The 288,358-nt window shown below is 35.8% G+C and overlaps 10 protein-coding genes and 2 long non-coding RNA genes across 14 annotated transcripts; 5 read left to right on the top strand and 7 right to left on the bottom strand.

The window, feature by feature from the left end:
• Nucleotides 1-33,659: 33,659 nt before the first annotated feature.
• LOC129264593 (protein YIF1B-A-like) lies at nt 33,660-45,892 on the top strand. The gene is made up of 7 exons (XM_054902495.2): nt 33,660-33,924; nt 37,045-37,322; nt 37,830-37,934; nt 38,292-38,428; nt 39,497-39,652; nt 40,318-40,411; nt 40,982-45,892. Exons 1-7 carry the CDS (start codon nt 33,897-33,899, stop codon nt 41,147-41,149), a joined length of 966 nt encoding a protein of 321 aa, XP_054758470.1. The 5' UTR covers nt 33,660-33,896; the 3' UTR covers nt 41,150-45,892.
• On the bottom strand, nt 45,495-70,390 carry LOC129265292 (epididymis-specific alpha-mannosidase-like). 2 transcript variants are annotated; one of them, XM_064102430.1, is made up of 20 exons: nt 69,986-70,390; nt 69,270-69,410; nt 68,430-68,541; nt 67,566-67,738; nt 66,702-66,820; nt 65,745-65,922; nt 65,002-65,200; nt 64,076-64,269; nt 62,035-62,224; nt 61,379-61,512; nt 60,692-61,002; nt 59,354-59,548; nt 58,672-58,815; nt 51,729-51,828; nt 51,098-51,214; nt 50,313-50,520; nt 49,652-49,783; nt 49,099-49,202; nt 48,393-48,495; nt 45,495-47,111 (listed from the first exon to the last, which is right to left on the bottom strand). In XM_064102430.1, exons 1-20 carry the CDS (start codon nt 70,166-70,168, stop codon nt 46,921-46,923), a joined length of 3,228 nt encoding a protein of 1,075 aa, XP_063958500.1. In that variant the 5' UTR covers nt 70,169-70,390; the 3' UTR covers nt 45,495-46,920. The 2 variants fall into 2 exon arrangements, with proteins under 2 accessions (XP_063958500.1, XP_063958499.1); XM_064102429.1 differs by having other exon boundaries at nt 49,652-49,771; nt 69,986-70,329.
• Nucleotides 70,391-71,139: 749 nt separating this feature from the next.
• On the bottom strand, nt 71,140-86,682 carry LOC129264595 (fibrous sheath-interacting protein 1-like). The gene is made up of 10 exons (XM_054902497.2): nt 86,598-86,682; nt 83,490-83,674; nt 80,657-81,260; nt 80,362-80,469; nt 79,823-79,956; nt 79,261-79,365; nt 75,331-75,486; nt 74,526-74,675; nt 73,729-74,143; nt 71,140-72,732 (listed from the first exon to the last, which is right to left on the bottom strand). Exons 2-10 carry the CDS (start codon nt 83,655-83,657, stop codon nt 72,566-72,568), a joined length of 2,007 nt encoding a protein of 668 aa, XP_054758472.2. The 5' UTR covers nt 83,658-83,674; nt 86,598-86,682; the 3' UTR covers nt 71,140-72,565.
• Nucleotides 86,683-89,686: 3,004 nt separating this feature from the next.
• On the bottom strand, nt 89,687-103,487 carry LOC129264596 (uncharacterized). Its single transcript, XM_064101434.1, has 7 exons — nt 103,401-103,487; nt 99,232-99,387; nt 97,867-98,590; nt 96,744-96,979; nt 95,729-95,875; nt 93,497-93,649; nt 89,687-91,881 (listed from the first exon to the last, which is right to left on the bottom strand). Exons 2-7 carry the CDS (start codon nt 99,262-99,264, stop codon nt 91,009-91,011), a joined length of 2,166 nt encoding a protein of 721 aa, XP_063957504.1. The 5' UTR covers nt 99,265-99,387; nt 103,401-103,487; the 3' UTR covers nt 89,687-91,008.
• Nucleotides 103,488-112,108: 8,621 nt separating this feature from the next.
• Nucleotides 112,109-128,719, bottom strand: LOC129264597 (dentin sialophosphoprotein-like). Of its 2 annotated transcripts, XM_064102427.1 has the most exons (5): nt 128,437-128,719; nt 125,230-126,633; nt 123,764-123,868; nt 121,011-121,149; nt 112,109-120,754 (listed from the first exon to the last, which is right to left on the bottom strand). In XM_064102427.1, the coding sequence occupies exons 2-4, from the start codon at nt 126,585-126,587 to the stop codon at nt 121,026-121,028; spliced, it is 1,587 nt and encodes a 528-aa protein (XP_063958497.1). In that variant the 5' UTR covers nt 126,588-126,633; nt 128,437-128,719; the 3' UTR covers nt 112,109-120,754; nt 121,011-121,025. The 2 variants fall into 2 exon arrangements, with proteins under 2 accessions (XP_063958497.1, XP_063958496.1); XM_064102426.1 differs by having other exon boundaries at nt 112,109-121,149.
• On the top strand, nt 128,711-135,029 carry LOC135154754 (uncharacterized). Its single transcript, XR_010294164.1, has 3 exons — nt 128,711-128,884; nt 130,970-131,153; nt 133,556-135,029. It is a non-coding gene; the product is annotated as an uncharacterized LOC135154754 (long non-coding RNA).
• Nucleotides 135,030-138,462: 3,433 nt separating this feature from the next.
• Nucleotides 138,463-144,285, bottom strand: LOC129265293 (uncharacterized). The gene is made up of 4 exons (XM_064102428.1): nt 144,184-144,285; nt 141,975-142,040; nt 140,320-140,493; nt 138,463-138,768 (listed from the first exon to the last, which is right to left on the bottom strand). Exons 1-4 carry the CDS (start codon nt 144,282-144,284, stop codon nt 138,675-138,677), a joined length of 435 nt encoding a protein of 144 aa, XP_063958498.1. The 5' UTR covers nt 144,285; the 3' UTR covers nt 138,463-138,674.
• Nucleotides 144,286-168,025: 23,740 nt separating this feature from the next.
• LOC135154629 (uncharacterized) lies at nt 168,026-176,812 on the bottom strand. Its single transcript, XR_010294000.1, has 3 exons — nt 176,251-176,812; nt 170,508-172,941; nt 168,026-168,984 (listed from the first exon to the last, which is right to left on the bottom strand). It is a non-coding gene; the product is annotated as an uncharacterized LOC135154629 (long non-coding RNA).
• Nucleotides 176,813-177,119: 307 nt separating this feature from the next.
• Nucleotides 177,120-205,034, top strand: LOC129264598 (tyrosyl-DNA phosphodiesterase 1-like). Its single transcript, XM_054902500.2, has 14 exons — nt 177,120-177,339; nt 180,976-181,468; nt 181,846-182,016; nt 182,481-182,580; nt 184,680-184,811; nt 186,610-186,702; nt 187,366-187,539; nt 188,103-188,181; nt 188,618-188,809; nt 189,870-189,985; nt 190,647-190,754; nt 194,622-194,724; nt 201,101-201,197; nt 201,697-205,034. The coding sequence occupies exons 1-14, from the start codon at nt 177,289-177,291 to the stop codon at nt 201,774-201,776; spliced, it is 1,989 nt and encodes a 662-aa protein (XP_054758475.2). The 5' UTR covers nt 177,120-177,288; the 3' UTR covers nt 201,777-205,034.
• A 17,647-nt stretch (nt 205,035-222,681) lies between these two features.
• Nucleotides 222,682-223,866, top strand: LOC129265294 (kappa-type opioid receptor-like). Its single transcript, XM_054903301.2, has one exon. It carries the CDS (start codon nt 222,682-222,684, stop codon nt 223,864-223,866), a length of 1,185 nt encoding a protein of 394 aa, XP_054759276.2.
• A 28,789-nt stretch (nt 223,867-252,655) lies between these two features.
• On the top strand, nt 252,656-254,041 carry LOC129265295 (apelin receptor-like). Its single transcript, XM_064101467.1, has 2 exons — nt 252,656-253,361; nt 253,824-254,041. Exons 1-2 carry the CDS (start codon nt 252,656-252,658, stop codon nt 254,039-254,041), a joined length of 924 nt encoding a protein of 307 aa, XP_063957537.1.
• A 16,560-nt stretch (nt 254,042-270,601) lies between these two features.
• On the bottom strand, nt 270,602-288,009 carry LOC129265839 (visual system homeobox 2-like). The gene is made up of 4 exons (XM_054903768.2): nt 287,915-288,009; nt 282,570-282,693; nt 274,671-274,845; nt 270,602-274,034 (listed from the first exon to the last, which is right to left on the bottom strand). The coding sequence occupies exons 1-4, from the start codon at nt 287,947-287,949 to the stop codon at nt 273,523-273,525; spliced, it is 846 nt and encodes a 281-aa protein (XP_054759743.2). The 5' UTR covers nt 287,950-288,009; the 3' UTR covers nt 270,602-273,522.
• Nucleotides 288,010-288,358: the final 349 nt, after the last annotated feature.

The raw sequence follows: 288,358 nt of genomic DNA, 5'->3' as shown, positions 1-288,358 counted from the left end.
TTGCTTTTTGATGGAAGGGTGAAGACACTAGTGGTAGATGGCAAGAGACTGCTCTCTGTTGAAAGGATGACGAAGCTAGTTGTAGATGGAAGGAGATTAATTGCTCTCTGATGACAGGATGACGAAGGTAGTGGTAGATGAAAGGAGACTAATTGATCTCTCTGTTGAAAGGATGACGAATCTAGTTGTAGATGGAAGGAGACTGATTGCCCTCTGATGAAAGGGTGACGAAGCTAGTTGTAGATGGAAGGAGACTAATTGCTCTCTGATGAAAGGGTGACGAATGTAGTGGTAGATGAAAGGAGACTGCTCTCTGATGAAAGGGTGAAGAAACTGGTGGCAAATGAAAAAAAGACTACTTGCTCTAACTAGTGACGACGCTAGTTGATGAAGGAGACTAGTTGCTCTCTGTTGAAAGGGTGACGAACCTCTTGGTAGATGGAAGGAGACTAGCTGCTCTCTTATGTAAGGGTGACAAACCTCTTGGTAGATAGGAGACTATCTGATGAAAGTATGAAGAAGTTAGTGGTAGATGGAAGGAGACTGCTCTCTGATGAAAGGGTGAAGAAACTGGAAGCAGATGGAAAGAAACAAGTTGCCTTTTGATGGAAGGGTGAAGACACTAGTGGTAGATGAAAGGTGACTGTATTTTGATGAAAGAGTGAAGAAACTGGTGGCAGATGGAAAGAGACTACTTGCTCTTTGATGAAAGGATGACGAAGTTAGTGGTAGATGGAAGGAGATTGCTCTCTGATGAAAGGGTGAAGAAACTGGTAGCAGATGGAAAGAGACTACTTGCTCTAAATAGTAACGAAGCTAGTTACTGAAGGAGACTAGTTGCTCTCTGATGAAAGGGTGACGGTCCTCTTGGTAGATGGAATGAGACTATCTGATGAAAGGGTGACGAAGGTAATGTTAGATGAATGAATACTAGTTGCTATCTGACAGAAGGGTGAATACATTAGTGGTAGAAGGAAGGAGACTGCTTTCTGATGAAAGGGTGAAGAAACTGGTGGCAGATGGAAGTAGACTGATTGCTCTCTCTGTTGAAAGGATGACGAAGCTAGTTGTGGATTGAAGGAGACTAGTTGCTCTCTGATGAAAGGGTGGCAAAGCCGGTGGTAGATGGAAGGGGACTAGTTGCTCTATTAGGACAGGGTGACGAAGGTTGCGTTCTGATGAAAGGGTGAAGAAGATAGTGGTAGATGGAAGGAGACTAGTTGCTCTCTAATGAAAGGGTGGCGAAGCTAGTTGTAGATGGAAGGAGACTTGTTATTCTCTGATGAAAGGGTGGCGAAGCTAGTTGTAGATGGAAGGAGACTAGTTGCTCTCTGATGAAAGGGTGAATACATTAGTGGTAGAAGGAAGGAGACTGCTCTCTGATGAAATGGTGACGAAGCTAGTGGTAGATAGAGGAGTCGTCTTTCTGATGAAAGGATGACGAAGTTAGTTTTGGATGGAAGGAGACTAATTGCTCTCTGATGAAAGGGTGACGAAGCTAGTTATAGATGGAGGAGACTGGTTGCTTTCTGAACTTGACGAAAGTAACTAAGATCACGATATTAAAAATATATTGGATAAAACACACATTATATTATATCCATGCTTTCAAAAAATCTTACTTTACAACATCATTACAACCATATACTCTACAAGGAGATCATAAAACTATTTTAAAACATTCAAATCCATTCCTCTTTAAGGATGTGACAAAATGTTCATTGTTCAGTCGTATTGGCTTGCCACCATATTGCTGTATAATTGTTGTATAATTGCTGAATAATTGTCCCACAGACTTGCGACTCTCGCAGAGCTAGGTATATATTCATGAGATTCTTCCTAGTCGACATGGTTGCAGAAGTTTCTCTTTAAACCTGCGTGGAGGTGTATTCCGCTTTCAGACCTACAACATAAACGAGAAAATACAATATCTTGTTGTGACGATTGTTTGGCATGTAATAATACATAAATAGATCTAGAATATAAAACAAGCTTTATGGTTGTTGTCACACAATCATCCTACTTTGTTATTTATATTTATGAACTAAATCTATCAGTAGAAATATATCAAACCAATGTTGCTGCCAGTTTGATTATGATCAGCAATGTTATCCTTTGCATATACATAATTAATCTAAAGCCCCTTCATAGCTCTAAAATAAATTCGCGGTAATTTTGCTCAAAACTATGTCTCCATCACTTTATTAAATGCATGGTAGTGTGAATCTGAATCGAAATATCAAACCAAAATTACAACATTTGAATTACACCTAATTCAATAACGAATGATAAGATATACACTTATGCCAGTAATCGATATGTATAGAAGAATTTTTAAAAGAGTTCAGATGAAATAAGACTTACCGCGATCATTCAAACGATGCTTTTATAATCTGAGCATGATGATATATCGCAAGAAGCAAACGAACGTACGAGAGACTTAGCGAATGTATGAGGAGCGGCCGAACGAAAGTAGAACGTCAAGAAGGCAAAAATCTAAACGATTGTTAATTAGGCGCAACCTAAACTGGTTTTCGAAACAGTCTAACTACCACAGTCACGTTAAATTAAGTCACCTTTAGTGACTATGCAGCAATCGTCTCGAGATGAAATTATGAATTTTACAAACTAGTTTAGTCAGGCACCTACTGGAGACTTAAATGTATAGATTTTCCTTCCAATCCGAGCATTAAACATCGCTTTACAAACCAGCTCGATAAAATTCATAGTTTCAGTAAAATCATGAAGTGATATCATATCTCCCGGTAAATAACTAGTGCAGCACTTTGATCACATGAGGTTTGGAAGCCAGTGTTGCGTAATTATTTGGGACATTCCATACAGTCCTGAAACATAAACACAAACATCCATGCTAATGAAAAAACTCGATTTTGATAATGATTTCTATACGAGATTATGCAGTAGATCTAGAATATAAAACATTCAATGTGACATTTTTTTTATTTTACAATATTTACAATCAACGTTAATATTACACCGTTATATCTTTACAATTGTACGAAAAATTAAATTCTAAACCATTCTGTCTTCATCCATCATTTAACTATGAATATAGACTTCTTCTTCTGAGTTGGAAACAGCAGTGTTATTTGCCATTTTCTATATTAAATAATTTCATCACTATTAGAATCATCATCACCATCATCCGGTACACATTTTCGTGACTGTTACCCCCCCCCCCCCTCCTTCTGTTTCAGCTATGTCTACCAGTCTCTGATTGTTATCAATTTACTTTTGTAAGCGCATATGGGCCTTTCCTACCTAGAATACACGATTCTCTGAGTAACTACAATAGTATAGTATTTATTTTACGTATAAAAACAAAATTATAAAACGGATGGAAAACCCATATTAAGCTTTGTCAACACGACAATCATATTCTTCAATGGGGTCCATAATTGTAACGATGTCTATATCTATTACGATATCACGTGCATGGGACTTGTTATTCTGTCGAACAGGAATTAGGAAATAAATCTGAGCATATTAAGATGAGACCTAAATGTAGGAAGAAATTAAATTCTAAACCATTCTTGTCCTTATCCACCATTTAACTGAATATAGACCTTTCTTCTTGTTCTTCTTGTTGTTCTTCTTTTTCTTCTTCTGGAGTGGAAACAGTCCACTACTCTTTGCCACTTTCTACATCGATAGGCCTAATATTGAATATGAATAATCGATTCTCACTCACAATAGACTGAATAGTGAGGATTACCTAGGGAAATAATACTCCTTGGGTTAACAACTCCGTTATGGGACTTTGCACTGGGGCATACTTTATGATAAGTGGAGTAGAAATTGTATGGAAATTTAGAAAATTAGGAATATAATTGGCATACCATAATACAAAAGTGTACAAAATTACTTACTTAGCACTTGGTTCCTTCTACACTGTGTAGTGCATTGGGCAGCAAAATGCCCCAAAATCAATCAAACGAATAAAATCATCATAGAGACAACCCCCCAAAAATGAAATATATCTCACCTTGTAAATATACGTATTCCTACGACGGCATACGTGATGTCTATGTCTTTCGGATGCGAAACCGATTAACGCCCGAATCGAATACCGAATATCGTTAATGCTTTCTACGATAATTTCACATGCCAAAAATCTTGGTATAAAAAAGCATATATTACCCAGGGGCGGTGCCAGTGTATAGGGGGTAAGACGACCGAAAGTTGACGTAAGTTTATTTTTTTTTTCAATTGAACAAGAGGGGCCTTATAGAGTTAAATTGACATTTTCTTTCTATATTCGGTTTTTTTTCAAAGCTCCTTGCTGGTGAGACTGCTTACAACCGTTGCGATTGTGTGCAATATATATTATGACAAAATGATCGCAAACGATCGCAAGAGCGATTGTCAAAGCCCCTTAATCTACTCTTGTGTTTTGTTTCATTAAATAAAACAAAAATCATCTTACGGGCAAGGCCTGCCCCTCCCTTTGGAACCGCCCCTGTAAGAAAGTACGCGCTTCCGAGCTAACGAACAATTCAACGAGATTTGTTGGAGAAAAGCCTTACAACATTTTTCTTTGAAAAAAAAAGTTGTAAAGCTTTCGGTACGAAATATTCAGCTTTATTTGATTACCCGTAGGTGACAACAGAGCAATCTTCTTGATATGACACTATAACATTTAAGGAGATGGGCTAAGATCAAGCTTCGGTCAGGCTCCTATGGGGACCCTATCATTTTGTCTAATTAACTTACTCTACAATCCTGGCACTAAAACTAAACCGTAACCCATATCCATAAATGTCAAAGTTTCAATAAGATCACTAAGTGATATTGCCGCGTTGTTCTAGGGGTAAAATGGACTCACTCATACAAATGTTCAGTCTGACATCTGTCCTCTCTTTGATATCGTCATGCATCCACGCTCACAGCAACAAGATTTCAGCTCCAAACAAATATTTATTTGAAGATCCAGTGATAAAATATTAATCCACAGCTCCACAATCATGTTTCTGTCCGCTGATATTCCCGATATTATCAAGTTCAAATTTATAGATCAAGAGGAGAACAACCGTCGAGAGACCCATCAACAAACCTCCCGTAAGGTTCGGATTAGTCTCAGCGAAGTTCTGCCTTGAAAAATTGTGACTAGTCCGCAGAAGAAAATTATAGAGATCTGTCCAAGAATATTGTAAACTGATTCTGCGACTGGAGTTCTTCCTAGTGATATTCAAATGTATGAAGATCAGAATGGATCGCCAAGAATGTTATCGAATGTTCTTTTTTCTTCGTGTCCACGATCCAATAGGAAAAATTGATATCAGGCATTTAGTAAGAATCTATCACATTGCAGCATTCTCAATTGATCAAGTCTTGTTGGAGATATTTCTCAATGTCATCGTTGGAGGTGTGGCATTGTGGCTGTAGTGAAGTCAACGATGAATAAATCAGAAAACAAACTTCTACGCGAATTGAGTCTTTGATGTGAAAACGTGCATGATACTTTTTATTCCATCTCCATGTCCAAATGTTGAAACAACTTCCAGATAACTTGAGAATTCCAATTCCGTAAAAACTGTAAGAATAAATAAGAGAGATAAAAACCAGGATATTAATAAATATGAATACCGGTACAATAATAAATACATATCACTAATCACATAGAAATTAATACACAATTGGGTGATTTATACATTTAAGGTTTTATGAATATGGGTCCTGGTCAAATAGCAGTTGGTCTTTGGTTGCAAAATAGAGAGACAGGATACATCCAGCGGGATAAAAATTCCCAATAGTTAAAAATACAAATATTTTGAAGTTTTAAAATCAAAACATAATTTTGTGATATATTATGACACATAGGCCTATTCATAAACTAATATCAATTTTCACCATTGGACTGGACTTTATTTTCTTTCATTTTATCCGTTTATTATCCGTTTTCTTTTTTTTTTTTATCAAAGAACCTCTGAGAGACGCCAATCCCGCCCCCCCCACCTATACACCCGCAAAACATAGAATGAAGATAGCATTGTCTATATAGTTTTAAAGAACATAATCATGATAATCGTTATAATGGAGATAGACAAATATAAAATATCCCTTGTCGTTTCACTTTGTATTTTGTTGGTCAAGTTTTATAAAGTCAGAATGAAAGGAATTCTAGTTCTCCAAGATTTATTGGCACGATTGGAGATTGGAGTCAGTTCAAAATGAACAAATTAAGTATGATGAATAACTATGCAGGTGAATAATACTTAACACAGGTTCTGGGAAGTATATCAGTAAAAATTAATCAAAATCTTAAGTAGGCATACAAGCTTAAAGAAAAAAAGTTTGGATACGTAAAAAAACCTTCTCTATCATAAGTAAAACAAACACGCTACAGTACCAAAATAATTTGGGGAAAATTGCACAATTTGCTGATAGGGTGTTCAATCCCACAAGTGGTAAATAAATAATCATAAATAAAATCACTACCTAACTAAATTCAAAATTTATAAAACTTGATCACCTTGAAAATTTTGCCGGGTCGCACAAAAATGATCCGCGGGCCGCAGTTTCAGATCCCGATAATCCTAAACCTGTATTCACATTCTGTAGTCTGTACCAACAAATATTTTTGTTTAATGGAACTTTCTGTCTTTTATCAGCCACTCTGCTCGTGAGAATGAAGGAAGGGGGTAAAACATGTCATGTCTAATAGATGGGTACACTGGAATACCACCAATACACCTTTCTGAAGAGGATGGCTACCTTAGGAAGATAAGAGGCAGGCTTAAGGAATATTATAACCCGTTATGTTAGTAAGGCTAAGGGAAGACCGACAATATAAGCCGAAGTGGCTGTCCGATGTAAATAAAGAGTTACATTTATGTTAATCATTTTTATGGCAATGGCAGCGAATGCTCTGGAAAAAAACCAATATTTAAAGCTGAACTGGCTAACGTGGACAAATAAATAAGAACCGTAAATGTTTAAAACGCATCAAGCCTGAAAAGAGAATAAAGATCATAAGTTACAAGTAACGAAAATTAAATGCCATGGATAAAAAAAAATTTGATAAAGATACATCAAATACATGTACATGATTGATAAGGAGATTTTAAATTGTATTTCCCTTCATGCAGCCGCTCTGTTTTCTGGAATGGAAGAATAGAAACAATAACATGTAAGCGTTGCCGCTCCAGACATTATTTAAAACCGGAGCTGCTACACTAGGAAATATGGGCAAGACCTCTGAAAGCTACCAATAAAAGCTGAAATAGCTGCCTCAAGAAAAAACAAGTCATTACCGATCTTAGCAGGGCCAATAAAATCCCAGCAATAACAGCTGAAGAGGTTTTCCTTAGTAAAAAAAAGTAAAAGTATCATTATTAATCAAAATGCACCCAGTCAGAAAAGGAAAAAATATCTCAGAAATAAAAAAAAAATCAGAAATACATTGGATTGCGCTAATCAATTATAAATTACAATAAATATATTTAACCTTTGTTTTTGTTTTAGTCGCTCTGCTTATGAGAGCGAGAAAAGAAAATATCATATTATATTAGAAGGGCAATGAGGCAAGGTTAAGGGAATGAAGACCGTTACTAAACCTGAAGTGGCTACCCTAAGTGAAAAAAAAAGTTGTAAATGGTAATGATATCAGGATCGCTGGAAAACAAAACAGAACTGGAAAATGAAAAACATTATCAATATTTATGTTTAGAACGTTGCACACATATGAAAGAGAATGTCGATCAAAAGTCTTAAAAATTCACTCAAATTGCATACCAAGGATAAAAACCAAATCTTTTACAAGGTTTTATTAAACATGATTAAAATAGATTTCAGAATGTGACTTTTCTCATTTTTCAGCCGCTCTTTTTTTTAGAAGAGGATCAGTAAAATTTTCCGTTAACATGGCCGCTTGAAGACCGACATTAAAAACCGATTTCAGTAAACTCGGAAATAAGAGTCATTATCAACTGTCGTCCACCATACTCGTTGGCAAGGCCTATTGAAAACGCTATAAGCACTAAGAGAAGAGGTCGTTAATAATGTTAAAAGTCCCAGCAGGAGATCACCAATATCAGCTGAAGTGGTCTCCCTTTCTAAAAAGAAGAATCGTTATTGATATCATAATTAAAATGCATCCAGTTGGAAAAGAGAACAAAAATATATATCAGAAATTAACAAAAACAGAAATACACGGATTACATAATTAATCAATGATAAATTTCAATAAGTAGATATGCTGAACTTTTGTTGTTGTATCAGTCGCGCTGCTTCTGAACATGAGAGAAATAAACAAAATTCATGTTCGCAGGACACAGGTGTAAAACTAAGAAAAATCAGAGTCAATATATTCGTTAAGTGGGGTCGATAGAAGATCTCCAACGTCAGCTAAAGTGGTTTCCTTGGGTAACAATAGAATCATTTTTATATCATGATTAAAATGCATCCAGCCACTGAAATACCGCCAACTACGACATAATTATGTCACAATGGTCCCGCTTGGTGCTGTTTGCCTATATGGGTAACGAAACTTAAAGTTGTTAGTGTATCATGATATGTATTATGCATGGCCCAATTATTCTCCTCCAGTCTAAAAAAAGGAGAATATACCACACAGAGTTACTGATTCAGCCGTTGGAATCATCCAGTCTTATCCGTACACCAGTGTTCTCTCTCGTTCAACGTTGCCATATAAACAGCAATTGCTTTTTTTTCACAAGATCTCCCCTGAATAGACAATAGAAAAACTAAGAGAACATTAAAATTTCCAAAGTTATATTCAACCCAGTTTCCCCATATGTTCAGTAATTTTTAGGCATTTGGTTTCAACTTGGCCTGGGCAATTTATCAAATAGTTTTTTTCTTTTTGAATCATGGGGAAAACTATGATAACAAACGTATCATATTATTGACATTGATTGGACATTCTCATTAAAATTGGAGTCTCAGTATGCATTTTAGTTTGCGGAATTATGGAAGATCTTTAAATGTATTATTGTTTTCTTCCTAATACTCGATACTCGTTTAATAAGGTTTTTTATAGAATGGAACGGAATTGGCGTAATCATTCAAAATTATCAGTCATTGCTTACCTTAAATGGAGAGGGAGGGTGAAATCATCAGAGGTGGAAGAACTTGTGTTGGTTGATTAGAGAGTCAAAGATAATGCAAAGTGTTTCTCGCTGATAAAAGGGTGTTCACAAAGACGGCGGTAGATAAATGAGACTTGTTGCTCGCTGATGAAAGGGTGTTCACAAAGACGGCGGTAGATAAATGAAAATTGTTGCTTGCTAATAAAAGGGTGTTCACAAAGAATGTGGTAGGTAAATATGATTTGTTGCTTGCTAATAAAAGGGTGTTCACGAAGATAGTGGTAGTTAAATGTGACTTGTTGCTCGGTGATTAAAGAGTGATGGAGCTAGTGGTACATGGAAGGAGACTGCTCTCCAATGAAAGGGTGACGAAACTAGTGGTAGATGAAAGGAAATAATTGCTGTGATGGAAGGGTGACGGAAGTAGTGGTAGATGGATGGAGACTATTTGCTCTCTGATGAAACGGTGACGAAGCAAGTTGTAGAAGAAGAATAATAATTGCTCTTTGATGGAAGGGTGAAGAAGCTAGTGCTTGGCGGAAAGAGACTAGTTGCTCTCTTATAAAAGGATGACGAAGGTTGCGTTATTATGAAAGGGTGACGAAGATTGTTGTAGAAGGAAGGAGACTATCTGATAGAAGGGTGACGAAGCTTGTGGTAGATGAATGAAGTCTAGTCGCTCTTCGATGAAAGGGCGATGAAGCTAATGGTAAATGGAAAAAGACTAGCTGCTTTCTGATTAAAGGGTGACGAATCTAGTTGTAGGAGGAAGGAGACCAATTGCTTTCTTATGAAAGGGTTATCAAGCTAGTGGTACATGAAAGTAGACTAGTTTCTCTCTGATGGAAGGGTGACGAAGCTAGTGGTAGATGGTATGAGATTAGATGCTCTTTTACAAAGGGTGACGAAGGTTGCTTTTCGAACAAAGGGTGACGAAGCTAGATGTAGATGGAAAGAGACTAATCGCTCTCTGTTAAAAGGGTGACGAAGCTGGTGGTAGATAGGAGACTAGTTACTCTCTCTCTCCCTCTCTCTGTTGAAATGATGACAAAGCTAGGAGTAGATGGAAGGAGAGTAATTGCTCTCTCTCTCTGTCTCTGTTGAAAGGACGACGAAGCTAGTTGTAGATGGAAGGAGGCTAGTCGCTCTCTCTCTCTCTCTCTGTTGAAATGACGAAGCTAGTTGTAGATGGAAGGAGACTAGTTGCTCTCTGATAAAAGTGGTAGATGAAAGGAGACTGCTCTCTGATGAAAGGGTGAAGAAACTGGAGGCAGATTGAAAGAGACTAGTTGCTCTAAATAGTGACGAAGCTAGTTGATGGAGACTGGTTGCTCTCTGATGAAAGGGTGACGAAGATATTGTCAGATGGTAGGAGACTATCTGATGAAGGGTGACCAAGCTAGTGGTAGGTAAATGAACACTAATTGCTCTCTGATGAAAGGATGAAGAAACTGGTGGCAGATGGAAGGAGACTAGTTGCTCTCTCTGTTGAAAAGATTACGAAGTTAGTTGTAGATTGAATGAGACTGATTGCTCTCCGATGAAAGGGTGACGAAGCTAGTTGTAGATGGAAGGAGACTAGTTGCTCTCTGATGGGAGGGTGACGAAGGTAGTGATTGATGGAAGGGGACTAATTGCTCTCTGATGAAAGGGTGACGAAGGTAGTGGTAGATGGAAGGAGACTGCTCTCTGATGAAAGGGTGAAGAAAATGGTGGCAAGTGGAAAAAACTACTTGCTTTAACTAGTGACGAAGATAGTTGATGAAGGAGACTAGTTGCTCTCTGATGAAAGGGTGACGAAGCTAGTGATTAATGGAAGGAGGCTAATTGCTCTCCCTGTTGAAAGGATGACGAAGCTAGTTGCAGATGGAAGGAGACTAATTGCTATCTGACGAAAGTATGACGAAGTTAGTGGTAGATGAAAGAAGACTGCTCTCTGATGAAAGGTTGAAGAAACTGGAGGCAGATGGAAAGAAACTAGTTGCTTTTTGATGGCAGGGTGAAGAAACTGGTGGCAGATGGAAAGAGACTACTTGCTCTAAATAGTTTATGAAGGAGACTAGTTGCTTTCTGATGAAAGGGTGAGGACGCTATTGGTAGAAGGTAGGAGACTAGCTGCTCTCTTATGTAAGGGAGACGGTCCTCTTGGTAGATGGAAGGAGACTATCAAAAGAAAGGGTGACGAAGGTAATGTTAGATGAATGAAGACTAGTTGCTCTCTGATGAAAGATTGAGGAAGCTGATTGAAGAAGGACGGAGATTGCTCTCTGATGAAAGGGTGACGAAGCTAGTGGTAGAAGGAAGGAAACTAGTTGCTATCTGAAGGGTGAATACATTAGTGGTAGAAGGAAGGAGACTGCTTTCTAATGAAAGGGTGACGAAGCTAGTGTTAGATAAAGGAGTCGTCTTTCTGATGAAAGGATGACAAAGCTGGTTGTGGATGGAAGGAGACTAGTTGCTCTCTGATGAAAGAGTTGCAAAGCTAGTTGTAGATAGGAGACTAATTGCTCTATAATGAAAGGGTGACGAAGCTAGTGGGAGATGGAAGGAGACTAGTTGCTCTCTGATGGAAAGGTGATAAAGCTAGTGTTAGATGGAGGAGACTGGTTGAACTTGACGAAAGTACCTAAGATCACGATATTTAAAAAATAATAGTTGCTCTCTGAAGGAAGGGTGAAGATATTAGTGGAAGATGGAAGGAGAATATTTGCTCTCTGATGAAAGGTTGAGGAAGCTGATTGTAGAAGGAAGGAGACTGCTCTCTGATGAAAGGGTGACGAAGCTAGTGGTAGATAGAGAAGTCGTCTTTCTGATGAAAGGATGACAATGCTAGTTGTAGACGGAAAGAGACTAGTTGCTCTCTGATGAAAGGATGATAATGCTAGTTGTAGATGGAAGGAGACTAATTGCTCTATAATGAAAGGGTGACGAAGCTAGTGGGAGATGGAAGGAGACTAGTTGCTATCTGATGAAAGGGCGACGAAGATGGTCTTAGTTGGAAGGAGATTAGTCGCTCTCTGATGGGAGGGGGATAAAGCTAGTGGTAGATGGAGGAGACTGGTTGCTTTCTGAACTTGACGAAAGTAACTAAGATCACGATATTAAAAAAATATTGGATAAAAGACACATTATATTATATCCATGCTTTCAAAAAATAAAACTGAATTTACAACATCATTACAACCACATACTCTACAAGGAGATCATGAAACTATTTTACAACAGTCAAATCCATTCCTCTTTATGGATGTGACAAAATGTTCATTGTTCAGTCGTATTGGCTTGCCACGATATTGCTGTATAATTGTTGTATAATTGCTGAATAATTGTCCCACAGACTTGCGACTCTCGCAGAGCTAGGTATATTTTCATGAGATTCTTCCTAGTCGACATGGTTGCAGAAGTTCCTCTTTAAACTTGCGTGAAGGTGTATTCCGCTTTCAGACCTGCAACATAAACGAGAAAATACAATAGTCTTGTTGTGACGATTGTTTGGCGTGTAATAATACATAAATAGATCTAGAATATAAAACAAGCTTCATGGTTGTTGTCATATAAGCATCCTATCCTTTGTTATTTATATTTATGAACTAGATCTATCGGTAGAAATATGTCAAACCAATGTTGCTGCCAGTTTCATTATGATCAGCAATTTTATTCTTTGCATATACCTTCATAGCTCTAAAATGAATTCGCGGTAATTTTGCTCAAAACTATGTCTTCATCACTTTATTAAATAGTGTGAATCTGTATTGAAATATCAAACCAAAAAATTACAGCATTTAAATTACACCTAATTCTATAACGAATGATAAGATATACACTTATGCCAGTAATCGATATGTATAGAGAAATTGTTAAAAGAGTTCAAATGAAATAAGACTTACCGCGATGATTCAAACGATCGACGCTTTTATAATCTGAGCATGATGATATATCGCAAGAAGCAAACGAACGTACGAGAGACTTAGCGAATGATGAGGAGCGGCCGAACAAAAGTAGAACGTTAAGAAGGCAAACATCTTAACGATTGTAAATAAGGCGCAACCTAAACTGTTTTTCGAAACAGTCTGACTAACACAGTCACGTTAGAAATAAGTCACCTTTGGTGACTATGCAGCAACCGTCTCGAGATGAAATTATAAATTTTACCAAGCTAGTTTAGTCAGGCACCTACTGGAGACTTAAATGTATAGATTTTCCTTCCAATCCGAGCATTAAACATCGCTTCACAAACCAGCTTGATAAAATTCATAGTTTCAGTAAAATCATGAAGTGATATCATATCTCCCGGTAAATAACTTGTGCAATCCTTTGATCATATGAGGTTTACTCAGGGTCTACAGGCAGGTGGAAGCCAGTGTTGCGTAGTTATTTGGGACATTCCATGCAGTCCTGAAACAGAAACACAAAAATCCATGCTATATGACAAAAGCTCGATTTTTATGATTTCTACACAAGATTATGCAGTAGATCTAGAATATAAAACATTCAATGTGACCTTTTTTTTAATTTTACAATATTTACAATCAACATTAATATACACCGTTATATCGTAACAATTGTACGAAGAAATTGATTTCTAAACCATTTTTGTCTTTATCCATCATTCAACTATGAATATAGACTCTTCTTCTTCTTCTTCTTCTGAGTTGGAAACAGAACAGTGCTATTTGCCACTTTCTATATCAATAATTTCATCACTATTAAAATCATCATCACCACCATCATCCGGTACACATTTTCATGACTGTTACCCCCCCCCTCCTTCTGTTTCAGCTATGTCTACCAGTCTCTGATTATTATCAATTTACCTTTGTAAGCGCATATGGACCTTTCCTATCTAGAATACACGATCCTCTGAGCATCTATAATACAGTAGATAATTTATTTTCCATATAAAAACAAAATCATAAAACGGATGGATAACCGATATTAAGCTTTGTCAACACGACAATCACATTCTACCATGGGGTCCATAATTGTAACAATGTCTAGATCTATTACTATGTCACTTGTATGGGACTGTTGTTTTTCTGTCGAACAAGAATTGGGGGGAAAATCTGAGCATATTAAGACGAGACCTAAATGTAGGAAGAAATTGGATTCTAAACCATTTTGTTCTTATCTATTATTTAATTATGAATATAGTCCTTTCTTCTTGTTCTTGTTCTTCTCCTTGCTCTTCTTTTTCTTCTTCTTCTTTTTCTTCTTCTTCTGGAGAGGAAACAGTACACTACTCTTTGTCACTTTCTATATGGATAGGCCTAATATTGAATATGAATCATCAATTCCCACTCACAATAGACTAAATATTGAGGATTACCCAGGGAAATAATGGGTTTACAACTCCGTTATGGGACTTTGCACTGAGTCAAACTTTATGATAAATGGAGTAGAAATTGTATGGAATTTCAGAAAATGACGAATATAATTGGCATACCATAATACAAATTGTATAAAATTACTTACTTAGCACTTAGTTCCTTCTTCACTATGTAGTGCATTAGGCAGCAAGATGCGCCAAAAAACAATCAAACGAAAAATAATCATCAAAGAGACAACAACAAAAAATGAAATATATCTCACCTTGTAAATGTACGCATTCCTACGACGCCATACGTGATGTCTATGTCTTTCGGATGCGAAACCGATTAACGCCCGAATCGAATACCGAATATCGTCAATGCTTTCTGCGATAATTTCACATGCCAAAAATCTTGGTACCAGGAAGCATTTTACCCAGGGGCGGCGCCAGGGTATAGGGGCAAGACGACCGAAAGGGGACGTCAGTTTTTTTTTTCAATTGAAAAAATATGGGTCTTATAGAGTTAAATGAACATTTTTTTTCTATATTCGATTTTTTTTTTAAATCTACTCTTGTGTTTAAGTTTCATTAATTGCAAAATATCATAGGGGACAACGCCCCCACCCCATCCCTTCGGCACCGCCCCTGTAAGAAAGTACGCGATTCCGAGCTAACGAACAATTCAACGAGAATTGTCGGGGAAAAGCCTTACAACCTTTTTTCTTTAAAAAAAAGTTGTAAAGCTTTCGGTACATTAATATTCAAAATAATTTGATTACCCGTAGGTGACAACAAAGCAATCTTCTTGATATGACACTATAATATTTAAGGAGATGGGCTAAGATCTAGCTTCGGTCAGGCTCCTATGGGGACCCTATCGATTTGCCTAATTAACTTACTCTACAAATCCTGGCACTAAAACTAAACCGTAACCCATATCCATAAATGTCAAAGTTTCATTAAGATCACTAAGTGATATTGCCGCGTTGTTCTAGGGGTAAAATGGACTCACTCATACAAATGTTCAGTCTGACATCTGTCCTCTCTCTGATATCGTCATGCATCCACGTTCACAGAAACAAGGTTTCAGCTCCAAACAAAAAATCCTTTAAGATCCAGACACAAAATAAATTTCTCCATAGCTCCACAAACATGTCTCTGTCCGCTGATATTCACGATATAATCAAGTTCAAATTGATAAATCAAGGGGAGAACAACCGTCCATAGACCCATCTACAAACCTCCCGTAAGGTTCGGATTAGTCTCGGCGAAGCTCTGCCTTGAAAATTGGTGTCTAGTCCGCACACGAAAAATATAGCGATCTGTCCAAGAAGAATATTGTAAACTGATTCTGCGACTGGAGTTCTTCCTAATAATATTCAAATGTGTGAAGATTAGAATGGATCGCCAAGAATGTTATCGAATGTTCTTCTTTCCTTTTGTCCATAATTCACTTGCAAAAATTGATGTGAGGCATTTAGCAAGAACTTAGCACATTGCAGCATTCTCAATTCATCAAGTCTTGTTGGAGATATTTCTCAATTTCATCGTTGGAGGAGGCGTGGCATTGTGGCAGTAGTGAAGAACGATGAATAAGTCAGAACACAAACTTCTACACTAATTGAGTCTTTGATGTGAAAACATGCATGATACTTTTTATTCCATCTCCATATCCATATGTTGAAGCAAATTCCAGATAATTTGCAGATTCACAATTCCGTGAAAACTGGAATTAAAAACAAACACACAATAGAAAAGTATAAATGTTAGTACAATAATGATTATGAATACCGGTGCACTAAGACAAAATGAGGGACAGCGCATGACCTACATGGAAAAATTCCAAAAGATTAGAGCGAGCGAAAATATAAGTTTGTGATATATTTTGACATAATATTCATAAATTAATATCACATTTCATCATTTTGCCTTTCCCCTTCTTTCCTTTTCTTTATTTATTTCCCTGCTTTTCTTGGTCTTGGAACTTTGAGGCAAGTGATAAAAAAGACAGCGAAGATAAGAGAGCATAATCATCATAATCGTTATATTGAATTAAGACAAATACATAACTTCCGCTGCAGTTTAATCTTGTTAATATGTTGGTCAGTATTGGTATACAAAGTCTAGTTCTCCGAGATTCATTGCCATGATTGGAGATAATCAGATAAACCAGAATCGACAACTATGCAGTTAAATAATACTTAGCGCAGGTTCTCAGAAGTATATTAATTTGAACTGATCAAATCTAAAGTTTAAGCTAAAGGCAAGTCTTCAAAACAGTTTGGAAAAGTAAGAAAATATTATCTCACGTAAGCATGATAAGTAAAGCTATACAAAAGTAATGTTATATGTTTGAAAAAGAGTACTATCGAACTATTGAACTTGATGACCTTGAAAGTTTTGGCGGGTTGCACAAAATTGTTCCATGGGCCGCAGTTTTAGAACCCGAGAATCATAGGCCTCTATTCTCATTTCGTATTATAGTCGTCTTTAAAAATTAATACCCTTTAAGGAGGGTAGCTTAAAGGCAGAAAATGCAGCAAGGAAGTTAGAATTAGCGAGAAACGACACAACTATACTGCACAACAAGGTTTCAAAAGGCAAGTTAACTTAAAGGGGTACACCTTGCTGAAAAGCAACATCCTTAAAATTCCATCAAAATCTGATAACAAATAATGAAGTTATTGAATTTTAAAGTTTAGCAATATTTTGAGTAAACAGTTATATGCACATCGTCATGAATATTCATTAGGTGGGCTGATGATGTCACATCCCTAAAGTTGCAGCAATGAATATCTTTTGCATTAAATCAGTTTTCAATCCATTTTTGTTTAGTTCTTGGAGGGCAAAATTTGAATAATTGTTTATTTATTACATGATTTATTACATGATTTCATATGACCTCAGTTTGCTCATTGAATATTCATGAAGACATGCATAGAACTCTTTCACCAAAATAATTCAAGTCTTTAACATGTCAAAATCTCTCAAATTTAAAGTTCATTTAAAGGAGAATGAAACTCTTGGAGCAAGTTAGCTTTTGTGAAAGCAGAAAAATCAAAGAATAAGATCAACAAAAGTTTGAGTAAAATAGGACTAGCAATAGAAGAGTTATGAGCATTTGAATGTCGAGATCACTAATGCTATGGAGATCCTCCCATTGGCAATGCAACCAAGATCTATGATGTCACAGATGAACAACTCTCCCCTTTTGGACACTGAAAATATACCCCAAAACATCTCTTTTTGCTCATATGCATCATATGACAAACGATTCATCAATGATATAATGTTGTGAAACCTCTGTACTTGTCCTCTCATAAAGAGAACACCTCACCTTGTGATAGACTCTATAAAAGTGAGAATATAAGTGAAATAAGTACTAAAGTAATGAGGGAGTTGTACGTGTGTGACATCACAGATCTTGGTCGCATTGCAATGGGAGAAACTACATGGCATTAGTGATCTCAATATTCAAATGCTCATAACTTTCTTATTATTCATTCAATCTTCCTCAAACTTTCAACAATGTTTCTTTGATTTTTCTCTTTGATATGGATTCAGCTGGTTTCAAGGGTTTCATTCTCCTTTAAAACTTGCATTTTCGCTTCACTGACATTGGCATATTTCTTTTTTCTTTTATCCAAATAATTTTCATTATTTATATTAACATACTCGGAGGTTTTGACTATCGACAGATGTGAGAATTTGTGAGCAAATGCGGTATAGTCCAATACAAGTAGAAGCATTTATAAATTTCTATCTCGCTCACCAAATTTATTAGCTAAATTTTACTGTAGTTAGGATGTATCGAAAAAAAAATCACTATGATTTCTGCATTTTTTTTTTCATTGTATTTTGATATACGAGCAAGGGCCTATTAATTGACTATTCTTTTTTTCGGGGGGGTACTTGAAAGTCGGGGTGGGGTTGATTGGGTGGAGTAGTTACGTCACAGTCACCTCTGACCAGTAATACCTCGGTCACATTTGTTCTACGGCGGCCGTACGGCGAGTCGAAAACAGCCCTTTTAACATTTTTGTATATGACCGAGGTATAAGTGTTGTTCGGAACACAGTGGATTTTTCATTCCCATCTGCTCGTTTTAATCTAACATATATTTATTATTTTTTCGGAAGTGTCAGCTCACTTTTGAAAAGAGACCCCTGATTTTTCTCTTAAATTTGTCCAAATTATTACGTTTTCTCACAATATTGTAGACAAAAGGTGGACAGACTCTAACAACACGATGAAAGTACTTTGTTTGTAAACATTGTAATGGTTAGACATTGCTTTATTCATTTAAGTCAAATGGAGCGTTGAGCATTGGCATGGATTGCTGTGGCCCAGTGGATTAGTCTCCGGACTTTGAAACAGAGGGTCGTGGGTTCAAAACCCAACATTGCCGCCACACTAAACCCGGGTGTGATAAATACCTGGCAGGAATTCATTCCTTGAAATGCTTGCAATGTGCGCTGTAAACAATGGTAAAAATCTTGGTGGGCTGTCTAAAAAAGAGGCAGCGTGGCTTTAAGAGCTGTGAAAAGCGAGGATGATGAGGCTAATTCTAAAAAAAAAGAAATACGATTCATGATACTTGGGCGAGTGAAGTGATATGACAGTCGGCACGTGCCGCAAACTATTGATTATCTGCCGGTCCAAATAACGGGTCGAGAAATTTACAAGTCTTTTTTTAATTAACGCATACTTGCATGCGCGAAATGTACATAACCCTCTGCGGGAATGCAAAATAATGTAGTTTCTGAAATGACTCTGTTTTGTTATTCATAAACTGATTGACAGCCAATTACATTTAAGAATGTGAGCTCTCGGGATCCGCAGATGGCGATAGGATAGCGAGAGAGAGAAACAATAAAGAAAGTAGATGATTTGATCTTTGTCTTCTGCATGTTTTTAGCATTGAACACACAAACATTATGATAACATCAGCAAAGCAGTTCATACCATTTTCATTACATTTTGAGAATTGTGCAATTCTGGGTTGAAACTAAAAATTTCTACAATTTCTTCAATATTATTTTAATCTGGAAATAAAAATAAATATAATAAAGGAAAATTAGTTATTTATATTTCTTTTATTTCCTAACAGATAAAAAGAAATGCAATTAAGAAATCGAGTAGTAAAACATAATAGATCCAGATATCAAATCGGAGGATACCCTAAGGTTTTATATTTTATGTTCCTCCTTGGGGCCCTGATTTGACTTTTAACCATACACACAATCTGTTATGATAATTCCTTAACCTTTTATTGGCCTAAATCGGAAAGAAATGGATTGGAATTAAAAAATAATGTCTAAATTTTAGGGACTCGAATTACACAAATATCAATTTCACACAAGCGCTGGCATGCGCCAACGTGTATGTTGTAGCATAGTTGTGGTCAAAAATATAAAGAAATCTTAAAAACACAATTTTTAAAGAAATCTACATAGACCTAAATTATAAAAGAATTATGCTATGCTGTTATTACAGGATAACCATCAAATCAACTTAAATATGAAGGAAATGCTAGTCTTGTGGTCAAGTAACATGCGACTGTTTTAAGATCTAACTTGGATATCAGTTTGCACTTGAAGTGTAATAATGCATAATTTTGTAATTTCATTACAATTTCTTGGCATTTGTGGAGCCCCTTTCACTGCTTCATTTTTTTTTCTGCTGAAGGCAGAATTTGCCCATATAATCAAGGAACTAGATTTAGTTGCCAATGATAACCATTAATATCCCTCCATGCAAATTCCCCAAAACCACCCCCCCCAAAAAAAAAAAAAATTGTACCAAGGTTCGCTAGATCTAGTCATAAAACAGGAAGGGATGTCATTTGTCATGAGGACCATTATCAATAATTGTACCAAGGTTCGCTAGATCTAGTCATAAAACAGGAAGGGATGTCACTTGTCATGAGGACCATTATCAATAAGTTTCATTATTGATAACAAGATTTTTTTATATACACCATCAAGAGTAATTATAGGGTTAAAATGACTCACTCATTTTCATACAGGAACGTTTCTGGAGTCTCGGCATCCTCATCTGACCTCTTTGAAATTTTGACACCATCGTCAAATTAAGCAACACGAATTTAGCACCAAAACAAATACCCATCTAAGACCAAGTCAGAAAATATTTCTCCATAGCTCCACAAATATGTCAATGTCCGCTGATGATACCACAAAATTATAAATTGATCTGTCGTATCAAGGGTAGAACGACCGTCCAGAGATCCATCTACAAGTACAAGCCTCCCGTCATGCCGTGAGGTTCGGATGAAGTCTCGGCGAAGCTCTGCACTGCCTGCAGTGAAAGTGGTGTCTAGTCCGCACACAAAAATAAAGAGTTGATTATCCATAAAAACTCCTAGAAAACTCCATAAAAACTCTCCTACACTGATTCTGTATCTGAAGTTCTTCCTGATAAGATGCAAACGTATGATGATTTGCTAACTGCCTTGAAAATGTCTGAATTATAAACCAACTAGCGTCGATATTGTTGGACGTGATTTGCGTCTCCTCGCCCGGTGGAAAAATGATACCGGCTCACGTGATGGAAATATGACGTATGAATTTTGCAAGGAATATTCAGTTGGCGCCAATATACATGACAATATCTGAAAAGCATCTGAAAATTGATTTGATCGAGGAATGTATCATCAAGACTCCTCCCCCGACTTGCCCGAAGGTTCGCTTGCCATAAATCAGAAAGGGGGTCGTTGGTCATAAAGTCATTAGGACCAGTGACGTATCTACGGGGGGGGCATGGGGGCACGTGCCCCTCCCCATCGGCTGACCAAAAAAAAAAGAAAAACGGGGAAAAGGAGAAAAAGAGGGAGAAAGCAGTGGCGTAGCTACGGGGGGGGGGGGCTTGGGGGGCACGTGCCCCCCCTGAGATTTGGTGTGCCCCTCAGGTGCCCCCCCTGAAAAAAAAATTGGCAGAGCAAAAAAAACAAGAAAAGAAAAAAGGGAGAAAGAAGAAAAGAAAAAAGGAAAAGAAGACAGAAGAAAAAAAGAAGAGGAAAATAAGGAGGAAGACGAGTGAATGAAATAATGTGAAGGGAAGACTTGCAAAAAAACAACAAATCTTTCATGTTACTATATAAAACTTTTGCTTGCGCTTCGCGCCAGAATTGCCTGTTCGATGAGATTCATATCTTGCTCAATAGGCTGATATTTGATGTGATTTACTTTATTTCCACATTTCAAAACAAAAACAAATAATATACAAGTATAATATTTTTTTTCTCAATATTACATAATAGGCAAATATTTTTTTAAACATAATGAATAATGCACATAAATCATAAAATATCAACTGTACTGTGAAAATTATATCTATATATACATTTTCTTTAATTACTGAACATATATATATAAAAATGTGGGAGACCTCCATCTTAAGCTTGGAGCTTGAAAGTGATGGAGGCCTCGAAAGGAAAGGGGATAGAAAACCAGACTGTATAGTGCAATAAAAGAGACTTATCTTTTATTGCACAAAATAATAGGAATATATCAAAAGTGGATAGGGAAGAGAAATTTGATTGAGAGAAGATTAATAACGTAGATAAAGGTGAAAGTGCAAGTGCAGGTGTGCGAGTGTGCATGTGCAAGGGGGGATGGGATTATCAGTTGTTTGGGTACACAGAAAGATTTTAGAAATTATAGCTTGAAAGCTTTTTTTTTTTCAGAACAGCTTTGAATGAATAAAGTGATGTGCATAGCTTAATGTCATGTGATAAATTATTCCACAAATCCGCACCGTAATGTCTAATTGATTTGTGTGTTATTATTAGTTTTGGATTTGTTAAATGAAAGTTTGTGGAGTTTCGTGTTGGATAAGAATGGATGGTGTTGTTCAGTGTGAACATATTTTGAAAGGAAGGGGGAAGTAATCCCTTTTTGTATTTGAACATGAATATAGCAGCATGAAATGTATTTATATCTGAAATTTTTAATGTTTTTAATTAAAAAAATAAAGGATTAGATCTAGCAAGATATTGTGATCCTGTGCAAATACGGACTGCTCTTTTTTTGTAATAAGAAAATCGGATATGGAGCAAGTTTTGAAGTCATTATACAAAATATATTTTAGCTCGGACATCGAGCTTTCATCAATTTTTTTTCATTAACAAATTTAAGTGCTCTAGCTGTAAAATGTCCCTTTTATAATCTACATATCAGCATTTTTAAGCTCACGCTGCGTGGTCAAATTGTTTGATTTGCCAAGTTCCTATTGTCTGTGTATTTCATAATGTTCCATTAAACAAATGTATTCAGACTGCCCAGATTCTAGGTCTAAATCTAAAACATGCGCGATAGTCTGCATGTTCTTTATATAAAATGTACTTAAATTATCCAGTTTCACATCAGAATATCAATAATTGTCTGCTCACGCTTCACGATCGCATTATTAATGATACCCAATCAACTATATCCTATTTATGATTTACAAAATATGAATAGAGTGTCCTGCATTTAGGTCTAAAATCTCAATTTTCTTCCTCTCGCGCTTCGCGCTCGCATCAATTGTTTAGTTACATACATGTACCTATCCCATTTATTAATACAAAAAGTGCTTAGAATGACCATTTTTTAGGTCGGAATGTCAAAAATTTGCTCGCGCTTCGCGCTTTCATTATTGAAATATATACCGTCTTCGTGGGTAACTGTAAGCAGTCATTAACAGGTCCCTTTTTGATAATGCTAGAACAGTTAATACAAATTTCTGCTCGCGCTTGGCGTTCGCAGTAACCATCTAGTTACATAAGAATCTTGTTCAGGATCACACATAACATTGCCCAGAATATTAAATTTTCAGGACAAAATACATGAAAGAAAAAAAAAATAAATCGCTCGCGCTTCGCACTCGCACTTTTTATAAGGCTTATGAGATTATTTCAAGTTATGTTGTTTTATAAGAATAAAACTAAGAAGTGACTGATCGGGGGAAATATAGGTGAAGATAATTTCGGGCCCCGTCCCCTATTGGCGAAAGTCGGATCCGCACTTGTGACACATACACACACAACGGAAAAAATGGTGCCCCCCTGAAAAAGCAAGGACCCCCCTAAAAAAAATCCTAGCTACGCCACTAGGAGAAAGGAAGTGAAACGTAGTGGGATAGAAGAAATTATTGTTCAGTATTATGTTATATTATATTATAATTATGTTATGTTATATTACGTACGAAACATTTTTTAATAACTTAATGAAACATAATTTGCTCAGGGCCTATGTCTTCATTGTTCCTGGTGCTCGCATTGTCTGTTTAACGCGATATATAATCCTGCTGTACTACAACCTCCCGTTTTCAAGTCAATATACACAAAATATATTTCCTCGCACTTCGAGTTGTTTTATGTACAATAGAATGCTTCTTTTTCATGACTATTTAAAATGATTGCCCCATTTTAAGGTCTTAATATAAAACATTTCCTGTCCGTGATTACGTTCGCATTATTGGATTGGTGAGATATGTCTGCTCTCCATGAATTCCTAGAATCAGTCCTTAAAATATTCTTTTCTGATCTGAATATAAAAAATATTCAGCTCGCGCTTCGCGCTCGCATCATTTGGTTAGTGAAATACGTATGGTCTTAGTACATTCCTATAAAACAAGCCATAGAATGCCCCTCTTCAGGTCTGAATTTCCTAAATTTTCAGCTCGCGCTTCGCGCTGGCAATATTTGATTAGTGAGATGCTTATGTTGATAATCATGATTACAATGACTACAAATGCTTCATGTGCTTAGATGTAATTACAACAAAATCAGCAAGCGCTTGGCACTCGCATTAGATGACTATGGTGAGATATGAATACTCATTTAGCGAGACAGGTACGTATCATGATTACAACAAATTAATTGTAGGCCTGAATATTAAAAAATCTTAAGCTCGCGCTTCGCGCTCGAATTATTTGATCAGTGAGATACATATCCGTTGTCCTTAAAATGTCTCTATTAGGTCAGTATACCTGGCAACTGAGCGCACTTTGTGCACTCACTAAGTGACTCAAAATTTTGCTGATGCCCCCCCCCCTCCCCAATGCCGTGACCCACGGTACACCACTTATTAGGACCATTATTAGTCAGGTGGTTCGTTAAAAGGCGTTAAAATATGAGGGTCGCTTTTCTTGAGGGTCATTAATCATTAGTTCGTAAGTCCTAATCCAAAAGATAGTTTTTTGTATTATTCATTTATTCTCCACTCCTGGGTTAGATGGCCCTCTTCAGCCACAGGCTGTTCTTCCTTTTATAAAACCAGTAGAGGATCGCTATTCATAAAAAGGGAAAGGGTTTATTAATAATAAGAGTCGCCAGTCATAATGAAATTAGAGGGTCGATCGTCCTAATGGAAGGAGTGGGGGAATTCATAATGGATGAAGAGAATTGCTATTCAAATTGGGTGTTAATTACTTGTTTATGATTAGCTACCCTGCTTAATGGAGGGGGAGCTTGGGGGCAATGCCCGCCCCCCCCCAAAAAAAAAAAAAAAAGATAAAGAAATTAGCTTTTCAATTTAAAAAGGCCAGAATTTTCGCAAGCTCGCTTCGCTCGCTCAGAAATTTTCTATGTGTGTTGTGCCTCATATTATTTTGCTCATTACAGCACCGGATTACGATCTAAGGGATTTTACACGTGCATGTGGAAAGGTGGCATTTCTGTAATCTGGATCTCTCAACTTTCTGGTGGTGGCACCAAGCCCCCCCCCCCCCCATTGGAACAGTTGCCCCCAGTTGCAGATGCCCCTCCCATAACCAGAAATGTTGAAAGATAAAGAAAAAAAAATCGTTTCCCGCAAGACTTACTTCTGCCATCCATTCCCCCCCCCCTTCTCTTAATAATCCTGGTGCCACCACTGCAACTTTGATACCTTGAATAACAAAAAATATTAATATTTTTTATTAGTTAATATTTTCATTTGTCAACATAGGCCTATAATTTATTTTATTTCCAGATTTATATTTCCGATTTAGCTACAGATTGTATTATACTCAAAATGCAACAAAAATTGTATCAACTTTTAGGAAATTTCATTTTATTTTATTTTTCATGATAGCTACTTACCCTGCCGATTAGGCTTAATATGACGCCATCGCAGTCTGTTCTTGGTTGCTTTTACCCAGTTCTGTAATAGCTCCATGGTTTGTCCATTTGGTCCCCTGTCTCTTCAATTCTGTCTCATCAGTGTCTCTCCTCAAGCTGTTTCGAAACCGTACTAGTGTGAGTGGACCGACCTTTCCTTCATTCCCGTCAAGTCAGGGCGTGGCGTGTGATGCTCCGGGCGTCCGGAGGGTGTGCCCAAACCATCCCCTCATCTTCAGCAAAATCTGATTAGTTCAGGGTTATTGTCTTGCCTTTTGTCACAGTTTTTATCTCATTAAGATTCTGTAAATGAAATACAAAAGGTTTGTCAAAATGTTTCCTTTTTTTTTTACTTTAAGCCATTTCAAAGTTGGTGTCTTTCGCAACAAAATGTTTAGGGATGGACCTGTTAAATCTTGGGTCTTTTAGTTTTAGCAAAATGTTGAGAATGGTTTTAAATCTGTCGTAAAATTCTACGATTCAAATGAAAACGATCATTTTAGGAATCTTTTTTTATTTTTTCAAATTTTAAATTCAGCCTTCAGGAAAGGCTTCACTATTAATCGTATTACTTCAATTCAAATATTGGAAGCTCCTTGGCAAAGTACATATTTGACCATGGCCTGACTGACATTAACATTGTCTGTATGAAGTTACACTAAGGCAGCAAAATCTCACTTTATAATCAATCACACTTTATTAAAATACAAGATGCAAATGATAAACTAACCTCTTTGCTTACCTTTCTGATGAAATTCATTGTCTAATCTTTAAGGATGCTACTGATAAATGAGGAATTTTAAACCATCACATGCATGGTAAGAAGATCGCGGATGAATACTTTTTCACAATCATGCCAATTTTCAGCAGCGGAGCCATAGACAATGGATGGTGTTAATTCAAGCATATATGACGTAGCAACAATGCATGCAGGAGATGCATTTATTAGAGAGGGAGAGAAATAAAGAGAGAGAGAGACTGTGGGAGATAATGACCAGTATTAATATTTGTAGGCTTATATAAAATTTGGAGAAAAAAAATCATATTGTCAATGATGAAAATTACATACATCGATTGCCTTTCAATACAACACTCCCCCTTATATTATCAATCAATTGGAAATCACAAGGGCGATCACCTAGCCCCCTGCCCATGTGACAGCGTTCATGAACATACATGTATCAATACAAGTACCCTTTATATTGTTTATCATTCGGAAATCACAGGGGTGTTCTCCTAGCCCCCTGCCCCCTCCCCCATCCGACGGCGACAGTACACGGACTTTTTTTTTCAGTGAAATGGTTTGTATGACTAATATGGGCATCTCAGGCGCCGCCCTAGAATTTGCTTGGCGTCGAAATATTCCCTTCAGCTGTATAATTGCTTGTAGTTTTACAGTTTCGGCCAGATGCTTTCTGACCCGTTGCAGTAAGCTTGTAGCAGGTGCGTTGCATGCATTCTTACGTCATAAAGCAGACCTATTTTTCGAGGAGTGCACGGACAAAATAACCAATGGACTTGGATTCCTTGCTATGTCATGTATGTAGTCTATTCAGCGGTTGGTTGCGATGAATACAGCATTGATGTGTGCAAAAACACAATGAAATGCTTATGTCTTCGTAAAATGCAGCGAATAAAAACGTTATGAATAATTCACCTCTTTACATTGTATTTCAGTGTCAAGTGGCACATTAAAGGGGCGTTTTCTTAGGTTTGACTCTCCTCCTTTTCCCAAATAAATACCCATTAAGCTCACTCTTTTGTGAAGAGCGTTCCCATTTTAAATTGATGACATTACTTTAGATACCTTCTTTTATTAATTTATTTCATTATTTCATTCAATGATATTTTTGAATAATCTTTTCCTTAGCCTGTTGGTAAATTAATTATTACGTCATTAACTGCTAGCCAGAAAACTACGCAGATATTACCTTTCTGATTTAAGAGAGATATTGCTTGTCCCCTTAAAATATTTCTATACATTTAAACTTGCTCCCAAAATACAATGATATACAGCAAAGGAAATAGGAAATACCGTTGACTAGCGGCCGGGATATAGCCTCAACATGACCTAAGGGTACCTTTTTAGGGGAGTCATGGTCAAAATCATATTGATGCATGGACTTAATTGATAAGTTATAACGAGAAAAAAAGTGCATAATGATATTCAAATAAATTAGCATTGGGTGATTGAAAGCACATGATGATCGCCATCCATGACTCCAACACAAAAATATTAAAAATAACATGATTATATTGATTGTTCCGCACAAGACTTGCCCCCAAGACCATCTTATTTCCATTTTTTTTTGGTGTTAGCCGGTGTGCTGCATGTAAAAATCGACACCAAAACCAAAACTAAAAAATCATCTCCGAACTTGAAATCTCAATATCTCTCTTATGATATATATATTTTTATCAGGTTTCAATAAATTTTCATTACATGTAGTATGAACTATTATGTCTGACAAACCATTAGAGTATAGATAGGGCTTCAAAAGCACTTGCCATCCCCCCTTCAAAAATAAAGTACCATAATCCAAGGGGGGGGGAATAAAAAGGAAGAAATATTTTTTTTGCTTTTAAATTTCTCGGGACAAATTTGACCTCCATTTTATAGTGAAAACTTTTTTTTTTTGCTTTTCAAATTTACATCAGCACCTGTCCTCTACTTAAAGGGGGGGGGGGGTGATATGTGTGTGGTCTCTCATTGACATTGTGTTATAAATACATAGTCTTAAAATATACGTTTTCCGATATCTACTAATACTATATAGAATAAATTGACCTATAATTGTATTTGTATATAGAAACTATAATGTTTTGAGAGAAAAAGTAATTGTTTTGCTACTTGGTAACATAATTATTGTCAACATGTTATCATTCAAGTGGGTCTGTATAATTAGACTACACTAGCATTAGAAAACTGGCCAGGTATGAGTAATTAAGGACTCGAGATGGCGCTATTGGTTCGTATCTGCTTTAAGAAATCGTTTCCAGTGCCCTGAAGTGAAAAGAAAGTAAAAAAAAAAATAATAATAAGTGGAGAGAAGTGACAATAAAATCTTTCATTATCTTTATCTTTGTTCTGTTCTGTTCTGTTTTACCTTGAAGTTTGTTTCACGTTTGTTTAATTAAAAAAAAAGAAGAAATTATTAATATTTTTATCTCTATTTATTCTTTGGTACTTGCCGCATCTATACCATATACTGAATTTTATTTTAACGATTTATATTTCTTGGGTATGTGCGTTTTAACAAGCCTTTTTATGGCTTTTTTGTGCATGCCCAATTTCCATTCATTACTTTGTTCATCTATATTTTTTTATAAATATGTTCCAACCATAATTTTATCATCACCACTATTTGTTTCAGTTATGTTCTGTTGATACGTTTTGCTTTGTTTTATGTTATTTATATTTTCTTTGTGTATATATAATTTTGTTCTCATTTTGTTCTTTTTAATGAATTTGGAAATAAATACTAAATTGAATAGAATTGAAAAATTTCACTTTATCAAAATCAGTGGCGTAACAGGCGGGGGGGGGGCAGGGGGGGCAAGCTGCCCCCCCCCCCCCCCTGGCGGAGCTCACCGGGAAAAAAAAAACGGGGAAAAAAAAAGGGGGAAGAAAGGGAAAGGAAAGAAAAAAAGGGGAAGGGGAAAGGGAAAGGAAGAGGGAAAAGAAAACTAAGAAAAAACATAAAAAGGGAAAACGGAAAGATAACGGGAAAAGGAAGGAAAAAAGAACAAGTGAAAAAGAACAATTCGCCCCGATATACAAATACTTTAGCATGATGAGCAAGACAGGGAAATAAATTAAAGATGACAAAAAGGCAAACAAAAGCGGGAAATAAAGGCAGAATGGACTTAGCCAAAATCTAAATTGGAAAATAAAGAATAGAGACAAGATAACGTACACTACCGGGCTGCCGAGGATTGCGATAACGAGCGGGAAGAAAAATGGATGGTATATAGCATAATGTCGTATGAAAGTCTATCATAAACTTGCTAAATCTCCAAAGGCTCTGTCCAAGAGTCAAGACCCCGTGCAGTGGGGGCTCTTCATCTGTAACCTTTAATGGGTTCTATAACGGGCCCCTATATGGACCCTTCCTGCATTAAGCTTTACGTTGAAGCACTGGCGTACCGGGGGGTGGTTCCACAGCCAAGGGGAAATAAAAGAAAATAAAGGAGGCAGCGAAATGAGATGAATGAAAAAAAATATATGACATGATATTTGCTATAATGATGTAAAATTCTATCGCATAATTAGAATTTCATTTTAGCAGGCCATTTTTTTTCTGGCTCGCTTCGCTCGCTGGCGACTTTTTACAAATTTTCCCACATTTGCTATGGTGTGCCCCTCACAATATTTGGATGATTACGATACACAACTGCATTGAATTTATGTGTTGTGTTAAAGCTATATAAATATACACGCAATTTGATTAAAATAAGTGGCCATCTGTAAGGTTTAAAATGGCTTTGATATCAAGAGGTTCCGGGGCTCTGCCCTGGACCCCACCCATAAAGCACTGTTATATGGATGAGTTTGGACCATGGCCCCCAAAAGTTCTACAACCAAACAAACAAAAATGAGGATAGAAAGGAAAGTGTAATATATTTTTCTGAATATCACGTTAAAATCTATCTTCATGTTAGATTCTCATGAAAATGTGATTTGTTTATCTCGCTCGCTTCGCGCGCTTGGGACCTATATTAAGCTACTTCTTGCCAGAAGCGCCATACTCGGCCCCCTCGGGCATATAGAGCTTCGCCCTGATGCTCACAATCATAAAAAAAATCCTGTTCACCGTGGCGTACAAAAAAAAGAGAGAAAAAGGGAAAGAGAGGAGGGTGAAATATGATATCATATTTTTAACATTATGTCAAAATCTATCACAAAATTTGATTTTTGCAATAAAAATGTCAAAAAATTTTGCTCGCTCGCTTATATATATATATATATATATATATTTGCCCGATACGCCATATTGCCCCCTCAAAAATTTTGCCTTATGACACCATTGCCTGTTTCATGATATGACCGGGAAATTTTTGGCTCTTGCCCCCCCCCCCCCCCCTGGCCACCGACCCCTGTTACGCTGCTGATCAAAATGAAAATGCCGCTCACGTTTCTTGTTTGATATATTTAGTATATCCTATTCAATTCATCTACAATTGCGTTTTCAAGTAAATGATAATCATTAAAAAAACAAAAATTCGTGATTCGCACTCATTCGTTTGTTTTGTAAGATGATAAAAAGGGGATCTCCTCAATAACATGTTTATGAAAATTTTCTGACATTTCGAGTGTGAACGAGTGAGGAGGTGAACGTCTGTTAATTTCTTGCAAAATATTCGATATTTTATTAATGAGTTGAATGGGCTGTTGCTATGATTTGGGCTGTCTTCAGTGTCTTGGTATTTCTATTGTCAATGTCATGTGATTTATTCCAGGCCCGGGTTCCAGGCTCCTCGTTGTCCGGCTAGCTTGCAATTTTCAGATGGTTTGAGAAAAGGGTATAAAAGCGGGACACCTAAGAGAGATGTTATAGGAAGAGAGAGAAAGAAAGAGTACTAAGTATTACGTAATTGGGATATGCCAATTGCAGAAAAGAAGTGAAAAAGAACAGGTGAAATAGATAACTACGGAAAGTAGATGCGGAGAGAAAGAGAGGACATCGTGAGCCGATTGTCTGTTTGGAATTTCGGAAGGGAAAGAGTGGATGAGACGGTTAAAATAAGAACAATGGCGAGCCGGAGAACTCAAGTTTGGGAAATCGATTCGCTAGATTAATTAAGTCCCGGTTTCATTTGATGAGGAAATTTTGACACATTAATTGGTGGTGCATGGCAATGACGTCGCATCGTTTATAATTATATAGGGGCATACTAAAAGGGATTGGCTATTACATGTGTGTGTTATGCTGTTCAATTTTCGACTTTAAGTTGAAGTTATAGTTTCGGGATGTGGGTTTAATCTTGGTTGAGAGAATGAGGGGGAAAGAGAAAGATGAAGAATGAAAAACAAATAAAGGGACCGGGACTATTTCATGGAAGTTGAAGAACAGAGAGAGAGCCGGGGGGGGGGTGGTGCGTGATGTAGTGATGACCTCCATAGTTTGTGACATAAGGGGGAGGGGGTTGCGGTATAACAGAAAAAGGAGAAAAGGGAGGAAGACGTATCACATAAGGGGACAAAGTATGAATTAAGTAAACGGGAAAAATTGAAAATCGAAAAGATTTTCAGGTCACCATATAACTTTTGACCCCCCCCCCATTTAAAACAATTTAGTATTTTAAATGTGTCCCAAGACTTTGAATTTTCAGCTCAATATATTGCTATCCCCCCACTGCTTAATATTTCATGAACAATGGTGTTCATTGTTGTTAATTTGTATCTATATTTAAATTTTACCCTGCCAATTCACGTAATTCAGCTTTTGCCGGTTGCGAATTGAATTATTGTAATGATTAATATCATTCATATCTTTCCATCTACAATATATTCACTGAATTGAGTCCATTGCTCATTGATTTGTATTCATATTATAACTGATCTGTGTGATTAATACTGAAAAGGAAGGATATTATTTTTTGTTAAATCTAAAATTCTTCAAAGTGCCGTTACCGAATAAATGCTGTTAAAAGAAATGTGCAGCCAACCCGAAATAAAGTAAGCGGATGGCAAAGACCTGTCATTATCATTGACCTCGATTTGCTATTACGTGTGTCTGTGTGTTTTTGTGATTGAGTTTTTTTTAGACGTGTATCAATTAGTTATGATTATTTACGTCTGGACCAGAGATATTATGGTCTGAGTGGACCGACCTTTTACGTCACCATCCCAAAGACGTGTTCGAACCTCGCCCGGAACCTCAATCTGATTCAAAGTAACTTCCCAACATAGCTTGGATGACAAGCGCACGCCACAACAACAAATATTATTACTTAAAAAGTGACTGGATGAACACCATCCAAATGTGAAAGAAAATCATCAAAATAAGGTGATGATTTTTAGTCACAAACATCTTGAAAGTGTCGATCCATGCACATTTTTTTCTTCCTGGATTTTTTTACTACTAAATACAACACACTGATAAAAGTTTATGAATTTCTAAAACCAAATATTATCTCTTTGAAACTACAGTTGTATATTACTATGATCTTCATAATTTTTTGTAATGATCATTATTTTTTCACTTTTTTTTTGGGGGGGGGGGTATCTGCCCCCTGCCTTAACTAGCGTTGGGTATTGATATGGAGGTGACCCACACTCAATAAATGCACAAAGTAAGGTCCAGTTGAACATCCATACCTATTGTTTTCCTTTTTTTTTCTTTCCAGAGGAAACGCCTATTGCGTGTTGTGCCTATACATCATTATTAGGGGCGGATCCAGCTTTCCAGCCAATAGGGGGGCCCGAACTTCATCTATATATTCCCCGATCGGCCGCTCAAAGTTGATTTTTGTTTGTTTCTTTGAAGAGGGCATAGTCCTACAGTCAGTTTTTAGTATTTTCTGATAAAACAATATATTTATGGAATAATCTCATAAGCCCTATTTAAAAAGTTCGAGCGCGAAGCGCGAGCTAAATTTGGGGAAATTTCTTGTATTTTGTCCTGAAAATTGAACATTCTGGGTAATGATTGTGATCCTAAACAAGATGCGAATGCAAATATATAACTACTTCGAGCGCGAGCAAACATTTTTAATATACGTTAGCGTGATCTTAAAGGGACATATGACTTTGCAGTTAGCCATGAAGATGATACATATTTCAACCATTCAATAATGCAATCGCGAAACGCGAACAGATTTTTTTTTGACATTCCAACCTGAATTGAAATTCTAAGCACTCAATATTTGTAATCATGAACGGAGGGGTATGATAACTAAACAATTGATGCGAGCGCGAAGTGCGAGAGGAAATAAAAGAAGAGATTTCAGACCTAAAAACGGGACACTTTATTCATGTTTTGTGAATCATGAAAAGGATGGGTAATTGGGTAAAATATTGATATTCAAACCATAAAACGGACATTTTAAAGAGCACTTTTAAAAAATAATTTGTAAACTAAACAATATAATCAAATATCGATGTCCGAGCGGAAATATGTTTTGTATAGGCCTATTGACTTCAAAACTTGATATTTTAAGCTCTTTATATGTCAGTGTATTGAGCAAGATATATGTATCTCATCGAACAGGCAGGTTTATTGCCGTCTCAGCAAAATTTAATACAGAAAATATGTTGTTCTCCATTTGGCATTCCATAATTGGTATAATGAAAAATTTTCAGAAAGATAGGTGGTCCGATTTGTGTACCGTGGCATTTATTTTCAGAAACGGGACATCATTGTGAGAATTTTGAATCCTAAGTTGCTTCATTTTCATCAGGAATTTGATCAAAATGGACGTTCCACCAGGGTTAAGGCATCGTAAGTGTATGTTACTTTCTAAAATTTTAGATGTTGGTGTTACTGTGGTGCAGAAAATGGAGTAAACCTGCCGCTGTTATGTTCTGCAACGATGCAACTTGTCAACTTTCAGTTTGTATGCACGTTAATGTCAATTTGCAGGCCGCCCGTCACCCGGTAGTGTGCATCTCCTATCCGCATGATAACCCATATATATCCGCGTCATTGAAGAGGTGTCTGTGCTGCCTGTCACTGTTGTGCACCTAAAATTCAACTTTGGGTTAAACATGAATGTCTTTGAAATCCCTCAATATAAATAGTTTCATTTGATATTGTTCCTTTTTTTTCTTGAGAGTAATTTTTCATGAAACAAATCTCTGTGTCTTGCTTGTTGTGTTCATGTCCCATTATTTAATTTTAGTATTTATTTTAGATTTAGAAATCCTCTACATTCTAGTCTTTCTAATACCCTTGTGACTTGTCCTTGGATTTGTTTGTGCACCCATTCATTTTACACTCGATGTAGGGGTGTTCATAAATTAAAGGAGACAAAATTCTGAGGCTGTAATTTTACATTAGATTTTTTAAATCTGTCTTACACTAATCGATTATAGGCTAGTCTAGATCACCCATGGGTACATTACCGCCGCCGTGCACAGGATAACCACTGGCACGGCACTTGCAATACCTTTATGGTAATTTTATTTTAATTTGCATTTTCTCTGAGATTTTAAATCAGATAAGCTTTGGATATGAAACTTACCAAACGATATGAAGCAACAAAAAAATGGTTATCAACTAAAATTTCAGGGAGGGACCAAAGTTTTTTGACAAGCAAAAAAAAAAAGTTATCAATCAAACAAAAGTTTTAGGGTGGGACCACACAAATTTTAGGGGGGGGCGCAGGAAACAATTGATACATGTAAGCAAAAAAAAAAAGTTATCAACAAAAATTTCAGGGAGGGACCACCAATATTTTTTGTTTTGACAAGCAAAAAAAAAAAAGTTATCAATCCAACTTTTAGGGCGGGACCACACAAATTTTAGGGGGGGTCCACCTGAATGGGGGGGGGGGGACGCAGGAAACAAAATTGATAGGCAAAAAAAAAATGTAATCAACCAAAATTTCAGGGAGGGACCACCAAAATATTTTGACAAGCAAAAAAAAAAGGGTTATCAACAAAAAATTTAGGGGGACACGACCCCCCTTCCCCCCTTCCGCCGCCTATGTCTGCACCCCCGATGAACTTGCCTCATCATCCCACTTTCCCGACTGAACTCGCAAGACATCTTGCTCGTTCAGTCCCCTTTCATCATATATTCAATTGTTTGACTGTTTATTTATTGTATACATACATGCAAAGAGTCTTTATTTATATGAATTGTGATTGTAAACTTATTTTATAAGGAAGAAAATAAAATATTATTCAAAACAAAAAAAAATGAGATGCAACCTGTTGATTTTTTTTGGTACAATTTTCTATTATGCGCTGACGACTTGAATCGAGACTGTTCGATAGGAAAAATTCGCATTTCGATTGTTGTTTGCGTAATTTCCACCGCAGTATTAAGGATCTGACGGAGTATCTATTGGCCGAGATTTGGAGGTAAGCGTTTAAAAATCACTTTCATAAATAACTTCGACCATATTTTTGAAATTAAATTAGATGATAAGATTAAGATTAATAAATTGTATCAATTTAGAAGATTTTGGCGTGTTTTATTCTCTCACATTCGTGTGATGAATGAAAACGTCAAAATTCATTATGAATGACATGCGTTGTGCGAGGTTAGTATAACTAACCTCGCATGCTTGTGTGAGTGAGTCTAGATCTATTCTATAATTGCATTGCTTGCAGCACTCAGTTGTAAGATAACAGTTGTTGCATGTATTTTTGGATTATAATTGCACATATATGTACATACTATGAGCAGACAAGGTTCTTTTTGAATGCCTTTTAATATTACTTATATGTTCTTTTCATCCTTTGGCTTGATGTGGCTTGCTAGAATTATTTTTCATTCTAAGTTTGTTTTGTTCAACTGAATCGGCCTATTAAAAGCTTTGTTCAGTCTTGTATTGTCTTGTCATATGTGTTTCAAATTTAGGAAGCATATCCTTATAAAGGTGATTCTACAGTGTCCTGTCTAAAACCATAAAAAAGCGGAGCTTCTCAATTTTTCACAGAACCAGAGCAATTTATATATTTCAATTTCTCTGTACTTTTTTTAACAGTGTAAAGCATAAACTGTATGCTACATGTATTCTGACAAAATATGCAAACAGATGAAAAGGTCTTCATTTTCTGAGTACTTCAGATTTTGATGACATTTCAGTAGATATTTATCTTTTTCAAGTAATTTTTTTGGTGGGATGTACTTGACTTAAACACATAAAAAATGTATGTTTTAAAATTTTAAGTCTTAACAATTTCTTATATAACATTCCATATTTTTCTTTGCCAAAAATAATTGGCATTGCCTGAGTAATAAGCAAATTGATCTGTACATGTACATGTTGCATTGCACGTGATCACATGTGGAGGCAGCGTAGGTCAGTCGGTTAGAGCGCATGTTTCGGATAAGATCACAGAGCTCAACATGAGGGGTTAGAGTCCCACTCATGCCGAAACACGTCTAACAAAAACTCTGATCCTATAGCGTTGTGTGTAAGCATGCCTCACCAATGTATTCAGTGCAGGTGTGAATGCAGTTGGAAAGGATGCAAATGCTGGTCTTGTGTATAGGAGAGTCAAAACCTATGCACGTTAAAACCAATACACTATTTGTCGAAGACTAGGGTGTTCACCCGGTGTATTGCACCTGCCGGTCTCGGCAAAATTCAGGTCAAGTCAATCTTGACGTTCATATGCCATAATAGTCAATATAATGATTGTGGGCATTAACAGAAAGACAAGACAAGATGTACCAAGTGCATAATTGAAATACAAGAAAAATTATAATTTCACTGTAACAACATGAGATGGTCATTATTTATTCTTACTACCCCCCCACTATCTCTTAAAATTTTGAGTATTGATTATTCCATGTTGTTAAAATGTGCTACACAGTCAGACACATACAGTGTAATTCTAACTTGATTTCTTTGAATTTGTTTTTTAATAATTCAAAATAATGTAGCTCAACAAAGGCAAGGGCACCAGAGGAAACCTCGAGCCAAGCAGCAGCAGGGTAGACAACCCCAACTGTTTGATGATACTAGCACCGGTATGCCCCCACCCCAGGGGGTAGGGGCACAACCACCCCCACCAGGAGGAATGCAAGAGAATCCATACGGAGGTCCACCAGGTCCTATGCAATACCCTGGACAGAACCTGATGAACGATCCCATGGCCAATATGGCCATGCAGTATGGGGCATCGTTGGCTGACCAAGGGAAGGATGTAGTTGAAAAACAGGTGATTTAATTTTTCTGACTTCTCCCCTTTCCTCCATTGTAGTCACCTGTTAGTGTTCATGTGAATCTGATTTTGTGTAAATTTACAACAGTGGCAAATGAACTATCTTGGATTTACTGTAAAAGTATTATCTCTGAAGAAATCTATCTACATGTAACCTGTAACTCAGTCTTATAATAGATATTGCCTGTGGAGAAATTTAAACAGAGTGATGTGAATGTTTAGAAATTAGAATTGTTGATAAATCCACCACATTCAATCTGTGGTAAATATAGTGACTTTAACCTGTACTACTTAACGTATTGATAATTAATGTGATTACTGGAGCTTCCAAAAGAAGAAAACATAACTGAACTCATAGACTACCATATGATCCAGTTTCAAATATATAGAACAGTAATTCTTTGTCATACCAAGAAATAATAGACTGAAATAGAAGATGAGAGAATAGATAGCCTATTCTGGTCACTTTTGATCAGCTGAATGTTTTCTGTTTTGTTATCACAGATTGACAGATTTATGTCTGTCAGCAAACTCAAGTACTATTTTGCAGTAGATACCACCTATGTCGCAAAGAAGCTCCTTATTTTACTCTTTCCATTTTCACATACGGTAAGTGACTTAATTTGTTTATTTATCATTATTGTCCTAAAATTCTATTGCACCATTATCAAATTAGCAGAAATACAATTCATATTTTTATTATTGTGGTTAACTTGGCGATACAGTGTAGATTGAAAAATTAAACTGTTAATGCAGGATTGAGTGAAAGATAATATATTGTTCTTTGAAACAAAACAGACGCATGAATTTAGGACCTTCAAAATACATACAGCATAACTGTACAGATAAGTCATGAAGATTAAATATCGAGAAGTTAAAATCAGTTCTACATAGACCCACATGTTCAAATATACTGTTCTACTTCTGTCACAATGTAATACTAGTACTAAATATTATTTATTGTAGGATTGGACAATTCGTTATAATCAAGAGGAGCCGGTAGCCCCACGCTATGAAGTCAATGCTCCTGATCTTTATATCCCTGCTATGGCATTTGTCACATATCTTCTGCTTGCTGGGGTAGCACTCGGACAACAACAAAGGTAATTTAGAGAAAAAATAAAAACTACTTGAGATTTTTTAACCTGTACAATTTTTCTTGTATGTATTTCATAGTGAACTTGACTTGAATATTGATGATTTATTTTTTTATGGTTCATAGTTACATGTAAAAAATTGTATATAGTTTGAAAATATGTTGCAAAACATTCAATGACCTGCAAGTTAAAGGGATAGTTCATCTCAAACAAAAGTTGATTTTAATGAAAAGAGAAATCAAATCATAAAGAGAAAGTTATATTTTAAAGTTTCCTGTAATTTCACAAATCAGTTATGCAAATGAGGAATCTGATGATGCCTCCCACTTACTATTTCTTTTGTATTTTATAATATGGAATAACTTGATTTTTTCTCATAATATGATGCAAGCTTTGATTCCTCCTTAAATATGCAGGTTGCCATTGTTGCAACCCTATTGCAATTCAATGGAGATGCTTATTTCCAAATCTGCAAATTTTGCAGTATTCTTTATTGCATAGAATGAATAGTGACCGAGTGTGTAACATCATAGATCCTTTCATTTGCATGCCAACTGTGTAATTTTTTTTTTTTCATTTTTGTTGACATTTTCAGCGTTATACCTGTCTGATTTTTCTCTATTTATTCAAATCCACTTTTGGGGAATGGACTCGCCCTTTAAAACATCTGGGCCCCTTCTTACAAAGAGTTACAAGATCTGATCAATCTCAACTGCATGTAAATTCATTCATACCATATTTTTTCTTCAGGAAATTTGCACAATGTCCTTTACAAACAAAGAGAAGCACACTGAACTATCAAAGAAATGATGAATGTATAAATACAAATCATATCTAGGAAATATTTTGAACAAATTTGCATTTGAGATGTTGACGTTGCTGGCTTTCCATAGTTGTGGTGGATTGGATCAATCGCAACTCTTTGTAAGACGGGGCCCAGCTGTGTGCCTGTGTCAGTGTTGACATCACCAAAATAAAACATGCATCATCATGTCTATGCTTTGTCTATAGTAGTAAAACCTTTGATAAGTTGGCAGATTTTTCAAATCTGTGCATTTTGTTTCTTTATTTCAGATTCAGTCCTGAAATGCTTGGAAGACAAGGTAGCTCTGCTCTTGTTTGGTTCATCATTGAGGTAGTAGCTGTTATCATCACCATGTACATCACTAACATTCTTACTGCACTCAGAAAACTGGATCTGGTGGCATTTTGTGGATATAAATATGTTAGGTGAGCGTGAATGGATATATTCATTTTTTTTCTTATTCATAAATGACCCAAAGTTTCAAACGCCTTTTTATGTAATTAGGAATCAAGCTTAGATGTTGGTGTACACTACAATGATAAATTAATCAATATTATCAGCTGATTATCACCAAATAGGATGGGTAAGATGTAAAAAAAAAATGCAAAGCTATTTCTGCTACATGTGCATTCACTAGTGGTTTTCATTTTGATGGAATTGTGGTTGATTCCCAACCAAAAAAGGGATTGCCAATTGTTATGATGAATTTTTGGTATCGTTTACTGCTGGCTGTATATCAGGATGTGCTTATTCAGGTGATGCAATGCTAGACTTGAATGGGACAAGAAACATTTGAGTAGTGCATATCATTTTGCACTTATCTTACACTTCTTATGCTTTAAATACATTATTCATTAAAAAATTGAGAAATGAAAAAATAAGTTTCATATATTGATAAGTCATCAAGAATGGCAGTATTAGTGATAGCAACTGGACGAAAACATACATCAACCTCTTTTTATGGTGTCTCAGAATTCCATTGCAATTACACGTCAATTATTCATACTCAAGTTTCAAAGGAGTACATGTAATATATCAGGTGGAATGGCTAATTGTAAATGCATATTCCTTGTTTCTTTGTGTTTTGCAGCATGATTGTATGTCTCCTTGCCAGTGTCACGTTTGGTTCATTCTTCTATTACATTGCATTCTTCTACACAAGTGTCTCAATAGTCTTCTTTTTGGTGAGTACAAATATATCGTCAGGTAGCCAAATACAGTTCATGATATCCCGACCGTATCAAAAATTCACAGAATTCAAATACTTAATGTCTTTGTCTTCTGTATTCCATAGTTGATAACAATCATTGAATGTTATTCAAATTTCTATTAAGTTCAATTCATTTTTAAATTCTGAAATGATGTGGCATATATGTACAATGTTTTGTTTTTCATTTATACCACTTTGTGTCATACCATTCACTACAAGCATGGTCTGATAGAAATAGAATATTACTTCAGTTCGTAAACATTCCCAAACCATTTCAAGGTAGGCCAGTTTTAGTCAGATTGGCTTCAATATGATAAAAATGGAATCATAAACCACAAATTAGTACAAGGGAGGATTTTTATAGAACTGTAAAGGAATGATCGATCATATACAGTAGGGGTAATACTTACAATAGAATTATTACAATAATTGATTGATGATACGCTAGCTGTAATATTAGGAATTGTGAAATGATCGTGATTGAGAAACACTAAGGTGAAAACTGAACTGCAAGATCATTCCTCTTGTCCTTTCTTCCCTCTAGGTTAGGAACTTAAAGCTAATCATCTTACCCGAATCCCATGAAGACGGTATGGGCCACGGCAGCAAGAGAAGAATGTACATCCTGCTCTTCATTGCTATCATGCAACCCATCTTTATTTACTGGTTAACTTACCATCTTACAGGCCAGATAGTCGTCAAGGGCAAGTAAAAAAAAAGGCTTTTGGGGCAATGGGCAGGTACAGAAACAAGCTTAATGGGAAATGGGCAAGTTAAGATACAGGTTTTGTTGGCAACGGGCTAGTAAAGAAACAAGCTTTGTGGGCAATGGGCAAGTTAAGATAAAAGTTTTGTTGGCAAGAGGCAAGTAAAGAAACAAGCTTTACGGGACAGGGGCAAGTAAGCGAATAATCTTTGCAGTCAACATGTCATTCAAAGATTACTTGATTCATAATTTTCATATTGTTTGGACCTACTATAGCTAATTGGGTTTGTTCTCATGTGAATTAAAGTGAGGTTTGATAGCATTGTATATTCTGAACTTGTATTTAATAATCAGTAATGAAAGGGGTAAAGATCCTTTCAAATATTCATATATAACTGTCAAATTTTGTTTTCAGTTGGATATTTATTCAGTGTATCTTTACATACAGTGGCATCTCAACACTTTTGCAAACTTATCACTAGTTTTTACATGGAAATATTTATGGTAAATAAATGTATTTGTGTACAAAATGAAACAATAATGAATGCTTTTGTGACATAGTTTATGATTTTTTCTCTGCTTTTGCTGAGGAAAGTGTCAAGTGTGTCAGGAAACTTGTGCAAAAGCCAAGAACCCCTGTTATTTGTGAAAACTTATGACCTTGAAAAATAGAATTTATACTATTGTTATACAAGGTTGTTGACCACTATTCATTTGTTGAACTAACTACCGATTGAATAAAAAAAACTTGACACCTCAAAAACTCCCAAATTAAGGAAAAAATATGTAATGAATACATAATTATTATAATTAGCGGGAATAATTGTCTTCTGCCAAATAATTTATTACCATATTTATGTGGTATGTCTCCATGCTTGGATAATCAGTAGGTGTTCTTTGCAGTGCTTTAAATTTTGATTTGCGCCAAAGTAAGGTATGACTGCAATTAATGAGTCCAGATGTCAATGTCATAATCCTACATGAGTTAGTAAACATCTGCATATCCCTTTACCATGAAATTAACTTGAAAATCCATACAAAAAAGAAGTGTTCATTAAACAATAAAATTTAAATTATTTAAAAGGTGTTTTGAAATGGATTTTAATGCAACCCTTGTAGACACCATTGACATCTGGATTCATTCGTAGCAGTCATGCCTTACTTTGGCGCAAATAAAAATTTACATCGCTGCAAAGAATACCTCCTGATCATCCAAGCGATAACACATACATCATATATATGGTATCAAATTTTTTGGGAGAACATACTCTTTTGGGCCATATATAATAATTATGTGTTTATGACATGTTTTTTTCCTTAAATTGGGGATATGTGAGTCGTCAAGTTTTTGACTCGCATGGTATATGAAAATGTTTGATAGGTTTTTAGATATGAATTGAAATGATTGTTTCAAAATGCAAGGATCCCAAAATGCTGTAATGTGTGAACTTTGATTCACCTTCTTGCCCTCCCTCCACATTTGTCTAGTATTAACTTTTTGATGTTTATTTTGAAAATGTGCTGAATTCCATATAGTTTTATGAATGCATTGCTGTAATGAATATATGTATATGTAACCTAAAAAAATGTTCCTTTCTCTTTTTTCTTTGTTTCAATAAGGGAAATTCAAGGATGGGTAAAAAGTGAAGAAGAAAAAAATAAAAATTATTCCACAAGTTTCACAAGAAGCCAGTTCACGGTTAGCTCATGATCAACCTTTCTCAAATGATCTTGCGATTTTTCATTAGGATGACATTTTTCATTTTCAAATGGAGATGTCGCATAAGCTTGGCATTGTATAGACTAGGCAACTAGAATAGTACATCAGGGGTAAAGTTTGGAAATCTGTTTTATTGTCTGCCTTTGGCACATTTGACTATTATTTAGGCTACTGTCAAGTTATGAAGGCTTTCAGCTTGGATGTGATGAAAAGAATAGTTTGAAAGGAATACATGAGTAATCATCAAATCTCAAATGCCTATGTCAGTAAATTTGAAAGCCACCTTCATGGTTTATCTCAAATGACCCTTTTCTGCTCGTGCGCAGTTTACAATCATGAACAGGCTTATAAAGACTTGCAGTAATGTGTATGATGGGATAATTGAGAGCACACTCTGACCAAGTCAATGCTGGTAACAAGGAGTTATTTCACCAGAAAAATATGACCTTCCTCACGTTATTAAATAGAAAGTGGTTGGTATTCATTCAACTTTTTTCTACCCTTGATGGAAGATCTGTGTAACTGGTGTATGGTACACTACATGTATACCTGCATCAAGCAAAGATTTGAATTTTAAATGCATTGATAAACTACATGTAGTTAACATGTTTTGGTTTATAGTGCCAAGATCATTCAATACTTTGATTATAAGAACATTTGTTTCAATATTGAACCTCACCTTACCTTCATTCTGATGCGTGCAAGCTTTTCTCTTTTATTCCACCACTCACAACTAATTATGCTCAATGATGTGTCAGATCCCATACTTTAAGAGCATTTTGTTAAGAAAACAAGTAATAATTTGATATCAATTTTGTATCCACCTGTAACAACATAAAAGTTAGAAGAAACTAAACATGTGGAAGAACATTGTCTTTATAATCAACACTTGTAATAATAGGATTATTAAGACTTTAGATTGGAGACATAATTTTTTTTTCATAACCTACTTTGGATAAACCAATGTCTGTCATTTGGAATATAGACAAGTTTCCTTTGATATTTGTTCAATTCATCTGATTTATTTTTTCCATTCTATATAATTTTATTTTCTGATTCAAATGAATCTGTATTTTCATATTGGCATGTTATAATTTCCTTTTACTTTGACTAGTAACATATTTTTGAATTTTTCAAATTCTTGTCCATACAAGTGGAATATAACACATTCCCCAAAATATGTTCCTCTGTGTGTATAATTATTTACTCTTATGTACTAGACTTTGGTTTTCGTCATTTCCTCTTTTCATGACAGGTCTAATTCTGTAAGATAATGGGATACATGTACATACATGTATAGAAATGCTTAAAGGGGGAGCAAACTGACCAAAACTGTGTGTTATAAATGGCTTGTCTTAACTTTTCAGATAACCATGGGTAATACAGAGGATAAATTAGCCTATAATCTTGTTCATGTATAGAAACAAACGCTTTCGAGAGGAAAAGTGTTTGTTCTGCTTATTGGTAACATGATTGTAACGCGGTCGATGTAAATGTATTGAGTAATGATTTAGTGTGTTATCTTTCTCATGGTCCTATATTAGAAGACTACACTGCACATAATGTTGCATTGTGGGTATTGAACCTGGCCTGATATGAATAGTTGAGGACTTGAGGTGGGGCTGTTACGGCTGCTAGTCCGTATGCCTTTTACAAGATATTATAGCATGATCTATGCTGCTGCATTTATTTGATATCTGAAAGTGTGTAAGGACTAAATGCCACAGCATGACTTGGCGTACAGTAACTAACGTTATTCTGAAAGGGCATTTCTGGTTGAACTTAAAATCTTGCTGGTTGTATACACGTGTGTGTAGTTGTTGTTCTTGTAAGAGCAAAATGTATTTTTTAAAATGTGTCAAGTACTCATTTCCGATTATTTGCGAAATGTAGGACTAGGTATACATAGTTAAAAATAGAAGACATGTGAGTACAGGGGAGCATTTCATGAAAGGAATTGTTTGACGTTTTATCAGACAAGTGCTGTTTTATGCGATAGTTGTCATATTGACAGTGCTTCTCAGTCAATCAAATTCAAGGAAAATTTCAGATCTGACCATTTTTTTTTGTGAAAAAAAAAAATATTGATGAAATGCTTCCCAGAACAGTCGCCAGTGAAAATGGTAAATGGTGATTTTTTTTATCTGATTGCTAAGAAAGCATGAATGCTTGTAAGCAAATAACCAGATGACCGACAGCTTAAGGTCATCTCCGAGGGACCTTGTAATGCAGGAAGTTTGAATTGAACCTGGGTCACTGGAATCTGAAACCCTTGCTCTGCTGACTGAGCTATCGCACCTGACTAATTGTTTCATGAGATGCTCACCTTGACACCCCCCTTGGGTTTCATATATAACAATCCTGTTGATATCAATCAAAGAGTTACTAATTCTATTCAATCAGTGGTCTAACTATTGTGATGAATACCTTTTGGGGTGTTTGAATTGTAAACAAGTGCCAGGTTTTTTTATTGTCTACACATAGAGACATTGAGACCAAAAGATGGCAGTGCACTATGAGATTCAAGTTCTATTCAACAAGAACACATCCATGTAAAGACATTTCTGGCTTGCATGCAGGAAATGAAATCACCTGTTTGATCTGGAAAAAAAAATGGTCAAGCGGAAAAGATTGGAATCTTATAAGTCATTTAATGGAAAATCTGTTACAGGCTTTTCACATCCATGAAAAGACATTACTAGTGTCATTTTGTTGATAACTCTTAGTACTTTTTATTGAACATCTTAATCTTTCAAACAGAATTATGATACATTCAAGTGTAAAGAAAGAGATTAAAATAAAATGTTTCACATTTCACTGTAAATTTGAGATATGTGCTCTTCTAGTCAGATATATTTTGTTAAATGTGTCAATTGATGGTTAGTACATAAGTTAGAATTTAAATTAAAATGTAAATTCCTACTAATGTTTCTTGCATACATTATGGAATGTCCAAATATGGCACCGATAGTTGTGCAAACACTAGAGTAATAAAACTATGGACAGAAGTCCATTCTGTTTTTGTTAAACGTGCTGTCTGTAAAAGTTTCATTAATTTATCCTTTCATCTGTGAATATTTATTTAAAATATAGAAAACATACATAGAAAACAGGTGCACTCATACTCTGGTTTTAAACAGGGATATTTTTACATTGAACAATAATAAGTGTTCTTTAGCATCTATGTCACAGACACTTTGTGCAACATTCAGAATCTATTGAAAATGCCTATCAAATCACAATTGACAGATAAGTCACTGTCGAAAGTTGGTGGAATGGGACAGCACATCGTCTTAAGATTCGGAAGGGACAAAAAAAATTGCAAATATGTCGTTTGTCCAGGACGACACTGCTGTTTTGATTTACCAATTTTCAACAAAGGCTTCTTTCTTATAGGGCTTTTGACAAAAGATTCTCTACGTTCTAGAAAGTTTCTGCAAAGTGATTGCTAAAATGCCCCAGTGAGAAACAGTCTGCAACTGTTACATCATGTATACTGTACATACATAAAGATTAAATTGCACCTTCGGCTGGCTTCAAATAAAAGTTTGATAAACATTAACAATACCACACTTCTTGTGAAACTGGAGGATAAGAGGATGGTTATAATAATATCATTTTCAAATTCATTTTATGCTGCAGGGTTAACCTGTTCAGGTTTATAAACTGCTTTACAAAGATACCCTGCAGTTTAACAAACATATTCTACATGGAAATACAAAATGCATAATATTCAGAGGTAACAAACTATCAACAACAAACATTGATAGTGTATCAATTGTAATGTAATTAGTAGAGACATAGAGAGTATGATGATATTGATGATGATGACCATGACGATTGTAATGATTATGATGACGATAATGATAACACTACCATATTGAGCGCTCTTATCCAAAAGAAATAATAAAATTCAGGAATTAAATGACTTTGCTTCCTCTTAAGAATTTCAAGAATACCACCCTCACCAATACAATAGGAGGTTCATCTTTTACATGAAATTGATGCTTTAGATATCAACAAGAGGATGACAGCTTGAAGAACATGAAAGTGATCCTCATTTTTGAGATGGTTCCTTCATGGTGACAAAGAAGGTCTTAATTTCCTGTGGTTGCAGCGTGTAGGCAAAGCTTGGTGGTGTTGCAGTGGTTGGTGTTTTAGTTGTGGTAGGTGCTGCTGTTGTGTTTGTTGTGCCTTTAGTCCTATTGATGTTGTTGGACTTTTCACTTGGTTCAGATGGACTTTCACCTATTCACACAAACACAAAAAAGAGGGTAGATTGTAATCATCTTGAAGAAAGGAAATACATCTAAATTGTATTGCATCAGTAATACTCTTTTTGTTTCATAGTACAGGAAGCACTACTGAGGAGTGTGTGTGTGTGTGTGTGGGGGGGGGGGGTCAGTCTAACTCAACATTGATATTTCAAATACTGAATACAGAAAAAGAAGTAAAGTAGAAAGAGGGCTATCCCTAACCCTATGCCGGGTATGGTCTCGGACATGGAGCACAATTTTACCTGTTACTCAATAAGGGAGGGGGGGAGGGGCAATCCACCCTAACATTGATATTTCGAATACTGAAGAAGAAAAAAGGTCTAGGACATGTAACACTATGCTACCTCTGTTATTCAATAACAGGAAAATATGTCTCCCCTTAATGTCATCATGCCACCCCCCCCCCCCACAAAATAACCTAGCTCTTGCTGCCCCTGTTATAGCACAATGGCATTATATATAATGTATGACTAAATCACAAAGACCTAATCAAATCAACATTGGCAAATAACACTTTTCGATGTGCAGCTTCCATGAAATTCACAGTTCATGACATCCCTCCTATGGTGCAAGCTCAGCTATGTTACAGGAAACATATATCTCAGAACGTTATAACCACTTGACTCTAGGTAGATATATTTCACATCAATTCAATTTAATTTATTCAGGTCCATAAAGGAAATTTATTTCGGGACTTACCTACATACATCTCATGACAACTTATAAAAATACATGAGTGAAAGACGTGCAATAGTATGAACGGCAATTATAAAGAAATATTGCACCATTACAAAAAAGAAATATATATATATACAAACATCATATCAACAAAGAAAAGAAGAAGAGAAGAAAAGAGAAGAAAAGAAAGGAAAACTCCTACAAGGTACCATCTCCTCCCCCGCACTCACCCAACAAGAAGGTGAGACAATGTCCAGTGTGAAGAGAGACAAAAAGAGAAGAAGAGAGAGAAAGAGAGAGGCAAGTAGTGCAGAGAGAGGAGAGAGAACAGAAAGAGGAGATTACCCCGGAGAGAAAGGAAGGCAGCGGGAAGGGGTCAAGACATAGCACTACCTATATTGCACACTGCATTGAGATAATTAGATATTGCATCCATTTCAAGTATCTTACACCATGTACACAAGCGACTTCCAAGCATTGATCCCAATATAAAATTTAAGGCACGAATAAGCTATGACCAAGGACCTATTAATAGATATATTTCAAATGGATATATCTCGGAGCCTATTCTTACCAGCTGTTTTCCACTTCCATCTGTTCATCTGGGTGATGTTCCAGATACCTGTTAGGCTACGTTCATCCACCGTCTTTATCATTCCCAAGGGTGATAACACCCTCTACAAAGTAAGTCAAAAATAAGAGAGAAGATGGTCAATGTTGGTTGAGGGAGGGCTGGAAATAATATGGATGATCATATATTTCAAAAACTTCAATTATAGGCCAAGTTCACTCCAACAAAAGCGGATTTTTATGGATAGGGAAAAAACAAGTATAATACTGATAATTTTCATCAAAATCAGATGCACTTTTCTCCATTCTAACTTTACTTTATGAACTGCTCAAGCCATGAAAACCTAAGAGCATTATAGGTTTTTATAAGAGCTGGAAAATAGAGACAAATCATTTCAGCAAGCTCCCACGTGTAGGTCAGATGTACATACTTTTTGGAACAGCCCAGCTTTTAATAATGGAATGTACGGTGGTGGTCATCATTCCAATGCTCTTGCAAGTTATTGAGTTTTAGAAAATCAATTGATAGGGCATCAAAAAACCTGTGTCAAAATAATTGCTTTCTTAATTAACTTTTATTTTCTAACATAACATAAATTATATATCGAAATCATAAAACAGCAAGTCACCATGCTATTAATTATCATGAGAAAAAAAAATTGAATTACAAAATAGAAATTCTAAGATGTGTATAAATCTGGTATACGTACTTGAAGATCTACTGTTGCTGGTCTGGATAGAATTGGATGTTCACCTACTTCATAAAGGTGTTGTAGACGAAGCAGAATTCGACTTAGATTAGGTGAAGTTTCTCCTAATACCAAAGGAAAAATTAGGAATGGTATATGATTGAACAAAAGCTTCATGTATGATGTGCCAGCATTACATGTATCTGTAAATGGGGAAGTGAGGAGGAAGGCTCAAATATGGGAGATGACAGGAATCCAATGAGACAGATTTGGGAGCATCAGGGAGAGAGGGGGGGGGGGGTATTCCAATTTAGATTTTTCAATTATACGAATGCCCCAATGTAAGAATTTAATTTGAGATAAAAATATTATGTTATTCTTTCAGGTAAGAATTGAAACAATGAACAAATATCTCATTAAACCAGGACCTATAATGCCAATCTGAGCAGGGTCTCATGTCAAAACTTTAGAACGAAAAAACAATAGTGCGATAAGAAGATCACTGTTTTATTGGCTAGAATATATGATTCTTATTTTCTTTACTTTTAATTAATTTCTTAAGCACTTTACTTACCTGAATGACTGTTTTTGGCAGAGTCATTATAATTCCAGCCTGGTGTTTTGAATGTGAGAAGATGAATGTTCTTTGGTAGCACATTAGCTATTGCTGAATTAAACCTCTGAGTTTGCAAGCCTGACAAGTAAACTAAAAGATAATAAATGTTAAAATTTATGAATGACAAAGAAAAGTTTTTGATTCTTCTAATCAGGTTCTTACCAATGTTTTGTGTTTGATCATCTGATCTTAATTGTTCACATTTGAGATAACAAAAACAATCGTCATTCTCTTTTACTCTGCCTCCTTTCCAACTAATCTGTGCTCCTCTCTTTGCTTTTCTTATCTTTCAAGGTTTGTGTCTAAATTAGCTTATTTTATCCTGAGCCTTTTTCTTTACCATCCTCCATTAACACTTTTACATTTTTCCTTATTTTCTTTGATCTCTCCCCCACTCTCTTTCTTGCTCTCTCCCACTTCCTTGCCTTCTCTCTCTCTTACACACATAATCTGCACACACATTCCCCCTCTCCTTCCTTCTCCTTTATCTCCCTCCCTTACTCTCCGCTCTCCTTCCCCTTGCTCCCTCTCTCTGCCTCCCTTCCCTTCCCTGTCTTATCACTAAAAAAAATAATAAAAGAAAATAATTGCAACATGTACTATAGAAGGAGACAGGTACCTTCTTCTAAAGACCTTGATGATCCCACCTTAACAACGACAGGTGGATTCTCCAGTTGAAGCCAGCTGCGATGACGGAGTTCCGATGTCATTGATGCGTTGCCTAGCAACAACCAGAATTTGGATGTTGCTATAGAGGGTTCCTCTAGGGTGAGGTTGTAGTCGTGGGTCTGAAACTCATTATTCACCACCCTCCGATGTAACATGACCTATGAACATTCATTCAACAATTTAACTTAATGTTAGATTTCTATTTGTACCCCTCATTTTTATTTTATTTCATCTTCTGTTGATGTACTGCAATCTACTTAAAACATTATTATCATTGTTTTGTAAGTTGGAGCTTTTAGCTCTCAATGAATCATTTTTAGGTTGGTGCATGTACTTGCATCAATCATACCACCACAGAATGTTTAAAAAAAAATTATACCAGAAATGATAACTGATACCGGTAATTTTTTAATGCCAAATCCACGAGTAAAAAGTAAACAGTCGGGACAGAATGAAAATGATGAGAATGGGGATGATGGTGATTATGATGATGCTGCTGCTGATGATGATGTTGACAATGGTGAATATGATGATGATGAAGATGTTGATAATGATGATTATCTATGATGATGATAATGATGGTGATAATAATAGATGATAGTGATGATGGTGATAGAAATGATAATACTGATGGAGACAATGATGATGATGTTGATGGTGGTGATGATGATGGTAATGATGATGATGGTGATGATGATAGTTATGCTGTGATGAACCGACCATGTTGGTACTGACCTCGATGTGTCCGTCTCTTTGACTACTGACTCCATGGCTTCTATCAGACAGCAGCATCAGTCTATCATCTGTAGAAGTATCCTCTATGTAAGCTGAGCTTACCATCGGGAAGAAGTTCTGATTGAAATGAAATTGAATCTTAGATGCCATCAATCCAAAATCTATTTGCGTTACTATTAATACAAGCTTGTCTGCTTAATCACCAATTAAAAATGTATTTATGAAAAAATAAACATTATTTTGTGTATAGTGCTCATGCATAGCCTAATGAAAGTCAGGAGTAACAGCATAATAAATGATGTAGTTTTACTATGCTTGGGAGCGAGAGGAGAGAAGAGGAAGAAGATGAGAAGATGAAGAACAGAGGAGGAGGAAGAGGAGGAAGACGAGGAAGCAGAAGATGAGGAAGAAGGGGAGGTGAAAGAAGAGAAGGAGGAAGAAGATGAGGAGGAAAAGGAGGAGGGAGAAGAAGAGGAGGAACAAGAAGAGAAGGAGGAAGAAAAAGAGGAGGAAGAAGAAAAAGAGGAAGAAGAAAAAGAAGAGGAAGAAGAAAAAAAGGAGGAGGAAGCAGAGGAGGAAGAAGAAAAAGAGGGGGAAGAAGAGGAAGAAGGAAGGAGGAGAAATAATTTACTTGTGCAATTGTTGCCCCATGGCGCCTCGATCTGTTCATCGTCTGAAAGGCATTGACATCAGCATACAGGTTCCCATTTGACTTGAGAGATGTAGAAAACCTGAAAGAGATAATTAGTGAAAAATATTTGGAATCTATAGCCCATCTGGGAGAGGTGCCCTTTTCCCCTTCAAATTACACATGAGAGTAGACAAAATTTGTACATTTTAAGAATGTAGCCCCCAAAACATTTTAATATCACTGATGATATTGAAATCATATTAAAGAGACCTGAACAAAATCAATATTCTATCTTCAGAGTATATACTATCTTATTATCCTTTTTTGAAAGGCAACCATGCATAAGTTATTACGGACATGCATCTAGTAAATTGCCATGCGTGGTTGTAAAAAAAAATTGATTTTTCACAAAAATTACACCATTCAATAAAACAAATGATACACAGTGTTGTTCGTGCATCGGAAGGATGAGTGAGCATGCAGTAACAACGGAAACTACTCAGCTGCGCCTCTTTGGTTTTTGACAGTTCCATAGTTACCTTATGCTCACAAAACCTACCGATGCACTTGCATCTGTGCATCATTTGTATAATGCGTTCATGCAGAAGATGCCTGTGCCACATGATAGACCATAACGGCTTTTCTACCTGTAGGGAAGGGGTTCCATTACAACTGTTGATGTTATTATTATCATCATACTACACCATTATCATTGTGATGATGATTACTACTGCTGCTATTGTTATTATTATCATTTTCATTTTTAGCTCATCCGGCCTGAAGGGCTAGATGAGCTTATGCCATGGCGTGGCGTCTGTCGTCTGTCCACAATTTCAAAATGCTTCTTCTTCGCCATTTCAAGTTCGATTTCAATTCTGTTTGCTTTATATGATAGCACTAGGTGTAGTCCGGTCTGTTAGCGTAAAAAATACCCTACTTGTGGACACGGTGGACAAAACCATGATTTTTTTCTCCAGACCTTTGTTTATGTATAAGAATTAAAAATGGGGTATGCTCCAAAAAATCTGGCTGCAGGAACAGTGAAAAAATGGGTGAAAATGTCAGAATTTATGAGTTTAGATTGGTCTGATATATAGACTAGCGCCAGTGCAAAACTCAATAGCAGTGCATTATTTTGCATTGGTTTAGTTCTTGAATTCAGACCCTTTTTGAACAGATGTTCTGTTTGTCCTCACATCTCAATGCACCATATATTTGAATGCAGATGCTAAACAAGCCTAAGGGTGGCGGAGGACTTGGTGGAGGGGTTGAATGTTGGTGTGTATGTACATATTTTGGTCTTGGGGTAAAGATGTGCAAAACAAATTTTTGCATGTTTTGGAATTGGTGTTGCCATGGTAACAGTGTATTATGGCAAAAATAAGGTAACAATCTTGCAGTTAGAACTACTTCCTCTGTTTTCATCCGATTCTCATGAAATTTGGCACACACATTGGTCTTGAGGTGAAGATGTCTAAGACACATTTTTGTGTGTCTTTCAGAAATCTTGTTGCCATGGTAACAACATATTATAAGGTGAAAACTGGAAAAATACTTACAATTCAAACTGCTTCATCAGTTTTCAATCAATTCACATGAAATTCGGCACACACATTGGTATTGAAGTAAAGATGTACAAGGCACTTTTTGTGTGTGTTTCAGAAATTGTGTTGCCATGGTAACAACATATTATATGGCAAGATTTAGGTAAAAACCTTGCAATTTGAACTACTTCATCAGTTTTTAACCAATTTTCATGAAATTGGCTCACACATTGGCCTTGAGGTAAAGATGTGCAAGAACCTTTATTTTGCATTTGTCAGAAAGTGCATTGCCAGGGTAACCACATATGATAGCTAGAAATGCAGGAAAACTCATTGTGGATCAATCCACTTCTCAGTTTTCAGCCTGTGCTCATAAAATTTGACACAAATATTCATTTTGGGTAAAGATTCATATTCAGTGTTAAAGGGGAATCCAGCCTTGGTCATAAAATGTTGTGTGGAAAAGGAGAAACATAAGAATGGTGAAAGTTTGAAAGAAATCGGAAGCAAAATTTATGGTTGCTTTAAAATTAAGACTACTAGTATGTAGATTTCAAATTGGCAACTGGGTAAGTAAATTATGACAAGGGGCGAGGCCGCAAGGACAACTTTCCCATAGGCCTTGTGCTTAATTATCAGGATATTTGGTTTTCTCCTAAATCCCTATTCCATTAGGGCCGTAATATAAACCTAGTAGTATATTGTTTTATGTCCTCATGAAAGAAAGATATAATTTGTAAAACTTTTGAAAAAGACATTTTAGCCAATTATTCCAGTACATGGAAGAGTGGTCCTTGCCTTAATACATCACTATGACATCACATATGCGGCCAATTTGAAGTCTTCATGGGTATAGTGATTACCAATGTTTACAACTTTTATATATTCACAACTTTCTTATGGTTTGTCCGATATTGTTCAAAATTTGACCTATAAACTTGTCTGATTTTTCCTCTAAAAACAAGTGTTTATTTGGGTTGGATTCCCCTTTAACGTCATATAATAGCGCAGGGTATTAATCACTTTCAATAATATTTATAGCTTCTTTTTTGGGGCAGAGGAGGTAATTAAAAACTGACAACATAAAAATATAGAAGGTTAAAGGCCATGACCATATGACCATTAGGAACTTAAACACTCTTGAAAAAAGCACCCCTTCCATTTTTTTTTGGGGGGGGGGGGGCTTTAGAAAATTGCCACATAAAGAGTAATTTAAGGAAATTATTACGACTCGGAACTTAACCCCCCCCCAAAAAAAAAAAAAAAAAGGGGGGAAGAAAAATCCTTTACACTTCAGCATATTCATTTAAAGCCTAAAACATTCTGCTTTGATAAAATATCGTTTCCGGTGCCCAATTATTGATCAATCTTTTATTTTGCTTCTACTCAGTTTTTGTTCATTTCAGTTCCTACTCTGACTTTCTTACATCACTTTTTGCACTTTTGATCTTTACCATATATTCTTGTTTTGTTTCCTCTCTCCCCCTCTTTGTCTCCCTCTCTAAGTACATTTTTCTTTGCTATTTTAATCCATTATTATCTAGCAACAATTATTCCATTTTGAATGCTTACACCTACTCCGAAATATAATACCTGACATTCATATTTTTCATAATCTTTTAAACTCCATTTTGGCTACACTGTCCTAAATAATACTATAAGCAATATTTAATGTCTAGTTTAAAGAATTGAAGAAATGACTGTCATGATATTATATTTTGGTAAAGGTGCATCAAATTCATATTAACAAGGTTGCAGCATTCAGAATGGAATAACTGTTGCTTGAAAAAAATGGATTTAGTTATTTTCCGTAAATCCTCTGTGAAAATTTTAGTTTTATCACTCAGTTTTCCCATTCCTGCAGTTACCACCATCTGAAAGGGATATGACTAGAATATGATTATATGTAGATAAATAAAAGTCATCATTAAATTTTTGCTCAATGAACAGTGAATAAGTTTGTCTTTACTCCAATGGAAAATTATTTGCATTTTTTTTATGATAGTCAGAGTTTGCATCTGACAATTTTGCTACTGAAACATAATATTTATTTTTTGACAATGGGAGATGTAGGATGTATAAAGCAAGGGCTGTCACAGAAATATACTGAAAAAATCAATTGAAAGAAAATAGAAGGCTAAAATCTATTGTGCACATATGTATATTTTTGATATGGTATGTTATTGAGTCATGGATTTGCAAGTGAATTTCTAAAACAAGTGCAGAGATTTTTGTATATATTTATATTTCTATAATTAGTTGCATGATTAAAGGTACACTTTAAAATATGTCAGAAAAAATAGAGAATAAAAAAAGGAGAGAGGAAACAGAAAGAGATGGTATGGTGAAGCTCAAAATCAAGAGTGATGTGATAAAGTTAAAAAGAAAGGGAAGGAACGGAATATGAATAAAAGACTGAGTAGGAGAATATAAATAAACAATGATTAATCGGGTAAGTAAACAATTTTTTATCAAATCAGAATGCATTAAACTTCAAATGAATGGTCTGAAGTGCAAAGGACTCTTCTTACCTTTTAAGGGGGGGGGGGCAATTTTCTGCTCAAAAAAATATATCAGCCCCCTATTTTTTTTTGGGGGGGGTTAAGTTCCTAGTCATAATCCTTTAACTTTTACTTTTATGAGGTCATTTTCTAAAGACCCCCCCCCAAAAAAAAGGAGTAATGTCTCGCTTTAAAAATGCAAAGACCACTGAGGGGCAAAGGCGTAGACTGGTTTGAGCATGGGGAGGTAGAACTAAAAGTGGTATGGGGAGGGGTGCACATCTTGGGGAGGTGGAACTAAGGTTTGGAAAATCAGCTGTTGAAAGTAGAAGGGGTACACATTTCGTTTTGCTTGCCAGTGTTGGAACTCCTCTGCCTCAGCGAAAGGTTTCACATTCACCCAGTGTACCCCCAGCCTATGCCCTTGAGGGGATGCTTATTTTAAGAGTGTTTATCATTTTTATGTTCCTAATAGCCACCGCCTTTAACCTTCTTTATTTTGATGTCAGATTTTAAGGACCAATCCCGCCCCTCCCCCAAAAAACCTAGAAATATTACTGAAGGTGATTAATACCCCCACACTCTGGAGTGAACATTTTAATGCAGAGAAGACATTTAGAAGTTAATATGAATCTTTACCCCAAGATGAACATTTCTTCCAACTTTTATGAGCACTGACTAAAATCAGGGGAAGTAGTTTGATCCACAATGAGTTTTCCTGCATTTCTGGCTATCATATGTGGTTACCATGGCAATGCACTCTCTGACAAATGCACAAAAAATGGTTCTTGCACATCTTTACCCCAAGGCAAATGTGTGAGCCAAATTTCATGAGAATTGGTTCAAAACTGATAAAGTAGTTCAAATTGCAAGGTTTTTACCTAAATCTTGCCATATAATATGTTGTTACCATGGCAACACAATTTCTGAAACACACAAAAAAGTGCCTTGTACATCTTTACTTCAATACCAATGCGTGTGCCGAATTTCATGTGAATTGATTGAAAACTGATGAAGCAGTTTGAATTGTAAGTTTTTTCCCAATTTTCACCATATAACATGTTGTTACCATGGCAACGAGATTTCTGAAAGACACACAAAAGTGTCTTAGACATCTTCACCTCAAGAACAATGTGTGTGCCAAATTTCATGAAAATCGGATGAAAACAGAGGAAGTAGTTCTAACTGCAAGATTTTTACCTTATTTTGCCATAATACACTGTTACCATGGCAACACCAATTCCAAAACATGCAAAAATGTGTTTTGCACATCTTTACCCCAAGACCAAAATATGTACATACACACCAACATTCAACCCCCTCCACCAAGTCCTCCGCCACCCTTCGGCTTGTTTAGCATCTGCATTCAGATATTTGGTGCATTGAGATGTGAGGACAAACAGAACATCCGTTCAAAAAGGGTCTGAATTTAAGAACTAAACCAATGCAAAATAATGCACTACTATTGAGTTTTGCACTGGCGCTAGTCTATATATCAGACCAATCTAAACTCATAAATTCTGACATTTTCACCCATTTTTTCACTGTTCCTGCAGCCAGATTTTTTGGAGCATACCCCATTTTTAATTCTTATACATAAACAAAGGTCTGGAGAAAAAATCATGCTTTTGTCCACCGTGTCCACATAATTTCGCTAACAGACCAGACTAGTGGGGGATTCAAAACTTCTACACAAAATTTTGAAACTCATTGAATATGCTAATTTATGCGCATTTTTCAAAATTCACAAAAAATGCTTCTTCTTCTTTATCTATTAACCGATTTTGAATTTTTTGCTTCCATCTGGTAGAGCTTTATGAGGTTCACCAAACTTCGACACAGAATTTTGAAATTTTGACTAGAACAATTTTTATGCTAATTTATGCAAAATTAATTTGCATATTTTTATAAATTCACATAAAATGCTTCTTCTTAATTTGTTGGCCGATTTTAATTTTTTTTCTTCCATCTGGTAGAGCTTCATGAGGTTCACCAAACTTCTACACAGAATTTTTGAATTTGGAGTAGAAAATTATTTATGCTAATTTATGCAAAATTCATAAATCACAGAAAATGCCTCTTCTTTATTTGGTGACTGAATTTCAAAATGCTTCTTCTTCATCATTTCAAGTCTGATTTCAATTCTGTTTGCTTTATATGATAGCATTAGGTGGGGAATTCAAAACTTCTCCACAGAATTTTGAAACTCATAAAATATGCTAATTTATGCATATTTTTTAAAATTCAGATAAAATGCTTCTTCTTCTTTAATTGTCGACCGATTTTGATTTTTTTTCTTCCATCTGGTAGAACTTCATGAGGTTCACCAAACTTCTGCATAGAAATGAAATTTGAAATTTTCAGTAGAAAATTATTTATACCAATTTATGCAAAATGTATTCATAAATCACAGAAAATTCCACTTCTTTTTTATTTTGGTTCCATCTGAGAGCTACATGAGGTTCACCAAGGTTTTACACAGAGCTTAGAAATTTTGACTAGAAAATTATTTATGCTTAATTTATATGAAATTTATTCATAGATGCTAAAATGCTTCTATGTCATTTCTTCATCAATTTCAATTCTATATCCTCAATTTATGTCACCAATGTAATTCACTACAGTGTCAACTGGGCTGAAATTAAAATTGTGTTAAATTTCGTTGCGAGATGCCGGATGAGCTCCACATCATTGATGTGCTAGTTATTACTATCATTACCATCACCATTTTTATGATTTCATCCAGCAAAACAAAGGGTTCATTTAAAAAATACAGATGAGAAAAAATATAAACACACCATCAAATCATCAATGTTTTGTTTATGAGCTACATTCTACCCTTTCCCCCAATCTTTCTCTCCCCTATCCCATATTTCTCTATTTCCCGCCCTTACCAACCTATAGACAAGTTCTTTGTTCATTGAGAGGGGTCCAACTTTGAAGTCCACTTCGATATGGCTGCATGAAATCTTATCAGGATGTCCACTTGCATCATTGAGCAATCGCATGGTCACTGAGTAGCGACTATCCACATCAAACAACCTGGAAATCAAAAGAAAGGCTTTCCCAGAGTATGATTGTGACTATACCTTGTATGCAGTGGCAAAATAAATCAAATTACAAACAGAAAGAAAACTATTAAAAACTTTCTTTAAATACTAATCTACCTTTTGATCCATTTTTTTAATGATGATTTGGAAAAAATCTATTTAAATCCTACTAGACTGCCTTAAAGTGTGAAGTCCCTTAATACTTTCTTTATTAATTCACCCCTTTTATCTCTTTATTATTCACCATTTTAGGATGGTGTACAGTATAGGTAGATGTTAAAAATCAGATTAAAAGCTAAAAATAGGCACCTGAATCATTTATAAGCCATTCAATTACATGAAATCATATATGCATATCTGTCAGAGTGGTAACCATTCTTCTGTCTTACACTGCCCCTCCCAGTCATGCAGCCCTTGTATGCTCCACACACTTTCAGGTGTGATTATTTACATAAAAATATAAAACAGACACTGTGACAAATAAGATATTAGTTCATGTATTACGATATGCAAAAAGCCAACTATATTACCCATAGAAATGTTGCGTTGTCTCATTTATAAGATGACCTGTAGACATATCAAGCTTGGTTCTGATGCTACTGATACCCGAGGCAGGTCCGTATGGTCTGAAGATGTAGTTGTTGGATGTTTGACCATACAGCACGTCATGGAAGACAAGATACTCCAGGAATCCAGCACTCATTTTTGTGATCTTGCCATTCTGTCTGTGATTCAAACAAAAATCATTCAAGAAAAGAATCAAATCAATTTCAATTCAATCAATTCTTTTCTGATATAAAGGAATAAGCTTTGCATCTATCTTAATGCAAACAAAGATTTAAAGAGCCCATCCCAGTAAGATAATCAGGCCGATACATGGAGAGATTCGTTTGAGAAATTGTGAACAGTTTGAGTATTCTCCCATACCGAGGAATGGTACTACCTATTGAGAACCTTTGCGTGAAAGTTCACTGAATAAGCTCGATATGATTCCTTTTCAGGTATCATAATCCTCTTGAAACCATTTAAGTATATTATCTTCCAAAAGACCATGCCATATTATTAAAGGTCAAGTCCACCCCAGGAAAATGCTGACTTGAATAAATAGAGAAAAATCAAACTAGCATAATGCTGAAAATTTCATCAAATCGGATGTAAAATAAGAAAGTTATGACATTTAAAATTTCGCTTATTTTTCACAAAAAAGTGATATATACACAACTAGATGAGTCAGTCGATGATGTCCATCACTCACTATTTCTTTTGTTTTTTATTGTTTAAATTATACAATATTTAATTTTTTATAAATTTGACAATAAGGACCAACTTGACCGAACCATATAGTATTAAACAATGCTAATTCCACATGTTCAGGGAGGAATTAATCGTTGTATCACTGGACAATGAGGAGAAAATTAGAATATTTCATATTTCATATAATGAAATACAAAAGAAATAGTGAGTGGATGACGTCATAGTTTCCTCATTTGCATACCAGCCAGGATGTGCATATAACTGTTTTGTGAAATTAAGTGAAACTTTAAAATGTCATAACTTTCTTATTTTACATCCGATTTTGATGAAATTTTCAGTGTTATGCTTGTTGGATTTTTCTCTTTTTATTCAAGTCAACTTTTTGTTGGGGTGGACTTGTCCTTTAATGAAAGAAATTGTGAATAATTAAAGTGATCTCCTATATTGAGGAATAATGTTACATTTTGAGTGTGAAAAGTGCACTGAATAAGCTTCCTGAATAATACCTCTTTATGTGTAACATAATCCTCTAACAAATATTTCTATATATCTACCAAAAGACTGTGCTACTATCAATGAAAAGTAAAATACAACCTTCCATGTTGCAAGCTTACTTATTGGTTATTGATGACAGTGCATTCGTTGAAGGATCAAAATATATTTTGTAGCAATCATTCTCAATGGATAATTCATCTTCTTCCGCGTCACCACCCCCTTCATCTCTGCCTCCATCTTCCGAAGCCTCCCTAGTGCTAGCCTCATAGCTTATTAAAGTGGGATATTCCCTTTGGAATTGATGTTGGATACCACTGAATGATGGGTTATCATTGAAGAATAGAACAACAAAAGTTTGGTAGCCAACAGGAGGAATGGTAGCAAAGAAGTGAAGTTTGTAGAGCTGACTCCCACTCGATGGCGGGTTGACCTGAAGTGATAATTAGTGTTCAAATATATCACTTCAAGGTATTATGCACCCATTAAACACAGACCATAAACAAGGAGAAACAATTCAGACATTTAATTCAAACCTAGTTTCCGAAGAATTATAAAGAATAAAGGAGACCCAAATATATCATGTTCCATGGTTGAGGGGTCACACACATGAAGATGTTGTTTTATAGTACCAATGTTGGCTTATTAGTAATAACAAATTCTGTATCATTTTTTTTTTCATTTTGGAAGAGCAATTTGTTTTTGTTTGTTTATTTGTTTATTTTTTTAATCCCAATGTCACTCGAATTGCATTTATTCACCAGTAAACCAAATGTGCTAAATAAAACTTTTCATAAAGTTTGCAATACCTGGCTGATGACTCGTCTTCCCTGTGAGTCTAAAACCGTCACATTAGGTGAGTCGACTTCTATCATGACTAATCGTCGAACGCTCCATCCCAGAGAGTTGTAGACTGCATAGGTGACAGCACCCTTCCTTTCATCTAAATCAGGGAGAGGAGCAGGAGGGGGTTGGTAAAGGGCAAAATTAAAGATGGATGAGATATCAATCAAGGTCACAGTAACTTTCAAAGGATTGTTCACGAGGTGTGTTGAAATAAAATACATTAGACTTATGAAGTACCTGGATGACACAATTTCATTCACTTGTTTCAAATAACAGTATTGCAGGATAACCAGAAACTAGTATTTTTTTTATAATAGCATTGTTATATTGGAGATATAGTTCTTTCCTTTTTTGAAATTCAACATCTGTGTTTTATCTAACAAATGCAAAAATGAACAGAATAATTACATGGATGTTTCGCTAGGAATCTTTTTATCCGCATTGCAAATTATGTATTTCAATGTAGTGTACCTGTTTTTTCCTTCTTTGGAAAGATTATTTTATTTGAATAACTTTCAGTATATACGACTTAACATTCTCTTTTGTTTATGTTTCATTCTTTCACATTATATTTTCAGAGTATATGAATTTTCTCACACCGGATGTCTGGAATCCATACCTGACTTCATCCCGAGTATATCATATTCCTCATTGCGGCGTTCTGTCTCCCTTGTATTAACTTGTGTCAGTTCATAGAGAATATCCGTAATCACATCTAAGGTATTTTGGCTTCCATCACGTAGATGACTGATGTACATGTCACGCACCACAGGGGCTTCAGTTCCCGTCACACCATCATGGTGTTGTACCTGTAAAAGATAGTTTGTTAAATTGTTATTTTGTAACTTCTGGTGGGTGCTTCATAAAGCTGTTTGTAAGTTAATAGCGACTTTAAGAACTACTGGTGATCCTTATATATTCACCATTAAATGGTCACTTATGATTATTCAAGATGTAAGAATGGATCACCAGTCGTTCTTAAAGTCGCTACTAACTTACGATCAGCTTTATAAAACATCCTCCCAGTTCATTTATGTTGCCTATTTAATGGTGCACCTTGACTATAGCTATAGCTGCTAAAGGTGCTTCGTGCATTCAAGGAATTAAGCATGCCAGGTACCCATTCACCTCACCTCAGATTCTTCACAATATGACATGACAATAACTTCATAATGTATGCTGAATCATAGGGATATGTAGATCTCTACAGCAGTGCATCCAGGATTGACAGGGGGGGGGGGCACGAGGGCTCCATTTATTCTTCCAAAACTATCTGACAAAATTATCTAACAAGCCCCCCCCAAAAAAAATTCCCATCACTTTCTGCAGCACTTTCCTGTCAACTCACATCCTTCCTTCACAACACGGAACAGCAACTTTTAAAACAGTTATCTACAATATTTTTCTTTTTTATAAAGCTTTCACATTTTCTTATCTGGGGATGGGGGGGGGGGACAGGCCTTGATCCACCACTGGATCTCCATGTGCTGAAATCATAGACACACACACACAAAAAAAAAAAATCAATTTTTAGGCTATATAACGTTTTTGTACAATAACATACAGTATGATTTAGAATAATGAATTAAATTCACAAATAAATAAACTATAAAAAAAATTGGTGTCTGCAGCAGTTCCCTGACAAGAATGAATTATCAGTAAGACAAAGATGATGCAATATTCCCTGATACAATTATGATAGAGAAAAGGGGTTTTATTGTGTTCATGGCTCCTTCAACCGAGATCAACGATTGATATTGGATACAGATATATTTTTATATCAGGGAATTCTTTTCTTGATTGCAAAGGTTGCAAAATGCAGCTGCGCGTATTCTAACTCTATCTAGCAAGCGCAGCCACATCGCCCCTATATTGAAAACTCTTCACTGGTTGCCCCTGAAGGAACGCATATAGTCTTTAAAATCCTTCTTTTGATTTTTCATATAGTCAATGGAACTTCCATAGGTCTTTGATGCATAATTACCAACCCTCAAGAAATTTACGATCCTCATCAATTTTTTCAATTTCAAATTCAATTTATTCTTGATAATAATAAAACATCATCAAATTGTACATTCGTATATAGAAATATCATTACAAGAAAAGGAGGGCAACAAAAAGTTTACACTTGAAAATAAGAAGCCTCCAAAGAATACAGTAATTAATATATGTACACATCAGATGAAGAGGGGGGGGGGGAGCGAAACATGCTCATTCACACACAGACACATCCACCGAGAAACATCGTCATCATCACACACAAAAGCACACCCGAACATCCATCATCTTGGTTCATTCATTAACAAAAATAATACATATATAAATGAGGTGAGTTTGAATTCAAATTAGGAATAGGTACTAATAATGTATCATCTAATCTCTTACAAATTCCAGTTGCTAAGAAATCAAACAGGGAACGGGTCTTTGCTTATGCAGGGCCTAGCCTGTGAAATTCTCTCCCACAGAGTTTGAAAACCCAGACTTCAGTGACCACCTTCAAGGGCAACCTGTATAAGAGTGCTTTTTGATAGACATTGATTTATTGTTCAGACAATTATATGTAAATAGTTTTTGTTGTTCTGCTCTGAAGCGCCTTGAGCATCTAATCAAGATGGAAAGTGCGCTATACAAATCTCATGTATTTTTATTATTATCAATACCTCTGCCGAAGCCCATCTGAGTTTCTTGATCTTTTCCAGTGCGCCGGTTGTATTCACAGTCCTTGAGATGTTATAAAGATGGGTATACAGAGAGAAGAGTGTCTCCCCTGATCTGAGAATAGCCTGACTAGACCGGGCTAATCCTTTCAACTCGATCCTTGAAGTGTAGAATCCGGTCCATGCTTCTTCGCGTGCTGCAGACACGAAACAAAAGAATATCCAATATCATGCTTCTGTCACATACTTTGAAAAAGAAATATCAAATTTTATAACCGGATATCACCTAATTGGGTATCATTTTTATCCTCTCATTCTATCTCATCATATCATTGTTTGATAAATAATATGTTGTAAATATGCATGACAAACTTGATAATTATTTTGTGGGTTTTTTTTTTTTTTGGGGGGGGGGGTGTTCGAACTTCCAGCCAAATTATATGTTTAAATAAAATCACTACTACACCCACTAAAAGATGTTCTTCCTTTTACACATTATAAACCATAATAGTTTCAGGACACACCCTTTACTTGAATGTAGTGATAAATTGGAACAGTGACCAAGACTTTTGAGGGGATTTACGATAACTTTGATTTCTTGGAGAACACAAAAATCAGCATCAAATCAGGGTCAAAATAAGAAAAAGAGGCACATTTTTTCCCTCATCCCCCAGTGCATTTTTCAATATTCTTTCATTCTTATTCTCTCTTCCCCCTTTCTCAACATAGTGAATCATATTTCAGTAACCATGCAATTCTTTTTTAAATATAATAATTCCCTGGTGCTTTGGATGGAGATCTAATTACTTTATCTTCCTCTCAAATCAAAAGGGGGCTAAATGGAACAGGAGCAAAGAATATAGAAAGGAAAACTTAAAATACTTAAAAAAAGATTGATCATTAAATGTGGTTGTTCACATTATATTTACCTGTCGAATAAGGAAGAAAATCTCCTGTGTTCTTAACACCCCATGTAGATTGACTGTTGTGTAGAGCGGTGAAAAACTGGCCAAGTGTCGCCTGACGGATTTTTATATTGTATTTAGTTCTGTGTTGGTTAATATATTCTAGAAGGCGGTCCATATTTTCATACTGGTCAGTAGCATTGAAGAACTGCTTATCACAACCCTGTAGAAATACATGAGATAAAACTATGGTAAACTTGGAAGAAGAATAATGAAGAAAGAGAGAGGACACAATTCTTCTACAATATCACATTGTTATACACTATGAGATACTACCCATCATCTATGATAAAATAGCATTAAGTAACCTTTTCAAAAAAGATGTTAACATATTGCATAGCTTTTGTAATTGTGTCATTATAATTTGTTTATAATTACTAAATCAAACAAACATTATGCAAAAAACTGACCATCTTGCAATAATATAATATTGAGACCTATGAATTCGCATATAAATTATAAAAAATTAATTTTACATATATTTAAATGAAATAATATATATGAAAATAAATAAAGAAATAAATCAGTCATAAATGCATAACTAAATGTATCAATTAGTTAATAAATAAAAATAAATAAACAAATAAATAATGAAACAAATAAATATACAAATCAATACATGTATAAAAAATATATCATTAAAAACAATAAACATACAAATAAATAAATAGGGACAAAATGTTATTATTTTGGAAGACTGTACATACCCAAGGCCAGAGTAGGTGAGGAGTCTTAAACCAAGCAGCCCGTTTGCGTACATTAGCCACCATGAAATCAGCATACTCTCCAACATTCTTTGACGTCACTGGATCACTCATGTTGGGGTACATACCATCGGTTGGTGGATTGGGAAACTTTGCTACTCCATTCCACATGTATCCAGATCTAAGGTATGATATCGAACATTGTAAAAAAAATTTACTGAGGTTGAGATTATTTCAAAGAATGAATAAAAAACATGCAGCTGAGGTGGTGTATCCTTATTTGATACAGTAACATTTACTGGGAAAATTTATCTTCAACTGTAGTATAAATAGCACCAATGAATAAAGGTATCATGTCTGGTGTATACAGCAGTCTCTGGTTATTTCAGACAAACCTTTCTGGTATTATTTCAGAAAAAAATTGAATTCTATTTTCGCAAAATAATGATCATACTCTTATTTCTATTATGATAATAGATAATTTCTAACAAAATAAGACGTTGTTTAAAGATTTTGTAAAAAAAGAAAGAGAGGGAAAACATAATAGTTGTGAAGGTGCTTTTTTAATTCATGTATCATGGGGAAATGATATTACTTTTGGTTTTGTTTCTTTCTTTTTTCCTATCAAGTGGCGCTTAAAATGAATGATGTATACATAAAAACTACTGATATACCGTTCTTTTCCCAATTTTTTTTACAAATGGCGCAAGCCAAGTGAGTGTATTTTATCCAGCAATGCTGTCATATTTCCCACATTGACTTCTTAAAAGGAATAATGTTGAATGGCATAAAATGGCAGTGGGACATAAGAAATCAACATTTGATATTTTTTCATATTGTCATATTTTATCAATTGAATTCTTCAAAGGCATAGACGTCAAAGGCCTTAAAATGGCGCAGATGGAAAGACAGAAATCATTTTGCAAGGATTTTTGATGTCGCTGCAATAAATGAACTGACCTGTTAGAAAATGGTGGTTTCTCCATTGGAACACAATAACTGTATGTATCCATGACATGGGTGAACATACTCTGTGATGATCCAAGAGACGGTGAGGCTTGCCATACAAACTGGAGTCCCTAAAAGATGAAGGTGGATTCATAAATTGTGGATTAATTAGTCAGCTTGAATAAATATAACCCAGTTTTACTTCATTATCAACTTGTATAATATATGGTTCTGATAAAATTTCTGAATTAAGATTGGGTGCCTTTCGTTTTTTATATTTCTTCATGGCCCCAATGCAAAACAGATATCTGTTGGGGTGTTTTTTTTTAATGTCAAAATAAAATGCATTCTATCTATATATCTGTTTATCTAATACATTCATAGTCCTGTACTTATTAACTACAAAAGTGCCATAGCCATGAAAGCTCTTTTTTCTTAATTTACAGATGAGCCAATAATGATGTTTACAAGTAGACCTTTGAAGGGTATATGTCTATGATTATTATTATGCTTATTCTTTGACGTCATGGAGCATACTCCAGAACCATCAAACAAATTCTAATACAAGAGTTACTTATAGGTTCATATAGCAGCCTCAAAGTACCCGTCAATGATGGGACAAAGTCACCGTGAAATTCTTCAACATCGATTGTCATGTCTTCAACTTTGTCGTAAAGTTGATTGTCTAGGTACGTAGTGAGGGCTAATAAATCACTATGAAGGGGTTTGTTCCTTATTCCTGGGGAGAACAGCACCCAAGAAAGTTAGACAATCTTACTAAAAGAAATATGGGAGTCCACCAAAAGAAATGTGAGCAATTTTATAGAAAGTGAAGAAAAAAAGAGAGGCGAAGAAGTTGAAGAAGGTAGACAATACCTTTGACTTCATCATGGCGGATTTCTGATCATAATCTATTCGTGACGTCAGATGGGCATTGAATCCCATGAGTGCAAAAAGAGTGGGAGTAGCTGCAGAAGCACCGAAAGGATCTACATGCCAGCCAAACTGAGGTCGAACACCGAATGTCTCATAGATGAAGGCGTGTCCCTCTATATGATAGGATTAAAGGGAAATGTAGATTTAGAAAGAGAAAGAGTGAAAGAGAGAGAGAGGAGAGAGACAGATGAGGATGAGAAAGGGAGAAATACAGAGGGTATGACATAGGCTAAGAAAAAGAAACAAAATTTGAATAGAGAATCATGGATCCAAATGGTCCTTGGCTATAACAAGATATCATGGTGATGAAAATGCTTACCTGGCAAAAATCCATAACAAACTGTGAATATTTCAAAACAAAACCACTACAATATTTAGGAAAGCATTAATCAGAACATCTGTTAATAAACTTGATATATATGAATATATGTATAAATTATTTACAATGCTCAAAATATAATCGAATAATGCACTAAAAACATGCCTAATTGTTTGATTGTTATAGCCCCACTATTCTGCCTATCACTTTCAGTTCCCAAGGGTTAATTAAATATACAGTACATGAATAATCATTTCTTTTATTTATTTATTTTTCATTTATTATTTATCTATTTATATTTATCTATTTATATATGAATTAATTTATTCATTCATGTATTTATTAATTATTTATTTGTCCATTTATTTATTTATTTTTTTCTCATTCTTTATAAATTTAATCTGATTTTTTGGGGGTGGGGGGAATTCACATTGTTTTTTTTTATACAGGAGACAAGATTCCACATCTTTAAGAATGTTTATCACCTGTCATTTGTTGTATAATGGCACTAAGTTCAGTCACTGCTTCATCATGCATCACCTGGCCTCCAATAATAAACTCCATCTGACCATTAGTAACAAACTTTCTTGTTTGACTCTGAAAAGACGAACAAAAGGTAATTATAACCTTAAAATAAAGAACATATTTTGTCACATTCAATCTTTATCTACTAGGTTTTATTGAAGTAACTTTTTCCTCTCATAAACTCTTTATAAACTCTAAGGGCATAAAGCAACAGTGAGGCATGAAATGTTTATTATGTTAGAATAGTCTACAATGGCAATTTCGAAATTCATAAATGATATCTGATATTTCTAGTATACTTTTGTTCAAACCTTTTTTTTAAATATATAATTCTTGTAATTATACCTGCTTAAATTCAGTATCTTGTTTTCATGTTGTATGATTTATTCATCACAAACAGTATGTTCCATCGTAGTCAAACATTTACAAATTCTTTGAAATTCACAGCAAAAAGATGATATTACATGGCCGTACAACAATATAAACAGTGACCATTGACACAGGGGGTGACTGCTCCCCCTTTTTTTTCAAGTAGTGAAAGAAAATGAAAGAGAAAATAAAGAAAAAAGATAAAGAAAACAGAAGTAGAGCTAAAAAGAAAAGTATGTAATCTTAAGGTTGTCTTGCCCCCTTCCTTTAGCGACGCCCCTGCATGGGCGTGTATGTTCTTTGGTGTGGTTCAAAGGGATTACTGTATCACAAATCTTGCATAAATTTTCAAAGGGGGGGGGGGAGGACAAAAAATGATGATTATCACAGCAATTGCTATCATAGAGCAGCTGAAAATTTTGTGGATATACCTTTTGTATTTCCGTGGCTACCCCATCCCACCAGAGCCTGAAGAACTCCTGCTCAACAGCAATAAATCGGCGTGCAGGGTTTCTAGCAAGTTCAGCTATCACCGTGGTGTAAACATTGGCAGCATAAGCATGCATGCTCTCCTGAAAATGAGTATAATGAAGACAATGAATCTCTCACCAAATATAATATCATACACATATGTATTACAAGAGATAAGAGGGGGTCAAATGAAAGAGAAGAAAGAGAGAGAAGGGGGTGGGGTGTAAAAACAAGAAATAAAAAGAATCATAAACATATGTAATATAGTCAAAACAAAAAGGAAAACAGATTTTGACTGAAAGATTTTAGCAAAAGCAATCCATAGACGTCAATACATATGGAAAATTTAATAAAGAAAAATTACTTTTTTTGTAATGGTTCTTAATATTCAACTTAATTTAGCTTCATGTTTTAATCTAAGAGATAATACATATTTAGTCTTATAGATCACAGAAAGAGTACTGCAATTTTTTTTTAATTTTGGGGTTCTTCTTTGACTTTTAATGATATTCCTTAGCTTGATATTTAGATAAAACATACTATCACAATAAACAAAACAGTTGCACAATAATTTCAATTAACTCAATGAAATGCACCAGAATCACACCACAAACAATGAAATAAAAGGCAGTGGAAATAGATGTTCAGTTCTGAAGACTACATAAGATACACGTACCTGAACTGTGTAAACCCAGCCTACATCCATGTGACTATGAGGAACCACATAAACATTCAAGGTTTCAACGTCGTCCCCCCTGTCGACGATGTGGCCATTGATGATGGTCGCCAGACAGCAACAAATGAGGATAGTAACAATCATGACTTGTTTAATGAATAAACTTCTCTCCAAGTGTGCCATATTTCACAAGACAGCTTTCACTCAGATGAATGGCTGAATTCAGTTGTCTTTTGTAAAGAGTACACTCTATATCACTTTGAATGTTTGGGCACTGATTGTTGTTAATAATGAAGTATTGGAATTAAGATAAAAACAATGGAACACAGGAGGGCAAAGTCTGTTCTCAGTGCAGGATACAAAGGACATCTTGATAACTTCCTAATGTCAGTTGATATCCTGTATAAATGGGAATTCCCATGAGCCTAGAAGTACACCCCTGGAAAACTGCACTGGAGATTAGCCAAAGAAAGGCATCAGGGTGTTGACATTGGAGGGCGAGGGGAGTCTATTCCCCCAGTCAAATTTCTGGGTGGGAAGAGATTAATTCTTGCCCCCATTCCCCACCATCCCTCCTAAAAAAATAGGGATTTACAAACTGAAAACTTAATCATAAAGGAAGATAAAATAGAGAAACAGAAATGAAAATAATGGAAAGCAATAAAGAAAATGCAAAACAAAGATCATGTTGAACCGGAAATCACATTTCAGTTCTATATCCAGAGCCATTACAGGAATGAAAATTGTTTTGCATCTTTTGTCTCTTACACCTTTCTCATAATCACACTAATAGAATGATACTGATATTGACATCAAAGAAATTTTGAACAGCAATATGTTTTTGATAATGGCCTACACCAGAAAAAAATGGGGGGGGGGGGATTTTTGCACTAATTCATGGACCTATGCCCTTTTAATGAATTCTCATCTTAATTTCAGTATTAGGTGGGTTTTTTTTCCATTTTTAAGGCTAACAACAATAGCTAAGCATATTAGCCTAGCCAACGTGAGATCAAGGTGAACTTGTACTTTCAGACATTTTTCTAGCACATACCTAACTCTTTCTAAAAATAACTAATGATTCCCTTTCTCTTTCACACAGTCACATTTTATCTCGGTGTGATTTTTACACATAAAAAAAGGTATTGACATGGTTTGATTTCTGTAGTGCTTGCACTTTACAATCATGTTGTATAACATCAACACAAATAATATCTGATTTTATAATTACACAAAGATTCCAAATATCAAGGTGTCGAATGCATAGATATATTCTATACTGTACATGTACATTAAACTTTATACATATTTTACAATTTACCACTAGCTCTAATGGCTGAACATAATAATAAAATGAATTGAATACTTTTGCACACATATTTTTTCCAAAACTAAGAACAATAAATTTGTATTATCAAATTTCAAAATTACTTTTGGATAAAATAAATCATAATCACATCAAAAGACTTGGCATAGCTTATATTGGCCCAGGAATATATCAAACGCCTAATATCTGTTTTAATAGAGAATACTGACAATTAGTATTTTCTCTCTGTATATCTCACACTTTTTCTGTTCATTTGCTGAGGGGGGGGATACAAAAAAGATATCAACATAGATATCAATTAGACATTTGATATATAGCACTTGCTTCTTGAGTAAGCCTTGCAAACAGCTACTAATAGACAGTCTTGGATGGTAACTGTGTCTTATCAGGCCTTTCTTTTCAATATTTTTCAATAGGGTAAAATAAAGGTCACTTTTCTAAAGGGCACATTTCAGTATTACAGCAGCAAATTAAAATAATTTAAAAAGGCACAACAAATCTCCAAGGTAAATGAGAAGGGGGTATTGAGGCTAATCAAATGGGCATCACTGCTTATGGCCTTAGAAGGCCTTCAATAAATCTAAGCTCCTGTCAAATAATTGAGAAGATTGCATCAAAATAGAGGGGAATACTATGAACATTTTCCCAAATGGAACTTTATGAACAAAAATACAAATCCAGGACCATGTTGTATTGGCTCTAAAATTGGGCAATTAATTGTCAACAAACATATTTTAAAAAATTGCTGATTCAGATACACTTTTTTTACTTGGCTGCCTGTCAAATAGATGACCATCCAATCATAAACAGATGACAAATTAATAATTTCTACAAATATTTAAGAGGAATCATAAGAGCCAGTGGTCAAAATTGACTACACTTCAAATTCTCTAAATGGGCCAATATAATATGATCCAATTTGGAGAATCCATTTTTGTGGTGTGGGCTTCATGAGAATACATCATTGCTGAGAAAGTTAAGGCAAAGTCCTACACAGGGTAAATAAGATGGTGACAGTCACTTTATAAAAGTGTGTACCTACTGCCAAGTTACATCAAGCTTTACTTAGTATGTGCTATCTGAGTATCATCCAATTATTCTGTAGATTTGTGAGGATAGTTTGTACACAAGATTAACCATTACTCCAACCATTTGTATTGTCAGCATTCAATCTTCAGTAACAAGAATAAGTCTTTTTTAAATAACCTCTCCATTTCGTTTCCCACTTGACCAGATAGGTCTTATGTTGACTTTTATATTTCCAATGAAGCATTAAGTTCATCATCATCAAGTTCCATATCCTGGTTATTATCTTCATAGTTCTCTGTGTACTGCTGGCGGCTGGATTGCAACAAGGTGGCACGTGGGTTCTTCAGAAGTTGTTGGATAACGTCATGAGAGACGAGAGTTCTTGATGTATCTGTAAAATACGATACATCATTATCTATACCAGCTGTTTTTCAAGTGCTGTGATTGTCAAAAACTTGTGCTATCTGATCAGTGATTATGATTTTTTTTCCTTCCAAGTTTTTCCATTGGCTTTGAGTGTGAATTTAGCAGCAGGCAATGATTACAGAATCCAGTCTGAACTGGTTTAAAAAGCAGTACTATACAATCTTGTGCCAGAATCACCTACCACATCACAGAGGACTTTGTGCAACCTTTTTTGTCTTTAAAACAATATTTTAAAGAAAGTTTGTGTGCATACAATAAAAAAAATTATCAAATTCAGGATCCAGCATGTCGGCAGCTTCGAATCAAGTCCCCAGCAGACATAAAAACAGACCACTTTCCACAATAAAGTGAAAGTCTCTCCACCTCTCTGCATACACAGACTCTCTGAAGACACATAGCTATACAAACATACTGGTACAGACTATATAATCACCGCTCAGGGAAGGGAGATGTACGGAGTCCTTGTTCTTACTATTTTCATTTAACCTACTTACTCTGAATTTCTGCATTTTGCATCCAGTGTCACAACCTTTACATCGAGTAATGTTTTAAAACTATTTATATGTAACAAAGAATCTATATTTCTCTATCTTTTTATCTCGCAATTGGTCATGGACATACATCTATGATATGATGTTTCACATACAGGCAGTGCCATGGAAAACGTTCTCCAGAAATATTTTTGTGCTATTTCAATACAAAGTGCAATTAGAGGTGACTTTACAAAATCTCTTTTTCATGTGATTTTCCTCCTTTAAAAAATATTTCATCCCATATCCATACATTTGGTTTTGGACTATTTAGATATCATCTTACTTTGTCAGTGTTACAAATTCAATGTGTATGCTAAATCTCTCCTCATTTTTTCTTCAGAAACATGGCTAAATGAAGAAAACTTTGGGAATGTCCTATCACTTCATCTAACTTACTTAAATCAATAAAAGATAATGGGCAAACTTACTCATACTCATTTCAGATCTCGGTGAGTCACCTAACGAGAATTCAAGTTGTGATTCGGAGTCCCTCCCTGTCATCAAGGTGTTTGTGGTCCTGCTACTGGCCCGACTGCTATCAGCATTCTCTAGGGCCAGCAGCCCCAGACTGGCTTTGGCCTCTGAGAGAAGCTGCTGTAAGGCACCATCAGAGAGCTTCGCAGCAGGGGGTGCATCCAGTGACACCTGACTACCATCCTGCCCATGCAGTCTGGGTGATGATTGCTGACTGTTTAGTCTGGGAGAGGACTGGCTGGACTGTAAGGCTGACGGGGTCTGTTTGAGACGGGGTGACGTGATTTCTGTCATGGTTCTATCGCTGGCATCAGAGCAGCGTTGCAGGAGGGAGTTCAGCTGAGCCTTTGATAATGATGGTGATGATATCTACAACAGGAAAGGGAAGAGAAATAAATTTCTGGGTCATTATATTGGCTGGGGCGAATTAGTGACATATCCGAACTACAAAATCATGTCACACGTCTCATCTAAACTCCACAAGTATCTGAACTGACAATGATCACTTCAGCAAACAAATGGCATCCCCTTAGGTCCTATTCTCAAATATCACTATAAATTGCAATTTCAGATCTGAGAGTCTATCGCTAATGATATAGATGTAATGTCCATGTAACAGAGGTAACATTTTTTTCCCTTTCTTATTCTCATAGAGTACCGGTACTTGGACAACATACAATGCTCATTATTCTCAATTGTTTGAGATGTCATGCAATAGACAAGATATGCTAGAATACAGTGTCTCTTTTACCTCATTTTCCACTTGATTTTGAAGACTGGTAAGTTCCTGCTCAATGTTTTTGAGTCTCTGCTGCTGACTCTGTTCTACCTTGGTGTCCTTGAGGATACGTTCACCAAGGTCAAATGCTACAGTATTGAATGACTCTCGTCTGTCTCCAAGCTGCAAAAATGTTACAGTTACATACTTATTGAAGATTAATCTGTTCCATTGTTCAATAATGTCATGTAATTAGAAACAAGGTCAAAGTCATATAGATCTATTTACTCTTGTATACATGTATTTATTCTCATTTTTCCAGTGTTAGTAATTTTCTAATAGGTCTTGATATGAGATTAGACCCTCAAACCCTGAGATGCCTAATGATATAGGACATCTATTATCATCCAAACTAAACAGGTAAATAAATATAGAGAAAAGTTTATAAATCTATCAACATTTTGTAAGTATAATATATAGAAATGTATTTTCCTAGAATAGAGTTGTTGCATTTCTCTAATTTCCATATTCTATTTAGATAATTTTCACTAAGTGGTATAGATGAAAAGACTCTGGTCAGAATTCAAATCACAGAAAGAACACAAAATGCATCAAAGATAAAGCAAACAAATGAAAAGATATGAAGTATTATTTATGACCCTAAACACACATATATCCCAAATTAAATGTAATGCAGGTAAGAATAAAAAGGTGACAGCGATGATAAAAAAGAAAAGATGAATACAAAAATAAAGAAAAACAAGGAAAGAAGAGGAATAGAAATTATAATCAAAACATGTATCATATTACAGCTGAAGATAACTGACAAAGTACATACCATAGAGGGGGTACTACAGATATCCATAAAATCATCAGATGGGAGTAGGTTCTTGAGTTTCTCGTCAATATCTTTTAGAAGCATCTGGCTGTCTGCATCGGGTATGTAACCTGATCCACTGATGGGATTCAACTGAAGATTGGTCCCAGAAGAACCCTGATGATAAAAAAATATGAAAATAATGTTATGAGTTGAGGGAGCGAGTTAACTCAGTCGGTAATCCTTCTGCCTGTCGAACTAAAGGTTGTGGGGTTGTGTCCATCGCAGGAGAATGGCTGAAGCCTGTGTTATGTGTTCCTCCCTTGTTCCATAGATGCAGGATGTGTCATAGTGGTAAACACTCCGTCCCTCGGACAGGACATTATATGGGGTCACCGTGTAGAGGAAAGTCATCACCTTTACATGTTAAGAACCCACTGCGCTATTCGTGTAAGAGTATAGACTATGGGATGGGCAAGGAAAATGTCTCTAGTTTTTCATTTCCGTGGGGCACCAAATGCAACCACGGTTCTTGGACATGATAATATGTAAAATATTATGTGTGAATACATGCAACATGTTGCCATCGCTGAATTCTGCTCCTGAACTCAAAATCAAAATAATAATATGCGAAATCATACCATTGATTTGACTGGAAATTCCGCCATTCACCCCGTGTGTTAAGGACTTCCGGGAACGCGCGCAAGAGTGTACAATGCATGTAGCCTCGTTCGCGTTTATTAATTTTTTATTCGCTGTATAATATAGAATCTACGATGGCAGATAAGATGTCGTTGTCTTCGTCATGTTTTGACAGCGAAAATGACATTTTACCACCAGCAAATATATGCTACAAGGACGTCTTACCCAAAGAGAGAGGGCCAGAAAATTTCTTTCAAGTAAAGAGCTAGAAAAAATTTAAGCCTTTGCTGCATTCGTTGGTGTAGACTACCTGGGACTTCGGAATAAAAAATAGCTATTCGTGCAGCAGAGACTGATCAGCCAGAGAAGTTTGTGATTGACTTGCAGCCCGGCCAGGCCCGACCAGCAAGATCTGAATGGATCAAATTAACTTTACATCTTGCCCAGAGCCAGTTCAAACATTGTTCGTATCACCAGCAATCAAGCGATTGAAGGTGAAAAAGATACAGAGGATTATTTTGAAGATGATGATCTTTGTGACAGCGATCTTTGTCCATGCCAAAATTTTTCACTTTGTGCTCTTGCGATTCATTCTCTGCAAAAGTGAAGCAGTGCAAACTTTGATGATTTTTGTATAGGTCTAGATATAGATTTCTTAACTGAGTAAGATCTATTCTATACTTTTATAATTTTTGAAATAGAGCATAAACATTACGAAACTTTGTGTTTAAAAATGGATCTCCTCTGACACCCCAATTTCAAATTCCAAGCTACTTTCACTCGCCCCCCCCCCATCCCAATATCAACAAGGAATGGTTATCCTTAAGTAAACAACCACGCACTCTCCCAGCTAATCCACCTTCCCCCAAGGAGAAGTGACCTTCATAAGGCCTGGCAGAGAGGGAGAGAGAGAGCAAGAGAGGGTGAGAGAGGGAGTTAACTGGGGGTGATTTTTTTTAAAACTTATTGTTATTTCGGCAATTGTGGGTCATTTTGCATCGTTGAAAATTTCAGTTCGATCTCCATCTAAATTTTGAATCTTTTTTAGACATGCTAATGTCCTAAAACAAATAGAATACAAATATATTCTTTCAAGATTACTGTCAGCCAGGAAGCTCTGAAGAGTTTGTTTATACTATTACGTAACAAGGACAGCTGCAATCCCACTCCATGCCGTTCATCAGCCTGATGTGGTGGCATGCACAGTGTTTTATCAGCTCTTATCAGCAGCTGCAGTCACTAAATCGACCCCACCCCAGTTTAAACGAGAGAAATGAAACTTTCCCAATAACTGAAAGTGGGGTGTCAATACCCCACTTGAGATCCCATTGACTAACACGCAAGACATTATCAGCAGTCAGATGAACCCCACCCCAGTTTAAACGAGAGAAATGAAGCTCTCCCAAAATCTGAAATTGGGGTTTCAAATACCCCACCTGAGCTCCCATTGACACAACACGCAAGGCAATGGAGTTCCTGTGTTATAAGCTGGTGGGGTATTTTTTAAACGCAGGATTCTCGTAATGAAGATAGATTCGTAAATATTGTTTCCTGAGACTAGCATTTCAAAGCTCATAATAGGAACATCTAAAATTATATATATTATCAAATCAGTTCATCTGTCATTCTTGAGTTATGAAAATAGAAACCACCACATTTACAAGGCGTATGAATAGAAGATGAAGTCATGAGTCACATTATTCATCGACTCAATTAAGAAATCTAGATCTAGACCTATACAAAAATCATCAATTTTTGCACTGCTTCACTTTTGCAGAGAGTGAAATGCAGGAGCACAAAGTAAAAAAAAAAATTTGGCATGGACAAAGATCACCATCTTCAAAATCATCCTCTGCATCTTTTTCACCTTCGATCGCTTGATTGCTGAATGCTGGTGATACGACCGATGTTTGACCTGGCCCTGGGCAAGATGTAACGCGTTACATCTATAACTTTAGTTTGATCCATTCGGATCTTGCTGCAAGTCTATAGCAAACTTCTCTGCTGCACGAATATCTATTTTTATTCCGAAGTCCCAGGTAGTCTACACAAACGAATGCAGCAAAGGCTTAAATTTGTTCTAGCTCTTTACTTGAAAGAAATTTACTGGCCCTCTCTCCTTGGGTAAGACATGCATGTAGCATATATTTGCTGGTGGTAAAACGTCATTTTCGCTGTCAAAACACGATGAAGACAACAACATCTTATCTGCCATCATAGATTCTATATTATACAGCAAATAAAAAATAAATAAATACGAACGAGGCTACGTGCATTGTACATGCTTGGGGGCGTTCCCGGAAGTCCTTAACACACGGGGTGAATGGCAGAATTTCCAGTCGAATCAATGGTACGATTTTGCATCTTATTTTAATTTTGAGTTCAGGAGCAGAATTCAGCGATGGCAACATGTTGCATGTATTCACACATAATATTTTACATATTATCATGTCCAAGAACCGTGGTTGCATTTGCTGCCCCACGGAAAGTCACAATTTTAGCTACCATCCCACAGTCTAGTAGGGGGTAACCCCAATGAAGTGGTCCACCTGCACTCCCCCAATCAATTATATGAGGAGAGACGTGTGGGTCCTAGTGATACAGTTCGCTTTTCGCCTCTCAGGCACAAGTGACGCCAAACAAATAATAATAATAGGCTGATCAAGAGCAGCAGGGCTAAGAGGGGTTTCACAAAAAATACTTGGGTCTCCAAAGCCTAGAAAGGAAAGGAAAGAATATATGTCATAAACTAATGTGTTTTCCCACGTATCTATCATCAGGGGAGCGATTCATGACAAGCTTACTCTGTGATTATCCATGACAGACATTCTAAGCTACTGGAAAACCTTCCATCTGACTGGCTGAGAGCAAATTAGTCGGTGAAAATCACTACAACCTTAAAACATACTCTGGTCATCATCACTCTTTTATTATCATATGGCAGATATGGATAACTAAGCATTGCAGTGTGTGCAGGTAATCCATCTATGTGTATGTTATTAACTGAGAACAGGTTTTGACTCTGAGTCATGTTTTTCAGATAGTGATGACAAAGGTCAATACAAAGACTCCATATCTGATTGATAAATATCCATTAAAAACACAAACACACACACACACACACACACATACAATTAAGCACCCACAAAATATCCCTTGAGAAAAGAGTGGATGATGCCATTGAAATAAAGTGGGGAGATGACATAATTTATCATTACCTCACCCGAACAGAAGGTTCTCCACCTGAATTTTATGCCAGAATAATCAAGAAATATAATGGGAAACAATGTTCTTTCAGACAAATCTCACCTCGTCTGGTTCTCCTGCAAGCACCTCAACTTCTGAGAGCAAATCTTCAAGTCTTTTCTTTTCATCATCTGTCATTGCAATCAGATTACCAGCATCTGAAGCCAACTGAAAGCAGAGTAAAGGTATCACAGGCATGTTACGATGATTTGGAATGTAACCTCTTTTAAATTTGTAAATGTTAAAATGGACTGACAGTTAAAGACCCCTCCCCCCTCGATCCTTGAGAGAGCTAGCAGGATACATAATACTGTAGAGTGTATGACCTATTATTTAATTCAAGTAAACAAATTTAGAGAACAATATCCATGTGAATACATGTATTTCTTTTTAAAAATCTCCTTGAATAATAATAAAAATCATAATGATTGGATTTACATAGCCCTCTTTGCTAGAAGATACAAAGCCCCACACCAGCTTTAGCTTGTGATGCTGCTCTATCAGCACTACTCAGTGGTGTCTTCAAGGAATCAATCCTACCATATATGCCTTTCACCTCACCCAGGTCGAGTGCAGCACAATGTGAATAGACTGATTGCTGAAGGGAGGCGACTGCTATCCTCACCTGAATATTCCTGTGAATGAAATCTGGTTCATCTTCTTTCCTCCTCTGGTTGCCTGCTCCAGGTGGTCTAGGTTTTCTGAGATGATCCCTGGGTGACATCTTCGAAGATCTCCTGCTCTGACCTATGGACCTTGCTGAAATTCATCAACAAAACTTGATTTAAAGACGGTATTCACTTCTAAGCAATATTCGATAATAATTGCTATTAAAAACTGAGGTACATTAGCCCCTCAGTTTGTACCCATACATGTGTCAGGATAACAATGTGGTCTAGTGGTGAGAGCAATGGACTCTTGATTGTGAGGTGGTGAGTTCGAATCCCCACTCGGCTATTATAAAACAGGCCCAAGAATAATTTTCTGTAATCTCTGACTGATCAACTTAGATGTAAAAGGTTTCCTAAGTTATTGGCTATACCAGGCTTGGTATTAATATATCAGAAAGCTGCGCTGCCTAGTTCCTATGGGAACTGTAGAAAACAGAAAATACCGCTGAGCTTTGTCCCATCATAGATCCATACCCTAGAAAGTTAAACTTACCAGGACTAGAATGTTCACTTGATGATGAAGTTTTATGAGACGGGCTGCTGCCCTCTGGAGGCTGTGTTGCAAACACAGGAGTCGAAGGAATGTCTTCCATGTTTACTCCTAAAAATCAAAACGAAAATAGATATTCATCAATATGTAAAAATCACATTTCCTGAAGAGTCCATAAATTGTCCACTAAAACACACAAACATGAGTGGAGATATCAAAAGAAGCATGATTTCAAGTACTCAATTTTAGGAAACAAACACATACACACACACAAGAAAAAGATATAGAGTTGGCAAACCTTCATCATGGCTGACAGGAGGTACCAACGCTAGGAACCTAGTCGTGTTCTCTGAAGCCTCTTTTGACTTCCCACCACCCTCTTCCTTGATGGCATCTAGCTCTTCCTCCAGCTGATGATGGAGTAACTTCCTCTGGCGTTTCACCTCCTTCTCCCTCGTCACTCTCGTGTTCAAGATACGATCCAGCTTGCGCATCTTCTTGATGGCCTTTCTTAGCTCAGGATCAGTGATGGCTGCCAAGTCTGCGTCCGGATCTTCCTCTTCCTCCACCTCTTGCCTCCCATCCTGGTTCTTGCTTCCTTGTCCCCTAGATGAAGTCCTAGATGAACTTCTCCCATACCTCCCCTCATCAGTGTTGTTGAGATGAGCATCATAGGTAAGCTCTCTTAAGTTGCTTGGACCATCGGTGTCGGGACTGCTACCACCCATGCTTTCATCATCTTTGGCTAGGAGAAGGTCTAGGTTGTGTAGTCTATCCTGTACCCTGTGAGCATTGAACACTCGATTACTTCTACCAATTTCACTGATACCTTCTTCTTTTTTTATATCTTCTACCTCTTCTTCTTCTGACTCCAGAAACTCAACCACAGCCAGATCATCGTCCTTTGAAAAAGAAGGAAGATACAATTATGATTTGACACAAATAAGATACATGTATGTATCTCTCTTTTCAAATTGAAAAAGAAAATAAGTTTGACATTAAACAAGTCAAATGACCTTGGCAGTCTTGCTTGTATTGCACTATGCAATATAGCAGCAACTTTGTAACACTGATCAAACCTTTCCTGTTTCATATTTACCCTTTGGTTATAATCAATTTTGCATGTTAAAAGCTACTGCTAATGATTTGGGGTATTTCTGCACTTGACGCCCTGTTCCTGGAATGCCGTGTGCGGCGCTCTTCACATCTTAAGCTTTTTTGGAACATTTCATTAACTTTCGTTAGCAGAATCTTTGTCGTCACTAAATAACGCTCGTTTTTTATGTTGGCATTTTTCATTTTTTGGGAGAAAAACATGGATACAACATTTAATGGTTTAACTTACATATCACTGACTTTAAATTAAAAAAGTTGAAACTGATTTTCATTATATGTCACATGATTGATGACGTTTTTTTACCCCTGTACCATAATACGTTCAGGGGAGCCACTTCCTTTCAAAGATGCACAACATGATTGTCCAAGAAAACTCGTAAAGCCGGTTTAAGTTTGATCGTCGGGCGATATCTGTGCGTACAAAAGAATGGGTATCAATAGCAACTAATTTATTATTCTTTATTTTCAATGAACACTCGTGTGACCTTACTTCGCGCGTGACCATATTTCGTGGACGATCGTATATCTCAGAAAGTACTTAATATCGTCAAAATCTGATATCACTACCAGAAAAAGCGGTCAAAAATGATCCTGTAGTGAAAGTTTCTAGTTGATAAGATTGGAATTTGTTTAAGCTAGGGCTAGGCGATTGGGCAGGCGTGCGCACCTGCCTCGGCCGATCCTCGCCCATGCTCCCACCACTAACTTAGCACTTAGCAGGCAGGGTAGGACTTCGGACACATCCACACATAAACATCTCCACTAAAGTGAGTACACTAACTACCCCAATATTCACTTCCAATCTAAAAAAACACAAGGTGAGAGGATGTATTCCCTGTATGGGCAATGCATCCTCTCACCACCCAAATTTTTTGATCAACAACTGTCCTTTTCCCAGCCAAACGTTCTCTGCTCTTTAATTAATGATTAACATGAGCAGTGAAACCTGATCTTATCCTCAGCATCCTAATATAGCTTCAAACCACTACCTCTCTCTAAAAAACGCCCATTATCAACCACAATACAATCCATGAAATAAGCACAATTTCAACACAAAACAAAACCAAAAAGCCTGCGTATCCATTGACATCTTTTATGATTGATAAGATATCCACGCATAAAGGATTTGGACATGTTCAAAACCATCACCCCACCCCATGTGCGCCACAAATTCGACACCCTACACATACTATAATAGCCCCCTTTCAGCTCACCAAACGCAACATATGTTATTCATATCTGGTTCCAAAATACACTGGGTAACTTTTGGGCAGGTATACAGGGCTCCACACTAACCTTTATTTTCTACTGGTCCGACCTGATCATGTCGAACCAGTACATACCCAGTTTTTCCATTTTTACTGGACCGAACCTAAAATTAAGTGGTCCCAAAAATAAAGAAAAATATAAAAAAGACTTCAAGTTTATTTTGCTGTCTTATTGCTTATTGTTACCCCCCCCCAAAAAAAAAGAGAAGAAAATACATTTTTATCATTTAGATATAATCTAAATGGTCATGTTGGATCAGTAAATCTGGCTTTTTCTGAAAAGTTACTGGCCCGACAGCAATTTTTACCGGTCTGGGACCATTGGACCAGTGCCAGTGTCGCGCGCTGAGGTATACCAAAGTTATGTTAACATTCATGTAACTTAACAAAATATTTATTTTGACGATGCCACAGTCACTGACACCATCAGAAATGCGGCGCCTATGTCTCCTTTCTGCTATATCAGCTATACAAAAACTAGGATAATACATAAATTTTGAGAATTCTGAATTCTAGTACATTTAAATACAACTTATAGACATTCCTGAACTTGCCATTGTTTCACAACTAAGAAAAGTCTCTAGTCATTTGACATGTACTTTACAGTTTATTGCAGGAGGCTGTTTTGGGAATATGGTTCATGTGGACAATAACCTTGTAAACTTCACAATTCTGATATTTTGGAATACATTTGAGTTTGTATTTTCCATAATTTACAAAATCATTTTATGATTATCATTCACTCACTTCTTGCAGCAGTATATCAGGATCAGGTGGCAATATCTCCAATGAGCTACTTGTGACACTGAGGGGCCTATTAACTGGGCTGCTGAGTGATACCCTGCTACCAGGTCTGTATCTAGAGCTTCTAGCTGGCCTGGTGATATCATCTAAACTGCCTCTAGTGATGTCCATGCTAGATGGAATGACTCCTGAAAAGGAATAATGAATGATACATATTAAAGTGTCAGCATTGCTGAGTACCACTGGTGTACATTGAATTGGTATCATTATTGAGAGTGCCGATTCGAAACATCAAATACATTTAGTTCACGGCCATATCACGCAGTGCACTGCAAACACACCCACCAATTTTACACAAAATTTCATCTTGAAGTGTTGCATTGTGGTGCGCTAAAAAACCTTCAAGTTAATAGCCCCCCCTCCTCTTGATTGCCTCAAAGCATTACGTTGAGAATGGAGTGGTACGATAACACAAATTTTCAAGACAAGCCAGGGGGGGGGGTGGGGGGCTATTCTTGAAAGATTGTGTTAACTAGTCTTCAACATCAGTTGTCTAATAATAATGGAATAAATAATGGATATTTAGAGGCGCTAAAACAAAAAGCACCATAGCGCGTACAATGCATGAATAATAATTTAACATTTGCAATAATAACCACAATATTCAAGATAAAAAGGGAAATTAATTGAGGAAAAAGGTATATCTTAAGGGAAGATAAATAAAAATAACGAAATTCTGAAAATTGAATTCAGCAGGTCTGTCTTTAAGAAGATGATTACGATTTTTTTTTCTTGATTAAAAAATGTACAAATTAGCATCTGATTGTGATTTTTTGCATGTTCAGTTCCCCCCCTACTTTCCCAACTTTTATAACTATTCCACAGCTCCCACTTTTTTTCTTAATTAAAAAATGTACAAATTAGCATCTGATTGTGATTTTTTGCATGTTCAGTTCCCCCCCTACTTTCCCAACTTTTATAACTATTCCACAGCTCCCACTTTTTTTCTTAATTAAAAAATGTACAAATTAGCATCTGATTGTGATTTTTTGCATGTTCAGTTCCCCCCCCCCCTACTTTCCCAACTTTCATAACTATTCCACAGCTCCCACTTTTTTTCTTAATAAAAAAATGTACAAATTACCATCTGATTGTGATTTTTGTATGGTACTTTCTCCACTTTCTCGACTTTCAAAACTATTCCACGGCCCCAGCTTAATTACATTAGAAATTTTCAAATATTTATGTTAACCATTGGCCTGATTCATCACAGGTTTACATCAGGTTTTTTTTTTTTTTTTTGGGGGGGGGTATTTTAATGAAGTCTTTGAATCTAAACAGAATAAAAAAATAAATAAAAAAAAAACAGACATATTTTTCTTTCATAAACATTATGATGGCGTTACTATCATTTTCGCACATTTGAAAAATTATCACGAAGTTGTTATTCAATAAAAAATTTCTTGGTTCACCAAAATCAATAAAAATTATGAATAAGGTATTTAAGGTATACATGTATTTTGGGTCACTTTTTTCAAAAAGTTTTAAACATTTACCAAAATTTGTAAACATTTATTTGTGATAACGGTCATTTAAATATTAGTTAAATGCTTTGACTCAGGCCTACATGTATTGTAGTATCAATCTAAATAAATTGAGCATGACTGAAGTTCTAAACCAAGGTCAATCTTCCCCTTTTTTTTTGGGGGGGGGGAGGGGATTGAAATAAAATTATACATTGTGTATGAATAAAGTGATTTTTGAAAAGTGTTTGCTAACAATACTATACATATACAGTTCTGTATAGTGAGTGATCGTCTCACTGACCGGCCTTGTATTACCAAATGTGCTCAGAGTATGCACCCAAAATAATTTCATACGCTCAAAACTTTGCAATCCCTTAAATATTGAATCTTCAATCTGATCAGGAGGCAGATCAACCCCGAAAAAGAAGAATGGAAAGATGATGAAAATTATGGTAAAAAAGTAAAAAAAAACCACATTTTCAAAGACTTTATATTCTCTAAATAATAAAATAATGTAAAAATAGCTCATCAGTGATTTTGTTGTTTTCTCAAAAGTTTCCCAAAGAAAACACATATTCGGCAATACCAGTAGACCATTTTCATAGGGTGCGATTGGAAAATGGAAGCTGATATCCAGGCCTGTGATATCATAAAACAGAAAAATTTAGGCAAAATTTTTACATCTTTATATTTTCAGGTGTTTGTGTATTTATGGTGGAAGTTTGATGAATTTTATGACAATATTGTGTTTGAAACGAGTGAATAATGAATTCATGAAGTGTTCAGTGGAATAGCCTATCCAGTTGCGGTTCCAGATTCCGCCGACATAAACATGATAAATGAATGCCACAACCATAATTTCAGCTTTAACTAATCAACTTGAAAAACACTGGAGATCACATTCACATCCACGCAAGTACAACCCTTAAAATCCCCAACTAACCAAGTAATAAAGGCGAGGGGCATAAGCACAAGCTTCAAGCCTCAACACTAAATTAAGTATGAGGATGAGTCATTGAGTGGTCGGGAGTCCGGACACTATTTAATAATATTTTTGAAGCCTTCTTTTTTTACTTTGTCTTTGACTTTGCCTTGGATTACACTGTCTAAAATGATTATGAATTCAATAGTTGTAATCAACTTCTAATTTCTATTTTGTTCTCTATAATATTTTTTTCCTAACATTTTGTACTAAAAATTGATGAAATTTCGATTGTTATTTTTTTTTCCAAATCAAATGACTTTCTAAAATTGATCGTCCGGACACACAACTGGGTATACGATTCACTGCAATACTACATTTTTGCAATTCCTTGTGCACGCAAGTGAATACGCGATATCACGTTTCCATGCAACGTGTATTCAAATAACACATGAGCTAAACCACGGTATCTGGCAGCGTACGGTACCGGTAAAGGAAAGGATCGGGAATTCGTACGGCCTTGTAACCTCACAATCTGCCAATGGCATGCCAATAGGCCGCTACGCGTACTATAGGTTTTCGAAATTCGGTAGAATTTAATCAAAATTTTCTCAACCAGAATCATACCAAGCTACACAAAAAATAGATATCAAATTTACTTACATTCTACGTCGAAGTTACTCACTGTTCTGAGCCTGAGGGTCACCGGTATGGCGTTCATAACAACGGCATTCTCTACCGGTATGGTGGACTTAATTTGCTATCAAAAAAAGAAAATTTGCAGCACGTGATTGCCATCTGATATAGCAACAGGTAATGTTTGCATTATTAATTTTCTACAAGGCAAAAAAAAGGCAAAAAAGAGGCAAGAAAAGCGATTGCCTGACCCCCCCCAAAAAAAAAAATAAAATAAAATAAAATAAAAAAATAATATGAAAAGCACTCTCTGGACCTGTCCGAAAGAAGAAGTTCAGAAGAAAAAAACAACAGCACCTGTGACAAGTGCAAAAATATCACATCACTGCCAAATTTTTTAGTTTTGTAGCTTTTTTTCTGACTAGCAATATTCAGGTTTCCCCTAGCTATGTTCTTTTCTCTTTTCCCCCTTTGTGCCCCTAAAGTGGTGCCGATGGCATGTGCCCCCTTGTCCCCTAGAAAAGTCACTGCATTCATACATGTTATTATATTTTTCCAATTTAAGTTAATTCAATTAAGAACAATTAATGTATCTCATCTTTCCTCTTATTAGATAAATGGCAATTGGTAATGACTTTTTACCTGATTGCTATAAGAAAGCAACCAGAGGACCGACGGCTAAATGTCCTTTTTGAGGGACCGGCTGAGGGACTTGGCGATTAGGATTTAAATGCCTTACCAAAGGTCACTAGCGCACCAATTGGGAATCGAACCCGGTCACCAGAATATGAAACCCCCACTCTACCGAGTACCGACTGAGCTTTCGTGCCTAGAATTAGATTTATAAGAGCATGCATGAACTGAGTATACCATATACTTCTGGTGAGCAGCTGAATTAGGGAAGAAAATTTTATCTCTTTTTATGTTCTAATAACAGACACCAATAATTTGCTACTTCAAATGAGTAGAAAATGAAAAATTGCCCTCTCTCCTCTGATGTAGTTTAAAACTAATAATATTACGTCCCATGCCCTTCACTCTTGTTCTCATTTATCCTCTCTTAGTGACTTCGTGGGGGAAGGGGTGGGGAACAGGGATTCCCCTTATTCAGGACTAAAACATAAAGTTGACATATCAATGTTGTTATACAAAATATATATTTAATCTCTGGTATGTACAAACAGTTAAACAATTTTGATAATATATACAGTACGAAAATATACATGGGTTATAAATCCTGAAAGAATTAGGAACATTCTGACTTGTATATTATTAAAAAAATGAAATGTATTGGTGGAAAATAGTCACCAAATGAAATCAATACTCACAACATTAAAACAAGGTAAAAGAATATCTCACATATTCACTTATAATTTTGTTGATTAAAAAAATTCATTGTAATTTAAATAAGTACTTATCCAATTCAAAGGTCAAATTATTTGGTGGAATAAAAAGCTGCTTAAAGTCAGGTGGGAGGGTATATTATACAAGGGAAATGAGCATAAAATCCTAAGATTATGAACTGTAATGCTATGAAACATTAACTAAAATATATAGGACAAAAAGGATTGATCATCATGATGAACCCTCACATTAAAATAATATCCCCATAATTACAGTGTAAAATTCAAAGACTTTATCTGGACTACAAATGTAGAGCTCATTAATGAATACAAAAGTTATTCTTAATTAAAGTACCGGTACACAATTAATTGCCATGTTAATAGTACATTTCTTTTAATAAGAAATAATATCAATACAGGGCTCGTTTCATTAAGCTGTTCGTAAGTTACAAATGACGTTACGCACTACTGATGACCCTTTCTTGTGCTATATGATATATCCCTATGTAGCTGACTTATGTATAATAACATGTTCCAGTCGTTCGTAAAGTTGTGCGTAACTTTACTAACAGCATTATGAAACACCATCCGGGGCTGCATTCTTGATTCCTTTTAAACTGTATTCTCAGTTTCTAAGATCTTTCATCTCACCTTTCATTTATTGCAAAGTATTTAAAATAGTAATGAATTGTACAAAATTATAATATATTTGCACATATATGTTCATCAAATATGCTTGTCAATGATATAAACAGTGATCAATATTTCAAAGATTCTTATTCAAGCTTAATCCTTTTTAATGCACATCTTGATTCTGATCATTATATTTGTTGTGGAAAGTTTTGACACTTTTAATCAATATTGATCCACAAAATAAGTAATACAAAATAAGCAATAATCAAGGGTAATGTGTTTCCATACATAAATCACCTAGGTTTCAAGGGGAAAGAAGTTAATATTATCCTTCCCAATGGAGCATGAAACTCATCACAAATACATGTAAGTACTCTTTCAATCAATAAATGCTCAAGCAGACAAGCTCAACAACATTTTATGTACAAAGTCAGTGGAATGACAAGCGAAAAAAATATTGCTATGGCAAGATGACATATTACTAGATGTCAAGCATAATCTGGATTAATCAAATTCATTGAAAAAATAGTTTGTCTGTTCATGTCTGAACATTTGGACAATATTGCTGAGCTTTGTTGAATTATATCAAATCAAAATGTACATTGTTTCAAAGTCCACACAAGCTTCAGAATTAGAGTCTAAACAAGAATTATGAAATAAATATCTTACATATATATATATATATATATATATATATATATATATATATATATATATTACATATTACATATTACATTACATACATACATACATATTACATTATACATACATACCACTTTTTATAGTCTTATAAAAATTACAATAAAAAGCATAAAAATATTAATTTTACATTTACAATGTAACAGTGCCATCAAGTAACTATGAATATTGCAGATGATATACACACAATATCATACTTGTAAAACAATGGTGGATCATCCATAATGACATATCGGTACACAGCACTTGCTAACTTTACAGTTACACCAAATGAACTGAAAGAGAAAAGTAATACACAACCCTGTACTCCTGAACTGTTTCTTACTTCTCTGGTAAGGCTTTGAATTAACACAAGACCCACCTTCAAGAAAATATTCAACCTCACTACTCAAAAATCAAATCAAAGGGACATACCCTCATCATTATCTCTAGCTTGTTGTAAAAAAAAAAAAATAATAATTGGCATATTCCAAATCCTGAAATTATCACCCATGGAGACTGTATCATGAGCAAAGTGAGTGTCAAATTTTTCCCCAAAGGAACTAGTATACTATACATATGATTACATTTAAAGAAAATCCTTATGTAATCGATTACAAACGATTACTGAATTTCCCTATGCAACTATATACATGAATCAAAAATTATTCTACACTCTTCATCGCTCTGAAACCATGCTGCACATTATTAAATAAACCTTTCATTTTGTTATGATATATATATCATAAAATAAATGCAAACAGAGAAAAATTGCATGACCTAGTGCAGTGTTCTTCAGAGCTACCCTTCCTTTTTTTGGGCCAAAAAATGTCCCTGGTGGTACTCCAATCTGGGATCCCAGCTTAGAACGCCAGTGCTTTAACCACTAGATCACAGACTCAGGTTACTTGCTAAGGCAAATCCGATCCAATTGACTGACGATGGACCAAAGCCATCATGCCTCTGCTCGTCATTGTTCAAAACTCATCCACACCCGACAAAATAAATATTTAGCGAGGTTGAAAATCTGTTTATCTGGATCTGGCTCAATGTTAGACCTTTGAACAGCATGACTTCTCTTGGGGAGATATATGCTTAAAGACATGTTCATTGATTTTGTAGACAATGTAAGATGACTTCCGATCAGTGCTCTGGACTGGGCATTCTAAACAAACAAATTATAGTGCATAATCCATTATAAGAAATTGCTATGCGATTTTGTAACATCAAATCTGATTCCCCATGTAGTCACCTACAGTTGTAGTTGAGACAGATCACTTTGGAGTCTGAGATAAGTTATCTGATAAATCGCTTACGTGATGTTCCGGGGTTGTGGGTGAATCCACTACGTCATTACGAAAATTATGACAGGGTTGGAGGTGTCATAAATATTTTTTAGTCAGGTTGTTGTCCCAGATGTTGGCAAAGAGGGCTTCGTGAAACGGTTAGCGGACATTTAGCTCACTATCTCCGATTTAATCAAGAAGTTAAGACTAATTACGGTGTTGAGAAGCGGGCCCCTGGACAGATGAAGAGACATGTGTCGAGCCAGTCCCTTCGGGATCTCCTGATTCCAACTGTAATTAAGGCCAATTGTTCTCAATTCGCAATGACGATCATCCGTGTATTTGTCAGGAAGAGTGACAGCCCCAAAAGTAAAGGTCCTTCAATGCCTCAATTTCCTAGCTTGTGTTGTAGGAGTGTGGAGGAACGATATCAACGGCACTCTCAAAGTCCAGGATAATAAAGTCCATGTCTATAAAATCACTGAACCTATGTTGAATTCATAAATCACTATCACTCTCAGCAGAACTAGAAACTCCTTCATATTCATTTACAAGATCTACACAATCATCTCTCTCAATCGCTTTCAGAGCACTTCTTAAATCATCCAATGACCTCACAATCTTCCTTTCCTCTGCTAGGCAAAGGATTACATATGGTGGTGATTTTTCTCTATGTACTGTTGCATCATAACTATCTAATTTCCAATGACTGGAAAGATTCATCCAATTCCCGATACTTACTGAATCATCCAACTTTACTGACAGTTTTCTTTTCAACTGGAAGGGTATGACATTTTCAGTTTCAACATGCCAAGATTTATACTGATTCTCCACTCCTTCAGGTAAATGTACACTCATGTTCTCTATGTAATATTGGTTAAGAGCTGCACAATTTCCATTTGGATCTGGTGTCGTATTGGGATATTTAAAATTCAAATTGTTTATGGCTGAGACCATTTTTTTATTCCGAGATGGCTTCCCATAATGAGAAGTCTCCCTTCTGCTAACCGAATCCAACCCCTCTACCTGGTCTGATCTTGATGTTCCAAGTGCATCAGCCCTCTCGATAGAAGGCACTCCCAAACTCTGCTGATCACCATGTAGACTGACTGCGCCAAATGAAAATTGAAACCTTTGATTGGCCCCTAGCTCAGCAGGAGAAGACCTATGGTGTTGCTGCCTAGATGTCATGCTATTGAATGCTGTCAAAGACAAGAATTTGTTTGGAATATCTGGAGCAGGTGGGACTTTTGGTAGCTGCAACTGCAATGGGCTGGGTCTGACTGACCTTGTTTCTTCTCTTGGCATTGAAAGCGTTACCTCAACTCTACTTTTAACTGCTACACCTTCAGATCTATCAGATCTGTCAGTCTGTATAAAAAGAAAAGGAAGAGTATTATGTTAATGCCTAGTTCACAATAACAGCGCTTTGATGGCACTTTAAATTGCCGTGCAAAGCGGCGCCAAAGCGTAACAAAGCTTGATTAAAGCGTCAGGGTCGTGATAGATCGTGGGGAAGCTTGGAGTAAAAGCGGGACATTCGGCAAGAGCGCCAACAAATTTTAAACTGTTTTTAAATTTTGGGCGCTCTGTCATGAATTGATGAAACTGCCAAGAGCATATCAAAGCTTAACAAAGCTTGACTCAAAGCGTAGGAAAGCTTGACAGAGCTTGGTTCAAAGCGGGGACCCTAGTCTTCACGGTCTGTCACCACTTGACACACTTCGTTAAGATGTCTCAAGATTTGCTACGATCTGGCATGGAGATCTGACACAAGGCCAGACGCCTTCATCAAGATCTGACACGCTTTGTTACACTTTCATGAAGGGCTCTCAAGCTTTCCCACAAATTGAGATGCTTTGATCAAGTATTGACACGCTTTGTTGCATTTGGCAAGCTTCCTCACATTCTCTCACGCTCTTTCACGCACTCCAACAATAGCCACGCTGTCCCAATCCCAATAAATAATGCTACGGCTTGAGTACCACTCACTGCAAAGTGTTTCCAAATGAACAGTGGCTGTGATATTATTAAATGTTTACTTTGATAACTTTGCATGTATGATTTGTAAACAGTAATAATATTGGTGTTTTATTTTTGGGGGGTTAAGTTTGTTGCTTTTTGTACATATTGATAACATGTTTCTTAATAATAAAAGAGAATATGTTAAAAGAAATGCCTTTTATTCTCAAATGGAATTAAAAATACACGATAGATATTGATTAAAAGTTAAGTAAACAATACAAAATACACAAAATCTCCCACCCCCACACAAAAAATGGCAAAGAAATGATTTACAGCGTGATAATTGCACCAAACAGTAATACAGCGTAATAAAATGTAATAAAGCTTATCAAAGCGTAAGAGTAATCGTAACAAGTCAGGAAATAGTTTGTCCCCCAAAGCGGGAACCAATTCTGTATCAGAGCGAATCAGAGCGCAACATTACTTTGGAGATTGTGATATTTTTGGAAAAGTAAACAAAAATGACGGCGCTTTGCTCGCTGATTTAAAGTGCGGCATTCACCGTTGGTGTGAACCTAGCATTAGACAAAAATCTTAATCTCTGCCAGAAGCGTACATATTTCATATCTTGCTTTTGGACTATTTTTTTTTATAATACTTTTTTACAGATCCCTCTGGGTGAAAGGAAGCAGCAAAATTAGTGAATCATGTTTTGTAAACATAATCAATTTCAAAACCCCTAGGAAGCACCATGTTGTACAAAGGGGAAGTGGATTTTAGTGTTGTAGGCTAATCTCAAGCACTTATGCATATTGCATAATCAATGAATTTCACATTTTTTGTTTGCTTGTCCAATGTAACTGGGTGGATTTTCACTTGTACACTGGACGCATCAGTGCCACTGAAATGTCAGAATAGAAATATGCATGTATATTAGGACAATCACAATGGATAATAAAACAAGTCGTTACTTTGTGATATGAGCCATTTTACTCTAATTTTGTTCAGCTTCTTTCCTCACCTGAACATCATGGGCGAATGACAAAGTGACCTTGCTGTCATTATCCACTTGATAAATGTCAATTCTGCATTTAAAATCAGAGTTCTGTCCTTGGTTCTTGAACTGCAGCTCGGAGGAGTTGTGATCGCAAGCCCACATCTCTCGAAACGGCACCTGAAATATGAAAATTAGCAGAACAGGATGTGTTCACATCTATGGATTCACTAAAGTTACCATGACGGGGCTCACGCATCACTTTGAATATTATTTCAGCAAAGTAAATCAGGAGTGAGCATTGCATTACAGGTTAATAGTGATATCATGCAAAGACTTGTTTTTGTAAGTTGAATTCTGCAATCCGAAAAGCTCATTGTTCTTGATGGTGTTAAGTCCTGATGCAGCAATGCAACAAACAGGCTTGCAAGAGCTTTCAAAAATTGACATTGCAATACCATAGGAGGCGATAAGTTTATAACATTAAATGCCTAAATCCAAGATATTCAAGGTACACGCCAAGGTTAATTCTCTTGATAGTGACACAAGAATGTTTATCAGGAGTGAAGCATACTGAGCAAATTTACATTGTGATTGCTTGTTGGACGATAGAGATGACAAGATGGGGATAGGAGGGGGGAGGTGCCCCAAGACAGAATAATCAAGAGTTTATGATTTTTTATCTAGACATTAATATTGATGTCCATGATTAAATCACACTCATCATACAGGTGACATTATCACAAAAATACTTGTTTTGCAGTTGAAATGGAAACAAGTGGAACGCCTCTGGCAGTCTCGCCTGCATCACGCAATTCGATATAGCAGCAGTGCTGACTTTGAAAACAGCTATTGAATAATTATTCACAAAAGAATACTATGTCCATTGACCCAAGATGACCTTTGACCATGATCATGTGACCTAAGACATGTGCAAAACAACCATTTATACTTGATTACCCTTATGTCTATGTTTCATGAACTACATGTGTAGATCCATACACTTTCTAAGTTATGATGCAAATTCAACAAATACCCCCAACACGGCCAAAGTTCATTGACCCTAAATGACCTTTGATTTTGGTCATGTGACCAGAAACAAGCACAAGATATTCAGGGATACATGGTTACTCTAATGTTCCAAGTTTCATGAACTAGATCTATAAACTTTAAAGTTATGATTATTCCACCAATACCCCCCCCCCCACATTATCAAAAATTCGTTGACCCTAAATGACCTTTGACCTACATCATGTGATATGAAACTTGCACAACATGTTCAGGGATACTTAATTGCTCTTACGTCTAAATTTCATGAACTAGATCCATAAAATGTCAAAGTTATGATGACAATTCCTCAAATACCCCCAACTAGATCTATAAACTTTAAAGTTATGATTATTCCACCAATACCCTTCCCCAATTCATCAGGAGAGCAGAGACCCAATCAACTTTTGAGTCTTACCTGAAGACTTTTCTGTTCCCCACTCCAACATTTTTGCAAGAATAACTCAATTGTAGCATTACTAGGACAGTACTTGAACTGAATGATGATCCTAAGCACTGTTTGAAGACATTGAAATTTGTGAGATATTTCCTATTTATGAGCAAGCGCCATGAGCGCCCAGCTGAGGCGGATACCGGCGCTATACAAGAACCCATCATCATCATCAACATGGTCAAAGTTTGTTGTCCCTAAGTGACCTTTGACCTTGGTCATGTGACCTGAAACTCAGGCAGGATCTTAAGTTATACACTATCACCCTTATGTCCAAGTTTCATGAACTAGGTCCATATACTTTAGAAGTTATGACGACATTTCAAAAACTTAACCTTGGTTAAGATTTCGATATTGATTCTCCCAACATGGTCTAAGTTCATTGACCATAAATGACCTTTGACCTTGGTCATGTGACCTGAAACTCAGGCAGGATGTTCAGTAATACTTGATTACTCTTATGTCCAAGTTTCATGAACTAGGTCCATATACTTTCTAAGTTATGATGCCATTTCAAAACTTTAACCTTGGTTAAGATTTCAATGTTGACGACGCCGCCGTCGGAAAAGCGGCGCCTATAGTCTCGCTCTGCTATGCAGGCAAGACGAAAATGATGGATTATGATCTATTCTCTAATGTAATGGACATTATGTTCAGAGGTTTTCATTTTGGTATCTGACTTGATCGTTTGGATCCACAGAACAGTTCGCTTAATCATGTGTTGTACAATATCATTATTGTAATCTCCGCTATGTACTTACATTGATCATTGGAGAAGAGCACAGGACCCAGCCTACTGAGTTCCAAGTCATCTCCATATTCAGGTTTCCTTGGTTCTTTAGAAACACATAGGAATGATAGCTTGTCAGACGTTTTCCTCCAAGTTCTTCCTCTTCCTTTTTCACTTTCTGCAAAAATAAAAGCACAATTGAAATCAGGTAAGGTAATCAAATATTAATCCAATTGTAGAAATATTATCCCAAATACCAGTATCAATTTTTTCTAAACATTACAAAAACATTTTTTTCCTATGTATCCTACAAATACAAACAAAATATAGAGTAAATTCACATTCTGTAAAATATTCTGAGATATTTTTGTATTGCCTTTAAGACTTACAAAAAGGGAGAATTTTTTCTATTTTATCTGAATCATAAAATCTTGCATACCTCCTTGTCTTTTACAACTTGACATCTTGTATGTTCTTACAATTTCTTAAATTCATATTGCCAACATGCATGAGGAGTGGATAGAGATTGTAAATTTGTTAAAATCTTAAAAACCACTAGTGGCTGGGAAAATCAGATGACAAATGTGAAATTGGGTAGATCATTCAGGTACATAAAATATGTTGATCATTAAAATCATTCCACTATGGGTGACGGAGAGCATCCAGAATCTAGACAAAGTGGTGAATGGGCTGAATGCCAATTATAGATTTAATGGTGTTTAGACTAACTGGTTGCAGACGAACTAGGAGTAGACTATGAGGGATGAGACCAAAAAAAACCCAGAAAAAAGCACGTGTAGACTAAGTGGCAATTTACCAACTTACTACCAAACTGAGGTACTGGTACCTTGTGAAAAGTCTGTGCAGCATCTTATAGCAGGAACCTTGCTATGAAGGCACTATGCTTCTTTTCATAAGGGCCTTCCTGCATGGTTTCGTCTATGATGAAGTGTGAGAATTGGTAATAAAAAGCCGCCTGCGGGATTCAAAAAAAAAAAAACGCGGCAGCTTTGACTTTTGAAAAGGTACCAAATTTCTGATATTACCTCTTTCACTGCCTCTAAATCATCAATGACGTGAAGCCTAATCTTCTGATCCTGTCCAGGAGAGATGGGTGAAGCATACGGAACGATGCGCATCCTCTTGGCTTCCACGTCAGGACGGTCATCATCAAACGCCCAGACAAGGTAACAGAAGTCGAATACCTGAACATGTATCTTATCATGCTCCAAAGAGTAATCGCTGGCTGGAAGTCTGTACCTTGACCATGCAGGTTTTCCACCTGTGATTTACACAACGAAAAAAAAAATCACATATTGCTGGGCAATATTTCAACATTATCGAAATTGTGGGATATTGAAGAAATATTTAATATCTGATAAAGGTATTATGATTATGCAATTATGTTGATATACTGTGGTTACACGATATGATCAAAATAATATTAATTATGAAAATCAATCACTATTAGTATTGGCCAAAAAAGCTGCTCTGTGTTGCTTCAAACCAACTCAGAACTTTGTATTAGTTAGTACCCAAATACCTGTTTTTCATGGACAAGCACCAATGAAAGCCCTTCTATCATTTCCCCCTTCCCTGCCCTCATGGACTTGAAGCTCATAATGAATGTATATAATAAATTTTTCAAACTCAGTGATATACTGTGTTATCAGCAAAATTTTGTTGGCAATAATCGCCAAACATTAAAATCAAATATCGCCCAGAACTAACATAAATAATTTAATCTGATACTATGCAAAATTACATAGAACATGCTCATCCATGAAACTACATACTTCTTTGTTATACTTTTCACATACCCAGTATTAAAAAAAAAATTTAACAGCCAAACTCGTTTTGGTTACATTTTTACACCTGGATTTTGCATTTTTAGACTGAATGAAGTTAAAAACAAATTAGAACTTCAACACCCCCAACAACTCTTCTGTTTCACTTCCTCATTTGTGTTCCTATCAGAGTTTTGCTAACAGTATCAAAATACAATATTTAATACAAAGTACCAGTAAACAATTTGACCCACAAGTCAAGATGTATGCAACCTGCGGTTAGCACACAACTTCTGACATCTGTATTTTAGGCAGTGATCGAGGGGATTACATTATTCCACAACCAATAAGATTACTACAGGATACAGGTAATATAACTCACCAGACACATGATGACTGCTGTACAGTAATGGCCTCATCTGTTTGCTGCTACACATGTTCCTTTCTAGGCAGTGAGGTAAGCTAAGTATGACCGGTCGATGGAACCTCACACCAGAAGGTTGACAGCTTAGAATGGATGTCATTTGACAGTCAGTCCCAAAGGAGGGCCCAAGGCATTTGTTCCAGACCAGACCAAGCTCAAATTTGGTCTTCTTTGACACAGCCCCTCTCGGTATGGTAAGAACATTGCCATAGAGCTCTAGTTTACCCCCTTCCGGGCCTATGAAGTCACTGGTGATTGGTCCTCCGATACAACCATGGTTTCCATCTGATCGATTGAAGTCAAGATCAGGTGACTGACGAGAACTTACAAGACTGCTCAGACTATCATTACTCAACTCATTATGGTACTGGTAACTTTCTTGGAGAGAGTTGTCACATGTTAGAGGAAGACCTGTCCATCTTGGACTGTTAGGTAGTGTATCACGGTAAATGTTTGAACATCCTTTTGCAACCATCTTGCCCTTTGATCTATGATGAGAACTATCAAGAATGCTCTGACTAGCATTACTGCACTTGTAATAGTACTGGGAAACATCTTGGAGAGAGGTGCCATGTTTTAGAGGAGAACCTGTCCATCTTGAGCCGTTAGGATCGTGATTGTGATTAATGCTTGAGAATCCATTTGCAAACATCTTGACACAAGAACTATGAGCTCCATCCACCTGAACAAACAAACAAAGATACAAACTGATTTTCATGACTAGTAAATAAGTGGATTTCTGTTGTACAATTGAGGCTTATTGTTATCAGTCTCAACATCGCAATCATAACCATAAAACTGATCTGGGGCCGATTTCATAAAGGACTTACAATTGTTGTAACTTTGCCATTATGGCAACTACCATGGTAACAGGGCTCAGCAGCCAATCAGAATCAAGGTTTCCATGGTAGTTGCCATAATGGCAAAGTTACAACAGTTGCAAGTTCTTTATGAGACGGGCCCCAGCTTTTGTTAAAATTAATATCAACACTGATTCTCAATCTGATTCACTGTCATTGTAAAATAAAAAAATATATTACCCCTTTCTAAATTCCATCCATTAGTATTCCTCTATGATTTCAATATTGGACCTATAGGAAGAACAGAGCCATTATATCAATGACTCTGAGTCTGAATAGAGTGATCCTTCCATATCTTTTTAAGTATTTATAGATTTAATCTTAAAATTTTGCACAATGTATTTTGTTGTTATTTTTTATGGTTGATGAAATCAATCCAGTATGAAAAACAGATTTAACCACAAAAATGATAACAATCATTGAAAAAGAATATCTGAATGGTCTATTACCGGTAACACCTTACCTCGTCAGAACTGCAAATACGATTTGGAAACATATTTGCAAAGGGCCTTCCAATTCCAATCAGCAAAGACCAAAAATATGCAGATCATGACATGTAGGACTGTCAACAATTGATGCTTCAAAAGGATGAGCTTCTCAAAACTTGAGCTTGGCATTCCTTTTTAAGAAATAGAGATTAAGGCAAATATTACAGTCTAATTAATGTTAGTTCAAAGTTTTTGATAACTATATTAATAAGTATTCATCGAACTAGCATTAAATTGTTTATTTAGGTAATCACATTGACAGTTCATACATACACATGAGGCTATCTAGAATGGTATGGAAAGTAAGCCAACAGAAGCAGTATTTTACCACCACTAAGTTAGACCACAAGTAATTGGTGGTGAGCTCAAAATTTAGACCTACTCCACTCTATCTAGAAGTTTCATACCTTTAGCTTTAATACAGCAAATATGGCCCTTAGTAGTCATGCATGCAAGCCTTGAGTAAGGGCCATGTTATTATTCATTGTAAGCTAAATGTAATTGAGCTCCTGGGCCATGTTCCATAAAAGAAAAACTGAGGCAATTTTTTGCCAGAGTTTTTTTTTATGGCAAAAGATTAATGAAATCCCTGGACTTGAATTAAGTTTCTTTCACAATGAATTCAAATTTTACATATAAACATTTTTTTAAATAGCACCTTCATTTTAGCTTTGCTCATTATTAAAGTCTGATCACGAATCCTCCAGATCCAGGAGGATGATTTGAGTCTTAAGATTCCTCTGGTAAGTATGGGTTCAGCTTCAGCCACTCCAAGTACCAATGAGGTCAAAACAGTATACATGTAGGCCTACCTCATAGGCAAAAATTTAGCGCATATATGGGGTGGTGCATTTGTAGAATTACCTGTGTACGTAACACACAAATGCATTCATTGATGGCGACAAGGCTTGTCGGCAGGTAGACCAAAAGCTTCAGTCTCTGTATTTGGTTGTTCCCCTGAATTGCGTTGGCTCCACTCACCAATAGTAAAATGTCAGAAATTGTTAAATAAATCCCAAGAAACAACGGTTATTCCTGTCTAGTCGGCAGGGTGAATTGTCTAGTGATTGTAATTTCAATTCCTTTATGTTATGAACTTTTTTGAGTGAATGTTTATTGCAGTTTACATATCACAATTAATCTAAGGTCAAAATTTTAATCAATTATCTATGGATTTTGTACTCTGGTGCTTGAAAGTCTGACTACTCTGGCAGCTTTTTTTCAACCTTGAGGTCCCAATGTCGCCCTTGAGTGGGGTCCCGGAGGGGCCACTTCCATTGGCGAGTGGATACCATGCGCGACCACGGGGTCTCGAAAAGCACCCTTAACACGTATTTTCCATATTCTGAAAATGCACCCCTTAACAAGTATTGGCGTGTGAAACCCTACCCTTAACAAGTATTGGAAACAAATACTATTGGCAAGTATTCCCAGAATTGAGCCCCTAAACAAGTACAGCGATGTATTTTCCATATTCGGAAAATGCACCCCTTAACAAGTATTGGAAACAAATACTATCGGCAAGTATTCCCTGAAATGAACCCCTAAACAAGTGCAGCGATATTTCATTGTTATGTCACGGGTCCGTCGGTCGTGGGTTTTACCTTTACACACCATTATTTTGGTTTATTACGGCCCCACATTCCACACCTCGCGCAAATCGGACTCTAAACACGTAGTGTTGGGGCAAAAAGGACATCCTTTATAAAACATTTTGATTTTTTTTTATCATCCCTGCATCTTTGACCCTAAACACATATATTTTTCTGACCGAAATAGATACCCTTTTTTCAATATTTTTGTGTTTTTGACACCCTTATCACGTTACGTATGTAACGTGCCCCATCTTGAAAAAGACATCCTTTTTACATGTTTTTTTGGTCGCGCATGGTATCCACTCGTCAATGTAAGTGGCCCCCCCCCCCCCGGGAGTGGGGTTCAACCAGTAGGTCATCAAAGACTGATAATCATTGTTAAAGGACAAGTCCAGCCCAACACAAAGTTGATTTGAATAAAATGAGAAAAATCCAACAAGCATAACAATGAAAATTTCATCAAAATCGGATGTAAAATAAGAAAGTTATGACATTGTAAATTTTCACTTAATTTCAAAAACAGTTATATATGCACATCCTGGTCAGTAAAGGCGCAATAGCTCAGTCAGTAGAGCAAGGGTTTCGGATTCCGGTGACCCGGGTTCGATTCCCAAGTGGTGCGCTAGTGCCCTTTGGTAAGGCATTTATACTCATTACCAGGTCCCTCAGAGGGGACCTTAAGCCGTTGGTCCCCTGGTTGCTTGCTCACAGGCATTCGTGCTTTCTTAGCAGTCAGGTAAAAAAAAACCTCGGTATATGTAAATGAGGAGACTGATGACATCATCCACTCACTATTTCTTTTGTATTTTATTAAATGAAACATGAAACATTCAAATTTTCTCCTCGTTGTCAAGTGAAACAACTATTAATTCCTCCTTGAAAATGTGGAATTGGCACTGTTTAATACTATATGGTACAGTCAAGTTGGTCCTTATTGTCAAATCTGTAAAAAAATGAAATATTGTATAATTCAAACAATAAAAAACAGAAGAAATAGTGAGTGAAGGACATCATTGTCTGTCTCATTTCCATGTCACTGAGTTGTGCATATCACTATTTTGTGAAAAATAAGCGTAAGTTTAAAATGTGTTAACTCTCTTATTTTATATCCGATTTTGATGAAATTTTCAGCGATATGCTAGTACTAGCTAGTTTCAACATTTTTCTGGGGTGGACTTGACCTTTAAATAATTCCCCAGAAACGATGGTTATTCCTGTCTATTCAATGGCGCGCTCCGTCGAATTGATACACAACCTATAAAGTATATAGGCGGTTAACATACGTGCTACGGAGTAGTACCCATCGCCCATGGATGTAGACAGCTGGCAGCCGTCTGTTTCGAGGAGTTTTTTAACATTTTTTTATTTTTCAAATTTCTCCTCGTACACAGACGGCTCGCTATCGTGCAGCCACCATTAAGAGACTTACAATGCGAAATCCCCCCATCGGGGCTCTTCAATTTTTGTCTTTAATGAATCAAACTTTTGAAAATTAACGTGACCGAATTGCAAATTAATACTCCCTCTTGGCATTAATTGCCAAAAAATGGGGAAAATCATGTTAAAAGGAACAAAAACAGTGACTTACCTCGGCTGTCGCCCAACTTCACTGCCCTGTTTTATCCGAACTTAATACACATAAACATATGGCCATTGAGTCCCCTGTACAGATTGCGCTAGAACTTCGGTCTCTGTATTTGGTGAGTGAAGCCAACGGAGTTCAGCTGAACAACCAACATGACAGAGACTGAAGCTTTTGGTCTACCATGGATGTAGACCAAAAGCTTCGGTCTCTGTTATGTTGGTTGTTCAGCTGAACTCCGTTGGCTTCACTCACCAAATACAGAGACCGAAGTTCTAGCGCGATCTGTACAGGGGACTCAATGGCCATATGTTTATGTACTTAAGATCGGACAAAACGGGGAAGTGAATTTGCGCGACAGCTGCGGTAAGTCACTGTTTTTGTTCCTTTTAACTTGATTTTTCTCCGTTTTTTGGCAATTAATGCCAAGAGGGAATATTAATTTGCATTTTGGTTGCGTTAATTTTCAAAATTTTTATTCATTAAAGACAAAAATTGAAGAGCCCCGACGGGGGGATTTTGCATTGCAAGTCCCCTAATGGTGGCTGCACGCTAGCGAGCCGTCTGTGTACGAGGAGAAATTAAAAAAAAAAAAAATGTTAAAAAACTCCTCGAAACAGACGGCTGCCAGCTGTCTACCATGGATGGTGCCAGTGCAGTGTTACTAGTGTACATGCATGGAGCTATAAAAAACAGCTCTATGGTATATGCATGATAAAAGCCCCGGCCAGACTCCCACTCCCAGAGCTAGCTGGGCGTAGACCTCGATCATATCATCGGGAAACAAAAGAATGTTTTTAATTTTAGAACTCGAACTCGATAGATCTAACGTAATTTGATTAGTGTACACTTCAAAAAGATGGAGGTTAAATGAGAAAACTGTATGTTAAGCCAGATATGATAAATATGCCAATGAATTATAAGTGAATTAAATACCTCATTTTAGAAGCTTTAAAGTTACACTTACAAGACAAGGTTACAGCACAGCTAAAACTAAAAGGGCACAGCTATCAAGCATCGGGCCGACAGTGCATGATAAATCAGCATGTCAGTCAGAGTACGGCGCGCGCGGCGAGCTCGGGCCGGGGATTTCCCTTACAGTATTTTAAGGTGACGTCATCAAGTCAACATTAGACGACGGTGCGGTGACCCTTTCTCAAAAGTGCATACAGAGGCCGCGGAACGGTTTTGAAAGTGGCTGCATGCAAATCCGAGTGTGGGGGCTGAAGCCTCACCCCGCCCCGGTTCCGCGGCCCATGTGTCCTGTTCCGTGATTTGTATTCTTGAACGGCCCCTATATTATAGCTCGGCTTGAAAGGAATATAGTTGAGTAGAGCAAAACATTAAAAAGTTAAAGGTCAAGTCCACCACAGGAAAATGTTGATTTGAATAAATAGAGAAAAATCAAACTAGCATAACGCTGAAAATTTCATCAAAATCGGATGCAAAATGAGAAAGTTATGACATTTTAAAGTTTCGCTTATTTTTCAAAGAATGATGATATGCACAACTCAGTGACATGCAAATGAGACAGTCGATGATGTCCCTCACTCACTATTTCTTTTGTTTTTTATTATTTGAATTATACAATATTTCATTTTTACAAATTTGACAATATGGACCAACTTGACTGAACCATATAGTATTAAGCAATGCTAATTCCATATGTTCAGGGAGGAATAATTGTTGTTTCACTTGACAATAAGGCCAGAGAAAATTAGAATATTCCATATTTCATATAATAAAGTACAAAAGAAATAGTGAGTGGATGATGTCATCCCCGGGGGGGGGGGGCACTCGACCAAAAAAGTAGTGGGTATGTGCCGCAGGAGAGACAAAAAACGGGGGCCTTGGAGCGGGCTTATTGTAAAAAGGAGGGTCCTCGGAACGGGCTTCGGAACGACAAATGTTTGTGAAAACGGGGGTCCTTGGAACGGGTCGCTTGCGTGTGCATCCCTAAGACCCTATGGAACGGGCATACGTGTATATGCAGCTAGCCCAGCGGCACGGGCGCCGGGTGCGCTCGCGCAGAGGCAATGGTCGGACAGCGCTCAGCGGCCGCTTTTCACCAAAATTGCAGCTCATTGTGGCGGATCAATGCGACCGGAACGGCGTAACGAAAAATATGCGAAGCTTTGGAGCGGATTTCTTTCTTCTTTTCTCTCGATAAGAAGAAAATGCTATGCTTCGGAGCGGCTTTCTTAGTTCTTTTTCTTAATAAGATGAAAATGCTATGCCCTGGAACGGAAATTTGAGTGTAAAAATGGGGGTCCCCTCCGCGGCACTGACATACCCACTATGCATTATATACTGAGTGCCCCCCCCCCCGGGATGTCATCAGTCTCTGTGTTAAAATCTGACGGGCTGACTGAGCGCCGTATATTTTTCACCGCCCCCACCCCACCCCAGGGCCCTGGGAACGATTTTTTGGCTGGGGGTGCTGAAGTAGGCCGAAATTCAGGGGCGGATCCAGCTTTCGCCAATAAGGGGGAGGACGCAAAATTTCACCCATATTTTCCCCGATCGGCCACTCAAAGATGAGTTTTATTTGTTTCTTCGTATCAGTCACTTCTTTGTTTTATTCTTATAAAACATAGTAATCTCATAAGACATACCTAAATAGTGTGAGCGCAAAGCGCAAGCTATTTTTTTGGAAATTTCATGTATCTTGTCCTGAAAATCGAACATTCTGGGCAATGTTTGTGATCCTGAACAAAATCCGTATATATAACTGATCGAAAAGGGACCTGTTGAGGACTGTTCGTAGTAAGCCATACAGCGATACATATTCAATAATCAAATAAAGCGAGCGCGAAGCGTGAGATGAAAAGTTTTGACTTTCCAACCTAAAAAATGGAAATTCTAAGCATATTTTGTAATCATAGGCAGGATAGGCATATAACTAAACAATGCGAGCGCGAAGCGTAAGCTGAAAAAAAAGAGATTTGGACCTAAAACGGGTCACTCTATTCATGTTTTGTAAATCATGAAAAGAATGGGTTATTGGATATCCTAAATCAATAATGTGAGAAAATGTTAGTATGTTTTAAATAAAGAACAAGCCGTGTATCTCAATAAACATGCGTGCGTGTGTTTAAGATCAATACATAAATCTGGGCATTCTAAATATATTTTATATCATGAAAATAAAAAATGTAATCGCGAAGCGCGAGCTGAAAATATTTAATATTCCTATCTGAAAAAGGTCCATTTAAGCACTAATTCAAGCACTGTGTATATAGGAGAATCGTGAAGTGGATATTATGGATCGCTCTTAATAGATGAGGTGAGCGCGAAGCGCAAGCTGATATTTTTATTATTTTCATTTTGTCCAAGGACCTGGACATTCTAAGGACATTTTGTCATCATTATGGAAATGATGAGAGCAAATCGCGATGTCATGAAAAGGGGATTTTAAGTAGTTTGTTTTTGCCTATTATTATAGAAGAAATTATTGAGGTATACATTACTCACCAATCAAAATACGAGCGCGCAGCGCTGACTGATAGATTTTGACAATTAAACCTGATAATTGAGGGATATTTTGAGAATTTTATGGAATACACGAAGAGAATAGATACCCGACAAATCAAATAATGCGAGCGCGCAGCGCGAGCAGAAAATGTTGATACTGAGACAACGGACATTTTACAGAGCACTTTTTGAAAATCAATTTATAAATCAAACAAAATAATGAAAGCTCGATGTCGGAGCTGAAATATGTTTTGTATATTGACTACAAAACTTGATATTTTAAGCTCCATATCAGCCTATTGAGGAAAAACCTCATTATATAGGCCTATCTCATCAAACATGCACTGCAAACGCAAAGCGCGAGCGAAAACTTTATATAGTGACATGAAAGGTTTTTATATTTTATTCACGGGCCCCTTGGGCCCTCTGGATCCGCCTATGACAAGCAAAATAAGGTTTCACTACAAAATGAAGGTCGTTTTGGTGCCAAGAAATTTGATAAGCCAAGAAAGGGGTTTCACCACAAGATGTTCGTCATTTTCCATACATTTCTCCTATGTGACACACACCAACCAGAATTCCAGGGGGTGCTGCATAAGGAAAATAATACACGTAGCACCCCTGTGAAAATCTTGGGGGTGCTTCAGCACAGCACCCCCGCTTCCCAGGTCCATGCCCACCCCAATCCGAAACATTATCGACATCCCCGACTCATATTCTTTTTAAAAACTTTAACCTCGCTTGACCAGTGCAACGATATAGCGACCGAACAATTGTCTTCAAACAAATGTTTTTGTTATGTTATAAAGAAAAAAAATCAGAGCGCGTTTGACAAAAAAGGAAATGAAACTTCAATTTCACGGCATTATTATTCGTGTTGGGTGAAGTAGGGAGGGAAAGAAAATTCTATATTGTATCGCAGCATGGCCCTGGAAAGTGTGGTGCTGCATGCAGCACCCTAAGATTTTCCCAGGGGGTGCTGCGTGTATCTCCATATAGGCAGCACCCCCTGGAATTCTTTCAGGTTTGGCGAATTTCATAAATGTAAGGAAATTAAAGGGTTCTCCATACATTTTGTGTGGAGAACCCCCCCCCCTTTCTTGTCAAATTTCTCGAGACCAAAATGACCTTCATTATCTAGTAAAGCCCTTTTGTTTTGCTTGTCAAATAAATTTCTTTGGACCAAAATGACCATTGATTTTTTTTTTCTTGTCAAATTTCTTAGAACCAAAACGAGCTTTAATTTCCTATAAAGTAAACTCATTTTTTTTGCTTGTCAAATTTATACTTCAGCACCCGCCCCTTCAAAAATTGTTGAAAAGGGTGAAGATAAGATTTTTTTTAAAAGGAAGGGAAAAAGAGTAAAGAAGAGAAGAGAAACGGAGTGGAAGAAATTACAGGGGTAAAGCTAGCAAAATTAAGAGGAAAAAAGGAAAGCAAAAGGAGACAAACAGCTATAGAGAGAAGGGGACATAAATGATATGCGAGGTTTTGGATAAACCTGTGCATGTGTCGGTGCAAATGGACATGGGGATCGAGTTTGACATTTTGTCTGTTGGGGAAAAATATTATTATCAGTTACACAAGTGCAGGGGCTGTTGAATGATGAAGCTGTCAGAAAAAAAGATAAACTGTCGGGTCACCCAAAGCTGTCCCACGTCTGAGGGAGGACTGGGTGCATGTGCACCCCCCACAGAACCAAAGGAGTTCCACTCATTGACATCAATAGGTGATACAACTAGAGAGATCAATATACCAGTGGAGTACAGACAGGGGGTGGGGGATTGCCCCCCCCCAAAAAAAAAAAAATGTTCACTACTAAGAAAAAACAATAAAACGATAAAATGAAAGAGAGAAGGGTGAAATAATTATGATATAATTTTCTGAATAGTATTTCTGGTTTTTGTGTAACAAAATGTCGACATTTTTTATCGCTCGCTCACGACTTTTTATGAAATTTGCCCGACACGCCATATCTCGCCCTCTCAAAATTGTTGGCTCATTACGCAACTGCAATTACTACAACTCTATGGCTACAACGTGCTCTTATAAGAAACCAAAAAGGCCTCAGCACACCCTTTTTGATGACAACTGTGATTTTCCAAGTGATTAATAACAAAAGGGCCATATGCATCTACATCAAAGAGTTTATACAGTCATGATGTAGGCAATGTTTTCAAAGTTTGATATATACAGTGCGTCCCACAAAAAACGAAACCGAGATTTAGCGATGATTTATCATAACTTAATCACAAATACAACAGACAAATGACCTACCAATGTAAAGCTTAGAATCTCCTCTTTTATCTGATATTACTTATATTATCTCTCATTCACGCATGAGTGACCAAAAACAATTTGAAGAGGGGATACCAAAAAGTCATTTGGCGGGCTGTATCTGGGTTTCAAAAAGAAAACCACATTTCTAAAAAGTTCAATATCTGCTCTGTAATTTGATACCTCAATGAAAGAAAATGGTCAAGAAATAAGAAAGTTCTGGTTATTTGAAATAAGGCTTGAATTTCAATAATTTCATAAAATGAAGAGGTTTTACAGGCTAGCGTTTAAACTCACTCAACACTCCGTTTTGTTGACGATCAGCTGAGATTACAGACTTTTTGTATGATAAAATGGATCGAAAACATGTTACTGGTGGTATTTTCTTGGACCTACGCAAAGCTTTTGATGTTATTCCTCACAGTTTTATACTTGCAAAACTTAAGTACTATGGTATTACTGACAATGAATACAACTGGATGGAATCGTATTTAACAGACAGAAGGCAATTTTAATTTGTAATGATTAACAGTTGTCCCAGTGAATTTTTGAAGATAAAATCAGGTGTCCCACAAGGATCTATACTGGGTCCATTGATATTTTGTATTTTTATTAATGACATGTGTAATTTGAAATTGCATGTCTCTTTATGCTGATGATACCGCCATTTTTAATCACGGTGAATCAATTAAGGAGGTACAAAAGTATTTGCAAGATGATTTTGATTCAATAAGTAAATGGCTAGACTTAAATAATATGCATTTACACCCGCAAAAAACAAAAGCCATGGTATTTGGTCAAAAGAAAAAGTTGAGGGGTGCTCATTTGTCAGTGAAATTCAGGAACATACAATTAGAAAATGTAAAAAAGATTAAATACTTAGGTGTCATGCTCGATCCGGGCTCGACTTGGTGCGAACATATTACTAATATCGTTTGTAAATATCTCGGGCAATAGGTTGTGTAAGGCGGATTAAGCACTTACTGTCCTTTGATATCATGAAGAAGCTGTACTTTTCTATGATTTTACCTTACATTGATTACTGTATTACATCTTGGGGAAGCAGTGCAAAAATACCTTTAGATAAGATACAAAAACTTCAAAATAAATATGCCAGAATGCTTTTGAAAAAAGATTATAATACATCACAAATTTCTTTGTTGCAGTCACTGAAGTGGCAATCAGTAGATCAGCGTATAAAATATCTGTATTGTGTTCTTGTATATAAAATAATGAATGATTTAGTTCCAAATTATTTAAAACCTTTAGTAAGTAAACGGCCCGTGAAATACAGGACACGGTATTCTTTACGATGCCCCCTTCAGCTTCCCAAAGCTAGAATTGAACATAAAAGAAAATCTTTCGCATATGTCGGACCCAAATTATTTAATACACTTCCTTCAAATTTACAAGTTTGTACCTCCTTGTTAGTTTTTAAAAAAATATGCAAAGCCTTTCATACGAATTGATAAAGAGCGAAATGATATTCCATTGATTTACAATGCTATGTATGTTTAAATTGTCACTTCCCACTCTATATTTTGGTGTTAATTGTTTCTGATGTTAGATATTTTGTATTTTTGATGTTGTTTGTTGTTGTTCATAGTTATCTTGACATGTATTTTAAACTGCAGGGCGCCTTTGTAAAGCAGTTTTAAGAACTGAACAGGCCTACCCTGCAGTATAAAATAAATAAAACAAAATAAATAAATAATAAATAAATCAGCCATGCATGAAGTCTTTTGTTAACCATGCGATAGCTTCTGTGGGAAACCGGTGAAAACACGTTTTTTTAAAGAAATTATGGAAATACAAGCATTGTTTCGAGGGAACGTAACTTTTTTACTTCTTGACCATTTTTTGTGATTAAGGTATCAAATTAAAGAGCAGATATTGAACTTTTTAGGCATGTGATTTTCTTTTTAAAATTCAGATACCCCTCGCCAGATGAGTTTTTGGTATCCTTTCTTCAAATTGTTTTTGCTCACTCATGCGTGAATGAGGAATAATCTAAGTAATATCAGATGAAAGAGGAGATTCTAAGCTTTACATTGGTAGGTCATTTGTCTATTGTATTTGTGATTAAGTTATGATAAATCATCGCTAAATCTCGGTTTCGTTTTTTTTGGGACGCACTGTACAGTGCGTATAAAAAAAAAGGGACAGATTTGCAAAATTTTTGTTTCAAATTATGATGTCTATATTTTAGTGTTAATAAGTGCTCTGAAGTCTTATCTTTCAAATGTCATTAAAAAAGTAGTTTCGTTCATGCTTGAGCGAACACGGAATGTTTTTGTCTGGGGTTAAAAAGGAGGCTTGCGCCAAAATGGCATAAAATGATAAACATGATGATCGGACTTCTTGCTAATCAGCAGACTTCCTCTTAACCTTTTCATTATCTTTGCCATACTTTTCGAATTATGCGGTAAAAATTCATTTTCAAATCTGTTTATTTGCTTGAACTGGTCTGCTGCTGTTACTTTTTAATATGTTCTCTTTTAGCTTTGAATATTCCTTCTTTAAGCAAAAACAAAAAAAATTTCAACCGAAATATGGGAGAGCGTGTTTTTTTTCTTCAAATCCTCTTATTGTGTGCTACAAAGGTTATGGTACCTTTGAACAGTGGCATGAAGATAGGTGGGGGCTTTGGGGGTACCCCCCCCCCTTCAATAAAAAAAGAAAAAAAGTGGAAAGGATATGAAAGGAAAGATAGAAAGTGAAATATAATTTATTTTCTGAATATTATGTGAAAATCTATCACAAATTTGATATTTTAATAAAAAAGTGGACATTTTTTCTTGCTCGCTTCGCTCACAATTTTTTGATACATTTTTATCCGATCTGCCATATCTAGCTCCTTCAAAATTGACGCAATACACCATTGCCATTGAAAGACATGAATCCTTTTCTGTTTGTCCTGTCATTCACATAATTAAACTCGGTCAAGTAATCAATAACCCCCTGAAAATAGGATTCATGTTTTTTTAAGGGTACCATAACATAATTCGTTTTACATAATAAAAGGATTTGAATAATTACAAGTTTTCCCAATTAATAATGCAAATTTTCTTGCTTGGGTTGACGAAAAGTCTCCTTTTCTTATTTATGAAGAAAAATTCAAGAAGTTTAAATGAAAAAACAAAATAATTCAAGCAAACGAATAAATTTGACAGCATAGATCGAAAATCATGGCAAAGATAATAAAAAGGATAAGAGTAAGTCTGCTTATTAGCAAAGAACAAAATTTATTTTTTTAATGGCATTTCAAAGATAAGATTTCAGAGTATCTTTTAACATCAAAATATAGATGTCATAATTTGAAACAAATTTTTATAGACTTTTCAAAACTGTCCCGTTTTTTTACGCACTGTATAGCCTAAAATGATGGCAAGGAAACACCAGCGTATTCTGTCTCTCTCTCTCTCCTTCTTTTTATTTATCTCCCCTTTCCCCATCTCTATTGTTTCTCCTCTTTCTTTCTCTCATTTCTTTCCTTTCTCTCTTCCTAATTTCCCTTCTCTTTCTCCCTGGCCCTGTACTCCTTTCCTTCCCCTTTCCCTTCTTCCCCTTCCTTTTCTGTCCCTCCTCCCCTCCTCATTATTATTATTATTTTTTTTTTTTTTTGGGGGGGGGGAGGCCTGCTATGATCGCGGCCGCTATGGATCCGCGGCTGATCGCAATTCCCCGTTGAATATACCAATATCCATATTGTTGATCTGTCTCGGTGTCGAAATAAAGGTTTGAGAAATTCTAGCTCTGTTGGATGATGTTATGATGACAATGGAGATGGCAGTGTCGGTGGAAATGGTCATGGCAGTGGTGATAGAAGTGGTCATTGGTGGTGATGATGATGATATTGCTGCTGCTGCTGATGATGATTTAACAACAAACAAAACATAATGAGTACATGTACAATTCAAGCAATTTAAAAGAAGAATGTATTTTATCTGTATCTTTATTCATAGTACAATCAGCTTTAAGCATGGATACAAGAGATCTGGAGGATGGCAATTACAGATTAAAAAAAAAAAATCCTGAACTGAAAATGGTTACAAGAAATTTCGGTAGAGGATAAGAATAAAGAGATTTGCTCTATGAACATTGTTTACAAAAACAGTATTTAATTACCAAATAAATACTCTGACAAGCAAAAAGGGCAGCATAATGAATAATAATAAGCAAGAAGACACAAAAGAGGAGTGGTTATCACTTTGAAAATGGGATGGGTCAATTTTCATAGAGGGACACAATATTTTGACTTCTAAATCTGCAAATCTGTCACATACACCTGTCATTGCTAATCAGCCTATTTTCCGAACAGTCGGCTTATATCTTGCAGAATTCAACATCAGTCAGTAGAAGGAAGTACATAACATTCAGTGTAAGGCTATGCCAATGTTGGATCTAAACAGGTTTAGGGACATGCATATTACGTTGGAATGCTGCATAAATATTACACAAATGTGAGTAAAAGAATACCCATGCTACATGCTCTTATATATAATATAAATACATACACACACAAAAAAAAATACATAAAGAGGCCTGTACCTTTCTCGATGTTGTAGACTTGCACATGGGAATGCGAACATGGATAGCCCGATGAACCACCATGTATAGAGACGTTGAAAATAATAATCATAATTCATATACGACTACTCAATACATTATGAATGACTCCTCACATATTATATTGCACCCCCCCCCCTCTGGGCCACCACACATTGTGAATGACTCCACATGTGAATGACTCCACAATTACATAGCACTGATCGACAGTGCCTCCATACATGACTCCAAAATTGATGCACATTGAATATCATTCATTTGAAATCAATTCAGGGCAACCTAAATTAATAATATAGGGCAACCTATAGGTTAGGTTGCCCTTAAGTGTTTTTTTATATTGATATTAAATTTCAAGACCTTCAACAATTGATCTTGTCAATTCCCATTTATGTCCCTCTTTAAAATCCAGGCTGAAGATATTCATATCTCAATAAAAACAGTAAAATTCACAGAGCAAAATGCTGAAAATTTGATGAAAATCAGAAAAAAAATAATGAAGTTATTGAATTTTACAGATTTACATTATTCCGGTGAAAGATTTCTAGGCATGTGTTCATGAATATTCATAAAGTGGGCTGATGATGTCATATCCCCACTTGTTCTTTTGTATTTCATTATATGAAAATAGGTTTATTCATATTTTTCTACCAAGAACTAAAACAATTCAATTGACAACTAATAATATCGCGTTTACAAGGACATCAGAAGGGTAAGATGAAAGCATGTCACTGTGAGCTTGACCTTATGACTTCAAAATAAATAGTATTCCTGGGATCCATGATAGTATCATACACACCAAATTATATGAGCCTAGATTAATTTAAACTGAAGTTATCGCTTTTACAAGGACTTCAGAAGGGTAAGATGAAAACATGTCACTGTGACCTCAACCTTTGACCTTTTGACCTCAAAATGCGTAAGCTTCCTGGGATCCATGCTAGTATCATGTATACACACCAAATTATATGAGCCTAGGTTAAGTTAAACTGAAGTTATCGCGTTTACAAGGACTGCAGAAGGGTAAGATGAAAACATGTCACTGTGACCTTGACCTTTGGACCTCAAAATCAATAGGCTTCCTGGGATTCATTCTAGTATCATACACACCAAATTATATGAGCCTAGGTTAACTTAAACTTAAGTCATCGCCTTTACAAGGACTGCAGAAGGGTTAGATGAAAACATGTCACTGTGACCTTGACCTTTTGACCTCAAAATCAATAGGCTTCGTGGTATCCACGCTAGTATCATACACACCATATTATATGAGCCTAGGTTAAGTTAAACTGAAGTTATCGCGTTTACAAGGACTGCAGAAGGGTAAGATGAAAATATGTCACTGTGACCTTTGACCTTTTGACCTCAAAATCAATAGACTTCCTAGGATCCATGCTAGTATCCTACACACCAAATTATATGAGCCTAGGTTAAGTTAAACTGAAGTTATCGCGTTTACAAGAAAAAGTTAACAGACGGACGGACGGACAGAAGGGCATATAAAAAAAGAAGGGAATGAAAAGAGAAGGGGAATGAATTTTAAGCCTTGAATGCAAGATAGAGGGCGATTGATTTTGTCAGTGTGATAGTAAAATATTAGGTTCTAGTACATACAATACATACATAAATGTCTTGAAATTGCCTACAAGTTCTTACAGGTATGGTTATAAAAATATCAAATCCTATTCCAAGATCCGTGGAGGAAGATGATGGAAAATAGTGTATTGAAATTATTGCATTTACTCTATTGCATTTTGAATATTTTTTTGCTGTCAATTCCACTGTTTCCATATTATGTTGAGCATAAGTTCTTCAACTTTTCAAGAGAAGAGATCTAAGCACAAAATTAAAATGAAATCTGTACTTGTGTAATGGCAAGTGACAAATGGATAAGTTTGTGCAGTTAATTTTCACTTTATTCCCTTGACTCAGTAAACTTTTTGAAACACCAAGTCAAATAGAATTTGCAACTCTAAAATTGTCTACCTCATGTACTTAGTGACATTCTAAGACTTCAAAAAAAAGAAAGGAGGCAGTATCTAGTTTAAAACTAAACAGGAGCATTTCAGCTTAGAAAACTAAAAATAAGTAACTATAGCTTAAAATGACCATAATGTTTATAATACTTTATATATCATATAAATAGGAGAAAATATATATTTACAAGAATAATTTTATATTACAAGTATAACATATATACAAAAGTACTGGGAGAGTTGTTCACAAGTGACATCACATATCTTTGTTGCATTGCCAATAAGAGGATCTCCATTATAGCATTAGTGATAGAAGTATTCAAATGCTCATAACTTTCTCATTATTTGTCCGATTTTTTTCAAACTTTTGTTGATCTGTTTATTTGATTTTTATGTTTTCACACATACTATCTTGTTCCCAAGGTTTTATTTTCCTTTAAATTATGAAAAACATAAGCAACATCAGAACATTCCACAGTTGTGTATGTGATGTGAGCATCCACATCAGTTGATATCATGACTACACAGGCATGCCTATCAGCGGACATTACAATGGCCTGCATTCTTAAATGGAAATCAGGATGATGTTAGAAAATGGAGTCAATCAGCCAAAACATGTGTGAACACCACTTTTGGAAAAAAAAAGTTCCTTTTTTTGTTGGTGCAATTCTAAAAATTATGATGAATGCAATATATATTTTGAATATATACAGGGGCAGATTCTTGCATTCATCTGTATCTTGATTCTGACCCTTTGCCATGTAATTTGTGATTAATATAAAAATGCATTTGCTACAAAGAAGATGCAGAGAATTTATAAGCAAATACATGTAACCCCCTTTTTAGACATTTCAATCTTTATCTTTCATCTATGGAGATTTGAAATGTTTGGGCTACGTTTTTTTGTAAATTTTCGCATGATTCTCCCAAACAAGAGGGCGATGTTAACTTCAAAAGGATTAAGTGGCCCCCAGTATAAATACCTTTTCTACTTTTGGTATTCTTTCCAGTACTTTTCATTGAAATTAATTGAATTCAGATGGGTTTTGAGGAAACAATGGGAAGTTTGACTTTGTGTTGTGACCCCGCTTTGAGCTCTAATAAACGCCTAAATCCCTTGATTGGGTCATACCATCTTACTTTCAATTAGTGAACTTTAAAGACCCAAACTTCCTTTTTCTCACATTTCATGAACACTAAAATAACAATGGGCAATGTTTGGTAAAAATGACATGAACTTCATTTCAACTGTGGCATGTCGTATAGAGTGAATTTCAACATATAGCCCATCAACGTTTGTACTCTTCAAAATACAATACCATTTGAATTAGACTTTGGTTTCAAAAGGTACATTCTGAATACTTCCTAATGACATAATAATACATGGTGATTCTACTAGTGATTTTTCAATATTTGTGATCCCATTGCAGAAAAAAGCTGCAATCAAGTTGAAAAATCAAACACAACTTGATGTTCAGACCTGTACAATCAAACGGACCATTTAGAACATGAGATTGATTTTTTTTAGTTGTTTTAAGGGCGTTCCACAGTTAAAATTAAATCCATTAATTTTCACCAAATTTTGCACAGATTCATTCTAGCACTTAAATATTCCAAATATGGTGAAAATAATAGTACTTTATGTCCTTGATTTTTTGCTACTGAGCTTTGAAGTTCACCCAGTTGGTAGTTCCCAAGAATTGTGGATTTAACAGAATTGGCCATTTTTAGACCTCAAGAGATCATTACACTGAGTTTAATCCTCTATTACTCATTCAAAATCTAAGTAAATTTTACAGGATAGTTCACAATTGTATACTCCAGATGGCAAATCAATCCATACTGTGATTCGTTTGCTCTTTTAAGGCTAGCAGCATCTTCAATTCTTAACAAGTGGAACGCCTCTGGCAGTCTCGCCTGCATTACGCAATTCGATATAGCAGCAGTGCTTCTTTTGAAAACAGGTAATGAATAATTATTCACAGAAGAAAACACTAATATGATAATAAAACATTGACCCAAAATTACCTTTGACCATGATCATGTGACCTAAGACATGTGCAAAACAACCAATCATACTTGATAACCCTTATGTCGATGTTTCATGAGCTAGATCCATAAACTTCTAAAGTTATGATGCCAATTCAACACATACTCCCAACACGGCCAGAGTTCATTGACCTTTGAATGACGTTTGATCTTGGCCATGTTCCTGAAACACACACAGGGTATTCAGGGATACATTGTCGCTCTTATGTCCAAGTTTCATGAACTAGAGCCATAGACTTTTAAAGTTATGATGACAATTCTTCAAATTCCCCCAATATGGCCAAAGTTCGTTGACCCTAAGTGACTTTTGACCTTGGTCATGTGATCTGAAACTCGCACATGATATTCAGGGATACATGGTTGCTCTTATGTCAAAGTTTCATGAACTAGATCCATAAAGTTTTAAAGTTATGATGACAATTCCTCAAATTACCCCAATATGGCCAAAGTTCGTTGACCCTAAATGACTTTTGACCTTGGTCATGTGATCTGAAACTCGCACATGATATTCAGGGATACATGGTTGCTCTTATGTCAAAGTTTCATGAACTAGATCCATAAAGTTTTAAAGTTATGATGACAATTCCTCAAATTACGCCCCAACATGGCCAAAGTTCATTGACCCTAAGTGACCTTTGACCTTAATCATGTGACCTGAAACTCAGGCAGGATGTTAAGTGATACACTATTACCCTTATGTCTAAGTTTTATGAACTAGGTCAATATACTTTCGAAGTTATGACAACATTTAAAGAACTTAAGCTTGGTTAAGATTTCGATATTGATTCCCCCAACATGGTCCAAGTTCATTGACCCTAAATGATCTTTGACCTTGGTCATGTGACCTGAAACTTAGGCAGGATGTTAAGTAATACTTAATTACCCTTATGTCCAAGTTTCATGAACTAGGTCCATAAACTTTCTAAGTTATGATGACATTTCAAAAACTTAACCTTGGTTAAGATTTCAATGTTGACAATGCCGCCGTCACCGTCGTCGGAAAAGCGGCGCCTATAGTCTTGCTCTGCTATGCAGGCGAGACAATAAAAATGGTGTGAAAGATGACAAAAACATTTCGCAAAAATTTCAAATTTCTAGAACAAATTTTAGAAGTACAATTAATGCTGTTCTTTATTGAAAACTTTTGGTTGTAATACACATTAAAAGATAAGAGCTCATGTGCTTGTTTCCAAACTATGAGCACTCTTGTTGGAGCAAATTTGCTTTATAAAACACAAAAAACATACAAAAGGCATTGTATTTAGTGAGGAAAGATGTCAAACCACTCTACCATTTATTCAAACTCGAGGTCATATTCGTCATAGTTTGCAGCACTGCAGAGTGAAGTATTCTGCTTTGTAGAGGATTGTTTTCAGCTAATATAGCTTCATAGAATAACACATAGGGTCAGCAGTTAGAATGCAGATCATGGGAAAAATCAGCTGATACCTTTAGCTGATTATTCACCTGTCCATCCATTGTGATATCAAAGTGCACAAACATAACCGTGGAACGTCCTTAAAATAAAACTGTTTCTGCAAAGGGTCCTAGAGCTTACAATCATAAAAGGCAAATCAACCCCAACAAAAGCTTTATTTGAATGTAAAGAGGAAAATAAAGCAAATATAAGGTACAAAATTTCTTCAATATAGGGTGTAAAATAAGAAAGTAATGACAATGCTAGGTTTTGCTTGATTTGAGAAACAGTCATATGCACATTCTGGTTGATATATGAACAAGGAAACTGATCATGTCACCCACTCAATATTTCTTTTGTAATTCATTTTATGAAATTTCTTAATTTTTTCCCCATTATAATGTGAATCAAGGTTTTATTCCTCTTTGAATATATTAGATTGCCATTGCTACAACCTGCATGTATTGTAATTAGATGAAGATGGTTCATAATTGTAGCAAATTTGCAAAAATTTAAATATTCGATAATTCATATACAAAAGAAAAAGACAGTGTGTGTCATCATTGACTCTCTCATTTGCATATCACGGGGTTGTGTCTAACTTTTTTCTTTCAATTATTATTATTATATCAAATTTTGATAAAATTTTTAACATTATGCTTGATTGATTTTTCTCTATTTATTCAAATCTATCGGACTTGCCTTCATAAGTTGACTAATATCTCAGTATACTTTTGATCATACTGACATTTAATACTGCTGTCCAATATTGCATTCACACCCCCCCAAAAAAATCTGTATCTTTCAAAAGTGACATGATTTGAACCACGATTAAAACCAATAATTAAAACTTTGGCTAACTTACAAATGAGGATATCAGAGGATATTTCATCATGGAACAAACTAGTCTATAGCAACTCATTATTCAAAAGCGATAGGTTAATATTTTTACATCTAAAAATCTCGTTTTGAAAATCAAGCCAACATTTCAAAACCGTTTCATTCTGTTCCAATCTCCAGTTATTGGAAGGTTGTTTCAATACCCTTTATAGACTTGAAAATTGTGCAAACATGTGAGTATATAGTTAAGAAAAATATATAAAATTGTACTATCCATGGAAAATTTTGTTTCAAATATCAATAAATATGATCCAATAATTAAAAACAATATCTAACCACATAAAATGATCAACCATTTTAACAGCCATGTTAGATTTTCACTAATGTTAAAAATGTATTCTCAGTACCATTGTTTGTAACCTATCCAATACATTTCATTTGATCATATTGTTAGTCTGACAGTTTGTTTCTATGGCGATAATATAAAAATATCAATTTATATATTTCATCTGCATGTGCATTATTGCAATTTTATTTTCCCGAACTATTTGACTTTGCCATTATTTCTACTTTCCAAATTAGAGTTGATATACTTCTTCACATATATAATACATTAAAATACAAAATCACAAATATACAAATACAATACAATACTGTCAAGAACACATTTGCTAATATACAAGAGGTACTTACCACACAATCCATTTCTTCCTTAATATCAGACCAAAATATACATTTAAAACTAGTCTTTGTAACCTTAAATTTCATTTTACAAAATAGTACAAAAATCTATTAGGATTGTGATTGCATTAAAGCTTGAACCATTCACTATCTATTCCTTGACTTAATATAAAATTTGATACAAACCTTCCAAAGTAAGATATACAAAAACACATCTTTACCACAAAAATTATTTCTTATATACATTTGAGGCATTTACACAAATTATCTACCCGCATTCTCTTTATCTGTCCATACCTGTAAAGGACATTAAAAACCCGTGATCAAAATTTTGAAAATTCAAAATGATGAAAATGATGCAACCATTTTATAGCTAGACTACTGAACAGTATAAATACATGTTTACAAAAAAAAAATCTATTAGGGTGGAAAGCTCACCCTAGTGGCAAGAATACCTCTTTGCAAGGATTTGTTTATATACTTAACACTCTATACCCAGGGGTACACAATCTTATGAAAACTTCTCAAAGTTTCTCATAACATTGCATTCTACAGAAAGAATATTCAAGTTAATGTTTCCTTGATATTTGTTACAACAAACCCCTAACCTTTACAATTCTCCATCTCTGTGAATTTGTTGAAACTTATGCTTTCAGCAAATCAAATGCTAGGGTTTCAGTACTAGTAGCTGACAGTTGTCATCAATCCATAAGCCATTCCCTAATCATCATTTCTCTCCTGGGTCTGAGACAGCAAATGCAGATTGATGCCTTGTCAGATGATAGCAGCACCAAGTAAGCATTGTAATACCAATAGCACCTGAACTTCCAGATTAATATGATATCTTATGGAGTTTTCTTTTCACTAGTTCTACAATCAGTTGGTCCAGGAGTTAGGCCAAGTGGATATTAGATGTAATGCGTGTTTTTCTTCAGCAAGAAATTTATCCACACTGTGTTGCACTCGACCCAGGTGAGGTGAATGGTTACCCGGTAGGAAGAAATGCTTTGAATGCTTGAGCGCCCGATCAACGTAGCCATGCTAAAACCGGGGATAATAATAACACTATTATGTTAAGCAGGGCCGGCACGTAAAACAGTTTTCAGAACTGAAGTGGCTTCCCTGGGTAAAATATGACGTTATTATTATTATTATTATTATTAGTAGTAGTAGTAGTAGTAGTAGTAGTAGTAATGGGGATAGAATGTCAATTAGACCAAATGAATTTTACACAAAATAGGATTAGAACAAGTGGGATGAGACCAAATGGAAAGAAGATTGTCAGCAGGTTTATTACCTCTACTACCTCATATCAAACAGAATGCCATCTCTGGTTCTTGTTCCTATTTGCATCTGATGAGCCTGAGCTCCAGTCACATATGACCCTGAGTATAGCTGGTAAGCTTGGGGGTGCATGGATATAAACTTGTCGATTCCTATTTCATGGAAGAGATTAACAAAAACAGAAATATTCTTAATGCTCTTAAAGGAAATGACGCCAACCTAATTTTTTTTAAGTGACAGCAAAACAATCAAATTAGGAAAATGGTTCAAAAATAAAGTTCTGTAATGTTACATTGTAAGTACCTTGCCTCAAGAATCACTATAAGCGTTGTACAGGAAATCAAGCATCATGTTCTAAACCATCACAAACCCAACTTTCCCAATCAGACATTGAATGTCAGTGGAGTGTACTTTAATAACCAAAACCAACGGGGAAAAAAGGGAAATTGACAAATCATACACAAATCAATAATACCTCAGTCACATTTGCTCTATGGCGGCCAAACGGCGAGTCGAAAACAGCTGTTTTATTCATCTTTATTCAAACCACGTATACAGGGTATGTAGCTGTTATAAATAAATGTTAAAGCGGCTGTTTTCGACTTGCCATAGAGCAAACGTGACTGAGGTATAAATAATAAACTACAAGGCACAAAATTGCAAGTTTTATTCATTTTCACTACTTGCCAGCTGAGTATTTGCTTAAGAAAACCCTCAAATAATTAAAATGAGCCTGAAATTAGGCTTTATTGTGCTTCTCACTGGCCTGAATTCTGTGACGTCATGGTATTTTTATTTCTTTTATTGGAAAATCAGTACAGACCTTATAACAACCAAAACCAACATTTTTTAACCCTTGAATGGCAGGGCGGAATCCACCCCTCAACATTTTTCATGATAAATCTGAAATGCGAAAAGCTGGTGCCGCGTCCTTCCATGACATTTTCTATTGAGTCTCGTGCAACTATTGATTTCATATTTGAGCGGTACATGGTTCTGAAATTAAGCATCATTTCATTTCATATGTGTAGGTTGGATCCAAAATTGCTCAAAAATGTGAATTCATGAATCCAATGCAAATTGTAATTTTAGCTGAAATTCATAAATGAATCATAATTTCTACTTACCAATTGAACTCAATTTAAAATAAAATTATCACTGAAGGTGAAATACCTCCGCCATATGCCGTTACCATGACAACATAGTTTCTAATAATTGGAAAATGAATTTTGCATTTCTTTACCAAAGATGAATATTTTTGCCAAATTTTAAGAGCAATGTTTAAAAAAAACCCAGGGGAAATAGTTTCCTGAGTTTTTCGCAATAACTTGGTGTTACCAAGACAACACAATTTCAAACACATTTGGAAAAAGGAATTACATGCTTTTACCTGAAGACCAATATTGGTGCCAACTTTGATGAGCACTGGCCAAAAACTGGGGAACTAGTTTTATCCGAAATGAGTTTTCGTAGGTTTTTTTTTTGCCATAATAAGTGGTTTAATACCATGGCAGCATCATTTTTGACACACACCAAAAAGTTATGTTTTGCACATCTTAACCTCAAAACCAATGTGCGAGCCAAATTTTATGAGAAAATGAGGCACGTGCCCGCCAATCGGCTGGTAAAAAAAAAGGGGGGGAAAGGAGAAAAAGAGGGAGAAAGGAAGAGAAACATAGTGGGGAAAGAAGAAATTATTGTTCATTATATTGTTATATTATATTATGTTATATTTATACATAAGAATCATTTTTTCATAACTTTATGAAACATTATTTGCTCAGGGCCTATGTCTTCATTGTTCCTGGTGCTCGCATAAACTGTTTAACGACTTTAAGTGATTGCCCTATTTTAAGGTCTTAAAATAAAACATTTCCTGTCCGTGCTAACATTTGCATTAGTTGATTGGTGAGATGTCTGCTCTTCATGAATTCCTAAAATCAGTCCCAGTCCTTAAAATGTCAATTTTTCTGATCTCAATATCAACAATTTTCAGCTTGCACTTCGCGCTTGCAGCATTTGATTAGTGAAATACGTACGGTCTTAGTGAATTCCTGCAAACAAGCCTTAGAATGCCCCTCTTCAGGTCTGAATTTCCTAAAATTTTCAGCTCGCGCTTCGCTCTTGCATAGTGAGATGCATATGATAATCATGATTACAATGACTACAAAAAATGCTTAATGTGTTTAGATGTAATTCTAACAAAATCAGCATAGGATTGCACTAGCATTAGATGACTATGCTGAGATATGTATACTCTTAATGGATTCCTAAAATATAGTCCTTAAAATGTCCCCGTTTGGGGTCAATATATACAAAAATTTCAGCTTGCGCTTCGCGCTCGCATTGTTTGATTAGCGAGACAGGTACGTATCATGATTATAAAAAATTTGCTTATAATGTCCCTCTTTAGGTCTGAATATCAAAAATTTTCAGCTCGCGCTTCGTGCTCGCATTATTTAATCAGTGAGATGCATATCCATTTAATGACACTGCATGTCCTTAAAGTGTCTCTATTGAGTCAGTATACTTGGCAACTTAGCGCGCTTCGTGCGCTCCCTAAGTGACTAAAAAATGTTGCTGGTGCCCCCCCAATGCCGTGACCCACGGTACGCCACTGGCAGAAAGGAATGGCAAAATCTTAAATACATCTTTTTTCATTTAGTCAGAGTACTTGCATAAAAATACTTTAATGCAAATTGGTATCCCCATGAACCACCATTTATGCCCAGTTTACAAATGTTGGAAGAGAAATGAGCTACAAACCGTCTATCAGGACTCTCTGAAGAACGCAGACTATGGAAGCTACTCAATTCAGAACCACTATCACCGCCAATCAGGGGTTGACCGACTTGAAGGAATTGGTCAGGCCTGAAAAAAAATAGAATAAGAAAAAGGCGGCACCATAAGTAAACTTTTGTAATTGATCAAAAATAATAATTGCAAAGTTTGAACCAACTATTTATATTGTTCTTAAAAGCATAACGGTGGATCATAAGTACTTTGCCTACAAATTTTTCATTTTTGTTTGCATTGTTGGTTCAAGCATCTTTCAGCAAAGAGCTGGGCTGGTATTCAATTAAAATGATTGAAAAAGTATTTTACTCAGCATTTTACTTGGCTAAGCCGAATGCGTGAACTCATATTCACATCTCATCTAAACACTTTACTTTATCAAGCCTAATTCAAGCAAATTACTTACTAATAACTGTTGTAACATTGTAAAGTTTAAGCCCAATAATGCGCAATGTATGAATCCATCTGTGCGTAGTCGGTATAGCTTTGCATGTTTGTAAACTGCACGCAAGCCAGACTTGAGCCAGGTAGGCAGGCACAGCTAACTTGATTTAGGCAAAATACTGTACCAATGGCCGAAAATACAACTAAATCCAAAGATTTTAACCTAGCAAATACTAGGTAAAATATTTTTAAGTCCTTAAGTATCAAATTGAATACCATCCCAGGGCCAGTATTCATTTGAAAGTATTGATTTTGTAAGTATTTTACTTGGCTAAGAAAAATGCATAAACTTGTATTGAGATCATATCTAAGTATTTTTTTTTATCAAGCCAAATTTAAGCAAAATACTTATTAATAACCATTGTGACATCATAAAGTTTACGCCAAATAATGTGCAATGTATGAATCTATCTGTGCACAGAAGGTATGACTGTGTGTAGCATGTTTGTAAATTGCACGCAAGCTAGACTTAAGTCTGGTAGGTGGCTGACTTAGATTTAAGCAAAAAAAGCCAAAAAATGCAATTGAATACCAAAGATGGATAAGTATTTTACTCAAGCAAAATACTGAGTACAATACTTAAAATTCTGGCTTGAGTATTAAATTGAATACCAGCCCAGGTCTTCTACATGTAGTTAATTGAATTTGCTAGGCGATTTCAGTTCTACACGGTTTCTTGAAATTCATTAACTTTCTTATTTCTTGGGTGACAGAAGAAAAATGAATTAAGTCGGGAGTGATCCTTCACACTGTTGTACATTGTACTTCAGATACTCATGAAACTTGTTTTACTAAGCTTTTTTTCTCCAAAAGAAAATTAGTTCAAATCTGACCTTTTGAAAAGCTTACAGTATCTCCAGTGATACAGTAGCAATAATTGCCAATAAATCCCATTGAGATATAAATCAAAGAGATTGAATAAAGCATTGAAATAAAGAAAAGATATTGAAAACTGACATTCTAAGAAAGTTAAAAAAAGGTGTTGCTCTTACATCTGCAAAGCACTATCATGATCAGCATCCTCAGTGCTAGCTAGTGTCCCAGGTTGAGACAAGGTACTTGAATCTCCTTTGAGATTGTCTTGAAGTGCATCATCAGTGCTAGCTAGTGTCTGAGGCTGAGACACGGTACTTGAATCTCCTTTGAAATTGTCTTGGAGTGCATCCTCGGTGCTAGCTAGTGTCTTAGGCTCAGACATGTTACTTGAATCTCCTTTGAAGTTGTCTTGGACAGCATCCTCGGTGCTAGCTAGTGTCTTAGGCTCAGACATGTTACTTGAATCTCCTTTGAAGTTGTCTTTGACAGCATCCTCGGTGCTAGCTAGTGTCTTAGGCTCAGACATGTTACTTGAATCTCCTTTGAAGTTGTCTTGGACAGCATCCTTGGTGCTAGCTAGTGTCTTAGGCTCAGACATGTTACTTGAATCTCCTTTGAAATTGTCTTGGACAGCATCCTCGGTGCTAGCTAGTGTCTTAGGCTCAGACATGTTACTTGAATCTCCTTTGAAGTTGTCTTGGACAGCATCCTCGGTGCTAGCTAGTGTCTTAGGCTCAGACATGTTACTTGAATCTCCTTTGAAGTTGTCTTGGACAGCATCCTCGGTGCTAGCTAGTGTCTTAGGCTCAGACACAGTACTTGAATCTCCTTTGAAGTTGTCTTGGACAGCATCCTCAGTGCTAGCTAGTGTCTTAGGCTCAGACATGTTACTTGAATCTCCTTTGAAGTTGTCTTGGACAGCATCCTCAGTGCTAGCTAGTGTCTTAGGCTGAGACATGTTACTTGAATTTCCTTTGAAGTTGTCTTGGACAGCATCTTCGGTGCTAGCTAGTGTCTTAGGCTCAGACATGTTACTTGAATCTCCTTTGAAATTGTCTTGGACAGCATCCTCGGTACTAGCTAGTGTCTTAGGCTCAGACATGTTACTTGAATCTCCTTTGAAGTTGTCTTGGACAGCATCTTCGGTGCTAGCTAGTGTCTTAGGCTCAGACATGTTACTTGAATCTCCTTTGAAGTTGTCTTGGACAGCATCCTCGGTGCTAGCTAGTGTCTTAGGCTCAGACATGTTACTTGAATCTCCTTTGAAGTTGTCTTGGACAGCATCCTCGGTGCTAGCTAGTGTCTTAGGCTCAGACACAGTACTTGAATCTCCTTTGAAGTTGTCTTGGACAGCATCCTCAGTGCTAGCTAGTGTCTTAGGCTCAGACATGTTACTTGAATCTCCTTTGAAGTTGTCTTGGACAGCATCCTCAGTGCTAGCTAGTGTCTTAGGCTGAGACATGTTACTTGAATTTCCTTTGAAGTTGTCTTGGACAGCATCTTCGGTGCTAGCTAGTGTCTTAGGCTCAGACATGGTACTTGAATCCTTGGATACTGTAATCACCCTCTCTTCTTGTTTTCTATAAAGATATAACAATGCATTTCTGTGATCGACCAAACTGTTATATGCATGCCATCATGAATATTCATTGGGCTGATGAATTAATGTCTCCACTTTCATTTTTCTTATATATTATTACATGAAATCATATCTAATTCATATTTTCATACACTCGGGTTATCTTGCATGCGTTTACATGCTGTTTCAGCTCACGGTGCAGAATCGGCTTACAGGGCAAAAACACAAAGCACTGGATTCTATCTGCGCATATTTTATGTGATGCGCATTGACCCTGATAGCAGACACGGTCGTAATGACGTCATTAACTGATCGTAAAGTGGTAATACTCGTCATGTCGTCGTATTTATGACGTTCTTACGACGTCATTTTGACGACTTAGAATGGCAACTTTCATTTGCATTTTTATTTGACCAGATTATGACGTGATTTCGACGTCATTTACTGACCAATTTACGACAAGTAAATTTGCTTTCTTATATGACCAGATTATTACGTGATTACGACGTCATTTATCGACCAATCTGCAACAAATGAATTTGCATTTTTATATGACCACATTATGACGTGATTATGACATCATTTATTTCCCAAACAACGACAAAGAAATTTGCGTTTTCATATGACCACATTACGACGTGATTATGACATCAAATTTTACCAATCAACGACGAGGAAATTTACAAGTTTAATTTCAAAGCCACATACTATTTTGCCATTTTTTCAACCTTGCCATGTTAGCAAGGCTATTTCTACTTATAAAAGGAAAAGTAAAACTAAAAAAAAATAGTACAGAATTTTTTTTATTTTAGGTAAAGTATATAATTCTTCAAAGAAAAAAAGTTTCAAAAGCAGTGGCAAAAATAATCATTTCTTAACTGGTTGCCAACCAAACCAAACAAGAGGAAGCTTTATATGTCAAAGAAGTTTGTATCTATTTTAAAACTTTTTTTTCGCAAGTGGTGTCATGCCCCGGTGTCATGCAAACCCCCTATCTAGTTAGCTCACCCCCCCCCCCCCATGCACGCCCCCCGGGCTCACCCCCTATAAAAAATTCATGATCCGCAGAATTAATTCGCCGCCGGGCGTCGAGCCTGCGCATGCGCGCTGCACTGCATGCAACTGGCGCAGTTAGTCGCAACCATTTAAGGACGTTCCACAGTTAAAGTGAAATCCATGTCATTTTCACCAAACTTTGCACATAGATACTTTAGAACCTTAATATTCGAAATATGCAAAAATTAACATAGGTCCATGTGCTTGATTTTTTGCTATAGAGCTTCAAAGTTCACCCAAATTGATGTTCTTAAGAATTGCGCATTCAAAAGAATTTGGCATTTTTAGACCGCCCAAGATTACTACAATGAGTTTAAACCTCCATTACTCATTCAAAATACATGAAAAAGTCATCAAATTTCGCAAGAGAGTTAATAATTGTATCGTTAGAATGGAGAATCTATTAATAGTGCTATTTGTTTGCAATTTTAAGTTTAACAGCACTGTCAGTTCTTACAAATGGCGTAAAAGATAACAAAATCCCAATCTGAAAAATGTAAAATTTCAGTAACAAACTACAAACGTACAATAAATGCTGCACTTTATTCAAAATCCATGTCATTTTCACCAAAATTTGCAGAGTTGTAGAGGAAGGTATACCTAAGAGGTAGAAACATAAAAAAATAGGGGTTCATGTGCTTGTTTTTAAACTATCAGCATTTTTATTAGAGCAAATGTGCTTTTTAAAACACCAAAAATGGGCCGAATGCTTAGTATCTATGTGAAGAAAAAATCAAAACCACTCTACCATATATTCAAACTCGGGCTTATATTCGTGATTCTTGGCAGCACTGCAGAGTAAAGTATTTTGAAATTGTAGAGAAGATTTGTTTGAATGGTCCATGGAATAATTCAATTTTTTAGCTTCATGAAATAACGCATCGGATCTGCAGTTAAAGTGCAGAAGATGAGAAAAATCAGCTCATACCCGCAGCTAATTAATACCTGTTCATCCATTGTGACGTCAGCGCGCAGAGTGTAAACTATGCGCAGATCATAATGCGCAAAAACATAACTGTGGAACGTCCTTAATTTGAAAAAGGAATGCGCTCGTTTTTCGCCGTTAAATGTTGCAGCCTAATTTTGGATCGAGAATTAAGTGCGACGAAGATGGCCGTTAATAATAGTTCTACTACTTTAAGAACACGGTTCAGATTTGGATAACGACTTCGAAGGCATTCGCAGGAGACCAAACAGTAAGTTAGATAACCATCTTCTAAGATTTTCTTTTCGGAGCGCGGCTTGCCTTTGGCTTTAGATTTCGTACACTGACACTGCCCGGCCGGGGTGGCTGCCCCGAGCGCCGGCATGCTGAATAGGACAGGCTGCGCTGGTGGGCTCAGGGCCCAAGTCTGCACAGACACAGTGCACACTTTAAGGTAAATGCCAGTTGTGGTAACGATATCAAAATGAGTTCGTACAGAATCCAATGAAATGACCACCAAAGTGTCTGTCTATATTTATAAATAATATACCGTATGTGCCAAAAAGGATTCTGGAAGAAATTGTGTAATTGCTGCGAAATAAGCAAAAAAAGCACAGGATTCGGGTCAACTCGAGCCAAGGCAAGCGTCGGGCCGACATTAATCAGAGCAATAATAACTGTCCCACGTGCTCTTATCTGTGTTGGTGATGTTCAGTTTGAACATTTTTCAGTGGAGATTTCAAGATTTCACAAAGTTCAGTTTATGTAACTGTACCAGATCTACATGTATGGTGAGACTACCACATATCGACCACCTCTTTTGAAACCGACCACCTTGCGCGCGTTAAAATTATTGCGTATTACAAACGATACGCGCGGGAGAGTAGGCGCAGTGTCCATAGAAACGGTAAGAATCGATTTTACGACTACGAGAAAAAAAAGGAGCAACAAGAAGTAAAAATTTAGTAGAATTAATCAAAATTGTATTGACCAGACCCAAACCCCGCTGAAAAACCAAGAAATCCGATAGAAAACGGCTCTAGAACTAATATCCGTCGTCAATCGTCGAATCATGTGCCGGAGCTCGTAGTGGAAGTAGTGAGACGATCATTTAGCATGTTGACATCATAGAACTGATTTGGAAGAGTAAAAATATTTCGCCACCGCGACAAGAATCGGTCGTAAACTTAATGTACCGCGGGTGGTCGGTTTCAAAAGACGGGTGCAAATGAGCAAATGTAAAATCGTCGTATTCGTTGTTCGTCGATATATACGCGGATTGAATCGGAGTCGCCGAGCGAAACATGGGAATCTGATCTGCTCAATTTTCTGCACAAATGAGACGAAAACTGGGTAAAATTGATGAATATTTTCGCAGATACAATGCTTAGAAGATTAGGTGGTCGATAAGGGGTAGTTCCAACCATACTATGTACTAGATCCTCGATGATATACCGTACTGACAATTTTTTTAATCCTAAATCTACCGGGGTATTTTGATTCTTGTCATTCCCGGGGGGAGGGGGGTATTATTGCCCCCCCCCCCCTTATAAGATCTCGGCCGTGGATTGCACGATCACAACGAAAATTTGCATGATGGTAGAGAATGACGTAATCTACGTAGTTGCATTGGTAAATTTCACTGAATTCATATTTTTTTATTTTATATGAATTAATTATGCTAATTTATTCATGAAATCATACTTTTTGCTCTGATTCACTAAATAAAGCTAGAATGCTATTTTTTGGGTGAAAATATTCTCTATAGCATTCCTAACAATTGTGAATGAAAAAAAATGTGGTACCGAGACCGATTTCTTATGTAGGCCTATTTTATTTTTTTTTAAATCATGTATTTCTTTGTTTTTTTACATTTTGTTTTTTATTGTATTTTCGATGGAAATCGTTCTAGACTTAATTCTAATCATAAACAAGGCAAAATTAATTAAGTTTAATCACTAAAAGTAGAAATAATGATAAATTTATGAATTTTGGCTAAATACACAATTTGCATTGGATTTGTACATGAAATCATGTTTATGAGCAATTTTGGGTCTGACATGCACTTACATAATGTTGCGTAATGTCGTAACCGCGTACCCGGGCGTCACAAATTTGGTCTCAAAATTTGCGCGAGACTTGAAAGTAAAAAGTCAGTGAGCGGCGCGATCAAAATTTTTTGCGCGACAGCGTAGTGATGAAATTTGTTGAGGGGTGGGGGGTCAAATTGACCCCCCCCCCCCCAGTTTAATAAGGGTTAAGGCCGTCACATGAAATGCCCTATATTCATTATTTTTCTACCAAAAGCACCATTTTGAGTAAGATTTTTAATGAATAGATCTGTTTGACATTTCAGGAGAAAGAGAGGGAGACACAAAACCACCTGTCTCGGTGTCACACATGAGGAGTTGAGGAGGAGATGAAGTCAGTGAATATGACCTGGCCTGGGGGAGTTTCCAGAAGAAGGCCCAGAATCGCTGGATGCCAGGAGTGGAGATCCTTCGTTGCTGCCCTACATGATAGGAGGCATCGGGCAGTAGGTAAGTTAGAAGGCTATTTCAGATGTCAAGCCTTTTTTTGGGGGGGGGGGGGATCATTGGGAATCTCTATTATCAGAATCACGCAGATTTGGGTGTGCACAAACTCGGGGCACCTTATAATCTGTTAATGGTCCTGACTGTACTTCGAGGACTCTGTGATATTTTTTCATTGTATTTTCATTCACGGAGCCTAGACAAGTCTCTGTTGCCTGTAGAACTTTGTACACTAAGATGGATTTCCCTAGAAAATCCACCCTTCCCACAATAATTTTGGGGCAAACATTTAATTTGTCCAATTTGTAAGCTTTTGTACTCTAAATGCATACAAAGGCTTAAAAAATGTTAATTGTTGGAAGGTAAAAATTTTGAAGGATCACTTTCTTACAATTCCCACGCTATATAACGCAATGACATGAACTTTAACTCGAGTGACGTACGCAGAGATGCCAACCGTTACGGATTCGCCGTATTTGTTCCGATTTTATTCCTCCAATTACGGTGTTACGGCAACAATAAAAAGGTTACGGAAAAAAACAACTACAATACATGTGTATTGTGTATTGTGTATTGCTTTGCTGTGCATGTGTATATATGCGTGTATTGTGTATTGTGCATGTATATGGGTGTATTGTGTATACATGTATCGTGCATGCAGCGTGTGTGTGGCCAACGGTAAACCAACGGGAGTTTCTCTACTATAATTTATAAACGCGCGCACTGCCTACTACGTTCATTGAGTTATGCTTTTATCAAGGCTTTCTGATTAGAATTATCGATATCCTGGCCAACCAATGCGAGCGACAAGTTCCGAACGCACGCACATAGACAAGCACAAATCAGCGGCACGAATCGCGGTATAATAGCGACTGGTAAATACGACTGTAAAGATGATGACGTCATCCAAGATGGCAACTTACGATGACCAACGAAGGAATCGAGGATGACTAAGTTTTTATCATCATTTGAAAGGAATTAGCGGTAACTGCGGTCTAAGGTACGATGTTTCTTAATTTTATATATTTTCTCGTAAGTTTGGATGTAATTATTTTTTCATAATGTGACATTTGATGTACCAAAAACGATCCGAAAATCGGGTTTCCGCCGAATGTTAGATCTAACGTTACTGCTGCATGCTGATACGGAACTCGGGGAGCTCCGGCCCGAAAAGTGGGCCGGAGCTCCTTGGGTTACGTCCCTGGGTTAGCTGATACGTTGTCTTAATGTACGGGCCAACAACTCTTCAGTCTATGTATTGGTGAGTGGAGCCAACGCGGTTCAGCTGAACAACCAAAATACAGAGACTGAAGCTTTTGGTCTAGCGTTCTATGAGAAACACACAACTAACAGTTTTTCAAACCTAAGTCCTAATTGACTTCAAAGTCATCAATCACAACAAGGTAAGAAGCCACTTGGTCCTCCCCCCCCCCCCCCTCCCCTAAATTTGAGGTGGGGGCAGACCCCCCCTCCTAATTTTTTTTTTTTTTTTTTTTTTTTTTTTTTTTTTTTTTTTTTTTGCTTGTCCAATTTTTTACCTGTGACATGTGTCCATCCCAAAATTAAAGGTGGACCCCCCTAAATTTTTTTTTCTTGGACACTGTCCCGGCCCGCGATGAGTTTCAGTATTTTTGGAGGACACCTAGTGGCATCCCTGTATAAACGATGCTACTTCGCGGGATGTTCCTGAGAAACTCCCATTTGTTCCTGACAAATATGGTAAATGTTCCTGACAACCATCCCTTTAGGTTGGCATCTCTGCGTACGTATGCAAGAAATACAGAATTGGTGCACATGCATAGCTGATTGATTCATTGTGCTAGTACTGGTACTAGATCGGTTTGGACGTTCTAATTTCAATGACAAGTTTAGATGGTAAATTGGCGCTAATAAAATTTTGCATTGGTCGATCTCGCGATGCCAGAAAACTAATTCCACCTCAAAATTTGTCAGATTTTTTTTGCAAAATATATATTTAATTGATCCTTGACCTGAATTTAAGCCAAATCAGGCATAGGGAATGGCTGTATTTCAGCCTCGAAGTTCGAATTCTCGGTCCTGACAGTCCTGGTTACCCCATAACCATTTAAAACATATAAAAAAGGCATGAATTAAAATTGTAATTATAAAAAAATAATATGTTTTATGTGTCAAATAAATTGATTCTAAAATGTCCTTCCTTATACAGAGATGGTTAAAGGTCTTGAGGGCATCATGCCCCCCCCCCCCGACTTGACTTAACATGTTAATATTTGAAGTATAAAATATGTAACAAACCCCACATCGTTTTTTAATCATTTAAAATAAATTGGAAATTAATATTGAAACCATCTAGTTTTTAATGAAGATTAATAAATAGTTTATGTAGAAAAAGTTTTTATGTTTCTCCTCTTCTGTTATTTTTGCAGATGCTGTAATTTGAAACGGAAGGTGTCCTGCCAATAAATTTTCATCCCACCTGAACTGCCTTGCCTGCCTGCACCCAGTCATCTGTTCCTGAGCATTTTCATTTTCCTCTATTTTTCATCACCCTTTGTTTCGGCCTGTATGAAGTGAATTTCACATTGATTGGTGGAGCTGCTAAGTTGGCATTACAGGGCCACGCCGGGGTATGATCCTTTGGGTTGAACATCATGACTGCTAGTTGGTCGGCAAAGGTGATGGGATCGATCAATGTCACATGGAGTAAGATCGATACCAATCTGCTTTGCTACATTTCGAACAATCTCATACGGATACGGATATTATTGCGACAGGAGTACTGCTCGATGTGGTCAAGCCTATTTGACAAAGCATTATGGTGTTAGTCATGTTATCAGAAACCGATTTTTCAAAATCACGGAGTTGCTTCAATTTAGTATCGATAGATATTTCAAGAACGTGTAGACTAGTGAGCTTTTCATCAAGAATTTCACGCAATTTATTTTCGTGCTTATCCATGTCATCATTGAGTTTTTGTCTCTCGCGTTCCATTGCCACGGCCACCGCTCTTTGAACGACTGTATCAATATGATCTAGGTATGCTGGGCTTTGTTTAGATCCAGTTAATGATGAAGCAGAGGATTGTGTACATGCGTTAGCCGAGTGCAAGCGGCCTCTTGATCTGGTGGAAATCTTAGACATGTTAGAGATTACGTAATGATATAATTGAAAAGTGGGATGGGCTGCGCATCTGCCAACTCACCAGTCAACCAATTAGAGACGGCCTTCCAAAGTGACACAGCACGAAAATATCAATATGGGACTGGTCTAGTCAACACATAGATCCTGAAAAAACCATGGAGACCGCAGATGCAAAATGACTTCCATACATAAAGATATGATGCACAATCTCCAGTGGGTTCAAAACACTGAACACATACTATGCTGATACACAGACTATCATAAGAACTTTATCAAGCTAAGGAAATCTGGTATGAAATCTCTCAGCTCACATAAAAAGCCTACGTAGCTACATGTAGGGAAGAAAATGCGTAATTGCTGAGAAATGAGCAAAATAAGCATGTAATTCTATCAAATGTCAGGTATTTTTCGAATCGATTATAATACACTGTCCCACATATGCTTTTCTGTGTTTACAGCGATCATCAGAATTATCGATTTTAAGTTAAAAAATTCATGATTTTACAAAGATACAAGTTTACATTAATGTACCAGATGTAGATTATGTACAATATATTGACAATTAACTTTGATTTTATAGATTTTTTCAAGAAATAATTGTTTGCTGCAACTACTGTCTTTTCCTTCTACATGTAAGTGATAGTGTAATACAACAGTTCCACAAACTATTTTCATCAGACTTATTGATGCATGATTCTTTCACCCAAATGCAAGCTTCCATAAATCCTGAAAACTTTGAACTCAGGTATTTTTTTTTTTACATACAGTATATTTTTTCCTACATTACATAGTTGCCTTAAGTTAATAGCGCACCTCTAGTAGTAACTATCTTAAAATGAGTTCGAACAGAATCCAACAGAATTACCAGCAAAGTGTATGTATATATAAAAGATGTGTGCCAAAAAGCTCGGGAAGAAAATGTGTAATTGCTGAGAAATGAGCAAAATAAGCATGTAATTCTATCAAACGTCTGGTATTTCTCAAATCAATCATAATACACTGTCCTGTCCCACATATGCTTTTCTGTGTTAGTGATCATCAGAATTATTGATTTTAAGATCAAAATTCATGATTTTACAAAGATACAAGTTTACATTAATTTACCAGGGCCCCGTCTTACAAAGAGTTATGATTGATCCGATCAATCGCAACTATGGACGGTCAGCAACGTTAACATCTATTAAGCATGTTTGTTCAAAATATTTTCTAGCTATGATGTATGTTCATGCATTCATTGTTTTCTCAAAAATTCGCTGCGTTTCTCTTTGCATACAAAGAACATTGTGCAAATTTTTCGTAGAAAAAAATTATGACACTGATGGATTTCCATAGAGTTATGATTGATCGGATCGATCGTAACTCTTTGTAAGACAGGGCCCAGATCTAGATTATGTACAATATTTTGACAATTAACCTTAATTTAAAAGACTTTCCGAAGAAATAATTGTTTGCTGCAACTACTGTCTTTTACCCCTGGCCCTAAGTGATAGTGTAATACAACCCAAACATTTCATAAGAATTAATGTACATGTATGATTCTTTCACCCAAATGCGAGCTTCCATAAATCCTGAAACTATTCCAACTCGGGTATTTTTTTTTTACATACAGTATATTTTTACCTACATTACATAGTTGTCTAAAGTTGAAGGTATATTTAATTACAATTTCAACGAAAAAGCTTTATTCTTGGAGATCATTATGCCTCTGTTATGTATTAATGTGTACATGTATATGTACAATTGTATGTATTGGTATAACAAACATTGTAATTTCATTCCTTTGACCCTAATACTGCATTTTCATAGAAAAGTGTTTTTTTTTTTTCAATCTATTTGGAGTTTTCAACATTTTGTATTCCTTTTTTTTTTGCTGGTAATATGTTATGCAACTTTTATTTATTAATAGAATATTTGCAACGATTTCGTAATTGAAATGCGTACATGTATTTGATTTCGTTTTCCATTTTTGTATATATTCTTTTTCGAGGGGGGGGGGGTCATGTTCTTGAGACCGAGACAAGTTATGCAAGGCCCTAGCATGGAGGATCATTATATTGTTACTGGGAATGCTGGACATTGTCAGACCACCTCAGTATTCACCAAATATAGATAATCCTCAATGACAAGGTCTTTGAAGTGATGTGTGTATGTACATTGCATGTAGAATTTAATGTTTAGGTCATTATCACGTCAGAATACGTTAAGATATCATAGTTGACTCCAAAAGACGTCATATTCATTTTAATATGCGACGTCAATATGACGTCTATTACTAGTCAGCAATATGTTGCAAAGTCGTCATTCAGACGTCGTAGTTGACTTATAAAGACGTCATAATTACATCAATATGACGTCTGAAACTGGTCAGGAATACGTCGCAAAGTTGTCATTAAGACGTCGTAGATGACTTTTAAAGACGTCATAATTACATCAATATGACGTCTAAAACCGGTCAGGAACACGTTGCACGGATGTCATTAAGACGTCGTTGTTGACTCTCGAAGACGTCATAATCACGTCAATACACGACGTCAATCTGACCCTTGATACTGGTCAGGAAAACGTAAAAACGTTGCTAAGACGTCATTAAGACGTCGTAGTCACTCTTGGAGACGTCATAATGACGTCAATATACGACGTCATAATGACGTTATTCGCGGGTGCAAGATCCCGTCAATAAGACGTCATGTTACGACGTCAAAATGACGTGACACTCGTCGTTAAACTGACGTAATTATGACGTCATTTTTACCAGTTTCTGCTATCAGGGGATGTCACAATAAGAGAACAGGTGAGCAATCAGCTAATTGCTGGTGCAGAATCGGCTTCATAGTTACACGCAGAGAAAAAAAAAACGATTCTGCATCGACCCATGATTCTGATCCTACTATTTTGGCAAAATTGCCGATTCTGCACCAAGAGCCGATGCAAGTTAATCGCGTTTATACGCATAAAAAAGCCAATTCTGCATCAGCTCTCGGTTCTGCACCGCGAGCCGATACAGCGTGTAAACAAGGTATACGTAAAATCAATTAATAATGGTTTATAATTTTTCATTGGTATACATTTCATTGTTTTAATTATTAATGTATTTCTGGAATTTAATTTTCATCAATTCAATGAGAAAATATGATATTTTGGCAGTGCTTCTTTAGTAATTTTCATATGAAAAGTAGTACACAAAGTGTTGCAAAAGGAATGAGGTTTTGTCCAACAGGCAATTTACAAATTTGCCATGACCCTGAAATCCGAGACCAACTTTTGTAAAATGAGTACACATCAAAAGGTACAAGAGAATTGAAAAAATAAATACTTGTCTGATTGTGTGTCAACTGTGACTGAGCATTTTTGCTACAATAACAAATTGCAGAGGTGGTCAAGTTGACCCCCCTCCCATATTGGACTAAACAATTGTAGTGCCTGAATCGGTCTATTATTCAAATCTTGAAAACATTAAAATTATCCAGTAATAGCTGGTCATGAGAAAACATGACAAATGAAAAATATAAGATACATATAACTCATATTTCTAAATGCAACTATACATGTAGGTGAGACATTATTACCAATCTGAATGCTAGATTTCAACTGCTGACTATCGCCTGTTTATTGTAGCTTGGCAAGAACATGAGCAAGCTGACTAATAATTAATATTGATTTCAATAACACATCCCGCTTTTTTCTTGGAGATTCGATTGCCAAAGTATAATTCTTCATATTAGCTATTAAAGCAATACACTTGCAGCTTTTCATTGTTTTCAAAACATAACCAAAGCTGTTGTGGAAATTCTTAAGTAAAAACAACTAATATAATTGTCAACAGACTGGCTATCACTCGATAACTATTTTGATCAAAATCAAATCAAATCTTATTTGATCCCTGTTTCCGACATTCAGTAAATTGTTTGCTCATTTGTTACAGAACAAATAATTTCTGGTATATTATATTCTCTATATACCACCACAATCACAATGGCCCGAATTCACAAAGGTGCATGGGTTTGAAAACAATCGATTGAACCTACACTTTATGCAGATTTCCTGCATAAATTACGCTTCTTTACCATGAATATTTAAAAAAAATGTCCAATGCTGATGCACGCTTTTGTCAAATTGAACCAAATTGACACTTGTTGCCATGATTAAGCACAGTATTTTATTCACAGGTCCACGATATTGAATAGACGAGTTCACTGTTCAAATCAGTAGACTCATTAATGAATAATATACTCAACCATGTTACAAAAGCGTGCATCATCATATAACTTTTTTAAATATACGCTGTATTTAAGCATAAATTATACCGGAAATCTGCATAAACCATGAGTTCAACCAATGGTTTTCAAAACCACCATTGTGAATTTGGGCCAAGATATTTGTTGGAGTATGATAGAAAATATGCATTTACCTTTTCTGAGGTTCATCATTTGAGTGAAGGCTTTGAGGGCCACTCAAGTCTGAATGGTAACTCTCACTGCTTGAAATTCTACCACACACCCTAGAAATATTAAAGAAATCAAATATCATGCATCTTAGCATTTCAAATTGAATTACAAAGTAATATAGGATACAGAATAAGAATGTACTCGTTCAATAAAATACTCCTGAAAGAATGAGCCTTTCTCATGTTCTTTAATCCTAAAATGGCTTGGTGTAGATTCAATCCCCCTAAACATTTTCCGTGACAATTCTGACACGCATATTTTATTTTGCAACACTGTTCGGAAGCGTTTCAAAAATGAGACATTCTTACATACTAGTATCAGAGAAAAAAAATTACTCCAAATCATGACTTTGTGTACAAAGTCAATGCAATTGGAGCTTTCTCATCTCATTTGCAGAGATAAAAAACCCCATGATAAAATAATAATAAACTGGCATTGTTTTTATAGTTCACGATGAATGAATGTGGTTTTGTTTTTCATAGATGTACATATGAAATAATGTGCCTTATTAGGTAATGAAAGCACAGACCTATCATTATTTACTGAGAGCATTGTATTTATTACAAATAAAGTCACATCAAATAAAACATTTTAAAATTGTAATTCTGTTCTTTTTTGATGGATATTTGATAAACCTATGTTTCAATTGATTCTCTAAGTTTGATGTTTTATCGAAGGCAACTGATGGCAGAGTGAATTTGCCCTTCGAGAAAAATCTAATGAAAAGATTTTTTCTGACTTTACACAAGTAATTAGCAATTCGCCAACATTGCTCCTGGAAGAACAAAATTTTGGATTGCTGGATGTTCCTGAAGTTCCCTGATCCATGTGAACCGTGTACAAAATGCAAATGAGCAACAACAAAACAGAAGAATTTTTAGGTCACTGAGGCTTCAAGATACTTACACTCCCTCAATATCATATCTGACCGGCCCTCCTCTTGATGTTTGAGGTCTAGAAATACAACCCAGTAATACACTCAAGTCCCTCTTTGGTGAAAAAAGAAATACACTGAGGAAAAGGGGCAATTTGCCTTAAGATGTTTTTAAAATTCCCTCAGAAATTAAAACAAAAAATAACCCTGGAATTCTCCTATGGGCAAGGTAGAAGATGTAATCGGAACGAAAAGAAGTTGGGAAAATAACTCTAGGGCCTATTCCTGTAAACACCATTTTTTATTAGCAGTCATTATAGTCAGTTGCAAATAACAGACACAAATTGCCACAGATGCTGCAAGCTTTATCAGACCATTCACTATGCATCAGCAACTTTATTATCTATGTTGACTGTCTGACAAAACTTTGATAAAGCATTGCAGAATCAGTCACAGCAGATGTGACGGAGGGAGTTTTGCAAAAAAATGTTTGCAATCAATTGCAGATTTTTAATGCAAATTTACACTTAATATATCAATTGTAACTAGTGCTACTGGACTTTTACTGCTTGTTAAAAGTAGCAGAACAGCAATTAAGTTCAAATTCAAATTCGCTTTTAATTGCCAACCTCATGATTGTGTTTTAGACCCAAAATTGACTTGCAAGTGTTTGCACGTCTCTTCCAACACCCCTAAAGGCAATCCAAAATTATGTTATTCCAGGACCAACCTGATTCTTTCAGCCTCCTCATTTGACTTAAGGCTATGGGAGCTACTCAAACTAGAATGAAAGCAATCATTGCTTCCACTGATACAAGATTCTCCATGTCCTGCTGCTCCTCCTTCTTTCACTCCATCAGGTCTGGGACCATCCTCATCTGTAGGCAAGTCTATGGTGATAGTTCTGAGGAAATCAATGAAGAATTCAGTACAAAAAATGTCCACATTTCATGAACCAGATGCATAAACTTTCAAAGTTACGATGGCAACTCAACAAATACCACCAACACGGCCAAAGTTCATTGACCTTGGTCATGTGACCTGAAACTTATGCAGGATGTTCACTGATGCTTAATTAATCTTATGTCCAAGTTTCATGAACAAGACCCATATATTTTCAGAGATATATTTAAAAAAAATCTTTAACATTTTGTTTTGATTCCCCCAAAATAATCTAAGTTCATTGACCCTAAATGACCTTTGATCTGGTCATATGACCTGAAACTCAGGCAGGGTATTCAGTAATACTTGATTACTGTTAGTCCAAGTTTCATGAACTAGGCCAATATACTTAAATGAAAGTTATGATGATATTTCAAAAACTTAACCTTTGGTTAAGATTTGATACTGATTCCTCCAACATGTTATAAGTTCATTGACCCTAAATGACCTTTGACTTTGGTCATGTGACATCAAACTCTATCTGGCAGGATGTTCAGTAATACTTGATAACAATTTTGTCAAGTTATATGAACTATGCCCATATACTTTCTAAGTTATGATGATATTTCAAAAACTTAATCTTCGGTTAAGATTTGATGTTGAAAACGCCGCTGCCGTCGGAAAAGCGGCGCCTGTAGTCTCGCTCTGCTATGCAGGCGAGACAATACAAACTAATCAAACATATTTTTGGTTTTATAAAGCACTTCGGGTCAAACTCTCATCAAAATCATAAGAAGAAATATTGAGTCATAAATTGCTTTATTTTCTTTACCTGAAATTGATTTGACTATGGCAATAAAAATTGGTTTATAAGTAAGTTTGCATGATCTGGGTCCCATTTCATAAAAAGTTGCTATGATAGCAACTCTTGCTAAAATGTCAACTTTCATTGGAAGAGCCAATCAGGAAACAAATTTTTCCTGTTGCCACGGTAGTTAACATTCCAGCAAAAGTTGCCGTCATATCAACTTTTTTAATTAAATGGGACTTTTTTATGTGAAAAGTCAATGTAGAAAAGTTTGTTGATGGCGAAATTTGCATGTATCAAATGCACTAGGTTATTAATGGCTTTGCTACATACAGTGGGACCAAACATTTCAAAGGGGACAATGTAATTTTACCATATATCTCTATGGATTATCACTACTTCTATATGCAAACTTGGACCAAGTTTGAAGTTGATTCGTAAAAGGTTATTTAAATTAAGGTTAGCACAAAAGAGGGACAAATTATGGACGGACGTATCGACGAATGGAGGCATCAAAATCAATAGAACCAGATAACAGAGAAAATGTCACTAGAATATCAAAGTTAGATAATGATGAAAATTGGGAACTAAAGTAGGCCCTATAGAGAAGCAGTGAGTAAAATCAGATACAAAGGAAAATGTCAGTCCAATAAAACAGTTGGGAAGTGCATTGATAAAGCTTGTACAATACTTACACATCAGTACTCTTTCGGGGAGAGTTCTGCAGTAACGTTGACGTCACTTGTCCTTTGGAATCGAGTCTGATAGACATAATGAAAGGAAAATCAGTAAATATTGAACATCAGCTATATCACTATTCATCGTTGTTTTTGGCATTTTCTTATTTATCTCGATAAAAAAAGTAATCTAGATCAGCGCTTCTCAACCTTTTTTTTTACTCGAGGACCACTTTGACTCTCAGATTTTTTTCGAGGCCAACCTACCAAAATTTTAAGAAAACATCAATTTTGATGAAAAAATGCTTCGTGAAATTTGAACACAAAGCTCTGAATCACATTTGAAGCAAACAGTTTGAGAACTAATCTGCATTTGCAAATGTCCGGTAAATGGGCGACAATTGCATTAAAGCCATCATAGTGTGCATGTGCATGCTTTGCAACATGCATGATACCTAAGCGTGCTTTAATTTTTGTTTGACCCTAATAGACTGATCAAACATACCATGTTCGAACAGGTCTGTGAAATATACTATAGTTTTTCTCCCCCTGGAGTTTCTTGCAGCCCACCTGAGAGAGCTTCGCGGCCCACCGTTTGAGAAGCGCTGATCTAGATGAATTCTCAACTGCACAAAGTAAAAATTTATGCCTCTGCCATTAATGCCAGATCTGAATTAACTAGAACTAGAGATTAAATGAGCAAGCCATTCCCAAATCTAAAGATCATTGCCATTCATCTATTCTTGCATACATAAACCAAGTTTGAAGTCAGTCTTTCAAGCAGTTCTTGAATTATCACAAAAATCATATATTTGAAGATGCATGACCTCTCTGACCTTTGATCTCTGTTCCCCTAAACTATTTAGATCATTGTCACTCCAGTAAAAATACATTTTCCAGTTTTGAAGTTGATACCTCATATGGTTTATCAGGTATCACAAGTACAATTCATTTTAAGGTATGTAAATGATCTCTGGGACTGGAACCTTTGACCTTGTAACCCTCCAAATTCATCAGATCACCATCTGCACATATGTCCCAAAGTTTAAAGTCGATATGTCAAACAGTTCTTAAAAGTTTGTGAGCTTCAATTACCTTTCACCTTCATACGCTCAAAACTAATCAAGTCATTGTCCCTCTCATAAACATATGTGATCCAAATATGAAGTTGATCAGTTAATGGGGGTTCATATTTTATCGCAAAAAACAGTGCATTTGTAGGACGGTGTTTAATGACCTTTGACCTAAACCTTCATCCCGAAAACAAACCAGTTCATTGTCACTCCTACATGTATATGACTTCATGTCATATGATGCAAATATGAAGTCAATGCGTCAAACATGTCTTGAGTTATCATCAGAAGAAATACAGGACCATAATGCTTGCAGCACCACCTAAGGTTGGCAGAGGCACAAAAACAGAATTAATGAAGCTAAAAGATAAGAGATACTAACGTAGATAAGTTAAAGATTAAGAAAGTTATTAGAATTTTAAGTTTTGCATTTGTGATGTCATTAACGAGCAGCTGCCCCATATGTTATGTAATATTATATGCATAAATTTCATTTTTTCAATGGTTCATGATGACTTTTGTTTTCTTTACGTGATCGGGTGTGAAATGATTTGTCTATTGATATACAAAAGGTACAGTAAAAACCATTTTCAATTTTCAGAGAAAATGACATTTCATTGATTTTTTACCATTTGCTAAGTAGGAATACTGCTCGCATATGACGTCACAAATTGAATTAAAAATCTAATAACTTTTTAATTCTTTGATCTATTTATCTCAAACCTTTGGCAATATATTTTATTATTTTTTTCTGCTTTTTTTACAATAAACTTTTTGTCAGGGTGAACTTCCCCTTTAAAAACTCCCAATTAGGTAAATGTTGAATCTATTTAAAAAAATTTACAACACAATCTTAATGTAGGAGTCCCAGGTGTTACAGTAGTCTACAGGCATAGACCCTGATAAAAACTTTGTCAACGAGAGGGTCTTCACACAAGACTGCTCGTAATGCCATTCTGTGCACAAATCTCATTCTGGGAATTTAGGCTGCAAAGCCGCTGCATATTCACAACAGTTTCCTTGAGCAAATGGTTTGCACAGAAAATTCTAGTATAACAGTGTAGTTAAATATGAAACTACCCTTTTAAATCAATATGAAATAAATAAATAATTAGTATTTCAAAAAATATAAGAATATACTTTATGAAATTTACCTACTACCGGTAATCTGGGAGTATTGAACAGCTGTGTGAGTACTGGCAGCACTTTGGTCAGGTTGATCTTGTGTCCTCCTGGCCCTGAAGATAGCATACATGAAATACACGCAAATAAGTACCAATACCGGCCCAAATGCTTATTCCCATCGATTTCTCTAGTGCCATCATGATTGAATATGAAAGTCATAATTTATCTAGATGTGGATACAAATTTAAGGGATTACATGTTTTAATTGACTTGGAATGGATTTCTATTGTACTGCCTTGCATTTTGAAGATCTGTAAATTTTCTGCATTCATGAACAGGCCCGTAGCTAGGAAGGGGGGAGGGGGGTTGGGGGTTCAATTGAACCCCTAAATTTTTCAAAAGCAAAAAAAAAAAATACAGGATGTAATGCCAACCGATTTTGATCAATGACTGTTTTGCTTGTCAAATTTTCAGCAAAGAAAGAAAGGACATCAAACCCCCTAATTGAAACCCTGGCTACGGGCCTGATGATGTAGGCTAATAATGTATCGTAAGCTGTAAGATTATTAGCTGTTATACTACAATCTGGTGATAATCGTTCCTCATTTTGTAAAAAAAATGGAAGAGTTCACACACACCATTTTTTTCTTTTATAGGCTTTAGCTAAGACTAACAGAGCTTAAATGAATCCAGTCATCGATGGCCATGGCAGTGAATTCCCATGTTGGCTGACCTTGATGCCCATCTCAGGGCATGGTCTTGCCCTAAAATATTGGAATCTTAAAAAATCTAATATCGATGTGAATGAACACTGGAATGAGAGTAATGAATATGAAAAGATCTATGTAAATACACATATTTGACAGATATTGAACATGTATAAGCTTAAAGGTATAAGAAAATAAATGGATGAGACCCATGATTTTTTAAACTGACAAAATATCAATTTTCCTTTAAATCTCGGACCATGATTAAATAACCTGATAATGACTGATACTTGATGCAAGCCACGCAAAATTAGAAAATAAATGAAGAAAAATAAATATTTAAATACATGTGAGTAAAACCCAAAGTTTATTGACCTCAAATGGCCTTTGGTCTTGACATGGAAATATGTTGTTCATAATTTGTAATATCAAATAGCCATCTTAAACAAGTTTTCATGACACTTTCCCCTGGACCCCAATGAGATTAACTGTAGTATTAAATATTGGAGTATTTAAATGTTTGGAATTTGAAAACTTATTGAGTGAAATATATAAGAAATATTGCTGTAATATCATCGTCAGAATAAAGACGTCTCAGTTATGCTTGTACACATCGTGACTGCATATTTTGGTGGTTTCTTTTTTCTTTTTTTTTGTGGGGGGGTTTCTTGTACACTAGTAGGGGGTGTCTGGAAAACGAAGACCGAAGACCGAAGACCGGGGACTCATATCACACTCGTGTGAAAGTGTTTGTAGTTCACGCCCAGTGTGTACAAAGCAGTGCAAAGTGTGTACAAAACACGTGCGCGGGTTAGAATGGACTTTGGACCTTGCCCCGACACATGTTCTCCCATTGACAATGCACGGGTCCCCGGTCTTCGATCTTCGTTTTCCAAACCCGTTGTTGGGTGTCTGGAAAACGAAGACCGAAGACCGGGGATCGCATTCGTTTAGCTAAGATACCACTTATAAATGTAATTATGAAGGCCTCTATTATTCAGCTCAAATTCAAGAATATTCTGATCTAGAATACATTAATGTCACTAATTGGCTGATAATGAAGTCATGTTAATTGCTTGTGTCAATAAATAGTATAGTTAGACCAGTTGAAGCGGGATAGGTCTCCCATTTTACACCACTATTCCACTGAGACAAGTAACAAACTCCAGTAATCAATCAGACCAGTTTCAAATTTCCAGTTAAAGGTTAACTCTAGACCATGCAGTAATTTCAGACCAATTTAATTCTTAACTGGTCCAGTAAAGTGGACTCGACCAGTTAGACCAGTATGCCGTTTTTCCATTTTCCAGAATTACATTCTGTGAACTGATTTTTCCTTCTTAATTGGCTGACATTAATTTGCAATTTTACTACCATTGACATAACGCATGTCCCCGGTCTTCGGTCTTCGTTTTCCAAACCTGTTGTTGGGTGTCTGGAAAACGAAGACCGAAGACCGGGGATCGCGCCAATTCGTCTAGCTAAGATAGGCCTATAATATTCAGCACCAGTTTAAGAATATTCTGATCTTGGATACGTCATCAGCTATGATTGGCTGCGGATAAGTTATGGTTATTTGTGTGAATTTCGTTATCAGCTAGAGCATGATATTAAGGATAACGTACATATTTCACCCACGGAATTCAGCCATTGCAATTCTGAAAACTGTCATAAAACTGAAAACTTGCATACAATACACCTCATACTGCGCAATCACGTACAAGCAGACTCAACTCAACTGGCGTTTGCAACTATTTTACTACCATTAACATTACGCATGTCCCCGGTCTTCGGTCTTCGTTTTCCAAACCTGTTGTTGGGTGTCTGGAAAACGAAGACAGAAGACCGGGGATTGCGTATTCGTCTAGCTAAAATAGGCCTATAATATTCAGCACCAGTTCAAGAATATTCTGATCTTGGATACGTCATCAGCTATGATTGGCTGCGGATAAGTTATGGTTATTTGTGTGAATATCGTTATCAGCTAGGGCATGATATTAAGGATAACGTACATATTTCACCCACGGAATTCAGCCATTGCAATTCTGAAAACTGTCATAAAACTAAAAACTTGCATACAATACACCTCATACTGCGCAATCACGTACAAGCAGGATCAACTGGCGTTTGCAACTATTGTATACTACCATTGACATTACGCTTGTCCCCGGTCTTCGGTCTTCGTTTTCCAAACCTGTTGTTGGGTGTCTGGAAAACGAAGACAGAAGACCGGGGATTGAGTATTCGTCTAGCTAAGATAGGCCTATAATATTCAGCACCAGTTCAAGAATATTCTGATCTTGGATACGTCATCAGCTATGATTGGCTGCGGATAAGTTATGGTTATTTGTGTGAATATCGTTATCAGCTAGGGCATGATATTAAGGATAACGTACATATTTCACCCACGGAATTCAGCCATTGCAATTCTGAAAACTGTCATAAAACTGAAAACTTGCGTACAATACACCTCATACTGCGCAATCACGTACAAGCAGACTCAACTCAACTGGCGTTTGCAACTATTTTACTACCATTGACATTATTACGCATGTCCCCGGTCTTCGGTCTTCGTTTTCCAAACCTGTTGTTGGGTGTCTGGAAAACGAAGACAGAAGACCGGGGATTGCGTATTCGTCTAGCTAAGATGGGCCTATGATATTCAGCTCCAGTTTAAGAATATTCTGATCTTGGATACGTCATCAGCTATGATTGGCTGCGGATAAGTTATGGTTATCTGTGTGAATATCGTTATGAGCTAGGGCATGATATTAAGGATAACGTACATATTTCACCCACGGAATTCAGCCATTGCAATTCTGAAAACTGTCATAAAACTGAAAACTTGCATACAATACACCTCATACTGCGCAATCACGTACAAGCAGAGTCAACTCAACTGGCGTTTGCAACTATTTTATACCGTTACCATTGACATTACGCATGTCCCCGGTCTTCGGTCTTCGTTTTCCAAACCTGTTGTTGGGTGTCTGGAAAACGAAGACAGAAGACCGGGGATTGCGTATTCGTCTAGCTAAGATGGGCCTATGATATTCAGCTCCAGTTTAAGAATATTCTGATCTTGGATACGTCATCAGCTATGATTGGCTGCGGATAAGTTATGGTTATTTGTGTGAATATCGTTATCAGCTAGGGCATGATATTAAGGATAACGTACATATTTCACCCACGGAATTCAGCCATTGCAATTCTGAAAACTGTCATAAAACTGAAAACTTGCATACGTACACCTCATACTGCGCAATCACGTACAAGCAGACTCAACTCAACTGGTGTTTGCAACTATTTTACTACCATTGACATTACGCATGTCCCCGGTCTTCGGTCTTCGTTTTCCAAACCTGTTGTTGGGTGTCTGGAAAACGAAGACAGAAGACCGGGGATTGCGTATTCGTCTAGCTAAGATAGGCCTATAATATTCAGCTCCAGTTTAAGAATTTTCTGATCTTGGATACGTCATCAGCTATGATTGGCTGCGGATAAGTTATGGTTATTTGTGTGAATATCGTTATCAGCTAGGGCATGATATTAAGGATAACGTACATATTTCACCCACGGAATTCAGCCATTGCAATTCTGAAAACTGTCATAAAACTGAAAACTTGCATACAATACACTTCATACTGCGCAATCACGTACAAGCAGACTCAACTCAACTGGCGTTTGCAACTATTTTATACTACCATTGACATTACGCATGTCCCCGGTCTTCGGTCTTCGTTTTCCAAACCTGTTGTTGGGTGTCTGGAAAACGAAGACAGAAGACCGGGGATTGCGTATTCGTCTAGCTAAGATAGGCCTATAATATTCAGCTCCAGTTTAAGAATATTCTGATCTTGGATACGTCATCAGCTATGATTGGCTGCGGATAAGTTATGGTTATTTGTGTGAATATCGTTATCAGCTAGGGCATGATATTAAGGATAACGTACATATTTCACCCACGGAATTCAGCCATTGCAATTCTGAAAACTGTCATAAAACTGAAAACTTGCATACAATACACCTCATACTGCGCAATCACGTACAAGCAGAGTCCACTCAACCCTAGTCTGCTATGCAGACTCTGAATGGCTCGTGAAGTGGGATCTGCAGCTGGTTTGCGAAGCAAACCAGCCTGAAAGGGCGAGCGAAGCGAGCCATTTCAGAGTCTGCTTCTTCTTTGGAAATCTTGTTCCCACGGTCAAAATAAGTCCCACCCACCCAAAATTTCAGAGAGCTTTCATTGGATAACTTCATCTGTCTGTAAACCAAATTTTATGACCACTGAGGAGTATAGATAATCCCCTACTTCAACCACAGAGCCATGAGCAGGGTTATTATGTAATACCCTCGCTCAGGCCATCAGACAGTGTTTACGTATGACATTCCACTGAGCAGCTGCATGTATGGCCAAAACCTTGCTCCATGGCCCAAAATAGTGGATGGTTTTATCATAGCTCTCTATATATATTCTATTCAATTCAATCTTTATTTCGCAAATAGGATAAAAATACAAGGAAACATCAAATAATGTGATTAGATAATAAAAATAAATTGCGTGGCTTCCCATGAAGGTAATAAGAAACATGTGAGGCTCGCCAAAACATAGTAAAAACAAAACAACATTAATACAAAACAGAATATCATATCATTATAGTTAATAGTGTATATAAAAAGGAGGAAAAAAAACACGAGTTGAGGGGGGTAGATACGTTACAAGTATGCATTGATATCATGTGTGAGAATTAATAATAATTTACTAGAAAATTTGAATACTGTTTTCTAAAAGAATATATAAATTGTGAATTAGTTATTATTTGGGGAATCTCATTCCATCGTTTGGGACCTACATAACTCAGCTTCGTGACTATAGACCTAATAGACCATAAATGAAATTTATTGGAAGAACGGGTATTATGGTTATGAACTTGATTATTGCATTGAAAAAGATCTGAAAACTACATGGGTAACAACTACCTCTTCTTGAACTTATAGATAAATATTGTGAGTTCTCGCTTATTAAATAAAGGTGCGGATGGTGCTATTAGAATAGGTAATTATTCTTAAACATTTCTTTTGAATATTGAGTCCAATTTATATGAGGATACATTGGTATTGCAATATTTTAAATAAGAGAAAATCATGGAATGGTATAAAGTTATCAGATTTTTATGAAGCAAACTAAGCTTAAGTTTGTAAATTAAACCAGTATTCCTTAAAACTTTTATCATATGGTACTTAAAACCCAAAATATCAAACTCAAAAACACCATTCTCATAAAATTCAGAACTTAAATATCAAATATGATAGTTTACAAAATGAAAATCTTAAATTTCACGATTGTAAGTTTGTAAACTATCATACTTTTAATCAAACAGGATAGCTATGTTTTATTTTGTTCCTGTTTGGAATTAACTTCTAACCATAGTTTCTTGATTGGACCTTGTATTTGTAGTCACTTCTCCATGCTACTGTATTCAACCTGTTTTACTGTTATGTTAGCTCAGTTTGATATTAATTAGCCTTAATTAGCCTTGTGTAAGTTGTCATGCCCAGCAACATTCGTTCACCTTTGTATTAAAAGTGTTTTTATGCCAGCCATAATGTATGTGATAATCAGGTACTTTCAAACTCAAAAGTATGCTGAATGAAAATGTTGGCAATTTTTTTATATAAACCTAAATCGGATCTATTTGATTTAAATCAGATTTTTTTTAATTTCAATCTGATTTTTTCTAACAAATTTTTTTTAACAAAGTGCAAACACCCAAAATATAACCCTTCACACTGACATCAATTTTAAAATTATGCATTTCACCACCAAAATTATTCTTAACTATTTCATAATCAAATCCAGTCAAAATATAATTTATAGAAAATATTAAAGCCATAAAGAAGCTGACATTTTCTGCTGTGTCTAAAGTACATAACTGTCTTGGTACAGCTAATGCTGCAAACATGCAAAGTTGGTGCTCATTTTCAAAGCTCTTGGTATTTAATGAGGATCAGTTTATTTGGAAGAATTCCATGACTCAGAGATTCAAGTTCTCCAAAGAGATATATTTTTTAAATTTTATTTTCAGGTCAAGGATTGAAGATCATACATGTTAAAGAAAACTGCATTTATCTTTTGTTTGTTTCAACCCCAAGTTGTTCTTTTCAAAGCATTGGCTTTCAAAGCTTTGACCGACTGCATTTATTTTTGTTTGTATCAACCTTAAAGGAATGGACCGGGCTGAAAATATTCAGATCTAAATAAATAGAGTAAAATGATGAAAATTTCACCAAAATTGGATGACAAATAACAAAGTTATTGTATTTTAAAGTTTATCAGTATTTTGTGAAAACAGTTATATTTACATCGTCATGAATGTTCATTTGGTGGGTTGATGATGTCACATCCCCTCTTTCCTTTTTCTTATAACATGAAATCATAATTGTTTCATTTTTTTTTATACATGTGTAAATAATGTGTCTCCATTATGATGAAATAAGTTGCGGCAATAAATAACTAATGTACTTAATTAGTTGCCAATTCAATTGTTTTTAGTTCTTGGTAAATTTCTTTTTAATAAACCTAATTTCACATAATCATAATTAAAAGAACAAGTGGAGATATGCCATCATAAGCCCAACTAACGGATATTCATGAAGACATGCCTAGAAATGTTTTACCGGAATAATCGAAAAGAAATCTTTAAAATTCAATAACTTTGTTATTTGTTATCCGATTTTGATCAAATTTCAGTATTTTACTCTGTGAATTTTACTTTATTTATTGATACATGTATCATAATTTCTCCAGCCTGGACAATTCCTTTAAGTTCTTCTTTGAGCCATAGTTGGAACTATTTGACTGTTTCAAAGCATTGGCTTGCAAAGTTTTGACAAACTTGCAAGTTGATTTAAATGATTTCGTTTACAATAAACTGGAAAACTAGTATTTTAGCAGCAGTTTTGCTAAAATAAGAAAACGGGTTCCCTTATACTACTGTGTCGGCCTATTTATTTGAATACAGGAACATGTAAAGGAATAGAAATGTTAAAATATCGGTGTATTGGGTAAGCAGGGACGTTGCCGATTTTTACTTTTATTGTACTCAATTCAAAATATTCACTTAAAAATGTACAAACATAAATCATTTTGGCAAAGGGCACTAAAATGTATAGTTGTTATGATTTAGTCATGTTGGTGCCCTTTGCCAAGAACATTCATACATATTTTAAAATAAATGTACATGTACTTAATTACTGAACCTTTTTCAGTGAACTGGCTGAATGAAGCACAATCCTACTCAGAATGTCTGAACAGGCTTTTTCTAGTATAGGATCCATGGTTATAACCCATCCTGGCAAAAATCTATCATGTTGAGATTCAGCCTAATAAGTTCAGAGTTCCTTTACTTTCTTGAAAACTGCCCTCTAAAACACTTTTGAATTTTGACATAAAGAAACAAGAAATTTGTTTTACTATTAACAAAGTCTACTCATACATACAAGTTGAGTAGGGGTCGCATATAATGTAGGCTACATGTTCATCTTTGGTTTTGCAAGATTGACTTGATTTCATTGATTTGATTTCAATTGTTCTGAGTAGATATGAAGGATTTATTCCTGTTCTCATGATATAAAGTTGGTAAAATCTTTTTCTTTTTAATTTAAAAAGTAAAACTGCCACAAACAATAAAAAATCCCAAATAATTTGTACATGTTTCAATGGAAATGATTTAAAGGAAAAGTCATGCACCCCAACAAAAAGCTGCTTTGAATAGTAAGAGAAAATCAGACAAGCATAACGCTGAAAATTTCATCAAAATCCGATCTAAAAGAAGAAAGTAATGACGATTAAAATTTTTGCTTAATTTCACAAAACCGTGGTTATATGCAAATCCTTGTCGGTATGCAAATTATGGCGATGACATCACTCATTTTTTTGTTGTATTTTATTATGTGAAATATGAAATATTTTTATGAAAAAAAATCATTCCTCCCTGACCATGTGGGATTACATTGTTTTAACATTTAGTAGTTCAAACAAGAGGGTCCTATTTGTTAAATTCGTAAAAATTGAAATGTTGTATAATTCAAACAGTAAAAATGCAAAAGCAATAGTGAGTGAGTGACATCATTGACTCTCTAATTTTCATATCACTGAATTGTCATTATAACTGGGGGCCGTTTCATAAAGCTGTTCACAAGTTAAGAGCGACTTAAAGAACGACTGGTGAACACTTCTTACGCGATAAACCATCGCCAATGTATATACAATTTACCACAAGAAAGGATCTCAAATCGTTCTTAAAGTCGCTCTTAACTTACGAACAGCTTTATAAAACACCCATCTGTTTTGTGAAAAATAAGCGAAACTTAAAAATGTTATCATAAACTATTTTACATCCGATTTTGATGTAGTTTCCAGCGTTATTCTTGTTTGATTTTTCTCTATGTTTATTCAATTAAACTCTTTTTTTCTGGGGTGGATATGACCTTTAAATCAATGATTTGAAAAAAATGATCACAGTGATTTAAATCGCGATTAAAATCAACGTGATTTAAATCAGCCAATCCTGCTGAATGAACTGAATATGAAAACAATTAGCTTTGTCAACACATGCAATGTCGATGCCAAAGATGTGAAAGTTGCATATTGGTATGCCCGGGAGCTATATGCCTTGATGCTTTACTCATTAGTGCAAACTGCTTACATGTACTATGCCCCATTGCTTTGAAGGATAATTATTTTGTTTCAAAATATTAATTTGTTGGATTTGAATTGTGGAAAGTAGGTAATTTTTTGTTGTTGTCTGTTAAATATGTGCTTACCAGTTATATTGGCTGTAGTGCACTAGCGTACCTACGGGGGGGGGGGGGCAATCTGCCCCCCCCCTGACGAGCCACAACCCATACAAAAGACATATCCCTGCCCCCCCCCCTGACGAGCTTGAAAGACCTTTATTGCCCCCCCCCCCCCCCCTGACAAACTTGAAGGCCTTTTTTTTTTTGCATGTCAATATTTTTTCTGGTACGAAAACCTTTATTTTCGATTGAGGACCTTTTCTTTCTTTTTTTTTTGCTTGTCAAATTTTTTGGCGGGCAAATTTTCCCCTCCTGTGGAAAATCCTAGGTACGCCACTGCTGTAGTGTATGCTACTTCTTCTAAAAAAAATATGCATTTCATAGGCGGATCCAGGGTGGGCCCGAGGTGTCCGGTGTGATGATGAACAGTGTATATTTCAGGGGCCGTGGAAATGGTTTTCAAAGTAGGGGGGGGGGCTGATGACGCAAAAAATCACAGTCATATGGTCATTTTTACGATTATGTACACGGCTTTGAAAAACATTCACAATAGGCTTAATGAAGAAGGAAACATTGAAGTCGAAAGAATAGAATTATAAAGAAAATGTGAAACTAAATGCTAATGGCAGGGCAAACAAAACTTAATTTATTAAGATGTAAGAAGAAGGAACGGAAAAGAAGAAAAGAGACAAAGAGAAAGAGAAAGAAAAGATAACAAGAAGGAAAGGAAGGGGAAGAAATAAAGAGGGTATAAGAAAGGCCGGTGAACAAGTCATATCTTATGTGAGTAGTACATAAGGTTAATGTTGCACGCTAAAATTTCATATAATTTCTTATTTTGTACTTTAGAAAACGGTTTGGTTCATTAAAGGTCAAGTCTACCTCAGAAAAATGTTGATTTGAATCAATAGAGAAAGATCAGACAAGCACAAGGCTGAAAATTTCATCAAAATCGGATGTAAAATAAGAAAGTTATGACATTTCCAAGTTTCGCTTATTTTTAACAAAATAGTTATATGAACGAGCCAGTTACATCCAAATGAGAGAGTCGATGATGTCACTCACTCAATATTTCTTTTGTTTTTTATTGTTTGAATTACACAATATTTCAATTTTTACGAATTTGATGATTAGGACCTCTTTGTCTGAAGCATAAAATGTTGAACGTGTTCAGGGAGGAATGAAACTTCATTTCACCATATGACAATGACAAGAAAATAAAAATATTTCACATTTCATATAATAAAATACAAAAGAAATAGTGAGTGAGTGATGTCATCAGTTCCCTCATTTGCATACCGACCGAGATGTGCATATCAAACTGTTTTGTGAAATGAAGCGAAACTTTTAAATGTCATAACTTTCTTATTTTACATCCGATTTTGATGAAATTTTCAGTGTTATGATTGCTGAATTTTTCTCTTTTTATTCAAATCAAGTTTTGTTGGGGTGGACTTGTCCTTTAATCAATCAGTTCCATTATATTGTAGAAATGATAAAGATACACGTATGATGATAAATAACATTTAAAAAAACAGGACATTGGAGGAAAGGAAGAAGAATGAGAGAGCAAATGAAATAAAAATGAAAATAAAATTAGAAAAAATAAGAAAGGAGGAGGAAGGGAAAGAATGAAAGAAAGAAAGAGAGAGAGAGAGAAAGAGATAAAAATGAAAAAAAGGAAGGAAAAAATGAATGAATGAAAGAAAGAAAAAGGAAGAAAGGAAAGGAAAGAAAGGAAGATATAAAGAGAAAAAGAAGAGAGAAAAAAGAAAGAAAACAAAAGAGAAGAAAAGAGGAAAAAAAAAAAAATCAAGAAGAATGAAAAGAGGAAAAAAGAAAAAAAGGAAAGAAAGGAAGAGAAAGAGAGAAAAAGACAAGGTTTATTCCATGTCACTTATAAAAGACCCGGGGGGTGATCAGGGCATCTTCTACACATTCATATACTGTATTAGTTCCATACACGTTCCTTGCTGTAACAAAAAATGTTTCAAAACATGCCCTATGCTATTATAACCATGAGCTATTACAGACTTTGGTATCATCATGGACCTATCATCCAAACCATTCCATCTCCTGACTACTCAAGTACATTCATATATGTATCTATGCATGTATATGGATCCTATGTGTATGTAGCAAGCCCCAAAAGTGAAAGAGGGGTATACCCTATTTGTTTAAATTCCACAAGATAAGAAATGGTCAGAACAGCTGGATCCTAATCCCTCTCTTGCCCCTACTTCCACAAATCTGCTGTCAATTATGGTATCTACTGGCAACGGAGGGTTTCAGCAAGCTCCGCCTTGTGTACACGTTTCGTGTACATTGGTCAAACATGTTGTAGACCCAGATCTGCAGGCTCTAGTAGACCTAGTCTGCTATGCAGACTCCTTGAATCAGCTGTGATACACACACTGCAGATGTGGGTCTACAGTTGTAGACTAACTCAACCCCGCTTTTGCAACTATTTTATACCGTTACCATTGACATTACGCATGTCCCCGGTCTTCGGTCTTCGTTTTCCAAACCTGTTGTTGGGTGTCTGGAAAACGAAGACAGAAGACCGGGGATTGCGTATTCGTCTAGCTAAGATAGGCCTATAATATTCAGCTCCAGTTTAAGAATATTCTGATCTTGGATACGTCATCAGCTATGATTGGCTGCGGATAAGTTATGGTTATTTGTGTGAATATCGTTATCAGCTAGGGCATGATATTAAGGATAACGTACATATTTCACCCACGGAATTCAGCCATTGCAATTCTGAAAACTGTCATAAAACTGAAAACTTGCATACAATACACCTCATACTGCGCAATCACGTACAAGCAGACTCAACTCAACTGGCGTTTGCAACTATTTTACTACCATTGACATTACGCATGTCCCCGGTCTTCGGTCTTCGTTTTCCAAACCTGTTGTTGGGTGTCTGGAAAACGAAGACAGAAGACCGGGGATTGCGTATTCGTCTAGCTAAGATAGGCCTATAATATTCAGCACCAGTTCAAGAATATTCTGATCTTGGATACGTCATCAGCTATGATTGGCTGCGGATAAGTTATGGTTATTTGTGTGAATATCGTTATCAGCTAGGGCATGATATTAAGGATAACGTACATATTTCACCCACGGAATTCAGCCATTGCAATTCTGAAAACTGTCATAAAACTGAAAACTTGCATACAATACACCTCATACTGCGCAATCACGTACAAGCAGACTCAACTCAACTGGCGTTTGCAACTATTTTACTACCATTGACATTACGCATGTCCCCGGTCTTCGGTCTTCGTTTTCCAAACCTGTTGTTGGGTGTCTGGAAAACGAAGACAGAAGACCGGGGATTTCATTCGTCAAGCTACCCAGGACCAAAATCCAATTGAAACCAGTTGGATTTCCAACTGGTTTCAATTGGTTTCAATTGGTTTCAACTGGTTTCAATTGGTTTTAACTGGAATATAAAAATTTCCAGTTGAAACCAATTGAAACCAGTTGGGCAACTGGAAATCCTAACTGGAACCCGTTGGGCAACTGGAAATCCTAACTGGAACCAGTTGGGTAACTGGAAATGACTTCCAACTGGAAATGATTTCTAACTGGAACCAGTATGGGTAACTGGGAATCCTAACTGGAACCAGTTGGGTAACTGGAAATGACTTCCAACTGGAAATGATTTCTAACTGGAACCAGTTGGGTAACTGGAAATCCTAACTGGTACCAGTTGGGTAACTGGAAATGACTTCCAACTGGAAATGATTTCTAACTGGAACCAGTTGAGTAACTGGAAATCCTAACTGGATCCAGTTGGGTAACTGGAAATCCTAACTGGAACCAGTTGGGTAACTGGAAATCCTAACTGGAACCAGTTGGGTAACTGGAAATGACTTCCAACTGGAAATGATTTCTAACTGGAACCAGTTGGGTAACTGGAAATCCTAACTGGAACCAGTTGGGTAACTGGAAATCCTAACTGGAACCAGTTGGGTCACTGGAAATCCTAACTGGAACCAGTTGGGTAACTGGAAATACTAACTGGAACCAGTTGGGTAACTGGAAATGACTTCCAACTGGAAATGATTTCTAACTGGAACCAGTTGGGTAACTGGAAATCCTAACTGGAACCAGTTGGGTAACTGGAAATCCTAACTGGAACCAGTTGGGTAACTGGAAATCCTAACTGGATCCAGTTGGGTAACTGGAAATGACTTCCAATTGGTTTCCAATTGGAAATTTTCCAGTTACCCAACTGGTTCCAATTGAAACCAGTTAATTTGCATATTATCTGCCAGTGTGCACAGATTAATGTTTTTATGTGATTCATCATCATTTAAAATGTATCTATTTAATTCTTTTCTATTTCAAGTACCATACTTGTTTCAGATAAGTGTTTAGAATGCTTAGCAGTGAAAACCATGTTCATAAATGTTATAGATTATAATTAAAACAGATTATAAGATAATTAGTACACCACTAACTGTTACCAAATTACATCAAATGCAAATACATATATTTGAAGATCTTTCATGTAAATATATACATTATGAAAGTCTATTTTATCAATGCACTTTACAATGGTATTGTAGACATATAGCACTGCTTCTTTGTTGGCATGAGCAATAGTTGGTGCAAATTCTAATTAATTTGTAACTAATTAAGTCATTCCAACTGGAAGTTCCAATTGGATCCAGTTGGAAACCAGTTAGTTTCAACTGGTTCCAGTTGAAACCAGTTGCCTCCAATTGGTTTCAACTGGAACCAATTGAAACCAGTTACCTCCAATTGGATTCAACTGGTTTTAATAGGGAAATTGGAACTGGAACCAATTGAAACCAGTTGCCCAATTGGTTTTAACTGGAACCAGTTGGCAACTGGTTTCAATTGGTTCCAGTTGTTCCAATTCCCCTATTGAAACCAGTTGGCCAACTGGTTTCAATTGGTTTTGCTCTAATTGGTTTCAACTGGATTTTGGTCCTGGGTAATTACCACATATAGCGTGCTATGGACACGTTTCCGTGCAATTGTACTTCGTTTTCTTCATGCTGGCTGATAAACAGACCTTAAAACAACCGATATACGTGGATACAATATTCCATGAAATTGTCATATCGTTTTTAAATAAAAAAAAATTTCAAACTGAAAAAATGCATGCAATTAATAGATGCTTACATAGAATCAGGGGCGTAGCAGCGTTCGGTGGCCAGGGGAGGGGGGGGGGGGGACGAGAGCCAGAAAATTCCCCGTCATTATCATCAGTGGCGTAATTAAGAAAAACGGGAAAAAGAAAAAAGGGAGGGAGAAAGAAAGAAAGGGAACTGGGGAAGGAAATGGGAAAAGGAAAGGAGGAAAAGGAAAGGGAAAATTGAAAAGAAAACGAAGAAAAAAACTTTTTTTTTTAATGGAAAAGAAAGGAAAGCGGGAAAATATACGAAAGAAGAACATTTGAGAAAGAACATATCATTCCGAAATAGGCCTATGTAATGCAATAGCACGGTGGGAAATAATTTAAAATATAACAAAATGGTATGAAGAGCGGGAAACGAAGGTAGAACGTAATTAATCAAAAGCTAAATTGGAAAAAAATACAAGGGAAAAAGGGACAAGAAAAAAATAATAACACGACCGGGCTGCCGATGATTGAAAAGAGCGGGAAGAAAGATGGTCTGCATACATTGTGTTATAAGCTTGCTAGACTTTATGCAAATAAGCTACCGGGCCTTTGTCCCAGACCCCACGCAGTATGGGCTCTTCAGCATTTATAACCTTTAAATGGCTATATACCTACCCCCGTTCAACAATGTTCAATCAATGGCATACAGGCGGGGGGGGGGTGTTCCACACCCAAGAGGGAAAAAAAGAAATTATAGGAGACAAAGTATAATGAAATGAATGGACAATGAAATGTGTTATTTGCTGAATATAATGGAAAATATATCACATAATTAGAATTTAAATTCAATAGGCAATTTTTTTCCAGCTCGCTTTGCACGCTAGCGACTTTTTTTCCACGTTGGTATGCTTTGCCCTATAAATATTTGGTTCATTACGCAACTGGGTTGAATAAATGTGTTGTGTAAAAGCTATAGTCTATGTAGAATGCGATTTGATTAAAATAGCGGCAATCTGCGAGGTTTAAATGGCTTTGATATCAAGAAGTTTTCAGGGGGCTCCGCCCCGGACCCCAACCGCACATCACTGCGTATGGAAGTGTTGGGCCATGGGCCCAAAAAGTTGTACAAACAAAAACACAAAAAAAGCAGAGGAAAAGTGTAGGATATGATTTTATTTACTAAATATAATGTCAAAAAATAGCTCAAAGTTAGATTCTCATGAAAAGGTGATTTTTTTATCCCTCGCTTCGCTCGGGACTTATATAAAACAGCTTTTTTTAGCACATGTGGTATACTCCACCCCTGTTTTTTTTTTTTTTTTTTTTTTTTTTTTTTACTCTTCACGTTACTACAGCCGCAAAGAATCCTGTTCACAGTGCGCGTACAGACGACAAAAAAGGAATCCAAAGAGAGAAGAGTGAAATATCATTCTCTGGACATCATGTCAAAATCTATCACAAAATTGGATTTTTGTATTAAAAAGGTCAAAATTTTTGCTTGCTCGCATTTTTTTAAATAAAAGATAAATTCTGTCCGATGCACAATATCTGGCCTTCTCAAAATAGTGTCGGCTCATTACGCCTGTTTATACCATATAATGTGACCAGGAAATATTTGGCTCTTGCCCGCCCCCCCCCCCCCCCCCGCCCCTGGCCACCGACCCCTGTTACGCCGCTGCATATCATGGTGTGAAGAGCGGTCTGTCCCCTGGATAGGAACATCGGCAGTAATTGGGCGATATCTTGAAGTTCACTAATTTGTGTCCCCTTATGATTGCGGCTAGTTGCGTGAAATCAAAATAGGCTATTATATACACGTCATACCCACACACCAGCCGAGTCTTTCTTACCGTTCTTTATTTTCAACCTCGGTATCCCGGTTGTGTTCCAGTAGCGTAGCTAGGATTTTTTTCCTGGGGGGCACTGGGGGTCCTTGCTTTGAGTCAGGGGGGCACCATTTTTATCCGGTGTGTACTTGTCACAAGGGCCCGAAATTATCTTCACCTATATTTTTCCCGATCAGTCACTTCTTCGTTATATTCTTATAAAACAGCATAAACATGAAATAATCTCATAAGCATTATAAAAAGTGCGAGCGCGAAGCGCGAGCGATTTTTTTTATTTGTTACTTTCATGTAATATTCTGGGCAATGTTATGTGTGATCCCGATCAAGATTCGTATGTAACTAGATGGTTACTGCGAACGCCAAGCGCGAGCAGAAATTTTTATTAACTGTTCTAGCATTATCGAAAAGGGACCTGTTAAGTGCACTTATATAGGTACCCACGAAGATGGTATATATTTCAATAATGCAATTTTTTTGACATTCCGACCTAAAAGAATGGTAATTCTAAGCACTTTTTGTATCAATAAATGGGATAGGTATGTAACGAAACAATGGATGCGAGCGCGAAGCGCGAGAGGAAAAAAAAAGAGATTTTAGACCTAAAAGCGGGACACTATTCATATTTTGTAAATCATAAATAGGATATAGTTAATTGGGTATCATTAATTATGCTATCGTAAAGCGCGAGCAGACAATTATTTATATTCTGATGTGAAACTGGATAATTCAAGTAGATTTTAAATAAAGAACATGCATGCTATCGCGCATGTTTTAGATTTAGACCTAGAATCTGGGCATTCTGAATATATTTCTTTAATGGAACATTATGGAATACATGTAGACAATAGGAACTTGGCAAATCAAACAATGTGACCACGCAGCGTGAGCTTTAAAAAAAAATGCTGATATGTAGACAATAAAACGGACATTTTACAGAGCACTTAAATTTGTAAATGAAAAAATATTGAAAGCTCGATGTCCGAGCTAATAATGTTTTGTATAATGACTTCAAAACTTGCTCCATATCAGCCTATTGAGCAAGATATGAATCTCATCGAACAGTCAATTCTGGCGCGAAGCGCAAGCAAATATTTTTTATAGTAACATGAAAGAATTGTTTCTTTTTTGGCAAGTCTTCCCCTCACATTATTTCATTCATTCGTCTCCCTCCTCTAATTTTCCTCTTCTTTTTTCTTCTGTCTTTCTTCTTCTTTTTCTTTTCTTCTTTCTCCCTTTTTTTTTTGCTCTACCACTTTTTTTCCAGGCGGGGCACCTGATGGGGGCACACCAAATCTCAGGGGGGGGGGGGGCTCCCAGCCCCCCCCCCCCCCCCCGTAGCTACGCCACTAGCTGTTGTGTTCTTAATTTCTTTCTTTTCCCCTCTTGTTTTTTCTGTTTTCTATTCCGATTTCATGTTAGCATTTTCGCATCCCGTTTATTTTGGCCTCTCTTCCTTCCCTTTCCCGCCTAAAATTTCCGTTCCACTTTGCCATCTCTTTATTTCTAACCCCTTTCTCACTTGTTTATTAGTAGGCCCTATTTCAGGATGATTAGATTTGTTTGATCATTCCAATTATTGGCCCTTTTCCTTTCTCCTTTCTTCCTTCTCTTTCTCATTGTTTGTCTCGCCCGCAAGAGGTGAAGGCGAGACTAAGAGATCCAAATGTCGTCCGCCCGTCGATTCCCAAAGAGGGTAAGCCGATTCTGCGGTGCAAGATAGACCAAAAGCCAATTCTGCATCGGCTTTTGGTTCTGAACCAAAAGCCGATGCACGTGTAAACAGGGTAATTTTCTTCCAAACGCGTACTGAATTGTTGCTCTCGAAATGTACGCGTGGGAACGTCTCGGGTTTAACCGCAAAGTAGTATACAAGCGACACACTTGTGTTTCATGTGCGCCGACCGTATAGAAAACATCGCATACCGGCAACAGCATTCTACAAAGGCACGCTTGCCACCTGTCTTAGGTCGATGACATTGCTTTCTATTACAATTAGGTTTATTTTATACGGAGCCTTTAAAGGGATGGGCGGGCTGAAAGCATGTATAGCTTAATGAATAGAGTAAAATTCACTGAGCAAAATACCGAAAATTTCATCAAAATCGGATAACAAAGTTATTGAATTTTAAAATTTAGCAATATTTTGTGAATACAGTCGTCATTAATATTCATTAGGTTGGCTGATGATGTCACATCTCCACTTGTTCTTTTGTATTTTATTATATGAAATTAGGTTTATTCAAATGTTTTCATCCAAGAACAAAAAAGTAGAAAAATTGGATTGGCAACTGATTTAGTGCATTAAATATTCATTGCTGCAACTTATTTCATTATAAGGGAGACATATTATTAGCACAAATATGAAATAATGTAAAAATTATGATTATATATAATAACATAGGGAAACGGAGAGTGGAGATGTGACATCATCAGCCCACCTAATGAATATTCACGACGACTGTTTTAACAATATATTGCTAAACTTTAAACTTCAATAACTGTTTACTTGTTATCCGATTGATGAAATTTTCGGCACATAGCTCAGTGAATTCTACTCTATGTATTAAGATATAAATATTTTCAGCCAGGACCATCCCTTTTACATGTTTTAATTGCCATCGACTTGGCGAGAAACTTAATTATGCCATGTCGACATAATCTCGCCATGTCGACATGACCTTTTATAAGTCGACTTGGCGAGATATCGTATCTCGTCATCTGGATGTGAACGATATTCACACAAATAACCATAACTTTTCGGCAGCCAATCATATAGCTGATGACGTATCCAAGATCAGAATATTCTTGAACTGGTGCTGAATATTATAGGCCTATCTTATAGCTAGACGAATTGACGCGATCCCCGGTCTTCTGTCTTCGTTTTCCAGACACCCAACAACAGGTTTGGAAAACGAAGACCGAAGACCGGGGACATGCGTTATGTCAATGGTAGTAAAATAGTTGCAAACGCCAGTTGAATTGAGTCTGCCTGTACGTGATTGCGCAGTATGAGGTGTATTGTATGCAAGTTTTCAGTTTTATGACAGTTTTTGGAATTGCAATGGCTGAATTCCGTGGGTGAAATATGTACGTTATCCTTAATATCATGCCCTAGCTGATAACGATATTCACACAAATAACCATAACTTATCCGCAGCCAATCATAGCTGATGACGTATCCAAGATCAGAATATTCTTAAACTGGAGCTGAATATTATAGGCCTATCTTAGCTAGACGAATACGCAATCCCCGGTCTTCTGTCTTCGTTTTCCAGACACCCAACAACAGGTTTGGAAAACGAAGACCGAAGACCGGGGACATGCGTAATGTCAATGGTAGTAAAATAGTTGTAAACGCCAGTTGAGGTGAGTCTGCTTGTACGTGATTCCGCAGTATGGGGTGTATTGTATGCACGTTTTCAGTTTTATGACAGTTTTCAGAATTGCAATGGCTGAATTCCGTGGGTGAAATATGTACATTATAATTGTCTAATCCTTATTAATCATGCCCTAGCTGATAACGATATTCACACAAATAACCATAACTTATCCGCAGCCAATCATAGCTGATGACGTATCCAAGATCGGAATATCCTTGTACTGGTGCTGAATATTATAGGCCTATCTTAGCTAGACGAATACGCAATCCCCGGTCTTCTGTCTTCGTTTTCCAGACACCCAACAACAGGTTTGGAAAACGAAGACCGAAGACCGGGGACATGCGTAATGTCAATGGTAGTAAAATAGTTGCAAACGCCAGTTGAGTTGAGTCTGCTTGTACGTGATTGCGCAGTATGAGGTGTATTGTATGCAAGTTTTCAGTTTTATGACAGTTTTCAGAATTGCAATGGCTGAATTCCGTGGGTGAAATATGTACGTTATCCTTAATATCATGCCCTAGCTGATAACGATATTCACACAAATAACCATAACTTATCCGCAGCCAATCATAGCTGATGACGTATCCAAGATCAGAATATTCTTGAACTGGTGCTGAATATTATAGGCCTATCTTAGCTAGACGAATACGCAATCCCCGGTCTTCTGTCTTCGTTTTCCAGACACCCAACAACAGGTTTGGAAAACGAAGACCGAAGACCGGGGACATGCGTTATGTCAATGGTAGTATAAAATAGTTGCAAACGCCAGTTGAGTTGATTCTGCTTTACGTAATTGCGCAGTATGAGGTGTATTGTATGCAAGTTTTCAGCTTTATAACAGTTTTCAGAATTGCAATGGCTGAATTCCATGGGTGAAATATGTACGCTATCTTTAATATCATGCCCTAGCTGATAACGATATTCACACAAATAACCATAACTTATCCGCAGCCAATCATAGCTGATGACGTATCCAAGATCAGAATATTCTTGAACTGGTGCTGAATATTATAGGCCTTTCTTAGCTAGACGAATACGCAATCCCCGGTCTTCTGTCTTCGTTTTCCAGACACCCAACAACAGGTTTGGAAAACGAAGACCGAAGACCGGGGACATGCGTAATGTCAATGGTAGTATAAAATAGTTGCAAACGCCAGTTGAGTTGAGTCTGCTTGTACGTGATTGCGCACAGTGGCGTAACTACGGGGGGGCATGGGGGGGCACGTGCCCCCCCCCAATCGGCTGGCAAAAAAAAAAAAAAAAACGGGGAAAAGGAGAAAAAGAGGGAGAAAGGGCAAGAAACGTAGTGGGAAATAAAAAATTATTGTTCATTATAATGTTATATTATGATTATGTTATGTTATATTACTTTAAAAAAATCATATCTTTATGAAACATAATTTGCTCAGGGCCTATGTCTTCATTGTTCCTGGCGCTCGCATCGTCTGTTTAACGAGATATATAATCCCGATGTACTAAAACCTCCCGTTATTAAGTCAATATACACCAAATATATTTCCTCGCACTTCGAATTATTATTGTTTTATGTAGTTACATATGCTTCTTTTTCATGACTACTTAAAGTGGTTGCCCCATTTTAAGGACTTAATATAAAACACTTCCTGTCCGTGCTTACGATCGCATTACTGGATAGCTGAGATATGTCTGCTCTTCATGAATTCCTAAAATCAGTCCTTAAAATGTAACTTTTTTTTATCTGAAAATCAAACATTTTCAGCTTGCGCTTCGCGCTCGCATCATTTGGTTAGCGAAATACGCATGGTCTTTGTGAATTCCTACAAACAAGCCTTAGAATTCCCCTCTTCAGTTCTGAATTAAGTAAATTTCCAGCTCGCGCTTCGCGCTCGCAATATTTGATTAGTGAGATGCGTATAATAATCATGATTACAATGACTACAAAAAGTGCTTCATGTGTTTAGATGTAATTCTAGTAACATCAGCATGCACTTGGCACTCGCATTAGATGACTATGGTGAGATATGTGTACTCTTAATGGATTCCTTAAAAAAATAGCCCTTAAAATAGCCCTGTTCAGGGTCAAAATATACAAAAATTTCAGCTCGCGCTTCGCGCTCGCATCATTTGGTTAGTGAAATATGTATGGTCTTCGTGAATTCCAACAAACAAATCTTAGAATGCTTCTCTTAAGGTCTGAATTTCCTAAATTTTCAGCTCGCGCTCGCAATATTTGATTAGTGAGATGCGTATGATAATCATGATTACAACGACTACAAAAAGTGCCTCATGTGTTTAAATGTAATTCTAACAAAATCAGCATACGCAAGCTTGGCACTCGCATTAGATGATTATGGTGAGACATGTATATACTGTTTGTTTAGCAAGACAGGTATGTATCATGATTACAAAAATTTGCTTATAATGTCCCTTTTTAGTTCTGAATATCAAAAAATTTCAGCTCGCGCTTCGCGCTCGCATTATATGATCAGTGAGATACATATCCGCTTTAATGGCACTGTCCTTAAAATGTCACTATTACTTATAGGTCTTTATACCTGGCAACTAAGCGCGCTTCGCGTGCTCATTAAGTGACTCAAATTTTTTGTTGGTGCCCCCCCAATGCCGTGACCCACGGTACGCCACTGATTGCGCAGTATGAAGTGTATTGTATGCAAGTTTTCAGTTTTATGACAGTTTTCAGAATTGCAATGGCTGAATTCCGTGGGTGAAATATGTACGTTATCGTTAATATCATGCCCTAACTGATAACGATATTCACACAAATAACCATAACTTGTCCGCAGCCAATCATAGCTGATGACGTATCCAAGATCAGAATATTCTTAAACTGGAGCTGAATATTATAGGCCTATCTTAGCTAGACGAATACGCAATCCCCGGTCTTCTGTCTTCGTTTTCCAGACACCCAACAACAGGTTTGGAAAACGAAGACCGAAGACCGGGGACATGCGTAATGTCAATGGTAGTAAAATAGTTGCAAACGCCAGTTGAGTTGAGTCTGCTTGTACGTGATTGCGCAGTATGAGGTGTATTGTATGCAAGTTTTCAGTTTTATGACAGTTTTCAGAATTGCAATGGCTGAATTCCGTGGGTGAAATATGTACGTTATCCTTAATATCATGCCCTAGCTGATAACGATATTCACACAAATAACCATAACTTATCCGCAGCCAATCATAGCTGATGACGTATCCAAGATCAGAATATTCTTAAACTGGAGCTGAATATCATAGGCCTATCTTAGCTAGACGAATACGCAATCCCCGGTCTTCTGTCTTCGTTTTCCAGACACCCAACAACAGGTTTGGAAAACGAAGACCGGGGACATGCGTAATGTCAATGGTAGTAAAATTGCAAATCAATGTCAGCCAATTAAGAAGGAAAAACCAGTTCACAGAATGTAATTCTGGAAAATGGAAAAACGGCATTCTGGTCTAACTGGTCGAGTTCACTTTACTGGACCAGTTAAGAATTAAACTGGTCTGAAATTACTGGTCTAGAGTTAACCTTTAACTGGAAATTTGAAACTGGTCTGATTGATTACTGGAGTTTGTTACTTGTCTCAGTGGAATAGTGGTGTAAACTGGGAGACCTATCCCGCTTCAACTGGTCTAACTATACTAATTATTGACACAAGCAATTAACATGACTTCATTATCAGCCAATTAATGACATTAATGTATTCTAGATCAGAATATTCTTGAATTTGAGCTGAATAATAGAGGCCTTCATAATGACATTTATAAGTGGTATCTTAGCTAAACGAATGCGATCCCCGGTCTTCGGTCTTCGTTTTCCAGACACCCAACAACGGGTTTGGAAAACGAAGATCGAAGACCGGGGACCCGTGCATTGTCAATGGGAGAACATGTGTCGGGGCAAGGTCCAAAGTCCATTCTAACCCGCGCACGTGTTTTGTACACACTTTGCACTGCTTTGTACACACTTCGGGCGTGAACTACAAACGCTTTCACACGAGTGTGATATGAGTCCCCGGTCTTCGGTCTTCGGTCTTCGTTTTCCAGACACCCCACTAGTAGGGGTATTACAGATCACTTAAGATCTCGGTTGCAGTTTGCAGAGGAAATTTGCAAGAAGGTATAAAATGACATAAATTACACAATTGCAAAGTTAATTTTAATGAAATGTACAGAGGTTTAGACAGAATGGGAATTTCAAACACTCATTTGTTGATATCTTGAGGTTTATCTGATGCATCCGTCTGTTGATTTAATCAATTTTTCAGCAATCTAATAATGGCAAGCTTCAAAGTCCCACAGAAAAAAATTGTTCATATGAAACTATATTATTTTTAACTCTGTGGAAAGTTTGGTGAAAATTACATTGGCTGCATTTTACCTGTTAAAACCTACCTTTTTTTACATCATGAGGGGTGATATACTGAGGACTCAATAGTGTCTACTTATAAAAATTGAAGTTTCAATGCCAGGATATTCTATATTGTACAGGGGCCGCGGAACAGTATTAAAGGGGGGGGGCTGAACATGCTTAAAATCACAAGTTTGATGGTCATTTTCATGTTTTTGTGCAAGGGTACTGAAAAAAGTTAGGGGGAGAGGGGTGAAGCTGCCCAGATGCCCCCCTCCCATATTGTGGCCACTGTTGCAGTCATATTGGGCTGATGTAACGTATTGTATTTCATTATAACTAAACTTAGTACTTATTCATACATTCTTACTTCAGTATTCAGCCATTTCCTGCTAATTGTGAACAGAATTCAATTCCAGGATGACATTTTAAAAGTGTGACTCAAAATTATGCTTAAATTCCCAGTTATGTTTGGAATACAATGCATCACCACATCGGTCAGATCATGCTCAGGTGACACACAATACTGTGTAAGACTGTGTATTGAAAAACATTGCTTTTTGACAAGAATGATTTTAATAATTAACACTCAACTCTTTGTGAACCCCCCCCCCTGACTGGTCCAATTCTTACCTTGCATTTTTACCACTGGAGCAGTACACTAACATAGAATTGGGAAACAAAAACACAAAGAAAAATGATAAGCATACAGAGAATTCTTACAAAATATTACAATCATTCATTTACAGGCGCCACAGAACAGGTTTAAAAGTGAGGGGGCTGAGCAAAAAAATCATGATCAGATCATGTCATTTTTACATTTTTGTACAGTTTTGGAGAAAAGTGGGGGGATCGATGAAGCCTCACAACTCACAAGCACACCCCCCCCCAGTTCCGCGGCCCCATATTTAAAGGACAAGTCCACCCCAACAAAAAGTTGATTTGAATAAAAAGAGAAAAATCCAACAAGCATAACACTGAAAATTTCAACAAAATCGGATGAAAAAAAAGAAAGTTATGACATTTTGAAGTTTTGCGTAATTTCACAAAACAGTTCCTGGTCGGTATGCAAATGAGAAGACTGATGACGTCATCCACTCACTATTTCTTTTGTATTTTATTATATGAAATATTTGAATTTTCTCCTCGTTGTCAAGTGAAACAACATTTAATTCCTCCCTGAACATGTAGAATTAGCATTGTTTGATACTATATGGCTCAGTCAAGTTGGTCCTTATTGTCAAATCTGCAAAATAATGAAATATTGTTTAATTCAAACAATAAAAAACAAAAGAAATAGTGAGTGATGGACATCATCAAGTGTCTCATTTGCATGTCACTGAGTTGTGCATATCACTGTTTTGTGAAAAATAAGCGAAACTTTAAAATGTCATAACTTTCTTATTTTACATCCGAATTTGATGAAATTTTCAGTGTTATGCTAGTTTGATTTTTCTTTATTTATTCAAATCAACATTTTTCTGGGGTGGACTTGACCTTTAAAGACTAAATGAGTAAAAAAAAAATACGAGTCTATGACAGTTGCATTCATAGACGTTGGTTGATATTGTAAGTCACTTTGTGAAGGCTAGACTGTGATTTAACTATTAAGTCTAAGCATGCACATCATGTAGATACTTGAAAGGCCAACAAAAGTCTATAGCACTGCAGGCACACAGAACATCAAGCAGTCAAGATAGAGATGGGGAGAGGGGAAAAGAGAGACAGAGAAAGATGAAACAAGTATCAGGAGCATATTACAATTTTTATGAGTATAATACACAAAAAGGCAGATTTAATGACAAAAAATAAATGAACACAAGTATAATGATGATAATAGATAATAATAACAATAGCAATGATGAATTGTTATAATAATAATAATAACGATAATAATCATAATAGTAATAAATAAATAATGATAATGAACACTACTACTACTACTACTACTACTACTATAATAGCAGCAATTTTTTAACTGCCTTAAAACTACCATCAATTATTGAGGAAATTTGATGGAAACAATACAGCCGAGGTGAACATCCAAGGGAATTGCCTTCTTTGTCCTTGATTTATGCAATTCCTGATACTATCATATCATAAAGTAAATAACAAAACAGTTCTATCTGAACTACATGTAAATAAAATTAAACACAAAAAGTCAAGAAAGATTTTCAAATATACCTCACAGTATGCAAATTGATGAAACAGAGCAGGAACAACTTTAATAGCAACTTTAAGGGCGAGTTCAAAGTCCATAACGTCAGTCCCGACAGCGTGTAGTCTAGTGATATTATAGGTGATGACCTCAGAAATGGGTTTAAAGACCCAGACCAGACCCAAAAATGAAACTGACAAATCATGTACCAATCGAAAGCTAATAATTACTTAATACAGAAATGCAAGCTTTATGAATTTAAACCGCTTAACAGCTGAGTATTTTGCTTAATAATAGCTCCAATCATCGGGCTTCGAAAATAGACTCTCTTGTAATGCTTTCACCGGCCTCGAGACCATGATGTCATGTCGTGTTAGAAGCAGTGTAATTCCTTCGAGTTTTACACAGAAAAAGTGTGTGATTTCCCCCCCTTTCAGATTACACACCTTATTTTCTTCACTTCTCTCACACAGAGATATCATATCTTTTGCTGCAAGCTTGAATTGATGAAATCTATGGCTTTTGACTAGTTTTTGCCATATTTTGTTTCCTGCTTAATTGGCACACACTAACAAGTTTTCCTTACATAGCAATTTAGGCCCAATAAGAGCTAAGAACAGAAATCACAAAAAAAAATTAGTGAAGAGTTGTACATTTAGGTTTCCATCCATTTGAGCACTGATTAATTGTCATTTTCATTTTTTTTCTGCAAATTGATAAATAAATTGAATTCAGAATGTGAAAAGCAGAAAAAATAACCCTTTTCGGTGTACAAGCCTATGGAGTCACAATGCTTCTAACACAACATGAGATCACAATCATGAGGCCAGAGAAATGCAATGGAAAGCCTTTTGTCCAAATCCTCGGCAAAACCCGTTAATTTTAGTTTTCCTTGAGCAAAATACTCAGCTGTCAAGCGGTGAATATGCATAAAACTTACACTGTTGTACTATGTAGCTTACATATTTCCCATTTGTCAATTGCCATTTGAGCTCTGGTTTGGGTCTTTAATGTTCCACATTTGGGGAGACATTAATGCTCATGATTCAGGCACTAAATAATCACATTCCCTTCGATAGGATCTAACCCTGTTTACTCAAAAGCATAAAACTTTTTCTCTTTAATAATGGGGAAAGAATAAAACAGTTAAAATAAATTAATAAGTCCCTTTAAAGTTAAAGAAAAACAATACATCAAATAGAGTGTTATTTTCTAAATGAAGATTTTTTTTAAAGTCCAAATTTAAAAATCAAGAACAAGGTATAAACTTGAAAAGAACCCATCACAAAGAAGAAAATGCAGTATATGCAGGCATCCACACACAAAGCAGAACAGCGGTTTGCAAAAAAAAAGGCTAGATGACCCAGCATTATAATGGTCATCCTGCCAAATTAATTAATCTATTTGATATTTTAAGTGTAGGTGGACTAGGTCAATTCAACAAAATATTTTTAAAGGATTGATGAAAATCAAGCAAAAAGGAAGAGCGTTATGAAAAATCTTTAATTTGTGAAGTCACATGCAAGCAGGTCTTCCATTCATAAATGTGATCTAAACTCCATATTGCGTTTAACAGCTTTTCAATCTTCGGGGACTTGGGGTACTTATTTACGATAATTCTACATGTACATTAGTGGCAAAGAAGATATAATTATAAACAAAACATCATCATATTCAGGAAAACTATTTTGACACAAATAATTATTACAAATAAGTATTACGGTAGATATAAATATTTTCATGCTTAAAACTACATATATTCACAAGGAGCAGAAATATGATCTTTGTATATCACATTCTTATTTTAACAAGCATTTTGATTTTTTATTCTTTAGTTGTCACATTTTGAATAGGATTATCAGGAATTTAAGTCCCATTTTTTTAAAGGAAAAATTGGGGGTAACTCATTTTATATGAGGTAATGTTTAAATGAGTTGATGCTTTTCACAGACTATTATTTATTTCTTTGGTTATTTGATTACTAGTATATTATGAAATATGAAAAAATACAATACTAAAACATGATTCCAACGTAAAAAAAAAAATAATATTTTTATATGTTACATTAAAAAAAAGGACTTCTTTGAATATAACATCAACAAAAATAAACATTGATGTATTGGCACTTACGAAAAAGGTTAATGTGTGACACAGCTCATCTGTATATTATCCAGGACCGTTTTTATGAAATTAAACTTTTCAAATGTCATGACGTTCTAATCCATATTCAATTTCAATGAATTTTTTTGTAAAAAGGTTATTTTTTAACTCTCTATCAATTCATATTAATTTGTATAGATTTGGAAGGATTTGTTCAATAAAGGGGTCAATCTTTGATTGTTGATACTCACTTTTCCACATCATTAACCCCGAGACAAGCCATATGACCACCAGGCATACAACTACCATCGAAGAGTAGATCATTTTGTCTTCTGAAACTGTCCTTTTAATTGCAAACAACTGACATGAAAAAAACAAAACAAATTGGTCATTACAGCTATAATAAAAAAAAAAAACATTGGTATTATGAAACTAGAAATATCACAAGAGCAGGTGATAAATATCTTGCCCTATATGCTGTTACCATGGCAATGCAGTGTCCAACACATTTGGAGAATGAATCTTGCATGTCTTACCCAAAATAAATATTTGTACCAAATTTTATGAGCGATGGTAAAAAAAAAAACTGAGGAAGTTCAATCAGCAATGAGTTTCACATCTGGAAAGGGAATTGCATGTTTTACTCGAGGCCGAGGACGAATGTTGGTACCAACCTACATGGGCACTGACCAAAAACTGGGGAAGTAGTTTATGTAGTCTTATCCACAACAAGGCCATAATATGTGGTTACCATGGCAACAATTTCTGAAAAATAACCTTTAGACTGAAAAATCTGCTGTTTCGAAGGAGTTAAAACAACAATTTTTAATAAAAATTTTCAGCCCTCCTCCTACATAGACGAAAGACTCCCATAGGACTCGTTTAATGGTGGTGGTTCGCGAAAGGCTTAACTTCATCATCTCTTAAGAGATTCCCATTTTTCCCCTTTCTGAAGGTCCTCAAATTTGTAACTTCTCCCTCCAGAGAGTACCCGACTACCTGTCATGATCTACTCAGCCAGCTAGGTCGATCAGCACAGAGCCCTATGTCAGCCTGCCGAAGACCCCCACAGCTAGCTTGCGCTGGCCTGATATGAATCTAGCAAGACGCGTATATTTACATGGCCACTACCGATTACGCCCAACTGTTTCATGATTTTCTTTTTTTCTTCACGAATTGGTTAATGAGTTCCGGTCTTTCGGAGACCCCGTTTGATGTGGTCCGTTCCAGGAATCCAGAGCATTGCATTTTTCGCAATCATTGATCCATTCCAAGCAAGAATGCAAGAGCTGCTCCAGAGACCATGGAGACCCTTATTTTAAGACCAAGATTTAGTTCCAGAGCAACCGCGTAACCAGGATTTAATTTTGGAGGGGGCGGTAAGTGCACGCGAAGCGTGCCAACACTTACAGAGCGCGCGAAGCGCGGTCCCTAGGGGGGAGGATGCAGGGAGGGGGGAGTTTCCCCACTCCCGCGCAGAGCGCGAAGTTTTCGATATCTCATCAAATTCAAATCAAAAGAAGGCGTCTCTAGTACCCTTATCAACTCGATTATTGACTTGGTATGATTAAAACAAAATTGTTTTCGAAAGAAATTATGAGCGCCACAAAATGGGAAAAGATTGAAGAATTTGAAATAATTCCTCTTACCGCACAAAGCGTTGAAGCTTAAAAAGTTTTATAAAAATAGAGAACAGAAATGATTATGCCTACCTTGGTCACATCAGATTTGATTGTAAAAAGTGTATCCATATTAAATTTCTTTAACTCAAGTCGCAAAACAGAGTAGAAGACAGGTATATACAGGAAGGAAATGGGCGCTATATTCCTTCCCGCGAATATTTAAAAAAATTCTCTGAAACTTTAACCTGTTCTAAATTTGATATTTCTTAGATTATATATAATTCGATTAAGAAGAAAAACAAGCTCAAAATGTGAAAGGGATGATGCAAGCTAGAAGAGGGACATTTCCTTTCCCATGCCCGCGAAGCGCGGAAACCTCTCTGATTTATTTTAGAAAAAGTTGTAATTTTGCTCATATTGAAGGACAAGTCCACCCCAACAAAAAGTTGATTTGAAAAAAAGGAGAAAAATCCAACAAGCAAAACACTGAAAATTTCATCAAAATTTGATGTAAAATAAGAAAGTTATGACATTTTAAAGTTTTGCTTAATTTCACAAAACAGTTATATGCACATCCTGGTTGGTATGCAAATGAGGAGACTGATGATGTCACCCACTCACTATTTCTTTTGTATCTTATTATATGAAATATGAATATTCTAATTTTCTCTTCCTTGTCAAGTGAAACAGTTTTATTTCTTCCTGAACATGTGGAATTACCATTATTTTAACAGTTTATGGTCAAGTTAAGTTAGTCTTTATTGTCAAATTTGTAAAAATTGAAATGTTGTATTATTCAAACAATAAAAAACAAAAGAAATAGTGAGTGATGGACATCATTGACTCTCTCATTTGCATATCGCCGAGTTGTGCATTTTAACTGTTTTGTGAAAAATAAGCAAAACTTAAAAATGTCATAACTTTCTTATTTTACATCCAATTTCGATGAAATTTGCAGCGTTATGTTTGTTTGATTTTTCTCTATCGATTCAAATCAACAATTTTCTGGGGTGGACTTGACCTTTAAGCGCTTCCTTTTGATTAAGAAACTTCAGAAATATTCGAAATTTCAAATCAATGGCACAAAACAAGACATGGATGTGCAGCGATATAGAATAAAGTATAATATCGTACATACTTTTGCATATAGCACGGCACAAATTTAATGCCTTTCCCTTTGAGCAGATACTTTGCCAAAAACCACTTGCTGAAAAGCAGAAGAAATAGCATTTGGGGACTTGGGGAGTGACGGTAGTGTTTACCCGCTCCAAACAGAAGAGCCAAACTTTTGTGTCAATGTAATATTTGAATAAATACTTGTCATACTCTTTACACCCATGTATACTTTAATACTTGAATAATTTCTGGCAAGAATATACGATTCCCACAGCCGGGAAGGGGAAAACGGAGTAGAAAGAAGGTGTGGGAAATGTATACCTTTCTTTTCTTCATGACTTGCCGTCTTCCAACAATCTTGTTATGAAACCTGATAATGTTTACATTGACTAGCGCACTCAATTGATGTCGACACTCGACAGGTGAATGAACTTTCCTAGCTTTCTCGTGTGGAGAAATCTTTGAAAACTGACAGTCCCTGTAAACTGGGACAATCCCAATTTTCTGACCAGTGCCTCTACTGTTTTTTCCCTTTTCTCCTTTTTTTTGGGGGGGCGACCACCCCCACCGCCCCCCCCCCCATGGTTACACGCTTGTTCCAGAGCCCCCTATTTTCGAGTTGGCGTGGCACATAGATCTAGGTATGTTATAATTTGAGTACCCCCCCCCCATCATTAACACGCAGAACTCCACGCTAAGTTCAAGTCTCAACATGCTCAAGTTCAAGAATACTAGATCTGAATCAACCCAGGGAGCTCCGAGTCCGAGCTTCCTGGGTTAGATCTGAATATGCAAATTGCAATGTCTTGACTAAAAGTAAAGTCGACTAAAGTAACATATCATATTCATAATCATAACCTTGTTCATTGAATGAGTGGTCTAGACAGTCTTTGACTTTAGTTTAACTTATTTAATTTTAAGTTTGACTTACTTGATACTTGATGCGATAATTCCTCTTGCAGCTCCAAAAAGGCTAGCTAAACTGGAAATTAATGTACACTTGACAAAACAGTTCAGTAGAGTAGGATGGGGGGTTGGTGTCCGGACACTTTATATTTTTGAAGCCTTCTTTTTTTGTCTTTGGATTACACTAAAAATATGAATTCAATACTTGTAATCATCTTCTATTTTGTTCTTTATATTTCCTAACATTTTGTACTAAAAATTTATGAAACTTCGCTTTCAAATTTTTCCAAATGACTTTCTAAAATTGATCGTCCGGACACACAACCTGTCCAGACACACAACAACTGGGTGTACTACTATGGAGAGAAGATGCAAGATGTATCTTTACTAAGCTGAGCCTGAAGTTGAACTGATGCCTTTCAAAGTTTGATGGAAATTTCCGTGAGCGAGCTCGGCCCGGTGTAGGACTTTGGCGAAGGCTAGCCACGCCCAGGTTTAGAGATCGGCACAACTCGGCTCCAAGAACAAGCAAGCCGGCCTCACCTCCAGAACGGGGCCGAGTTGTCCCACCTGTTTCGTGATTTTCTTTTTTTCTTCACGAATTGGTTAACCATTTTGGCTTCATTACAAAAATTCGTGAAGGAAAAATCACAAAAACAGGTGGGATAACTCACAACCGTTACACAAATTCGTGAAAAAGAAAAAAAATCACCAACAGGTTGGGACAACTCGGCTGGCAACTCGGCCCCTTTTCGGAGGCGAGGCCGCGTTGTCTCCGGGTCCGAGTTGTATAAACAAATACGGGGATTCCCCAGCTCTCTCTCCCTCTCTCCCTCTCCTCCCTCACCCTCTCGTCTCACGATCGCTCACGATCACCGGTACGTACGTACCGGTGTACGCATGCGTTATGCATATATATATGGCATAGCGCATGGAGAAGCTCCTTGGTTGTGCCTTGGAGTTGTGGCGATCGAGCGAGCTAGCTAGCTAGGGATAGCGACTGTACCGACAATTGAATACAGTCTATTAACGTTAACTTTTCGTCATAAATTGCAGCAAGTTCATGGCAAATTTAGCTGATGATGAGGATCTGGCTCTGCAATTGCAACAGCAGGTACTATTATCATCATCTAGGCTACCTCAATTTCGTGATTGTTAATATTAAATAACCCAGACTCCAGGGGAGCGTTTCATGAAAGGACTTGTCGGAGGTTTTATCCGACAAGTCCTGCTTTATCCGACAGTTACCATAGTAACAGTGCCTTTCAGCAAATCAACATGCAGGGAAAGATGTCAGATCTGGGGGGCGTTTCATGAAAGGACTTGTCGGACGTTTTATCCGACAAGTCCCATTTTATCCGACAGTAATATAGCCTTATACTTATAGGCATAGGAACAGTGCCTCTCAGCCAATCAAAATCATGGAAAGATGTCAGATCTGACAACTTGTCGGATGAAAATATTGATGAAACGCTCCCCAGACAACTTGTCTGATGAAAATATTGATGAAACGCTCCCCAGACTTAAAAAGTTTAAACCCAGGGGCCCGGGGGGGGGCACTCGACCAAAAAAGTGGTAGGGGTGTGCCGCGGGCGAGACAAAAAACGGGGGCCTTGGGCTTGGAGCGGCCGGGCTCATTGTAAAAAGGAGGGTCCTCGGAACGAGCTTTGGAACTACAAATGTTTCTGAAAACGGGGGTCCTTGGAACGGGTCGCCTGTGTGCGAGTGCGTATGCATCCCTGGCTATGGAACGTACATGCAGCTAGCCCGGCGGCACGACTGACGGGCGCGCTAGCGGAGAGGCGATGGTCGGACAGCGAACTGCGGCCGCTTTTCACCAAAATTGCGACCGGAACGGCGTAACGGAAAATATGCGAAGCCCTGGAGCGGATTTTTTTTCTTCTTTTTATCTCGAGAAGAAGAAAATGCTATGCTCTGGAGCGGCTTTCTATGTTCTTTTTCTCAATAAGACAAAAATGCTATGCCTCGGAACAGAAATTTGAGTGTAAAAATGGGGGTCCCCTCCGCGGCACATACCGTATGGGTACTAGTATTCAACCCGGCATAATTCAAAGATTTTGACATATTCCCCAAAATATTTAGAAATAGGGAATTTATCTTAATTTCACACAGGTCTTTATTATTTCCAGGGTAATCTGTTGTCGATATTTTCTTTGTCAATCTGTCGACTGTATGCGCGGAGGATCGAATTATGCGGCGATGGCCTTTTGCACTGAATGGTACCTAGTATTCAACCTAGTGAGGATTGATAGCAAATCTCAAAAGGGTTTAAATTGCTAAATTAGATCTAGATCTATGTAAGTCTCTGGCTTTGATTAATTCCCTGTTTGGTCTCATCTCAAATGGTCTAGTCCATAGTCGGATGGGACAAGGGCAGATTGAGAGACAGGGCCATCTTTCATCGCTAGGTTGAATACTAGTGCCGACGGGTTGAATACTAGTACCAAAATCCGTCGCCGTATAATTCGATCGCCCGCGCACACAGTCAACTGGTTGAAGAAAAAAATAACGGAAAAAGAATAACCAGCATTTGCTCTTGGAAATAAGACGGGTCTGAAATTCAGGTAAATTCTATATTTCTATATATTTGAGGAAACTCTCCAAACGGGTTGAATACTAGTGCCCTTACGGTACCCACTATGCATTATATACTGAGTGCCCCCCCCCCCCCCTGGGACCCAGGGCCAGGCCCGGGAGCTCTTGACATGCTAACCCAGGGCACTCACACTAATACGAGGTTAGTATGAACCCAGGGAGCCCAGGGGCTTACCGTGTATTTGACCATACTCACGGGACTAGCGTGATTTATGGTCTAAATATTTCTCCAAATGAATTGTGAAAATAGCAATTATGCACTTACCACGTCACCACGATTATAATTTATATGGATGATCATGAAGGTCTAACGAGTGGCAGTTTCCTGACATCTGGGACTGGGCACAGACTGGAACCTCAAAAAACGAAAAGTTCTCTCCTAGTACTTCTACCCCCGTCTCGATCGGCCATTTTTGTTATGAATCGTAACAAAATGGCCGATCGAGACTGGGGTAGAAGGAGAGAACTTTTCGTTTTATTCAGGTTCCAGTTTGTGCCCAGATGTCAGGAAACTGCCACTCGTTAGACCTTCATCCATATACGGTAATCGTGGTAAGTACGGGCGGGAGCTCCCTGGGTTATTGACATGCCAGAGTCAGAGAGCTCCGGCAGCTGCAGCCGGCCTGCGCCGCCGGAGCTCTCTGGTCTAGACAAGTTAGGTTCGTGTTACCTCGGCACAGCAGTCAGTTAAAGGAGAAATATATTGATTATGAATATGGCCTTATTATATATCAGTGGAAAGGTCATGATGTGGGAATTACCATTTGGTCATTCAAAAATAACGAAAGTAATACATAATTAAGGTGGAAATTGCCAATAAAATGCCTCTCCGAAATACGCCTCCCATCGCATCAGATGATCAGTCTCTGAATTGACTCGAATTTGATGACGTGTATGAGTGTACGAGAGACGTGATTGGCTCTCCAACGTCAAGCTCCACTTGCATGCAAAACATGTTGCGAGGGTACGTTTACTCTACACTGTCACTGAATACTTCGATCATGAAATGAAAGAAAACCCAGAAGTTTATCTAGATTTTGGATTTTCAAATTGATGATTTTGAAGATGAAGAGAATGATGATGAAGTTTCTAGCTCTAGTGACGTGGATGGAGTTAAATTAGGGGAATTACGTCTATGATGATGAGTCGGACAATTCAACTTGCATGCCGATTCGCTACCAACTCGTGCAGCTGCACGTAGGCCTACCGCGGGCCAAAATAAATCCATGAAAATTCCAGCCTGACCATCCATACAGAGTCTCTTCCCTCTGTCAAGGCTCTAAAGAAGGAAAATAATGATATAACTGTAATTCTCAATATTGAGATATGCGAACCTGTGCAAAATATGGTCACACTTGAATTATGGTCATATCACCATAACTGCTATGTATTCAAGATGTGGTCTTATTAGGGTTTTGAAGAACATTGGCAGAGTGGTCCTGGTTGAGTGATGGTTCTATTCATTTTTCTGATGAGTTGGTATCACATATGCTTACTACTGATGAAATTTCGGCCGACAGTAAAATTTTACATCGAGATCCTGTCCGGCTTTCTCTACTTGCAGATCTTTCTCAAGAATGCAGTAAATTTCAATGTTTCTCCTGTCGATGTGGAACACTGCATTTGATATAATTGAAGGGTAGTTGCCATCTCTCAGACCACTTCAGAAGGTTATTTAAGTCGTCACTGACCACTCCTCTTTGAAGGTGTATTTACAGCACTATGAAGCTTCCTTGAGGAATCCCACTTGCAACAGGAGACCACTCGGGCTTTTGCATTGGCTGCCCAATTGTGGTATTGAATAGCCTTGTGTGTGTGCTGTGAATTTGTGATTGAGTTTTACAGATGTGTATCAGTCAGATATAATTCTGTACATCTGTTCAATTCAGGTCTTGAAATTCAGGCATGGAGGAAGGAACCATATGGTCATGACTCAATCAAACTTATGATGGTAAAATAGAACTTACAAATCACACTGCAAAATTCACACTGATGAATTATTCCATTTACTTCTAATCTTACAAACAGTTCTTAGATTACTAGTACTGCTACTAAGAATCAAGATCATTTAATTTACTTTGCGTGATTTGTCTTATTAAACACTAGCTGTTGGCTCTGTTCCTTTTTTTTGCAGTATGACATGGAGGAAGAGCAAGAACACCAAGACTTAATGATGGCCAGAGCTTTAGCCGCTGGACATGATATATCCGATTCAGATTCAGATGATGACAGACCTTCAACAAATAAAAAATCAAGCTTTCTACCTGAACGTACATCCAGCGACTCAGACTCTGATGCCACATACATTGAAGACGAAGATGAATTTAACACCAATGACAACCATCCGACGACGAGACAAGCAAAGCGGAAACTGGAATCCGACTCAGATTCAGGCCCACAAAATGAGGATGAAGATCGGAAAGGAAAGAAGAAAACTGGAGGGAAGACTAAATCCCAGGAGAAGAAAACATTGATATCACAGTCCACAAAGAGATTGAAGAAAGAGGACACGGTGATCATCGAGGAAGGAGAAACCAGCATGCCCAGTGGGTCAAAACAGGAGTGCCCTTATGGATCCAAATGCTACAGAAAGAACCCTTCTCATTTGGAAGAGTACAGACACCAAGGTATTGATAGCAGTCATGATGACTTTGTAAAATGAAAAAATAAATCATAAGCCAAAGGGGGGGAGGAGAAGAAATTGCATTTGCAGTGGGTCTTTTGATTGGCAAGAAAAATATGAGCAATCAGAACAAGATAGCTGATTGAAGGTAAGGCCGTCTTTTAACCCTAAATCTCCCGGGGTATTTTGATTCTTGTCATTCCCGGGGGGGGGGGGGGCATTATGCCCCCCCCCCCCCCCCCCGGAAGAATTAGGGTTAAATGTTTGTATCTGATCATGATAGAGTTGAGATTTTTGAAATAATTATGAGCAAGATAAATCAATTTGACTTTTATCCCATACATTGTTGTCTTTTCTATATGCATCCTCAACTAACAACAGGCAAGAAAAGCCCTGCAAAGCCTTCACCCAAGAGACAGAAATCAGAAGGAAAGAAATGTCCACTGTCCTGTCCAGAAGCTATTGAGGAGTCATCACCATATGGTTTCCTTCTTACAAAAGTTGAGGGGATTGCGTCGACCTATAATAATCAGTATGCTGTGCATATCAAAGGTAAGATGATTTGTATGTTCATTTTCAAGAAATTTTTATTAAAATGGCTGCGTCCAGGGGAATACAAAAACGGATTGTGGAACATTTTTTTGTCCTCCACTTATGTCATTTGTTTGATAGAAGTACTGACTTCAAGGCCTCAGGGTTGCTTTTATAAAGTTGACACAAAAAGTAATGCATAGGCCTACATGTAGTTTTATGAATGTTATATGAGATTCTCAGTCTTTTGATTCCTATCAGGTAAGTTGAAAAATGATTTTTCTAAATTAGAAATTATTGTTAAAAAAAGCAATATGAATACAAAATTAATTGATTTGTCAAAATATCAAAAATGATTAAATTCAATCCAACTTTTGTTTGAAACGAGGAAATGCAAGAACCTTTTTTTTTTTACAAAAGTACCACTTTATACAAGCTTTCTTTTTGCATATTTGAACAAAAAATATGTGTACCAACTTTGCCAGATATTCTAGATCCGTGCATGGGAAAACTGGTGGAATCAGCTCAGTTCAACTACATGTTTGACATACCATGGCTAATGAAGCAGTATCCAAGAGAGTTCAGGTTAGTATACAAGCCGTTCAATTACTTTTCAGCTATATTTCTTATGCAGCATCTTAGAGAGACAAGGATAATACATGTAGTTGAGTAGTCACCATGATGCAGATGAACTTTGGTGAGCACAGTGGCTTATGAAACAGCTTCCTTCTGGGGAATGATACCAAAAACTTAAATGAGGCTTGTGTTTGAATTGAATGCTAGAAATCACTTTTGAAATTACTGTGTGTTTCTAGTAGGACATCTGGAGTTTGTACACACAAAGTTGGGTATTGCTTGCATATTTTGGTCAAGGTGTATTATAGAATGGATGGGAAAATCCCTGCAATCTGATTGGTTGAGAGCAATGCAAGAATTTTTACTGGGCTGCATGAACGATATCCCGATAATCAAAACGATATCCACTGTAAACAAGCTATCGTCCGAAAAGGTCATTGTGATGTCATCGCGCATGTACTGTTACGCTTGTTTACGTCAAAATTTTGAATTTTCGATCAAGGCAGAATGAATCAAATAAAGGATGCAAAATGATCTGTAAGTACAAATACGTTACCGTAATTGTCATAGGGATTAAAACTGCCTGCATACTCGTTAGTTGAGAAGTCCAGACATACGATCTAACGTTTATAGATCTACTGGCACTGCCCTGGGCTGGCTGTGCACAGCCAAATCTCCAGTGCGGGCCCAGGCAGCCGTAGGCACTGGCCACCGGAGCGGCCCGGGCATACACACACAGCTATGGCTGCCTCATAAAAGTCATAGATCTAGTCAATGCAAAGCTGTATCTGGCATTTTGGGTATAATGATGCCTTTGTGCCAACATATTATCAAGTTAGGCATACATATTTATGTTTTCCAGGGTTATCAAAGGGTCTGCATTACATTTTGGAATTTTCATGCATCCGGTAAAAAATCATGCATCCAGTAAAAAAAATCATGCGTCCAGTAAATATTTTCATGCGTCCAGTAAATTGAGTTTACTGGACGCATGAAATTATCATGCATCCGGTAAATCATTAATTTTTGTGGTTTATTCAATAAAATTTTTCCATTCTATAAAACAGATGATGCATGGGTTTCTTTCGTGGGTCAGTGGAACTGTGTGCACGCGGTAACTTTGGCATTATGGTCTAAACCCACTCGGCTGCGCCTCGTGGGTTAAACCATGCCAAAGTTACCTTGTGCACACAGTTCCTACTGACCCACTCTAACCCATGCATCATTTGTATACTGGGTTTGTACAAAGATTTGTAAGGGGATTGACACAAGAACCTAGATTGCCTGGCCATTAGTTTGGTTTACAGGGGTGGTTGCTTGGTTTGCATACAGCCAAACCTAGCCTAGAGAGTTCAGATGCATTAAATGTTTGATAAATTTCTATTAAGTTTGATTGCACTCAAACATATTTGTTTGTTTGAATAATAATGAGAAATAAGTCTAGCATGACAATTTTCAAAACCAGATGAATATTAATTCAAGTTGTCTCTCATGAAAGTTTTCTGCACAATACAAGCAGTATACACGTAAGAGTGCTGATGGTGCCACACAGTTCATTTTTTTTCTTCTAAATTTCAAATATTTACACCTTTATCCTAAAATATGAACCATGGTTTTACTCTTTACTGAACCTTGAAGACCATCATCATTGTAAGCTATTGTGCTTTAGTTCAGAGCTTCTCCATATCAAATCAATAAAAACTGAAGAAAAAATAAAATGAAATAAAAAACAGAATGAATTTCTTTGTTTTAATCAGTTGTATTCCAATCATGATGTTTACTAAAATAATTTGTGAAAAATAATCTAAACTTAATTCAATACATTTCTTCTTTGATATCCTAGTTAAATGCAATGCTATGTTTTTTTTACCATATTTGTTCAAAATTTTCTAATCAACTTGTTAAGTTGGACATGAACTTTAACTGATATCATTGTAAAAATTATGCATTGTGTCCACCCTTTACCGACATAAACCCTAAGTAAAAGGATCAGAAATATGATCTCATCAGAAGCAGAGGATTCAGAAGCAGAGGAAATAATAATTTTTTTTTCTGATCAATTGAAACTCAAAATCATGTAAATTCCTGTAATTTATTCTCTGTTCCAGAGATAAACCATTACTGATTGTACATGGAGAGCAGAGGGAAGGAAAAATAGCACTTCATGAAGCAGCGCATCCATTCCCTAACATTAAACTATGTCAGGCAAGGCTTGATATTATGTATGGTACACACCATAGGTAAGATATAATGAAGAGATTGATTGCTTCTATGTCCATGAGTAAGGAAGCTTCATGAAGATGTAATATGAAGCCTCCATATGGATTAGTATTTTTGCAATGGAAACCGTCAGAAGTTACTTCTACATCCACTTCCAATAGAAGTTAAGATATTGATGCTTAGGTAGGGACTAGACTTCAAAAAATAGTTTTAACCTCAATTTTGATAACAACAATCCAATTTTAAGGGAAATTGTGTTACAGATATGAAGAAAAACTTAAAAAATATATAAACTAGCATGCTTTGGGATCTTGCAAGCATATGGTGCAGACAATTGGCCCACTGCAGTTTCATGTTTCATGTAGCTTCCTCTTTTAAGCGCAGAGGGAAAATAAAATCATATTATCAATCAGCATGCTGCAGGATCCAGCTGATCGACCTATAACTAGAATCTTTGTGAAACATCCCCCAGAAGTCCAGAAAATATAAGAAAATGACAAATTATAAAATTGTCACAATTGCCCATCCAAAGTTAAAGGTCAAGTCCACCTCAGAAAAATGTTGATTTGAATCAATAGAGAAAAATCAGACAAGCATAATGCTGAATATTTCATCAAAATCGGATGTAAAATAAGAAAGTTATGACATCTTAAAGTTTCACTTATTTTTCACAAAATAGTTATATGGGCAATTCCATAGGTTGGTGGACATGAGCTCAATGTGTCTTTGTACATATAGCCCATCTGAACCGTAACGTGAGTAACCACTTTATCTGCACCCCTAGTAAAAATCATGTGTTCTTTATTTTTTGAATTATATACAAATTTGTCTCCCGAATATACTTCTTTGAAATGGATATAATCAACTTTCATAAAAGCCTTGTATGAGGACACTTTTCACTTATGTCCACTTTTCGCATGTCCAAATCATGTAACATGAGTAACCGACACATTTCAAAGATTTGCCAGGAGCATAATTAAATTTCCCAAGTTTTGTTTTTATACAAAGGATAGTCAGACTGCGTACTATGTTGTGATAAAGAGATGTTTAGTTCCTATCAATAATAATGGAGTTACAGCTCCAAGTATGAGTCAAGGTGTCTCCAAATGTAACGTGGGTAACCTTGGAATAGCCCATATGCACAATTTAGCCACATGCAAATTAGAGAATTGATGACGTCCCTCACTCACTATTTCTTTTGTTTTTTATTGTTTGAATTAAACAATATTTCAATTTTTACAGATTTGACAATAAGGACCAACTTGACTGAACCATAAAATTAAAAACAATGGTAATTCAACATGTTCAGGGAGAAATAAAACTTTGTATCACAGGACAATGAGGAGAAAATTTGAAAAAATTATATTTCATGTAATAAAATACAAAAGTAATAGTGAGTGAGTGATGTCATCAGTTCCCTCATTTGCATACCGACCGGGATGTGCATATAACTTTTGTGAAAATAAGTGAAATTTTAAGATGTCATAACTTTCTTATTTTACATCCGATTTTGATGAAATTTTCAGTGTTATTCTTGTTGGGTTTTTCTCTTTTTATTCAAATCAACTTCTTGTTGGGGTGGACTTGTCCTTTAAACAACATCTGAATCATGCCTTTCATTACAGGACCCTGTATTAAAAAGCGTAGTCTTTGATCATGGGGCTGGTTTCTAGGATTGATTGCATTGATTACTGTGTATGATCAATCATAAAAATCGGCCCCACAATCAATTACTAAGTTTTGTGTTATGGGGGCCCAGTTCACTGTTGTTAACATGGACCATTGACTCTGACATAATCTAATTTTTATTTCTCTCAGTAAGATGATGTTTCTTCTCTATGCTAATGGAATGAGAGTAGTGATTCATACGGCTAACATCATTGAGATGGATTGGCATCAGAAAACTCAAGGGTAAGCTAATATGAAAATCATATTAAGAATTGATAATTGCAATCTAAATAATGATATTATCCCCCGATAGGAGCTTATTCTCCTTTTTTGTCAATTGCTCCAAAGTATCAACATAGTACTGTATGTCATTAATGGCCTTATTTCAATTCATCTAATATACTGATCACCTACAATTGTAGCTAGATGTTAAAAGGTCTTTATCTTTGAGGTCTGTGGTATGACTCGGACATTTCATCCCAGTCGTATGAAGGAGGGTGCTCTAGCTAGCAAGCCCTATTTAAAAAAACTTCTATTTTAGATGCAGATGACATGCAGATGAAGAGTACCACAAATGAATTCAACCAAAAACTCAACAAAGGCCTAAAAAATGGTCTGTTTGCCATAACAAACTAAAAAAAAATGGTTTGGGTTTTGGGGGGGTTAGTATGATATGAAAGAGCTCCTTATAGATTTTGAAATAGAAATTGAGGGTTGTTAAAGGCACCAGTGTTCTAATGATATGGATGATGTTCTACCACCATTTGCCAATTTTTATAGACCAAGTAAAGATAAACCATTAATCTTGTATTTATGAATTTATGTAAATAAGCAGGGTAAAAATGTATTTCAGTAATAAACATATTAAAAAAATTAACAAAAGTTTCTTTCCATTTGACTGATCAGAGTGTGGATCAGTCCTCTCTTCCCAAAGTTACCTTCAGCCAAACAGACAGCAACAGATGGGGAATCACCAACTTTCTTCAAAAGAGATCTACTAGCTTACCTCACAGCGTACAGGGCACCATCACTGCAGCCATGGAAAGATCATATCTCGCAACATGACCTTTCAGGTGCCAAGTAAGGGTAAATTCTTTGTAATGGTTTGTTTTTTTGAAAAATGTGCAGTCATATTGCATATTATCAATATTTTTGTCTGTTTTGATTTGTTGTTCATCATATGCCAAATCATCTAACACCCCTTCCCTCCTCTTCTCTAAAATGTTATAAGAATATAGTTGATTTGTTGCATAGATTAGCAAAAATATAAATTGGTTTTAATATTTTTTGAAGAATTTTTCTTTGCATGTAAATTTTGTAGATCATGCCATGTGTATCTGTCATGCCAATCATCATCGCGATCATGCAGCCCATAGCTGAAATTGTGGAGAAGGGATTCAGCCCCCATCACCCGCCCTGTCTTAGGCATAGAAATTGCCCAGTCTTTTTAAAGACTTGCTATATTCCAGTGATTTGCAAGCTGTGTTAACTAAAAATTAAATAAAAAGATTTATGTATCAGGTCACCTCCTTGCCAAAGAGATTTCCAAGTTAGACTTATCAAACAAATTCACTGCTATTTGCTAACATTTAAAGTTGATAGGGCATGTTATGAACTGATTTCCTACTCCTTTTTTTGGACAGGGTATTTCTTATTTCATCAGTGCCTGGCAGACATATTGGAGAATCCAAAGATAAATGGGGTCATCTCAAAGTCAGGAAGGTAAGAAAAGTCACATAATTCAATAATTCATAATTCTTTGCATGCATTCATTTATTATTTTTAAAAATTCAATTGAAAAGAAAAATTGTTACGGATACATGTAGACATGTTAAGTTTTGGTCCCAAGACATTGGAATCATGTAGATTTTTGTGTGTTTTAATAAAAATAAATGAAAGATCCTTCATGTACGTACACTTTATTGTGTAATTTTCATATGCTTTCTACAGTGACCACATGTTACACTAGGCAATGGGTTGATACAAAATTAAAGAAATACCCTCTGACTTTACCCCAAGTGAATATGTTTCTATGTCCTTTGTTTTCCGTGCCAGGAGCATGATGGATATGGGCACATTACAAATATTCTTCTTACCATTGTTATTATCAATCATAATCAATCTCAATTTCAACTTGGTAATGATCATTCTGTTGCAGATTCTACGGCAGTATGGTCCAGACAAACAACTAGTCCAGGCCTGGCCGGTCATTGGTCAGTTTTCCAGCATTGGTTCTCTGGGTGCAGACAAGACCAAATGGCTGTGTGCTGAGTTCCTTCAAAGTATGTCAAGTGTCAAAGGTCAATCAGGGTCATTCACCTCCAATGCTGATACAAGACATATGAAGCTGGTATTGCATGCTCTGTTTTAAATTTTGAGTGCCAAGAATACAGTGTGATTCTTATGATAATCGCTGATAATAATATTAGCAGCAAATTATGACAGTTCCATTTCCCGTAATTTACAATATTTCAAACTCTTTATTAAAGTTACCCAATTTTCAAAGGTAACTTCAGGTAGTTATTGTCAGCAAGGCTTTTGTGAGAAAGCCTTTAAAGTATCATAGATCTGGAACTAATAAGCTCTGATATAAGTTATGTAAACCATGCATTTTGGATGAGTGGTACCTTTCATTTATATGGGTAACTGCTGAAAAACTAAAATTAATTACCTGTGGAATATTACAAATCATAAATGAAAACAAAAATCAGTTAGAGTGAGTGAAGTGTCATGAGTTAGTGTCAACCAAAAGGAAATAAAAAACACACATGATGTTTCAAGTTTTCATATCTTTAACTTATTTTGTCTCATACCCCCCCATAAAATTGTGTGGAATTATTAGTGTGTGATTTATAGACTGGGTGCATGAACAGAAAAAAAAAAACCATGATTATACCATCAATATAAAATGCTTGTTTGTAATCTATATAATGCATTGTGAACAAACTTTGTGTGGGTTTCAGGATTAAGCCAGGGTTCCCACAGTCATGGAAAATCCTGGAAAATTTGTGGTCATGGAAAGTCAGGGAATTTGGAAAGCTTATGAAAAGTCATGGAACTGCATTTACCTCTTGGCTATGGCAGCTTTCCAGTTTGTTGTGTTTTGCAACTCTCATACTCTGTGATCATACTCTGTTATTATAATTGGTGTTCATGATTTCCATTTTTCCCAGTTTTGTGACATCCCAAATTCGACACAACTCCCGGGACGTCATGGGAAGTCATGGAAAGCAGCAATTTAGTCATGGAAAAGTCATGGAATTCTGTTTTCAATTTTCTGTGGGAACCCTGTAAGCTTTCCACCAACACATCTCATCATGAATTGGATTTATTTTTAATATGTATGCTCTGCTCACAAAGTTAACATCTGTCTTTGATAATAGCCTTTATCTTTTGCTTGGTTTATATAGATCTACCCATGTTCTGATAATGTGCGAACAAGCCTTGAAGGTTACCCTGCTGGTGGATCATTACCATACAGTATACAGACAGCCAAGAAACAGCCATATCTTCACCAATTCTTCTTGTAAGCGTTTTCTAGTTTTCTCTCATAAATTTGTGGAGCATTACAAGTGATCTTGCTATTAATATCTATCGTATGAATTAGAGAGTACCAATTGTAGAATTAATTTTTGTGTGTATGTGTTATATAGTTTCGGTGCTGGGTAACTTACAAAATTAGTTGCATGGAAAGATACATCCACAACTTGAAATTCAAGTAACAGTGTTGTCTGTTAATTCTTATGTCTGTGTAAGAACATAAATTTTAGTGGAAATCACATAATTTTTTCTGTTTTAATGTGTACATGTCAACATATTAATTATCAATCTGTTTGCCTGTTATATTTTCAGCAACTGTAAAATAAATATATTTTTGCTCATTCCAATGTGTGTTTCATGAAATATCTCTGTAGTGCTTTTTATTTGCTTTAAACAAATCAGATACAAGGATATCAGTAGTTAACATTACATGCCATGTCTTCTGAAAAAGATAATTGTTTATTATAATAGAAGTTAAGCTAAAATTTCACCTCCCCCTCTTCGTTACTCTTATGTTACCTTACCCATCCCTTCTCAATCATCATCTCTCTCTCAAGCTCTATGTACACTTTTCTTTCTTTCTTTTTAGTCCCAACAAAAACAAAACCCTTCTTATTCAAATTGTGGTTGTTATTTATTGTATACAGTCAGTGGAAGGCATCTAGAATTGGTCGTAGCAGAGCCAGCCCTCACATCAAATCCTATTCCAGACTTTCTCCAGATAATAAAGAGATTGCGTGGTTCATGGTGACAAGGTAATTTGTGTAATATATTTCCATTTGCAACAAATGGTGATAATGATGATGATAATGACGATCTTGAGGTTTGATATCCAGCATATTTCTTGCACAAAAAACTCCCCAAAACAAAGCCAATTGAATTTGACAAAAGACTCCTCATTAATCTGGAATCAAACCATGCAAAACAGACAAGTTCAAATTTTTTTTAAAGGTAGAAGAGGAAGTGGAAGAGGTGAAAATGAACAAAAAGAAGAAGAGAAAGGAAAATGCAGTTTCAGGCGTTTATTGCTACTTGTGGTAGATTGCATCAGGCAATTGGTAACATTTCATTGAGACACTATCACGACTTGCAATAGGAATAATGTTTTACGCTCATCAAGAGAATATTCATATAATGGCACAATACCTTAAAGTGTGTAAACCAATTTAATTTTCTTAGCTCTAATTATAATTGATGTTATCTGATTGAACCATGGAGCTATTAAGAGAAGGAGAACCATCTTCCAAATCCTCTGTTAATCCTTTGTTATCGCTTCTTTCTGGCGAAGGAACGATATCTAACATCAATCGGCGAGCCGCCAGGCAAAAGTAAGAGCCCGCTTACATAACGTGATAAGCCCCCTCGTAAAATCTGAGGTCAGAGATATTTTGAAGGACCCTGCGAGGCTCCGCCGTAAACGACGTTCTCCCACATAACTTCTCTCCGAGCTCAGTTTTTTTTCAAAATTGAAACACGACTTGCTGTTCTTCTAACATCCATATCTCTTCGTACGGATTCCTTATGTACGTCTTTTATGTATGGTTGAACTTCTGAGATGATCCCCTTTGCATACATACCAAATACGTCACAATCTGATTTGACTCAACAAAATTACAAACGAAGGAAGTTGGAGATTGGTCATTTTAGGTATGTCTGTCTTTCTTACGTAGTTAAATCTTTCCCTGCTCGTATATGTTTTAGAAATTATAATAAGGTAAAAAACCATACTTTGAGCTTTATTTTTATGCAAAAATCATTTGCGTGTTTACAATGGTCTTGATAATATAACAACGAATCTGCGGGGCATTTCTCTGGCGATTGTCGCATCGTGGAGTACCCTCTGGTGCCCCACGTACCGTACTCCTATTTGTGTAAGTTGAAAGTGAGTGTAATGAATGACGGGAGCTCCGTGCTCGCTCAGCTCTTGTCTCTGGATCGTTTTTGGAAAATAGCAGGAGCCGCGGAGCGAATAAATTTAATTTACAAACCAGTAAAAAGGAGAACAAAGTACAAAAAATTGTTATTCTACATAATAAATAACTTAAAAATAACATGTTTGGGACCACAAAGATGTATTCCCAGTTCTGTGTCAGGACGATTCATTTTAAGTTACAAAGTCATTTGGAAAAATTTACAAGCGAAGTTTTACAATTTTTAGTACAAAAAATAATTATGATTTTAAAAATATTATAGAGAACAAAATAAAAGATGATTACAACTATTGAATTCATATTTTTAGTTTAATCTAAAGATAAAAAAGAAGGCTTCCAAAATATAAAGTGTCCAGACACCCGACCCCCCCTCATTTCTAAAACATTCTATTTCTATTCTAAATAGGGGCCTATATTTAGAAACACGAAATATCGTTATGATTTTTGTAAGATTATGGGATTTTTTGTTTGTTTTAAGATTGTACTTTTTTTCTTTCTTTCTTTCATATCCTTTTTTCTTCATCATTCTATCCTTCCTCTTTGCCCCTTTTTTTATTCCATCTATCTTTATTCCCTATCTTTCTTTCCTGATATTCTCTCTCTGTTCATTTTTCTTTCTTTCCTTCTTTGTCTTACTCTCCTTCCTTTTTTAAATTTCCTTTTTTCCCTTCATTTTTTCTTTCCTTAAACTTTTCTTTGCTTCCTTCTCCCTTTTCTTTTTGTTCTTTCTCTCCTTCCATTATTTTCTCTATATTTATTCTCTCCTCCCTTTATTTTTTCCTCCCTCTCTTTCATCCTTTTATTTTTTATTTTATTTTTTCCTTCTACTTTGTGTCCTTTTTTCTTTCTTTCCCTCCCTCCCTTCCTTCCTGTTTTTCTTCTTTCTTTATTTCTTTCTTTCAAAGAATGAAGGAAACATTTTTCTTTTATTCGTTCTTTCTTTCCTCCTTTTTTCTTCCTTCTTTTTTTCTTTTCTCTCCCTTATGTTTTCTTTCACACATCTTCCCTTCCTTCTTTTCTTTTTCTTTCCTTCTTAATTCATTTCAAAGAATGACGGAAACGTTTTTTTTCTTTTATTCTATCTTTCATCATTTTATTCTTACATTCCTTTTTAAAAATATATTTTCCTTCATTTTCCCCTTCATTTTTTATTTCTTTCCGTTCTCAATTCAACTCTTTTCTTTCGCCTTTTCATTCCCTCCTTCATTCTTTCGTTCACCCCCCTTCCAATTCTGTACATTTTTTCCCCAAGTCGAACACCGTGTAGCCTCCCTTGTTGATCTTTTTTTTAAAGACCCGGCGTACTTTGTCGATTGTCCCGTATTTCTTTTTGTGAAATCTGGTCACCCTGCATTCAGCTGGTTCCAAAACCAGATTTTCATCTCCGAAATCGTGAGCCGCCATGTTTGCATAAAATTCGTGAAGCCGATGTGAAATGCATTATGGGTGAAAACGCTACTGCGCAAGCGCAAACCCGAGCTGTTGACCGCGTCGATCAACTTTCCTTATCTGATTTACGAGCGGCCTGTGTAATGCGCCGTGAGGGACCCTGCTGAGAGGGGATTAGCGGTGCCGCGCATGGGGCAAAGCGTTTGAGAGAGTCAGATCTCCTTCTGTTAATAGCTCTATGATTGAACCATATTATGAAATACTTTTGAATTCAATCTCTTTATCCTACAACCAATATTCTTTGAACAAGGTCTCTGGAGTATAGTTTTGTTATGAATGTATTATTTAAATGCTATTGTCTTTTTTGTAGTACTCTTGTATCACTATTGATGTGAATTGTGCCGATTTCAGCCCTAAGGCTACCATGTGCAATTTTTTAATACCATGATAAATAAATTAATGAATATATTTAGATTGCGCAGTATGCTGTGTCACAATGCAAGTAATGGCATACTTAGGGGGTGTTGCAAAAAAATATTTGCAATCAATTGCAAATATTCTGTTGTAATTTTACAACTGATAGATCAACGTTAACTGTAGCAAATCAGATTAAACTTCTTGTTTCAAGGAGCAGATTAGTAATCAATCACTAATTTGTAATTAACTGCAAGACATATGATTGATTTAGGGACCAAAAATAGACTTGCAATTGATCCCAAGTTTGTTTTGCAGCACCCCAATAGCATTGCAAAGTTTTATGTGTGGTCTATGCTGTGCCCAGCCATAATAGTGATTGATCATACATTATAATTTAAATCCAGATCTCATGACCTTCATAGCTCACAAGATACACTCACACTGCAAGTCCCCCCACACAAGACTAAAGCAACACTAGGAGATAGGTCATTTCTTATGTCAACCCCACAACTATGGAACAAACTTCCCCTTGACATTAGGAATTCAACAAACTTTATATATTTTCAAACTAAAATTAAAAACCTATTTATTCCAGTAGGATGTACAGCATTTGGGGAGCTCTTGTAGAACAATAGAATATATAGAAATAGTTTTGGTGCTACATAAGTGGATATTATTAGTATTATTATTATTATATCAGACAGATAGTCCCACTATAATTATGTAGCACAAGGTGAGACTGAGAAGGAGATGGGAAAAGAGAAAGGGAGAAGAGACGAGAAGGGATGCAAATGGAAAAGAGAAGAAAAGGAGGAGGATATGGGATGGTAAGAAGATAATTTTTCTTAGCACAATATTAATCTGATTGTTTCATTCTCTTTTCAGTGCTAATTTGTCTAAGGCAGCTTGGGGAGTTTTTGAGAAGAATGGCAGTCAGCTGATGATTCGTTCATATGAGATTGGAGTCATGATGATCCCCTGTAGCTTTGTAAGTACCACATATCTTATTTTTCAGTTGTGCATATATCACAGTGGGTGATTTCAAGTTCAGTGTTAACCTTTTGGTGTTGGTGTTAGGTCAATTTTTACATAGTCCCGAAAAGTCACTCATGAGTTGTTGAGATGTCAATAATGTGAACTGGATCAGTTTAACAAAATCTGAATAAGTTTTGGAGCTGGGGGAAGCAATCTAAATTTCAACACCAACACTAAGGCCAACATCGGACTTGAAATCACCCCCATGTCTCTAGCTTTCTGATACTAAATCACTAAATTTGATATCAGAGCTCAAAGGGTTATATATATATATAAAAATTGCCAAGGGATATTTTAGATATGATTTATTTTCTTTTAAACTCACATTTTCTTTCAGAATCATTGAAGACAAAAAAGGTTTCAGCTGCTACTCCACTGTTTATCTTTGGAATGTTAAATGAAACTTAATAATTTACATTATTGATCCTTTGTCAAAGCATTAGACAGGCTTTTTATTCTTGGTCATTTATCATGAAACCAAAACTTGATTCTTTCGGAACTAGTACTACCATGTGAGTAAAAAAAACTTGACACCTCACAAATCCCCAATTTAAGGAAGAAATATGACATGAGCATAATTATTATGTATGGCCTGAAAGAGTATGTTCTCCACGATGTGGTATGTGTTAACGCTTGGATGATCAGGAGGTATTCTTTGCAGTGATGTAAATATTGAATTGCACCAAGGCATGACAGCAATAAATGAATCCTGGGGCCCATGTCATAAAGGACTTGCAACTGCAGTAACTTTGCCATTATGGCAAGCACCATGGAAACCTTGATTATGATTAGCTGCTGAGCCATTTTACCGTGGTAGTTGCCATTATAGCAAAGTTACAACATTCGCAAGTCCTGTATGAAAAGGGCCTCAAATGTCAATTTTGTCATTATCCTACAAGGGTTGCATTAAAATCCATTTCAAAACACCTTTACAATAATGTGCATTATAATTGTTTAATGAACACTTTTTAGTATCAATTCTCAAGTTAATTTCATTGAAAAAGGATTTGCAAATATGTTTACTAACTAGTGTAGGATTATTACATCATTGGCATCTGGATTCATTCATTGCAGTAATGCCTTACTTTGGTGAAATCCAAATATACATCACTGCAAAGAATACCTACTGATTATCCAAGCTTGAAGACATACCACATGAATATGGTATCAAATTAATTGGGAGGAGATACTCTTTCAAGGCATATATAATAATTATGCGTTCATGACAATTTTTTTCCTTAAGTTGGGGATTTGTGAGGTGTCAAGTTTTTTTTTACTCACACGGACTCTGTTAAAGAATAAAAGTTAAATGGTTTTCAGATAAATTACTCAACACAAATATTTATTTATTTTACCAGTCATATATTACTCATGTGATATTGTTAGGGAAATGGAATTTTTACTTACATAGAGGATACAGTATATAGTACCCTCAATCAAGGTATGGTATCAGTCCAACAGTTTTAGACTATTTAAATAAATTTTGGACAAACACTTAAAATACAAAAAACAACAACTTTAAAGGACTTTCCAAATTTACTGATCCGTAATTTCCCGAAAAAATTGTATTACTAGGAACAGTTCAAACCAGAATAAGTCTGATGAAGGTAAGATAATTTTTATGAAAAATGAAATGTAATATTTGTAAAAAGTTCAATGTATTTTGGTAAAATGTGAAATATACTTTTGAGAAAGTGAATTTTTTTTAAATTGAATATATTTGTAAAGAGTGAAATAGTTTTGTAATATATAGTTGTTAGAGTGGCATGTATGTTTAATCACTTCTCTCATGTCCTGCCTTAGACAGCCCCTCTTTATTCTGACTTTTTTAAAGGATATTTTATCAGCCATTTTTTGTCAGTGATAGGTCCATGATAGTTGCTCATTTGAATTCATTCTAGGTTGAGAGAGTTTGGGATCTCATTGAGTGCTTTTGGGCCATTTGGGAAAAGCACAAAATAACTATTGGGTATCCTGACTTTCATAGGTTTATCATTTCAAATTTGATTTCATATGCTCGATCTACCAGCCTTATTGCATGTCATTCTAATGCCGCAGTCACACTGGCTAATGTGACTCCAGGGCCCCGTCTTATAAAGAGTTGTGATTATTATGATCAACCTCATATATGAAATCCATCAATGTCATCATTTTTCTTACAGGAAATTTACACAATGTCCTTTTGTAAACAAAGGGGAGCATACTGAATTTCCAAGAAAACTGAACATATCTAGGAAACATGTTGAACAAACATGCATTTTATATGTCGATGTTGCTGGCTTTCCATAGTTGTGGTTGATCAGGTCAATTGCAACTTTTTGTAAGATGGGGCCCCGACCAACTGAATATTTTACATTATACCAATGACATACTGTACCATCATTCTGTTTGAAGTCAGTTTCTGTTGATATGACTGTTGCATAACGTTCTGATCAGGTGCACTGACAGGGGGATGTTCTCTACAACAAACTATAGTTTTTAGTTACAGCGCCCTCATTTGTTATACCATGACAAATATTTGACAAATGTACATGTATGTTTTCACATGTCAGTTAAAGGACAAGTTTGCCCCCAACATAAAGTTTATATGAATGAAAAGAAAATCCAACAAGCATAACACTGAAAATTTCATCAAAATCAGATTTAAACTAAGAAAGTTATGACATTTTAAAGTTTCGTTTAATTTCATGAAATGCACATCCTCGTTCGGTATGCAAATGAGGGGACTGATGACGTCACCCAGACACCCACTCACTATTTTCTTTGTATTAAATTGTATGAAATATTCTTATTTTCTCATTGTTATATGAAACAAAGTTTATTTCTCACTGAACATTTGGAATTAATGTTATTTAAACATTTTATGGTTCAATCAAGTTGGTCCTCATAGTCAAATTTGTAAAAAATGAAATATTGTATAATTCAAACAATAACAAACAAAAAGAGATAGTGAGGGACATCATCGACTCTCATTTGCATATGACTGAGTTAACTGTTCTGTGAAAAATATGCGGAATTTTAAAATGCCATAACTTTCTTATTTTACATTTTGATAAAATATTTAGCGTTAGGCTTGTTTGATTCAAACCCACATTTTTCTGGGGTGGACTTGCCCCTTAGAAAGAGAAAATGTTTGTCATTTCACATATCAATTCCACACTAGCTCGTTCTATAGTTGGTATAATGCAGGCAAGACTTAAAAAAAAAGGGCACTAGCTTCACTTTTTCATTGTCACTTAGATTAATTATTCCAGATCTCAACTTATAATAACTGTCAACTAATATGTTTTATATCTTATTTTAAGGTGCCATCAATAGTTTTTTCTTTGATTTACCGTATGCAACATATGAACTACATCCTTTGTCTTTCCCCCTTTTTGTCACTGGAAATGCAATCAGATTTGAAAAATAAACCATTTAATAAAAGGTGTTTTTCAATCCGTGGCAATAATTTTCAAAAGTGACAATTTAAATCATGGCATGAATTCATGATCAAGTAATTTTTCTCAGCTTCGACGGATAATTGTAAAATTTTCTTAAAAGACCAAACATATTTGTGCTCCAAGGAAAAACTCCAGTGTGAAAACTGTGATGACAAATGTCATGCTTTTACTTAAGAGCTCTCTTCTTTTGCTTATTGTTGTAAAATACCTTCAGTCAAATTTATTCATCCGTTGAAAAGAAAGAAGTACAACACACGACCGATCATCAGGAAGCCAAGCAAACACAGTGTGGTTTATCTGATTATTTCTCTTGTTTAACTAAATACAGTGAAATGAAATGAAATGATTCCTGCATATAAGCAAAGAGAGCTGTCATATTACGAATGTTTGCGAATCCAATGAAACAATTACAGCCGTAGTCTGCCCCCTTTCTCTGCTCCCTAAGTGCATGTATATTACAAATTTCGATGTCAAACCATCGTGGAAATTAGAAATGATTTATTGCGAGATTGTAGCAGAACTGGCAGTAGATGTGCCCCACTTATATGGTAAATACACCCTATTATATTGACTTGGTTGTCTTTTCTTTTGCATTACTAGACAAACCTGTCATGCCTATACGATATCTTTTAAAAAAAATGAATTATATCACAGCTTTTTTCTTTCTTTTCATTGCAAGGCTGAAAAAAAACCTTTGCTCACACAAAAGCTCGTCCATTCAGGGTTTTGATGACTTAATGGTAGTTTACCTTATTCATTGTTTGGTGTCAGATATTGCTTGTTGAAGAAAGTGCTGAACACACATCAACGTGCTGGGGGTTTCACTGTAATCAAATTAGTGGGTTAGTAATTTTGTTAGACACAGACCAATTGTACGAAATGTTGACAGTGTTAGATGTAATAGTGTATGATAGGGTCTATCCATTTCATGATGAAATGGGGGAAATGTCATGCTCAATAGCCAGTCATTAATCTTTTTGTCATTCTCCTGAGATGTATTTGTTTCTTTCAATATTTCATGTTTAACTAACTTATCTCTCTCTTTCTCTTGCTCCTGTATCTCTACCTTCTCTTCTCTATCTTCTCTTTCTATCCTTCCATCAGTCCTTTCCTTTCTTCTCTCTCTCTCTCTTCTCTTGTCCCATCACTCGCTCTCCTTTCCCCACCCACCTCTCCCTCTCTCATTTCCCCTTTTCATCTCTCTCATATCCCATTTCATTTTTTAATTACCTCCCTGCTTCTTTAGTTCAATCTTGATCTTATTCTTTTAAAAGTTTATTACACAATGTGTGTATGCATACCCATCTTCTATTGTAATGTCCACCCCCCCCCCTACACCTACATGTATGTGATTAATTTTACCCTTTCTTAGTTCAATCTTGATCTTATTCTTTTAAAAGTTTATTACACAATGTGTGTATGCATACCCATCTTCTATTGTAATGTCCACCCCCCCCCCTACACCTACATGTATGTGATTAATTTTACCCTTTCCTTTCTTTTATATTGTTTTACATTTTCTTCTTTTTACTCTGGTTGCTTTTTCTGAATTGTATTTTTTAAGCCTCCGTGTAAATGTACATGCACTTTGTTGAAGCGTATTTGCTATATGAAATATTTTCATGATCCTTTATTATGGAGTACTAGTCCTTTTTCTCTTCCCCTCTTTTTTCCTTCACCACCCCTCCCCCCCCCCCCACATGCCTATCAATTTCTCTGTTTAGGATCATCTACCCATCCCCCCCTCCCTTTCCACATACCCTCTTCTTCCTCTTTTCTCTTTCTCTCTGATCAATTCTTTTTATTTTCCCCTCTCAGTGTCTGTTATATCATCTTTCTCTTCCAGCATCTTTAACCATTTATCTTACTCTTTCTTTACCATATTTGTATCGTTTAATGAACTCATAATTGTTCCCATCATGATCAATTCCTTCTGCCTCATAATTGTATTTTGCAATTAAAACCACACAATTTCAAACTATTCATCCATTCAAAGTATAGATATCTTTTCACTAGCTATTATTTCACGTCTGTGTGTGATTCAATCAACATTTCATACCTACATTCTCTTTATTCGGAAGCGATGAAGTGAAATATTTGATTAACTGTAAATCTTATGGGTGCTTTTGGAAATTAAATTTTTAGATTTGTCATTGCATGCGTGGTCACACACCGTGCAATCTGCTTATTCCACTCTCGTGGCACTTGCGATGAAAATAATCATATCAGTTTTGACAGCCACTGAGGCTTCATTTATTTAAAATCACCTCATTTTCTTCTTTTCTTCCTGTCATAAAGCGGGTTAACATTTACTGTATTCCTTTCTTGTTAATACCTTGTTATGAATCAATATTTTTATGCTGATTTCACAAGCTAGCTTTCTCCTTCCTTGGAGATTTATTCACACATCTAGAGATAGAATAGTTGCTTTATATTTTTTAATATCTAATATGGTTTGTAATAAAATGAGAGTATTAAGCAGGTTGTCCCTCGACTATTCTCATTGAAATGTTCATCCATGAATAGTTTTATTTCATGTTAAGTCACTTTCAATTATGACTTTTTCTTATTTTTGTCTCTCTCTCTCTCTCATTGCTTTTTGTCTTTGGTATTTTTAGCTGAATTTATGGCTCATTTTCATTTATCGGAAGTTATAGTTTTTTAATTTCCTTTTTGTTTCCATTTTGCGAAGCCATTCATGATTTGATTCCCTTCTGTTGCATATGGACATTGAGACAAATGAAAACATTAAGAATATATTGATTTTTACCGCTTGTGAGAATGTTGAATAATTGAACATTCATAAAAATATCTACATGCATTGAAATTGGCCTTGACATTGCCAGAAAGAAAATCATATTATTTGCCCGGATTATTTCTTTTCAGGATAAGACTTGGAAGACGTTTCCCTTAGTGGATGGGTGTGGCCAGAAAGAATTCTCACTCCCTTGGGACGTTCCTCTCACACCATATTCTAAATCAGGTGAGTCTGAGAAAATGGTGCTTTTGATAAAGCAGTAGGTCAGTTGGTATTTTGATAATTGGGTGTGACAGTGATCTTTTAGATTTCATTATTTTAAAAACTTTGTTATTGGAAAGAACAAAAGAAAGGAGGGAAATGGAATTTTATGATAATAACAAAGGTAAAATGCATGTACTAGAACTGCAGTCATGATAGAACATTGTGTTTTTGCAATGACATATGAAGAACAACGTGATGATCAAAGAATACGACAGGAAAAAACAAGAACCAATGGAATTAAGAGGATGATGCTCATACAGATTTTTAAGGAAAATTTCATTGAGTATCGCTTTGTTATTCAGAATGTGTAAACGCAATGCATGATCTAATCATGGAGCTATGATAGCTCCATGATCTAATTAATACCATACAATATCATATACATTATACATGTATATATATATATTTAGTTTCATTCTTGTAGCTAAGACCAGCTTTTCTATTCTGTCTCTTATTTCAGATCGACCATGGATCTGGGATATCCCATACACTGATAAGCCCGATTCCCATGGAAACGCTTGGGTGCCTGGAAGAAGATGATCGTTTCATAATGGAATAGATTGATCTTGCCATCTTGAAACCAGAAGCTAATTTCCTTAGTTTGGGCCCTGTTCCACAAAACTTGCGGCTTAAAGGGAAGTCCATCTCGACACCAAGTTGGTATTCACAAGAGCAGAGAAATTATAGAAACATGACAGTCTTCAAATATCCATCAAATATTAATAAAGTAATTGATTCTTAAAGTTAATTTGTGTTAACTCATGCAAGCAGTTCACTCATTTGTTACATAATGTATTATTCTTTGATGGATTTTCGCCAATTTTTTATTGGTGTGATACTTTAATTTTCTTTAAAATTTATATCCAACTTGACATCTGGGTGGGCTTCCCATTTGACATTACCATCAATACTAATGGAAAATCTGATTTTGATTTGCTGTTGAGCATCGTCACCATGAAGTTATTTAGTTCTTCCACTTACAAATATAAGATTTTTTAATTGAAAGACTATGATCTGATTTCACAAGAAAAAAAAAAAAAAAAAAACAGAAGTCTTTTATGTGCAATTGTATACCTGCCAAGAGTTCCTATTAAATAGGATTATTCCTCTTTTGAGGAAAAGAAAGTTGCCCTTGTAAATTTTGTGTTTCTGTTTTTTTATGTGATTCTACTTATAGTATAGTGTAGGGAATTCAGGAATGTTCCTATTTCTGTGAATGTTTTAGTAATTTGTTTTATTTCTCAGCTGTCAAGGTTGGCAGATATGCAGTTGATATTATTGTTATGCTTTGGCGAATGTTTTACAGGTTTCACCGTTATATTCACTTAGTAGATGATTCCTCATTCTTGGAAATGCGACAAGCATATTTGTCATGGAAAATTACTGCAGTATTTTATCTCTGTATGATTTCTTTCATAGAGAATTGAAGAATATTGGAAGAAAAGAAAATAAAGTGATATTTCTTAATTCTCTTTAGCAGTGTACTGTTAAGTAAAATTTCAGGAGGATGCTGTTTAAAAGATGATTTATATTTGCAATTGATCATATTGTGTTGTATTATTTCCTTGACCCTCACAGAATCACATTTGTTTATTTATTGATCAATTTTATGTCAGGCCATTTCTCTCACTGGCTGCTTTCATTATCATTCTCAAAGAATAATGGAATTCAGGATTGCAAATCCACAAAAAAATGCACTCGGGTATGAAGTGTCTAGAAAAAAAAAGGAAAACAATATATTTTCCAGGTTAGAAACATGATTTTCTGAGATTTCTAAAGGATGCTCATGAAGTTCATGTTTTCTTCTTTACTTGATACATGACTTATGGGCAATTCCATAAAATATGTACATCCGACCCCCTATGTGTGGGACTTTCATGAAATTTTCTGTCTCTGATTTCTTGTTCTTTTGACAGTCTGTAATGCTGTAAAATGACTAGATTTGGTCAGTTTATGAAGTGAAGTAAAACTTGAGAAAAATGGGGGTCGGATGTACAAAAAGGTTGATTATTTTATGGAATTATCAAGTGTAGGTATCGATGAGCAATAAGGGTATAGCAGTGTGGGGAAAATATAATGTGTACCTCCCCCATAAGAATGAATGCGAGGGAGCACAGCTCTCTCTCTTTCTCCCATATCTTTATCTCTCTTTCTCTCACCTCACCTGAACAAGTTACTTGTGTCCCATTTAAGCTCTGAGTTGTCTTCCGATAGGTGCTTTTCTATAATATTGGTGCTCTTTACTTCTTGTGCTATTTTTGTCTCGATAAAAACATAAAATGGGCCAAACTTTATTGTTCTGCCATCTAATATGATATATTTTTTCAGGTATATCTGTTCAAAATAATATTAACTCATTACATGTCAAAAGTATGATGCCATCGTTAATTGATTTAAAATTTCCACACACAGACTTTATACTACGGGTTTCTTGATCGAATAATGTATTGCCCAAGTTCAACTTGTATCGCTAGAGTCTCAGATGAGGGTGGTATTATTTTGATATAAAACATCTAAATTCCTATCATTACTTCTATTGTTGTTGCTCTTATTAATACTATGCTTTAGAGCTCTATCTGAGGCTGGCCAAATATTGCCAAACGAGGCAAGGTCTCGATTTGAGTTTCTCAGGAGAGAGTATGTGGGAGAAACTTTTGTCAGGGAGGTTTTTTATTTATTATGTATTATGTTGAACACAAGAATAGGTCACCAGTCCTTCATAAAATTGTGTTTAAAGTACCAACAGCTTTATGAACAGCCCTGACCTCAGATCCACCCCTGCTATATTATACCCTGAATATTAATAATCTTAATAAAGGAAGGAGCTTGTCTTTCACTTAAATTCTGTAGATGAGACTATTGCCCATATTATAGTTTAACTATGTGTAGCCAAATGTGACATCAATCTCAATAATTAGATATCAATTGATCATCACAGTCGGCATTCAAATCATTACAAACTGTCTTGAAATGACAAAATACAATACTTTTTGTATCGCCCACCGGAGGTGAAGGCGAGACTTAGGGATCCAAATGTTGTCCGTCCGTCACAAACCTAATGACACCTAACTCCGCAACCGTAAGTCGCTTTTCAACCAAACTTGGATGGTAGATGGACTTGGGGGACCTGCATGTTATGCTGCAGTTGGAGGTCACATGGTAAGGTCAAAGGTCATTTTCAGGTCAACATTAAAGTTTACGTGCAAGTGTTATTCCATCCCAGTCATTTCACAATGAAGTTTCGATACAATTCTGTTGCGTGCCCTCGCAAATCACGATATTTCTGGTTATTTTCATAAGTGGGCGAGACACAAAATCGCTTTTGCCTTGTTTTTTAACCTTAAAAACATAGGAAGGATTTCAGTAGATACAAGAAGCATTATAGCATAAGCAAATTCTTGACACTGAGCCTTGTAGAATATGAGCCTATATGTTTACAGGTCAGCACAAACATGCAGTTGTTACGGAGGTGTTTGTAACACTCACCTAATCGGTTTGTGTGTTCAAAGTTCATTAGTATCGCCCACTTTTCATCATTATTAAACCTTTACCAGACTTTTATACAACTTTTATAAGTGTTTATAAACATGGACGCATGAACAATATACTCTACTTTTCAATTGGCTTTGAAATAGTTGTATAATTTACATCTGTAGACAAGTATAAGCCTACTCATTAAATATTTTATATTGGGCATTATGAATATTTGTCTGTGTTTTATGGTTTCTTGTTGAGTGTATATGGGATAAATGTCAAACATTTAGAGCAACTTTGTTTAGACATTAAAAAAAATCTTCATGTTAGTGGTCTCACCTTGTTTTCACTTTTTGATTGTACGTTTATTTCTACTTAATGAAATGAAATATATCAAGGAAGTGTCACGAAAGCTTCACCAAGTTTCGTAGTGTTACTTTCTTAGCTATTCAAAAAATCAAAATGAAAGCTATAAAAAAAACGGCTATGGTTAAGAGATAAATAATTTGGAAAGGGAAAGATATTGCATGAGGAATCAAAAAAGGAAACTTAGTGAGAGAGATGGAGAGGGGGAGAAGAGAGAAAGAGAGGGGAGAAGAGAGAGAGAGGGGGATAACTGTAGCCTAGGGGAAAATACTTGAAAGGGAGATATTGGAAGAAAAAATATAGCTAAGGAACAAAAAATACTTCTCAGAAAATAAGAATGAAAGAGAAAGATTGCTTATGGGCAGATGAAGTGAGATATGAGAGAAACCAAAAGATTGGGGAAAGGCGTCAAACAAGAATTGAGGAAGAACGAGGAGGAGAAGACCAAGAAGAGGAGAAGGAGACAAAAAATAGATGAAAAGGGAGGAGAAAAGGAGGAGAAGACCCCAAAAAAAATATAGAGCAAAAGGGAGGAGAAGAGAAAGAACGTTTCTTTTTTTCCTCATGCCATGCTACCCGTTTATAACTTTTTGGAATTAATGTTAATACTTCACACTTTTATTATTGGAATGAAATTTTTAAAATGTATTGATTACTAGTTATTTCTATATAGTAACTATTTGAATTAAGGTGTTAGAGTAATACTACATGTATTTTTATTGGAAAGAAATTTTAAATTGCAATGAATTATTGATAACTAGTTATTTTGTACTGAATGTCAAGTATTGTCATATTTTGACAAATGGAGGCTTTATATATATTATTTGTTCGTAGCCTTTATATAAACGGGTATTCACTTTCACTGTAATATAATTATTATAAATGTATTAGTGGTGTTATATGTTTAATATGGTATTTTGATGTTTATTGACTTGAAGTTGTGAACAAAAATTTCCAAGATGGATAAATAAAGACGAACTTGAACTTATTGCCGCTCATTTACGTAAAATTAGGCTACTGCTACTGCTATTTCGCCATCCTGTCACTTGCGCTAATGCTGCAGGTACACATATGGAACTGCGCGGCGTTCTTTGGCTAAAACGTTCTCTGTTATCGACGACACAACGGTTGGCAAGGACGCGCGTTGAAATGGTCTCCCTGAACAAACAACCGACATTGACTCTTTATTTCAGCTTTTTTTTTCCAGCTTCGGAAAGCAATTGTACTGATGCCATCCTTTGAGTACTTTGTTCCTCAAATCCTAAGGAACAGGTGGATATGACCGACAACAAGTTTGTAAGATTAGGTAAGCAGAAAATATATATTTTTTGTAGACAAACGTAATCATCGGCCTAGTGGGAAGACCCGTCTAACAAATTTATCCTATGTTTTAAAAGAGAGGGGTGATCCAGCGTTTAAAATGATATCCTTAAATTATAATGTTGGACCACTTCTTAATCTTAATGATGAAAAAAACTAAGAATTTCATCATCATTATCATCATCACCATCATCATATTTCGTTCAAACGCAGGGGCGTCTCTATAGTGTTGCAGGGCCCTGGCGCCGGATGGGGGTGCCATGATAATTCATATATTATAGGGAGGCAATACCTCTCTCTCTTCGTTTTTGTCTCGCCTGCAGAGTAGAGCGAGATTATAGGCGCCGCTATTTCGACGGCAGCGGCGGCGTTGTCAACATCAAATCTTAACCTGAGGTTAAGTTTTTTAAATGTCATCATAACTTAAAAATTATATGGACCTATATAGTTCCATGAAACTTGGACATAAGGGTTATCAAATATTAGTAAACATCCTGCCTGAGTTTGAGGTCACATTATCAAAGTCAAATGTCATTTAGGATCAATGAACTTTGGCCATGTTGCGGGTATTTGTTAATTTCCATCATATCTTTGAGAGTTTATGGATCTGGTTCTTGAAACTTGGACATAAGAGTTATCAAGTATCACTGAACATCCCTTGTGAGTTTCGGGTCACATGACCAAGATCAAAGGTCATTTATGGTCAATGAACTTAGATTATGTTGGGGAATCAAAACAAAATCTTAACCAAGGTTAAGTTTTTGAAATGTCATAGCTTTAAAAGTATATAAACCTATTTAATGAAACTTGGACATATAAGTAATCAAGCATCAGAGAACATCTTTCGTGAATTTCAGGTCACATGATCAAAGTTGATTAACTTTGGACGTGTTGGGGGTATTTGTTGAATTGCCATGATAACTTTAAATGTTTATGGATCTAGTTCATGAAAATGAGGAATTAAGGGTAATCAAGTACATGTATCACTGATCATGGCTCTGGGAAGCGGGGGTGCTGGGCGGGTCCTAAAGCATCCCCAAGATTTTCCTTGGGGGTGCTGCGTGTATTATTTTCAATAGACAGCACCTCCAAGAAAAAAAATTGATAAATAAAACCCAAATGACATTCTTTTTGTAGTGAACCCTCCCTTTTTTTTGCTTTCAAATTTCTCGGACCCAATATGACATCCATTTTGTAGTCATCCTTTTTTTTTTGCTTTTACATCAGCACCCCCAATAAAAAAAAATTGTTCCCATGGCCCTGTCACTGATCATCTTGCACAAGTCTTCGGTCACACGATCAGCGTCAAGGGTCAATGAACATAGTATTTTATTATCATATAAAATATTCTCTAGTCGTTTTCAAAGTCAGCACTGCTGATACATTGTATCGCGTAATGCAGGCGAGACTGCCAGAGGCGTTCCACTTGTCTCTTTCCTTTACACCCACCCCCCCCCCCCCAAGAATCATAGGGGGCGGTCGCCGCCTGACCACCACCCTTGGCAGGGGCGCCTGAAGAAGAGATTGAGAGAGACAAAAAAATATCAGTGGTTTACTATACCTTCACCTTGAGCGAGCAATTACACAATTCAATCTGTGATGGCCAAGGCATGCCAATCATATATTTTTTAACTTGGGAAAGGAGCAATTAAAGGGCAACTTCGAGGTAATTATATCGGGATAGAATACAAAGTCCAATGAGAGGTAAAATATGCCAGAAAACAGTTGGACCATCAAAGAAGTGTGTCTGCTTCAATAAAATATTACTTACGTATGCCTACTACATAAATACTGGAAGTGCTTTGGGGATTAAGAACCCCCCCCCCCCCTCCAACGAAATTAAACTTGTGACCATCGTTTGGCTCATATTTGCCAAAGTATCCAAAGCGAATCTCCAACCTCGCAAGTCACAATCTTCCCTTTGAACAAACAAGACTGGCTCGTGACTCCCATCCCCACCCCATCGACCCTGCTTGTCTTTCATCTACAATTTTGAAATCGGATATTCAAATAGTATGATATGATATGATTATGTATAATGATACCATGGTGATTGATAGTGATGATGATGATGATGCCCCCTCGATTAAGTGATTAACTTAGGGCCCGGGGGGCCACTTCCATTCACGAGTGGATACCATGCGCGACCATTAACATTAACATTAATGGCATTAATATTGACTCTACCCAATCAACAAAATTTCTTGGCATATTCATCGACAATAAATTATCATGGAAAACACACATTGATATTCTTTGTAGAGTGATCGCAAGAAACATAGGTGTCATCAACAAACTTAAAACATTTTTACCTCACAAAATACTTTTGACCCTCTACTCAACCCTCATCCTCCCTTATCTAAACTACGGAATTTTATCCTGGGGTAATTCACAAATAACACAAACTAATAGAATATTTTTGCTTCAAAAACGAATTGTTAGAATAATTGAAAATGCCCATTACCGTGCTCATACAAGCCCGTTATTTAAAAAAAAACAAATACTAAAAAATCCACGATCTCTATCTCCTGAACCTTGGAACTTTTATGTTCCAGCTATCAAAAAACGAATTACCCACCGCAATTACTTCACTCTTTACCAAAAACACTGACATCCATACATACCCCACAAGACAAGCTATACAACACCAATATCACCCCCCTCTGACTAGAACCACACTCGCACAAAAAACCATCATTTATACAGGTCCCAAATACTGGAATGGTATTCACCAAAGCCTTAAACAATATAGAAATATAAACACCTTCAAAAAACACCTAAAACTCTCATTCCTTAATGAGTACAATGTATGAAACACATGAACTGCTTTATCTTTTCCACGATACTTGCCTCTCGACCCTATTTCTCTTTCTCCTCCCCTTTCCTTTTCTGCTGGGCACATAATCGTTTCTTTTTGTTTTGTTTTTTTCCCCAGTTATTAAATATTCCATTATCCCTCTAACCTATGTAGTTACTGCCCCCCCCTTTCTTTCCTTGTTATTCAAACCTATTTTGCCGTTCTTCATATATGGTCTAGATTGTCTTACTTTACTTTTAATTACCTAAGGGGCTTACAATTACAAGCTTCGCTTTTTAATAAGTCCCTCATTTTCATTTTCACATGCTAACTGTAATCTATAATTTGTCTAATCATCAAAATGTATCTTGAACAAAAATTGTATACATTTCATCTATTTCCTACGAATTTGTTAATTGATTATTGAAGTATACTTATAACACTTATTTTGTTTTGTACATTTATACATATGTATATATATGTTTGTTATGTTTATTATCAGAAAATGGAAATGAAATAAACTAAACTGAACTGAACTGAACCATGGGGTCTCGAAAAGCACCCTAAACACGTAATTTCCATATTCTGAAAATGCACCCCTTAACAAGTATTGGCGTGTGAAACCCTACCCTTAACAAGTATTGAAAACAAAACGATATTCTTGGCAAATATTCCCTGAAATGAACCCCTAAACAAGTACAGGAATGTTTTATTGTTACGGGTCCTTCGGTCGTCGGCTTTACCTTATTTGGTTTAGTACGACCCCACCTTTTACACCTCGCGCAAATTGGACTCTAAACACGAAGTGTTGGGGCAAAAAGGACATCCTTTATAAAACATTTTAATTTTGTTTTATCATCCCCGCAAATTCGACCCTAAACACGTAATTGTCCTAGCGAAATAGATACCCTTTTTTCATTACTTTTGTGTTTTTGACACCCTTATCACGTTACGTACGTAACGTGCCCTATCGTGAAAAAGACATCCTTTTTACGTGTTTTTTTGGTCGCGCATGGTATCCACTTGTCAATGTAAGTGGCCCCCGCGGGACTTAGGGTCGTCCCCCACGGACCCCAAATCTATTTCAAGAGAAGTGAATGAACTCTGTTACGTGAACATTTGAAGAATTAAAAAAGAGACATAATGAAAACTGTAAAAAAAAATATCTTTGAAATTGAGAAAGCATCATCAGTGAGGACTACAAAGAGAATGACTTTTACTTTAATTCAACATAGATCAGGGGAAAAACCATTAGTGTCACTCTTTAAAGGACAAGTCCACCCCCACAAAAAGTTGATTTGAATAAAAGGAGAAAAATCCGACAAGCATAACACTGATTTTTTTTTTATCAAAATCGGATGTAAAATAAGAAAGTTATGACATTAAAGATTCGCTTAATTTCACAAAACAGTTATCCTGATCGTTATGCAAATGAGTGGACTGATAACATCACTCACTATTTTCTTTTGTATTTCTTTGTATGATTTATGGAATATCTTAATTTTTTCCTCATTGTCATGTGAAACAAAGATTGTTTTGACATTTGGTGATTTATTCAAGTTGATCATTACTGTCAGAACTGTAAAAATTCAAATTTTGTATAATTCAAACAATATTAAACAAAAGAAATAGTGAGTGATGGACATCATCGACTCTCTCATTCGCGTATCACTGAGTTGTGCATATAACTGTTTCGTGAAAAATAAGCCAAACTTTAAAATGTCATAAAAATTTGGGGTGGACTTGACCTTTAATATGGTAAGAAATGTCTTTCAGTATTGGCTCATTCATTGCGGAACAAGAGAAAAGAGATAACATAGGGAGAGGAGGAGGGGAGGGAGAGAGAATCAGAGAGGGTGGCAGAGAGAGAGAGAGGGGGGGGGGAGGGAGAGAAGGGGCAAAGTACATGTATAGTTGATTGGATATCATGATTAAAAATGGCGCGATTGTAGAGATAAAAGTGATGTCGTTTCGGGGAGAATTATCTAAAGTATCTGATGTTAGTGACGATGACGATAAAGGTGGTAAAGTAATTATATGGTATAATGATGGAACAGTGGTGAGAAAGGGTCATGGCGGTAATTGTTTGTTATTTTCATCACCTAAAACAATATTCACTTTGACAAAAATGGTGTCACATATGCAGATAATAATACGTAACAATACGTAATAACAGCTAAACATAAATAAAATATATTTCTAAAGCATTTAGTCCCTTAAATAACATAGAAGATAGTTCATTGAAGTAAAACGCAGCTTGAAATAAAGCGTTCATAGTAACAGAACAAGCACTAACAAAAAAATAATAATAAAACTTTGCCCTATTGCATATTAAGAAAGAAATGTAAGCATCGTTTGCATCTTAAATAAAATTATAGACCTCATGCATGTACTAAAATATTAAGAGGATTTTGATTAAATAACATTAAAAGTATTTTGAGAGAATAAAATACTTCATATTCTTTTTTTTCAGAGATAGAATATTGTTAGAAACTCGTATAAAGGTAGTGAATTCCAAATGTTAGGGTCCTGAGTATCTAATTAAATCAAGGGCGGGAGCGCTTCTCGGAAAACTGAAAAGAATGTCTATTGTTGGTTAGCTCTTAATGTCTCTATTCAAAGTAAAATCATCACATATTAAAGGATAAAGGTAACTCTTATATTTTTTATTTAAGCCAGACACATGATACATTAAACCGAAATTTGCTTTACATGAATATCAGTAATTTTCAAATGATGATGATGATGACGACGATGATGATGGCAGTTTCAGTGTATTTTGATTGCGAGGCAAGAAGACAAAGGGTAACTTTTCTTGTTTCAATTATAAAAAAGGAATTTTTTGGTAGTTTATAGTCCAGGATAGGCCCCATAGACAATTGACCAAACCTTGTTTTTTTTCATATATACAATATTTTTTTATGGTTTCTTGTCAATTCAAGGGTACTGATTACGAATCTGAATGATGCCACTCGTGTAACCTTGAGCATTTTCCGCAAATTGGCAAAATCCAATATGGCCGCCAAAATATGCAAATTTCCCATGGAAATCATAAGATTGCCAGCAGATTGGCTATATTATGTATGTAATTGTGTTGCAGGAGTGAAATACTCTCTGAAATAATGTTTTTTGAAATAAAAATTATTTTCTTGATATTCAAAATGGCCGCCATGTACCCTATTATGTACAATATATATAGGGAAAACTAATTTTCACAAAATGATCCCTAAACTGCAAGTAATTGTGATCTATGGACGAAGTACTGTATGAAAATCATCAATGCTATAAGATATAACATTTATTATGTCATATATGGGAAAATTGTTGTATTTTATATTCAAAATAGCTGTCACTGGCTCAAATGTACAACACTGCGTATAAAAAAAAACGGGACAGATTTGAAAAGTCTATAAAATTTTTGTTTCAAAATATGATGTCTATGACTTAGTGTTAATAGGTGCTCTGAAGTCTTATCTTTCAAATTCCATTAAAGAAATTTAGCTTTGTTCATGCTTGAACGAACACGGAATGTTTTTGTCTGGGGTTAAAAAGGAGGCTTGCGCCAAAATGGCATAAAATGATAAATATGATGATCGGACTTCTTGCTAATCAGCAGACTTCCTCTTAACATTTTCTTTATCTTTGCCATAATTTTCAAATTATGCGGTCAAAATTCATTTTCAAATCTGTTTATTTGCTTGAGTTGTTGTGTTGCTGTTACTTTTGAATATGTTCTCTTTTAGCTTTGAATATTCCGTCTTTAAGCAAAAACAAAAAATGTTCAACCGAAGTATGGGAGAGCGTGTATTTTTTTTCAAATCCTTTCATTGTGTGCTACAAATGTTATGGTGCCTTTGAACAGTGGCATGCAGATGGGCGGGGGCTCAGGGGTGCTCCCCCCCCCCTTCAATAAAAAAGAGACAAACAGTGGAAAGGAAATATAAGGAAAGATAGAAAGTGAAATATGATTTATTTTCTGAATATTATGTCAAAATCTATCACAGAATTTGATATTTTGATAAAAAAGTGGAAATTTTTGCTTGCTCGCTCACAACTTTTTAATACATTTTATCCGATCTGCCATATCTTGCTCCTTTAAAATTGACTCAGCACATCATTGCCATTGAAAAACATGAATCATTTCCCGTTTGTCCTGTCAAGCACATAATTAAACTTTGTCAAGGAATCAAACAAACCCCTTGAAAATATGATTCATGTTTTTAAAGGTACCATAAGATAATTCGTTTCACAGAATAAAAGGATTTGAATAATTACAAGTTTTCCCAATCAATAATGCAAATCTTCTTGCTTGGGTTGACAAAAAGTCTTTTTTATCTTGCTTATGAAGGAAATTTCAAAGGTAAAAGAATTTCAATGGAAAAAAAATAATTCAAGTAAATAAATGAATTTTTAAATGAAATTTGACAGCATAATTCAAAAATCGTAGCAAAGATAATGAAAAGGTTAAGAAGAAGTCTGCTGAATAGCAAGAAGTCTGATCATCAAATTTCTAATTTCTGCCATTATGGCAAAAAACGTCCTGTGTTCGCTCAAGCATGAACAAAATTTATTTTTTTTAAAGGCATTTCAAAGAAAAGATTTCAGACCATCTATTAACATCAAAATATAGATGTCATAATTTAGAACAAAATTTTTATGGACTTTTCAAAACTGTCCCGTTTTTTTTAATACGCACTGTATAGCAAAGGGGGCCAAACACATCACAAGAGTGAGCACTAAAATTCATATTATTAAGATAAACGAGTGGAATACTGACTAAAAACATAATTGTTCACAAAATATATTATTCAATATGCCATGTATGTGATAAACGTTGTATTTTGATATTCAAAATGGCCGCCAAAGGCCCTGAAAGTATAATGTACAATGAGAAAGAGGATCAAATAAATCACAAGAGTGAGCACCGAAATGCATTTATTTGTGATAAATAAATGGGATACTAGTACTCTCTAAAAAGAACCCATAATTTTTAACGAAATACATCATTCGGGTTTAATGTTTGTGTTTAATACTGTATTTTGACTTTCAAAATGGCCGCCATAGACATTGATTGTATTATGTACAATGCGACCTGGGAAATCAATTTTAACAGGAGTGAGCACCATAAATGCACTTAATTCTGATCTATGAGTAAAATATTGTCTGGAAGCATAATTTGTAACAAGATATATCAGTTCTCCTGTCAGGTAGGTGATAAATACTGTATTTTGAAAGTCAAAATGGCCGCTACAGGCCCTAACATTATTATGTACAATGTGAATGGGGACAAATAATTTTAACAGATTTTCGCTTTGCTTGACTATGGAGTATGAGTGAAATATTGTCTGAAAACATGATTACTAACGAAATATATCATATCATCTGAAATTTAGCTGATAAATGTTATATTTCAAAATTCAAAATGGCCACCATATGCCCTTTTGTGAAAATTATCTGTCCTCATTCAAATTGTAGATAATACAGTAAGGGCCTATGGCGGTCATTTTCAATTTCAGAATGCAGCATTTATCACCTTAATTACACCAGATATGATATATCTCGTTAGAAACCATGGTTTTAGACAATATTTCACTCTTACACAATTATATGCAATACTTACAGCCAAGCAAAGCCAAATTCTGTCAAAATTATATGTACCAAATTACAATGTACATAATACTTTTAGGGCCTATATGGCAGTCATTTTGAATTTCAAAGTACAGCATGTATTACCTCCATGACCAACATGTGATGTATTTATTTATAAATCATATTTAAGACAATATTTTTACTCGTACATCACAGTTACATGCATATTTTATGATTCCCACTGAAAATAAGTTTTCCTTAACGCATGTAACATAATTTAGTAAGGGCTTGTAGCGGCTATTTTGAATGTCAAAATACAGTATTTTTACAAGGCAGAAGAAATGCTATATTTCATTTAAAAAATCGTGCTTTCAAATAATACTTTAATCATACAAAAGGATTATAGGGATTTCATAGTCAAGCAAATCCAAATTCTTACCAAATTACATGTCCCCATTTACATTGTAGATAATACTGTTAGGGCCTATAGGCATGATAGGGCCATTTTGAATACTAAAATGCTTAATTTATTACATACATGACATAATAAATGACAAATTTCATTAGCAATCATGTTTTCATCCATTAGTTCACGAAAAAATCAATATTACTTGCATTTAGTGCTCACTTTTGTGAAAATTATTTTTCCCCATTCATATTGTACATAATGTTGAATACAGCGGTCTATGGCGGCCATTTTGAATATCAAGAAAATAAGTTTTTTTTTTCAAAAATCGTTTAGAGAGTATTTCACTCCTGCAACACAATTATATGTACATTTTAAAGCCAATCTGCTGGCAGATTTATGATTTTCATGGGTAATTTGCATATTGTACACCCCTTCAAGATCCTTACACCCCATTTCCAGTTTTCTCGTTACTTTCGAAGTTCCCAAAACCTTGGGGATGCCCACTCATCCTCCAAGACTTATGGAACACCCCGCCGTCCTGAAAACATGAAAAACGTTTAATTTCTGGAACTTAAGTGGCAAGTTCACCCCCAATAAAAGGTTGATTTGAATAAAAAGAGAAAAATCCAATAAGCATAACACTGAAAATTTCATCAAAATCGGATGTAAAATAATAAAGTTATGACATTTTGAATTTTCGCTTAATTTCACAAAATAGTTATAAGCACATCCCAGTCGGTATGCAAATGAGGGAACGATGACATCACTCACTCACTATTTTTTTATATGAAATATTCTATTTTTCTCCTCATTGTCGTGTGAAACAAAACTTTGTTTCGCCCTGAACATGTGGAATTACCATTGCTTAACATTTTATGGTTCAGTCTAGTTGGTCCTTATTGTAAAATCTGTAAAATTTGAAATATTGTATAATTCAAACAAATAAAAACCAAAGAAAAAGGGAGAGAGGAACATCGATTCTTTCATTTGCATGTGACTAAAATATTGTGCATTTAACTATTTTGTGAAAAATAGGCGAACTTTAAAATGTCAAAAATGTCATAACTTTCTTATTTTACAATCCGATTTTGATGACATTTTCAGCATCATGTTTGTTAGATTTTTCTCTAATGATTCAAATCAACATTTTTCTGAGGTAGACTTGATCTTTAAAAAAGCACACACATACATCTAAAAACATTTCTGTTCAATTCTATATAATTTCCTTTAAAATAATCTTGAAAAGCGCCTCGAGCGCTCTACAGAGTGGATTTGACGTTATACAAGTGCAATGTATTATCATTATCATTTTCTCCCTTTTCATGATAAGTGAAATGGGAGAAAATGAAGCGCAAAGCTCATGAGCGAATAGTATGTACGAGAATAAAAATGAAAGAGGAAGATCGCATAATAGTAGCAAGGATTTCTGCTCGAAATAAATGGTAGGCCTGAAGAAAAATAAAACTGGCAAAATAGGGTTTTTTCCCCGCAAAGGTAGAATCAAGAACCATTCAGGGGCACTGATCACTTAAGGAAATACTTTGTTCACAGCGGACGGCGAAAGTGGGGCTGGGGCAGGAAAAGACTCTTAACTTTGATTTTTGTTTTCAAGTGATAAAGGAGGAAAAATTGAAAGAATACAAATATAAATCAAATAATAATAACATTAAAAATATATATTTCCAATACTAAAATAACTGAATAGTCTACTATGAAACATGTATCTATGGTGGAGCATAATAACTCATCTGAGAAAATTTGGTGTTTTGTTGCATCCTCCCCCTATAAAGATATTCTGGCATCACCCCTTCTTATCCCCTATGCTCAATAGATTGAAGTGAATAATCAATGAAAAATATTATTGAAATAATATAGATTTAATTCAATACGGTGAAAATATAAATAGGGTGAAATCTGCTCATGCGTACATAAATTAGCCAATCGAAAAATGAGACGAATCCTCAGGAATTCGATAACATTGTAGTCACTGCGATATGATTTCTTCAAGACACCGTTCTTTCATTAGTAAACCAGTATTTCTCAGCGAATCAAATGCAAGAATTTAACCAATTTTTTTTCAGTGATTAACCCCAGTGGGTACTACATTGGATGCCCATCCTGCCCATGTGGATAAAAGTAGGGAAGATCGGTGAACAGAGATTCTGAAATGCAAAACTTCTTCACGCGCCTCTTCTGATATTTCATTTAATCTATACCCACACTCCCATCAAGTTATACTGCTGACACATTGATTGCCAACGTCGTAAACAAGGGGTAAGTATATATTTTTTTATTATTATTATTTATTAGGCCTATAACGTTACTTATTTCAAGTGTAGGGGAGACCGGGGTTAGTTGGAACGCGGGGGTAAGTTGAAACATTGTAATTTTCTTTAACGTCTTTAAATAAATTTCTGCAATACTGCCCTCAATTTATTGTCATTATACAGTGCGTATCAAAAAAAAGTTTACACTTAGAAAAAATCCTGTGAAATTATACATTTGTAATATCCTGAAGATTTTTCCACATTTTAACATTGGTACAGATCCATTTAAGCAAATGACGATATAAATGTCGAAAAATATTTCTGCTTGAGTGAGTACCACTTAATTTTGAAAAGTTAGTGAAAATTGATTTGCGCAGAACTTTGAAATAGTTAGGCGAATAAAAGTAGACCTTAATCATGAAGAACACGTGTAATTTAGCTAGTAAAATTGATTTATAGATATCTTTTACCTTTTTAAACTTGTTTCCTTGCCCCAAACACTTCGAAGAGTGCATTGCGCCCCACCCCACTCCCCCACATCACACCGAGGCCATCGTGACGATATTTGCTTTACACTGAGCTGTGATTTACATGAAATGGCTTAGGCTTGATTTCCATTTTGTTAATCATTATCAAGCTTTGGAAAAGTTTGGAGAAACAAGTATTAAATGAAAAATGAAATGTAAACCCATTTTAAATGATAAAAACTTGGTGAAAAAATGCTGGATATGTCTGATATAAACTTTTGTTTAGATTCATTTATGTCCTCATATCCAGCTGGCACAAAAAGGGTAAAGGTTGTGCTTACTAAGTGTTGAAATTTTAATTTGGGTGGCAAAACTGTTACAAAATGCTTGAATGTATCCGTTTTATTTCAGTTAACTAAAAGTGCAAGGGAAATGTATGAGAAATGTTTCGCAGGGTAAGTTTGATTTCGCCCTTTCCCCTTGATACAGCGTGAAAACGAGCATTTCTGCGCAAACAGATTTCTGCGAGCTTTAGAAAAATGGACAGTGCTCACTCAAGTGTAACATTCTGTCAAAACTTTTACTTTCATTGGATAGATAAGACCCAATCCCAAGATTATATGTGAAAAATTTACCAACGTGTTGTAAATTTTTTAATTCCCAGGGCTTTTTCAAAGTGTAAACTTTTTTTTATACGCACTGTATATCGACAGCCATCCACCATATTACAGACAGCACATGTGCAACAAGCCTGGTGAAGTTAGAAAGGAATATTTGTTTTGTTGACCTTCTGAGTAATTTTTTTTCTCTTTCAGAAATGTTTGATTATCTCAGAGAAGTTTATAGATCAAGTTGGCCAGTTTGGGGGTATGATAGACACTTATACCAAGCTACAAAATGAGGTTATTAATATGCCATGGTGAAGTCCCGTGTTTGTGCTGTAAGCTTATAAACGTCAAATGGGCCTCCGGGGTTAGTTGGAACAAAATTGAAGGGGCTAGTTGGAACATGTTCCAACTTACCCCAAACATAATTATGAATAAAAACATTGGATATGAGAAAAAAATATGTAAAGTATATCACACTCTTCTGAACATGTATTGTATACCATGCTTGTTTTGTTTATCAGTTAGGTCTGAGTGTGCATTTAAGGCCTATTGTAGGCTCCTAATGCAATATTTACCCTTATCAAACTGGGGGGGGGGGGTCAATTTGAGCCCCCCCCCCTCGAGAAATTTTGTCACTACGCCGTCGCGAAATTTTTTGACTACACTGCTCGCTGACACTTTACTTTCAAGTCTTGCGCATCATTTGAGACAAAATTTGTGATGCCTGTGTGCGTGGTTTCGAAATAACGCAACATTTTGTACGTGCATGTTCTGACCCAAAATTGCTCAAAAATGTGATTCCATGTACAAGGTCAATGCAAATCGTGTTTTTCAACCATAAGTCATAAATGTACCATTATTTTTTACTTTTGTTGGTTCAAATAGATTTATTTCATGCTATTTATGATCGCAAAAGAGTCCCGACAAAGTTCACTAGAAATAACAAAGGTTCGAAATAACAAAGAAATACAAATAAAAAAATACATACATGTAAGAAATTATTTTTTTTTACAATTTTTGGTGGATATTTGTCATAAATGTGAAAATTGATACTCTCACCAAAAATTAGCATTCTACTAGCTTAATAAATAGAATTAAAGGCAAAAACATTTAAAAAAAACAAGTTTAGGGCAAATTTCATATGCTTATTTGCATAATTATGAATGAAAAAATATAAACAATTACTTTTTGTCTTGTAAATTTGATGCAGAAGTACATGAAATTGCTGATAGTACACTTAATTGCATGTAAAATCAAACGCACCCAAAGAAATATGCGGAATTCTACTACACAGTCTGCATGCGTGAGTGGCTGTATAATAGAAAACATAAAGTTCAACAAATCCACACTTTGAAAAAAATAAAGCAAATAGGCTAAAACCATGTAATATTACAGTTTTAAGTAGTTTTAGTATAATTCTTAATTGACCATGCAGTGTTCCAAGTTCCAACTTACCCCGTATTGGGGTAAGTTGGAACGTTTGCGATGGTCTCGTTCAAGGTGGATTTTTTTCAGTAACCATAATAGAGTTAAAAATTGTATGGGGTACATTTGAAGCCCTTAGATTTATGCTTCAATCTGATATATTGATTGTTTCTCGAATAAAATCTATTTGGATTTTACAGCCATTTTTGTCAAAAATGTTCCAACTAACCCCGGTCTCCCCTACCGATCGAGCCATACTCACACAACGGATTTCCATTACACCAAACATCAAAGTAGAACATGTGAATTTTTTTCCAATGAATTCTCAAGTAATCAACTATACCAACAGTTTTTAAACTTAATTAATATCTGTTAGTTACATTTTGCCCATTATAAAGTTCTCACGAAAATATTTAATTCATATTGATAGTTTAGAACAAAGGTTATACATCAGAAAGTTAAAGGGATTAAAAAGGAAGAAAGAAACAAAAGAAAGGATGAACAAGATATAAAGAAGAAAACGGGTTGGTGAATTATCATTGATACTTTGAATACAAATTAAGTTTTAGCCGTTTTTTTTTAAATTTTTTACTGGAATTGGATTTATTAAACGCATAGTTTCTAAATTATTGTTAGGGTATTTCTAACAATTTTTTTTGACAGCGTTATTTTTACTTTCAAGTTACGGAGTTTCGTTTCATGGGAATGAATTTGATTGTTGAGAATATGGGTAATATATTTTGTAATAATTCTTGAAAATATTGAAAACCAAGCAATGTGATATGATAATTGAATAAATAAAAGATATTTACAGTTTTTAAACGAAAAAAAACTGAGGAGCAGGAAGGGCATAATATTCACTACCTGTACATATACGTAAAGCCTTCTCTTGCAACTTAAACAAATTTTCAAGTTTAACTTGAGATTAATTTCCCAAGACACCTATGCAGTAAGTCAAATATGGCGATATGAGAGTGTTGTATACACTGTTAGAAAAAAAATCATCCTTAAAATAAAAGAAGTTCCTGCAGCAGAGTCTCGAGAACACATGTAATCTTACAGGAAATTGGTACTTGGTGTATGGAATCTTACAAATTTCCTTTAAAAAACACCCTTTTATCCTTTTTAAACAGACCTGTTCTGTTAAATTGCAGAAAAATTCCTGTTTTATGAATTTACAGAATGATTCTGTTATTGCTTTCTGCAAAATTTTCTTTTTTTCCTGTAAAAATCAGGGTATTTTTAACAGTGTAGGGAAGGGCACATTAAGATTTAATTTATACATGTATAATACCAGTCGATTGGATATTTTCTTTGTTATAAAATCTATATGCGCATCAATGGATCACTGTGGCACTCCACGTGAAATATTGCTGAAATCAGAAGAAGACATGTTAAACAGATTATATTGCAATTACAGTCCGATAATGCTTCAGGAAAAGTAATAACATTCGATTTTGAATTTCATCAAGGATGATTGACCTGTAATTCTTATTATGAAATAAACAAAACATTGTTTTACTAAGATTGAATAAAAGTATATTCCACACTACTATTAGTAGTCCTTTATTAATTTGGTATTCAACATTTTCCAAAGCAGACTGGTAATAAATGAGAGTTGTATCATCGGCATAAATAATATATTGAAAACATGGGAAGATTTGGTCAAATCATTGATGTAAATTAAAAATAGTAACGGATCGAGAATGGATCACTGTGGCACTCCACGTGAAATATTGCTGAAATCAGAAGAAGACATGTTAAACAGATTATATTGCAAATCATTTTCTATGGAGCTTTGATTTTAAAGAAAAGTTAAAAGGAGTACCACGTATCCCGTAATGATGTAATTTTGAAAAAAAGTATCGAATGGTCTACTTTATCGAATGCTTTTGATGAATCCATAAAAAATTCCAATACAAAATTTATTATTTTTAATTGCCATTGTCACATTGCCCTGCAAATTAACTAAAACATGTGTGGTTGAGTAATTATGTCTGAATTCAAATTGACAATCTGAGAGTATTTTATGTTTTGTAAGAAAATCATAGACTCGATTACAAACACATTTTTCTAATAATTTTGATATACAGGACAACAAAGATATAGGTCGATAATTCTGAAATAAATGACAATCATCTTTATATAAAAAACAGGGATAATCCATGCTATTTTAAGTTTGCTTGGAAATGTACCAGTTGATAATGATATATTGAATAATTATATAAGTCAAAGGTTTAGTATTCAAAATCTTTACATTCAGATATTGTGTACATTGAATTACCTGGAAAGATTCTAGGTTCCCCCAAGACATAAAGTAGAACAAAAAAAGGAGATAGGGGAAAAGAGAGGAATGCAGAAAACTTTATGAGTTAATTGCAATTATATCAGATTCATTAATTTTTTCACATGTTTTAATTCCCATCTTTTATTTGTTAACGCTCTCGCTCTCATCGTGTTTTTCTTCGATATTGCATCCTTCTCAAATAATTAAGCTTGGTGTAGTCATTCAAAGTAAGAATTTTATGAGAACGGAAGTGGGGGCTAGGCCGAAAGTCCCCCCCCCCCCCCGTTCAGCAACCCCTGGCCCCAATACTAGCTGAAAGTAGCAATATTAATCCACAACTTCAATCTCTTTGTCCTAATAGGTTCTTTTATGTGTCATAAGGTCCATGGATCTCACTGGTTTAGTGCAACTGCTGTATCTTTCTCTCTCATTAGCAATGAGTGTGGGAGCTGTCTCCCTGACATCCTCAGCGACAACTGAGAGCGATTGGGGAACAAGTGTTACTCCTGGTGGTAGCCCTGACGCAACTGTTAAAGGACTCGCGCTGGAAGATGACAACGGTGATTCCTTGATAGGTCTGAATAACACGCTTCATGAAGAACTTGAAGATATATGGGATACTGAGACATCAAGGTCTGAATACCCTGCTGATGATACAGATAAGGTTGGCTCATGGTCTTGGTATTCGATATCTTGGACTTGGGTCACTCTTGGAGAGCTAGTCGTCGGGGTGATCGGGATCATTGGTAATCTTCTGATAATCACTGTTCTTTTTCAGCGGCGCGCTAAGAGCCGATCTACCGACACACTCATAGGCGCACTTGCGGCGGCAGATCTCCTGACCTCGGTTGGGCTGCTTCCTGTTCCATATGCCAAAGGTGTTCCGGTATCCTGGCTCGGACGAGTCTACTGTAAAGTGGTATGGCTTCCGAACTACATGATGGTGTTGACATTGCTGTCAGGGTTTGTGCTATCCGCCATCTCTATTGAGCGTTACATCGCGGTCACTCATCCCATCTACTTTAACAGGATTTTAACCAGACGGCGAGTATCTGAGGTGGTTGTGATTTTATGGATCTTATCAATGTTGCTTTGCATCCCTGGTTACTTCATAGCTGATGTGGACAAAGCGAAGCGTCGATGTAATGTTGTGGAAATTACATATGCGGTTGACATGGCGTTTACTCTTTACTTTCTAACCATTCAACTATTCATACCAGCCATCATTATGGTTGCTACCCAAACCTTAATAGCAGTCAAGCTCAAAGCCCAGTCGAAGCGCTTGAGAGGATCTAAATCACACCATCTTGCCGCGAGCAGAGCTGTTATTAAACTGATGCTCATCGTTATCATTGCGTACCTTGTTTGCTGGACTCCCCTTCATTTGATTTTCTTGCTTAAAGCAGTGCTCCGTTATCAAATCCAAGCGAATTCTCAGATTGCCAACGGCGCCATGATTCTAGTTGCTGTCAATTCCAGCATCAACCCCATCATCTACAGCATCCGTTACCAGGAGTTCCGCAATGCTGTCAAGGACTTGTTTGTAGGGGGAAAGGTCCAAAGTAAAGCGATGTTCGATGATCCTGACGGATCATTGTCTACCAAGGATGGGCCGGCCTAACCCTTAAGTCCCGGGTTATTTTGGTCTTTTTGGTACCAGGAAGTGGGCGGGCACTATGCCCCCATATAGGTTTTCGGTCGCGAATCATGCGATCATGACGATCATTTGCACGATGGTAGGAAATGATGTAATCTACGTGTTTTCATAGGTAAATTTAACTAAATCTATACATTTTATTTGAATTAATTATGTTATCTTATGCATGAAATTAGACTTTGGCTGTAAATCTATGAATGAATTAAATCTTGATAAAGAGATTTTTGTGAAATCAAATGATCAAATGCACATAACACAAATAAGAATCAATTGTTTTCTTATGTAGTTTATTGTTTTTGAAATTTCCTATATGTATATCTGGGGGATTTCTACGTTTTTACATTTTTTTCAATAGTAAATAAACTTAGATACAGTTTTGATTAGTAAAGGGGAAAATAATTATACAGTTACGAATTTTGGCTAGAAATGAATTTACATTGGATTTGTTCATAAAAATCACGTTTTGAGCAATTTCGGGTCCGACATGCATTTACATAATGTACTCGGCCGTCGCAAATTTGATCTCAAAAGTAGCATAAGAATTAAAAAGGAAATAACAGTCCAAAAGCGACGCGACGCGATCCTCGCACGTTGAGAGTTTATCGTTAAAATATGTCAACGGGGGAAGGAGGGGGGGGGGCTGAGTGGGCCCTGGGGACGATTTTTTTTTAGTGGGGGTGCTGAAGTGAATTTGACAAGAAAAAAGTGGGGGTTATTACAAAATGAAGGAGCTTTCGGTCCGGTGAAATTTGACAAGCAAAAAAAAGGGGGGTTCCTACAAAATGTCATGTCGTTCATTTTCATTACATGTCTGCCATTTATCATACCTACCAGATTTCAAGGGGGGGTGATGCCTATGGAAAATGCATGCAGCACCCCCGCTTCCCAGGGCCACGGGGGCATACGTGGGCCTAATGTCACCAAGGATCGATAGGTTAAACCCAAAGGTTAAACCATAATGCGCACGGTTTTCAACAGCTGCGTAACAGGGGTCGGTGGCCAGGGGGGGGGGGGGGGGGGCAAGAGTCAAACATTTCCCGGTCATATCATGGTATGAACAGGCGTAATGGTGTAATGAGGCGACTATTTTGAGAAGGGCAGATATTGCGTATCGGGCAGAATTTATCTTTTAAAAAAGTTGCGAGCGAGCAAAAATTGTGACCTTTTTAATACAAAAATCCAATTTTGTGATAGATTTTGACATGATATCCAGAAAATAATATATTTCACTTTTCTCTCTTTAGATTCCTTTTTTGGTGGTCTGTACACCACTGTGAACATGATTCTTTGCGGCAATAGGGTCGGTGCTAAAAAGCTGCTTTATATAAGTCCCGAGCGAGCGAAGCGAGCGAGGAAAAATCACCTTTTCATGAGAATCTAACTTTGAGCTATTTTTGACATTATATTCAGTAAATAAAATCATATCCTACACTTTTCGTTTGCTTTTCTTTCCTCCTTTTTTTTGTTCTTGTCTGTAGAACTTTTTGGGACAATGGCCCAACCCTTCCATACGTAGTGCTGTGCGGTTGGGGTCCAGGGCGGAGCCCCTGGAACTTCTTGATTTAAAGCCTCGCAGATTGCCGCTATTTTAATCAAATCGCGGGCATATACAGAATATAGCTTTTACACAACACATTTATTTAACCCAGTAATGAACCAAATATTTTGAGGGGGCAAAACATAGCAATGTGGGAAAAATTTGTAAACAGTCGCCAGCGTGCAAAGCGAGTTGGAAAAAAATATTACCTATTGAAATTAGATTCTAATTATGTCATAGATTTTTCCATTATATTCAGCAAATAACACATTTCATTGTTTCCATTCATTTCATTATACGTTGTCTCCTATAATTTCTTTTATTTCCTCTTGGGTGTGGAACCAAGACCCCCCTCCGCGCCTGTATGCCAGTGATTGAACGTGATTGAACGGGGGCGTTATAGAGCCATTTGAAGGTTATAAATGAAGAGCCCCTACTGCGTGGGGTCTATAGGGCAAAGCCCCAGTAGCTTATTTGCATAAAATTTAGCAAGCTTATAGCACAATTTTGTATGCAGTCCATCTTTCTTCCCGCTCTTTAATTTCAATCATCGGCAGCCCGATCGTGATGTTATTTTTTTTCTTGTCCCTTTTCTTTGTTTTCCAATTTAGCTTTTGACCAATTACATTCTACCTTCGTTTCCCGCTATTGTTTGCCATTTTGTCATCTTTTAATTCATTTCCCACCGTGCTATTGCATTACATAGGCCTATTTCGGAATGATTTGTTCTTTCTCAAATGTTCTTCTTTCGTAAATTTTCCCGCTTTCCTTCCTCTTCCATTAAATTTTTTTTTTTCGGTTTTCTTTTCACTTTTCCCTTTACCTTTCCCTTTCCTCCTTTCCTTTCCTTTCCCCTTTTCTTCCCCTATCCCTTTCTCTCTCCCTCCATTTTCCCCCCCGTTTTTCTTGCCCCCCCCCCGCCTGTTACGCCACTGGTTTTCAATTGCCGGTGAATCAAAGCACTGGTTTCGTTCTAGACTCTGGACAAACGACATATCTTTTGAAAATAAGGACGAAATTGCTGTTCCAGTTCACCAATTTTCGACAAAGACTTCCCAGCTGTTCATTGCCATTTGAATCGTATTCTTGAATCCGTCGTGTAGTCCAGTCATTTTAACTTTTCACTTGGAACAAATTGCAACAGAATTTATTCCAATGCAGAACATTTCTTTGAGGTCCATAGAAGACCATACTAAAAGTCCCAGAAAATCCGAATAGGGGAAAGTGGTCTAATTTGCATAAACATAATGGTTAGTTTTGGGGTCATATTCGCTCATTTAGTTTGCGTAGCAGACGACGCTAGTGTATAGTATGTACTCAGACCCGATTGCAAATCATATCAATTCCGGTCTCGATACTACTATAAACATTGGCCTCCTCAAACTATAGCTATATCATAAATATCAGTAAGCAAAAATTTATACTACAAGAACATTGTTACTATTACCATTAAATGCATAAATTCGATCCTGTTTGGACTGTATTAATTGTTTAACATAAAAGGGTCTAGGCACGGAAACTAACATTTCCTAGTCACGTGACGTTGTACACCAAAATAATGACATTTTCTGCCTTCTCGATCTCAGAGTTCAAGAGAAAATGAAATATAGCTATTGGACCTGCCACATCGTATTATACTACTATTAAGCTACCGAAGTCACTCGCCCCTTTTCCGTATTTTGCCAATTTATGGGAAAATCCGCCAATTTGGAGCCCCTGAAGAGGGTAGGGGTCGATGCGCTGATAGACAAAACCAAAACCTATTCTAAAAGTGACTTTACCATATAGCAGAAATGCCTTTTGCCTAATTAGGGGGGGGGGGGTCAAAAACTGCGATTTTGTTTTGATAAAGAGGGAAAATAGGCAAAAGGGTGGAGGTACTTCGGGAACCCCTGAAGAGGTAGGCTTTGCTGAGCCAGCACTTCTTTATATGTTGCTGATAGAGGAAAATCTACTCCTTTTTTATATCCGAGTGGTTACGAAACAATGAAAGAGGTTTGCTATAGAGCAGAAACTACGTTTAATGAGAGCTCCAAATTGGCAGATTTCCCCCCATTAATTATAAGTTAATAAGGAGGGAAACTAGGCAAAAAGGGTGGGAAGACTTCGGGAACCTCTGAGGGGGTAGGCTTTGCTAAGCCAGCACTTCTTTATATGTAGCTGATAGAGGAAAATCTACTTTGTTTTATCTCCAAGTGGTAACGAAACAACGAAAGTAGATTGCTATATATCAGAAAAACATTTTTGCATCAATGAGTGCTCCGAATTAGTAGATTTTTTTCATAAATTGGCAAAATATGGAAAAGGGGTGGGTGACTTCGGCAAACCCCTGAGAGGTAGGGTTTGCTGTGCCAGCACTTCTTTGTATGTAGCTGATAGAGGAAAATCTAATTTTGTTATCTACAAGTGGTTACAAAACAATAAAATTGGTCTACTGCAAAGGGGTAAACGCCTTTTACCTCAATGGGGCTCCAAAATGACGAATTTTCCAAAAAATGGGCAAAATAGTGGGGTGATTTCGGCAGCCCCCTGAAGGATGTAGGTTTTGATATGCCAGCACATCTTTATACGAAGCAGATAGGGGAAAGGCTACTCTTTCGTTTCCAGTGGTTTTAAAACAATAAAAGTGGCTTACACTATAGCAGGACCATCTTTTTGCCTCAATGAGGGCTCTGGATTTATAGATTTTTTCATAAATTGGCAAAATATGGAAAAGGGGCGAGTGACTTTAGCAAACCCCGTATGGGATAGGCTTTGCTGTGTCAGCACTTCTTTATATTTAGCTGATAGAGGAAAATCTATTTTTTTCATCCCCAAGTGCTCACAAAACAATGAAAGTGGTTTACTGCAAAGGGGGAAACACCTTTTGTCTCAATGGGGCTAAAAATTGCGTATTTTCCAAGAAATTGGCAAAATACAAAGAAGGGTTGGTGACTTCGGCAGACCCCTGAGGGGGTAGAATTTGCTGTGCCATCACTTCTTTAAATGTAACAGAGCCTACTCCTTTGCCTCCAAGTGATTTCAAGACAATAAACGTTGTTTTTCTCTGTAGCAAAACACCACTTTGTCACATTGGGGGCTCTAAAGAGCATGATATTTTAATAGTTAAGCTACGGATAAGGGGGGTAACTTCGACAGGCTATTGCGGGACTATGCTTTAATGTTCTTGAACGTTATTGCATGCAGCATGCAGAGCAATGCATCCTCTATTTTTCCATGAGATTTCATTAAAACAAAAGTTGCTTTAATGTTTAGAAAAAACCCTTTGCCCACATATCAATTTAAGTAATATACACCTTTCTATCGCTATACGCACACATGTATTTATACGTGTTAGTCACACAAACAAAGGCGAGGCAAGACCAATTTTATCTATTGTACTCTCTTAAAGGCATGCCAGCGATCGCGTTGTAGTCGATATCATAAGTGTGACTAAGACACGGAGGTTGGTTTTTGGTTTCACTTTATTGCAATTGTTATGGAATTCAATAGAAAAAAATAGTCAGATAAATCCTGTTTAAAGTTAATCAACCATTTAATTCAAATATACATTAAGAAGTGTTGCCGCATCTATCGCAACAAATAACTGTTCATTCAAAGGAAATAAAGATATCAAATACATATATGGATTATAATTAAACATTATATATGAACGAATTTAATTCAAATATACATTAATTGTCCCAGAAAAGATCTATCTGAGTTCAACTCTTATTTCACTCGAATAAATCGCGAAGGCCTTCTATTTAATTATTATGTTGGATGAATTAAAGTTTATTACTGACAATGTTCAGCAGATCGGATCGGATCGATCGATTATCGAAGTCCCTTCGTGGCCTATCCACGTCATCATATCGAGGTGTCATAGCAGGAAGTGACGTATAGCTTTTTCGACGAATGATCGAACAGCGCGAAGAATCCCGAAGTTTTCCGAAGTTATACCGAGTACTATGGTGGTCGGTCGGATAACTTTCCGTGGATTTGTTCCCAAGACTATCAGCTAAAATTAAATTAACAAACCATCATTTCCTAAAATGTCTGTTTAGAGATAATTCTGGGTCACTTTCTTTGCATACAAGAGGCTGTTAAAAAGCCTAACACAACCCTGTTAAGAACCATGAATTAAATTAGGGCTTTGATAAGTCACAGGTCCCTGTCGGTGTAGAGTCATAATATATACATATTATTCGCTGTAACACAAATAAGTTAAATACTCCAATCCTTTAATAAAAGGACGTTTTAAATCTCTGAATAACTCACAGACCTGGTATTTGAGCTTGAAACATGTTATATATACCAATATGGAACATTTTATAGTAGCACCTAACATAAAATAAATTCTAGTGACGGTAAACATAATAAATTCATGAAAACCTCACTCTTTTAATTACACAATCGATATAGTTGATGGATCGATTATATCAATTAAGAAGTATTAAGAAATGCATTAAGAATGCATTAAAATGTATTAAGAAATGCAATTTTATTGTCTTGAAGCAGTGATTAGGAACACAAAGTATTGTACTGCTTGCTTTTAAAGCTTCTTTTTTTTTTTTGGTCTTCATTCATTACACAAATTAGGCCTATAGAATTAGAGAAAAGAACAAGACCACCAGTATGCTCACAGGCTTGAGGAATGTTGCACAAATACCAAAGGAGAGACACGATGTTCAGTTTTTTCTTTGATTATTTGGAACATGAGGCACTGATTGAGGTATATGGTGACTTGCATTAGGGGGTTGCGCATGATCGCATCTCTTGTTCATTCTTGCATTAATTGGGGAAACCAAAGCGAATTCAAACAAAGAAGTAACATTTTGGATCTTTATTGTTTTTTTGTTTTTTTGTATATTCAGTAATATGAAAAAATCACAATTCTTGAGATTTTCTTAGAATTTAAGGACAACATCTTGATTACTGCAATTCTGCAATATATGTATTGAGTACAATGGAATTTGAAAAATCATAATTCTGACGACGGTTCAACAACCTTAGGCTAGGATTTTGTCATGTGATAATATGTTACTTGAATACTTGTATGTTACAAATGCTTACTTGTGGAACGTGCCTATTATTGTAATAGTTTGCTCCAAGTGTTTGTTTGCTTAGATTTTAAGAAAGAAAAGAATTCCAGGTGTTCCTTTTGTACAAGATAGAACTAAATATTCAAAAGGAAGTTATTCTCAATACAATGTCCCAAAATGCAAGGTTTGTTGTTTTGAACCGATGATTAGGTACATAAATGCATTACCTGCAGTGGAATTTATTGTTACATAAGTATTTCGTTCTTTATTCCTGGCATTAATGATGGAAATAGTGTGATTTAATTCCTTAAAGTGTAACACCTTTAATATGCTCATATGGAATCCAATATCATGACTTTGGTATATTGTTATATAGGGACTAGGTGTTTGGTTACCAAAAGGTGAATCTCAGGACTGTTTGAAAGTTGTTTTTTAGTTATAGAAACAAGGGGATTTGGAATGCTTTGGGACTTTGTTTGGCTGTGTTTCATTTAAACATGTACCATTATTTTACTTGTATTGTTTTGTGGGGATAGGTTATTATTAACATGAAAATTTACTTGCTTAGTATGTGTAAGTTTAAAACTTAACTTATTAATGCGGTATATGCTGATTGAATGCATGTCAGTTTTTCTTTTTTTCATTATTGATTTTATTTACAGCTATTTCGTTTAAATTCAATAAGATTATAACAAAGAAAAAAGACAACAATTAGGGGTAGATTATTATTCTTGGAAATACTACAGCAACCTGTAAAGAAGGGTGAGCTGTGAGGGAGTGTTGCTTTGGAGAAGGTCGTAGAGATGGGATTCCTTCCCTTCTTTTTTTACTTGCAGGTATTACGAGCACCTTTTTTAGGATTCTTAGAGATAATGTTCTACATGGAAGGGATAGTAATACTCGAATTGATAGACATTTATTTTTGTTTTGAACAATGGCGCAATAAATTAGAGTTTATCATTGGACTATGTACTGCAGTTACACTAGGGAATATGTTGGTATGTCTAGTCCTCACTCTCCCTATAAATAACGTAGTGAAAATCTTAAAGTTTTTATACAATAAAAATGGTAGAATGATCTTTTTAGATTTTCTTTATGAATAGATGTTTAAATTGTAATTTTGTTTCCTTAAATGTTAGAGGAATAAGAGAATGCGCGAAAAGGGGACGAATATTTTCATGGTGTAAAGAAAAAGGGGATGTAATTTTTTTACAGGAGACGTATAGTACAAAAGATGTAGAGGATAGATGGAGTTCTGGGTGGGATGGGTCATGTTACTATAGTCATGGATCAAATCATAGCAGAGGAGTACTCATTCTTATCAAAACCTCAATAGACTTTAAACTTATAAATATAAAACAAGATGACGAAGGGCGATACATACTCATTGATTGTGAAATCCAAGGACATAGAATGGTCCTTTGTAATGTTTACTTACCGACGAGAGATAAAGAAAATCATCAAATAAAATTTTTAAAGGATATGCTTATAAAATTAAACAAAATTAATAGTTGTAATAAACCTATTTTAATGGGAGGAGATTTTAATATTATTATGAATTCTGAATTAGATTATAATGGAACAGTGAAACAAAAAATACATGACAACGTTAGTAAAGAAGTAGAAAATTTTATGGAGGAACTACAATTAATAGACATATGGAGAGAGAGAAATCCATTGAAAAGACAATTTACCTTCACTAAAAATAATCCGTTTATGCAAAGCAGATTAGATCATTGGCTAATATCAGACGAATTGGTAAATGTTGTTATCAGCTGCAAAATTTTACCATCTATAGCTCCTGACCATTCAGCTATTTTTTTGTTTCTGTATGATAAAACTGATAAGGAAATGCGTAAAAAGAATGGTTCTTATTGGAAATTTAATAATAGCCTTTGTGGTAATGTAGAATATGTGAAAAAGATGAAAACAGAAATACTTACATTAAAGGAGAAAATAAAGACAGAAGTTAAAGATAGAAGAGTTGTATGGGATTATTTGAAAATGAAAATAATGTCTTTCACAAGAACTTTTTCGAAAAAACTGGCTAAGGAAAAAAAAATTAAAAAAGAATCTCTCGAAAAGGAATTGGAATGTTTAGAAGGTAGTTGCGTAAATTCAGTAGATGAAGAATTGATTAAAAAGATAGAAAAGAAAAGAAAAGAACTTGCAGACAGTTACGATTACATTAATGAAGGTATTAAAATTCGGTCTCGTGCGACATGGTACGAAAGTGGAGAAAGGGATACAAGGTATTTTAGTCAACTATTACAATCTAACAAGAAGAAAAGTACTATAACACAATTAGTTAAGGTTAACGGAGAAATTACTGAAAATGAGAAAGAAGTTTTAAATGAAATTAAATCATTTTATACCCATCTTTATGCTAGGGAATACACGGAAGATTTTAGGGATTTCTTTAGAAATGTACCAATGTTAACATCTGAAGATTCTGAAAGCTGTGAAGGGGATATATTAGAAGAGGAGTGTATTTCGGTGCTGAAAGAAATGAAGCAAAATAAATCCCCTGGAAATGACGGGTTAACAGTTGAATTTTATTGTACATTTTGGGCTGAAATAAGGGATGTATTGATTGGGGCATTCAATGAAGCTTTTGCTCTTGGAGAACTTTCTGCATCACAAAAACAAGCAATTATTATTTTATTAGCTAAAGAAGGGAAAGACCCACATTACGTAAAGAATTATAGACCCATTTCGTTATTGAATACAGATTATAAGATCATATCCAAAGTTTTAGCAAAACGAATTAAAGAGGTTTTGGAAAGCGTTGTATTAGCAGATCAAATCGGATTTATTAAAAACAGGAATATAGGAGAAGCTATCAGATTGATTGATGATATGCTTTTTCATACGTTATATAATAATATCCCTGGGTATATGATAGCAATTGATTTAGAAAAAGCCTTTGATTCGGTATCCCACAATTTTTTACATCAAACATTAGGTTCATTTGGTTTTGGTCAGCAATTTCGCAAATGGGTCAAAATACTGTATACAAATAGCCAAAGTTGTATTTTTAATGGAGGAGATTCTACAAGCTATTTTCATGTGGAAAGAGGGGTAAGGCAGGGAGATCCGCTTTCACCATATCTTTTCATTTTATGCATAGAAGTATTAGCGCATAATATAAGATATGATAATGATGTTAAAGGAATTTTCTTTGGAAAGGAAGAAGTAAAACAGGTTATGTATGCAGATGATATGTCTATTTTTGTTCGAGACCTAGATTCAGTCAAAAAAGTAATAGAAATTTTAGAAAAATTCAGAAAAGTATCAGGACTTAGAGTTAATAGCGATAAGACGAAGGTTTTATTATTAGGTTCCTCTCAAGGAAAATCATATGATTTATCTTTTGGCCAAAAGGTGGATTTTATAAAGATTCTCGGTGTATTTTTTTCTTTAGATGTAGAAGTAAAAGAAAGATTGAATTATAAAGAAATATTAAGTAAAATAAAGAAGTTGTTAAACTGGTGGAAGCAAAGAGATTTAACCTTGATGGGCAAAATACAATTATTAAAGCAATTTATCTTTTCAAAATTCATATATGTGGCATCTCTCACACCAATCCCAGGATGGGTTTATGTTGAACTTGATCAGTTGGCTTTTACTTTTTTGTGGGGTGGCAGAAATAAGATTAACAAAAGAACGATGTATTTAGATTACCATCAAGGCGGCTTGAAAATGATGAATTTTCAATGGTTAATAAAGGCACAGAGAGTTATGTGGATTAAAAAACTAAAAGAAAATAATGCAATGAAATGGAAACAATATTTCAATTATGCCACAAAACATCTGGGAGGAAATTTTATATTTTCATGTGATTACTTGCTTGGATTGTTGGAGATAGCATTGCCGCAATTTTATATAGATTTGTTAGAAGTATGGATAGAGACGAAGGATTTTCGATTAAAATCTGAAACATATAAAGGAAATGAGATATTTTTTAACAATAAATTTGTACGAATTGAAGGGAAATGCATATTTAACCAAAAAATATATGAAAAAAATATTTACAGATTGAAACATATTATGGATTATGATGGACGCTTAATGTCATTTTCGTACTTCCAAAGACAGGGTTTAGACATAAATGATTTTTATTTCATAGAGTCAATTTATAAAACTTTTCCAGTCAGCTGGAAACGAAATATGAAAATAGATAGCAAAGAGGCTTCTCTTAGGGAAGAAATATCATTTATATCTGGAAAAAGAATTTTATCAATAGAGGAGTTAGTATCTAAAAACGTTTATGCAAATTTTATGAAATGTAACTTCGCAATACCTGATGTTTTCGAAAGGTTAAAAAATAAATATAGTTTTTCTTATGAAAAGATTGAACACATTTTTATGAGACCAAGACAATGTACTCTGAACAGTAGATTAAGAGAGTTTCAGTTTAAAATGTTACACGGCATTGCTTATACAAATCATCACTTATTCCGTTTTAAAATCTCACAGAATAATCTTTGTTGTTATTGTAAAAAAGAGGAGGAAACATATCGCCATCTATTTTTGGAATGTGAATATGCTTGTCTTGTTTGGGATAATTGTAAGGAGATGTTTGGTTTTATTTCTACGAGTAATTTAAGCTGGGAGGAAATTTTTGTAGGTGTAGAATTAAAGGACGAAGGAAAGGAACGTTTAGTCAATCATTTTCTAATCTTTGTTAAATTTTTAATCTTCAAAGGGAAGGAAAAGGGTGCATTTATAACCATGGATAAAATTAAAAGGAAATTTAAAGAAGAAGAATGGGAAGAAAGAAGGCTGGCGCTAGGTAGGGGTAAGATGTCTCTACATTTAAGGAAATGGGAAAATCTTAACTAAAAGTATATATAGGGAGAGTGAGGCAAATGTATATATACAACGAAAGACAAAACCACAAAAAATACACAGAAAAAAATCAATACGGAGAATTGTAGTCCCTTCCATGTAGAGTATAGGCATAAAAAGAGGAGGGTGCTCCTAACCTGGGGACGGGGGGGGGGGCTGGGAGGTAGAACAACACTTTTTATCTTTTTTTTCTCTCTTATCACTTCATACATCTGGTTAATATTTCATTTTGTAATTGCTGAAATGCATTAGTATTAATTTCTAGTATCTTTGAAGTTTGATGTATAATTTGTATAATTATAACTGTCATGGATTTATTGTATAATTTTTGATCATGTTGAAATAGTTTGTGCAACCTGCTTATTGAATGTGAATGTTTATTTTGATTTGAGAGAATACAATAAAACATCCTTTAAAAAAAAAAAAAGAAGGATATGCTTATAAAATTAAACAAAATAAATAGTTGTAACAAACCTGTTTTAATGGGAGGAGATTTTAATATTATTATGAATTCTGAATTAGATTATAATGGAACAGTGAAACAAAAATTACATGACAAGGTTAGTAAAGACGTAGAAAATTTTATGGAGGAACTACAATTGATAGACATATGGAGGGAGAGAAATCCATTGAAAAGACAATTTACCTTCACTAAAAATAATCCGTTTATGCAAAGCAGATTAGATCATTGGCTAATATCAGATGAATTGGTAAATGTTGTTATTAGGTGCAAAATTTTACCATCTTTAGCTCCTGACCATTCAGCTATATTTTTGTTCTTGTATGATAAAACTGATAAGGAAATGCGTAAAAAGAATGGTTCTTATTGGAAATTTAATAATAGCCTTTGTGGTAATGTAGAATATGTGAAAAAGATGAAAATAGAAATACTTACATTGAAGGAGAAAATAAAGACAGAAGTTAAAGATAGAAGAGTTGTATGGGATTATTTGAAAATGAAAATAATGTCTTTCACAAGAACTTTTTCGAAAAAACTGGCTAAGGTAAAGAAAATTAAAAAAGAATCTCTCGAAAAGGAATTGGAATGTTTAGAAGGTAGTTGCGTAAATTCAGTAGATGAAGAATTGATTAAAAAGATAGAAAAGAAAAGGAAAGAACTTGCAGACAGTTACGAGTATATTAATGAAGGTATTAAAATTCGGTCTCGTGCAACATGGTACGAAAGTGGAGAAAGGGATACAAGGTACTTTAGTCAACTATTACAATCTAACAAGAAGAAAAGTACTATTACAAAATTAGTTAAGGTTAACGAAGAAATTACTGAAAATGAGAAAGAAGTTTTAAATGAAATTAAATCATTTTATACCCATCTTTATGCTAGGGAATACACGGAAGATTTTAGGGATTTCTTTAAAAATGTACCAACGTTAACATCTGAAGATTCTGAAAGCTGTGAAGGGGATATATTAGAAGAGGAGTGTATTTCGGTACTGAAAGAAATGAAGCAAAATAAATCCCCTGGAAACGATGGGTTAACAGTTGAATTTTATTGTACATTTTGGGCTGAAATAAAGGATGTATTGATTGGGGCATTCAATGAAGCTTTTGCTCTTGGAGAACTTTCTGCATCACAAAAACAAGCAATTATTATTTTATTAGCTAAAGAAGAGAAAGACCCACATTACTTAAAGAATTATAGACCCATTTCGTTATTGAATACAGATTATAAGATCATATCCAAAGTTTTAGCAAAACGAATTAAAGAGGTTTTGGAAAGCGTTGTATTAGCAGATCAAATAGGATTTATTAAAAACAGGAATATAGGAGAAGCTATCAGATTAATTGATGATATGCTTTTTCATACGTTATATAATAATATCCCTGGGTATATGATAGCAATTGATTTAGAAAAAGCCTTTGATTCGATATCCCACAAACTTTTACATCACACATTAGGTTCATTCGGTTTTGGCCAGCAATTTCGCAAATGGGTCAAAATATTGTATACAAATAGCCAAAGTTGTATTTTTAATGGAGGAGATTCTACAAGCTATTTTCATGTGGAAAGAGGGGTAAGGCAGGGAGATCCGCTTTCACCATATCTTTTCATTTTATGCATAGAAGTATTAGCGCATGATATAAGATATAATAATGATGTTAAAGGAATTTCCTTTGGAAAGGAAGAAGTAAAACAGGTTTTGTATGCAAATGATATGTCTATTTTTGTCCGAGATCTAGATTCAGTCAAAAAAGTAATAGAAATTTTAGAAAAATTCAGAAAAGTATCAGGACTTAGAGTTAATAGCGATAAGACGAAGGTTTTATTACTAGGTTCCTCTCAAGGAAAATCATATGATTTATCTTTTGGCCAAAAGGTGGGTTTTATAAAGATTCTCGGTGTATTTTTTTCTTTAGATGTAGAAGTAAAAGAAAGATTGAATTATAAAGAAATATTAAGTAAAATAAAGAAGTTGTTAAACTGGTGGAAGCAAAGAGATTTAACTTTGATGGGCAAAATACAATTATTAAAGCAATTTATCTTTTCAAAATTCATATATGTGGCATCTCTCACACCAATCCCAGGATGGGTTTATGTTGAACTTGATCAGTTGGCTTTTTACTTTTTTGTGGGTTGGCAGAAATAAGATCAACAAAAGAACGATGTATTTAGATTACCATCAAGGCGGCTTGAAAATTATGAATTTTCAATGGTTAATAAAGGCACAGAGAGTTATGTGGATTAAACGACTAAAAGAAAATAATGCAATGAAATGGAAACAATATTTCAATTATGCCACAAAACATCTAGGAGGAAATTTCATATTTTCATGCGATTATTTGCTTGGAGTGTTGGAGATAGCATTGCCGCAATTTTATATAGATTTGCTAGAAGTATGGATAGAGACGAAGGATTTTCGATTAAAATCTGAAACATATAAAGGAAATGAGATATTTTTTAACAATAAATTTGTACGAATTGAAGGGAAATGCATATTTAACCAAAAATTATATGAAAAAAATATTTACAGACTGAAACATATTATGGATTGTGATGGAAACTTAAGGTCATTTTCGTACTTCCAAAGACAGGGTTTAAACATAAATGATTTTCATTTGATAGAGTCAATTTATAAAACTTTTCCAGTCAGCTGGAAACGAAATATGAAAATAGATAGCAAAGAGGCTTCTCTTAGGGAAGAAATATCATTTATATCTGGAAAAAGAATTTTGTCAATAGAGGAGTTAGTATCTAAAAACGTTTATGCAAATTTTATGAAATGTAACTTCACAATACCTGATGTTTTCGAAAGGTTAAAAAACAAATATAGTTTTTCTTATGAAAGGATTGAACACATTTTTATGAGACCAAGACAATGTACTCTGAACAGTAGATTAAGAGAGTTTCAGTTTAAAATGTTACACGGCATCGCTTGTTCCGTTTTAAAATCTCACAGAATAATCTTTGTTGTTATTGTAAAAAAAGAGGAAGAAACATATCGCCATCTATTTTTGGAATGTGAATATGCTTGTCTGGTTTGGGATAATTGTAAGAAGATGTTTGGTTTTATTTCGACGGGCAATTTAAGCTGGGAGGAAATTCTTGTAGGTGTAGAATTAAAGGACGAAGGAAAGGAACGTTTAGTCAATCATTTTCTAATCTTTGTTAAATTTTTAATCTTCAAAGGGAGGGAAAAGGGTGCACTTATAACCATGGATGAAATTAAAAGGAAATTTAAAGAAGAAGAATGGGAAGAAAGAAGGCTGGCGCTAGGTAGAGGTAAGATGTCTCTACATTTAAGGAAATGGGAAAATCTGAATTAAAAGAATATATAGGGAGAGTGAGGCAAAGGTATATATACAACGAGAGACAAAACCACACAAAAAATAAAAAAATAAATAAATACGGAGAATTGTAGTCCCTTACATGTAGAGTATAGGCATAAAAAGGGGAGGGTGCTCCTAACCTAGGGACGGGGGGGGGGGGGTTGGGAGGTAGAACAACACTTTTTATCTTTTTTTTCTCTCTTATCATTCATACATCTTGTTAATATTTCATTTTGTAATTGCTGAAACGCATTAGTATTAATTTCTAGTATCTTTGAAGTTTGATGTATAGTTTGTATGATTATATTTGTTATGGATTTATTGTATAATTTATAATCATGTTTCAAATAGTTTGTACAACTTGCTTATGGAATGTGAATGTTTATTTTGATTTGAGAGAATACAATAAAACATCCTTTAAAAAAAAAAAAAAAAAAAAAGAAGTAGAAAGTATATTTTTAAGACTAAGATATTGCACACTGAATAGTCGATTAAGGGAGTTTCAGTATAAACTCTTGCATAATATTATATACACTAACCACCACCTTTTCCGTTTTGGTCTTGTTTCGACCAATTTATGCTCATTTTGTGAAAAGGAAGAAGAAACGTATGAACATCTATTTTATACTTGTGAATTTTCAAAATCACTTTGGGATCTGTGTTTGGGATCTGTGTGCAAGAAGTTTAAATTTTGAAATAAATAAATTTAGTTGGCAGGAAATTATTTTCGGGAAGCAGGAGAAAAGTAAAGGTAAATATCAATTAATTAATCATGTTTTGATTTTAGTTAAATATCTTATTTACAAAAACCGAGAATTAAAAAAACCTCCTTCATTGAATGAAATAAAAAATAGCATTAGGGGGGATCAAAGAGAAGAAAATAATTTAGCAACAAAGAGGGGGACTCTTACAATCCATTTCTCTAAATGGGAAAACTTAATTATTAGACCATTTATTGGAGCCCAGAGCCAGCTCTCCACCAGATAGGGGATGGGGGTGTTTTAGGGAGGGTCGGGGGAGGGGGAATGGTCCAGGGCTGAGTTTTTTGTTGAGATTGATTTTATTTGAGTGAAGAGGCCGAGGCGATGGGTTTTTAAAAAAAAATATGCTGATGGCTTCAATTCGTTAGGTTTTATTAATTATTTATTTTTGTGTATTTGACACTGAAAAAAATTCAATATGTTGAATTTATTGTAGAAGTTTATTCTTAATGCATATTATTATTATCAATGTTATTTATAATTATGTTTTAGAAGCTGTCTGACATGATCGTGTTTTATTGTAACATTCAAGAAAAAAAATGTTAAATTTATAAGTTGTCAAGGTATTTATCAATTTGTGAAGACATCAAACTTCTATTTGTTATATATATTTTATTTTGTATATGAATTGAAGTTGTCAATAAAAACTACTTACTACAAAAAAAAAATCAATTCATCACGACCATCGATACTGATTTTCTCTCGTTTCGTACGGCTGTTTTACTTGTACATAAAATTCGCATAGAAATGGAATATTTCATTTTGTTAAAATAATACTTTCAATGTCTTCTTTCTACACAAATTAGAAATATCTTCATTTTGTTAAAATAATCGTTTACAATTATTTCTGGTGCTTAGATTACGAAACAAAATGCGTACTCACGTTTATATAGGCAAAATCATGTTAATGGCAGGAAAATAGGGCTTGACGGAAATGGAGAAAACCTCAGCGACCTGGTGTTGCCTGAAGAAAAAATGCTGGTAGCCGAATTCATAAATCAAGGCTCTGATAAGTCACCAATTCCACAACACTCATACCGGCAAGATATAGGGTCACTCTCACACCTAACCGTCCCTAGCCAGATCAAAAATCAACTGCACCGTATGAGCTTGATACGTAAACCTTCAGACCTATGATATCGAACCACACCCTTACTTATTTGCATATTCTAATGAGACCTAGGAAATATTTTCAAACGCCCTCTACAATGAGGAAATAATAAAAAATCAATTAAATTTTCTTATTTATTCTGACAGCAATATCGAGTAATACATTCGGATGTAATTACCCTTCATTTGAGCAAGTTAAGACTTTAATACTGTTATGAAGCATATACATTTTCTCGTTGATATATCCCTTTTCTTGTCGAATGCTGATATTTTGCATTAGTTGTTGATGCTAATGATAAAACAGAAAGATTTCAATATACATGCAAATATTTGACCGAAAACATGGAAATTTTGGCATAAATTCTCACATTTTTCGAAAAATATTAACTGGACAGTCCCGAAAACGATTGCAATCGATTTATAATATCTTTATCATAGTGATATTCATTTCAAGATTTTCCCATTATCTGTACAAAAAATATGAAGGATAAGGCAGACCAATTAATTTTGGCAGCCATCTTGGATTTATGCAAATTAGATGCATTTCCCCTATTCGGATAGTTTGGGACTTTTAGTATGTTGTACTAGGGACCTCACAGAAATGAATTGTGGTGAAAAAAAATATGTTGCAATTTTTTCCAAGTTTGGTCAAAATTTGGGCTAAAATGACTGGACTAAAGAGCGTCCAACGCATAATGTCACAGTCAACACATAATGTCGTAGGTTTTCTACTAACGCATTACGTCACAAGTCTTAACGCATAATGTCACAGCGGCGTTCGCTTCAGGACTCGAGTTAAATATAAGACATAAAATATGTTTCCACTGATTAATTTGTGCAAGCTCTGTCATCTGAACGTTTTTAAGAGCGTGTTTGGTGGGCAGGGGAGGGGGTCAGTATCGAATTCATTGTCAGGAGAAGGGGATGGGCTTTGAAAAATTGTAATGTATGGACTAGTGAAACGCAAGTATACGCATATCACGGTTCATCGGTGCATATCGCTATACATGCAATTCAACTTATTTTGCAGGAGTCTAGAGTAAAGTCATCTAGCTGAAAATTGAATACAAATTTAGTTACATTTCATTGATGTTCATGACATTTTGATAAAAAAAATCATATTTCGTATTGTTACTCAGAATGTGTCATCAATATATTAAAAATTTAGCGCGCTATTCGCGCTCGGATATCTTATACTGCCAAAAACTGCTCAGAATGTTTATTGCTTTGGTCTAAATGCATCAAATATCCAAAAAGTTGTGCTCGCGCTTCGCGCTCTCATGATCTATATAGGCAATGTGAGATAGCCTATCTTGTTTGTAAGAATAAAGCTAATTAAATGCTCTTGAAACTTCAGCCTTTAGTTGGGACTGCTCCCTCTATAAACCAACATCAAAAATTGGCTTCTAGCGGCCCATCGGGGAATCGTGAATGAAAACATTCTGCGCCCCACCCCCTTTATATACTGTATTAGAAACAAGTACATGCGTGCTCTGACCCTGGACTCCAGCAGGGACCCAAAAGCTGGATCCAGCGCCCTAGTCGCGCTTCACACTCCATTCTGTGAAACATGCAAAATAAATTTTAGTCCCCTCTATCCCGTTTCCTTTGCCACCCACCAGTTTTGAAATCCTGGTGCCGCCACTGCTCGAGGGCTCTCGTTGTTTAGAAGATAAACGAAAAAAGGTTGTCAATGCATGTAAAACATTGTAATGCCCAGTTATTTTATTTTTATTTAAAAAAAAATACATACACAGAGTTTTTTCTATGAGGAGGGGATGTGATAATGTGAAAAACGAATCTAAAGATTTCTTGCACATTTTAGTGAAGTTTGTGAAACTTTTCAGTTATAAAGGAAGGTTTTCACTTTTTTTCCGGGGGCATTCATTCTGCCCCCTCCCGCTACGTACCATATTGTTATTAATTTATCACATGCTACCCTCTCCCCCATGGGAGATTCGTATAGGACCTATCGCTTTAAAATTATTGTTTATACGGTACATTCCGAGTTACAATACGAAATATAATTTCTTTCTTAAAATGTCAAGAACAACGATAAAATATGAATTTTTAAAATGTGACCACTCTTCATCATAATGAATTCAATACTGCCCCCCCTGCATTCGCGCCTGTACTACCAAACACACTTTCAAAAACTTTCAGATGACAGAGCTTGAATGAATTACTGAGTGAAAATATATCTTATCTGCATCTCGATTCCTGGATAAAATACCGCTGCGACATTATGCGTTAAGACTTGCGACGTTATGCGTTAGTAATTTAAGCTACGACATTATGCGTTGACTGTGACATTATGCCAGAATCATCCAACGCATAATGTCGCAGTTACGACATTAGCGTCGCTGCGACATTATCGGTTGTAATACCTCGGTCACATTTCTACGGCCGCCGTACGGCGAGTCGAAAACAGCCGTTTTTTCATTTTTATTCAAACCACCTTTATGTAGCTAGTACTAAAAATGTTAAAACGGCTGTTTTCGACTGGCCGTACGACCGCCGTAGAGCAAATGTGACCGAGGTTATAACAGGGTATGAATAAATATATATGTTTATTGTATAAAACTTGTGGAACGAAGGTGAAAGCATATTGTTTACGTACTTGAACATCAGCAGTAAACTTTGACGTGAATTTATGTCAAATACTGTTAGAGTCTATAGTTTATGGAATAATGGGTTTGTGTGTGATAAATATTGCGAATCAGTAGGCCTACAAATTGGAATGTTTTTTTTCTGTAGTAAGTATATTGTATTAATTTTAGTTTTTGCACAGGTTCCCAAACTATATTGCAGTACGATAAATAAGGTAATATTAATGAATTGTATAGTGTGACAAGGGTAGTATGTGGAATAATATTTTTCATTTTCAAAGTAGTTGATTCGATATAATGATTAAAAATGGCGCGATTGTAGAGATAAAAGTGATGTCGTTTCGGGAAGAATTATCTAAAGTATCTGATGTTAGTTTTATTTATTCTATTTTATTTTATTTCTGATATTTTGACAGGGTAGCCCATTCACCAATAAGTAGTGGTCTTCCATGGGGCCCTGAATAACAATAAACATATTTACAAAATGCATAACGTATGTACAGAATGTTACGGCATTAAGATTCACATTAGGATTTGAATGTAAAACGAAACATTAACAAACTTAGCAGCAAACAAAACGCAGACGGGCACTCATTTGACGTATAATCACATATCAATAAATCAAATTAACTAAGAACGACATCTTGAAAATACTAATAATATAAACCAAATCATCAAGGTCATGCTAACACAAAATACGCACAACAGTGGATGTTTCGCAAGTTATTTATAAATTACAAGTTCTTCTAAACATTCTCTTAAATGAAATGACAGAAGGAGCTGTTCTAATTGAATTATCAAGCTTATTCCATTCAAATATTGAAGATACAATTGGACTACACTTATAACAATCAGTGCGAAACTTGGGCACGCGTAAATATCCACTGTCTCTCTGTCTGGTATGATGTTCATGTACATAATTTGGATTGGTTAAGTTTACCTGAAGGTAAGAAGGTGCTAAATTATGAACACATTTATATATCATCAAAACGCGACTGAGCTCAAATCGTTTGTCTAGTGTCATCCATTTAAGACTTGCGAACAAATCAGCCGACGTGTGTCGTATGTCTTGTTCAATACTATTCTTGCAGCCCTCTTCTGAATTTTTTGCAGCTTAATTGTATGGGATTGAAATCTATTCGACCATACAGCAGAACAGTAATCAAATCTTGGCAACACTAAACTGTTATAAAGCAACTTTAAGGACTGCACAGGCAAATAACTTTTCGCTCTCTTTATTATGCCAATACTTTTCTGAGTAAGTTTACATACATTTTCAATTGTTTTGACCATTTCAGTTCTTCATCTATCAAAACTCCTAAGCATTTGGTGAATTGAACTCTATTTATCAAATCACCGTTTAACGAAATCGTGAAAGAATCTATTTTCCTGAGATTAGCACGAGAACCTATTATCATGACACAAGTTTTTTCAGTGTTGAGGACGAGCTGATTATCTTTAATCCATGCCATGACCTTGTTTAATGCAACAGTTAATTTTTCTTCCAAAACTGTCGCATCATTCGCACTGACGGTAAGTGTCGTCAGCGTACATATCTATGATACCTTCATGAATACATTTAGGTAAACTATTAACATATATTGAAAATAAAAGGGGACCTAGAATTGACCCTTGTGGCACGCCTAATTTGACTATTGAAGGGTGCGATTTGGCTCCTTTGAATTGTGTCACTTGTTGTCGATCAAATAAATATGATTTGAACCAAGTGATAGTCCTATTACTACAACCAATGCAAGCTAATTTCTTTAAAAGCAGCTCATGGTCCACGGTATCAAAGGCCTTCCGAAGATCTATGAACGCAACTCCAGAAATTAAATTGTTATCAATGTTTAACGACCACTGATTTACAAGTTTTGCAAGGGCAGTAGTTGTTGAATGCATAGGCCGAAAACCAGATTGATTTGGGTGTAATAAATCATTCACGTCCAAGAATTCACTTAGCTGTTGGTGAACAGCCCTTTCTAAAATTTTACTCACGATTGGTAATATAGAAATGGGGCGGTAATTATTCAACGAAGACATATCACCAGATTTAAATATTGGTACTACCCGAGCCTTTTTCCATTCATGAGGAACAACTCCAGTAGAAAGGGATTTGTTAATAATATCACAAAGGGACTCTGCGATAACATTTTTTGTCATCTTTAAAAGTTTGCAGCTGACATGATCTTCCCCAGTTGATTTATCTATACTTAGATTATCAATCTGTTTCAAAACAAAATCTCTTGTAATCAACTTTAGCTCAAATTGAGAGTGAATTGAACCAACATTTGTATCATCTACTTGAACTATCTGTTGAGACGTATCCCTTTGCAGGCCCTTAGTAATATTAGTAGCATTTGAAATGAAAAATTCATTAAATGCTTCAGCAATATTTGCATTGCCCGACACATCTGTTTCATCTACGTTTATGGTGTTGGGAGAAATAGGTAATGACTTGGGCACAAGTTCTCTCAAACATCTCCACATTTTCTTACTATTGTTATGATTTTGTGAAATCTGGTTTGCATTATATTCTTTTTTACTTTTTCTCATGAGATGAATAACTTTATTTTTCAGAAATATGTATGTGTCCCAAATATCATTATTTTTGTTAGCTTTAGCTGTTTTTAGAACCTTATCACGTTCCTTCATTAGCTTGACGACCTCGTCAGATATCCAAGGACAAGCTTTTTTTCTTATCCGCCTTTTACAAAAGGGAATGTGCCTGTTGATTACATCATTGAAAAAAGTCAACCATACATCCCAAGCAACATCAACATCATCTATATCTTTTACGACCTGCCAAGGAATATTTCTCAATTCACTATAAAATGATTCCTCATCAAGATTTTTAAATGAACGAAATTCTGCATATTCGGAATCTTTATACATCTTAGCACTGAAATCGCGAATTGTATAATGATCACTTATACTAGTTTCAAATATACCCCATTCACTGTATAGTTCTTTGTCTGATACAAATATCAAATCAATTAAAGTGGCAGAGGTATTTGTAACTCTTGTAGCAGTATCAATTAGCTGACTCAGCCCGTACATATTTGTATAAAACGTTATTTTTTCCCCATTCACATCATTTTGTTGTGGCATACAATCACAGTTGAAATCACCCAAAATAATACTGCTCATATCTTCCAAGAGAGCAGCGTCCAAGTTTCTGTCTAATTCTTCAAAGAAATCAACATGAGAATTCGGAGGTCTATAAAACTCCCCAACCAGAATTGGAGACTTGTTTGGATAATGCAATTCAAACCAAATACATTCTAAATTTGATGACGACGATGCTGACGCTGATGACGACAAAGGTGGTATAGTGATTATAATGGTATAATGATGGTGTAGTGGTGGGAAGGTGTCATGGTGGTAATAGTTTGTTTGTTGTTTGATTTTTCATCACCTTAAACAATATTCACATTGACAAAAATGGTGTCACATTTGCAGATAATTATACATAATAGCAGCTAAGCATAAACATTTTTTAAGCATTTAGTCCCTTAAATAACATAAAAGATAGTTCATTGAAGTAAAACGCAGCTTGAAATAAAGCGTTCATAATAACAGAATAGGAACTAACAATTACAAAAAAAAACTTTGCCCTATTGCATATTAAGAAAGAAATGTAAGCATCGTTTGCATCTTAAACAAAATTAAAGGACTCATGCACTAAAATATTAAGAGCATTTTGAAAAAATAACATTAAGAGTACTTTGTCTTTGAGAAAAATAAAATACTTCTTATTCTTTTTTCAGAGATAAAATATTGTTAAAAACTCGTATAAAGGTACTGAATTCTAAATATTAGGGTCCTTAGTATCTAGGGGTCTTTTCACACTTGAATCATCATTGTATTTATTATTGCAATTCGTCTTTAGAATCATCGGACCTTTCACATGCTCACTCCAAAACTGTGATTTGAATTCGAATTCCCGAGCGAAGGCGGTATGTGCCCTTGGTGACTTGAAGCACTGCATCGATACGATGAGTGCATGACAATTGTATTATCTACGGAAGTGCTTGAAAGGACACGTAAGCTCCGCCCCCCCCCCCAAAAAAAAAAAAAAAGATGTTTTGGAGATCAAGCCTTTCACACGTAAAATTCTTAACGTAATTTGAGTGAAATTTAACTGGAATTCACCTCCGGAGTAGAATTTGAATTCGTGACTGTGATTAACGTTCGTAATTCTAGTTAGGTTTCACACGCGCTAAAATTCGTCATTAGCCCTTAATTTTCACTGGAATCATCATTCAAACTACGATTTTTGTTACCGTGTGAAAGGGCGGTAAATGAATTACGGGCGGAAGCGATTCTCGGAAAAATGAAAAGAATGTCTATTGATGATTCGCTCTGAATGTCTCTATTCAAAGTAAAATCATCACAGAAGGATAAAGGTAACTCTATTTTTTTATTTAAGAGATACATCCATGATACATATAACCGCAATTTGCTTTAAATGAATATCAGTAAGTATCAAGTAATGATAATGGTGGTGGTGATGACACTAGCGTAGCTAAGGGGGGGGGGGCAGACTGCCCCCTGACGAGTCACAACTCATGCAGGGGACGTATCCCTCCCCCCTGACGAGTCACAACTGATACAGGGGACGTGTCCCCCTGGTAAGAAATCCTTTTTTTTGGTTGAAGACCTTTTTTTTTTTTTTTTTTGCTTGTCAAATTTTTTTCTGGTAAGAGATCCTTTCAGTTTTTTGTGGTAAGAAATCCTTTATTTGTGGTTGAAGACCCTTTTTTTTTGCTTGTCAATTTTTTTCGCGGACGAAATATCCTCCAAAAAATTTGCTCCCCTTCTGGAAAATCCTAGGTACGCCAGTGGGTGATGATGATGATGATGATATTGATGAAGTTGATGATGATCATCATCATCATTAATAACCCCGTCTTCTGTTTTCAACTTACACCCCTACAAGATCCTTATGCCCCATTTCCAGTTCTATCGTTACTTTAGAGAAGTTCCCAAAACCTTGGGAAATGCCCACTCATCCTTTAAGACTTGTGGGACAACCATTTAATTTCTGGAACTTAAAGGACAAGTTCACCCCCAACAAAAGGTTGATTTAAATAAAAAGTGAAAAATCCAACAAGCATAACACTGAAAATTTCATCAAAAATCGGATGTAAAATGAGAAAGTGATGAAATTTTTATGTTTCGCTTAATTTAAAAAAAATGTCAAATCTGTAAAATTTGAAATAATGTTTAATTCCAAGAATAAAAAACAAAAGAAATAGTGAGGGACATCATCGATTCTCTCATTTGCAAATGTCTGAATTGTACATATAACTATTTGTGAAAAATAAGCGAAACTTCAAAATGTCATAACTTTCTTATTTTACATCCGATTTTGATGAAATTTTCATCATTATGCCTGTCTGATTCTTCTCTAATGATTCAAATCAACATTTTTCTGAGGTGGACTTGACCTTTAAAAAACACACACATTCATCTAAAAACATTTCTTTTCAATTCTATATAATTTCCTTTAAAATCATATTGAAGAGCGCCTCGAGCACTCTACTGAGTGGATTTGACGTTATTCAAGTGCAATGTATTATCATTATCATTTTCATGATAAGTGAAATGGGAGAAAAATGAAGCGTAAAAATGAAAGAGGAAGATCACATAATAGTAGCAATGATTTCTGATTGAAATAAAATGGTAGGCCTGAATTGAAATAAAACTGACAAAAAGATTTTTTCCCTCAAAGGCAAGAGAATCAAGAACCATTCAGGGGCACTGATCATTTAAGGAAATATGTTGTTCACAGCGGATGGCGAAAGTGGGGCTGGGGCAGGAAAAGACTCTTAACTTTGATTTTTTTTTCAAGTGATAAAGGAGGAAAAATTTAAAGAATACAAATATAAATCAAATAATAATAACATTAAAAATATATATATTAAAATACTAAAATAACTGAATAGTCTACTATGAAACATGTATCTATGGTGGACCATAAATAATTCATCTGAGAAAATTGGGTGTTTTGTTGCATCCTCCCCCTGTAAAGATATCATGGCATCACCCCTTCTTATCCCCTATGCTTAATAGATTGAAGTGAATAATCAATGAAAAATATTATTGAAATAATATAGATTTAATTCAATACGGTGAAAATATAAATATGGTGAAATCTGCTCATGCGTACATAAATTAGCCAATCGAAAAATGAGACGAATCCTCAGGAATTCGATAACATTGTAGTCACTGTGATATGATTTCTTCGAGACACAGTTCTTTCATTAATAAACCAGTATTTCTCAGCGAATCAAATGCAAGAATTTAACCAATTTTTTTTCAGTGATTAACCCCAGTGGGTACTACATTGGATGCCCATGTGGATAAAAGTAGGGAAGATCGGTGAACAGAGATTCTGACATGCAAAACTTCTTCACGCGCCTCTTCTGATATTTCATTTAATCTATACCCACACTCCCATCAACTTACCAACGTTGTAAACCAGGGGTAAGTATATATTTTTAAAATTATTATTATTTATTAGGCCTATAACGTTACTTATTTCAAGTGTACCGATCGAGTCATACTCACACAACAGATTTCCATTACACCAAACATCAAAGTAGAACATGCGAATTTTTTTTCCAATGAATTCTCAAGTAATCAACTATACCAACAGTTTTTAACTTAATTAATATATGTTAGTTACATTTTGCCCATTATAAAGTTCTCACGAAAATATTTAATTCATATTGATATTTTAGAACAAAGGTTATACATCAGAAAGTTAAAGGGATTAAAAAGGAAGAAAGAAACAAAAGAAAGGATGAACAAGATATAAAGAAGAAAACGGGTTGGTGAATTATCATTGATACTTTGAATACAAATTAAGTTTTAGCCGTTTTTTTTTAAATTTTTTACTGGAATTGGATTTATTAAACGCATAGTTTCTAAATTATTGTTAGGGTATTTCTAACAATTTTTTTTGACAGCGTTATTTTTACTTTCAAGTTACGGAGTTTCGTTTCATGGGAATGAATTTGATTGTTGAGAATATGGGTAATATATTTTGTAATAATTCTTGAAAATATTGAAAACCAAGCAATGTGATATGATAATTGAATAAATAAAAGATATTTACAGTTTTTAAACGAAAAAAAACTGAGGAGCAGGAAGGGCATAATATTCACTACCTGTACATATACGTAAAGCCTTCTCTTGCAACTTAAACAAATTTTCAAGTTTAACTTGAGATTAATTTCCCAAGACACCTATGCAGTAAGTCAAATATGGCGATATGAGAGTGTTGTATACACTGTTAGAAAAAAATCATCCTTAAAATAAAAGAAGTTCCTGCAGCAGAGTCTCGAGAACACCTGTAATCTTACAGGAAATTGGTACTTGGTGTATGGAATCTTACAAATTTCCTTTAAAAAACACCCTTTTCTCCTTTTTAAACAGACCTGTTCTGTTAAATTGCAGAAAAATTCCTGTTTTATGAATTTACAGAATGATTCTGTTATTGCTTTCTGCAAAATTTTCTTTTTTTCCTGTAAAAATCAGGGTATTTTTAACAGTGTAGGGAAGGGCACATTAAGATTTAATTTATACATGTATAATACCAGTCGATTGGATATTTTCTTTGTTATAAAATCTATATGCGCATCAATGGATCACTGTGGCACTCCACGTGAAATATTGCTGAAATCAGAAGAAGACATGTTAAACAGATTATATTGCAATTACAGTCCGATAATGCTTCAGGAAAAGTAATAACATTCGATTTTGAATTTCATCAAGGATGATTGACCTGTAATTCTTATTATGAAATAAACAAAACATTGTTTTACTAAGATTGAATAAAAGTATATTCCACACTACTATTAGTAGTCCTTTATTAATTTGGTATTCAACATTTTCCAAAGCAGACTGGTAATAAATGAGAGTTGTATCATCGGCATAAATAATATATTGAAAACATGGGAAGATTTGGTCAAATCATTGATGTAAATTAAAAATAGTAACGGATCGAGAATGGATCACTGTGGCACTCCACGTGAAATATTGCTGAAATCAGAAGAAGACATGTTAAACAGATTATATTGCAAATCATTTTCTATGGAGCTTTGATTTTAAAGAAAAGTTAAAAGGAGTACCACGTATCCCGTAATGATGTAATTTTGAAAAAAAGTATCGAATGGTCTACTTTATCGAATGCTTTTGATGAATCCATAAAAAATTCCAATACAAAATTTATTATTTTTAATTGCCATTGTCACATTGCCCTGCAAATTAACTAAAACATGTGTGGTTGAGTAATTATGTCTGAATTCAAATTGACAATCTGAGAGTATTTTATGTTTTGTAAGAAAATCATAGACTCGATTACAAACACATTTTTCTAGTAATTTTGATATACAGGGCAACAAAGATATAGGTCGATAATTCTGAAATAAATTACAATCATCTTTAAAAAAACAGGGATAATCCATGCTATTTTAAGTTTGCTTGGAAATGTATCAGTTGATAATGATATATTGAATAATTATATAAGTCAAAGGTTTAGTATTCAAAATCTTTACATTCAGATATTGTGTACATTTCGAGTTTTGGATTTCATGAACCTGCAATTTTTTGTTTCCTGAAAATTACCTGGAAAGATTCTAGGTTCCCCCAAGACATAAAGTAGAACAAAAAAGGGATATAGGGGAAAAGAGAGGAATGCAGAAAAATTTATGAATTAATTGCAATTATATCAGATTCATTAATTTTTTCACATGTTTTAATTCCCATCTTTTATTTGTTAACGCTCTCGCTCTCATCGTGTTTTTCTTCGATATTGCATCCTTCTCAAATAATTAAGCTTGGTGTAGTCATTCAAAGTAAGAATTTTATGAGAACGGAAGTGGGGGCTAGGCCGGAAGTCCCCCCCCCCCCCGTTCAGCAACCCCCTGGCCCTATACTAGCTGAAAGTAGCAATATTAATCCACAACTTCAATCTCTTTGTCCTAATAGGTTCTTTTATCTGTCATAAGGTCCATGGATCTCACTGGTTTAGTGCAACTGCTGTATCTTTCTCTCTCATTAGCAATGAGTGTGGAAGCTGTCTCCCTGACATCTTCGGGGACAACTGAGAGCGATTGGGGAACAAGTGTTACTCCTGGTGGTAGCCCTGACGCAACTGTTAAAGGACTCGCGCTGGAAGATGAAAACGGGGATTCCTTGATAGGTCTGAATAACACGCTTCATGAAGAACTTGAAGATATATGGGATACTGAGACATCAAGGTCTGAATACCCTGCTGATGATACAGATAAGGTTGGCTCATGGTCTTGGTATTCGATATCTTGGACTTGGGTCACTCTTGGAGAGCTAGTCGTCGGGGTGATCGGGATCATTGGTAACCTTCTGATAATCATTGTTCTTTTTCAGCGGCGCGCTAAGAGCCGATCTACCGACACACTCATAGGCGCACTTGCGGCGGCAGATCTCCTGACCTCGGTTGGGCTGCTTCCTGTTCCATATGCCAAAGGTGTTCCGGTATCCTGGCTCGGACGAGTCTACTGCAAACTGGTATGGCTTCCGGCCTACATGTTGGCGTGGACATTCCTGTCAGGGTTTGTGCTATCCGCCATCTCTATTGAGCGTTACATCGCGGTCACTCATCCCATCTACTTTAACAGGATTTTAACCAAACGGCGAGTATCTGAGGTGGTTGTGATTTTATGGATCTTATCAATGTTGCTTTGCATCCCCGGTTACTTCATAGCTGATGTGGACAAAGCGAAGCGTCGATGTGATGTTGTGGAAATGACATATGCGGTTGACATGGCGTTTGCTCTTTACTTTCTAACCATTCAACTATTCATACCAGCCATCATTATGGTTGCTACCCAAACCTTAATACACTCTTAAAAATGTTGGGCAACATACGGTCCACACAACAATTGGTTAAAACTTTATCCAATTCTGGGTAGTTTTACACCAATACTGTGTAGTTTTCACCCAAAGCACACATTATTGGTGTAAAACTACCCAGAATTGGATAAAGTTTTAACCAATTGTTGTGTGGACCGTATGTTGCCCAACATTTTTAAGAGTGTAGCAGTCAAGCTCAAAGCCCAGTCGAAGCGCTTGAGAGGATCTAAATCACACCATCTTGCCGCGAGCAGAGCTGTTATTAAACTGATGCTCATCGTTATCATAGCATACCTTGTTTGCTGGACTCCCTTTAAAGTGATTTTCTTTCTTAAAACAGTGCTCCGTTATCAAATCCAAGCGAATTCTCAGATTGCCAACGGCGCCCTGATCCTAGCTGCTGTCAATTCCAGCATCAACCCCATCATCTACAGCATCCGTTACCAGGAGTTCCGCAATGCAGTCAAGGACTTGTTTGTAGGGGGAAAGGTCCAAAGTAAAGCGATGTTCGATGATCCTGACGTCGATAACTTCTCTACCAAGGATGGACCGGCCTAACCTTGAAGTCCCGGGCTATTCTTGGTCTTTTCGGTACAAGGAAGTAGGAGGGCATTATGCCCCCATAGGTTTTCGGTCGCGAATCATGCGATCATGACGATAATTTGCACGTTGGTAGGAAATGATGTAATCCACGTGTTTGCATAAATAAATTCAACGAAATCTATACATTTTATCTGAATTTATTTTGTAATTCAATTCATGAAATTAGACTTTGGCTATAAATCTATGAATAAATTAGATCTTGATATAGATATTTTTGTGAAATCAAATCATAAAATGCTCATTACAAAAATGAGAATTAATTGTCTTATGTAGTTTATTGTTTTTTAAATTTCCTGTAAGTATTTCTTTGGGATTTTGCATTTAAAAATCGTTAACAAGATAAGTTCAAAAATAAATAAACTTAGTTTTGATTAGTAAGGGGAAAATAATGATACATTTACGAATTTTTGATTTGTTCATAATGACATTTTGAGCAATTTCGGGTCTGACATGCATTTACAATAATGAACTCGGCCGTCGCAAATTTGATCTTCACTACAAAATGAAGGAGCCCTGTCGGTCCCGTGACATTTGACAAGCAAAATGTCTTGTCGTTCATTTTCATTACATTTCTGCCATTTATCATATCTACGGCATACCTACCAGATTTCCAGGGGGTGATGCCTATGGAAAATAACACACATCACCCCCGCTTCCCAGGGCCATGGGGGCATACATAGGCCTTATATGTCCCCGAAGATCAATAGGGTTAAACCATTATGTGCACGGTTTTCAATTGCCGGTCACAAGACTGTTTTCGCTTCATGACGCACGACCGATTCAAGAACATAGAAAATGTAATGTCAAATTCCCTTTATAAAAAAAAAGGCGCAACTAATAAGTCTTTGTCGGGAATAGGTGAATCAAAGCAATGGTTTCGTCCTAGACTCTGGACAAACGACATATCTTTTGAAACTAAGGACGAAATTGCTGTTGCGGTTCACCAATTTTCGACAAAGACTTCCCAGCTGGTCATTGGCAATTGACGCGTATTCTTGAATCCGTCGTGTGTTGCGGAACGAAAACAACAGGGGATGACCACGTACCTCTATGATTTTCAAGTAGTGACGAAAAAAGACATGTATTACACCTATTATCAAATTGAGAAGAAAATTTAGACTGTCTTGCCCCCCCCCCCCCTTCAAAATAATAGCATTGTTCCTAGATTTTAGGCATAGCCACAGAATATAATTAAAGTAGTATTGTCTTTGTTGTATTGACATAAAAATCAGACCCCCCAACTTGAAAAAAAAATGGGAAGTCCATCCTGATTCAATTGCATGAGGAAAAATGTATTAACAAATTACTGATCACCCCCTTTTTGCGACTCGATCTTGTCGATAGAGGTGTTGCGGACGAGTGGATAAGTCTCCAGACCATGAACCATGCACATGTCGAGGTTCGAATCCCAAGGTAGCACTCGCTTCCTTTGGCAAGGCGTTTATCTACATTTACCACTCTCCACCCAAGTGTAGTAACTGGGTATATCCGGTAGGAAGAAATTCCTCGAATGCTCGAGCGCCCGATCAAGGTAGCCGTGCTGAAGCCGGTGTAATCATTTTGATTTCATTTGTTTTCTTCTGCATTCATAACATTCGTATATAATACATTTTTCATTACATATCAAACATAATAGGCCTATATTGGTTATAGGTTTTTTGGCATGAATGATAAAGAAAAAAAGTGTACTAAATAAACAGTCATTCTAAACAAATATGGTATACTACCAAATACTTTCAACATGTACAGTTTGCAGGAGAAGGATTGTCATTATAAAATTGCTTGAAAAAATGACAACCCTGGATTAAAGCTCAATCAAATCAATTAATACATTTACAAAGCAGACTGGTAATATTTGTTCATGATTTTAATGATGAAAATGATAAGAATAATGATGATGGTGACGAAGGCCATGGAGATGATGATGATGATGGTCATGGGAAAGTATATTTGGTGATGATTAATTCAAAGGAACAGTGATTCAATGATTAACTGAAATACTGACACATAAAACTTACTTTAGATATTCTGATAATCACATGGATTTAACATTTCAGTATCCCTAAATTAGACCACAAAAGAGCCAATCTGGAATAAAATTATTGGAAATGGTTTTTTGACTGATTTGAGTAGGTATGGGTGTCAACATTTACCAAAAAAAAGTTAGGAGGAATACGGGTTGGGGAAAGTGCTTTTTTTCAAGGTCAAAGGTCAATGACCTTTTTGTATATACTGTATAATGGTATCTCTGAGATGGAAAGGCACAGGTTGGTGATATTGGTGTCAAAATGCACAAATTCTTACCAGAATATCAAATAGAATAAAATTAATTACCTAGAATGCACATTTACCTATAAAATTCAAGATCAAAGCCTTTCAAAAGGTCAATTACCTTTTTACATTATATACCATACCGTATAATGGTATCTCTGAGATGATAAGGTACGTGATGGTGATCATGGTGTCAAAATGTATAGATTCTTACAAGAAGATCAAATAAAATAAACTTAAGTACCTAGAATGCACATTCACCAATAAAATTCAAGGTCAAAGCTTTTCAAAGGTCAATGACCTATTTACATTATATACCATACTGTATAATGGTATCTCTGAGCTGAAAAAGCACAGGTTGGTGATCATGGTGTCAAAATGCACAGATTCTTACCAGAAGATCAAATATAATAAAATTAAGTACCTAGAATTCACATTCACGCGTAAAATCTAAGGCCAAAAGTCAATGACCTTTTATACTACATGTATATATACCACATTATATAATTGTATCTCTAAGATTAAACGGCGCAGGTTGGTGTTCTTGGTGTCAAAACACACATATTCTTACAGGAAGATAAAATAAAATTAAGCATCGAGAATGCACATTCACCCATAAAATTCAAGGACAAAGGTCAATGTCCTTTTTAACATTAGATAATAATAATGGTATCTCTGAGATAAAACACCGCAGGTTGGTGATCTTGGTGCCAAAATGCAAAGACTTGTACAAGACAATTAAACAAAACTAAAATAAGTATAAAGAATAAACTTTCACCCTTGAAATCCTACATCAGAGGAAATATATAATCTATATGACATAAAAATAACAAAAAAAAAAGTGTTTATGTTCATATTTTATTTCTGAATAACGTAAATAACCATGGCTAATTTGTAATGAAAACATGGAGGTTTCATAATTTCGGTCTGAAATAATGAAGGCCATGGAGAATGTATTTAGGGGTCAGATGTCAATGAGCCCTTTCCAAAATATCAGTGGAAATTTAAAAAATGTTGATAACCAAATAACACTTTTTCATATACTGCGATGCATTGCCAAAAGCACTGAAAAAATAAATAAAATCAAGTATATAATTTGAAATGATTTTTATTTTAAGTAGCAGCATTTAATGCATCATTATATCTAAATCAAGGTTGTCATGTCTTTTCTCTCCAGCGATAGGCCACTCACCTCAATTCTATAATAAATACTATAAACTATATTAGCTTAATCTTTTGAAAATGGATAGGATAGGTCTAACTCTCATGTCACAGCTAGCATCATCTGAGAGCATTTCCAAACAGCAGAGGGATGATGATGATGATGAAATGAAGGCCATCATTAGAGCTGCAGCTTCTGTCATACATGTAGTAAATTACATATATATCAACTTCAACAAAGGTGAATTCCCGTATTATTATTCATTACCTTTCATCAGTTCATTGCGAACTGCCAGAATCTCTTGTGATGCTAATGTTGCAGGAGAAAACTTCATATCTGCTCTCTGCCGTACGTCACCCATGATGCTATTTCTACTAGATATTAGTTTGTACAAGGATCATGTTTTTGGTCCAGAACAACTGATTGCTATCATGCACAAATTAGGCATATAGCAATGAAATTCAAAAGGAGATAATAGCTTACAAGTACACATCCATCGACCTAACAAAAGTCATACAGCACCACTTCCAGTTCTTGAGAATCAAGCTGTGCAACATCCTGGTCTGATATCCCTTGACAGAACGTAAGGCTTTCATTGAATGGGCCAGATAAAAGTCTTGAAAATGTCAGAAGGTTTTCAAGAGTTCAATTACTCTTTGCTGAAGTTGAGACATTTAACTTCATCTATGACAAATTAGCTGCAGCTTTATGATTGCCTTATTTTAATTCTTCGTCATTGTCCCTGGCTATATGAAAATGTTATCGGATGATGCTTGCCCTAAGAGTTAGGCCTATCCTTTCCATTTACAGATTAAGTTATAGTTTTATAGTATTGATTGTAGCATTTGAGGTTAGTGACCTATTGCTACAGAGAAATTAGTACCTTGATTTAGATTTATAAAATGCATATCTAAATGCTACTACTTTAGGTAACTTCACCATTGTCACCATTTAAAATTATATCACACATGATTTTTTAACACTTTTGTCAATCCATTACAGTATATTATAAGAAAAAGTGCTATTTGATCCAATTTTACCTCGGACTTATATTTTGACATCATAATTGGTCAAGGATTCAACTATTAAATTTGTGTTCTTTTTCCACGCGGGTCAGTCTTTTTTCCATCAGAATCACTATACCTACATGCCACAATCACGTTATATCGACCTATTTACTTAAATTCCCTGACGTTATTGACATAGTTGATTGACCTTTAACTCCTAAATATATTTTCCATGGCCATTTTTTATCCTTATTTCAGAATGAAATTATTTAATAGACTTCCAATATTTTCATTACAAATAGTTATCTCTCTTTCTATTATTTACAAATAGAATGTGAATATAATGGATTAATTTCTTTTTTGGGGGGAATCATGCATGGATATATAAATATCTATCAACTTTTGACCTTTGACTTTGGATATTGGATTATTCTGTATGATTATTTTGAGTCTTTTTTATCTTCTTGCAAAAATTGCTTTTTGACATCAAAATCACCAACATGCAGCGTTTTATCTCAGAGATACCTTTATATGATATATAGCCTATGTAAAAAGGTCATTGACCTTTGACCTTGAACTTTATGGATTAATATGCATTCTAGGTGATTAACTTTATCTTATTTGACCTTCCTGTAAGAATCTGGGCATTTTGATACAACGATCACCAACCTGTGCCGTTCCATCTCAGAGATACTATTATACAGTACGATACATAATGTAAAAAAAGGTCATTGACCTTTGAAAGGCTTTGACCTTGAATTTTATTGTTTAATGTGCATTCTGGGTACTTAATTCTATTTAATTTGATCTTCCTGTAAGAACCTCTGCATTTTGACACCAAGATCACCAACCTGCACCTTTTCATCTCAGAGATACCATTATACCGTATATGGTATACAATGTAAAAAAAAGGTCATTGAGCTTTGAAAGGCTTTGACCTTGAATTTCATTGGTGAATGAGCATTGTAGGTACTTGATTTGATTATATTTGATCTTTCTGTAAGAACCTCTGCATTTTGACACCAAGATCACCAACCTGCACCTTTTCATCTCAGAGATACCATTATACCGTATATGGTATATAATGTAAAAAAGGTCATTGAACTTTGAAAGGCTTTGACCTTGAATTTCATGGGTGAATGAGCATTGTAGGTACTTGATTTTATTTTATTTGATCTTCTTGTAAGAATCTGTGCATTTTGACACCATGATCACCAACCTGTAATATTTTATCTGGGAGATACCATGATACAGTATATTTAAAAAGGTCATTGACCTTTGACCTTGAAAAAAAGCACTTTCCCCAACCCGTATTCCTCCTAACTTTTTTTTGGTAAATGTTGACACCCATACCTACTCAAATCAGTCAAAAAACCATTTCCAATAATTTTATTCCAGTTGGTTACTAATTACGGGATACTATTTGCCTTAAATGAGTAAAGAGATGAGTATCTTTTTTATCAGTTTATAGACTCTGGTTGACATGGTAGAGAGTTCCATAACACTGGACCGTGGTTTCTAATGGATCTCTGTGCAATAAGCAATTTGGGGTTGATTGAATGAACGTTTGAAGAGTTAAGCGTAGGGTATGAATGAATAGATGTGTTCATTGTATAAAGGTGAAAGCATATTGTTAACGTACTTGAACATCAGCAGTAAAGTTTGAATTGAATTTATGTCAAATACTGTTAGTGTATTTAGTTTATGGAATAATGGGTTTGTGTGTGATCAATATTGCGAATCAGTAGGCCTACAAATTGGAATGGCTTTTTTCTGTAGTAAGTATATTGTATTAATTCTATTTTTTGCACAGGTTCCCAAACTATATTGAAGTACGATAAATAAGGTAATATTAACTAATTGTATAGTGTGACAAGGGTAGTATGTGGAATAATATTTTTCATTTTGTAAAGTACACCGACGTTTCTCGAGATACAAGTAGATATGCAGCATATGTGTTCGTTCCAATTTAATTTTTCATATATTGTAACACCTAATTTTTTTTTTCATTTTATTTTATTTCAGATGAATTGTCTCTGGTTATATTGTAAGGAAATTCAGCAATATGTGAATTTATATATATACATAAGGCTTATTACACTTAACACACAAAGATGGTTTTGGCAATTCACGATTAATTGTGTCTACTAAAATTTCTAAACTATTATGTGAACAAATTTTTTTTTGTGTCATCTGTAAATAATACAAATGATAACAATGGCGTTACATTAGTCATATCATTATATTTATTTAAAAAAAGCAAGGGGCTCAAGATCGATCATTGTGGATCTCCACATTTTATTGACTGAAGGTTAGAAGAAATATTATTGTGAATTACATATAGTTTTCTATCTGACAAATAACTCTCAAACCATGATAATGCAATTCCTCTAACCATAATTTTCTCCTTTTTTAAGTACAATTTGGTGGTCGAGAGTATCAAAGGCGTTGCTTAAGTCCATGAAAACTCCCATGTTCTTTAATTGCCATTGCATTTGTAATTTTATCGTATATGATGTACTAAAGCCTGGTCCGTTATCGTTTTCATTAACGTTTTCGCATAATACAAAAGCCGGTAAATGATCAGATATATCAGATATTATTAATCCGCTGGTAATATTTCTGTATAATATATTTGAAAAATATTGTCGATAAGTGTTCAGGAATGAATGTCAATTCTGGAGGCCGTTTCATAAAGCTGTTCGTAAGTTAAGAGCGACTTTAGAACGACTGGTGATCCTTTCTCGTATATGCGCTAAACCATCGCACAGCTTTATGAAACACCCACCAGGTCCGTTTATCTATGTGGGGGTAATATCCAAATGAATGCATTGTGTGTAGGAATATATCGTGCTCATTATTTTAGGATAATATATCAATATTAAAATCACCCATTAAATATGTTTGTTTCTCTTCTTTTGTGATAGTATGGAGACATGTTCGAGTTCGTCACAAAATAAATTTAATTTACCATGAGGGGGTCTATAAATCAATCCAATAATTATATTTTTCCTTTAGGATTCATGATTTCTAAGAATAAAGTTTCACTTTGTTTCAATGATATTTCTTTTCGTATTTTGGTCTGCAAATGATCACTGATGTAAAATGCCAAACCTCCCTCCTCTTTGTTCTTCACGATCTCGCCTACTAAGATTATAGTTTTGGAAATTGAATATATTGGGTGAAATATTGTGAACCCATGTTTACAAGACACCAATAATCGAAAATCTGAAATTATTTAGAGTAAGTAGTAATGATTCAAACGATTCAAAATTTTTGTTTATACTTCGAGCATTTATGTGAAACATACTGAACTTGTCTCTAAACTTGCAGTAAATTCTTCAGTTGAGTAATAGTTATTATCAGATGATGTATTGTTTGTCTTGAAAATAGAAAAAGTACCCATGTTACTATTAAAGAGGAAAATTTGATATCACCAATAATTTAAGATTATAAATATAATCCAATTTCTGTATCGAATATGTATGATGTTGATGGCAAATTTGTGAAATTTTGAAATACTAATAAAGGATTAGTGGGGAGTAGATGTTGCTGTTGATGGTGATGATGATGATGATGATGATGATGATGAAGATGATAATGGTGATGATAATGATGATAATGATTATGACAATGATAGTGGCGGTGGTGATTGGAGGATTGAACTCCTATCAGCATGATAATAGCATTATCAATTTAAGCAGGGCCCACTGGGAGAACAGTTTTTGGAACTGAAGTTGCTACCCCGGGTAAACTATTACGTTATTGTTATTATTATCATCTCCACCTGTATATCAGACGATAGAATGGTGGAAAGGGGGGGGGGGGTGCTGATGATTTGGATTAATACCATCGCCAGCCGTTGCTCAATGTAGGCAATTACATTGTGTATTGCATTGCGTAAGGAGAACTATCGTTGAGATTACAAGTGGTTAAATATAAGTTCAATGTACGAATGAGTATTATTTTTATATAATTACAATGGCATGTTTCCGAGTGGTTTAAATTAAAAAAACGAGACATTCCTCAGAAAATATAGGATGTCATGAAATTAGGAATTTCCACATTGGACCTCCCCCTCCCTGGTTGAAAACCAAAAGTGCCTGATATACATGATATACGATTGGAACGATAATGGCTGACTGGTCTACGCGTCATCTATCCTTCTACCCCCATCATCACCAGGCCAAATGACATAACGACATGAGTAATTGATAACCATATTACGATCATTTTATCGACAATCTAATTTTGCCGTTATCAAGTGGCCCTTGCCACACGTTTTGATAGCCCATTACTCCTGGTGATAGCACGGGAGAGTCCCCCGCATAACCACGTTTGTGTCATGCACTCCGTGCCCAATTAACCACGGGGGAAAAAAACTCACGAAATTAATTTTAACAAACATCAATTACATCGATAGACGTGCTGACATCTTCACCATTTTTTTCTTTCTTAATATTCTCTCTTAGAATAGTACACAGTTTTACGTAGGTGTACACTAAGAGACGAAGACACCTATGACTTAGACATGTACATTATCTAATTTAGATAATGGCTAAGTATTTTTTACTTTTATCTTTCTGTGCCAAGGGAGGCGCTCCGCGAGAAGTAGTGGGGGGTCGGAACAATGCCAATAAACGTCTTCAAGATTCCCCCTCTTCTTAAGAAAAGAGTCCTCACTGTTTTCCCCAGTAAAATATCGAAATTTCTTTAAGGTAGACTCTTATTCGACATTCATTACTTGCCCTTCCATCAAATTTCTTTTTTTTTTCGGGACAAAATCTCGCTTATTTATTATCTTTTTTAATTTATCTCTTGAATACAAGTCATGTAGATTATTTTTTTTCTATTATAACTTTTCCAATTTTTTAAGCATCAAATCGCGCTCTCGCCACTTTTCAACGAAAAATAATGGGTTCCATCGCCAGAGGCGTCGATCTTGGGGGGGGGCGGGCTATCACCCCACAAACGAAAATATTGGGGGGGGGGCAAACATATCGTTTTGCCTCCCTCCAATAATTCTGCATGTGCAAAAATAAAATGAGAATGTTGTTTCTCATAATCAGCAAAGGAGATCGAGATACACAAGTGGTTCTTTATTTAAAATCGTGCTCAAAATGTCCGCTTTTCAGATTGGAATATAAAAATTTTCAGCTCGCGCTTCGCGCTCGCCTCATTTCTGTAGCAAAAACCCATACTTTTCATGATTGAAGGACAAGTACACCCCACCAAACAGTTGATTGGAATAAAAAGAGAAATATCCAACAAGCATAACACTGAAAATTTCATCAAAATCGCATGTAAAATAAACAAGTTATGACATTTTGAAATTTCGCTTAATTTCACATAACAGTTATATGCACATCCTGGTCTGTATGTAAATGAGGTGACTGATGACATCACCCACTCACTATTTCTTTTGTATTGTATAATATGAAATTATTTTCCTATTTTCTCCCCCTTGTCATGTGAAATCAAGTTTTATTCCTCCCTGAACATGTGGAATTCATATTTTTTTAACATTATGTTGTTCAGTCAAGTTTTACATTATTGTCAATTTTGTAAAAATTGAAATATTGTACAATTAAAACAGTAAGAAACAAAAGAAATAGTGAGTGATGGACATCATCAACTCTCTCATTTGCATATTACTGAGTTGTGCATATAACTGTTTTGAGAAAAATAATTGAAACTTTAAAATGTCATAACTTTCTTATTTTACATCCGATTTTGATGAAATTTTCAGCGTTATGCTAGTTGTTTTCTCTATTTATTCAAATCAACATTTTTCTGGGCTGGACTTGACCTTTAAATAGGTGAATAGAATGTCCCATTTTCAGTTCTAAACCTCAAAGGAACTCCCGCTTCGATATCTTTTTCTTTATTAAAAATGTCCATTAAACTAATTTTTTTCAGATCGAAATATCAAAAATGCTTAGAATATCAATCTTTCAGGTCAGAATATAAAGAAATTTCAGCTCGCTCTCGGCACTCGCATTATCTGTGTAGTGATATATGTATCCTCCTCAGGAGTTACTACAAACAGTTCTAAACAGATACCGTTTTCAGGTCGTTATACTGAAAAATTTCAGCTCGCGCTTCGCGCTCGCATTAATTTGTTGGTGAGATATGTGTCTCTTTCTTATGAGTTATATATATATATATGGAGAGAGAGAGAGGCCTATATGTGTGTGTGTGTGTGTGTGTGTGTGTGTGTGTGTGTGTGAGGGTGTGTGTGGGTGAGTTTGTTTTGTGTGATCGAGCGCCTTTGGAACGTTGATTCATGATTTTGCCCCCCCCCCCAATCTGAAAAATTGATCGACGCCCCTGTCCATCACTATTTAAGTGTTCATGGTTTTATAATGATATACCACTGACCGCTTCCATTCGTTAAATGTCCATAACATCTGATAATAAGCAATCCAGATATGTTGCCCCAAACCATATCGACCTTAACTTATTTGACCTCACACAGTATCTTTCTTAGCTCATCTCTTGCTTTCAAATTAATATGCAATCTATTACACCTACAAAATGTTATATTGATAATATACCATTTACTGAATGCAATATCATAAAAGTTTCCCTTCGAATATGACACCTCCCATATGTTTATGCCATAGACTGCCCCTTTTGTTTGAGCTTCGGGGCAAGATTTTAATACTTTCCGCCAGCCCCAGGTTTCTACTAAACGCAACGAATTGAACATGAATAGCCAGTAATTATTTTATTGATATGAATATCTTCTCTTTCTACGCCGTTTAACCATTATTTCAGCGGTACCAAAACCGTGATCACGTGAAAAAAGAGGAATTGCATTCTGAACATTCAGACCGTCTCACTGGTCTTCAACGCATGGGCGTACAGATGAGAGGGCTTGGGGCTCTTGCCCCTCCCCCACAAAAAAAAAAAATCAACACCAAGAACAAAAAAGAGAAAAGGAAAGGGATAAGGGTGAATTAATTATGATCCAATTTTCCGAATATTATGTCAAAATCTATTAGATTTTTGTAATAAAAATGTCAATTTTTTGCTCGCTCGCTCACAACTTCTTTTTAATAACGCGATACGCCATATCGAGCCCCCTCAAAATGTTTGGCTAATTACGCCACTGCTTCAACGTTCAAAATGTCTAAAGGCTCAAGTTGATAGTATTCTCATTTTGTATATTTATATTTTATCCTTGACATCAGCGAAATAACATACTTTTCATGTATATTTTCATACTCATGTAGCTTGATTTTACCACTTTAATTAGTAAAAAAAAAGGTGTTATTGCACCGCGAAAAATAATTTCATTAGAAAAAAATGAAATGAGTTAAAATTCAACAAAATTCATTTGAAAATACTTTCTCGGCTAATCCTAACTCTTCACTGAAATGGTGAGCATGTTTCACTGGGGGTTATTTAATGAAAAATTCCAGTTATATCCATTTTGATATCATGATCTGATAAAATTACATCTTCAGATGTTCCTTACTCTCTATTTCCTAGACGAAAAACCCAAATACTCCTCTTATTTTATATTGCATTTTGAAGTTGTAATCAAGCTCGTTTTTGCTATCATGATATACATTTGAAAGACAAACTTACAATAGAAGAATAATGCATTTCCAGTAATGGAGGACCAGGAATCATATTTCTCGGTTATCCGTTACGACTTCGCAGGTTTGTATTTTTCTTCCCACTACACCCCCCTTATTTTTCCTCCTCCCGCCTCGTTTCGTCCTTTTTCTCCAAAACACATCACTTCTCTAACTTCTATCCTTGTCTACCTCTTCAGATCACACCCCATCTCTTTCTCTTATCTATCTCTGCATGCCTGTCTCTTTCCCATTCACCCCTCTCTATGTCTCTCTACAACTCTGATTTTTTTTTTCATTTCTCACATAGGGCTTTCGTTTTAATTTTTGCAGACCCAATCTTCTGCTTCTTTCGTCTTTCTCCTCTATTCCTTATTACACCTGAGAGTTATCATTTTTCCTCGCTCACTCCCCCTCTCTCTTACCCTATACCACGTCTCTTGCATTTCTCTCCATCTTTCACTTTCTCTCTCTCTTCCTTTCTTAGCACTTACAATCTGCCTTCACTTAACTCGTCTTCTCTTTTAAGATTGGTTTTGTGGATTTTGTGACTTGGCATGATAAAGTCTAATTTACCTACGATCTCTGTGTGCCGCCCAAATTAGATTCGTGCTGCTTCAGCTGTTCGCTTCGCGCTTACACTCCAAAATGCTCCTGAATTGGACACAAAAATCAAACTGCAGCTAACTTACAAAAAACCATGATACTGCTGCCAACCACAGGCTTATACAGTATAAAGGGGGAAAGTCAGGAAGTGTGAACGAAATGTCATCACAATTTATTTTGGTGAATTTTACAAATGATAAAATATCATGCTTGTAGGTCTGTTTAAGTCTGTTGTGTTGTTTTTCCTTCCAAATTCTGCCGATCATAGCGAGAGCACGTTTTTCAGCGGGGCGGTTCCACGTTTTTTTCTGCTAGAATGCAAATGTCAAAGCCTATTATTAATTAAGTAGTGCGAGGGAAAGTATGAGGTGCGCGCGCGAGTGCGTTTAAGCATGATTGGCCAAATATATATATATGCAAGTGATAGCTTAATTCAATATCTAATACTTTCCTATTTGATGGGGAAACCGAGAGATAAAAAAAGACAAAGTTGACGGACAGAACAAAGACTATAATTATACTACTGTATACATGTTCGTTTTTGTTTTTTGTATAAAACCTGTGGGTAACTTAGCGAGAGAAGATAATGTCAGACCAGAACTCACGTTTTTCCTCTGATATCACATTCTTTAAACCATTTAACGCTTTTCCATGATTGAGAGTCAGGAACATTTTCCGTTGCACCAATCATTTCCACTAGGTTCTATACGCCGAAGTTTTCGGAATAGTACCATCACTTATTCCCTCTACGTACGCAAGTGACTAGAGGACTGCATATGTCACAATCACATCTGTATTATCTTTAGCGTGGATGCTAGTGACAGGAATGATAAAATGTGACACAAAGTATGTACAAGTCAAGAATAACGATTGGAATAAGAACACTGACACACGAGGACCATGATTAACAAAAAATCATAAAAAACAAATCACAACTTACCTTGATCCCGATAGATTTAGGATGCACAATTGCAGAGGGATCCTTTTCCCGGTCCTTCATCTATCAGTTTCGTATTTGTCCAGGAATATAATGAGCGATTGAAATAGGATACTCATGCTGACAAAATTTACTCAAAAGCGGGAAGACGGCCATTTCTCTTGATTCAACTACGAAGAGCTGTCTTTCTAGCAATGTTATGGTATTACAAAGCCTATGGTGTACCGTAAACCATTTCTGCGATTGTTTATACCACCATACAAACCTTTAAACATCATCATTACAAAGCCTGTATCAATCTTGTTTCTGAGTATATGTCTGTCCAGAGTTTCACGGTGGCTGACTGATTGGAGTTTGAACAAACACGAACTGTCCTTATAAACCAATTGGGTTTGAGTACTATGGTAATTAACTTGTTGGAGGGGCAGGGGGGTCAAGTATGCATTACAAAAGTTAAATCATGGACTGACATAGCAACGCACCTGGCGCGTTGCATAGCAGGTTGAAATGGCTTTTATTCTTCCTTGGATGGTTCTTGGTTATGACCGCCTCCAGTTACAATAGACCAGTTCGTAGTTACTTATGGACAATTTTGGTCAAATGACCTTTAATTTCTTTCATTATGATAGGCAGATTTCAAAGCAAGATATTACGTAAGCTTGCCTTACATAGCAGGGTGAAGAAATTAAATAGACCAGGTGACTAGAATAGCACACCAATGACCACTTTATGAAGGTATTTGTTCCATTCCTACTTTGAATGCATATCATAGCATGTTGCACAATGTACTTGGCAAACTGTGAAATACCAGTCGTTCGTGGACGCATTGTTGTTTTTTGTGGATGTAATTGATAACCACAATTCAAAAGAATATATGAATAATCAAGACATCAAAGTTGGTGCTTATCTCATTAGATTTTAAACCACCATGTCACTGTAGTACAAATGACCTTCCTCTGATCATGCGTATAATCTTTTGATCATGCACAGAAAGGAACTACGAACTGGCTTATACTCTCGAGGAGACGTAGGCTTGTTATCTATTGAACGAAAATTGCGAGTTTCGCAACACTACGCAGAAGCCTTCTGGAACGTTGAGAATCTATTGCCAAAAACCCTTCATGACAAAACAGCCTTTGTCGAAAATAGGTGAATCAAGACCGCAGCGTCGTCCTGGACGCCGGAAAAACGACATATTTGCGATTTTTCGTCAGCTGTCCCGGCTCACCCACTTTTGACAAAGACCTCCAAGCTGTTCATCGTAATTTGTCATCGGCATTTTCAATATATTTAATAATCATGTTTGTAGAATCCGTCCCGTAGCAACATTGCGAAATCTCGCTAATAAGAAACGCTATACAACTGCGGGCGGTAGGAGAAAAATGACTGAAAAGTTATTTAACAAAATGCAAAAACTATATCACAGGTATATTACCCCTTTCCATTAAAAAGAAGATGTTTTCACAATCAGAAATAGAAAGCCACTTCCATTGCCTTTTATTTCGGGTAGGGCATTTTTTTTACTACATGACATTATTTTTAAAAAATGCATTAAAAGGGGATTAATGTGCAATATTTTCCAGGTTCGTTCATAGCGTTTCTCCCCTCCTCTCTTATTTTTTTCTTTTTATATTTCTTTCTTTTCTTTTCCTTTCCTTCTTTCTTTTGTCTTTGTTAGTTTCTTCCTTCTCCTTTTAGCTAACTCATTCTTTTTTTGCTTCATCCCTTTTCCCCGTCTTCTTTCGCATCTCTTTTCCTCAATTTCTTTCCCTCCTTTGTTGTTATTCTTCTTTTTCTTCTTCTTCTTCTCTTCCTCCTTTTTCTTCTTTTCTCTTTTTTTTCTTCTTTTTATTCTTCCTTTTTCCTTCTTTTCCTTCTTCCCCTCCTCTTTCTCCTTGTTCTTTTTCATCATCTTCTTCTTCTTTTGCGTAGTCTGGGCAATTTAAACAGGGCAATGAACAAGATCGTGATGCAAGCAACATCTGTGACTGTTACAAAGTAAAGTATAGATGTATATATTAAAATAAGAATCATTTTAAGGAACTAAATTTACATGGAAAGATGTTTTCAGGGAGTAAAGAAAAGCCAGATATAAAAGTATGAAAAAAATATCGAACAAACAGTAAGTAAATTATGAGTATTTAAAACTTCGGTAAAAGTTGTTATCATAATACCTGGGGACTTCAAATTGGCGACATCGGTGATGCGCTTTCGACAACTTCCCATCCTTGAAGCAAATTTACTAATTTCTTTCAATTTTATTTTTATGTTTTTGAAATCGCCATGTTGCTGCAACCCTCTCCTCGTTTTGTTATTTGAATGATATAAAGCATAAAGGAGATTAATATATCATGGTAGCCATGTTGTATTAGGTGGAATGTATAACATTCGATTTGTCGAGTGGCACATGGCCAGACATACATAGGCTAACTGGTGTGTTGGATAGGCATGTATGATTGTTAGCTGGTTGGTTCGTAGGGCTTGTTGATGTGATGTTTTGGCTCTAAAATTTGTTGGTTGGTTTGGACTTCACCTTTAGTGTGGCTTCCATCTATGGTTGGGCTTGTATCTAAATTGGTTAGCTGGTTGGGCTTGTCAAGATTTGGGTTGGCTGGCTGGTTTTTGCGGGACGTTGTGGCCCGTATACTAACGATTTTTTTCCTTCGGAGATATGATAATCAATGGAGGGGAAAGGCGGGGATGACTAGATATTGTGTATTAGGAGAACCTTTAGCTCAGGAAACTAGGACAGTGGGTGGAGATACCATCGTCCCAGTTTGACACGTGACTATAATTTGCTGATATTGATCGTACACTTGAAAAATATTGAAGGGAAATTAAAAGTTGGAAAATGAAAATAGCAATTTCTGTTTTTCGCGTCGTATTTCTTTTCACAATAATTTGATGTGCCACGCAATAAATACAATCACTACATTGATTATTGTTAGAGCATTTCTATTTGTATTCTGAAAATTATTTCACACTTTACATGGAATACAATAAATAGTACATGTATTATAAATACTTCTTTGAATATTAACTTTACAGTACGAATTTCCGAATTTTGAAGTAAAGCACGAAAATAATACGTTTCACATTTTTTTCAATTATACAATTTAAAAAAATGAATATTGATATTTCGATGAGAAACTTAATAAACAAAATGATTGAGAGGATATACTGCACTGCATCATCCTCTCACTTCCTATCTATCTCATGCTTGCTCAATCATTTTTACTCTTCGTGCTTATTTCATATTAACATTGGCATCTATTAAGTGCATTTAAAGTGTGCGTTTTCTAAACAGAATAAAACGAAGATTAATCTTCTATTTCTCCAAAACCATCTGAACAGACATGATTATCTTTTATACGTTCAGTCCATATGACGCTGATTAGAAACTGAAAGGTTTTCATTGATAAAATTCAGCGGGTAATTTTTTCAAGATTGAAAAAAAAAAGTTTCATCAAGCTGTTATTTCAGTTAATATTTTTATACCCATTTTGTTTTGAAATTTGCTCCTATACTGACATTATATTTCATGATGCTCTAAATTACTTCGTTTTTAACATAGTTAACTTGCTTCAGCTAATGACTATTCTTCTGCAAATCCGTGGATTACAATATTTATTATCAGAATGCAACATAATTTATGTTCAATGTCACCATCCTGTAATGTAATCACGAATGTAAAGAGGCATGAATTTCAGACACCAGGGCCCCGTCTTACAAAGAGTTACGTTTGATCCAATCAATGATGGAATCCATCAGCGTCATCATTTTTCTACAGGAAATTTGCAAAATGTCCTTTGTAAACAAAGGCAAACACGCCAAATTATCAAGAAAACAATGAATTTATGAATATTCATCATATCTAGAAAATATTTTGAACAATCATGCATTTTATATGTTGACGTTGCTGGCCATCCATAGTTGCGATTGATCAGATCAAACGCAACTCTTTGTAAGACGGGGCCCAGTACATTATACATGATTATTAAGAAATTTGGATATTAATATCGCATGCATATTTCATTTCAGGAATGATAAACAAGTAAAACTCAGTTATTATATCATTTGAGGTTCAAAGTTCTGATACAGGGAAATACAGTGACCCTATAACTTTGGTTCTCTTCCTTTTCAGCTTTACCAGGGTCCCTTAACACAAAGCTGTACATCAATTTCAAACGAAGATTCTAATTGGTCAATGGTAAGTACTATACTGTTTAATGAATGTAACAATGATTTTGATTGGCCAATGACATTTCACAGTTGACTGCAAACCTTTGTGTTACCGGGCCCTAGTGAGTCATCTGATTTGAGGTGGTTTTCTGTTGAATGATTTCTACTAAATTTAGCAACATTCTGACCAAAAACAAGTACATCTACCTGTTACTATACTTTATAATCTATAAAATTTCTCAACATTCATCGTTATATTTACATACAAAACTTATATACACTTGTATATTGATATAAATTTACAATAAAGCGAATAATTCGCCAATAATATAAACAATACTGATCATTTTCCTACATAATTATGCGATTAAAAACACGCGTTCTCACACCGCCCCCCCTCTCTCTCTTTCTCCATCTCTCTATTTGATATATCATATTCAAATTAAAGTTTTAAGTTGGACTAATGCCACAGAAATACTAAACACAAGATCATGGCAAAGACAGAACAAATCACAAGGAAATATAGGCACCACCTACAAAATTGGAATAGGGACATCCAAAGAACGGATATGTCCAAACTGGCAAAATCCTACACACTGATTGTCTTTTTACATGTTCTGTGTTTTACAAAATTGGAAATTGGTTAATAGGTATCACTTGTCTTATCTTAACAAAGATGCTTTCAAAGGGACACAAACATTTTGCGAATTGAAACGTCAAAAATTGACATATCCTACATGCGTAAACTAACTTGCGTAAATATATACTTTGGACGAGTCTGACCAAGTGCTCATATTCCAAAATATAAAGTTTGAGACTTATGGTGAACATATCCCTTACAACCCCTAACCTTTTCATTAAGTTTTTGGAAATTTAATTCGATATTTTAAAAGCCAGTCTAGAGCTTTGATAAAGATCAATAATGTGAACTACATGTATACCAGTATGTCATACCAATTATGCCAATACCAATGCTACAAAAGCGTAGTGGCAAGCTATTTTTTTTTTCAATTCTTGACATTGTTAAAATGTATTCGGTATCAACAAGAAAAAAAATGCGCAGATATTTCATTTTGTCTGGCAAAATCTATCAAATAAAACATATTTTAATATTTGAATGCTCCGCATCGTTACAGTTTTAGGGCACACACATTTAATGATACAATATGAATAGTGACACTCACTTCTAGGGAATTTACCAAAACTTTAAACAGGCTTTACGTTAAAGAATACGGTACTCATGCCAATATGTCAATTCATTTTGTGCCTTATAAACCATTCTTAAACACGTTGAATTCGAAATTTGAATTTGAATATAAAAAAATAAAGTTCATTATTTCAAAACACTATTACAAATCATTTATTTCTTTAAAACAACATCAAAAATTGACATTTAGATAGGATCCTTCAATAAGGTAATAGTGGAAATAGGAAAGAAACTTCTAATGAATAGCATCTAGAATTACTTAAACACTGTCAAAGAGACGGAATGTGAAAATAATGATCCAAGCGCCTACACAAATGAAAGTGTCTTGCAATATAATGTTGTTTCATGACACTAAAGATATATCATTCGTATTTTGTTCTCTTAATTTACTTGGCAAGTATATACATATTAATTCACAATCGGCGGTCATCTTGATGATGTCACGTGACATTGATATCACAATGATAATACCACGTGTTCATGAATCGACCTCGATTTCTTCACATTCTTCATCGTGGCTGTCGTCACTGGACGAAGATTCACCCGATGCCGAATCACCATGTCGATCCTGATATTCTTCTCTTTGGATATCCCGCCCATGGGCGTGGCCATCAGGAGACGACGCCGAACAATTGACCTGTTCGTCATCCCCCGACCACACCCCACTGTCTCTCTTCTCCCCGCTCGGAAGGCGTGAATCCACCGATGGATGATGGTCCCTACTCGATACAGCCTCTGACACGTCTGAGCATCCTGCAGATGTGGCACATGCCGTTCCCTTACCGCTTAGGATCCTGGCGCTATGCTCTTGAGCTTTGGCTCTCAACAAAGCGATACTATTGGTCCTGATCTCATCAGCACCGCTCATACTTGAGTCTTTCTGTTGATGTCGTGTTTCCTTGGTGATATTACCCTTGCTTTCTCTGTAAATCTTTTCATTCTCTTCGTCACCCATCACATCAGGGACATCTACCGATTTCTTGTGCATACCTGTTTATGTAGAGAATATTATGAATATTTCAATATGAATAGAGATAACAATATAAGAACCGACCAATCACCAATCCTACAAAATCATCTCGAGAATACCAAATAGATTTTGTGAATCAAATCTTTGTTTGTAATAACAATCTTTTCGATTGATACGTTCACTAGTCTGTTGACGATAATATCTCTTCTGACAATGATAAATTTTCCTGAATAGTTATCTAATTTACATTAAAGAGAGAGGAAAATGGATAATTCCATTTACATTTCAACCATTTTTTTTTTCAGAAGAAAAAAAAGACTCTACCTTAAAAGATTTTTAACACTACTTTAGGAAATTAAAAAAGTTGAAATTCCTAAATTTTCATTCGGAAAATTTCTAATAGGGCCTATAATATAAATTATTATGTATTTGAATTTTCTAGAGGCTCAAGTTTTCAAACTTTTGATTCACGAGCAATAATCCATTTAGACAAGATGTCCAAGACTTCATCTTCTGTTCTTGACAATATTTGTGCTGGGCACATTAGAGAGATCAGTTCGGGTTCAATTTTACAGAGATGGGAAGACTTAGAATCCTACATAATGTCTTCTATGATTCATTGACTTCTTTTTTCAAGGGAGATGCTGAATACTGACCTAACAACCATGGAGCACAACTGTCCCCCTCTTCGGCCGCTTTAAGGATGCTGTCGGGTAAAGGTAGCGAATGTCTAACCATTGCCCCATACAGGCCGTACTCTGCCATCACACTGCTTCGTCCCCAGCACTTCTCCTTCTTTCGCCACTTAGCTCGACGGTTCTGAAACCACACCTACGAGAAGGAAATGAAAATAAGAAAGGTATATAAAAGCATGGATCAATGACAAATGAAATACAACAAAGAATAAATAGAAGATATTAATGAAGGAAACAGATAATGAAGGACGGTTTAAGAAAGAAGGAAGACAAAAATGATTGAGTAAGTTACGAAAGGGAAATGGCATTCGAAAAGGACGAAACACATTAAGGGAGGATCTTGGGGAAAAACTGTTCATTAATCAAATGCCTCCATTTTCAAACGTGCTGAAGTAGCCCGATAAAATGTGTTAGACCGATATGAGAAATTTAATCCTAATTATAACCCAATTTTTATTCTTATCTTGGTAAAATACTGCGCAATATAAAAGTATATCGTTGAATAAATATAGGGGGCGATCGCCCCACCAATTAAAATTTTTTTGGGGGCAAACATAACGTTTTGCTCCCCAATAATTCCGGATGTGCAAAAATAAGATAAGATTGTAATGTTACACAGAAAATAGGCAAGCGAGACTGAGATACACAACTCGCTCTTTATTTAAAATAGTGCTCAAAATGTCCGCTTTTAAGATTGGAATATAAAAAATGTTAGCTTGCGCTTCGCGCTCGCATAATTTCTTTAGCAAAAACCCATACTTTTTATGATTAAATAGGTAAATAGAATGTCCCGTTTTCAGTTCTAAACCTAAAAAACTCCTGCTTCGATTTGCATTAATCGTTTAATGGATATATATCTTGTTATTTATTAAAAACGTCCATTAAACTGTCAATATTTTTAAGATCGAAATATCAAAATTTTCAGCTTGCGCTTCACGCTTGCATCTATTGTTCTTATAGATATCCATCTTAATCATTGGTAGCAAAAATGCTTAGAATATCAAGCTTTCAGGTCAGAATATAAAAAAAATTCAGCTCGCTCTTGGCACTCGCATTATCTGTGTAGTGAGATATGTCCTCCTCATGAGTTACTACAAACAGTCCTAAACAGGTACCTTTTCCCTGTTTTCAGGTCTGTATACAAATTTTTTTTAGCTCGTGCTGCGCGCTTGCATTAATTTGTTGGTGAGATATGTGTCTCTTTCTCATGAGTCATATAATATATATGTCTATGTGTGTGTGTGTGGGTGAGTGTGTGTGCGTGAGTTTGTTTGTTTTGTGCGATTGAGGTCCTTTGGAACGTTGATTCATGATTTTGCCCCACCCCCATCTGAAAATGGATTGACGCCACTGCCATTCACTATACATGTAAAGAGAGACATCTGAAATATACAAAATGGCGTCTCAATGAAGTCACATTAATTTGATCGGCCTTGGAAGTTCCATAATTGAGTTTGTGATTATCACATTTTAATGCGTTGCTGTTATCAAGTTCTAAAAATCAGAAAATATTTTTCCAAAAATAGTTTCAAAGAATACGTGACATGCAGAACTAATGACCCATGTACGCAACAAGTTCCCCTATATTTCATTCTTAATCTTTAATGACATTTACTTGAAGTTGCATCTTAATCACTGAACAGAAAAAGGCACTTTGGATCAATAATAGGAAATTGCGCTATAATGACGTCAACGTATAAAAACAGTTTTATCAGCTTAATGTGTCCATATTTCGGTATAAGGCTATCATAGATTACAAAGATACATAATTGCCCCCCCCCTCATGTTTTTTTTTCAGTTTTAATTTTTATCAGATTCCATAAAGATTTTGATAAAAACAATGAGTTCTCGGAAACTTCACTACCCTTTTAAAATATGGGAAAGGGCAAATTAATTATAACTATTACCATAGGTATGTTCTTACTTTGTATCGTGCATATTTAGGGAAGAAATCAACTCAGAAATAACTAAACAAGGAACTTGCTGTTAAGCAACGTAATTTTTTTTTACATCTTTCTAAAAACACTCTCCTGTGCTGCTATTATTATTTGGAAAGGTCGATTGGTGAGTCATTAGTATCTAACCAATTTTGTTGCCTCTATTATTTAAAAGATAAACTTAGTGACCAATTGAAGCAAAACTTGACACAAACTACGTGCTGAAACGAAATCCATTACAACCCATATCGTATGTTGCATGAAGCCAGTATAATAGCTGCGCATCAATTAGTCGCTCTTGCTCGTCATCATGTGTGCGATGTCGCTCGGAGCAAGATCCATGAATTTTTTAAGATCATCACCGTTCGACTTTGCGAAACGTCTTTGAGGCTGTCACGGGTTTTCCTCCAGGAATCAATACAGAAGCAATCACAGGATTCGTAATTGCCTACCAATTAGTATTCGAACATCGCCACTTCAGGTTTGCTGGCAAAGTAGAATGATACGAATGGTATAAGGCAAGTGAGAATGATCGACCAACCAATCAGACACGAAGAAGGAATGTTTGAATTCAGGCAATATGGCGGCTAAGAGCAGGCCATTCAGGAGATGTTTCAGACAAACACTGCAGTACAAAGACGTTAATGAGAGCCGTATCGCTAATTGCACGATTTTATATTTCTTGAGACTCACCATGGCTGTTCAAAAGTGAAGTGACGGTTTGGTTTCACTCGGTTTGAGTTGTTTCTCACACCCTATGATCATTGAGGGCATGTCTAACATCTGAACATAGTAAATTATTCATGAATGTTTGCTATTTCAACGCCGATTCAGCACTTAAAGTGAACTATAAAGTATTCTAAAGTGGCATATTTAAAGTTTTTTTGGTTGAGTATATTGTGGACAACACAGACAAAAATAATATGACGAATGTAACCATGCTGGACAGAATATCATGACAAGTTCATAGGCTTTCAGTTGATCGACGTTACCATTAAGGATGATACAACTCTGTATATTTTACATTCTATTAATCGAGACTCGTTTCTGATCAGAAGCTTACTGAGCCAAACAATTTGAGGGGACGACATTTCTAAAAAGCAGCGAGATAAGCGGAGAGAGAGAGAGCACAATTTTTTTTTTCAATACAAAAAAATCTGACTTTGTTGTAGATTTTGACATAATTATCAGAGTTAAATACCGTATTTCAACATTACCTTTCACTTTATTTACTTTTCCGCCCTTTTTTCTTGGTCGTGAAAATATTGGGGGTCCAGGCCCCCAGCCCCCTCTCCCCCCACATCTGTACGACATCTCCTGATTAATTCGACTTGAGAAGTGCAAAACTATTGATTTAACATTAAGCTGAAATAAAACACGAATATTGAAAATGCAAGGGTTTGAATTGATAACTCGTGTTATTGTGCGCTTGATAATAATAGTCGTTTGTCACTAGTCAGGCCCGTTAGTATTTAGTATCATCTTGCGAGCATCAAGGAATTTATCATTTTCATCTTTGATGTTATTCACACCAGGGCCCAGCAACACAAAGGTTAGCAATTAATCATACGTTTGATTTTTACGATTTATCGTACATTGTAGTCAATGCAATCAATCGTAGAAAAATGTTCTAGGATCATTGCTAAGTTTTGTGTTACGGGCCCCTGGAGATGTTTTGCCAAAATTACCCGTTAGCAGGGATTTGGAATATAAACCTGGCATCATATCCACTAGACCACATTACCTAGCATTAAGAATTATAGAAGTAAAGGTCAAGGAAGGACTTCGATTATCAACACCATTATGGTTTGACCCGATGGTAATTGATATTCTGTCAATTTTGAAAGGTTGAGATCTTCTATTGTCCGACTCAAAATAATCAGTTCGTGTCGCTGAAATTAATGAGATTTAATTCCGAGGTATACCTTGTCAGCTAGATTCTTACGACATGTTTTGGAGATTTTGGTTCCTTGCTGGATTACCTCCTTATCAAATTATTCTTAATTTGCACCCTTAAGACATCCATTTTCTATGCTTCCCGATGTCTCGATACAAACGAACCAAACGTGCCTGTCCAGCCCGACATCAAATTTCAGGCCGGACAACGACATATAGTCACTCTATACATCAATCCAAACTCGCGCTTCCATACTTACGCTCCAACCCCACCTCTCTCCTACATATTTATTTCCGAAAACGAAAACAGACAAATTTGCAAATTTAATTTTCCTGAGCACACAATATAATAAACAAACAGTGTGAGAGGAAAGCGGATGAAAGCAGTCGGCGAACCATGCGGGTTCGAGGGAAAAAGATTGTAACAAATTAGACGCAGGGCAAGACTATAAATTGGTCTTTGAGAAAAGCAAACTTTGGAGTTGGAGCTGTGACAACATCGGTTGATCCGAGTTGATTTCCCGGGTGAACTCTAGCTCCTATCTTCTTTCTTAGGACATCAAATTGTTTTTGAGGTTGAGTTATTACAGTGAGTTAATCAAGCGCTGGAGTCAAACCTCATTACCACAACTTCGTGTAATTTCTTCAAACAACCTGAAAATTGTTCATTTGTCTTATTAGGTGCCAAATTGGAAATTAAGTACGTCACGCTCGCCCCATTTTGGGATTAGCTTTAGGCTTCCCATCATCTCTATCTGCCCTGCAGATCGAGGCAAACAATTCAATTGCATCTTTGTCTCCGTTTCCTCTATACCGTTTTCGTCACTCCCAGGCGAAAGATTGCAGGCAGAGGCATTCTAAAAAGAGACGAGCTTTGGCTCCCGTAGGCGGTGTACCAATCATCTCGGAATCTAAGTGAAGAGAATTGTTTTACTGCAGTCCCACAGCGCGTGACCGAACTTTAACGCTTAGTTATCCTTCCGATTAGGCATTAGTGTCCAATCAGTCGTCCTTCTTTCTTTCACATGAGTAGCTAAAATCCAATCTTTTCTCTCATCATCTTCATCCCTGATAGGAACGGCAACCACGTTCACACTTTAAAATTTAAGGTATACATATTGTCACTTTTTTACTCACCTAGAAAAGTGACAACAACACAGGGCCTGATTCATATCAGCTTATATCTAGCCACATTTCAATATTTTCTATTTGACCACAGCCATTTATGACTAATAAAATAAGATATATACCTATCAGTTTAAACCATCTGAACAATAATATATAGTAATTTTAACAATTTCGCTCTGAAATCTCAATCAATTCCCGTCGTTATGTGTGGTGATTTAGTAACCATGGCGATGGATAATGACATCCTCTCTCTCTCTGAATACTTGTGATTTCAAAAAGCCAAATCTCAATAGTTTAATACTGAGGCGATACCTTTATTAGCTATTATTCGATTTGATCACAGTCGATGATAAAGTATTGTTGTTTTGCTTTGATAATCAGCTTCTTAAACAAAAGAAGCAAATTTCCGATATTTGACAATCTAGTTACTTCAAAGAAGACGACTTTTCGAGCTGTATCTCCACAAAAAACCCCATTCTACCCCTCTTTGATCACCAATACAGCTTCTGTCTAAGAATGAATGAATATTATTGTTATTATATCATTATATGGTATGCAGCTGTTGTTTCATCGACTAATCTCAGTGCCGGAAGATCTAAAGAATATACCAACATGAAAAGTTTAGAAAGAGTTTGAAAACATATTTATTTACTATTTTATAAACAATTAGGAACCCAGTGCTCACCTCTCCATCTTCACTTGTAAAAAGCGCTGAGAGACATGCAATTTTCCCTGTATTTTGCGCTATACAAAATGTTTCATTATCATTAGATTAGATTCAATGTATGACAGGTATTTTAGACTATTTTTTATTTGTATCCATTAAAATGCATTATCCATATAGACTGAGAAAGCTCACTGATGTATCAACTAAATCAAATACAATAATGTGAAACACCGCGCTTTCACTTTTCAGTATGTCTACTCATGTGTATTTAAGTTCATTCAAACAAGATTATTTCATAATGCGCTTCCATGATTAAAGTCTCATTCGTCAAGTCATGCTTTATCATTATACCTTCTATCAATAAATTGATTTCAGTCCTGAACGTTGGTCAATTGCGATTGTGATAATGTATACATAATTTCCGAGCTCCTGCGACAGTCTGCTATTTTGAAAACATCTTGATAAAATCTCTCCTTCAGATGGGAATTTTACTACATAATAGTTACAATCGGATAGGATAATGTGAACACCCCTGTCTTCATTCTCCTCGCCATCCTTACAAACCTACATGGTATACATCTATTGTGAAGAGGAGAAATGAATTTGAGAAAATTGGATCAGAGACACATACACCTTTGTGCCATTTTGATAATTAATTTGAAATTAAGACCCAGTAATCAGCTTAAAGCTTAGTGCTCTGATAATAAGCCAAGCCTGTCATGGAACGCTAAATCTGAAGATGGGGTTGGATGGCTATATAGCTACCCTGTCAGCGACGGGGAGGAGTCGGCTTGGTCACTTGGGACGTACCCGCTTCAATCACGCGCAAAAAGAACCCGAGCTTGGCAGAAACTAGTTTCGAGTTTGTGAAATAAGAGGCAACAGCCATTTCCTCTCCGTCACTCTTCTATTTCGAAATTCAAAAGCCCCTAAACTACAAAATCTGATTGTAAAATTAGATGACATATCTTTCATGCCATTTCCGTATTTAAAGTGTATATCCATTGAGATGTAGGATAGCATTAAAGTTGAAAATGGGAAATGCCTCAAAAATTCTCAAACGCATTTTCTTGAATATATTTGTAACTTACTTTGTTAGCCCTGCCATACGGTGTAAACGTGATTAACAAAACATAACATTGAACACAACAAGAAACTGTGATGTTAACTATGATTACATTTCTCATAAATTGTGTCTTCTTTTTTTGGTATAAAATATGCCTATTTTCAGTCATTTGGAGTTGATTTTTAATCTAGTTTGATCATTTTGATGGTAAATAAATACAAAAACATTCATTCATTACCCCCAGGGGCATGCAGCGCAAATGTATTTCGCTAAAATGGGCCGAGACGACCAGGTAACGTTATTCATCTTAATTGAATAATATAGTTATTACAGAGTTAAACGACCCAAAACTCTCCTTTTTATGCTCCTCTTTCTTCACTCTCGAAAAAAAAAGGTTTACCCAATATTGGGTAAAATGGAAACATGCATGTTGGTTGGGTAAAAATATTCGTAAATTTTACGCAATGTTGCGTTGAAATAGCCCAATATGGGGTAAAAAAGATACCCAGCAAACATGCATGTTCCCTTTTCTACCCAATATTGAGTAAAATTTTTCTGAGTGTTCTGTCCTTTGTTGTTTTCTTCATTATCCCCTTTCTTCTCCGTTCATTCCATTTTTCTTTTTTCATGCTTAAAAACAAATCATATATAGAAGACGGTCGCCCCCTGTGATGCAGCCCCCGAACTTACTGATAAATTATCTAGGGTGATCTTTTTTTAATAAGATCTTAGTATCAAAGGATGTTGGTGTTACCAAGTGCTTACGTCTGAATGCTTATGATTTTTTGTTATCTATAGGTGTAAAATGTTTTGTGGGCAGGCGCGGAACCAGAAGGAAAACTGGTCAAAATCACACCCCTTTTCTTTCTCTTCTTTTCTTTTAAATTGAAAACAAATTTTCCCTCTGATTCTTTTTCTTAGATGGTTGTGAGGCTGGTTTGCATAACGTTGTCTTAATCTGTTGTGTGTATCCGTTTTTGTACCCCCATACAGTATATGCTTTCATTACTTTGTTATTTTTGTACATTGTCATTGTAAAGTGCATCGAGGTAAATTTACGATTTTGAAATTTTCTCTGCTGTCATTATCAATCAAGACACAGAGTTATAGAAATTAGAGGAAGAAAGAAAACCTATATACAGATAATTAAAAGAATAAACTAATACCTGTATTCTGTCTTCTGGCAGATCAGTTTTGAGCGCCAACAGTTCTCGAGCATACACATCAGGATAATGAGCTTCATTGAATGATTTCTCTAACTCATCAAGTTGATACGATGTAAATATGGTCCTGCAAAGAAAAATCATAACATTTTGACATTAATCAATTATCGAAGCTCTTTAATAATCAGGTCAGCTCATCCCAATTGACGATCGTCCGTTTACTTTCAATATAATTTATTATTGTATTATTTACTCACAGTATTTTCATGTTTACAGGACAACTGCAACAAATTACAGAAGTTACACGAATGAAACACAATTGGACAAGCAAATAGCACATCTATGGGCCTGTAATAAACAATGCAGAGTTTTTTTTTAAAGTAATGGCTATGTGCTTCTGACAAACATGCTTATGAGTTAGGTAACACTTTTAAAAAGTGCCTTGTTTTTTTTTTATTTTACCTTATTGACACATACTGACCAGTCGCGCCACACAAACACAGTTCCGTTGACATGGTTGATGGGGCCCGTTGCTGGGAGAGTTGCGATCGAACACAACTCAAAAAATCTAGCGAATCTTGATTTTCAGCCAATGAAGCACCCGTATTTGGGACTTGCGCTTGATATTTTGACTTTTTTCTGCAACAGGCCCCAACATTACTACTGAAAAAATACTTTACACGGATATCTTTTCAAATATATTTTTTTTTCAATATTAAAAACATATTCAATAAATAATAAATATATATATATTCGTATTATTTTAAGTCCATGGACAACATTCACCTGTCATTTTGATCATTCTTGTTTGATGTAAATAGATTTCACTCATCAATGGTGGGCTGCGCATGTTATTTGAAGCTAATATTGGTAATTCTTTAAGAAGGAAAAGCGGTATTGGCGTTGTGACATTCTTGTAGCCCTGTATTAAGATGTAAACTATCCGCCCGCCATTATTCATGGTTGGGATGCACAACTAATCACTCAAATTTAAAGTATCGAATTTTGATGAATTCTCGATGCCCCTCCCCCTGGACTGAGGATACATACTCCCGATGGGGGAGGAGGGTAATTCTCGTATTTCCATTTTAACAGATGGTCCGGGGTTGAAAACGTAACTGCGTTGCCAACCTCGGTACGCAGGCGATAATTTGGCATATCTTCAAGACGATGTAGACGGATGGTATTGGTACGCTTTTGCCACGGGGCCTCGGCCCGCTGGTTGTCTGCTGTTATTCCGTAGTGATTTCCTCGGCTCTGCATGGTATGATCTGCCTGCCTTCTGCCTCAACGCAAATTTTGATCATGCCCATGTTCGCATTGCCTCATTTCCGATAATTACCAAGTATTAGCATCCAGTAATCTATAAACAAGAGCGATGCAAAAGCGAGGGCTATTGAGCCTATACATGCAATCTTATAAGTAAAGCAGTAGACGATTTCTTTCTGTTTGGATTATTTTTGTTTAAGGTGACAGGTGCCCTAATTTTTTTTTTTTTTAATGATTTTATTTTTTTGGTCTCCTTTGCTAGTTTCATGTGTGTACTTCATCATGCAACTTGTTTTATCTCAATATTCTACCTCTTTTTTTAATAAGAGGGGGGTTAAAACATATTTTCATAAAATTCTCAAACCGGAAGTAGTATTTTACACACCGGAAGTGATTAAATCTGTCCCCAAAACCTTTGATACTGCCTTAAAAAAAATCAGAAAATCCCCAGATTTTTTTTGGCTGAAGCCCCAGATATTCCATGTAGCAAAGTGGACTACCACCCTCTGTTGGCCAAATAGGGAGAGCTACTGTATTGCACAATATGGCAGCGACTACAAGTTACATACACTATGTGACAGACTTGGCGCGTTACAAATGTCCGTTATTATTAGTATTATAGCCCTTTCTTTATCGTGATATTATACAAAATTGAGGTTTTTTTAATGAAAAATGTAATAACTCGAGTTCTAATCATTGGATTTGCATGAAATTTTGTAGAATTGTGTATCTTGAAGAGTACAACAAAATAATGATAGTTTTTGTGCATGGTACCCCCACAGGTGGAGTTGTGTATAAAAGTCCTTTCTGAATTTCTCATTATCTGACTGCTTGTTTAATCCATAATTTTTACAATTCTACTCTGAATATTTCTTAAAGCCATCATAAATTCATCACAAAGAAGTCAGAGAATTAAATTAATCCATCAAAACTTAAATTACACTCTATGTTGTGAAGTTATAACCATAGAAAGTTCATATAGAGAAAAATCATGATTTTTAAAGTCATGACTTTGAATGACCATATTTTGCTTATGCATAAAGCTAATATGCCACAGTGCAAATTTTTGTGTAGATCAGCTCATAAGCTTTCCAAAAATATATAGTTTGTTGGGGTACAGGTACTTAGTAAGAATCCTATGCTTGATTATATACCCGTAGTCGTTTCCGCACGGTAATAGGGCACCTGGCACCTTAACAGCCCGCACGTAGTGACATCAGCAAATTTAGTAACAGTTTCATGTGACCAAAATAAAGTTAGCACATATCGAATCAAAATATAATCGAAGTTAACATTCCTATTAATTGAATACAAAAAGATTCTGATAAGGTATTTGAATTTTAGGTACTTGTTTACGTTTAGTGTAAAGGGGATTTAAAATACTGATATAGTTATGGAGAAAAATCAAAATTTATCAAATCCAATGACATCTTTTCCAATTCCACGAAACGTTTTAGGCAAAGCTTTGTAATGAAAGGGTTCAAATATAGATTTGCTTTCAATTTCTCATAATTAGAAAAAGTGGGAGATCGGGGAATATTATTATGAAAAAATAAGAAGAACAAAGAAAACTTACTTGTTTCAATATTCTCTAGGTAAACACTTTTTTCGGTGGTGTTTTGTTTGATACAGATTATAGCTTCTTTGTTTTCTCATTTTACAGTATTAAGTATATCACTGTTTTCTCCCCATTAGTGGTTATGTCTCATAAGGTCATGAGACTTTTGAAATAAGCGTAAATTCAACCTTCAAGTTGAACATTTGCAATAATTTGTTTTTGAATGACTGTACTGGGAAATGCATGTCTGGTCAAAGTTGCGGTGGTATTAGGTGTTTTTACATCGATGTGATATCTAACGAAGATAATGAAGTAGCTTTATCCATCAGCTGAATATATCAGGATATAACGACGTATATACCTACACATAAATCCAGACAATCGTATGAATCTAATTGGTGAAATAATGACATTTGTGACCTATCGATGGAGTATCATTTTCAAATGCATTTCCCCAAGTGGTAGGTTATAAAAGAAGAAGCTGCGCTTTACCCGTGCCTCTCCTTCCTATAAGTAGCCTTGAAGAAAAGAAATCTTCTCGAATCAGGATGTTTGATTTCATTATCTTATTAGAGAAGGGTCTCACTGAAAGCAAATGTGATCTCACTAGGGAATACATTACAAGACCGTTGTCCATCGAATTAAGATAATTATACAGTAACGGAAGAAAAAGAAGAAAACAAGGGCCATCACCCTTTTATATAGTAGCCCTTATTGGCTTATCTCTTTCGACTATTCACCTTCGGAATGGTGCCAAACATGGTTAACAAGTATAGGGAAGATCTGTTTTGGGTTTCATAGCGGGCTTGTTTCGGCATACAAGGAGAGCTCGTGCACCAGTTACTTTTTTAACACTTGGAAAAAAAAAGGTTTGGCAAAAAGGCCCAATTTTTAACCATCACTGGGCAACATACTGTCCACACAACTATTGTTTAAAATCTGTCCAAATAAGGTAATAAATATTAATAATTGGGTAATAAATTTGCTCAATAGGATAATGATTGCCCAGAATATTTTTTACCAACATACATTACCCAACACAGTGGACAGTATGTTGCCCAACATTTTAGGTGTATAAGCATGTTAAGAAAATACGCCAATTCATGCGATGTAGAAATAGTAATTAAAAAAAGAAATATCTCGAAAATCACCCTATACCAAACTGATTTTGGCGCTGCTTTATGTTCCATTATGTTATATTCATGTAATATTTTAACCATCATATTATTTTGGTCTTTAAAGTAGTTGCAACTTGACATAAGGCAAACGGAAAACAATATCATACCATTGAAATGTTCTATTTTTGAATAATTTCCGAAAGGTTTTTTTTTTACCTTCTCACAAAGTACGATTAAAATAAGACACAAAATATGTGACTCTTTGTTTAATTGTTTGGAAGCTAGGAAGGAATGCCAAAATAATACATAGAGGGCATAATACCCGATGAAAACAACAACTTAATCAGCAAGAGACAAAGTAAGATCGATCATACCAAACGTTCGCGTTTAGATCTTTGACCGCTACCCTCTCTATCATCAACTCTCTAACGGTCCCAATGTTTGGGGATGTCATTTCAACAATTATCCAATTTTCAAATCACGTTACTAACTCACAGCATTCTCCAGCAAACATTTCAGGATAATTACTCAGAGGAGGTAAACACAAAGTTTGGGGAATCGTCTGTTTCTTGGGCTCCGGACGCGTCATCCATCAACGTTGCAAACACCTATACATATTAATTTTTCGGTTCCACTCTTGTTTCTCCTAATTCTCTGGATTCTATCAAATTACCTCCGTTGTTTCCTCCCTCTGTTCTAATTTATCATCTTTTGCTCGTGCATGAATAACTTTTTTTCTTCTCTAGATTAGAGTAATTCCTTCATGATTTCGCTTGCAGCGGTGAAAGAAAAGTGAAGTTGTCAATGATATATTTTGCAGTTTGGTGTTATTATCCTAACTTCACTAAATTTTCTGAGTTGACAAAGCTATTTTGGTAGAGTGTAAACTATTCTTGAATCGTAAAAATTTATTGTACAATGCAATATAAATTTATCATAGAATTCAAGTTTTGAAATACCTTTTACTTAACTTTAATTAATCCTTGAATACTAAATTTCAGATGTGATAACCCTTTTTTTCATTAATTGCACTGAATAAGTGATCTTAATTTCTATTTTACAGACACGAGTACAGTAAGTTATTTCTTCTTCACAAACTGAGGCAATGAAAACAATTTATCAGGACTGATTATTAGATAACTTTCCGACAAACATGATACATTCATCGGACATAACGTAAATGCCAACATAATAAGTTGCTACATAATTCTGCATACCGCTATTATCTAAACGGAGAGGGAGAGAGACAGACAGACAAACAAAAATAATAATGTAAATCATTATGATAGATAAATGTATAGAGTTTATAATAGAGAAGGGAGACGAAGGATGGTTAGAAGATGAAAAAAATGGAAAATTGAGAAAATGACACATGGATAGAAATAATATTGATAATAACATACCTGTGTCGTCTCTTCTTTCTCTTTTTCTTTCCCATACTACTCACAGATGAAGGTGAGTGTTGACTGAATATCCGTTCATGGTTTTCTTCGATCAATATTTCTATTATGAATAAAGAGATAGAAAAAAATACATTCGTCAGTAGTCGTCTTAAGAAATATCCAAAGCCCCTTTCTAAAGTTTTCATTTCGAATATGAAATGGGCTTTATTAAGATATTATTTTCTGAAAAGCTTGGATACAGGGTTATGATTTCCATGGAGAAAGACCACAGATTTTGAGGAGCTTTTTGTATTATGTTAATATAGGAGATAGAAAATGAATTGAAATTGTGAACTGATTCAGTACTTTGAGACCTTATGTATTTTCATTTTTATTCTTACAATCATTTTATATTTCACATATTGATACCAGCGTGTGTTTTTTTTTTACATACCCTCTCTCTCG

This window comes from Lytechinus pictus, chromosome 7 (assembly GCF_037042905.1).
Source record: "Lytechinus pictus isolate F3 Inbred chromosome 7, Lp3.0, whole genome shotgun sequence".
Lineage (NCBI taxonomy): Eukaryota > Metazoa > Echinodermata > Echinoidea > Temnopleuroida > Toxopneustidae > Lytechinus > Lytechinus pictus.
The sequence above is the reverse complement of the archived record's forward strand: the minus strand, read 5'-3'. Positions and strand labels throughout refer to the sequence as shown.

What these genes read in the sequence shown, in the direction of transcription:
- LOC129264593 (XM_054902495.2), top strand. Translation starts at nt 33,897, where the DNA reads ATGGACGTTCCACCAGGGTTAAGGCATC. An exon ending in GCACTCGGACAACAACAAAG is followed by an intron (nt 38,429 to 39,496) that starts GTAATTTAGAGA and finishes TCTTTATTTCAG; the next exon opens with ATTCAGTCCTGAAATGCTTG. An exon ending in TGTGGATATAAATATGTTAG is followed by an intron (nt 39,653 to 40,317) that starts GTGAGCGTGAAT and finishes TGTGTTTTGCAG; the next exon opens with CATGATTGTATGTCTCCTTG.
- LOC129265292 (XM_064102430.1), bottom strand. Translation starts at nt 70,168, where the DNA reads ATGGCACACTTGGAGAGAAGTTTATTCATTAAACAAGTCATGATTGTT. An exon ending in CCGCCATGATGAAGTCAAAG is followed by an intron (nt 66,821 to 67,565) that starts GTATTGTCTACC and finishes TTCATCTTTTAG; the next exon opens with GGACTCCAGTTTGTATGGCA. An exon ending in AAACCACCATTTTCTAACAG is followed by an intron (nt 65,923 to 66,701) that starts GTCAGTTCATTT and finishes ATCATACCTTAG; the next exon opens with ATCTGGATACATGTGGAATG.
- LOC129264595 (XM_054902497.2), bottom strand. Translation starts at nt 83,657, where the DNA reads ATGGACATCACTAGAGGCAGTTTAGATGATATCACCAGGCCAGCTAGA. An exon ending in AAGTGAACATTCTAGTCCTG is followed by an intron (nt 79,957 to 80,361) that starts GTAAGTTTAACT and finishes GATGAATTTCAG; the next exon opens with CAAGGTCCATAGGTCAGAGC. An exon ending in TTGCAGGAGAACCAGACGAG is followed by an intron (nt 75,487 to 79,260) that starts GTGAGATTTGTC and finishes TTTTATCATCAG; the next exon opens with GGTTCTTCTGGGACCAATCT.
- LOC129264596 (XM_064101434.1), bottom strand. Translation starts at nt 99,264, where the DNA reads ATGTTTCCAAATCGTATTTGCAGTTCTGACGAG. An exon ending in GTATTTGCAGTTCTGACGAG is followed by an intron (nt 98,591 to 99,231) that starts GTAAGGTGTTAC and finishes TTGTTTGTTCAG; the next exon opens with GTGGATGGAGCTCATAGTTC. An exon ending in CATTCGCCCATGATGTTCAG is followed by an intron (nt 91,882 to 93,496) that starts GTGAGGAAAGAA and finishes CTTTTTATACAG; the next exon opens with ACTGACAGATCTGATAGATC.
- LOC129264597 (XM_064102426.1), bottom strand. Translation starts at nt 126,587, where the DNA reads ATGTCTGAGCCTAAGACACTAGCTAGCACCGAAGATGCTGTCCAAGAC. An exon ending in CATGATAGTGCTTTGCAGAT is followed by an intron (nt 123,869 to 125,229) that starts GTAAGAGCAACA and finishes ATTTTTTTTCAG; the next exon opens with GCCTGACCAATTCCTTCAAG. An exon ending in TCAGAGAGTCCTGATAGACG is followed by an intron (nt 121,150 to 123,763) that starts GTTTGTAGCTCA and finishes TCCATGAAATAG; the next exon opens with GAATCGACAAGTTTATATCC.
- LOC129265293 (XM_064102428.1), bottom strand. Translation starts at nt 144,284, where the DNA reads ATGTATGCTATCTTCAGGGCCAGGAGGACACAAGATCAACCTGACCAA. An exon ending in TCCCAGATTACCGGTAGTAG is followed by an intron (nt 142,041 to 144,183) that starts GTAAATTTCATA and finishes TATGTCTATCAG; the next exon opens with ACTCGATTCCAAAGGACAAG. An exon ending in GAGGAGGCTGAAAGAATCAG is followed by an intron (nt 138,769 to 140,319) that starts GTTGGTCCTGGA and finishes TAATATTTCTAG; the next exon opens with GGTGTGTGGTAGAATTTCAA.
- LOC129264598 (XM_054902500.2), top strand. Translation starts at nt 177,289, where the DNA reads ATGGCAAATTTAGCTGATGATGAGGATCTGGCTCTGCAATTGCAACAG. An exon ending in CAGTATCCAAGAGAGTTCAG is followed by an intron (nt 182,581 to 184,679) that starts GTTAGTATACAA and finishes TCTCTGTTCCAG; the next exon opens with AGATAAACCATTACTGATTG. An exon ending in CATGACCTTTCAGGTGCCAA is followed by an intron (nt 187,540 to 188,102) that starts GTAAGGGTAAAT and finishes TTTTTTGGACAG; the next exon opens with GGTATTTCTTATTTCATCAG.
- LOC129265294 (XM_054903301.2), top strand. Translation starts at nt 222,682, where the DNA reads ATGAGTGTGGGAGCTGTCTCCCTGACATCCTCAGCGACAACTGAGAGC.
- LOC129265295 (XM_064101467.1), top strand. Translation starts at nt 252,656, where the DNA reads ATGAGTGTGGAAGCTGTCTCCCTGACATCTTCGGGGACAACTGAGAGC. An exon ending in GGACAAAGCGAAGCGTCGAT is followed by an intron (nt 253,362 to 253,823) that starts GTGATGTTGTGG and finishes TTCTTAAAACAG; the next exon opens with TGCTCCGTTATCAAATCCAA.
- LOC129265839 (XM_054903768.2), bottom strand. Translation starts at nt 287,949, where the DNA reads ATGGGAAAGAAAAAGAGAAAGAAGAGACGACACAG. An exon ending in AGAAAGAAGAGACGACACAG is followed by an intron (nt 282,694 to 287,914) that starts GTATGTTATTAT and finishes TTTTCTTTGCAG; the next exon opens with GACCATATTTACATCGTATC. An exon ending in TGCCAGAAGACAGAATACAG is followed by an intron (nt 274,846 to 282,569) that starts GTATTAGTTTAT and finishes TCCTTCTCGTAG; the next exon opens with GTGTGGTTTCAGAACCGTCG.